Below are 265962 nucleotides of genomic sequence, written 5' to 3'. Positions count from 1 at the left end.
TGGCATCAGCAGTAGATGGTTCAGTTTTGATAAGAATGTGTTCTTGGTATTGGCCATTATTAGCCTCCATCTCTATCAGTGTGGATACCTCAGTCATGTATTCATTATGGCAGGACTGGGTTGCCCAAGACAGAGGGGCTTATATAAATGGCTTGAATCATTTTGCCTTTTCATATTCACCTCAGACTACCTTGCCTCCCACTCCTGAATAAAACACTTTCCTTTGATTTTCATGGCCACCCACAGATGAGGCTGCAGTGAAACCTCTGTCAATTTTGGTTAGCACCCACATACTGAAATAACCAAGCACCCACATATATAAACTAACGTTGTTTTCATCGTTCTCCTCCTTCAGCTGGTTATTTGGAATTCTTCCATAAAATGACAGACATATACTGTCTGAAGGAACAGAGCTATTGTAGAAGTGGTGGATACTGTATTGCTTGTGACTTCTTGTCTTATGTGTGCCTTTACCACTTTATCATACAATGGATTATCTCTTGGCCTTTATGGCCACATGACAAATCTGTAGGACCCAGCTCATGATGGTAGCTCCAGCCATATGGTCATTTAGTATCTCATGGTTGAGTCTTTTTCCATACCTACCAGGGCCCAGAGACATGTAAGAATTGTTTTTCAGAAGGCCTATAATTCTCTTATAGAGATTTCATGGCTTTGCTTCAGAAACTCAGGGCCTGTGTCACAATGCTTTTAATATGGCTTGCTACAAACTTCATGTGGAACCTTTTCCCTCCATTGATACTACCAATTTCATAAAATCTGCCAGATTACAGGGCCTCAGTGACAAGGATGTACGTACCACACCTTAGATCTACTGTAGAGGAATTTCCTCTTTTAAGACCCATTCAGAGATGGAAGCATTTTGCATGCCTGGTTTCTGACCAAGACATATTCCTAGGTATGAAATTTGCTGTTTCCAAAATGTGAAAAGGCCCACCAGAAATTTTGCCTCCTTCTTTGCAATAGGCAGTATAAGGTACAATAATTTATCTTTTACCCTGGAGATTATGTCTTCTTACCCATTAGAATCACTTTTAATATTTAAATGCAAAAAGTGAGCACATTTCTTTTTCTTTTTTAGATACATATGCAGGTCCAGTAGCTAAAATGGGCAGAACAAATGAGCTCCTGCTCTGTCCTCCACACTCTCCATCCAGCTTCAGCTGCTGCCAGCCCTCTCTCATTTTTAACATAGAAATTCACAGTGGCTGCTTTACACTACATCTGTAATGCATTATGTATTTCATATTTTGTACATGTCCCTTCCCAACACCTCCTTACTTAAAAACAAATATTCAGAGGTACATCCTTCCTAGTGGCATCACTTCCTCTGCCACAAGGGGAGTCTGAGAAGATCTTGTAGTCACAAGTTACTTGGCAAAGGGGGTGGGATGGCAGAGCTGGACTAACCATCTACATTGCTGCACTCTGGTTTCGGAAGGAGGACAGATGAAATGGGACAGTATGGAGGGCACAGCTGCAAGTTAGCCATCTCCATGAGAAACTGGTAGAGAATTCTCCCCACCAAGTTTAGATAGATCAGTGTTCTAAAGTCACAAAAAAAGAAGAATCAAAATAATCACCAGTTCAAACACTATTGAGTTTTCAAGTTTTTCTCACCAAGGTAAGTCATATAACATTAACAATCGAGATCTTTCCAGGAAGTGAAGATAGAGCCCCTGGCATTCTTCCAGAGAGTTCTGTGCTCCTCCCTAGAAGTATTTGCCCTTGCTACAGTTGTAGTTCCATATTCAACTTATCAGTCTCAAAGACAAAAGGAAGAACCAGGATCATGAAGGAAAATGGTTCCAATCCACAAGACTTCCCTGGAAAACCTGTACATGTTTTGAGCTACAAAGAGAGAGAGATAGAGATGGATCAGAAGTGTCTCTAGTTGTGGACTGGGCCCTCTCTGGGAGCATCTCTATTCGACCCCACAATCTCTCTGACATGGCTTATTCTAGCTCCTTGTCATTCTCCTCTTCCAGTGCCTCCTTAGACTTCTTGGCATCGTCTCTCAGAAGCAATTTGTACTGGAACGGGGGAACCTCAGGGCTGGTAGGGTGGCAGCAACCATGGTTCTGGATATTATGTCTTGACCTGATTTGAACCACTAGACCCTTAAAAATATTATGGATAGGTGGCTCAGTTGATTAAGCATCTGACTTTTGGTTTTAGCTCAGGTCATGATCTCAGGGTTGTGAGATTGAGCCCTACATGGGGCTCCTTGCTCAGTGTGGAGTCTGCTTGAGATTCTTTCCTTCTCCTTCTTCCTCTGCCCCTCCCCTCACTGCTGCTCTCACTCTCTCAATTAAATAAATAAATAATAAATAAAGGGTTTTCTTCTTTGCTCAGTGCATAATAAGCTATGCAAATGGCAATATATCCCTTTAAGAGAATTACTGGAAGAACAATTATCTTGTATACTTGCTGTGTTGTGTAAGATTTTTCTTTCTGAATACTCAGCCACATCTTCAGTTGGTGGCTTCTAGGGTGACCAAATAGCTCAACTGTGGAAACCAGACATGAAATCACAGCCCTCAACAATCTAGTTCTTCATTGTTGATTTTTTCATGCTTTCCCTTGTCAGCTGCCCATGCATTTGTTTCAAAGGATGCTATATTTTATTAAACATACCCATGACTCAATGAGTCAGATTATTTGGGCTGCCACTTTGACCTTTTATGGGTTGTTGCAATAATTATGACCCCCACCCCGACCTCTGGAGGTTAAATTCTTCCACTTGGCTTCTATTGTTTCTATCATCACCACTATCTTTAAACTAAGTTTTGTAACAGTCTCTTACTTATACCAACTTGGGTGAACAACTTTGGGTTTTCCTGGAACAGAACGGTTTCCTGGGATATAGAGTACTAAAACTAAGAGAATTGGTCATCCTACATACCACCAGCCCTGGACTACAAAGGAGAACCATTATGAAACTTTTAAATTCATGCTGGTACTTCTCTACTAGAACACTTTTTCCATGGCCTGGGTAAATAATGTAGCTTCTGGGTCTTCTTGGGAGTCATGATTATCTATCTAGTTTATCTCTGACCACAAACAGTGTACCCTATAAAGGATATCTTATTCCCCCAAATTTCTCATCCCATCCTTTATGTTTGCCATGGCAATTCTGATATTTCAATTCATTCAGCAAAATTTAGCATCACTTTTTCCATGCATCTGAGAGGCACCCTGGTAATGCATTAACATTTCCTTGAGTCTTTTTCATCATGTTAAATATTATTCCTTGGAGAGTGCCCTTAAGTCAAAAACCTATTTCCTATTCAGTTTTATGGTTGACATTCAGTGCCCTCTGTCCTCCCACCAGAGGAGATAACTTTTTTGTGTACAAAGAGGACTCTGGATTTCGTAGCTGGTTTTAAATTGCCTATCTCCTACCCTCAGTTCTTCACTTTCTTTCAGTAGAGCACCAGTGGTACCTGGCAATAGCCATCCAGTTCCTTATCCTTACAGCCACTATGTCTTCAGTACATTTTAATGTGTAACACACCACGTATTATACATTAGAAACACAGGAATAGCTTCACATTTCATCACCAGTGAAGTTTTAACAATTGGACTGCCACACTGTGCCACTGGCTGCCTGTGGGCCATCTATCACAAATCATAGGTCCTCACTGCCAGCCAGGTAGTGAATCATCCAGCTCTAAAAAGTCACCATTTGCTTTCTTGGACTACTCCCAGTGCCAACTATTGCCAGTTGGGTCTCTAAAAGTAGACACTGAGATGGAGTTTAAGGTATAAGATGATTATGAGGGATCAACACCAATAGAAGAAAGTGGGAAGAAACATTATTGAGCAGAGGAAGTAGTCAAGCTACAGTACAGGCCCAGCACATCTTTGATCCATCTGATGAGAAGCCCATCAGATTGCTCTGTGTTGAACCAAAGTGCATGGGCCTTTATATCATTCCTATCAGTAACTGTGGGATGTGGGCTGCCCCAGCGATGAGATCTCTGCAGCTGAGGCAGCCCCTGCAGGGTCCCACAGCTGGAGGGTATGTGCTGGCACTGCAACCATGTAGCCTTCCTTGAAAATAGATCTACAGGTCAACCTCCTTGTCTCCCAGAACATCATTCTCTGATTCATGCTATCTGAGGGAAAGAAAACAATGTATATATTTTTTTTTTATTTATTTATGATAGTCACAGAGAGAGAGAGAGAGGCAGAGACACAGGCAGAGGGAGAAGCAGGCTCCATGCACCGGGAGCCTGATGTGGGATTCGATCCCGGGTCTCCAGGATCGCGCCCTGGGCCAAAGGCAGGCGCCAAACCGCTGCGCCACCCAGGGATCCCAAACAATGTATATTAAATGATCATTTTTTTTGCCCTATTATTACTTGTACTTGTATTCTGAACAAGAATATTTATAGATGTTAAATTCATCTCACCATTTTAATAGTAATTGTAATTATGCATACAATTGGCACTCTCATCCTAGTAAAATTACTGATATGTATAAGCTACATGTAAATATAGGAAACGAATAAAAGCTTGGCCCTGTGTGTACTAGATTATAATAAGAGTATAGGGGGAATTATGATAGGGTTCAGTTGCTTGCAATAAAAATCGGGCATAAAAAGCAAACAGTGGTACAAATGGGTAATTAGGCTGGTCTTTCTCATGTTACAAGTAGTTGGAAGGTCAGTATTACAGGGCTGGATTTACTGCTCAAAGGCCTAGTCTCCTTTTATCTTTCTTCTCTATTCTTCGCCTATTTTTTCTCCCCTTGATTATAAGATGGCAACTAGACTCCAGGCATGAAATTCTGTATCAGACACAGAAGGAAAAGGATAAATGGTAAAGATGGTTGATGACTCTTTTCCTTGTATCAGGAAAAAAACAAAAATGCCTTCCCGGAATCTTCCTTACTCAGGAGATTCATGCTTGTATCTCAATGCTTAGAATTATGTCACATGGTACCATTACCTGTAAGGATGCTTGTAGGGATGGTTTTTTACCTGAGCACATTAGTACCCAAAACTACATCTAGGTTCTTTTTTTTTTTTTTTTTTTTAAGTAAGATCAGAATGTAACTTGCAGTGTTTGCCATAGGGCGTGTTTAAATTTTTAAATGGCTAACCGCTGACTGATAGTACTATTAATATTGCAGAAACAAACTTTATAGAGAATTTTAGTATCTTTAGCATTATGTATACTATTACCACTATGTTCAGCTTCTTTTATTTATAGATTGAGTCCAGTTTTCACCAGTAATTTTGCCCTGAGATGGTCTTACAATCAACAAAATAAAGGCACATTCTTTCCTGATATAGTCCTCACAAATTTAAAAGCATTCTTCTAAGATATCAAGAAAGGAAATGAACTTCTTTGCAGTTACCTATCATAAAAGTGTGTTAACCTTTTAGTCACATGCTGTTGAAATGTGTTTAAAAATTCCCCCTTCCTTTCAGCATGCAGTAGTAATAGATGAATTATTTATAAAAAGAAAAAAATGACAAGACTATAAAATAAGATAAACATCCCAGTCTATCAGAAATAAAACAAAAACTCAATAAGGTAGTAGGGCCAATGCCTGAGGCCAGCTGGACAGCAACACCTGAGGCAAAAATCAATCAATCAATCAATCAATCAATCTAGGAGTTCATCTTCTGTGATGTAATTGGTAACTGAAAAGTTCCTATTGAGATTACCATGACCAAAGTCAGTTTCACATATTGGGCTGGAGCATGGATCTTCTGTCCATATAAGACAGATGCAAGAGACCTGAGGGTATTCACTGCTTGGGGCTGCAACTTCTATCAAGCTGTCTACCTAGGGTCAAGAAGAAGCAGGCAGAGCCTCAAAGCCAGAAATTTAGCCAAGTTACTTGCTACCTTAGTTATTATCTGTCTCCTCAATGTGACAGTGGGGATGGGGCCCTGAGTACCCCTCTTTCCACACTGGGGAGTCCGACAGCTAACATGGAGGAAGCAAGATTAGCACTGGCCAGATAAATGAGTTGAGTTTCTCTGCAACCTAGCCCCCTTAGAGTTATTCTTTAACTTCCTTAGAAACTCCCCCTTCTCCCCTTTTGTCCCTCTTCAGTTGTTTGAATCCACATTTTGAAAAAGACTGATCTCAGAAATTCTGATAAAATAAATAAAATAAAGGAATTTACTGTTTCTTAGAGTGGTTTTGTTTCTTTTTGAATTTTGAACTTTAAGGGGTCACTTCTGCCACCGTTTTTAATATATGCCCTGCCCCCAGAACAAGGCACACTACCGAATTCAGTTATACATCATTAGATTATTCCTTCTACTTTACATAGAATTTATTAAATTAATATCACCTAAAAAGTATGCTAAAAATAGATGGCTTTCTTACCTACCAATGAGATGCATAACTGATTCAATTTGAGAGAAAGAAGCATTAAACCAAGTGAGATTTCAATAAAGGTAGCAGAGGGAGTAAGTTAGCTGTAGGAGGTGAGCCAGCTGATTAAATTGAGCCAGAGTCTAAAATTTGACATGAATATAACTCTCCAAATATTTTCTTCTTTGGGATACACCCTGGAAGTCCTGGAATCATATTCCTCTGACTTTCCTAAAAAGGCTTTCATATACTAAAAAATATATATAGTCACTTTCTGCAGAAGAAAATTAGGATTTCCCAATCCAAATACTATAATTTTCCAACTAGATCTTAACTTATTTAGCCCTACATTTTTTGTATTTTCAATAAATCTGAGTTAACATTGGTAGTTCTTCTGACTTGCAGCCCTATGAAGCAAATAATGCCTAAAATTTAAAGAATTATGTTTAGTCAGGGAAACAAATGTGCCTATGATTTTGGAACAAGAGAGTAGGTAAATTTCAACTTTTACTCTGGCTGCCAAAATGGACTAAAGTAAAAAGCACAGATCATTTGCTTTGTCGTCATAGCATCCACAGACATAGTAAAAGACAAGGCTATAATGTACTTATATTATTTTTTGTGCATGAGCAGAGGTTAGTTTTTTTCCCTAAGAGAATTGAAAATTGAAGACAAGCATGCATGCATGCAGGCAGACACACATACACACAGTGAATGGAAAGCATTTAAGCATTTTTGGTTGATCCAATACCCTAATCTTGTTCTTTTCAGGGGCAGAGATAGTGCCTATGAAACACTTCAACAGACACTGTGTTTAGATTTTATCTGTGATTAAAAAGATTTTACTGTCACTTATCTGACAGAATTGTGATGTGATCATTGGCAGATTGGTATAGAAAACTTGGGTTGCAATAAATGATGTAATAAACTTTCTTTTTTTCTTAGCAGGTTACAGCACTAGACACATTTTTAGTCTGTAAACTTTACTTATGGTGCTTCTTTTTCTTTTTATCAATTTGTGTCTCTTTCAGAGGACTTACCCTTTGCCAACCATACTCTAAACTCTTCTTTCAGACTCCCCAACTCATGAGAATTATATGATGTTTTATTGCTTTATAAAAGAATTTTTGAACTATTGGCTCCAAGTCTTATATAGTTTTAAAAGAAAAGTCAACAGCCAATACCAATACTTATTTTTTTTAAATTGAAGTTTGATTTGCCAACACATAATACCATCCAACACTTAAATCTCGACTTAACAACTTTTCTCAGAAAAAATTAGAAACTTTGAAACTATTAAATCTGCCTTCTCACGTGGTTGTGATTGTTGAGTGCTAAAAAGAAGCTGGCCCTCCAGAAAGGTTAGGTGGTCCCCAGTTCACCCAGGCTCTTCTAGCCTCTTTTGTATTATACTTGGATTTAGGCTATTTCTCTCATTTGCATTAACAGCATAGCCCCTGTGGGCTTTTGAATTTGTGACCCCTATTATATAACTTTCTCTCTGAACTGTCAGCTAAGCCCAATTAACATGTTTATTGATAAGACAATATCTCTCACTGGTACATATTAATAAGAACTACTTGAAATCTTTCAACACTTAAACCTTTCAAAATCTGAAGAAAAAAAAAGTGGTTAAATAGAACATATTTATAGAAGTTGTTACCTCTGGACCAAGTGTTTCCTGAAAACTTCTTAAGAGTGGGATGCCAATTCTAGTTTCACCATTGGCTGTATGATCCTCTTATTCCATCTTTTTGAACCTTTATATTTACCTGTAAATATGAAGAAATTGGGTTGAGACCCCCGCCTTCCCCCACTTCACTATCTCCATTTCTACCTTGATTCCTTCTATCTATCCCTTAATCTCCCCTTAGTTTTAAAACTAAGGTTACTTCCTTCTGGAGAATATTTTCTAGATCCATTTTTATTTAGACAGATCTCTCTGTATTCTCAATATTTTATGCATACTTCTCTTGTAGCCATTATCATACTGCATTATCATGTTTTGGTTTTCACAAATGATGGAGTTGAGTTTTACTGTATAATATGTATCAGTAATAAGTGTTTCATTTTTTTTTTTTTTAAGTGTTTCATTTTTTAAATGTCTTTGAATTTGGTCTTTAAGCCAGATCATCTAAGACCTCAACTTCCTATCCAGGGGAAAATCCAATTTTAGGACTGTTAAAGGGGAACTTTGTCCTTAAAGCCAGGAAAAATCCCCATGAGACCAAGTACACTCAAGGACAAACACTTTTCTCAATCAATAGTCATCGCTGTTGATAATTTTCATTGAGAGAGGTTCTACTGGTCTCTGTTAAATTTGGATAGGAGTATCTTAGCTGAAGCCAGAAGACTGATGCCTAAAATCCAGTCTCCATTAACAATTCATTCAAGCTAATCACCTGATAGCTTATATGGGCCATTTCTCAATAATTAATGAAATCACATAGCCATCCTCTCTCTTGCCTCAAGAAAATCACTTAAAAATTTTTTTTTCTCAAGTTGACACATTTCCATCACTTCTAAACTTCAGTTTTGCCTTCTGGGACTTTTGAATTCCATCTATTCTAGGAGTCTGGATAGGTATTACATTGTAGATGGTTGCCATTTATTCCTCTGTTCCTCAGACACTAGTTTGTTACCTTCTTGAGGAGATAAGGAAACAAAAACAAAAACATAGTGAGACAATAATTTTTTTAAACACTGATTGCGGTAATTTGATAGGTAACATAGAAAAATAATATGGAACCTTCATGCAAGAGCTAGGGAAAAGACAATATCTCAAAGATTGAGAATACAGTATTCGGAGTATTTTTTGTTACTTACTTGTAATTTCATTGAGGGTAGATATTGGTCTTAGTCGTGTTTATTTTCTCAGTATTAGCCCAATATCTGAATGGTAATAGATGATACATCTTTTACTTGGATAAATTTATGGATAATATAAGCTAGAAAATGTTATTGTTCTAAGAAATTTAAATATTAAAGTAAGGAAGAAATATTTGGAGATAAAAAATTAAAAAAGAAAAAAGAAAGAAAAGAAAAAAAAATATTTGGAGATGATCTAAGGAAATAGCAGGATTTGGTATAATACTTTTATCAGAGTATATGTCTTAATAAATGTATAAACTTAAGCAAAGGAGATTGAAATTAAATGAATGAAAGAGCAATCAAGATAAACTAACATGCACTTAATATGACTTTGCCATCACACGATGAGATGGACAGTCTACTAATTGCCATCTTTGTTTTGGAAAGAACACCTAAGGGCATGAGAAGACTTCTATTTCTTAGAAACATTTATATATAATATATAAAATAAAGTCATTTTAACTTTTAACAGCATAAAGGATCACACACAGATGCAAACGCACACCTAAAATGAATTAACTGAAAACTAGTGTTCCTGAAAATCCTACATTTGAAGTAAGGTATGTGTGAACACGGAAGGCACAGGAGGCATTACAATCTAATATTATACAGAAACAAAATCTAATACAATTTGAGACTTCATACGGAGAGCAATCATATCAGAGAGTAAGAAGGTAATAGTTCCTCTTTACTAAGTTCTGGTAAGAGCATTGGGAATACATTGCACGTTCAATCCTGGGGATCTCTGTACTGAAAAAAAAAAAGAAAGAAAGAAATTCATCAGCTAGAAATATGTGAGAGAAGAGGTACCAAAGGTTGGGGTGTTAGAAGAATTGAGGCTCTTTGGGAAAATAACAAAATAACTTATAACATCTAATTGACCTAAATCATCTGGAGTAGGTAAAATTTTCTTCAGTTACATGGAGAGTGTAGTCACAGAAGACACTGAAGAAATTACCAGGGCAGTGCTTCCCAAAGGTTACCTTGAAAACAATTTCTTTAGGAATCTGATTGGACTCGGAAAAGCAATTCAACCTTAAAATTTTTCTCCCCAATGATATTTCCTATCACTTCCCACTCTTCATCTTGTTATTTAAAATTTTGTACAGTCCAGGGCTTTTTCCTTTCTTTCTGTTATAAACTGTAAGCTACTTTATACAGAAATCCATCCGTTCTGTTATTATTATTATTATTAACAACAATGAACAGAATGATAATCTTTCAAATTCAGGAAAGTTGAACATGTATATGTTCTTAATCAGCAGAAAGATTAATTTATTAATCTGATTTGCACAAGCAAAATATGAACAATGTTGGTGATGACATGTTTCATGTTTTTATGTTTTTACTTGTGCTTTAGGAAAATCTAGAATATACAAATATATTTTTAAAATGGTGAAATACAATTCCATAATAATTCTTTCCAAATCCAAAAATGAATGCACTGAGACATTGAGAAATTTGGATGTTTTTTGGCTTCATTTTCATAGCCATAGGTCTCAGACAGCATTATTTGTCATATAGTAAGATTTATCTCTTTTCTTTAATTTTTTAAAACAATATTTTTATTAGAACTACCCACATATTGAATGAGCCTTTATCAGAGCACTTTATAAAATTCTTAAAAAATGCTTTAAACATCTTTTCAATTATTTTTTTATGTTTACATTTAATACTTGGTGGGTTTATTTTATTTTTGTACCATTAATGAGCTTTTGATGATGTCTTTTCTGAAACAAGTAAGCTTACTCAACAGGGACTTGCACTGGTGAGGATCTTTCAGGTTTCTGTGAGGTGGATTTCTTGTATTTGAGTCTACTCACATGTGCTGCATGTCCGCACTTTACATGTCCCCATCCTCTACCTCCCTACTTCCCTTTACAACTTATTCTTTGAAAGAAAAATCCACCGAAGAAAGTTCCGCACTTCATTTAAACCTTTAGAGCTAGGATTTGTTACTATTGTGTCTGTAGGGACTGATGTGAGAGAAAAGTAGGAATTGAATCACTGTCTCTCATGAGCAGAGGATTTGCTTGCCAGGAAAGGGCTAAATGGCAACTCTCAAGTCCTCTTACTAAGCAACTGTATTTCCACTTATTAAGCAGGTTAAGGCTTATTAAACTGTCTTTTCTTCACAATAGCTAGTTTTCTTTTAAGTCAGTTGATTTTTATAAGAAAGAGTTCAACAGTATACCCAAGGCCATTACATAGTACATGATTATACTGTCTATACCAGTAGCAAAAATTGATAGATACAGAGGATTACAGTTGGGATGAGTAAAGATGGTTAGTACTTAATTAATCACATATTTATAAATCCTTCTAATTGATTTCACAGAGGTGCTTCAACCAATTGGAGGGATACACATAAAAATGCTTTACTTTTTTATATAACTGCTAATAGCTGTACAAAGTCAAATCCTTGCTAGTGGGAAATGAGTTTCCTTAATAAATTTCACTCTGATTACATTTTTAAATATAATTTGGATTTGGAATTTACTGTAGACAATTTAATTTCAATCTGATATTAATCTTTTAGTAATCCTTCTTACCACAGCTGAGGTGAGACTCATAGTTCTGAACTGAAGGCATGGGGTTGATTATTCACTTTCAATTCCTTCTATCTTCCCAGGGCTTTTTGTTTTTTTGTTTGCTTGTTTTTGTCTTTGTTTTGTTTTTTCCAATTGCTGAGAAAAAGATAAAAAAGAAAAGAGGATTCCTTATTCCAGCACCATTGGTGAGTAGGTTATCTTTCATGTTAGTAATAAATGCTATTTATTTTGTGAATAATTAGAAGGTTGTAAAGGCAGCGTTGTGACTCCTCATATTGGCCCCAAAGTGATATAGTTCATGGCTCAGCCCATGGCTGGATGTGGGTGTGAAACCTTAGTGGGCCTACTAGTGAGCATCTCCCTAGGCCTTGACAATTAGAGACGGGACTATACCAAATGTTTTCCACATGGTAACATTAGACCACGTTCATCAAATGGACTCAGTCCCCACCAATTCCGTAGTCCCTGATCTCAATCACTTCCAATGGTCTAACTCAGGATAGCAGACAAAAATAGAATTAATTTTTCTAACCTCTTCAAGACAAGAGAATTAGAACCAGTGATTCTCCTCGCTTTGTCTTCTCATAGTGCACAGTCATTTGACTACAGTGTTTTGTTTTGTTTTTTTTCTTTCCCTGGGACACATCAGCTGATTCATGCCTTTAAGTTTTTGTATTTCCTGTTTCTTCTTACTACAATATTTTTCCTTATAATAGATAAATAAATCTTTAAAAAACAGGGGCTACTGAGTGGCTCAGCCAGTTAGTGTCAGACTCTTGGTTTTAGCTCAGATCATGATCTCAGGGTCCTAGGATGGAGCCCTGCATCAGCTTCCATGCTCAACAGGTAGTCTGCTTGAGAACTGTCTCTTTCCCTCTCCCTAAACTCCTCCCCCATGCTCTCTCTCTGAAAAATAAATAAATAAATAAATAAATAAATAAATAAATAAATAAATAATAAATAAATCTTTAGAATATTATTTCCTTAGAAGTCTTTCATAGTACACTCTTTCTTCCTTCAGGTGGTGCTATGAAATTAATTCTGCTCCCCCCTCCCACTTGAATTCATATATTGAAGCCGTAATTAACAGTGTGACTATATTTGAAGAGGGTCTCTAGGAAGTAAATTAAATAAAATAAAGTCATAAAGGTAGGACTCTAATCCGATAGAACTAGTGGTCTTATTTTTTTTTTTAAGATTTTATTCATTTATTCATGAGATACAGAGAGAGAGAGAGGCAGAGACACAGGCAGAGGGAGAAGCAGGCTCCACACAAGGAGCCCGATGTGGGACTTGATCCAGGAATTCCAGGATCATGCCCTGGGCTGAAAGCAGGCGCCAAACGGCTGAGCCACCAAGGGATCCCAGAACTAGTGGTCTTATAAGAAGAAGAGAGAAAGAGAAATGTTTCACTCTCTTTATGAGCATTCACCAAGGAAAGGCCAAATGAACATACAACAAAATGGCACCCAACTACTAGCCAAGTAAAGAGAACTTACAATGAAATTTATCCTGATGGCACCTTGATTTTGAACTTCCCTGCCTCCATAATTGTGAGAAATAAATTTTCTGTTAAGTAAGTTACCTGGTCTATGGTATTTTGTTATGGCAGCCCAAGCAGACTAAGAAAGATGGTAACTCAAAGGCCACTTGCTTAGAGAGAACATTCTCAGATACTCATACCCTCCATGAAAAAATCTCAAATATACTTCATAATTTGATCCTTATTCTCAGCTTTTATTGTGTAGTCCTAATGCTTGACAGAACTTTCTTATTTCCTTTGCTTTAAACTATGACTTGGATTTTTCTGAATAAGCCAACTTTAGCCCACCCATGTATTTATTTCCTCTGATCCAGTATAGCTCTTGGGGATGATTAATTTTTGTGAGTGGCGCTTCATTGGAAGTACTTTTCACAGATGTCCCTGTGGCTTCATGAGCAGGGTCCACAAAACATGGAAAAGAACTTTCCTGCTTTGCTTCACGAGTTATCATAATTGCTACTATAGTGACATCCCTCTCTCGACCAGAAAAAAGTGCTTGGTTAGTACTGTTTCTTTATAAACTCTTCAAAATGTGCCAAAATATCATTTGAAATTAAAATTAAATAATTATGCCAAACAATCTGTCATTATGTTGTCCTTTGTGCTCCACTGGAACATGTCATAAAATTATTATGATATGATGTAACAAAAATTCAAATATCACAAGAAGTTAAAAATGCAACATATAATCCATATTATTTAATTAATTCTCCAATTTTCAAATATAGTTTTGCTGTCTAAAATAACAAATTAATTAAAATAAATCTAAAACAATGTCTCCAAATTCACTGTTAATTTGGGAATCTTCTCCATCACTTTTCTCCCACCTATCCCTTTTCTAAGCTTATCAATTTATTTCTATCAACATGTGGTGGTATGGTGCTCTTAAGACTAACTATATACTCTCAGTTATTGAACATGAAGTTAAATGAATAAATTTTTCCTGAGATAATAGTGGAACTCTTGAGTGTCAAGTGGAAAATTAATCCAATGTAACAGTAACCTCCAAGAACACTAATGGTTCCAGAGACCATGAAACAGAAAGGATTTCAGACTACACTTACATCTTGAATCTCATGTTAGTTGAATCAATTTAAAACACACATCAAATAGCAAGAAGAAAGAGTTTAGGGGAGTTAACATTTTGAATAGGATGCAAGCTAGGTAGAAACAACAACTTAGAGGCAAACACACATACGAATTAATGAATAATTTTGTAAAATTTGTTTAGGTATATATTCATGAAAAAATGTCTGCTTAACACAATAGAGATATTCTTTTATTCCCTGCTTTTGTCTATTTAACAAACAAAATCAAATTATCTTTATCATTAACTGTAGACTTAAGTGATAATTTTAATAGTTTCCTATCACTGATATCTATATGTAACCTACTGATTTAGTAACCTCATATTATTGAATAGTAGCTATTAATATCTTTTTTTATTAATGTGAGCAATACAATGTAGGAATTCTGCAATTGTTGAATTATTTCCTCTGAGTCAATTTCCTAATGTGTAGTCTTAGTAAAAGGATCAATGTCTTCTTCACACTTCTGAAAAAAATTGAAAGTATATGTTGTGCTGCTTTAAAATGTCTATTGTAATCACCAGGATAGCCCTGAGGAGTGATTTATCATAGAATGGACACTCATGGGAACTACTTTTAATAAATTCTTCTGCACACCCAAAGTGGTAAAGGATTTTGCTTTCATTTGCATTCTTCCACAAATAATATTTTAAACTTAACAATTTTTTTTAATTTTTTAAGTAATGATCACTTTTGAACTATTAATCTGTGTTTTGGCAACCCTCTTTTCTGAGTAAAATCATTGGGTTCCAGATATTTTTTTTCTCATTAAATATAATCTAAAATACTTTTTAAAATCTTTCTCTTCCTTTTGTTTTCCTTTTCTTTCCCTTATCTTTCTTTTCTTTTCCTTTTGAGCATTTTAGTCCTAAAAACATTAGAAGGAATAAAGTAGTATAGATGTTTATGGTATAGGAACCTGGGGGTCAGAAGCCACAATGATATAAGAGCTTGCAGGAGGTGGGTTAGAGTTCACATAAAGTAATAGGCAACCTGTGAAGGAAAAGTAGATTGAAAAAGATGGCCTTGTTTGAGGTGTCACACCCCAGGCACTGTAGGGAAGTTTTGCATGTGGAAAGATGGACTCTTGAGATAATTGGAGTCCAGGAAATATTCACAGGGGCCTCGACAGTGGGTCAGTGATCCCGTATAAGGTGTTCTAACCTGATCAGAGAGAGAAGACCACCATGGGTGGTAAGATCTTGGTTTGTGGTGGGGAGGGTAGTTTTGGTGGGGAGAGGAGAGACTGGTATGATGACTGTGAGCTCAAATGGGGTGAGAAAGTCATTCATCCATTGGTGACACTGATATGGGGTGTCAGACCCTGAGAAATGTGAGGGGGGCATTTCAACAGAAAGTACTCAGTGTGAATGTCAGAGCCCAAGCAAGGTGGGAAGATTGTCTAAATGATGCATGACTTAGCACTGGAGGTCAGAACAGGGTAAGGATAGTAACTACACGGGCGGAGGAGATGACAATGAAAATAGGACATTTACACATATGAGAGAATTGATCAAGAAATTAAATATAAGGAAAACGGAAAACAGATTTCTTACTGTTTAAGAAAGAACTTCTAGTTATAGAAAAGTAGAAAATAGATGGCACCTGGGTGGCTCAGTGGTTGAGCGTTTACTTTTGGCTCAGGTCATTTTCTCAGGTCCTGGGATTGAGTCCCATATCAGGCTTCCCGCATGGAGCCTACTTTTCCCTCTGCCTTTGTCTCTGACTCTCTCTCCGTGTTTCAAATAAATAAATAAATAAATAAATAAATAAATAAATAAATAAATATTTGAAAAAGCAGAAAATAGAAATTGTGCTGTTAGTTCTATATTTGTATATATTTGTTGGATACATTCTGTATGTATGTGTGTGTACATTCTGTAGATCTATTTATTAGGAGGTTTGGGGAATAATCACACCTCAATAGCAATATGTACAGTTATGTCATTGGGAAGGAAAGCAAAGCTTCCTAGAGAAATGTCTAGTTTCAAGATTGGGCCAGGAAAATGATGAGACAAGAAGATGAGCTAAAACATCTTGTTGTACCCCCAATAAAGAGAGTGTTTAAAAAATGGGGATCCCTGGGTGGCGCAGTGGTTTGGCGCCTGCCTTTGGCCCAGGGCGCGATCCTGGAGACCCGGGATCGAATCCCACGTCAGGCTCCCGGTGCATGGAGCCTGCTTCTCCCTCTGCCTGTGTCTCTGCCTCTCTCTCTCTCTCTCTCTCTCTGTGACTATCATAAATAAATAAAAAAAAAAAATTTAAAAAATGAAGGAGACAATTTCTAAATAACACAAAATCCAGATGTATTGAGTTCTTTCTGGCCAAAACGAATACCTCAAGCATCAAAATAATAGTAATAATAAATTATCTTTTCACTGAATAAACTAAGAAAACATGAATCTATACAGATGTAAATAAGGGAATAAATACTTTGAGAGTTTGATGATGAATGGGATGTTTTTACAAATTCAAAACATTGCTCCCATAAATTCATGTTAATTATGAAGAAGTAGAGGAGTAACTTTATATTGGAGAAACCTGGCAGATAACATCTTAAGTGATCAAAGTGAACACCATTAATAATTAGACAAATTGATGTTGCCTACCACTTGATAGAAGTAGTTAGAAAATGTACCATCACCCCTGTGATATTTCTGCCAAACATGTGTGGCCTGAATATTATGAGGAAATGTTAGACAAACCTCCCAAAAAGACACATTATACAAAATAAGTAGCCTATAATCTCAAAAGTGGGAAGGTCATGAAAATCAAGGAAAGACTGAAGAGACATTCCATACTAAAGAGACTAAGAAGGAAGGATATTTAACTGCAGTAGATGATGCTAAATGGAAACTAAATAATAACATTACTTAGATCTTTGAGAAAACTTGAAGAGAATCTGAAGATTAGATGGTATAGTAAACAGCCTCCAAGATATCCCCAATGACTCCTGATCCTACTATTCACATCTCAGTGTAATCCCCTCCCTTTAAGTGTGAGCTGGAGCTAGAAACTCACTTCTAATGGAAACAGTATGGTGAGAATTTTAAAATGCTTCTCTCAATAGTAGGTTATAAAAGGAATGGGGTTTCCAATTTGCGCCATCTCTCGCTTTCTTATCTTCTCACTCTGATGGAAATTGCCTGATGTTTTGTCAACTACTCTTTGGAGAAGCTCCTGTGGCAAGGATGTGAGGGAAGCTTCTGATCAATATAGCCAGTGGGGCACTGAGTCTCTTAGTTCAAGAACCTATGAGCATGTAAATCTTGCCAACAGCCATGTGAGTGAGCTTTGAAGCAAGTCCTTCCTGAGCTGAGTCCTCAGATGAGACAACAGCCCAAGTAGCTGCTTTAACTGCAATATTATGACCCAGTGGAAAGATCCAACTAAACCACATTCAGATCCCTGTCCCACAGAAAGCGTGAAATAAAAAATGTTTTAAGCAATTATATTTTAGGACTTTTTATGCAGTAAGAGATAACTATTACACATAGTTATCAATAATGTTTCCTTGCTAAATTCTTGATTTTGATGAATATATGATGGTTATGTAAGAAAGTAGCCTATTTATAAAATACACACACACACACACACACACACACACGTTTTGGAGGGCAATGAAGTGTCAGCTTGGCAATTTACTCTCCAGTGACTCAAGAGAGAAATATTTCCGGGATGCCTGGTGGTTCACTGGTTAAGCCTCTACCTTCAGCTCAGGGCATGATCTCTGAGTCCTGGGATTGAGTCCCATATCGGGCTCTTAGCATGGAGCCTGCTTCTCCTGTCTCTGCCTCTCTCTCTGCCTGTCTCTGTGTCTCTCATGAATAAATAAATAAAATCTTTAAAAAAGGAAAGAAATATTTTCTTGTAATACTTCCATTGTTTATTATTTTAAAAATGTGTTGGAAATTTAAAAAAAACTAATAAAGCATAGGTTTTCCTTATTATTTCATCTCTTTCTGCTTGGAAATATTGTTATTTCCTTAGGTTTATTTTTAGTTGTCTATCAAGAACATAATATTTGCTTCTCTGGAAGCTTCATTGTTTTCCTTGGACTTAAACAAAGGGAGTTCAAATATCAAAGTAGATGAAGGGAAATATGTGAATTCAATAGCTAGATCCAATGTCTCTTTTAATTTCCCTGTGAAGCTTTAAGTGGAAAATACATACTAGAATACATACTAATTATATATTCTGCAGAAATGCATTCCTCTATTAGCACAGATAATCAAGAATTAACTGTGTAGAAATAAAGTTCTATATAGACGATGAGAAGACAGTGCCATCACCTGCAAGGCAAGCTCATTCTATTCCTAGTTACATAATAACTGTTGTTATTTTGGGAGCAGACATTTGGAATTAATGATATTTGTGATCAGGCATTAATCTTCATCTTAATTATTTAGAAATTTTATTCTCTGTAATTATATTTTATTCCATGCGTTACTCTTCATCCATATTAGATTTTTACCTGCACAAACACTTCTCTTTAAAAATGTCCATTAGTTGATATACTTAAATGCTTATGTTTTAATCATAAAACAAAAAAAGTTGTTTTATGTACAATAAACTCATATTTATGGAATTTTTATTTGTAGGACTATAGCACTATTTTTAAGTATTTTTTACAATCAAAACATTCCATGTCAATTTTTCTGTCTTTAATTAATTATTTTTAAAGAATTTTCCTAGGTATTTGATAACTCATTATCACCTACTGAGATAAATGTTTCTAGTTAAATCCCTAAAGAGTCAATGCTACAAATCCTGTAGCATCTATAAATAACAAAATCTAGATAATATAAGTCAAGCATAGGCAACATATAATACTTGTATTTGCAAAAGAAGCACAAGTTAGTTCTGGAAGTAATATTCCTCTACGTCTTTGATTTTTTTCTTTCTTTGTGCTTTCTTTTTTTTTTGCTTCATCCTCTGCTTTCTCTATTCAATACAGTCAATTCTAATTATTTTTATTGTTTTTGTTTTCTGAGTTTACCATTTCTGCTCTTACTTCTTGTCATTCTGCATTATTCTGCAAAGAATCCAAAGATGGATTTAAGTCATATATTTATGTATTTTTCAAGATTGTCTTATTTAAATATATTAAAAGTTTTTGTGGAACTTATGGTTAAACATGTTTAAACATATGGTTTAAAAATCATTTTAGAACCTAAGAAAGTTGAGATGCCTGGTGGCTCAGGGGTTAAGCATCTGCCTTTGGCTCAGGGTGCTATCCTGGAGTCCCGGGATCGAATCCTGCGTCAGGCTCCCTGCATGGGGCCTGCTTTTCCCTCTGCCTATGTCTCTGCCTCTCTCTCTCTCTCTCTCTGTCTCATGAATAAATAAATACAATCTTAAAAAAAAAAAAAAACTAAGAAAGTTAACATCAACTCTAAGGCCAATTGTAATATAAGATTTTTGTACATCTTACATTTCTTATTGTACATTTCTATGCTATTATTGTGGCTTGCATTTTTCAACCCACTAATATGATCAAGGCCACTTCTCCTGATATCTGGGCTGCATGATGTAACAGTCAGAGACAAAAGCCACATGGAATAAGGAAAATATATATCACCCTTCGTCTCCAGTGGAATAGAAAACTCCAATCATCTTGCTCTTCTCTAGAAGCACATAGTGCTATTAGAATTTCAAAACTTTTTACTAGAGCCTCAGTCTTGAGAAATTTTTCTTAAAGCTTTGGAAGTCTGTAAACATCTTAATTTTAGAAAATTTGGCAGAATGTTTAATTACCAGAAGAAGATCATGCTATTAATCAAATTTTGGAATTGCTACCATTACAAATAAATGATTGTAAGGAAATTGAGGATTTAATTACTTCTTTCAGATGCAACATTCTGTTTGCTTTCTCTTTGAAATTGTCTCCAAATGAAGACAGCACAATAACATCTTGAAGGAAATACTGGTAAACCTCATTTAATTTGTTTCTATCCCTTTTAAGAATCTACTCCTATTAAAAAGGAATGGCTTGTTGATAAGAAAGCAGTCCAGTGTTATGACAGATTCAGTCTCCCCAAACTACTGACTTTCAGTTTGGCTCCAGAGAAAGATTATTGCCTCAGATATTTATTTTGCTGGTTCTCATATAGTTTAAACTCCATAGTTGAATCAAAATGTTAAAAGAATAAAATGGTCAGAGAACTCTGAGAAATCTTATTAATTTTGTAATGGTGTTGAAAGCTTACCAAAGATTTCTGTTCCCTAAAGCTACTGCTTTGAGTAAATCAGAAGGGATTTCTTCTTAACTGCAGAAAAGAGGCTGGTCTTTCTCTGGTTTGCTGTGTATAAAATGACAAATGTGGAGCCTCAGCATGTCTTATGGATGCTTGTCTGATTATGTCAGCTTTGATTTTTTGAATACACATTACATGTATACAGGCACATGTATGCATGCATATATATTAATTTACAGCAGTACAAATATGAGGGAACAGAAAGTATAAATGAACCAATTGTTGGAAATTATGTTATTTGTTTTTTTTTTCAAGTTTTCTTTTTTTTTTAACTTTTATTTATTTATGATAGTCACACAGAGAGAGAGAGAGAGGCAGAGACACAGGCAGAGGGAGAAGCAGGCTCCATGCACCGGGAGCCCGACGTGAGATTCGATCCAGGGTCTCCCGGATCGCGCCCTGGGCCAAAGGCAGGAGCCAAACCGCTGCGCCACCCAGGGATCCCGGAAATTGTGTTTATGACTGTGATGGGTACATACCTAATCTTAGCTATCATTAAAAGTTACAGAATTTCCACAAAGTTGTTATTTATGAAAAAAATCATATGATATTTTAAATTAAATACTGGGGCATGGAACAAAAACAAAAGGGGAAGAAGGAAGAAATGTGGCAAGAGAGGTGCTAACAGTCCGGGAGAGTTACAAATAAAATCTAAGAATATGATATCTGTCAGTCTGTGGTAACAGCTACCTGATAATTGACAGCAAATGAATAAAATATTTAATAAATTGAAAAAATGCACAATAATTATTGTATATGAAGAAATTATGTTCTACATTCTAGGTGACTTACCTTATGAAGTTTTTCTTCAGTTAATTATCCAACAAATATTAAGTGAGTGCTTACTATTGCCACATTTTATTCTAGGCACTTCTGAAAGGACAGTGAGCAAAACAAACCAAAATATGTCTTTTCATGGACCTTACATTCTAAGGAAAGGACTAACAATGAAGAGGTTAGTTGAGTGAAATATATGATGATTTATATAGCATTTAGAAATAGTATATATATAGTAGTAGAAATTTAAATAGAGTTGTTATGGGTGAGAGAGAGAGAGTCTGCATTGGGTGAATGGAAGTCTCAGTCCTTGGATTCCCCATGAGAAGATTTATAGGGGGAATCTGCTCTCAGTATAAAGACAGCCAGAAGGAAAGTAGCAAGCACAGACACTCTCAAAGTGGGAGAGTTGGCAGGTCCCACTTCCAATGTGTTTGTTTGGGGATTGGGTATTACTGAGTGTCTCTGGGCTGGGGGGGAGCTGTGATATACAGTGAGGTGGTGTCTAATGGAGGCTGCTTCCAATCACTTGGGAACCTCCTCCCACAGGTTGGAAGGGGGAGTTTTTTGAACCTACAAGGTTTGTATAGGAACCCTCATGGCAGCCTTTCTTCATTGGTTGGATTTGTTCATACAATGCTAATGTATTATAATGAGTCTAGGGGCAGAGAAGGAAGAGGAAAATGCATGTTCTGTACCTGTGGCTCTTGATCATCGGGCCTGAGGTCCTGGAAGCCACAAAGTTAGGATGTTGTGTTCCCAGGCTTATAATGTGTAGCTTATTTATCTAGGTCCTTGCCTTCAGCTCACATGTCTCTATCATTTCCCTTCAAGGACTTGAGACTCTCCCTCAGATCTAGCTCCTCTCTCGCTTCTACATAACAGAGTTACTGTGTATGGTAAATATATAGTAATGTAGATGGTGATAAGTATTAGGTAGAGAACATAAAGCAGGGAAAGGGCATGGAGATTCAGTTTTAGTATGGTGGGTATGAAAGCTGTCACTGAAAGGTGCCTTCTGAATGAAGACTGGAGGTAGTGAGGGACTAGCTCTGCAAGATGTGGGAAAATAGTATTCTAGATGAAAGGACAGCAAGTGAATGGGCTCTGAGTGAATGAGATATGTTTAAAGAAGAATAGTAAGCAATTCCATAAGAGGGGTGTGAAAAAGGAAGAGAAGAGTGGAACATAAACTGAACTCTTAGAAATAACAAACAAATTGTGCAGTTTCTCCTAGGTCAAAGGATTCTGGGTGTTACTCTTTGTAAAGAAGAAGGTATCTGAAGAACATGATATGATTTATGTTTTAAATAGATCCCTCTGTTGATTGCAGTGATGCTTTCAAAGAGTGTATGCATTGCCAAATCGTACCAAATTGAACATTTTAAGTATGAGTATTTTTTTAAGTTTTTATTTATTTATTCATGAGGGACACAGAGAGAGAAAGAGACAGAGACAGAGACATAGGCAGAGGGAGAAGCAGGCCTCCTGCAAGGAGCCCAATGTGGAACTCATTTCCAGACCCGAGGATCACGACCCAAGCTGAAGACAGATGCTCAATCACTGAGCCACCCAGGCATCCCTATTGGTACTTTTTAAATGTCAATTATGTTTCAATAAAAGCTGTTAGAAATTTCATCTGGCTGCAACATTGAGAATTGAGTGTTTCTGGGGGCAAGGTAAATTCAGGGAGACCCCTTTGGGGCTCATTCAGTGATAGAATTGTGAGATCACAATGCTTGGACCAAGATGATAGCAGCAGATATACTGAGAAGTGAGCATGTGCTGTATATATTTTAAAACTGATACCAACAGGATATCCTGATGAGTGGATGTTCACTATGAAAGAAGAAGGGCATGAAGGAAGATACCAAGGTTTTGACTTAAACAACTAAGAAGATGGATTTACTATTAAGATGCAAAAGGTCAAAAGAAAAACTTGTTTGGATATGGATTAACAGGAACTGTGTAAGTGAAATTTCTATTAGATATCTGGGTGAATCTGTCAAATAGGCATTTGGATAAATGTGTCAAATTCAGTGGAGTAGTCTGTGCTGGAAATATCAGTGTAGAGCTGTTTATCATCTATCATCTATCAATCTATGTCATATCTACCTACATGTTCACATATCTATATGTCAATATCTTATGATGTTTGAAAGTATAAAGCTATGTGTTACCCTTTAGAAACAATGTGTAGACAGTGAATGGGAGATAACTGTGGGGGCATTCTCAAAGTTAGAGCTTGGGAAGGTGATGCAGTATCAGTAAAAGAAACTGACAGAGAATAACCAGCATATGAAAGGGAAATAGAGGAAGACAGAGTGATTAACCATGTAAATTACACTACGATGCCACATAAGATGAACCCTGACAAACAACATTTGGTCACACTGAAATAATGTTAATGTTGGCCAATTAGTAAAAACCTTAGAGGAAGAAATTGAAGATGAGGAGGAGAGAATTGTAGAAATTCTTTCCCAGTGTTTTTATCCAAGGGAATAAAAATAATTATACCATGATTTGGAGAAGGAAGTAGACCAAACAATTTGTTTAACGTGGGAACAAAGAGTTTATTTCTTTGTCAATAGAAATGAACTTCTGGGCTGGGAAGCATAGAAGTAACAAGACATAAGGGGAAATTGCTAGAATCATGTCCATAAGTCATCAAGAGGCATTGTGTTCAAGCATATGAATAGAGGAATTGGTCTTACCTATTGCATGGACAGTGCATCCGAAGACGGTAGGAAGGACATGTGCCTACAAATGCTGATAGGGAGATAGGTATGGCTGCAACTTGTAGAAATCTTTATCTCATTGATTTTTTGTTTTCATTAAAATAAAACAAAAATTCATTAGCTGAGAGTGAGGTTGGAGTAAAGGAAGTTGGAAAGTGTGAGAAGAGAGGGATAATTATGAGTCATTTACAGAGGTAGAAGAGTGAATAAAGTAGGGATGTATACAGTTGCCTGGCAGCAGTAAGGCTAACTATATATAATGGATATAAATTCATATAAATGGTGACCAGTCAGCATAATATCATCATTTTTTTACTATAGCCATGTTCAGACACATGGATGCAGCTATGTGATAGAAAGAGCTTTAGATTTAACCAGGATTGTGGTTGAATCAAAAGGAGAGTGATGCAAGATCAGAGATCTTAGTCTCATTTGTCTGACTTCAAAGCCCTTTTGCTTAATTATTCTACCAGATTCTTCCCACAGCAACTGTATAGATTCTGAGGAGAGAAACAAAAAATGGTCTAGATGCTTAGCATATTTAAAATTATCTAGATGCCAGAAATTCAAAAATTAATCATAACCAGGTTTTCACTTAATTGGATTCATGGTACTAGATATGAAAGTATTTTTAAGTTCCTTCCAGTTCTCTTAGACAAAAGTAGGTAAGCATTTTAAAGGAACTCTCATCTACTAGCTTTTTTAGCATACAATATTTTTATATTTTCCTCATCAATACTGTAAAAATTGTGTTAATAGTGGGAAAATGACTTCAGTTGTTTAAAAGTTTGATATACTCTTTAAGAGACTATTCATACTGTTACTATTGATGTTCATATATGTGACAGAACATCTAGTGAAAAATCACCATATTTTAGATTAAGTTTTACAGATGGTATTTCAGAAGTATTATAATGTTTGGCATTGCTGCTAGTTTTATGTCTAAAATTGATTAGAAAAATCTAAATTTTAATTTGATAATTAAACTATATTTTTTATAGAAAATATTAGAAGTCAGCCTGAAACTTACTATACAAAAATGAAACCTTAATGATTAAATTTGGTTACTCACATTTACTGAACTTTTATATTCCAGATGCTGTTTTTCAGCACTTTTATAAAAATTTTCTCGCTAGAAGTATACAACAATCTGAAATAGAAGCTAAAATTATTTCGATTTTAAAAATTAAAGCATAGAGAGGTTTAACAACAAGCTAATATCCATAATAAAAATTTAGTGTAAATATCTGTGTATATAAACATGCATTTTTAATACACAACATTGCAAATATAATTTTAAGAATCAGCATATTAGTCATTTGGAATTTTGACATTTGTTAAAGAAATATTCCAATTTCATTTAGTTGAAAACTCCTTATTTAGGAAAATTCAATTTATGGTCCAAAAAAGAGGGGGTGGGAAAAAAGAGAAACAGATACTAGGGAACATTAATTGGCAAATAAAATAAAATATATGATAGAAAAGCCAAACTGGCAAATTTTTGTATAGTTCCTTTATAACCTGACATTGAAATATAACCTGATAAGGCTTACTTTATACAAATTTACATGCATACATACATATGCATACATACACATAATCTCTACTCTCTCTACATATAATATAATGTAGAAAAAATGTATATGTAATTTAATAAATAAGTGAATTCAAATGTTAAGTGAAATGTGATCTGCCTTACAACAGAAGAGATAATTCATATATAATTAAAATATTTTAAATATTTCTTCAATTGTTATATTATTGAGTTATATGAAACAAATTCATTGTCGCTTATGTTTTTCATAAAAAAAATAAAGTCAAAATGCTTATATATGTTGTAAACCTTCTAGTAAATACCACCGTTTTGGAAATGATGAGAAAACAAGAACAGATAAGTTAATATATGATTCTTAAAAGAAAATATACTTTATAGGTTTAGACTAACATAATATCTGGACATTCATTTAGTTCAAAAATTTTTAAATGATCTAGTGTAGTTTCTTGAAGGCAACATAGGTTATTTTGCAGTTATCAAAAAGCTATTTTGTTATTATATGGACTCTGCTTGGGATTTTTTTTTTTTAATTTTTATTTATTTATGATAGTCACAGAGAGAGAGGCAGAGACACAGGCAGAGGGAGAAGCAGGCTCCATGCACCGGGAGCCCGACGTGGGAATCGATCCAGGGTCTCCCGGATCGCCTCCTGCGCCAAAGGCAGGCGCCAAACCACTGCACCACCCAGGGATCCCTCTGCTTGGGATTTGTAATGCACTATGCAAACATTAAATTTTATATTCAACTAATTGTTTTAGGTAATAGAAATATAGATATGGAAGAAAGCATTACTGACTCCAAGAGGGCCATGGTCTAGAAAGGGAAATAAATAAATTACAGTAAGTTACATTCTGACAAAAATTAATGCAGGGTGCTAGGAAAGCCCATACGATGAGCAACTTTATCAGATGTATGTGTGCCTATATGCAGAGAAGGAAGAGAAGAAAGAAAGGAGAGTCTTACAGGGAGAGCAGGAACTAGTGAAGATAAAGTAGACTGTAGGTAAAAAGGAAATCGTAGAATGAGATACTGCTAAGAACCTTATTCAGATCACCAATATCTTTCTCCCAGATTATGGCAATAGCCTAGTACCTGTTCATCCTGGTTCCACTCCTACTATCTACAACCAGTTCTTAACACTTAACACTTAAATTGATGTCTCTCAAAAAAATCTTCCCGCGAAGGAGGAAGTCTTTACAAGGCCCTCTATGACTCTTGTCTCACCTCCCTACCTCTCTGTTTCTTACTTGCTCACATTACTCCACTCAGATTGGTCTGTTTTGCTTCAGACATGACACACAGACTTTTCCTCATGACCTTTAGACTTGAAATCCTATTTTTTTCTTTATTTGGTTTGTTCCTCATTTTCTTTACTTGGATGCTATTTCTCAATGCTACCCACCCAACTTAACCACTTGAATTTACATCACAAAATTCCTCCTGTGATACTAGTATTCTCTTTGACCTTTGTTCATGCTTTATTTTTCTTCCCATAGCATTCTCCATAGCATTTAGTACCAACTAACACAGCATACAATCCACTTGTTTATTATATTTATTTACGTTTTTGGTATGCTTTATCTCCTATCCCCAAGATTTTAAGCAACATGAAGGCAGAAATATTTCCTTTAAAACTTATTTGTGCATGCCAAATCCCCAAACAGATTTGTTATTTTTTTGTCTCACCTATAGTAAATGCTCAATGTAATATTTATTAAGTATACACCAGAATAGAATGTTACGTATAAGAAGTCACAGAAGAGTGGCCATGCAACAGTCTGGAAACTTCAAGTGGTTTAGAACTGCTAGAATATCTGAACTTGAATGTCAAGACTGGAGAGAGATCACTCTAAAAACTATGCAAAGACTTTTCTGGTTCGTAGGTCAAATGTAAGAAACACATTTATCTTAGGTAAATAAGATAGAAAAACCTAGGGCTCACATTAAAACATGAAAAATTTATGCCAAAGGATAAACATTAGTACTTTTAAATACCAAACATCACTCAGAGTTGTAAAATGGTCACATGAACCATAATAGTCTCAGTTTGTTTTGCACTGGCCAGAACTAAATATTTAAAAGTTACACTCTTTCCCCCATAAAAAGGAATATCCTAAGGATAAGTAAATGCCTGGCCTCATACAGAATTATGACAAAAACTTTGGAATTTCTTTTCCTTGGAGCCCATGCAAATAGCTAAGCATACTCCTTTTAAATAAGTCTATTATATCCCTGCAGAACTCAAGTTAATTGTAATAACAAGCTATATATGATTTTATAAGAGAAAAAAAATTCCTTGGCTTCCTGTAGGGCAAAAAGACAAATAGACAAAGAAAATTTCTCATCATACAGACTCTCGCTTTCTCTCTCTTGCACTTTTTCTATTATAAATTAGAAGTAAAGTTTAAATCACTTAGAAGATTATTTTTTATACCCAAGAAGCCAGGCAAGAGTATAATCTATTCTGAAATTCATGAGAAAATCCTTTAAAATGTCAGACAACAGTTAAAACATTCTATGATTAGGGCATATTTTAATTTTCTTAATGTCAAAACTCTGCTGTGGGAGAAGCTTATGCACACTCATTTGATATTCACACGAGCTGATATTAAAATGGAGCCACACTCTTACAAGTATCGATATCAGGGATTGAGGATATTTTTAAAGGGAGACCAGTCTGACCTTCAGGAAGGACAGTGCAGAGTAAGATGAACCAGAAATAAAATCATTTTTTTAAACAATAAATAGCATAATTTCTTTTAAGAGGATCTGGGCAAGGGTAGATAAAATTTTTCTCATGGATAATGTTCATTAAGTACATTTGCATTCAATTAAAAGAATTGACCTGGGACATATATTAAGTGAAGGTTAGACAAGGTGATCTTAAGTGTAAGATACTTCTATCCTTTCAAATAATGGGGACAATGCAACAGTCATGTGAACACTTCCCAGACATGGATAGGGGCCAATGAATTTAGTACATTTCATATTCTATAAATATTTCTTAAGAAGATGCAATGTTCCAAGTGTTAACCATTAGGAGATTTCTTTCTTCACTGAGCATAGGCTCCATGAGGGCATTTTTGTAGGTGAACTGTACTATGTATTGTGAATATAGGAGTGAACATGGGACAGACTTTGCCCTCGGGGTTGCATTGAAGTGAAAAAGATGAATGTAAGTCAGTCTTTAATTTAATGTCAAGTAGTGAACAGTGCTGTGAAAGAAAAGAAAAGCATATTTTATGGGGATAAAATATGACAAGTAAATTGCTCTTACTGATGGCAGTTGAGGAAGTTCTCTTGAAAGAATGGACATTGGAAGAGCGATGCAAAAAGTTGGAGACATGCGTTATAAACATATAGAAGAGCATTTATGGAAGAGTGAATAGCAAGCTTAAAAACTTTGAGATGGAAAAATGCCTTACATACTTATGGAAAATTAGAAGTCTGGTATGGTTGTACTAGAGGGAAAAAAGAAGCAGTGTGGTAGGTTTAAGATAAGACCTAGAGACATAGCTCCATGTCACATAGAAATTTGTAAGCCTCTAGGAAGGATTTTAGATGTTACACTAACTATAAAGAAAAGATATCAGGGGACTTTGAGTTGGGTAGTACTAGAGTGTTAAAATCTGATTTATACTTCAAATAGCTTCAGAGCAAATGCATAATCTCCTATTGCTTATATTCTAATGACTTTAACTATGAAAAAATGTCTTGACTTTGGTGATAGCAGCAACAAAACACCAAGCTATATATTACCTCATATTCTATGACTGACATTACCACATGTCAAGTCTTTCTATATGAGCTATAAGGGGTCATAGTTGGCAGAGAAATCTCAGTCTTTTGCACATACTATTTTTACTAAAGAGAAACTTTGACCAAGGCCGGCCTGATGAGGGTGAAAGAATGCAAAAACAACACAATCTGCATGAAAAGTGGAACAGAAAAGAATAGAGAAGATCTTATATGTTGGACAATTATCAACATAATTGTCAAGATGTTAAAATAGAGTTTATAGGGCACCTGGGTGGCTCAGCAATTGAATGTCTGCCTTTGGCTCAGGTCATGATTCCAGGGTTCTGGGATTGAGTTCTGGTTCAGGCTCCCCCCAGAGACCCTGCTTCTCCCTCTGCCTATGTCTCTGCCTCTCTGCCTCTCTCTGTGTCTCTCAAGAAAAAATAAATAAAATCTTTAAAAAAGATAGAGTTTATAAAATCTAACATAAAGGATCAAAAACAAAAAAAGCATATCTAATGTCATCCCTAAAAATAAGTGTAATACAGATGAAGCAAATTTAGAGTACTGTGGTCTACTTAAAATAATGCATGCATATCCCAACTCCCTTCTCTGAATCATCTCTTTTGCTATGGTACAAACGTAAAGGAAATGCTTTGGCAAGTGGCAGTCAGGCTTCCTGGCAAAATACCAGTTGAGAGGTCTCCGGAAACACTAGGAACACACTCATTTTAGCATATTAACAACTTTTGGAATTCCCTTAAAACTCACTTCATAGCAAATAGATTTTAGTTATACATAAATTTGAAATCTAACCAACTCTTATTATAAGAATCAATGGAAGGTTGTCTATTTGTGGATTATTTTGCAACCCAAAAGGAGATATTTAACTAGTATAAGACCTTACCCTGAAAACCACTATTCAAGTTCAAAAACCTGGAGAAATACTTTGACCTTTGAATGGATATATTACTTTAATGTTTTTTGATGAACATAAAAAAAAGTTAGGTAAATGTAGAATTTAAATGCAACTTCAGATGCACAGCACTATACTTTTTTAGATGTAAAGTTAAAGGTAATGATTTTGTTAAATCTTCATTCAATATATGTGGCATTAAAATTATGATTTATTGTTTCACTTGCATTGCTCTACCTTCTGTGTTAAAACTTTGATTTTCCTTTAAAATAACAACAAAGATTGAAGTGAAAATAAATATGGTTAATCAGATCCTAGATCATGATATTCAAGATAATGAGTTCTATTTATTTGTCTTATATTATTTGGATACACGTGTACCTTTTTTTCAGTTCTTAGAAATAAACTCAAAACTCACATAAAAGTTTAGGTATAAGTATTGCTATTTTTGTTAAATGCAACCCTTAATTTTCCATGCCCTAGCCATTTATTTTACTAATTTTACTACATTTGGAAAACACTAAATATATTTGAAAAGGATATTGCTAGAAGGATTTTTCTAATTATATCTTCATCTCATCTATGTGCATATATGGCAAATCATTGTTTATATAGCCAATTTTTAGACATCAAACTAATCATTACATATTACCTTTATTTTTAATATATATCCTTTGTACTTTATAGTGATTACTGGAATATAACCTCCATGAAGGGATGCTCTACAGCTCTTGTGTTTATCCATGTATTTCTATTGCCTTGAGTAGATATCTGTTGAATAAATGGCTTAATAAGTGATTATTCTCAGCACATCTTGCTGATTTTTATTTCCACTGCTGCTAACTATAGCCATAGCCTTTTAAGTTCTGGCTTACTTTTTGATCTTCTAAGGTTGAGTCAATCTCTCTCTATATTTTCCTTCCAGAGATGCCTTTCCGTTTGATTCTCCTTATATATAATATCCATTCTTATAACTTTCAGTGTTTTCTATGTATCAATGACTTCCAAATTTTTAATCTCAGTCCAGACACTCCTCTAAGCTCCATATTTTCAGTCATACTACCTACTTGATATCTCCATTTATCTATTTCTTAGGCATCTCAAATTTACTATGGTTAAATAACAGTATTTGCATCTAACCACTCAAAATATTTTTCATAATATTCCTTATCTTGGAGCTCAACCTGGAGATATAGAAGTCTCTTTTGATGCTTCTATATCCGACATCTTGAATATTGAAGATATCAACAGGTCCTTTTAGCTATTGGTCAAAATATTTTGAATCGATGCATGCTTTATATTTGTACTGTTGTCCTTTTATCTAAGCCACCATCATCTGTCATCTCAATCACCATAATATACCTCTAACTTATTCACTTTTCATTTATGTTCTCATTTCCCTATTGAAAGGGATGATAATATATCACCCCAAACTTTGTCTCTTAGAAACAAACAATATTTTAAGCTGAAAGGCAAGTAAAAAGTAGTAAGTGCGGCAAAAATTTCTCCTTTTTTATTTAAAGGCAGAAAATAAGTTCTCCTTTAACTAGAGACAGACTAATCATCCCAGAGAGGACACCAAAGGAATTTGCAAGCAAATCCTAAGAAGGTTGAAGAAAGTATTTTCCTTCCCTATACTATTTATTTATTTATTTATTTTATTTATTTATTTTTTTTTCCCTATACTATTTAATACATAGTAGTCAGAATGATGATTTAAGTAACTAAAACTGCGCATTTGAGGTTTACAATTTGGTGTCTCAACTTGAAACCATCACCACAATCAAGATAATAAATGTAGCCATCAGCTCCAATAGAGTTCCCTTTATAAATCCTCCTTTCTGTTCTGCCTTCCTCTGCTTTTGCTCCATCCCTGGTCAACTCCTAATCTGTCTTCTGTCTCTAAAGATCATAAATCGATTCATAAATAGAATAATAAGTGAATTTGAGTATGCATTCACATCTGACTTTTTTTCACACAGTGTGATTATCAGGAGAGTTCTTCATGTTGTGGCATAGATCTATACTGCGGTTGTTTTTCAAGGGACATTTTATTATTTTCTTGTTTAAAGGCTTCCATTATTTTCTTGTTCATAGGAGATATTTGAGCTGTTTATGGCTGCCAAATTAGTTTGACCATCCTTATGGTGTCTGTAGATGTGTCCCCATTTTGTGTGTGTGTGTGTTTTTTTTTTTTTTTTTTCTGTTGCTGTTGTAACACATTAGCACGATGTGCTTAAAGTAACACAAATTTATTATCTTACTCTTTGGGAGATCAGAAATCTAAAATGGATCTTCAGAGCTGCATTTCTGTAGGAGACTTTGGAGGAATCTATTCCCTTGCCTTTTCTAGCTTTTAAAATCCCCCCTGTATTTCTTGGCTTGTGGCTCTTTCCTTTGTCTTCAAAGGCAGCAATATAGCATTATCTCACCTTTCTAAATTCTCCTTTCCTTCTTTCAACTGTTTCTTAATCTTTCTCTTTCTCTCTGTCTCTGTCTTTGTGTGTATATGTGGCTAGCAACTATAAAGTTCCTTTTGCATGTAGTAACAAAACGTATCCAAAGATTCTGGGAATTAGATATGAATATCTTTGGTAGGTCATTATTTAGCTAATACACAGTCTTCTAACCTAAAATGAAAATTAAAATTCATTCTTCTAAGCCTTCTCATGGCTATTATGTAGGCATTTATTGTATGTTCCCCAGTCAGAATCGTTCATTCAAAAATCATGATTTAAAGAGAGCAACATGAGGAAGTAAGGATACATTTATCTTTTGTCACACATGATGAGATATATTTCTAAATTCTAAGAAGTAACAGTGGTGAAACTTCTAGATCCCAGTTCTGAGCAGTATCAGTAGCAGTGGTCACTTTTTCGTCTACAAAATTGAACTACTAGTTTTAGAAGGTAGTTAATAGTAAATTTTTTGTTATAGTAAATCCATATATTGTGATGTGGCATTTCTCCTAGAGAGCTCTGCTCTATTCAGTTATTCTATGAGCTATCTAGAAACAAAATCCATTATTTCCCTAAGTAAATTAGTAACAAATTAGTAATAAGGACTTTATTTCAGCTAAAAAACCTTACTGCTATGGAAATTGGTACTTAAAGTACCAATTCTTTCTGATGAAAGATCCTAAAGAAAATGGGAATCTGGAATTGATTATCAGGTCTGTTTGGGTCCCAGAGCAGTGAGATGGTAGCTATAATGAAAATATTGGGGGGGATCCCTGGGTGGCGCAGTGGTTTAGCGCCTGCCTTTGGCCCAGGGCGCGATCCTGGAGACCCGGGATCGAATCCCACGTCAGGCTCCCGGTGCATGGAGCCTGCTTCTCCCTCTGCCTGTGTCCCTGCGCCTCCCTCTCTCTCTCTCTCTCTCTCTCTCTGTGACTATCATAAATTTAAAAAAAAAAAAAAGAAAAGAAAATATTGGACTTTATCAGCCCATAGAATGAAATGGTATAATAGTTAAAATATACCATAATATTTAAAGTATACCAGAAATCAGAAAGGATTCCAGATAAATCCTTTCTCATTTATCTGGAAAGGAGTGTGCATTGGATGAAAAGTTTTTGAAGCAATATGATTAGCTTGAGGAATATACGGGCTATGGAGTTTTGTGTATAGCTTAAAGATTGGAAGTTATAAGCTCAAAATTCTAAATCTAATTCTACAGCCTCAAGAACTGTAAGAAAGTAAGGATTTTCTAAAATTAGCATAAAAGAATCTCAACTAAGATTGAAAAGGTAACATGGTCAAAGGTCAACCTGAAAATGTTCCATGTTCTATTTGTTAATTAAAACATGATTTGAGTTGAGAGCCACCAAATTCATGTGTGAAAGAGAAAACATTAGTAGGAAAAGAATGGGCCCTGTGATTGTAATGGGGGCATGGGAGTGTTCAGTTCACCAAGAGTACTTCAAGCCCCCAGAAGTCCCTGACTCTCCTCTACCAGCAAAAGCAGCACCTCCTCCCCTTGCTTTTTTTTTTTTTCCTCCTCCCCTTGCTGATGATGCTAATTCTCCTTTGCCTAATGACCCTAATGACATCCCATGATATAGTTACTCTCCATAGAAAGCCACTTCTTACTTCCCAACCCGATGCCTTTTATTAACCTCATAACTAGAGATAATTGCCTACATAACCCATGAGGCCAATTATCAAGTCAAATCTTAGAGGAAAAAGGCTTACACATGAAAAGAATTATGAGATTTTACAACAATCAGAAAATATGTACCTATGAATAGATTCTGAAGACCAGAGGAAAAAAATAAATTAATTTTGATACAGGTTAAATTTAGCCATAAAGGTACATTTACCAGACATCCCTGAGTCAAATGTTTAAACTCAAGCAGCTTGTAAATAGTTCTTTTCTTTTTTCTCAGTATTTTGAATTAAGCATAGATTTTTTTGGTGACCTGTGAAAAATAAAGTTGATGTATTAGAAATCTTATGATATAATATAAAGAAATGCAAAGATTTAAGGAGCCAGGGATGTTAGAATGGATTTATCTTATGCAATCTGCCCAACCACCCACTAACCCTAATCCATTTCTAGTTGTGTGTCAGATAAGCCATTTTCAAGACAGTGAAAAAGACTTCATTGGGACAAAACATGTTTGAAAACCATAATGACTATTTTCTATAGGCCAGGAAAGGTGGGGTAAGACTTTGTCACTGAAATGGGCTCTCAGGGACACCTCGTTGGCTCAGCCGTTGAGCGTCTGCCTTCAGCTCATGCCATGATCCTGGAGTCCCAGGATTGAGTGCCACATTGGGCTCCCTGCATGGAGCCTGCTTCTCTGTCTGCCTGTGTCTCTGCCTCTCTCTGTGTCTCTCATGGGTAAATAAATTAAAAAAAAAAAAAAGAAAAATGAAATGGGCTCTCATTGTGGGAGTAGCCATATTGCAGTACTCAAAAAGGGCGATCTCCATGTGGTTCCACAGCAGATAGTGACTCAATGTTAGTACACACATATATTTTCTTCTATCATTTCTGTATTTGAAACTTTAACAACATTTACTCTATGTTAAATATCCCAGGAAGTGTTAGAATAGTGCTTTGGAAAGGAATATGTGTCTTCACTGCCCTTTTCTTGTTTATATTCTAAGATAATAAATTCAAACAGACATTGTAATTAACAAATCTATTGTATTAAAAGTCATCATCATACATTATAATAATGTGCATATTTCTTTGCTCTAGCACTGATCTGTGCATTCATTTTTTAAAAGATTTTATTTATTTATTCATGAGAGACACAAGAGAGAGGTAGAGACACAGGCAGAGGGAGAAGCAGGCTCCATGCAAGGAACCCAGTGTGGGACTTGACCCCGGGACCCCAGGATAATGACCTAAACCAAAGGCAGATGCTCAACCGCTGAGCCACCCAGGTATCCTGATCTGTACATTCTCAGCAGAACATCAACATAGTACCCTGAAAATAATTGTCATTAAATTGCGTATATTACATACTAATAATCTGTGTTTGTCTTAAACAATATTTAGTACCAATTTTGAGAGGGGATGGTAAAGAGAAAAATATAAATTTAAGGAAAGGTTTCTAAGGTATGGTGGCAAGTATGAGGTTTGAAAAGATGATAAAAGGTATTTTGTGGATTGAGAATAATATCACACTTGAGATTGGTTTCTTTTGGAAAGTAATACCAGGAGAAAGAAATGTATGGAAGACTGAATAATGAAGGCTGTGAGTAGAGAAAACCAATACAGAGGTATATGAAAGAGCGGGTCACTGCTTGGGTGCCATGGATTCAATCCCTCAGATCTTCCACAGCCACTGAGCATGGACCTCAAAATCGTAAGCACAAGAAACAGAAGTCCCTATCCCCTTTACTCACAGGTTGCTGAAGGGTGTAAATTCCCTTACACTTCCAGGCTTGCTCATGCAGAAGTGCTAAACTGGTTTCCTTAGGTACCCAAGAGTAACATTTCCAAGAAAGTTACTGGTCTCTGATCTTATCTCAATTTAGACTTCCCATAATTTGGATTCCAATGATTGTATGCTCTAGGGTAGTAATTTTGGAGAGTGGGGCATTGACTTCTGTCTTTGCCTCAGTCTCAGGAATGCTCTTTAAAATTATGCAGGATTCACTCAGCTGATTTTTCTTGAGTGAAAAATTAATCTAGATGCCATTAGAGTAAAATATACTTAGAAATGCATTTCTGTTTGAATATAAAACTGGTAATTAGAGAACTTTGCATATAAAAAAGAAAACTCTTCACCTGAAATAACCCACTGCCTGCTGTTCATTTGCATATCTTCACTTTAACAGTTAGATTCAAGCAGTCGGAATATGTTAATAGCTGCACCCATTTCATATCCTAATGCAGGAAATCCAATAGCTCAATGATAGGCATATATGTGCTTTAAAGAGAATCTCTAAAATTACTTGGCAAAGGAAAAATATTTCTTGCAGCTCTGCACAAGTTCTCAGGAAGCCCTTTCAGGAGCTACAGTGAACAGTCCATCAGCACCAGTTTTAAGCTGCAGAAATGGCATCTTTCTACCACAGGCACTATGTAATCTGAATTTTAATCACCTCCTTTTCTTACCATGTCTAATCCTTTCTCAAACAGCTGATCAATTTAGCTTTACCTTATAAAGAAATATGTTACATAAGTTCTATTCTGATATAGAAAAAGAAATACCGTGGCAGCTAATAAAATGTTCTTGGTTCAAATTAGGAAATAGAAATTTAAAACTTAGTTAAACAACCTCATATGACTCCCTGCTATTACATTAAATCTCTATTTAATCTCATCCTTCAGAGTGCCTAAGCATTATTCACGACATTGTTCAAAATGAAGGTCTCCACATACCCCAAAATGTAAATTTAGTTAGTGCAGAAGTGGCCTTTCAGTGTTTTGGTTCTTTTTTTTTTTTAAGATTTTATTTATTTATTCATGAGAGACACACACAGAGAGAGAGGCAGAGACACAGGCAGAGGGAGAAGCAGGCTCCATGCAGGGAGCCCAATGTGGGACTGGATCTCCGGACTCCCAGATCACGCCTTGAGCCGAAGGCAGACGGTCAACCACTGAGCCACCCAGGTGTCCCTGTTTCAGTGTTTTTAACAATCACAAAGGTGATTTTGATACTAATTTGAGAAATCCTACTTTAAACTGACAAAAAACCTGACATACAGTATATGTGTCAGTAGTATAGTGGGATTATTATTATGTATCTATATAATCAATGTATATCACATTTTCTCATATATTCTGATGACTTCCTTCTTTCCAGTTCCCAAACAGATACAGCCAACATGAGAACATAATAACTACCAGTTGTAAATTGGAACATTGTATCCCAAATAGAAAGTGTTAGCAGAAGCTGCCAAATGCTCAACACCTGCACGGTTATTTGAGGTAGTAGATCATGAAGTCAATGTATAAAATTTCTCATTGGCCCAGAAGAAAATACTGTCAGTCTGCTATATCACTTGGAGATTATCGTGCCAAATATGAAAACTTAGTGCATACGTTCTCAGTATGTACATGATGTTTTATATATGATTAACCCCAACTCTATTTTATGTTTTATTTGCTTATTCATTTCTGTATCTGCAGTTCCTGGACCTATAAAATAGTCAGTGTGTGTAGTTGAAGAGATGTGTGTTCATAAATATATTTTTGGAAACTACAATATTTACCTGATTTACTTAGATCCAAATGGTATCTCTTTTTACTTCCTTATTTTGTATGTTACAACCGTTTGTACTAGAAGCCTATTTTGATGGGGCTGGTGGCAGCATTTCAAACTGAAGATCCCTGCTCAGTGCTATAGGTTTAACACCTCGTTTCTTGAACGATATTTTGGAAAACTTCCCAGTTCTACCTCCAAAACAGGTGGGACTGGGAAAAGATGCGTCTGTCAACAGGGCTCTATAACTCCTTCAGTTTCTGTCAAGTAGTCCACTGGTGCATTTACTTTCCCTTCTTAGCTATTCAATATCCAAGCACCCGGCTGTTGGCTGATGAACTGCTCCCTTCCAGTGCAAGCAGCAGTCCAGACATAACACACATGTCTCAGCTGCCTACACTGTGGAGAAAAGCACACTGCAACTCTTCTCTGTAAGAGGAATAATTAGTGACAATCATTTAAAAGGGTCAAACTTAGTCCAAGTGAAAGAAAGAGCATCTCATTGTGTTTGAATCCATAATTTAAAGAAAGTTAAGTTCACTTTTTAAAAGAATGTTCCGCCTCGGTCTGGTTGAAGGTGGTTTAATGACTAGAACCATAAACCTGACGCATAATGGCCAGCATGTCAAATACACAGAAACCATTATTAGACTGAACATTTTGATTTAGATGGCTAAATGGGTTATGTTTTACTTTAAAACTTAGTTAAATAACCTCATATGACTCCCTGTTATTATACTATCAACCTTTCAGTATGAGTTCAATAAAACACTCATGTGACAGAGTTCCCCAAATAAAGGACATTTCATTCTTAGTATTTTAGTGTATTAATATTGGTTTAATGAAAACACATTTGTGTAGTTGCATCACAATTGTTTATTAGCAATGGGATAAAAATATGTTTTACATTGATATATTTCTAAGAAATAATTAGAAGAGCACCTGTGTGCTCCGTGTTTCCCATTTATTATAGATTCATTTCATTATATATTGTGGCATGAAGATGGTAACTAAATTAAAAGTTAAAGTGTATGGACATTTTAATGATTTTGCTTTCCCAAAAAGACAATATTTAACACGCAATGTAAGATTCAGCTTTTGTAAGCTGATTCAAAACCATTTTTCTTAGCATTAAATCAGTTTCTGAACATACACTGAGAAGTTTAGAGAATTATTTTAAAAATAGAAATAATAAAATTGTACGTTTCTTACTGATTATATTTATTTTTGCTTTGTCACAGTGAAACCATTCTGTATTTTTTAAATTTAGAACTTATATAATTTAAATAATTATAATAATGTTGATGTGATTTAAGTCACGTGTGCTAAAGTTTTTGACAATTTCTAGACAAATGGCCAAATCTTATAAAATTATTTTTCAGTTTTAATTCCAGAAATATTAATTGAAAGAATTATGCTGAAATATTCCAACACAGGTTGAAATAAGATGGAAAAGGAAATAGATTTTTAAAAGAATATTTCTATTTAAGTTGATATTAAGAAATAATATCATTTCACCAGTCAACACTTTTATAATGCTGAGATATAAAAGAGGCTTGTTATCTATAAGGAGGCAGATGCTCCTGAATTAATTCACATATATCACTGGGAATTTGCTCTTTAGGTGAAATAAAGTTTATCATACTGGGTAGAAGGCAGAAATATATTTTTAAAGCCCTATGTAATTTCTTAAGCTCTTATAAGTGAAGAGCTGGAAAAGGCAGGAATGAGTCTTAATTAAGCATTCTTATTGATGAGTTATTTCTGTTCTATCAAAGATATCAGTGTTCTTAATTTTAATATAATTTTAATAAATTCTATTTAAATAAATATAAAAGAATTTGGAAGATAAGTAAAACATGTTAAGGAAATTTAACATCTAGTGAATAAAAAGTCACATGGAATATTAGAACTACACAAATTAGACACTATTCTGCAAACTAATATTAATGTGCTCAGCATTGTGCTAGAACTGACATAGTATCCCATATTCATTCATTAATTGTTTTTTAAGATTTTATTCATCCATTCATGAGAGACACAGAGAGAGAGAGAGACAGAGAGAGAGAGAGAGGCAGAGACACAGGCAGAGGGAGAAGCAGGCTCCATGCAGGGAGCCCGACGTGGGACTCGATCCGGGGTCTCCAGGATCATGCCCTGGGCCGAAGGTGGTGCTAAACTGCTGGACCACCGGGGCTAATCTACTTGGGGTGATAGAATAAATTAAAAATAAGTTAAAATTGTCTATTCAGATAACTGCATTTTTGATACAGGATAACATCGTGCTGATATACTATACTCTACTATTATATACTAGTGGATTATTACTCTATGAAGCGTCAGACCTCTAACTATAAAGCTAAAGAGTAGGAGGGCTAAGCAATAGCTTTACAGAGGAAACAGATACTGGAAGATTGTTGGGATTGAAATAAAGAGAAATGATGGCATCTCAGCTATAGGATAGAATGCAAGTATGTGGGGGAAAACTTAATAGGATTATAGAAATAAGAAAACTGACATGACCACACATGCATCTAACTGCTTCTTTAGTCTAAGACTTCTTTTGGATATAAGATATAAAGTCATCCTGGAAGAAATCGAGGAATATAAATTCTAAGAACTGAGAAATCAAAGATACTTTCAAAGTATTTCAGAAATAGAACAGCGACTTCTTTCACTTTGTTTCATTAAACACTGGTTGAGTTGGAAGGAGCCTTGGAATGTTGCCAAGTTTGCTTTTAAATGCCTATTATTAGTTAGAAAAAACGCCAATAATCTGAAATTGCTGTCAATTTTACCCTCTGACTGCATCACCCAGTTTTAAATGTTCCTTCTTTCCATCCAAAGTCAAAATGAAAAGACAACAGCATGACAATTATACGGAGTATCTTCTGTTTCCTTCTACTAAGGCATCTTTGTCAGGCACCAGACTACTTTTTTTAAGCTTCTAAACTTAAAGATACCCCTATCTTGATATATTGACATAGTTAAGGAAATAAAATGCTTCTTTCTTCTTATTTTATGTAGACCATTTTCTTCCTATGTTGCTGTATCTTCTTAATTTTTTTTCTATTTTTGTCTCCCATTTCAAAGCATTAAAAGAGTTCTTTCTTTCTCAAAATGTCATTTATGGTACTGAGAATTAACAAGTGTTGAGAATCAAAAAGTAGGAGAGTGGGAAATTAAGATTAAAATAAATAAAGGAGTAAACCAATTTTTTTCTCTTTTCTGTTCATTTTAATAAGAAGTCAAAAACATTTATGGGGGCTAACCAGGTAGTTCTTAAATAAGGCAACCAAAATTAAAGGAATTTGACAATAGTTAATGGAAAAATAAAAGATAACTAAAGAAGAGTGAGAAAGATAACCAGAGAAACTATAGTTGAAATCTTTTTTATTTTCTTCTAATGCTTAAGTTTAACACAGTATACTAAATCTGTCCTATTCAGATCCACAAACAATTTTGTAAAACTGCAACAAAGAAAGTGAAATGCCCCTCATTAATGTTAGTAATATATGCCCTGTTTAACAAAAAAAAAAAAAAAAAGGAAAAAGGAAAAGAAGAATTCTAAGATTTCTAGAGCTGAAGAAATAGAAGATATTACCTGGTCAATCTTGAATTATAGATAAGAAAAAAAAAAAAAAAAAAGAAGAACCCTAGAGTATTTGTATCTTTTCTAGGAAATCTCATGTAATACAAAGATTAAAATAAAAGTATATAACTATATCCTATATATCAATCTCTCATCTCTATTATTTCTATTCATCTACATCATCTATCTATTGAATGCACTTTCATTTTAGTGTTTTTTCTAATATATCCAAACTCACTTTTTATGCAAAGTAATGTAGTTAATCCAATATATAGTATCTTACACGTATGCAAAGAAGGAAGAAAAAAGAGGAGAAAAAGGAGGAGAAAGGAGGAGGGGAAAAAGGAAGAGGAAGCAGAGGAGGAGAGAGGGAACCAAGCAAGGAAAGATAGAGGATTAGAAGGAAGGAAGGATGCAAAGGATAAGAAAAGTGAAAGAAATAGAGGAAAGGAAGTTTTTGTTTTGTTTTGTTTTGTTTTGTTTTTATTCGAGAGAGAGAAAGAGAGAGAGAGAGAGAGAGAGAGAGAGAATGAAGCAGAGACACAGGCAGAGGGAGAAGCAGGCTCCATGCGGGGAGCCCAACGTGGGACTCGATCCCGGGTCTCCAAGATCAGGCCCTGGGCTGAAGGCAGCGCTAAATCGCAGAGTCACCCGGGCTGCCCTGGGAAGAAAGTTTTTAAAAATCCTTCAAGTGTTCTAAGGAAGTGTGAGAAATATTCTACTATATTTATTTAGTATGAAGAGTTTTTTTGAAATCTTGTGTCCAATAAAGATGTTTAATATAGATATCTGATAGGAGGGAGCAAGTTTTCATTGCATTTCTACATATCTTATGATAACACTTGTCCTAGAATATCTTTTTAAGGATATTTATATAGTATCCATCGTGTTTGCTCTGCATCACCCATATGGGGCTTGGGCCAGCAAGAAGAACCATAAGACTCATGCTATTTGTTATACCACAGGTAATAGTCCTTTGTCTCTGACCCAGAAATATCATGTCCTCTGCCATCATTTATGCCACTGTGGCAGGGTAAATTTTTAGCTTGTGAGTGTGGTAAAGCCTCGAACCCTTCACAATTTCTGATTGAGAACTGCTTCTCTTTTGGGGAAGGTTTCGGTGAGGATCTTGTAGAGACATAGTAGGGATATTAGATAAGTTGCCATTGTCCTTTTTAATGAAATGAACCATTAACTTACTCAGCAGTCCAATGTAGCCAAATAACTTCCTTACTTCATCTGACGAATGCTGTGATAGGTGGTGGACTCTTGAGCAAAAATAAAGCGTATCTATAATGAGAATATCATGTGCTTTACCCAGATGATGGGCAAGGTTGGTTTTTGATGCTCCTGAGGTTCAGGGCAGACCATCAGCCTCCAAATTTTCCAATCTGTGCCATTTATTAGCACTAAAGCGGTTCTAGAATCTAGCATCCAGTTGAGTGCAATTGGTATCTGGTTTGATTGAACCTGCTGTCACCCATGTACCTGCTTTTTTACAGCAAGACTGCAGATGTCAGAATATTATTTGTCAAGCACACAGTAAGATAAAGAATCTGGAGATGCTGTTTTTTCTTGCCACTAAAATTAGAGAGGATATGCTGAAAAGATAATATACTGTACAACTGGGTCAATCTGCCAGGCCAAAATGGAATGTCAAAGTGTCAGTTGTGATAATTATAAGATACATTATGATTAAATGGGCTTCCATCTGGAGCTCTGGTGAAGAATTATGCCTTGAGAAATTATGCCTGGAGAGATATAACTCAAAAGGCTGATGGCACTTGGTACTGAGTAACCCCGAACACACTCAATTGGCTATATTGTTGAATTCAGATTGATGGTCACTGACCAAATTTGGCACTCTGCTGAGATATTGCTATGATAGGCATCTCCTAATCGACTATTAAAAAAAAATAACATAGGGTCTTGCAGATAAGGTTAATAACTGAGAAAGTTTAAAACTTAGGCTGTGTACTTTTAAGTTTATATAGAACTTAGTCCTAAACAAATTTTCTTTCTACTCCCTCATTTAAAGCCATCACTATTTGTTCCTCCAAAAGCAGGGGTTACATTCATGTCTAAATAACCTCAAACAATTGTAGCAAGACTTCTGAATGAAATATTTGTGTTTCTTGTCCTGAAATGACACTGATGTGATCTTTCAGTGATCTTTCCTCTTCTAGCCATTTAATATTATCTTAATTTAATTTGTATTCAGGGTTTGTAACAACTTTAAAAAATTTAATGTATGATTTCACTCAGTCAATAATATCTACTATGCATATACCAGTTCCAAAATATTTTATTGAAAGTGACACAAGGAAGAGATTTTATGGATGCTTATATTAAAATGCTTACAGACAGGTTAGCTATACATAATCTATGTGTTTTAAAGGAAGCAATTAAATGTGTTTAGAGAATGAGATCATTGGGGTACATGTGATTTCAAATTATATTATTCAATATATACTAAATATTATCTGTAATAGTTCATTGAGAAGTACATAAAGAGTGAAATGATAAATACAAACTTTTGTTTTTTAAAGATTCTATTTAGGGTAGCCCTGGTGGTTCAGCAGTTTGGAGTCGCCTTCAGCCCAGGGCCTGATCCTGGAGCCCCGGGATCGAGTCCCACGTCAGGCTCCCTCCATGGAGCCTACTTCTCCCTTTGTCTGTGTCTCTGCCTCTCTCTCTCTCTCTGTGTCTCTCGTGAATAAAGAAAGAAAGAAAGAAAAAGAATGAAAGATTTTATTTATTTATTTATTTATTTATTTATTATTATTTATTTTATTTTATTTTATTTTATTTTATTTTATTTTATTTTATTTTATTTATTCATGAGAAACACAGAGGCAGAGACAGAGACAAAGGGAGAAGCAGGCTCCCTGCAGGGATCATGCCCTGAACTGAAGGGAGATGCTCAACTACTGAGCCACCCAGGCGTCAACTTAAATAACAACTTTAAAACCATATAAATAGTCATGGCATTCTTCTCTGAACACTATTGTTAACATACGATTTTCTTGACTGGAAGGCTTAATTTTAGATACAACTTTAAACTTTTTTTTTTATTTATTTATTTGAGAGAAAACAAGAGAGAGAGATCATAGAGGGAGAGGAGAAGCAGACTTCCCCCTGAAGAGAGAGCCAGACATGGGGCTCCATCCCAGGACCCCAAGATCATGACCTGAGCTGAAGGCAGATGCCTAAACAACTGAGCCACCCAGGGGCCCCTAGATATAACTTTAATATGAAAAGATACTGCATTAAAATGACCTATAGACAGAATTTTAGAAACCACTAGGCATATCAGTTGCATCAACATGACTGTCTCTTATTGAAAATACTTATTTACATTAACTCCTAATATCTCACTATAACTTGTGCTAAAAGAAATCAATATTCTCTGGCCTTTGTTGGTCTCATAGAAAATTATAAAAATAGGGATCCCTGGGTGGCGCAGGGGTTTGGCGCCTGCCTTTGGCCCAGGGCGCGATCCTGGAGACCCGGGATCGAATCCCACATCGGGCTCCGGATGCATGGAATCTGCTTCTCCCTCTGCCTATGTCTCTGCCTCTCTCTCTCCCCTCTCTCTCTCTCTCTCTCTCTGTGACTATTATAAATAAATAAAAAATTAAAAAAAAGAAAATTATAAAAATATTAAACTTATATAATTTACTACATCTCTTTTCTGAGTACTGGATATTTTATCCAAATCTGCCTGTTTCAAACAACTTATATAAAATCTTATAAAATTAAGATATAAACTCCATCTCTCATTGCAAGAATTCTAAAAATCTCACTTTTTCAGTTTTATTGAATTATAATTGACAAAATTATGAGATATTTAAAGTGAAGATCATAATTTGATATATGTATACATTTTGCAATAATTTTCCCATGTAAGTAAGTAACACATCCATCATCTCACATATTTATCTTTTATTTTTTTTTATTTTTATTTTTTGGTGAGAACATTTAGATTCTACTTTCTTAGTAAATTTCAATTATACAATACAGTGTTATTAACTATAGTTACTGTATTATTCATTACATCCTTAGTCCTAACTCATCTTATAGCTGAAAGTTTATATCCTTTGACTAACCTCCCTCTAACTCCCCTACTCCCAACAATGGCAACCACTTTTCTACTGTTTGTTACTATTAGCTTAACTTCTTTTTTTTTTTTTTCTTTTTTTTTTTTTAAGATTCCACATATAAGTGATACTTTGCAGGATTTATCTTCCTCTATGCAAGTTATTTCATTCAGTATGATGCCCTCAAGATCCATCCATGTTGTCACAAGTAACAGGAATTCCTTCTTTTTTGTGGCTGAATAATATTCCATTGAATGTATGTATCTCACATCTTCTTTATCCATTCATCCAATGACAGACATCTAGGTTGTTTTCATACCTTGGCTATCATAAACAATGGAATAATTAACCTGGGAGTACATGTATACCTTCAAGATAATGTATTTATTTCCCTTGGATGTACACACAGAAGTGGTATTGCTGAGTCATACAGCAGTACTATTGATTTATTTATTGATTGGTTGATTGAGGAAACTTCATACTATTTTCCATAATAGCTATACAAATTTACATTCCGATCCACAGCGCATCAGCCTTTTTCTCCCCATCCTTGTCAGAATTTATTATCGCTTGTATTTTTGGTGATAGTAATTCCAACAGGTGTGAGATGTGACTTTGATTTGCATAAAATCTTATTTGTAATAAGCTAATATACCTAACTAATTTTATTTCTGGATATTTATATTTTCTTCTCTATCTCTTCATTATTTAAATCAGAGATTGGGATTTGAATTTTTACTGATTGTGACATCTTGCTTTTTTTTCTTTCTTTTTTTTCTTGCATATTGTATTGTACTTGAAAGTTATGGAATCCACTGACAGATGAAAATTACATAAAATAGATCAATGAATTGGCATATATTTTAATAGTTCTTAAGCATTTTCCCCCATTGCTTTCCTTGGATATATGCTATCTCCTTGGCAGATCCATTTATTAAAAAGCACCTTTTCCTGTCCTTTATATTAAACTTTCACCTTGTTCTTTTGAATTTAGCTCTCTTCATTGATTTTCTAAAGCTTATAAGAAATGCTGGCAATATGGAAATGAGGTCTGGCAGAGGGGTGTTGAGATCTCCTGCTACTCAGAGATATAAAATAGATAAGGCCATGAAACAAAATGTCCTTCTGGGTATTGGCAATTGTAGTGCAACTTTTATTGCAGTTATTAGCCTCTAAGTACAAAGACTATTTTGTGGTTGTGCAGCTGTTCCAACAGATTGTCTTCTTCAGTGAAGTACAAGAAGTGATAGGAAGTTGGTATTTGTAAGTGAAATCTGAATTTAATTATTTCTTAATTAAGAAAATGTTGTTCCATGATATCAAAGCACAATACAAGAAAATAGAATCAAATGGCTAAGGAGATTTAAAAAGAAAAAAAACAATGCAATGTAAAACAAAATGTAGAAAGTACATATCAGTGAAGATAAAGAACAACGAGAGATTTAAAGAGAGACCTGACAGAGAAGTTATATCAGGTGCAAAACTTGTCATTTTGTTTTATTGCTTTTCTGACATTAATTATAAATGACAGGTGACCTGTCAGCTAAGTACAGTGTGTTCATAGAGACTGTAAAAAAGTTTTAGATCCTCTGATAACTCTACTGGGAACAAAGCACAAAATTCAAGTTAATTTTAGCAAGACTATATTATAAAAAATGGTTTTAGAATTAATCAACTATTCAAAACATTTTACAAACATTTGATAATTAATTAATCCTTGCACTGTAATTTTGTTTTTATTTGATATTGTCTGATTATCACATGTTTTCTCTATTAGAAAGAACAGCCTATGAAAAGACCATATTTATTTTGTTCAGCACATAGTAGGAGTTAAGTGAATATTTATTAAAGAAATAGTTCACCTGGAGACCAATGCAAGTATTATCCTTTATACAAGGGGAGATTCTCCTGTGTACTGAAACAGAAAATGCACTTTATTAATGTGTTTACATTCAAAGTATTTAAGTAAATATGCATATGTACATATATTTCAAAATCAATAGGAATAGAAAGGTACAAAATGATGTAAACATATTTTTAAACCCTTCCTCCATTCCTCTATTTGAAAACAAATAATTTGAACCAAATTAAATACCTTATTTACTCCCTGTTCCTCAGCTGTGGGAGAAGGTGCTCAATTTTGAAAAGAAACATCAAAGATCATAGAATAACAATAACTACCATCTATTGTGCCCTTATTAAATGCTATTAAGCCTTCATAATGGCAAATCTAAAAAGGTATTATTAGCATGCCTATTTTACACTAAGAGAGCTGAGTAGCTAGTCAGTTCTAAAGAGGTTTGTTTTTGCCAAGGAATACATCTTCTACAATACATTATCTGAAGCCCCTTTAGCATCATCATCATCATCATCATCATCATAATTATCATTATTACAAATAATTTTGTAGGATAAGTAATTCTATCTCTATTGATAGGAGATTTCTAACAGATATAAGAGAAAGAATTGACAGCTCTAGGTTTGATCAATTGGGAAAGAAATTATGGTCAATACTATCCAGAAGTCCAAGAAGCTGGTCATATTAGTGATTATTCACAGCCATGATAATAAGTAAAATCTCACATAAGATGTATTCAGTGAGGTCTGTGATACTGTAGACATGTAGACAGGATCAAAGTTCCTTAAATACTTATCCCAAATGTTTGAAGAAAAAAAGTTACACAAGAAGAAATTACAGGTATGCCCTCCGAGCACTGGAACCTGATATTTAGAACGCAGTACTATATAATTTGTTATATCATTATTGTTTTATGGGCTTACTGCTCTGTGAGGACAAATATTACATATTTGTACCAATATGTACATCACAAACAATATTCCCAACATCTGCACATCTGCTAGCAACCACCCTCACAACCCCAAAGATGTCTACAGGTATAACTTCAATATTCCCTAGACACCATCACTTATTGAGTCCCTTATATGATTGGTTTTCTTCTAAAAGATCAGATTCAGTATGATTTTTTATAAAGATACGATTAATCAGTGCCTTGATTGTGTAAACTACGGAGTTCTGCAAGATCATAGTCAAACTTCTCTGCCTTAATCTCTGGTGACCACATAGCTATCTCTAACCTCTGCAGGAGATATTTTGGAAATCCCAGTATCACAATCCTTTTCTTTCTCCCAGAATCTTGCTTTCCCCACTCTTGAGGGTGAAGGAAGGCCTCTGAACATAGTATGATGTAAGCAGCTTTTCCTAGAGCATAAAGCAGTGATGGCTTGCCTATTAAACAAAACAGTTGTCCAGCCAACATACACTGCTATGGTTTGTAAAAAAAAATCATGAAACATTGAAATAATTCAAAGAAGACTAAAAAACAAATACAATATCAAGGTGATTATGATGTGCAATTGCTAAGAAAGGTAATGGCCCCTTTGATTATATTTGGAACATAAATAGGAGTTACTAAGAAAAAAATCCTTTCTTTAGAAGCATATGGAGTAAGATGCTGAGACAGCTAAGAGAAACAGAACTTCCATGTTTTGGGGAGTTATTTTGAAAAATTATCCTTAGATTGAGGTGTTAAAATAGATGGACATAGAAGACATTGAGACATAGAGTTTCCTTGCAATATAAAGACCAAAATCCTTCCCTGATTAAAAAAGAGAAAGAAGGAAGGAAGGAAGGAAGGAAGGAAGGAAGGAAGGAAGGAAGGAAGGAAAGAAAGAAAGAAAGAAAGAAAGAAAGAAAGAAAGAAAGAAAGAAAGAAAGAAAGAAAGAAGAAAAGAAAAGTAAGGAAACCAGTCTATATCCTCTGACTTTATTTTGTACTTCTTCTCTCAATGTCAACTACATTCCACCAAACTACAGTGTTTTTTCTTACACAAAAGTATGCAGAAGAGTAAGGAAAGATTCTACAGGTTTCATAGAGAAAGAAACAGTGAATTCAGTATAGTACAAATCAACTTGTCATATTACCTAGCAAATTCTAGGATTGTTTATTAAATGGAAGATATGTAGAAATTGAAAGACATGGAAAAAATGGGAAATAGAAAAAATGTAGAAATTATTTTATGCTTTTTCAAAAGAAGCCATGCAACTTTTATCACCTTTCCTTTTTCTATTGCTCAGTGCATTTTCAGATTCTTAGTTCAAGAGATCACTTTATATTTAGGACAACTGCTTCAAAAATCTTTGTTTTTGTGCATAGTATGTATGCTGTACATATGCATAAATAGTTAAATATGCTCTTACCTTGTTAAAAAATTTTGTGTAAAAAATATTCTTGAGGATCTAACATTAACCTAAGAGGAGAGCTCTGGTAAATATATTTGCTCTATCATAGTGAATGTATTTATTAATATATTGAATTAAAAAAACATAAAGCATCCTCCTCAACTTTCCATATTTTTGTATTCATTCAACAAACATTTACTAATTTATTAAATTACTAGGTCAAAAATGAATAAGACATCGTTTCTACCCTTGGGAAACTCACAGTCTAGTAGGGAAGACATAAATAAATAACACCCTAAAATATGAAAAGTGTTATAAAGGATGCTTATGTCAATGATTCAAAGGGAAACCTAATGAATTTGATGACAGAAGTGATGTATTGATTATAAGTTCAATATGAGTCAACAGTGTGATTGCTGCCAGAAAGAGAAAACAAAAACTTAGCCTGGATTTGTGTATATTTAATGCCCAGAAATGAAGAAGAAAATCATGTCACAATACGATTTAAAAATTCGATCACATCTGGACTGTCACTCAGCAATTATATATGGGCTTTCAGTAATGGAATGGATAAACCACAGGGATAAAAGGTACAGCTTAGGAAATACAGTCAATGGTATTGTATTTGTATTTATGGTGATAGATGGTCACATTTATGGTGAGCATAGTATGACATACATATGTATTGAATCACTATGTTGTGCACCTGAAATTAATATAACATTTGTGTCAACTATACTTCAATTAAAAAACACCTAGATATGTTTAAAATTGACAGAGAAAAAAACTAAGTAGGAAAATTCTAGGAATGGTATTCAGGATAATAAAAATTGATGACATTGTGACATTGAAATATGTTGAAGAGAATGGGACTGTACTGTTTAGTATAAAGAAATATGGAGGGCACATGGATGAATGAATGTGGTTTTCAAATATTTTAAGAATTGCCACATTAAAATAAAATCCATTTACCTCCAGAGCATAGAACTAAGATGCTCTGGAACATTGCAGGAAGGAAATTCCTGTTATAACACAAAGAGCTGTTTTTTGTTTTTGTTTTTGTTTTTGTTTTTTTAAATAATTAGAACTATTTAGAAATTGAAGAAGCTTCTCCTAAACTTCTTTCTGACTATCCTCCACTTAGAGGAGGCAAATGAACTGTCAGAATTGTTGCAGAATAGGTTGATGCATTGGGTGGGTGAGTGAACTGGTTGACCTCATGTTATTTTTAAAGCTTACCTCTCTCTATTTCTCTTTTTAATACACCATGCAGATAAACATAAATGCATGCATTCTTTCAATCTCTCTAACAGATTCTCTATTTACATACACACTTAAAACTTTACACACATGTTGTGTGTCTATGTAAATAGAAAAGGCATCTAAATTCATTGGAGCAATTTTTATTTGAAACAGGATAGGGAAAAAAACATTTACAATAGAGTATATCAACAATGACACATTATCCAGCGATTACATTTTACAGTAAATATGTGCATAAGAGATTATTGTAATGATCTGCTTAATCTTTGATACTGGAATCATTTTTAAGCAGTAAAAATAGATGGACCCCTAGATTAGTAGTTTATAGTGTTACCAGCTAACCTGTTTTACTACAGATTTAAATGTCCTTTTTCACCTGGTTCTAAGATATTGATCCCCAGTATCAGACCGATTTCTCGCTTTCTCATCTCTATGTGCAAACTTGTTTTTCATTTGCTTATTTCTTTACTAGAATTTAAATTTGTGTCTCAGTCCTTACCTTTAAAATCTGCTGAATTCTTTTTTTCCTATATCCCCACCCCAGAAGGTCCCTGGTGTTAGCCTCCTACTATAAACTGAGCTACCCTTACAACATTGATGTTTTTTTGTTTTGTTTTGTTTTGTTTAATTTTTTTTAAATTTATTTATGATAGTCACAGAGAGAGAGAGAGGCGCAGAGACACAGGCAGAGGGAGAAGCAGGCTCCATGCACCGGGAGCCCGACGTGGGATTCGATCGCGGGTCTCCAGGATCGCGCCCTGGGCCAAAGGCAGGCGCCAAACCGCTGCGCCACCCAGGGATCCCAACATTGATGTTTTTAATGGAAATAATCTTGTTCTTAGAAAAATTGAAGACTCATCATATGTTAGGCACTAACCTCATTCTTTGAGAGACATTATCTCATTGACTTCTCATAGCACCATCCTGTGAACTAGATTTCAATATCGCCATTTTAAGGACAATGACTAAATCTGCAAATAAAATTTCGGTTAATGTCTTACACTTGTTCAGTGTTCAAGATAGGAATTGAACTCGTTATATATTTTAAAGTCAAGTAATTTATTAAGCAAATTAAAATAGAAACATTCCTCCTGAATTTGAAGTTTAGATTTCTATCATAAGCAAAAAAAAAAAAAAATCATAGATAAGTATGAGAAAAATTAATACAGTAGTTCAAACATAAAAATAGAATAGCCAACGTAATAATGTAATATAAGATCTAATAGAACAGAAAGAATATATTAAGTCAGAAATGTAGAATGAAGAGTTTAGAGATTAAAAATATTGGGAATTACAAGAAACTGGAAAACGAAAGAAATTTAACAGATAGGAAGATATGTGGCATCTAAATCAAGAATATTTAACAAAAAAAAAGAATATTTTAAGATCACTTATAATTTGGCTTTCTTAGTTATCACTAAGTTCTCTATATTACTTATCATATCATGTAATATCATAAAAATAATTGATATTTTTATATTAATTAGCCCAGTATGTAAGTCAACATTATTTTAATTGTAAATGACATGTGCTAAAATGTGAAATTGGCTGAGATTAAGTAGCGCTGAAGAAGTAAAATTCTTCCTATAGCAATAAATAATTTTCATACATTAATGAAAAAATAATTTTGCTATTTTCTGTAGGAACTGAAGACTTCAACTCTTGTATCTATGAAAGCTGGAACATTAGAAAATAAAATCAAAAAAAAAAAAAAGGGAGAGACACCTGGGTAGCTCAGTGGTTGAGCATCTACCTTCAGCTCAGGGCATGATCCTGGAGTTCCTGGATCAAGTCCCACTTCGGGCTTCCTGTAGGGAATCTGCTTCTTCCTCTGTCTATGTCTCTGCCTCTCTCTGTGTGTCTCTCATGAATGAATGAATGAATGAATGAATGAATGAATAAATAAATAAATAAATAAATAAATAAATAAAATCTTTTTTAAAAAGCTGTAACATTAGAAAACTCAGTAAGAAAAAATGAGAATATTAGTTTATGTTAATTTCAACTTGTAATTTGTGAGGTCTTAATACAAAAAGACAAGCTTATCTGAAAAGTAATACCTATTAGCATAGATGACTTTATTTCTTTAGAGACAAGTAATTTTACATTTATTAGGTAGGACCATGGAAACAACACTTAAATTTCAGTGCTATACATTAGCAAATGTTTACTGCTTACTCATATGGTATATTAGTTATATGTTGGCTACAGCTTTGTGGCACTAATTCATCTGTCCTTCAAGTTGGGATCTAGACTTGGTAGTCTTTACCTTAGATGTGGACAAAGAGGTGTGAATAAGACATGTGATGGCTTTTAAATCTACTGCTTGGGTTTGGCATACCTTACCTCTACTTCTTATTTTTCATTAGCCAGAAAATGAAGTGGCATGCCCACAAGGAAAGAAAATAAACTACTTAAGTAGGGGTGAGAATGGCCAGGATATGTATATAAAATCTCTTTATTAATAAGGAAGTAAATATCTGTAAGCAGTAATACAAACTACTATCCACTGTTTTGTTTCATATTCATATCCTACCTCTGCATGCAAAACACATTTGCACGTATTCAGGAAGACACTTTAAAAGTCTCATCTCATCAAGATATAGATTCAAAGTTTTAGGTTTCACAATAATCTATACATCTGGTATAGATGTGGCTGCTCTTGATCTGGATATCTAAGAACTGAAATATGAGAACACAGAGTAGTCAAAGAGGGATAAATAATTGCCATAAATACTATTATTTATTCTAGACAAAAATAGACAATAGCAACTGCTCCATAGCAAATTTCAAATACTACTGGGAAGATGTTTTGAGGATTCATTCTCCAGGTTTCATAAAATATTTCTTCTTAAGGCCCAGATTATATGTCCTGTGATTAGCTCTTGGCTTTGCCCTTTGGAGGTTTCTTTTCTTTTCTTTTCTTTTCTTTTCTTTTCTTTTCTTTTCTTTTCTTTTCTTTTCTTTTCTTTTCTTTTCTTCTTTTCTTTCTTTTCTTTTCTTTTCTTTTCTTTTCTTTTCTTTTCTTTCTTTTCTTTTCTTTTCTTTTCTTTTCTTTCTTTCCTTTCCTTTTCTTTTCTTTCTTTCTTTCTTTCTTTCTTTCTTTCTTTCTTTCTTTCTTTTTCTTCTTCTTTCCATTTGGTTCTTTGGTCATAAATGAAGCAGGCATTGGAGATTATGCCATGTTGGGGTTGGGTATCTTTCCCAGCTAGCTTTCTGCCCATAAAAGTTGAAATGACTTATAAAGCTTACCTTAATTACCAAGAAAAATTAGTAGTAATGAAATAGTAATAGTCATGCCTAACCATCCATTGGTCATAGCATCAAATTTCCTTTGGCCAGAAGTGAGAAAGCTGAGATCAAGAGATGGGCAGAGCACCTATTGTTAGATTGAAATTCCCGGGCCACAATTAGTCCAGTCCATAATTTGACAAGTTCACCCAACTTTGAATAGAAATTGAATAGAAGTTGACTAGATACAAATGCTGAAAAGTATCTACAGGATACTTAATGGAATTATACTGTCAGGGTACTCCTAAACTGAGGAAAGAAAAGCTAATTGGCACTTACTCAGATTCTATGAGAAATCCTTTGTTTCTACAAACTAACACTAAGTGTTAAAGAAGAGTAGGCTCTGAAAGAGGAGTCCCCACAAAGGCCATTCTTTGTAGTATCCATTTTATAAGGTGCCATGGGGGACAAAATAAATGGTCATCACAGATTGGAAACCTGTGAAAGTTCTGCCATTTGCAATTAAGGGAGCACTAAATGAGATAACATTTCCCCTGTTCTATATACATGCATTATATATCAAGGTGTAAAGAGTCATACTTCAAATCAAGTATTGCTACTTATTTTACTAGGAACATTTTGGCATAAAACTTGGTAAATTAATTTTAATATTTATAACTAATGTGAAAGAAGAACACTGTAGTAGGTAAAGGGATGTTAGCAAATATTTCCACTCTTTGTCACTGAGCAGATGGTAGATGTGATAGATTGTGATAACAATTGACACTTTTCATCCTTTAACATATCCAGGACTTTTGCCACAGGAGTTTTGTGATGTCACAGTTTCTCCCACTAAAGAAGCAAAATATATTTTCCTGCCCCTTGGATTGGTATTTGACCATATGATTGGCTTGGACCATTTGAATAAAATTGAAATGTCTTTATGCCAGTTTCAAGTTAGGGCTTTTATATACCTACTTGCTTTCTTACCCTTCTATCACTATTAAGAGCAGAACATGCTTGAACAAGCTGCCCCTGAAGAGGAAGAGAGAGGAGTGAGGCAGAGGTTAGCTCTGAGGTATGAGTAAACCGGTTAGTCATTATCAGCATTGTCATCCAGACAAGCCCAGCCTAGATTGGCCATCACCCAGGCAATCCAAATAGTCATAAGCTTAATAAAAGTTTAATGTTCATTTTGTATTTACTGTGGGTTTAGTTAACTGATACAATAGAAGACATGTCTCTGCTCTTTTAAATCCAGTTTGGCCATGTATCTTGTTTTGACAACCAAATTTTAGGAACTGATATACAATTTGCAAATCTCTCCGTGTCATGACAACAGAAGTGTTCTAGAGAAGGTATGCACCGTCAATTTGGATCTGTAAGTGGAGACAAAATAAAGCAAAATCACCGGAAAATCAAGATAGGAATCAGGCAGAAATGAGAAATAAGTATTTTTGCTTTAAGCCCATCCTAACTGATAAATGAAGTATTTTTTTCTTTGTAAAATATTAAAATGTAGAAAACTAAAATGTGCCAAAATCTGAAAAAAGGTTATTGTCCTTTACATTAATATATAAGAGAGAGGAAAAGGAGAATTGGCAATAATAAAAAAAAAATACTATAAAAATACTTGGCCAATTGAAAATAGCATAAAATAAAAATAAATATGCAGTTTCTCATACTCTGAAATATTTCAAATTTAATCTCATAGTTGTATAGTTAGAAAAAAACAATGATAGTTTATTATCTTTAAATCAGGCAATTAGAACTTTTGATGTTAATGTAAGAAGCCTTATTTTGTTCACAAAATTCCCTCAAGTATTAAATTTTTATGTCTGAAGCACCTGAGTAGCTCAGTGGTTGAGTATCTGCCTTTGGCTCAGGTCATGATCCCAGGATCCTGGGATCAAGTTCTGCATCGGCCTCCCTGCATGGGAGTCTGCTTCTCCCTCTGCCTGTGTCTCTGCCTCTCTCCCTGTGTCTCTCATGAATAAATAAATAAAATCTTTAAAAAAATAAATTTTTATTCCTATTTTCTTAAAAATCAAAACTTGGACATTTTCTTATAATTTCTATTTCATCATTTCCTGATTCTTATAACTAGAGGATAAAAATAAACCATATTACAATAAAGACATGAATATTTAAGGACAGTTATCCAGAAACAAGGCGAGGGAGACACACCTGCATAAACCAGGTGCTAAAATAAAGTGCTACTTGATACTTAATATTAAAAATTAAGTACATATTTAACATCATACTTTGCATCCATTCTCATTTGTTATTTCAAAAATTACTAAAGTATGATCATTACCAGTTTTAGGGAAACCTATAGACTATAGTCTGGGACCTGTGTTTTACCAGGCTCCATTCTGTTCCTCCTCTGGATACACCTTTCTCCAATGTGCAAAGTCTGAGGGCTCAGGGGTATGTCAATACCCGTACCTCACATTTCTCACTCCAGACTATGCTCTGAGTAATCTGGATTTTAAAATGTCTGTTCAATATGCCCATGCCCACTTCCAGGGCTTTTGTGAGCTTCTCACTGGTTCTCATTCTCTCAAGAGCTTATGTGTTGCCAGGGTTGGTGTGCACAGCTTTGGGTCTATGTGAAGACTAAGGGGCAGCTGCTTGAGACAACTATAAAGAGAGGTTGAAGAGTCTGGCTGATGTTCTCACAAATGCCTTGAAAGACCCTATATGGTCTAAGGCAGAGCTAGGTGTCCAAAGATAAGTGATATGGGCTGAAGACCAATTCCTCTACCCCACTGCACATGGCATAGAATTCTGGAAGTCCTGAGAATTTAAAATTTTAAACCTTACCTTTCAAATCACCTTGTGATGAAGTTGTACTGTTTATGATGGAAGAACAATATAAAACATTTTGTGTAGCCATTTATTAGTTGTTTTTTAAAAATTTTATTTACTTATTTTTGAGAAACACACAGAGAGAAGCAGAGACAGAGGCAGAGGAAGAGGTAGGCTCCTTGCAGGAGACTGATATGGAACTCCAGGGATCATGACCTTAGCCAACAGCAGATGCTCAGCCACTGAGCCACCCAGGTGTCCCAACCATTTATTAGTTTGAATTATTACTTTAAAATCAGGCATATGGTAATTGTGTCTCCATTACTACTACTGCCCACTTGTACAAACAAAGTGACTAGGATTTAGGTTAAACCAACTGCTCAATTTCCTATGGCTAGTAAAGCACAGAATAGGGAATATACTGAAAACCTGTAGTATTTTAAAACTCTGTATGCTGGCCCATTTTAGTTTCACACTGCCTGCAAATGGAATGATGGAGTAAAGCATCATGTAGAGAGAAGTAGAACAGTGAAAAGTTGTACGATATTTACCAAAAAAAGTACATGTTGTATATGTCCAATTAAGACTTAGTCTTTTTTTTTTTTTGTAGTTTCAAGTTTTTATTCAAATTCCAATTAACATATATTGTAATATTAGTTTCAGGTGTAGAATTTAGTGATTCAACACTTAAATACAACACCCAATGCTTATCATAATATTCTCCTTAATACCCATTTAATCCATACCCCCGCCCACTTCACTCCAGCCAACCTTTGTTTTTTTTCTCTTAACTATAAAAATCCATTTTGTGTATTGCCTTTCTCTTTATTCCCCCTATGTTCATCTGTTTTGTTTGTTTCTGAAGTTCCACATAAGATTGAAATCATATGAATTTTGGTTAGCATAATAAACTCCAGCTTCAACCATGTCAGTGCAAATGGCAAGATTTCATTCTTTTTGATGGCCAAATAATATTCATGTATGTGAATATTCATTCATACACACACACACACACACACACACACACACACACACACATGGGGATATTTTATCCATTCATAAGTTGATGGACATTTGAGCTCTTATTATAATTTGGCTATTGTTGATAATACTGCTAATGCATGCATCCCTTTGATCTGTATTTTTGCATCCTTTGTACTGCAGTTGCTGAGTAGTAGGGTAGTTCTATTTTTAACTTTTTGAGGAAACCCCATACTGCTTTCCAGAGTAGCCACACCAGTTTGCTTTCCCACTAGCAGTGTAAGGAGGGCTCCCCTTTCTCTGCATCCTCCTTAACATTGATTGTTTCCTGTATTGCTAATTTTAGCCATTCCGATAGGTGTTGAAGTGATATATTATTGTAGCTTTGATTTGTATTTCCTTGATAATGAGTGATGGTGACCATCTTTTTATGTGTCTGTTAGCCATCTCCATGTCTTCTTTGGAAAAATATCTATTCATGTCTTCTGTCCATTTTTTAACCAGATTATTTGGGTTTCGGATGTTGGATTGATAAATTAATTATAGAGTTTGAATACTAACCCTTTATCAGATATGTTATTTGCAAATACCGTGCCCCATTCCATAGGCTGCCTTCTAGTTTAGTTGTATGTTTCCTTCACTCTGCAGAAGCTTTTTATCCTGATGAAGTCACAATAGTTCATTTTTGCTTCTGTTTCTCTTGCCTGTGAAGATAGGTCTAGTAAGAAGTTGCTATGGTCTAGGTCAAAGAGTTTGCTGCCTGTGTTTTCCTTTAGGATTTCTATGGTTTGTCTCAAATTTAGGTCTTTGACCCATTTTGAATTTATATTTGTTTGGTGTAAGAAAATGATCCAGTTTCATTCTTCTGCATTTTGCTGTCCATTTCCCCCGTCTATTTATTGAAGATATTTTTTTCCATTGGATATTCTTTCTTGCATTGTGGAAGATTAGTTAACCATATAGTTGTGGGTTCATTTCTGGGTTTTCTATTCTGTTCCATTGATCTATGCTTCTGTTTTTGTGCCAGGGCTACACTGCCTGGATGACTAGAGCTTTGTAATTATAGTTTGAAGTCTGGAGTTGTGATGCCTCCAGCTTTGGTTTCCTTTTTTCAGATGGTTTTGGCTATTTGGGCTCTTTCATGGTTCCATCCAAATTTTAGGATTTTTTGGTCCAATTCTTGAAAAATGCTGGTGGTATGTTGATAGAGTTTGCATTAAAAATGTAGATTGCTTTGGGTAGTATAGACATTTGAACAACCTTTGCTCTTCCAACCCATGAGCATGGAATGTCTTTCCGTTTTTTTATGTCATCTTCAATTTCTTTCATTGCTGCTTTGGTTTTCAGAGTACAGGTCTTTCACCTCATTCATTAGGTTTATTCCCAGTATCTTAAGTTTTCTGGTGCAATTGTAAATGGGATTGACTCCTTACTTTCTCTTTCTGCTGTTTCATTATTGGTGAATAGAAACGCAACAGATTTCTGTCCTATAATAACTTTTTAAAAAAAAAAAGATTTTATTTCTTTATTCATGAAAGACACAAAGAGACAGAGACACAAGGCAGAGGGAGAAGCAGGCTCCCTGTGGGGAGCCTAATGTCGGATTCATTCCCAGGACCCGGGGATCATGACCTGAGCCAAAGGCAGATGCTCAACTGCTGAGCCACCCAGGTGCCCACCTAACTTTAAATCAAGTCAGTTGCTTTCATCTAATGTTTATAATAGTTGTTTCACTGTGTTTGGTTCTTGAAACATTTCTTAGCAATTTTCAAAATACATTTACATCAATACAGTGTCAAATTTAGAGATTTTGATGATTCCATCTCCATGTTGATGAAATGGTTTACCAACTCACTGGAAATTAGTCTCAAGTTAATGTTGCTCCTGATGTTATATACATTCCCATGCTGTCTTTAAAATGCATTTTTGACATATTTAACCTCCCTTCTTTTTCTTAATGATATATTTCAAATAATTATTTTTTTCCAAATAGAGCTTTTCTTGTAAACAAAATATAAACAAATAATTATTTTGTCTTTCTGCCCACTGACATACATTTATAACTTATAGATTATAGCTACAGAACATCAAAACAATGGCATGTAGGCAAAAAAGGGGAAAATAAAGTTTCTCACTGGCTCCTTTGCCAATAGGCAGGAATTATGGTAGGAAAAGTGATGGGGATTATCTACCAAGTGGATGTATGTATAATAGAACTGAAAGTAGTTAAGGTGTTTCTAATGCAGACATGGGTAAGTTATATATAATAAGATCTCAGTGGGTTTGAAGAAATCAAATAGGTCAGTGTTTCCAACCAGGGGTACAGATGAGAAATTTCTGGGGAGCTGTTAAAAAATACAAGTGCTTAGGTCCCACTACAAAGCTATTGAATAAGCATTTCCTGGAGTCCCTGAGGAAAAGAAACATGTTCATTATAGTTAAAGACAATTTTTTAAAGATTTTATTTATTTATTCATGAGAAACAGAGAGAGAGAGAGAGAGAGAGAGAGAGGTAGAGACACAGGTAGAGGGAGAAACAGGCTCCCTTCAGGGAGCCTGACATGGGACTCGATCCCAGGTTTCCAGGATCACACCCTGGGCCAAAGGTGGTACTAAACCTCTGAGCTACCTGGGCTTCCCCAGTTAAAGACAATTTAAATTATACCTTAGGGGAAGTAAAATTCTGTGTAGGTACTGACTGTGTCCATTGGCTAGGAAATAAAACAATCTTATTCAAGTTATGAACTTAAGTGTTACCTAAATAACATAATGTCTTAAAACTTCAGTATGTCATTATAAGAAACCAAATCCAATACAACTTAAAAAAATAAAATAACTTTTTATATCTTAGCTTTTGTAGGTATGTAACCTTGAGACTTTGGATAGAAGCCTATTGTGATTTCTGAAACTATCCAAGAAACTGCACTGCATTGAAATCATAGTTTAGCATAAGCTCATTTGCAGCATTTTTCATCTCTAGAGCATAAAGTCATCTTGAATACAGCAATATTGGAGAATTTAAGTCAGTGTATCACTCCATTTTCAAAGTCAAAATTATGCCTAGGCAAAAAACTGAAAAGACACACTTGATCAATAATTCCTTGTTTGATGGCCACTCCCTTTGACTCTCCTAGAAGTGCCCAGATATTTTATTTCTCAAACTCATAGAAACTTTGATTATGAATTGAATGGAGTTTTAGGAAATTTCCTTATCAAGATCAGGAATAAAATAGCTAGTATTTATTGAGTGGTTAATGTGTGCCAGCTACTCTTCTGAATACTTTGTATGGATTAACTTGTTTAATCCTCTAATAACTCATCAAATACTTTGTTATTATCTCATTTCATGGAGAAGGAAGCTGAGGTACAGAGAGCTTAAATAAGGGGCCTTAGGTCATACTGGTAGTAAGTAGCAGTCTAGCATAGAAATTTGGGTTTATAATCATGATGCAAAGTATATAAATATATATTAATATATAAATATGCATATATGTTTTATATTTATATTACATATTATATATTTATATTATTATATTTATATGAATTTGTTTATTTATTTATTTATTTATTTATTTATTTATTTATTTATTTGACTGCAAGAATGCCGGAAAAATTATCCACTATTCTTAAGGTTATGTGATGTGAAACCGGTGTGTCCTTTACCTGTCTTGAAGCTTTAGCACACCACCTCTCTCACTAACCTTTATCTTAAGTACTCTATCATCCAGGATCTGTGCATCCTCCCTGCCATCTGTTCCATAGAACTGAAGATTTGTCATCTCCATTCTATTATACCCTGCATTGAAACATATCTGTTCTGAGTTTCTAGCCATCAAAGGCAAAGTTTCTTTGCCTTCAAAAGGAGCATGACTAATTAGATGTACCACTATTATCAGAAAAAGGCAGAACTATCCAAAAAGAAGCAAATACACATTCTAAACACAAACTACTAGATTCTGTTAGAAAGTCTAGCAAAGCATGCTTAGTAAGAAGGTAACTCCTCCAGAAACCTGCCCATTTATCTCTTTAGCTGGTAGAGAGGAGAATAGAATTTTTCCTAGTTCTAAGCAACTGATAATATCTCCTGAGATTAGGATTAGAAAATACTTCTTATAAACAGATGGTTAAGAAACCAAGAAAATAGGATGAGAGTAGGAGGTCCCTCATACCTCTTGAAGAGCCCATTGGGTAATGATCTCAGTTCAAAGCACATTTCATATTCTCTTTTTTTTTTTGTTTTGTGAGAAACACAAATCACTTTGGCCACTTATTTTTTTGCCTTTACTCCCAACATGAACTCAATATTGTAAACTTTTTCTTTGTTTCAAATATATTTGTTTATTATAAGATATCAAGAAAATAAATTTATTTTATTGCTGGTAATGTTGATTTTTTGTTTTGTTTTGTTTTGCTCTACACTTTTTTTAAATAGAAGATTAACCAATGTTGAGGAACTGTGATTATATCAAAGGCAATTCATTTTAAAGAAAAAAAAAGTATAATAAAAATGAAAGCCAGCATGCAATGCTCTTTTCCCCTAAAAATAATAATTTAACAAACATAATCATTTACTGTCCAAAAACATAATGTCCAAATATTCAGGAGGTTTAATATTCTTATTGGCTGTTTTGTTTGAAAAATGTATTTAGATAAAAATATTTTTCTTCTAGCCAAACATATTTTAAAAAGTTAAAATATTTAGAAACATTCTGAATTAAAGAATTACATTGATTTAAAAAGCTCGGTTTTTCCTTTAAAATTAATTTATGTGCATAAATGAACCACAAAATTCCATATTTCTACAAAATCAGTCTAAAATTAAGGCAATTATCCAGATTAATTCAGGAAAGCACATTGTTTTCTAGGAAGAAAATGGTTTTCTTTTTCTTTTTCTTTTTTTTTTTTTTAAGGATTTCACTTATTTGTTTTGACAGAAAGACAGCAGGAGCAGGGGGAGGGGAAGAGGAAGAGGGATAAGCAGACCCTCTGCTAAGCTAGGAGCCTCATATGGGACTGGATCCCAGGACTCTGAGGTCATAACCTGAGACAAATGTGACTGAGGTATCCAGGCACCCCAAGAAAATGGTTCCTTAGTTTTCTGTTATCCTGCTTAACTGTTTATCTAAAATTTTTTCAGAAGAATGCCTACTCTTTTCATCTTTTTCAATATTTATGTTGGATTTTAGTTTTAAATGCGATTTTCTTGTAGCAAAATATGACATATTGTTGAAAGAAAATATGTAAATTCACATTGCTAAGTAACAAGCTTATGTCAATATTTCACACTTCAATCGCGAAAGCAAGTTCTATTAAGTTGATGTATAATTTAACCAGTTAATATCTTCATAATAAAAGAAATTTCATTTCACACTTTTATCCACAAAATACCATTTATATCATTAATAATGACATTTTCTATTTGATCTTGATCATTATATGTATTAATAGAATTACCTGTAATTTGTATTTTAATTTATGGAGAGTCAACTTAGACAATGAAACTAAACCCAGTGAAATATATTTGTTAGAGTTTAAGATGAGGTTTACTAAATGATATGGCACTCTAGATCATATCCATAAGATAAACTATTGTGATCATTTTTTAATTTTCCTGAATTTTATATTCATATCATGGTACATATATGGAGGAAGGGGGAAAAAGTGAGAAAATTTGTATTCAATATAAAGTTATAATTTCTACTTTTGTATTTCCTAATGCTGATTTATTTTATTTTAGTAAATATATATGATAGATTCAGGCTAATTATAATAAATATTTTCATCAGCCCCAAACTAAGTAGACTTTAATGTCTTAATCTATGTAATCATTTTTGTATTGAACTTTAATGCTTTTTTTTTTTTTTACATTTTCTTTATATTTTAATTGATAGCATAGTGGTTTATTTTTTAGGTTATCAGTGTTATACTTTTGAGATTTTTAAGCTTCCACATATCTTGTAATGCCATCCTTATTTTTAGCTTCTGCTTCTTAAATAATTTCTACAAGTTGAAAACAGTTCAAAGCATTTTACTGTATTATTTATATCCTGATATACTATGTAGCATGTACATGGACATAATCAATTCAGGGAAAATACACGGGGGACATAAGCTATACACATAAAAACCTGGCTCACTCTCATGTACTATCTGGACTCATGCTCATACAAGTTTTACTCATATATATTGTGAGAAACTGTGTTTGAAGAGCAAACATATTTTATGAAATTGATGTTCACTGAAGGATTCTATTTAGATTATTGATGATGAGGAAAGTATGCCAGTGACTATTTGATTGTTCTGAAAGATTTTTCCATACATAGTTTTCTTTGTTTTGTTTTTACATAAATCTCTAATGCATCTAACATTCCAAAAAACATTCATATATTAATAATTTTATAGTCCATAGCTCCTCATTATGAGGAAAACAAATATCTGGAGTTTGACAGAGGAAATCAACCATAAGTAGTACACTATTTAAGAGATAACAGCATTATTTATTGTATCTTGATGAAAAATTGATCGGAAAGTGACTATATGAGGTAATAGTAAATCAATTTTTAATTAATAAATTTTTAAATTGTTGGAAGTCCATGCAGTCTTAATCTTAGTTCAATTTTAATCATTTTTTTGATCATAGGTCTTTATGAAAGTCTCTTCTGAAAAAAACAAAATCAAATTGTGGAGGGTTGTATCTGGTCACAGAAGAGATATCCAACATTTAGTGACAATATCCATATTTTTTTAAAATAAAATAAATCAAATCCTCATGGTTATGAAAATAATTGGAGATATTAAAGTTGCTCAATCTTTGTAATTATAAGAAGCATATCCTGATATCCAACCTATCCAGACACTGCTTTTGCTTTATGAGACAAGTAATATGAGAATTATTTAGTTCTTACTGTGAAGGGATGGATAGCATTAGGAAAAATAAGTTGCACTCACAAAATCATTACCTAATTTGTTTAAAAAAACTGCAAGATTAATGATTTTTTAAGGCAGTGAAACTCTCTTTTTATTTGTGCTGCCAATAAAAGAACCACAGATCACAATGAACAAGAGTTTTATGAAATAAGACTTTGTTTAAATAAACTCGTTTTTGTTTGAATAGTGCTTTCATGTGAAGAATTAAATAACATATCTTCACTGTGGAGCTTTCTTTCAACTCCTCCATTTTCATTTTTCCCACTTATTAAAGAAAAATCTAGAACATAAATTGTACTTTTTGGTGATAATCTCATAGATATATTTGGTCAAGGAATAATTATTAGCTACATCCATCATCTATTTAAGTAATCATGTGTCTCTAGAAATGCACTTTGAATATACCATGAAAAAAGTTTCTATTTCAGTTTTAAATATCACTAAATACAACGTTCAACTTGTTACTCTTTTAATTCTTTTTATAATAGACTACTCCCCTTTCCTCTGGTATTTGTTTTTTACATTATGACTTGAAATAATTTAGGATCAGGAGTTTTATATTATTTTGAAAAGATAAGACATGGTTAAAAGGTAGACATACTTTTTTAGTGAAGTTAGTGGCTTTGTAAAAAGTAAGTTTGTTGCCAACATTTATAACAAGTCTAGGCTGGGGAGTCTAAATTTGAGGCTCTTCTTCTGTGGTTGTTTTGCTCTGGCATGTGATCATACAGGACCCAGGCTGACAGAGGTTTCAGCATTGCAGAGCTGTGTTTGTTAAGGTCACTATATGTATATCCATGACAGTCTGTTAGAAAGAGAAAAGAGCATAGACAAGTTCATAAAGGATTGTTAGAGCCCAGCCTTGAAAACAGGAACATTGTTTCCATTTAGGGTGGCTAAATTCAGTTTGCTTTTGTCTTTCCTGATTTTAGCACTTAAATTGCCACATTGTGGGAATCCCCTTAGTTGTGTATAGAAATGGTTGGTTGGTCTCACTATTTCTGCTCACATTCCACTGTGGAGAACTTAGCCACATGGCCACACCTAAAGGCAAAAAAGCTCAGACAATACCTTGCTCTGTGGTTAAGAGGAGGATTATAGATTTGGCTGCTGGCAATCCATTCACAAAATCCTCCACAAAAGACTAGAATTTATTAATCTTTAGTTCAAAGGCCCTAGCTTAGTACTTGGCTTAGATAAGGATGTAAATAAATGCTGATAAAATGACATTAATGACATAGATATGTCTTTGTCCCTTTAAACTTAAAAAAAGAACTGAACAAATATATGGCTTTCTTATATAAAGCTCTGGTAAAACCCTTTGTTTAAGAAAAATATTTCTCTACTGTAATGACTTGATGTTAATAATGAACTCAGTTTTCTATCTTAATGCCCACTCTTCTCAGTCTCTATAAATTAGCTACTCTTGTTTTTAACAAAGTAAGAAAACATATTTTCCTTTAATGAACTGTTAAATATTGCACTTCATTACCTCCTCCTTTTTTGACTTTGGAAGCTCATCTATATTTAGCTGAGTGTGTAAGATGTAATTGACAGGGTACTTAGTAGAAGGAACAAGGATACGGATTCAGGTAACCTAAGTGTCATCCCTTAGCAGATGAATGGTTTTAAACATGTCACTTAAACTTTCTGGACTTCAATTGTTCATTGTTGGACTTCATTGTTTCTCAGATTGGAATATTAATATATGTCCTATCTATATCAAAGGATTATATGAAAGATAAAATTAGGCAGTGTAAACAGAATGGAAAATGTTAGGAGCACGTTAGGTCTGCTTAACCATGCTATTCACTTACTGGGACGTGTAAAGCAGCATGCTTGCTTTTCAGCACTGTCATAAAGCACAGACTTCAGAAATCTCTATTTCTGAGCATTTTCTTACCATTGCAGATAAAAGTAATCAATGAATCATCGTGTTGTTGGGACTTGTTTATTTTATAAGATAAATACCTCAGAATGGAGGGAATTATTTTCCCATTCTTGGAGAAACATTGCTTTTCTAAATATTGGCAGAGTAAGTTATGTTGAAATGTTTTACTATCTGCCTTTGGTCATAATACGTACTTCTAAAACTATAGGATGATGACCAATTGAGAAAAAAATATTGCAAAGTGATACATTTTTTTTTTGTGGAATATAAAGTTACCTGCCCCTAACAAAAAAGCATTAAGATAAATACACATATGGGTACCCAACTGATGATGCTAACTTCAACTGAAAAATAGATTTTAGCCAATGCATAAGGTCAGCATTTTTATGTATCCATTTCTTTACTTTTGAATTAATCAAAGGCAGTTTAAGAGTTCTTTGTTCTTTGTGATAATATGAAAGAGATAGAAGGAACAGAGAGCAGAAAGCTAGTTGGAAAGACAGAGGTAGGCTTAGAACAGGAGTTTTTAAACTATGTCTCTTGGGCAACTCAGCTGACAGGCAGAGAGTGAAAAGAGAAACAAGGCAGGCAGGCTGAAGCTCTGTCACTTGTACTTCAACCACAACAGTACGTTTTTATCTGATTCATGGATCCTGATGAGAAAGATATCTCACTCCTTTAAGGGAGCCTGAAAATCTTTTAAAATATATTTTAAATTTCATATATTATAGAAATACTTTTCAAGTTGTAGAAATTTGATCAAGGGTCAAGCAAGTGTCCTGGAGAAAGGGTAGAAACATACTGAACTGATGGAGACTACATTATGCTTTTATATAGTGAAGGAGTATCTAGGAAATAATCTTAAAGGAAAAAAAAAAAAAAAAAGCCCTAGAGTTAAACATATAATCAGCTGAAGATGACTCCGTCAGGATCAGAGGAAAGCTCTGAAGACATATATGACATAGGAGGATGCCATTGTTCTGATCCACAATGTCACTTGTTATGGCCACAGCTGCCTAGAGATAAAGTAATTTTGTATTAAAGGGGCTACACAGTTGGAAGTATTGGTGGACAGAGTAAGAAATTAAGTGCTGGTATGACTGAATAGATTCGATTTTAGGGTTTGTTACTTGAGCTAAATAATATCAGTAGTTAGTATTGATCGAGTGTTTTCTATGTGCCAGACACCTTAAGAATACACATTCAATAGCTCACGCAGATATTTCAAAATTATTATTCCCATGTATGAAAAAGGAAAGTAAATTATGGAGATTGGGTAGTTCCCCAAGGTCACACAAATGGTAAAAGTAAGGATTTGGATCAGTTGAGCCAAAGTTCTTAACCTCAATACTATATTTTATTTTGAATTCATGTGAAATATTGATATATTCCTCCAAAATGAAATGATCACTTTTTATTTGACTTTCTTAGACCTAAAATGTAATATTATACTTTTAAGAAATTACATTAGAAAAAAATTTGTCATTTTTTATCAACTTTTAATTGATAATTTGGAAGTAACATAAACTCAGTGTTTATATTCAGTCAGGCCTGGTTGGAATTCCAAATCCATCTTTCATTCTTACATGTAATTTGAGGACAATAGAATCTACTGCAAAGGATGGTTTTAAGGCCTAGATGATATACCATATTACCATATAAAAGTGCTTAGTTGTGGGCCTAATAGCTCTGTGAATGTTTGTCCTCCTTGATTTATATTTCATGTTTACAATCTTCCTCTCTGTCTCTGTCTCTGTCTCTCTCTCTCTATATATATATATGTATATATATATATATATATATATATATACACACACACACACAAACACACAAATATATATATATAAATATAAACTATATTTATTTACATAAACAAAAGGCTTATGGAAGTTATTTAAAGCTTTTGTTTTTAAAATCTTGAACAGAATTCACACTAAGGTTAATCCCAATGGATTAATGGAGCTGTTTCCTAATGGATGAGCTTTTCATATTAGTTGGATGAATGCCATAGACTCTTTTTTTCTTGGTTTGATACTATTTTGAAATATCAACATTTCTTTTTGTCTCAGAAATGTTCTGAGAATGGACCCCGTTCTGAGGATGGATTCCCATTTGGAAGAAGAGAGGAGAGAGTGTTCTGCGCTCACTGCACTGAAAGTACGTTTGGTTCACAGAAATACAGAGAAAAATAGAAGGTAATGTTGGATTTTGACCTTCAAAAGATCTAAGCATAAGGCAAGTTTTTCCTACTACAGAGGACATCAGTAAAATATGGTAAAAGCAGAGGGCAAGAATCAGAGAGAGCTGGCTGCTCAGGAAGATTCCTCAGAAGTTCTGGAAATGACTTTTCACCCACTATGAGCTCAAAACACCAAAAGAAGGATAAAATTCTCAACTTATGTGGGAATCTGAGCAGAGGAATCCAGAGCATTGTTTTCCAGATGGGACTGAGGAAAATAGAAAGTTTCTAGAATTACCTCACATCTTGCCATGATTCATTAATTCATGAGTAATATGATTCATTAACAATCAACTAGATATGACTTTGGTTTGGTCTATTCACATAGAGAGACCCTGAAGCAATCCTTCTGAATTCACTGCAGATGTATAGTTACCTGAGAGTATTCCAGAATTCTCTGTGTTCTTCAAAAGAGCCACAAAATACATGGAGAAGGTCTATAGATTTGAAGAGGTCTATAGTCATGATAAAGAGGATATTGAGTGATGTATGTATGTGAGCTCTTGACCAGATAGGAATGAGGACGCTTAAGGGAGTTAGGGGATACACACTAGTAACTTTAACCAGTGGAGAAAAGTAGAATAGCAAGGGCAGGGAATCCAGGCAAGACTTGAATGTGGGTAGTTACCTCCTAGATATTTTATAAAATCATTTGGAAATGGTCAAAGTAGGAAAGATACCTGAATTCATTAAAAGAAATTTGTTTTTACAATTAGAATGTGGGTAATGTCTCCACTGCAATAATATTGTCATTGCCTTTTTAAGTTGAAGTATAGTTGACACACAATGTTACTTTAGTTTCAGCTGTACAACATAATAATTTGACAGGTCTCTTGTCATTCTGCTCTATCTCCTATATTTCATTGACCAAAACTTAAGGACTCATTAAGTGCAAGAAAGACTGAAAAATATGATCTTCCTACCCAGAGGAACAAAAAATAGATCTAGTGAGCATCTAACTCTGTTCAACAACATGGTAACAATTGCTGTCAAGACAAATACAGTCAATTGATATGATAGAGATTAATGGGGCAAATGTGTAGACAGTATTTTAAATATGATCTGTAAGGAAAGCCTGACTAGAAGACTTTTGTGTGGAGATTTGAATGAGGAGAATCAGTAAGCTACACAAATAACTGAAGGAAGAGCAGTCCATAATAACTTTGATAGATGGAAGTCATGGGTTATGTTCTAATAAGAATAAAATGACTGTACTTTGATATAGGCAGTTCAACTCCAAAAAAGGTATAGCTTTTAGATCTCTTTTTCTCAAGATCTTACCGTGAGCTTGGCAAAATATTTATGTAAAGAACCAATGGTAAATATTTTAGTCTTCGTGGGTTATATGCAATGTGTGTCTTAACTAGTCAACTTTGTCTTATAGTGTGAAAGTGCTGTAGACAAATACCAAAAAAATGGGTATTGGAATGGCTGTATTCCAATAAAAAATTTAGCAAAATAGGCAGAAGGCCAGATTTGGACTATAGGCTATAGTTTTCCCACTCCTACTTTATAGCAACATCTACAGGATGCACTGAGTTCTAATATCTTTTTTATTCTTCATTACTTGTCATACTTTTAAAACAATCAAGCAAATTATTTTATGCCTAACATAGAATTTGGTAACTTGCCTAACAAATGCATGTTTAAGGCAATGCAACATACTTCATACTATGACAAGAATAATCAGACTGAAATAGCACATTACCTTAAGATTACTTTAATATTTATGAAAGTATATTTTTAAAGTTATTTTATTATAAAACTTAGGAGAAATAAGTCAATAGAGAGATTGAGCAAAAACTATTGATAATGTTAGAGTGAGTTTTAATTTTTCCCCTGAACATCTGCTACTGCTGTAAATTTTTAAATTGTTAATGCCTTAGATTTTTCAGTAAAATACTGTTATCTTTTCTTTTGACTGTAATTAGAGACCAATTTTAAGCTTGACTAAGTGAGTCTCAAAGTCAACCTCCATTACACTTAGCTCAAGGTGTTTTTTATAGTTACTCTTGCAAATTCTCTTTCAATTTGACCTCAAAGCTATGGAAATACTTATGCAGTAGCTTTGTGTTGAAAACAGTGTAATAGAAAAATGAACTTGCTAAATTATTGCTTGATTACTACATTGCTTATGGTCTGATTGGAAGGCACTGCAATTTTAATTCTACTATATTGCAGAAAAGCATTATATATGCTTGTGCAATGGGATTTGATTTCTTAACTGATATGGGCTAAACACATTGATAATAACTTTGGAAGTTGAATAGTGTGCACAAATGCAATACACAAAATTAAATCATCATCTTGATTCAATATTATTTCAGGGGAAGAAATAACTTTTTATTTGCTTTTTAATAAAATATATATCATTCTAAAATGTTCATGTCAATGAGCCAATAATGAATAAAGAAAAGACAATTAATACTGTATGTGTGTGCACACAAACAGTATATGTGTATAAATGTATATATCAGCCACTTCAATCACTAAGATTCATACCCTCAAAATGAAATAGCATATTTTTCATTTAAAAATGTTTTCATTTTTAAATTGCCTATCCATAATAATAATCAAATGAGTTATATGTATGTATATATTTTTATATGTTATAACATATATAAGCTAATAGAGAGAGCATCTCTATATTTATTATCTATCTATCTATCTATCTATCTATCTATCTATCTATCTTATACATCTTATGTAATAGTCTTCCCTTCTCAACAATTTTACTTTCCAGTTTTAGTTTTCCATTGTCAACTCTGATCTAGAAGCAGATGACCCTTCTTTTGATGTATGGTCAGAAAGTCACTGGTAGTCAAATGCTGTATCACATCCTCTGCTGATAAGGAGCACATGGCGGATTACTCTGTAGAGGTCCCAGACTCCATCTTCTCTGTTGCTCCACCATATCCTAAGGCATCTGGAGGATTATGTAGGAACTTTTAGATTCTAGGAGCCAGCCTTGCATCTCTTCCACGTTTCATTGTGTGTGTATTTGTGTGTATGCATATAGATAGATGATAGATAGACAGACAGATACCATATGTACATACATAACTGGTTTAACTCTTATTACACTTAGGCAATGGCAAAAAAAAAAAAAAAAAAAAAACCTAAATTATGTTTTTAAAAATATATGGGGGATCCCTGGGTGGCGCAGCGGTTTGGCGCCTGCCTTTGGCCCAGGGCACGATCCTGGAGATCCAGGATCGAATCCCACATCGGCTCCCGGTGCATGGAGCCTGCTTCTCCCTCTGCCTATGTCTCTGCCTCTCTCTCTCTCTCTCCGTGTGTGTGACTATCATAAAATAAATAAATAAATAAATAAATATATGGATGCCACTCTGTTATAGGCAAAATTTGTTGGTGTTTCTTAAGGTTTTGTCCTATTTAAAATCTTGCTTGGGATCAGATGGTCAAATTTTATTTGCAAGTCTAGAGAATATCAATATTGTGATAGTACATGGTGCTAGGCACTAGGGATATATAGAGTAAGAATACAAAATACTTGCACTCACAGAAATAAAAATCCACAGATATAATCCATCCAGTACAAAGTAGTGGGAAGAAAAAGTGAACTTTGCATCAAGGACTCTGATTTTGTTTGAATGCAGACACTAGCCAGCAGTGTAACATAGAGAGAGTTATTTAACATTTCTGGTGTTAACTCCTGAAAAACGGTAAATTATACTAGAGATTATATATCTGGAAGATCTCTTCTAATTTTAAAGTATTAAAATCTTAACATTGAATAAAGGCATACAAAATTGTCTCTACTTAAGTAACAACAAAATTTGATGTTTTGATTAAGAGTGTGTCTTGCTACTAAATGAATTATCTAGATTAATAAGTAAGGGCTTTCTATCTTTCCAAGTCAAATATATTTTTAAATTAAGATTTGAAACATAAACAAGTAATAAGCACAAGTTAAATTTGTATTTTGTACTTTAATCTGTACTTTTAAGAAAGGCTTATATCAGTAGGAAAAGTGAGATTTCAACAACATAAGAAGAATCATTGGAACCACATGTTTCTATAATTCTAACAGCACAAAATCTAAATCTAAAGAAATCCTCGCAGAAAAATTATTACTTAAATAATTTAGGAATATTTATAATTTATTGCAAATTACCAGAGTAGGGGTACTGGATTTAAACTTAGTCCTAAGTCAGTTACTTGCTAGTCAAATGAATTTGAATTTGAGCAGGCCCTAATTTCCTTATCTACATGGGTTTTAATATATGATCTGTTAGGTTCTTAAAACTAATGACATGCGGTATGATATAAATGGCCCATTCAAATATTTCTCATTTTGACATCTCTGAATTTCCCTTGCTCTTGTCCAGGAGCAACCATTTTGTAATTGCTATTGTTTGTACATGTGCAAAGAAGGGTACTTTTCTTGTCACAAATGGACAAATGCAAACCCTTTGCTTTCAGTCAACACATAATTTAAGAACCATTTGAAGAAGGAACGAGAATCTTGACTGTTATTTAAATATCTTCTGATGAAAATTTCTGGTCTAATAAATAAATTAACATCTTCAAATTTTGCAGAATGAGAGTTAACAGGTTGGAAAAATCTTCCCTTTGACAATAATGAAAAACTTTTGTAGAAATTTTGCAACTCAATTGCACAGAGAATATCTTCTGACGAAATATACATAGGATGACTCTAAGTAGAAAAGTAATTTAGAAGAATTAGATTCCAAAAAAAATATTTTAAGGATACCTGATCCACTGTATTTGCTAATATCTATATCAACGATATATATTTCTATCTATGTCTAAATTTATGCAAATACAACTAAAAGAGCTTTCCTGACAAATATAAAATATTATAAGTATAATTACATTCTAATGAAAGTGTATGCCATGTTTTAATTGACAGACTATTTTTTAGTGGATATATAATAATGGTATATTTTACAAGTGATGGCATCTTTGATTTCATAAAATACAATAAAGTTACATTATAAATTCAAGTGTTATATGTAAAAAGTCTTGGTATGTTATTATTACTAACAATATTTTGCTTCAGCATCATTCAGAAGCAAAAAAAAAAAAGCTAATATGAAGATTACACAGGATATTGGAGTAACAGGTTATGTTGGGTAGTTGAGAACTTTTATATGTAAAAAATATATATGGCAGGAAAATAATTTATGGAACCAGATGTAAAAAAAAATGCTTGCATTACCTCAAAGAGAATAAATAAATGTGACATTGATGGGAATTGCTAAATTTAATTTCTCATACATCTAAAAGCTATCTTGTGTTTCCTTCCTTATATTTATTTTTTAATATGCAGAAAAATATTAGAATACTACAGGAGGATTGGAGGGATATATAAGAAAAATTATATGTAGTATCCACACTAATATATTGACTTATTCAGTTACAAAGGACATATTAGAATTTATTATGTATTATGTTCTAGGTGCTGCAAATTTAGCTACAAACAAAACAGATGAAAATGCCTGTCCTTATGAAGCCTATATTTTAAAAGAGTCAATAAACATAAATAAATGTAGAATACATATTAGAAGATGGCAAATACTCTGACTAAAAATGAAGAGGAAAGTGATGTTCTCTAATAAGGAGACCACTGAACAGAGACCTGAAGTAAGAGGTAGAAGATATTTGAGCCTCAGATGCAAAAGTGCCCAGGCAGATGGAATATTACATACAAAAATATTTTTTTATATAAGGAGTTCCTTTGATAAAAGAGTTTTGATAAGATAGCTTACAGGCTGGCATGGTCACCCACCCTAAAATTTTAGATGTAGAGTCAGATGATTCAAATCACTCACCAGTAAATAAAAGTAAAGTACATTCAGTGCTCACATCAAGTTGAAGATTTTGGGGAAGGGAAGAGCTCACATAGGAGTCTGAAGAGCAAGCTGTGAAAGCAACAAAAATGGACTTTAACTTGGACTTTAACTTAACTCATCTGTTAAGTTCCCATGCTTGGAGAAGCTAATGTCAGCTCATCATGTGATACTCAATTTGTACAATAAATTATGAACCTGAAAAATAAAAGGGGGCAGGCTGGGTGGCTCAGCAGTTTAGCACTGCCTGCAGCCCGGGGTGTGATCCTGGAGACTGGGGATCGAGTCCCAAGTCGGGCTCCCTGCATGGAGCCTGCTTCTCCTCTGCCTGTGTCTCTGCCTCTCTCTCTCACTCTCCAAAAAAAAAAAAAGAAAAAAAAAGAAAGAAAAGAAAAAAAAAAGAAAAAAAAAGAGGAACTCTGCTAATAGCTTTACATATATTAAAAAAAAAAAAAAGAATAGGAAGTGGTGAGAGTTAGCTTCAGATTTTTACTGTGAGTAGGGAATGAAATTGGAATGAGATTTCTCATGTGGTCTAGATGGACTGTGCTGTTTGAAATGCCCACCATCCTCCAGGGGCAGAAAGTACTCATAAGTGGGTCCTTCTAAGTCACAAAGATGGAGAAGTGACCGGGTGTTAAGACTGAAGAGGGAAAAAAAAAGGAGTGAAGAGGGAGACAGGAAGCCTACTTAGGGTCAAACATCAATGACAGAGTAATGTTCTTTATTATAGGAGTGAAGAGGGAAAACAAAAAAGGAGTGAAGAGGCAGACAGGAAGCCTAGTTAGGGTCAAACATCAACGACAGAGTAATGTTCTCTATTACAGGAAATCAATCTAATTTCAAAGCAGGTATAAAATACTTTATTAACATAATATCTTAAAAAGTATTTTAAAAAGATTTATAAGTACTGTAGAATAGTGAATGAAAAGATATTTGTTACATAAAAATATTGCCAATAAAATGGTAGGAATACTAGCAGTTTGGATTAATGAACAAAACTGCTTAGTGTTTTCATGTTTCAAACTGTTTTGCATTTTTAACAATTCAATTTAATTTATGTCCAATTTTTTATATATTTTTCTCTTTAACACCTGATATCCAAATTAACCTCTAGTACCTCTCAAATAATGAGAAATAATATAAAAGTAAATGAATACATGTATTTACAGATATGTAAAGTTTTCAGAAAATTTTACAGATATTTGGTAAAGAAGTCACCAAACTAGGGCTAAATCCAATATGCCTCCTGTTTTTATAAATAAACTTATAATGAAATGCAGACAGGCCCATTTGTTGAAGTATTGCCTGTACTACTTTTGTGCTACAATCATTCAGTTGAACAGTTATGACAGAGACCTTATGATGTTCAAAGCTTAAAATATTTACTATCTGGCCCTTTACAAAAAAAGTTTGCCTAGTCCTAATCCAGTTTTATTAATTTGATATTTTCCATTAATTTATAATGGTGTATAAGTGTAATCTTCATGACATACAGAATATTAAAGAACTCACAACTTTGTAAAAGTCATGTAAATAGATATAGGGATTTTACATTAGAATGTTCAGGGAAGGCTGACAGTAAAATACATATTATAGTTTAAAGAGAAAACAACAACAACCAAGATCACATCACAATCAAAACCCATTTTTAAATCAAAACATTAATTGCTTCATGGTACTTAGCCGACTTGCCCCATGTCCAGATGTAGAAAAATGGATAACCATTAATATTATCAAAAGAGTTCCTTTGTCCTAAGAGCAAATGTTTATTAAAACCAATACTTTTGATAGTCATAGATGTTTAGACAGCTTTTCTTATCTAATTTTGTATTTGTCTGAGCCTGCTCTGCTGCTAACTGCACTTTAGAATGACTGACCTTGGGAAATAAGAGCCAAGAAAATAGTAAGCAGTAATAGTGTCATTTATGATTAAACTTCAAAAACCTATATATCAGGTAACTCAGCTTCCTCCATATCAAAAATTTCTGGTCAACCTTACCTTAATCATTGCCAATCTTTCTGTAAATCATCTCACTCTGTCTCTCTGTCTCTGTATCTCTATTTCTTTCTCTCATTCCATCCTTCTCTCTCTTCTTCCTTCTCTCCTCTTTCTCCTTCTCATTCTGCTACCTCTCCTTTTTTTTCCTTCTCTATCTTTCCACTATTTCTTTCTCTTTTCCAACACTACCTCTTTTTTCACCTTCTTTGCTAATCCTGGAAGTACTGGAATCAGTACTACAGGGGCCCCAGCATTTTAGAAACTAAAAGATAACTAAAAAGTAATCATGCTTCAAACTATAGTCCTCATGATGCTCATACTGAATATGAATTAAATTCTGGTTGATCCCAGTCATTTCTGGGATATTACGATCCGTCCCTCACACACACACACACACACACACACACACACAAACCTAGAAAAAACCACACAAAACATTTTAGTAAGAAAATGGAAAATGATTATCACTGAAACTACATCCACAGCCTGGTCTCCTCTCTACTCCCATTTACCTCCATATCACACAAGAAATCACAGCCTCCACCATTAAGGTAATTCGTAACCTATCTTCTTCCTTGATTCTATAAACTGCACAGCAAATGCCATTCATAATATTGACTATATAATTTAATATTGATATTAATATTTAAATCTTAAGTTTTGTGTTTTTAATTTGCAAGTGTGTATCCAGACTTTCATTATGCATATATATATATATATAATATTATATATATTATATAAGCTCCTATAAGGCACATGTTGTGCTTCCTCTTCTCATGCCTTTGTCCCTAGCTCCAAGTTCAATGACCTAAGTGATTTGTTTAATTTAAAAAATGCATTCCAAGAGATCTAATGATATGAAAAGACTGTTAAAACATTCCACATGATGAACTATATGATCCCTTGTGATAACATAAGGATGTGAAAACAGAAACCGAGAAATCTGAAAAGGATGACTTCATAGACACATACATCAGGGAGTCAGCATGTGGAGTGTTCATCAGAGTTGCCATGTGAAGATACGAAAGATGTCCCTTTCTATAATCCCTTGTACACAGATTGGGACATAGACTAGGATATTTCTTTTATCACTTTCTGAAAAATGTTCAAATATTATCAGTTATCTCCCTATCCTTTACTGCAAATTGAGTGTTAATCATAAATCTTGTTTGTTTTTGCTTTTTAAAGAAATATGAGCTTTCAGTCTTTTAGTCTATTATTCAAGTAAACTTAAGCAAGGCCACAGCAGTCATCTGGGTAGTTCCATTTAGGTATTTTTCAAGCTGGATCATTCAGGTCAAATACAAATGTTTTTCAATCATGCAGGTTTTTTTTTTTCCCTTTCTCGATTTAATTTCCTCATCATTCCACTTCACATTGCCTATGTAAATTAAGCTGTCGTGCTGTAAACCACAGTTCCCCCTTGTCTATTTTCTCAGTAACAGCTTCAAAGTACTAAAAAGCTAAAATAGCTACAAAAGAACAATTAATTTGAGCAAAATCACAGAGGCGCTGTAGGTATTAAAAACACTACAATAAGGCTTTTATCAGCCAGCTAAACTGCACAGCATTAAGCTCAAAACTAATAGGGCTGAACATGCAGCACAATGATGAGGATGATAAAGGAATTTCAAGGACATGCAGAGAATTGGGGTAACGTGACTTAGAAATGATGCAGTTATTTCAAATAAACATCTACATAAGTACATATGAAAAATGCTGATCTGTTGGGAAAGGCAGGTTTAGACCAGTAAGTAAAATTTCATCTATTTTTGGAGAAACTTACATTTTTATGGAAATGACTGTTGATGATTTTGATACGTTCCCTGAGGTTGCTCAACATACACCTGTAGATTGGCGACTGGCTGAAAATTTGATATTTAAAAACTCAAATCTCTGAATTGTAAAAAAAATCATAATGGCATCTTATATCTAAAACTGCCTGAATGTTAACATTAAAACATAATCAGGAGTGTCACCACCTCCTGTGGTAAACAGAAATGGAAAAAATTATTTTAGTTTTTTAAAGATTTTTTAATTTTTTTTATTCATAGAGACACAGAGAGAGAGAGAGAGAGGCAGAGACACAGGCAGAGGGAGAAGCAGGCTCCATGCAGGGAGCCCGATGGGGGACTCGATCCCGGGTCTCCAGGATCAGGTCCTGGGCTGAAGGCGCCGCTAAACCGCTGAGCTACCTGGGCTGCCCGAAACGGAAACAATTATTTTAATCATTAATTGTTTATTTAATGGCTGCCCTTCATACAAAATTGTGTTAGATTCTGTGGGCTGGAAAAGAAGTTAAGCTATTGCTGTAATTTCCAAGTAAACACATTAAATGCTTCCAGAACTAGATAGAGAAGAATGAATTTCTAATTGTTAAGTAAATACAGTGGATGCAACAAGACCTAGAGGGAGGATAATATGGGAAGATACACCTTTATTTATTTTGCAACCAGATATATCTATATTTAAATCCCAGGCCCTCCATTAATGTACTGTGAGATTTTTATGCCACTTATTCTTTCTGTTCCAGTTTAAGTTTCTAAACTGGAAAATGGAGGAGAATAAGACATACCTCACAGAGCTGTTATAAGGCCGAAATAAGAAAAATACTTTAACTGTGTAGCACATGGTCAGCGTTCTGGGAATATATGCTTAGTTTATCTTTTTTTTTTTTAATTTTTAAAATGATTTTATTTATTTACTTGAGAGAGAGAGAGAGAGAGAGAGAGAGAGCGCATGAGCAGGGGAAGGGTCGGAGAGAGAGAGAGAGAAGCAAACTCCTCCGCTGAGCCACGAGCCCAGGTGAGGGCACAGACCCCAGAACCCTGAACTAAAGGCAGATGCTCAACAGATTGAGCCACTCAGGAGCCCCAGTGCTTAGTTATCTTTAACAAAGATATCCACATACAACAAATACATGCCTACTATGCTTACTATAATTCATAGAATTAAAAATATTAATTTTTTGGGAAGTAATCATTTGGTCTAATGTATTTAATTTACAGATGTGAACGTTGATATTCAACAGCTGACATCTGAGATTCCCTCTGAAAAGGAATACCATGTACAGAGTGCCCTATAAAGAACCAATAAATGTTGTAATGTGTTTTGGAATATTAGATCCTAGACTCCACCGCTGAACATAAGAGAATACTACTAGCCCGTTTTTTTAGTTGTTCCTTCTTATTCCAATGTCATACTTCAAGAAAATCTAAATTACTTATTGCATAGATTTGCATGCTTTCATTATAATGTGGCCACACGTCAAATATTCATTTGCATATAATTCATAACTTAATATAAATAAGAGTTCCAAGTTTATTTAGACTGATTTATGTAAAACACAATGAGAATTATGAAAAGCAATTTGTCTAACATTAGCTCTTCAATATCAGAAAATTTTTTTTAAATGCAAGATATTTACACCCAGAGATTGTAGAAAACTCACTGCTTACTTTGTGGTAACTATATTATGCTAATTCAATGTATATTAAGAGAAATTTTACCAGTGCTTATTATTATCAAACTGTGATGTGCAGTTAGGAAATATTTCCAAGCAAATGGAAATAATTAACAGTGGTCTTATTTTCACACATTTTTCTGGATATACAGTTTAAGCTTTTCTACTTCACATTTTACTTTATAAATTCCCAAACCTGCCAAAATGATGAAAAAAAAAAAAAAAAACCATATAGATAACACTTTCACTCACATTCACACATTTTTCCTCTTGTTCTATTTCTCTGTTGAATTATTTGAAACCTTTTGTAAATATCCTTTGACCTCACTCCCAAATGCTGAAGCATTTAAATTATATATGACTTTATAAGGAAATTTATCATTGATTCAATAATATTATCTAATAAAGAAAGCATAGTCAAAGTATCTTTTGGAGCCAGTGTTAAATTCACATAGAAAGTTTTGCTCTGTACATACGTTTTTCCAAACCTATGAGTGTCACAGATACACTACATTTATACCCTTGAAATGTACAATCTTAACACTATGTAATGTAAGGTTTGTTTCAGATTTCAGTTATTACAGCTTATTATGATATTTTCTAAAATGACATTTTATAAAGAGAAGTGAATCTTGAACTGATCGCCCCATTTTATAATTCAAGGAAATATAAAGATGTACAATGCAAGTGTGAATAAAACAGAAAATAGCATGCTATACTAGTCATATACATCTTTAATAGAGATCATTAAATTAATTTAAAATCAGAATTTGAAATTCTGTACTCTAAAGTATAGAAAAAGTTTCTTGTATTCTTATATGGATATTTTGATAGTAATACCAAAAAACAATACTTAAATAATATTGAATTTATCCTTATAGGATTATAAATATACAAAATAGATTCTATTATTAAGATAACTTGAATCTTGATGGTAGAGCAGGAGGCTAGGCATCAGTGGGTGGTTATTGAAAGTACTAATACTTTATATATATATATGTATATATATACAAATATATATATATATTTGTCCTATACATTTCATCAACTAAATATTAGAGACATTTACTTAATGCAGTACAATATTCAGCATCCAACTACAGAAGAGATTTGTTTTTATTACCAGAACATTTGCCAACATATTTACTTGATTTTTTAAATGTATATGTTCAATCAATAAATACTGAGCGTCATCCTTGTTCATTACATGAAACCAGGTGATGGAGGGTATACGAATATGAGTTAGACATCTTAACTATTCTTAAGATGCAAAAATCTCATAAAAGAAAAGAAAACACAGAATCAAAATGTATTAAGTAGTTGAGACAGAATGAATCTATGTTACTTCTGGGAACAAATTTCTTCAGTTTGTTAGTGTCATAGTTTTATCATAGAAAAGATAGAGTATTTGTTCAATGTGAAAACACCATGATCCAGAGAAGATCCAAAATGGTAATTTCCCTAACATTCATTTTTCAGATCTTGTTGTATAATTTCTAACTACACAATGAATTGCAAATGCAGTAAAATTGATATTCTTATTTTTTAAGATGTTACTTACTTATTCATGTGAGACAGAGAGAGGCAGAGACAGAGGAAGAGGTAGAAGTAGGCCCCCGACTGGGGAGCCTGATGTGGGACTTGATCCCAGCACCCCAGGATCATGAGCTGAGCTGAAGGCAGATGTAACCACTGAGCTACCCAGGGGCCCTGATATTTTTATTGTTAACAAACATTTAAAGCATAGATATTATGTATTGATTTAATATTTACTAAACTCTACTCTGTTTTAAGGTATCTTCTATATATTGTGGGTAAAATGTAAGACTTCGTTGCTTTAGTTAGAAAGCCACACTTGTCAAGCCTTGGCAGGATGAGAATGATAAAGGGCGATCCTGAGACTCTTCAGTAGTCTGTTTGATAAACTGGTACATGGAGATTGTTATTTTTTAAATGGACTTAGAGAATTACTTATAAGAATATAAATGTTGAAATTGATGCTGTATTCTATTTTCTCTGCCAACCCATTAGTTCAGTGGAAAACAAAAAAGAGACTTCATGAATCTTGATTCTGACAGAAAGGTAAATGATTAAAACCTATTCAGTTTGTCGGATGAATTTTCAAAATTGTTGATACACTGATAATTAAAGCTATATATTAGTTGTATTATATTTTTCCATAACTCTCCTACAGCAGCTGGAAGATATTAGTTTAGTGTGGACCCATTTAAAATGAGTCTTTTATTTTATTTCCAAGTGTTAGTTTGGAACATAAAAGGTAAAGGGAAATTGTATGCTTCTATTAACTGTAGGAACAAAATATTGAAAGATTGGAGTTCAGGGAAATGAACACAATAGAGAAGCTATAGGAAATTATGAATGAAACATAGAAAGTAAACTGTAATTAAGCTTCTGAAGCTTTTCAATAAAAAACAAAAATATATGAGTGGAGGAGCATGGCCTTTGTTTTCCAGTTACAGCCTGTCATTCATTTCTCTTAGTCTGTTATCACATGACCCATTTAGTGACAGTAATTCCTGCACTGTTTGGGGCCAGCGATACTGAGCTAAGAGGAAAGCAAACGAGACCAGTTGGAGTTACAACAGCCTTTTCCAGACCAAGGGCGGGGCAACTGATGGAGAATAGGGTACACCTTAGCGTCAAAGGTAGGACAGGAAGCAAGAGAAGTTGGATGCATTTCTTGGACTGCACAAGTGAGTCCCCTTTTCTGATTAGGGTTTATGAATGTCTTTCTCATTAAGAAAATTTATTATTGATTGACTGATTGATTAATTGATTTTGCTACACATTATTCATTTTCCTGATGGCAAGGAAACCAGAGGAGCTTTCTTATAGAGACACTTTGAATTGCCTGAGAGCATTACAGATAACTTAGTGGACACATCAATAGAAAAGAATATACTGGAGATATTCAGTGTTCTCAGTCTTAGCATAACGTGTTAATCTCTTGCAGTTTGGTTGCAACTACAATTTTAATTAAAAATTTAAAAATGTCATACTCGTATATTCCTTGGTGTGTTACTGATCCAGATGCAAAGCTGAACAAATATATATGAATAAGATGATACTAAGTTTTAGAGAGAAAGTGACTAAAAAGGGCATAAAACTTGAAAAGAGAAAAAGAATTTTGTGTGAAAATAGAATAGACATTATTAAATAAGAAAAGATTTAGGGGTGCTTGGATGGCTCAGTTGGTTAGGCATCTGCCTTCGGCTCAGGTGGTGACCCTGGGGTCCTGGGATAGAGTCCCACATTGAGGTCCCTGCTTCTGCCCCTCCCCTCTGCTAGTCCTCTCTTTCTGCCCCAATTAAATAAATAAAATTAAAAAAAAAATTCATAACATGGAAGTGTTACTGTCATTATTATCCTTATATTTTTCTGTTTCTTTTTACTTCCACACATACAAAGACAACAAAGGCAATAGAATAAACCACATGGATTTTCAGATCATTAGTTTCCTCTCCTCTAAACCAGGGAAAAATGATGTAATTATATTCATCATATATAAGAACCTACCTGGTGTTTGGCTTACTAGGGTTCCATATAATTTGGTTTCCTTTCTTTGAAAGTGTTGAAAATTACTCCCTGTAATATTCAATGAAAAACCTAATACAAGGCCAGGCAATAAAATGGATTCAAATAAATGTATGGAGAAAAAAAATATTGTACACACAATATTAACACAAAACAAGCAATATAAAACTAAACACTAAATTTATGGCTCCTATAGTAGTAGAAGTATAATGCAGGAGTAATTAAAATAGCACAAGGCAACATATAATTAAATAGTGATACTTATTAAATCTAGCAGTAAATAGTTGTATAATTACTTGTTTAAGGAGGTCAAAGAAAATGGAGAATAATGGCAATTCTATTGGTCAGGAAATATTTAATGGAGATGGCAGGTCTTAAACTTGAAGAAATGACCCAGTGGGACAAAGATCATTGGGAGAAGAAACCAGCTTTATGAACGAAAGGTCAAAGTATGTCTCCCCAAAACAAAAACACATATACAAGATGCATTGGCTATGTAGCACCCAGTCAGGAATGGTTTCATTATTTCTCTATTCACAAATGGTATGACTTGTAATAATAATCAGATGAAATCATAAAAATGTATATATGTAAAGACATTACATTCATATTTTCTTGACATAAAGTTTTATAAATTTTCATTTATAATTACTTGTTCCATATGTTTTCCAAAACATTTATTTTCTTGCCTGAACTTGACATAATCCTTCAATTTGGGGGTCCCCACCTTAAACAGAATAGCATTATCAAGGTGTAGCTTTAGAATGACTCATCCACAGACAGGAACTTTGGAATTCCTATTTTTTTTTTTTGTATTTTGTAGATATCCCATTATATTTTGTATATTTTAGAAATTTGTAAGTTAGACAATAGTGTCACAAACTTCATCACTCAGCTTTCACAATTACTAGTAGTTTGAAAATTTTCCTTCAGTTACAGCAATTATTATTTTTATTTTTTTTAATATTTTTATTTATTTATTTATTTGACAGAGAGAGAGCAGAAGCAGGGTGAGTGGCAGGCAGAGGGAGAGGGAGAAGCTGGCTTCCTGCTGAGCAGAAAGCCTGATTTGGGGCTCCATCTCAAGACCCTGGGCTTATGACTTGAGTGGAAGGCAAACACTTACCCAACTGAGCCACCCAGGCTCCCGTATTACAGTTATTTTTTTTTTAATTTTTATTTATTTATGATAGTCACAGAGAGAGAGAGAGAGAGAGGCAGAGACACAGGCGGAGGGAGAAGCAGGCTCCATGCACCGGGAGCCCGACGTGGGATTCGATCCCGGGTCTCCAGGATCGCGCCCTGGGCCAAAGGCAGGCACTAAACCGCTGCGCCACCCAGGGATCCCTACAGTTATTTATTTATTTGCTGTTTTAGTCCTAAAATAAATCCTAGATACAGTTTAATTTTGTGCACACACATTACAGCATTCACCTTCAACAAAATCACACTTTTAAAAAACAATCTCACAAGTTACTGCATTTAATATAATTGACAATATTTGCTCAATGCTATCTTAAATTTTGATTCTGCTCAAATTTCCCTTTTGTAAAATTTACCTTTGTAAAAATTTACCTTTGTAAAAATTTACCTTTTTTGCACTTGATATTTATTTATTTTTTTTTAAAGATTCATCTATTTATTTATTTATTCATGACAGACACAGAGAGAGAGGCAGAGACACAGGCAGAGGGAGAAGCAGGCTCCATGCAGGGAGCCTGATGTGGGACTAGATCCTGCATCTCCAGGATCACACCCTGGGCTGAAGGCAGCGCTAAATTGCTGAGCCACCCAGGCTGTCCTGCACTTGATATTGATTTGATTAAGCAAATCAATATTATATTTCCTTATTCAGCTTTTTGTCAGCTTGTTGAGATATACTACAAAATTGTAAGATACTTGAAATGTACTGCGTGATGATATCATATACATGTGCATTGTGACAGGAGTTAATTGACACATCATCACCTCACAGATTAACGTAATTTTTCTTTTTCAGTGAGAACATTTAAGTTCTACTCTCTTAGAAAAATTTAATTATAAAATACAGTGTTATCAACTATAGTGACTTTTTTTTAAGATTCCACATATAAGTGTTAGCATGCAGTATGTGTCTTTCTCTCCCTAGCTTATTTCACTTGACATAATATCCTCCAGATTCATCTATATTGTTGCAAGTGACAGGATTTCCTTATTTTAAAGCCTGAACAATATTCCATTATATACATACATAATATATGTATCTCACATTGATATATTTTATTATATATATTAAATGTGTATATATATTCCATTTTACATAGAGAATATGTGTATATCACATTTATATATTTACTTTTCATATATTGTGATATATTAATAATGTTAATATAATAGATATTAAATATGGATATGTACATAGATAATCATTTTTGATCCTTTTATTAATGGACACCTGTTATTTTCATAAGTTGGCAATTTGAATAATGCTGTAGTGAATATGGGAGTTCAGATATATCTTTGATAATATGGAATTAACCTCCATACTATCTTTTTATAGTGACTGTACCAATTTACATTACAACTAACAGTACATAAGAGTTTCCTATTCTCCACGTCATCCCAGCGTTTATCTATTTTTCCTTTTTTTTTTTTCTATCTTTTCAATAGTAGCTCTTCTAGCAGGTTTGAGGTGATATCATGATGATTTTCCTGATTAGTGATATTGAGCATCTTTTCAAGTACCTGTTGGCCAATTATAGCTCTTCTTTGGACCCACCCAATGTCATTTCATATATTTCTTCTCTCCTTTATTCTAAAACAGATTTCCTTCTCCTTAGCTTTTAATACTATTTATTGGTTGAAGATATTGGATAATTTGTCCTGTAGCATCTGGCTGATTTCAACTTTATGGTGTTTTCTAACATGTACCTTTATCTTTTATATTTCTAACACACTGTTATTTAATATGGAGGCCTTATTAATATTAAATTTCTTTTTTGGGTAAAAATACTTCATGTTAACAGTTTTGTGTATGTTGTGCTGCAGCAAATCAGGTGGTCTATAGTGTCTGATTTTCTAAATTTACTTTAAGTTTGATCAGCGAGTTCTGATGTGGTCATATTGATTCATTCATTTTTCTCTATCACAACATTTCCAACTTGTTTTGCTTAACTAGTGATGTGTTTTATATAGGTTACTTATTTCACTAGGGATTGCAAATGATGATTTTCTAATTTTATCAACATTTCTGCAGTTATTTCTTTTAGTCTTTAAGAACTCTCATTGATCAGTTATAGTTACCCTGAAATTGAATTGTACAGGAAATACCATATCAATGCTTGGTTAGATTTGTGCATTTATTTTTTTAGAATAACTAATTGCATGTGTTTCAATGATTTACAGTCAATATTCTGTTTGATGCTCCAATTGTCTTACACTTAGCCAGTGACTATCCTTCCAAGTTGGAGCCCAGGTTCTTTTAGGAACATTGATATTTTCAATGCTTTCTGGCAAAACAAAATGCCTGGGACATCCTATATATTTACTGCCCCGGATGTAGATTTATCCATTTCTCCAAAGAGCTCTTGTTCTTTTAATCACATTTAGAGATCACAATCTGAAGACTCCATGTGTTCACTGCTACTGGTTTGTCGTGAATATTGAAAAAGAAAAAGCAAGGAAATAATTACTATTTAGAAAAATAGAAAAAAATCATATGTTTGTATATTTTTTCTAATGCTTAGAAAAATCATTAAGTCTAAGTTTCATTAATTTCTTCTATTTTTATTCTATTTATTTCGCTTACACACAAAATCTTTTCTCCTAATGACTTCTACATCATTCCTTATTTGCTTTAACCTGTATTTATATCTAATATTTCAAAATACCATTGTTCTTACTAAAATGAAGACTATGATGCAGTTTAAGATTGTTTTGATCATTTTTCTACTGTAAATCGCAGTAAGAATACAGAGTCATTGATGTAATTTTTATCTGTGTTGTTGTAGCACCAGTTTTATTTAAAAGTTACATTCTTTGGTTTCAATTTACCTTTGACTTTTAGTTACTATGGTAAAGGATTGTTTTAGAAATCAACCTGGTGAAGGCAGAGTTTTTCCCATATGGGATTAGAAATTTATCTCAGGTATGGATTTTTCTTTGTGGTTTTCAATTCTTTTTCCAGCATCACTGTGTATAGACAAACAGAAACAACTAATTCATAGCCATCGTGTTCCATGCAACATTACCTCTGACCAGAGAACACTTAAAAGATAGAGGGCAGCAATGAAATTGAGTTCATGGAATTCTCTACTCCTAGCACATACTCCAACATCCAGAAACAGAGTAGTGAAATGGTCTACTGACAGCTCAGTGATGATACCAGTCAGGAGACAACTCCTTGTGTGGCTGGCCTTAAACCAGTGCCTTAAGCTGCTGCCAAGCATTTGATGTCATTTCCTACTGCCTGAATGCAGGGCTTTTCTTCTTCATCTCTTCACCCTGCCTCTATCACTGTAGATCTTGTAGATCACCTAGTTATAAAGTAGTTTGGGAAACTCATTTACATACAGAGATACTTGAGCACATTATGTCACTAGATTTATTGAAATTATTTTTTTTTCCTATTGCCATCTTAATTGCTCTGTTTCCGTGGAGAGATTTGGAGAAATTTAGAAACACGAATGACCATTTTTTCCCACCTGCTCACTTATTTTTTAAACTACAGTGGTACATTACTCATTCAGATCTGGCTTTCAATCCTAAATGTCATCAGATCTTTTCTCTCACATTTCTTTAGGAAAGTATTCCTGAAAAATTTTTTGATTTGGAGCCAGCAGGACAGGTTTTGATTTCTGTCTAGGTGACTTATTTGATGTGAGAATTTGAATAATGTACTTAATTTTCAGAAACTTCAACTATCTTTTCTGAAAAAGTGATAATCCTACTTACCTTAGACAGTAAGGAATAAAATAATGTCCGGGCAGCCCGGGTGGTTCAGCGGTTTAGCTCCACCTTCAGCCCAGGGCGTGATCCTGGAGATGGGGTATCAAGTCCCACGTTGGGCACCCTGCATGGAGCCTGCTCCCTCTGCCTGTGTCTCTGCCTCTCTCTCTCTCTCTGTGTCTCACATCAATAAATAAATAAAATCTAAAAAAAAAAAAAAAAAAAAAAAAAAGGAAAGAAAAAAAAGAAAAGAAAAAAAGAAAAGAAAACATTAAAAAAAAAAGATTAATTTCTTAGGCACAATGTTGAGACATGGATATTTTCCCTTTTCCCCATTGTGATTTAATTTTCTGTTTTCTTACATTTCAATAGTTGAAGACATCAATTAACAAACAATTTCTATTTTTCTTTGTAAACACTGCACCTTGGGAGTAAATTCCTTAAGAGAAAAATTGTCTAGCATCCAAAGATATTGAAGGAAGCACATTGGTTTATTTCTTTTCAATAAAATGTTTACCAAATGTATATTGTCATAGCAATTCCATCAAGAAACTTCTGACAGCAAGCCATCAAAAAACCTAACCACATTGGCTAAAGAGATCGGTTTCATTAAAAATATTGATCACTCATGTCTTCCAAAGTACTTATGCTGATTTGTCAGACATATTCAGTTTAAAAATAGTGAAAAAAATAGTAGTGTTATATATGTAATATATGTTTGTAGCAGATATGTGTAGTACTTGACTTTAAAATATAAATTCCTAGAAATTGAGGACCGTGTTGTGTCTATTTTGTGTATCACTCCTAACATATTGTGAGAGATCAATAAATATTAAACCAACATATTGTGCTTCCACAAAACTAGACATGAATTCAGAAAGTGACAATAGAAGCACTGGGCAAAATATCTCATTTGGAACTAACCATATAAAGAGGCAATAGGGAACAGATTAAAGGGCACTGTGGTCTCATTCCACAAGTTTAGTTGGAAAATAGACCAGAGAATATGGGAATATGTGATTGTATAGCTTTCCTATAGGCTCATCCCTTCTAGGCTCCACGGGGTTTTACAACAGTATCTTTCCTCTTCACTGCAGATCTGTGATGCTCACACATTGACAGCAGTTAGTTCTTCTACTTATTGAACTAAAATTTTAGTGTGACAGTTGTTCCCTCAATGACTAATGAAGAGTCAGAAAAACATAAACCACATTCAATTCAGTTCTACACAACCTTGGGTTGATTATTTTCAAGATGATAGTAGAGAAGTTAAAGTAAATGAAGCACATAGTCCATATTTTCTTTAAACAGTATTTTATAGATTCTTTCACTTAGTAAAGCTGTATCTTTAGTCTTGAACCGCATTCAGGTGCACCTTATATGGTCTCATTTGTCACATATCAGCAGGCAAACAGAGCGTTTAAAAATTACTATGATCTATGCTTTGTGTTTTCATAATATAACATTTTTACTTTTAGCACTGTAGAAAATATTAAAATATTACAAACACAGTATTTAGTCTTTTCAATTCTCTGCAGGAAGAACAGGTATTGTTTTTCTCAATAGAGAGATGAAAATCTGACCCTAAGAAAAATTATGTAATTTGCATAAGCTCATTAGCAAGAGGCCAGGCCAGAACTTGGGCCTCTGGGCTCTACTCTGCCACATATTTTTAAAGTGATACACTGGTTGAATTCATTAGTACTGAGTTGTGTATTGAGTGCCCACTATGTGTCAAGAAGGGCTACTCTGCTAAAAACGGTAGAAAAGGTCACTTCCTTCCTGAGCTCTGTAACCTAATGAAACATCTATACAAATAAATGAAGTAATAACACAATGTGTTAAGTGCAATAAAAGCAATACAGAGTGTGAGATACAGGACACCAGAGACAGACTGTGGTCATAGGGCTGCCAGACTAAGAAAAAACAAAAACAAGATACCAGGTAAATCTAAATTTCAATTAACCAGCATTTTCTGTTTGCATGTTTATGTCCTATGTAATATTTGTAACACTCAAAACATTGTTTAACTGAAGTTCATATTCAACTGAGCATCCAGTGTTTTACCCTGACCAGCTTCTTTCAGAAGTGACATTTGACCTAGGACCTGAATAAACTAAAGAGCTAACTATACAAAGATTCAAACAAAGAACATTCCCTTAGAAAATCAGCTAAGTTCTGAATCCAGAAGGCTCTTGAGAAACCTGAAGAAGCCAGTATGTCTTGATTTTGGTGAATGAGGGTGATAACAGTGCAAGATGAGGCTGAAGAGGTAAACAGAAGCCAGAAATATAGAGTCCTCTGGGTAAGGGATATGGACTATATTCTTAGTACTTCATATTAAGAGATTGTAAATTAGAAAGGCGATGACTGACTTTTGCTTTAAAAAAAAAGACCCTTCTGGCTTCTGTGTAGAAAAGAGGTTGAAGATGGGAGCAAAAACTAAAGCAGGGTGCATGATGGGAGATTATTTTCAAGGTTCAGGGAGAAAATCTTGGCTTGAATTCAGGGATGATGGTACGCACAGAGAAGTAGATGGATTTGAATTTGACCCTTCTGTTAGAACCCAGAAGGCATGCTCATAGATTCGATATGAGGGATGAAAATGGGATGAATTAAGAACCCCTAGGTTTTGGACTCTGGTGTATAGTGATGGAATTCCCTGCGATTAAGCAGAATGTATAAAGAAAAACTCAGGGATAGGTGTTGATAATCAAATGATCTTTTTTTTTTTTTTAAAGATTTTATTTATTTATTCATGAGAGACACAGACAGAGAGAGAGGCAGAGACACAGGCAGAGGGAGAAGCAGGCTCCATGCAGGGAGCCTGACGTGGGACTCGATCCACGTCTCCAGGATCACGCCCTGAGCCAAAGGCAGCGCTAAACCGCTGAGCCACCCAGGCTGCCTCAAATGATCTATTTTCGGCATAAGTTTGAGAGGTCTGCTAGATTTTAAAATGGAGATGCCAAATCAATGATTGATTCTTATCCAAGAAAACAGAATGAAAGTCCTCAATGAGAGTGACATTTAGAGCAAGATCTGAGAAAATATCACAAAGAAAAAGGACATGTAGAGAAAATCCAAAGTTTCATAACTAAGGTCTGAAAAATTTAAAGGAGTAAAAATCAGCACAGAAAATGAGAAGGAGGTCCTATAATGTTAGGTCACAGAAGCTAAGAAGAACAATGTTTTATAAAGAGTAGGATGACCGATCACCTTTTTCTGAATATACTGCTGAGACTTACAGTGGGTTCAAGACAAGCGTATACATCTGATTTGGTCAAATGGCACTCACACTGAGAAAAAGAGCTCTTCAAAAGTATTAACTGAAAAATTGATCTCTAGCTATTTTGGAACTGAAATTTGTGTTTGTTGAAACAGAGCTCTTCAAAAGTATTAACTGAAAACTTGATCTCTAGCTATTTTGGAACTGAAATTTGTGTTTGTTGAAACAGTTTATGTTGCTATTTGTGGGGGATTCAAGCATTAGAAACTCTCTAATATATTAAGATGAGTGGAGGTATTCCTCTTCTAAAATACTGTTCCCTATTTACTTCCTTATCAAGCATTTATTTTGCGTCTATTATATACAATAACTAATTTAATTTTCCGGATAAAAAGAAGTTGCTAATATATTTCTTAATCTCAGGAATGAAAGTAGAAGAAATGGAAAAGTCTGTAACAAACTGTACAACAGTACCATTTTATAAGGGCTAAAATAGAAAAGTTAATAAAGTTGTACAAAATTTTGTTTGGGATATTTGGTGAATGTACATTTGAACCAAAACACCAAATAATATGCCAATCCTTGAATTTCATTTAAAGGAGTACTTTCCAAATGATTGGTCCTTCTTGCTGATCCCTAGAAGCTGAAGCTGGTGAATCACTTGGTAAAAAATCAGTATTGTTGCATATCCTACTTTGTCTTTTGGCATTCACAAGGAAAGATTAGTGCTACATTATTAAAGTGGTTGATGTTAACTTCATCCTAAAAGTTCCTTATTTCAGTGTAGATTGCAGAATACTATGAGAGGAGGCTTAAAATACATTAAATCTATCAATTATAATGTTGACTGCATATACTGAAACTATTTTTGATCTGAACGATCCAAGCACATTTTCTATACTTTGTTAGTTTAATCTTGTCAAATTCACTGAAAAACAATCAAAACGAGATGTGTTTTTATCCTTTAAGAGTGAATCCATGGCATTGCGCTTTATATATCAATCTATATTTGTACCTTCCCTGGAGACAAGGAGAGCTCATCTTTGTGCTCCTGATGCGTATTTATGCTTCATTGTTTTGTATCCAATTAAAATGTATTATACATTTCACAGAAAAGTAATTTGTTTTGTGGTTATATCTGTGAAAAAAGTATGTGTTTAATCTTTCCATAATGCTTAATTGGAGGAAGTTACTTAGAGAAAGTAGCCTTAAAAAAAGGAGTTTGGATGGATGAAAATACCATTACTGAGGTTTTGTAAATTTTTTTTTTAATTTTTTTTATTTATTTATGATAGTCACAGAGAGAGAGAGAGAGAGAGGCAGAGACACAGGCAGAGGGAGAAGCAGGCTCCGTGCACCGGGAGCCCGACGTGGGATTCGATCCCGGGTCTCCAGGATCGCGCCCTGGGCCAAAGGCAGGCGCTAAACCACTGCGCCACCCAGGGATCCCATTACTGAGGTTTTGAAGGGAATGAAATGCTATGTCAAATCATGTCGAGGAAAAAATTCTCAAATTCAAAAACACTACATATGTAATTCTCTCAAAAATTGATTTAATGTCTCCATAGCTTTGAAAATATCATCCTTATCCAACAGTCTTCAAAAAGAGTTATCAGTGGAGCTTTTCTTAGTTTATGATAACAGCATAACTAATGACTATTCTGGAGAATTAGCGGTATTGCTGACAAAAAATGAAGAGATTAATTATAGTAATATGAATAGTTTCTATACTTTTTCCATAAATAATTTGTACAAAACCATGAAAACTTATAATGTGATCATTATCACACCCAAATGTCCATATTTGTGGTTGTTCATGTAAACAAGGAAATAGTAATATAACTCTTCCAAAACATCTTCAATTGATTAGCTGTGTCATTGGAGTAAATTTTGGGTTCCAATTCTAATATTTAAAAAAGAGAAAAAAAATTGGTTCTAATTAAAAAATTACTACTACTACTACTACTTCTACTACTACTACCAATTAACCTAGTATTTATTGAACACTTACAACGTTCCTAATCACTTAGCATGCATTATATCATTAATGTTTACAATATTCATATGTGTTAGGTAAAATATTTTCCTCATTCTTATGAAAACTTGCCCAGGGAGTTTAATGTAACAGCTTAGTGTTGTCAGTGAGTGGTGGGATCAAAATTCAACAAATGCTGATGTGTCTTTAGGCATCTTTAGTCTTGTACCAAATAGTGTACCATGACACCTTTTTCTTTCTGTACATTTTTTTCCTAGAGTTATTTACTTCAATTTTCATTTCTTGGGTATTTTATATTGCTATTTATAATTCTTCCAAACTCTATCAGAATAGAATTTCCCACATGGCAAAGCACATCAGGTGATGTATCAGTTCCAATTAATTTTCTTTCCTGGAGTCTGTCCTCTTGGCACTTTCTATTCTTTTGCCCCTATTTGTACTCTAGTTCTGTAGGCCAACGGTACAGCTGGCTCTCCTCTTACTGATCTTCTTTGGATCAATTTTCTCCATTTTGCTAGAAAGTGGCTTCCAGAAAAGTATGGATAATGATTTGCATAAATGGTACATTTTTGAGATATTGTAAGCTTGAATGTATTTCCATTTTACCATCATTTTTAATTGAAATTTTTACTGATAAAGAAACCCAGTTGAAATTATTTTTCTTTAGAATTTTGAAGGCATTGTGCCTTTGACATCTCACTTCTGATAGTTCTGTTGGGGGATCAATTGCCATGTTAACACAATTGTTTACATGTATTTATCTTCTTTTCCCCCCTCATTTTAGCCTCTTCACATTATCTTCACTTTTCAGAAGTGAGAAAATATGTATTGGAAGACAATGCTCTGTGAATATTTTTACATTGATCATGATTTGCTGAACAAGGATTGCTAATGACCAAGGTTAAAAGTATGCTTGAATGGCAAACATGCATTGCACATTAGAAATTGCCTATTTCTAAAAAAATAATAAAAAAATAAAAGAAAAGAAAAGAAATTGCCTATTTCTTTGATAGGATTTAAAGTCTTCTCTGTCCTGAAGCTCTTTCTTCAGATTACAGAGATGAGGTAAAGGTAGAGATTTTCTCCTTTTTCTAGAGAGGAATTGTTTATATTTCAAAGCAAAGAATTTCTTACTCTTCTCTCTCTCTCAATCTCCTCAGATGTAGGAGAGCTAGATATCTCTTAATCCTGTACAAGCTACAAGAATTTGGAGTTTTTGTTTTGTTTTGTTTTTTTGTTTTTTGTTTTCTTGTGATGCAACCCTATAGCATATGCAGACTAGAACAGGCCCTATCCCTTGAATCATTCTTTGGGGAATTGGGGTGTGGGGAACTGGTATTTTGATGCTACTCTGCTACCATGACTAATAAAAGGTTCAAACTCTCACCTGGACATTGCAGGTTGACTAACATTTAAGTGGGTAAAATCTTAGATCTTCACAATCTCAGGTGCAAAAACATGTTCAATGTGAGTCATTTGTTCATTATTTGTTCAAGAGACCCTCAATCTAGAAATCTATTTCATTTAGTCTAAGATACTTCCTTTTATTGACTTTTGATGACTCACTTTCCTCTGTTTTCTCTGTTCTCTCTTTCTGGGATTTCTATTACTTATAAGTTAGAGCAGACTCCACTTTTCTTATTTTTCTTTCTTTTCAATTTTCCATGTTTTGTTTTTGATGTTGAGATTGCTATAATTCCTTCAGTATGACGTATATTTAATGTTCTAAGCAATATAAAAAAAACAAGATTTTTATATTTTGACTCGATTTTAAAGCAGTTTCTTTTATGTCCTGTGTCTTTTAAATATAATTAATTATTGTTTCATGAGTAAAAATACCTCACCATTTTGAATATATTATATTCTCAGATATTATAATATCTAACTTTTTACTCAAGAACTTCTTTTTCTTGTTTGATAATGTTTCTCACTGTCATTCCTCAAATCCAAATATTTTTGCAATGTCTACTCATATAAAATTTTGAGGCACTAAATAGCTAATGATAAACATTGTGGAAATATGAGGATAGGCCAGGGACTTGCCAATTGTTAGGATTTCTTGGCAGGGAATTCCCAAATGTGAGCCTGTGCTAGTCTTTTCTCTGGGACCATTTAGTTGCTAACTGAGGTGAAGTGATGGAAGGGAGTGGATGCTGATGTGTGACTATCATCATCCTAAAACTGAGCACCCCAGGGAGGTTGGAGATTTTAATCATTCAATGTAAAGATTTTCATTTAACCCCACTCTTTCAGATTTTGCTTTTACTGTGCTCCTCTGTGACTGAGATCCCAGAGTCTGGGCCCTTCTAGCTAAGTTTCTTTGTAGAATAAGCTAAACATTGAGAATAGTCGTTTGCCCCATATTTAGAAGATAGCATGGAGTTGACATGGGGAATATAACATGTTTTTTTTTTTTCCTTACACAGGCTTTCTAACAAATTCTCTGTTTCAGTCATGCCTTCATTCTCTCCTTCCTACTTATCAGGCACATCCAAAGCCTTAGGATTTGTGGTCTTCAATAGAGAAACTCATATTTCTTCTTCTTAGAATTCATTTGTTCTGGTCTGGTGTTCAGCTTATTTTTCTGCTAATTTCTTCATGTTATTATCACCCTTCAAAATATTAGTCATCTATTTTTTTTATTCTCTTATACTTTTTTTATCCTACTTTTTTGAAGTAGGATAATATTTTTTTTCAAAAAGATTTTTATTTTAAAAATTTTAATATTTTGTTTCAACTCAGGTTGAGCTGAGTTTCAGGAGGGAATATATCTAAAATATGTGTTCAATTCCCTATGTTAATTTGGAAATCCAAATTCACTTTTTGTTTCAAGTTAAACAAGTATATATTTTGTTTACTGTTACCTTGAGTTCTATATTAAGCTTTTTTATCTTAGTTTTTATACTAGCCATTATCTACTATGTCCTAAACAATAGCCATAAATCTGATTAAAATATCATTAAAAAAAGTCTAATTACTCAATAATCTGAATAGTCTATTCATTTATTGAGTCAACTATTCAGTGAATGCTTGAACTAAATGAGTTAATAAGAAAGCGAGGCTTCCTACTGCCTGTGAGAGCACATTCAATGAGGAAGCCAGGTATTAAACAATAGGCCTTATTATTAACCACAATAACTATTTTTATATAAATCATCATATGCTTTAACTATAATTTATATAGTGTATAAGATGGTTATACATTCTATATAGAATGTAGAAGAGGAAAGAAGGTTTAGAAATGCTAGACACAGTACGAGAAAGGCAAGTTGAAGTATTAACTGACAGTCTGCCTAAGCCTTATTTAGAGGTTGGTATCTGAGCAAGGACCTTAGGAAGGTAATGGAAAAAATCAAATGGATATTTAGTAAAGAAATGAATATGTAAACAAAGATACCAGTGCAGTAATGTGTCTCCCAACTGTTATGTTCAAGGAATAGCTAGGAACCTTGTTGGAACAGGATGCAACAAATACTGGCATGAATTTCAATATGCACCCAAGGCATTATGTACATTATAAATGGATTTTGAATTTTATAAACTGAAGACTTCAGTAGTTCACTGTATTACGGAATTCACTTTTTGTTCTTTCTGTTATTCTGCTGAACATAACTGAATGTTTATTCCTATAAGTATTTTTTTTACTGATTTTATTTATATATTCATGAGACAGAGAGACAGAGAGAGAGAGAGAGAGCAGAGACACAGGCAGAGGGAGTAGCAGGCTCCATGCAGGGAGCCCGATGTGGAACTTGATCCCTGGACTCCAGGATCATGCCCTGGGCATGAAGGCAGGTGTTAAACCACTGAGCCACCCAGTGATCTCTTTTTCCTATATATATAAAAGCTGTATTTGTGTTAATTTTCTGGATTTTTGCCCCCAAGAATATTGCACTGTTTCCTCTCAAGCCTGCCTATCATAAATGTACCTTTTCCTTGTAGTTTTAGTTCTGTATTTCATGCTGTAAATGACTATGTTTCACTGTTTTTTTTTTTAAGTTTATTTATTTATTTTTTTAGTAATCTCTACAGCCAATGTGGGGCTTGAACTCATGACCCCGAGATCAAAAGTTGCATACTCTTCTGACTGAACCAGCCAGTTGCCCTATCTCTCACTTTTTTACTTTGTTTCAGAAATAACTGACACAAATTAAAAATACATTAAATGAATAAGATATCTCCATAAATTTTTAGGGAAGGAATTATGATCGTATCCAAAATACTCTAATAATTTTTACCAATAATTTTATCAACAAAATTAGTTGCACCATGAAAACAACTTTTATATGAGCAATAAATAATTTGGAAGTAAACAAGTCTATCGCAAAAATGTAATATAATGGATATGGCATTTTTGCAACTAAAGGAAGAACTTAATATTGATTTGGTGGAGGAGGGTTGTGAGAGACACATTCCTTGGAAGGTGATATAGAATCAGATGAGCAATTTTCAGGCAGGCAGGCAGGCAGGCAACCTTTATGCCTTGAAGTCTTATACTCAAACTGCTCTTAAAAATAAATGTATAATGCCAAAACATCTTTAAGTGAGGATAGAATGGGGTGGGGTGAGATAGAATGGGGTGAAATACAAAGTATTTCAAAATATATGGAAATAGAATCTGGGCCTCAGTGAAGATTCATAAAAGATGCTACCTCTTTATCCCACGTGTTGGGATGAGAAAACCATTTTGGGTCCATGTAAATATGGTACAGGGTTCAGTTTATTCTTTCTGATATTCCCTGACCAGAAATAGCTGAGTCAAGTGAAGTATCAAATATATGTATTCACCTGAAACAGTCAGGTCAAAATCACGACTTCTTATAATTATTTAGTAAACTCGATGGCAAAAAAATAATTCACTCTGTGAAAGGTAGTATAAGTTTTTCAGGTCCATTTTGACAAGAATGAATAAAGCCATCATTAAGTGAATAAGATGTTTTAAACACTGAATTGAATCTATAGCTACTTCAGACCAGATCCTTGCACTTGTCACTCATCATTCATTAAATGAATGAATACGTACATACATACATACATACATACATATATATGTACATCTATACCAATGAGTTTAAATGGACCTCTATCCAGAATAAATTAGTGTATCAAAGGCTCAGGCAGTTTTCTCCTAAACTGTTTTAATTTTTACAAATTATTATTATTTATATTGACTTAAGGAGTCTTTGTTAACCTCCTAGTTAAATGTATCCTCAAATCTGGTTTATTTGTGTTAACTAGTTAAAAAAAACAAATCCTTTTTACTTTTTAGTTTTTGATGATAGCAATTTAAGAAATTCTAAAATCAAATGTTTAAAACAAAGAATGTCCACATAAGTCATAAAGGCATGTTTCTCTCTGACAGCATGTCTATTCAGATAAGACATAAGTATAAATGTACCAAGCATGCACTGTGATTTTAGACTTCCTCCTTCATGTGCAGGAACGCAACCAAATTAAGTCGTCTGAAAGAATAAACTTAGAAATAGGATGCAGTGTTTGTTTGCATAGATGTGTACACACTTATGTATGCTATATCCCTCATGTTATTTTTTTCTCTCTTTTCCTGAGATTGGAGTCCATGGATGATCAAAGGGCACCAATTACAATGGCTCACTTACTGAACATGTTAAAGGGCTTTAGGACCTCTGTTTTGTTGTTGTTGTTGTTGTTGTTGTTGTTGTTGTTCTAAATGTTGGAGATTGGTTAGTTTCTCTTGCTAATGATTTGACAACACTGCACAAAAGGCATTGAGGAGCTATCAGAGATTTTCAGGCATTTCATATGAGAAATTTCCTGCCCTTCTTATTAATCACAAGAATATCTTTTTATTGTCCTCTTTCCAATCATATTCACACACTACTTAAGATTTCAAAGGGTAATTTCATTATCACTTAATATTTTATTACCACCCTGTACTATGTGTTTAAATGAAAATTTCTTAAAATTCCAGTTAATGGCAAGAGAAAATAGAGAACAGAATAAATATATAATAAGGTGTGCTATTTGGCTACTATGATTATTTTTTTATAGTATCTTGAACAGTTAACTTCTGGCTTAACTGTAAAGCCCAAGTCTCAATTAAGTTTATATTTCAGTGGTCACCAATTACTATAGAATAATTTGATTGAAATATAATATGATGTGAGTTGAGTTTACTGTTTTTCTAGTAAAGGAAAGGGCATTTTAACATCTAGAAATGCCTTATAAGTAGAATGAGGGAAAACCAAGACATCCATGATTTAGCTTCACAACAAAATTTCTATCTCCCAAACAAACTCAGAAGTTAATAATAACATTGGAATTTATGAATATTGATAATTATCTTAGCAAAGGTGTATAGTTTTCTTAAAAACTCAACATACTTGAGTCCCCATTAAGGAGATGGATTGCCTACCTTTAAACTCACGTTCTATACTTGCTAACTTAGCAAGTTTGAAAGAGTTTCTCAATTTCTTCCAGATACAGTTCCTTTCTCTCTAAAATAAATGTAATGCCTACTGCTTTAATGCCTACTGCATAGCTATTTTTATGGTTAAATGACATAATGATTGGAAAGTACTTAACATGGCACAGACATGCAGACATGGGACAGTTGTTAGTTGTCACTGCCATTGCTACTGCTGTTGATGTTGCTATCATCTTTAGAAAGCTTCAACTATTAGGTGGCTTAGTTGGTTAAGCATCTGACTCAGTTTCAGTTCAGGTAATGATCTTGTGGATCATGGGATTGAGCTCCACATTGAACCCAAGCTCAGCAGAGACTCTGCTTAAAGATTCTCTCCCTCTGCCCCTCCCTCCACTCATGCTCTCTTTCTCTTTAAAATAAATAAATCTTAAAAAAAAAAAAAAAGCTCGAGCAATTAGAAAGTTTCCCTTCCATGAAGACAAAAATCTCATATTTGTAAATTTTATTTTCTCTTTCCACAAATTTTTTGCTTGATGAAGACAGTCAAGATAAAGCTCGATAGGTTTTAAGTGATACTTTCCACTAGATGTGGGATATATTTTAAGATTTTAAGAATATTTGGAATTTTTAAAATCTATGGGTTAAGAGTTAAGGTAGTTATCTAATTTATTGTTCCAAATAGGACTTATTTATTTATAAAACATTTTATTTATTTATTTTAGAGAGATGGAGAGAAAGGGAGAGAGCAGGGAGGAGGACTAGAGGAAGAAGGAGAGAATCTCAAGCAGATTCTATACTGAATGCAGAGCCTGATGCAGGGCTTGATCCCACAACCCAGAGATAATGACCTGAGCCAAAATCAAGACTTACTTGCTTAACTGACTGAGCCACCCAAGTGTCCCCCTCCCCCAACTATGACTGTTTTAAAATTAAGAATGGTTCTTATTAATTACGTGGGAACCACAAATTGAATATACGATTGAACCTCACTTATGCTATTATATACTTTTAAAATAAGAAATACTAATAGGGAATTTTGTAATGTTCACCCTGAAAGTTATCTGTCATGCTATTACCTATAATAGGCTAGAAAATAAAAGAAGCACGTGTCCCTGTGTTTAAATCTGTCTCATTACAAAGGCAATATGATTTGGGAAATAATTTTAACAACAGCTCTCTGAAATTTTCCATAGCTTTGTGAGAGACAAGAGTAAATCTTAGGATACTAGGAAGCTTAGAGAATGTTCATTGCAATCTCTCATATTATAGATAGGGAAGTTGTGACTGATATATAAACTCACCTAAAGTTATATTATTGTTGAGTCCAGTCTTCTAATCACAGGCCATTTTAGTTTCATTTGTATGTCACAAAGGCTTATAGGAGCAAAAATATAGACCAAGTAAGTGAAGAAGGAAATCCATATTTCCACTGAGTCATTTGTTATTGAGGGTAAACACAAAAAAAGTCACATGTGGTGAGGGTTAAACCAAAACTATACTCCTATTTTTCAGTTTTGGGGGGAGCATACCATAAAGATGTTTATTGATATGATAACATTTGTATTTTATGCATCTGGTTATATTTTGGTTTATTAAAAGACAAGACAGCGATCACTCAAATGAAATAGATTTACTTTGCAATACATTTCTTTAAATTATCAAGTAAATGCTGTAAACACCATTTCTAGTTTCTCTGAAGTCTTCCAAAGCTGTACTACAAAAAATAAAATAAATAAATAAAGTTGTATTACAGTAGGTCATCAATTTTGGAGAGGTGATATTGGTAAGATTTCATGATAGGCAAAGCATGTGAATATTGCATGCATTTAAATATGGAATAATAACTAATCATCTATAGAGGAATTTGCAGGAGCCAAGACTATTTGTCTTTTTTTCTTGCTAGGAATATGCATACGTCTTGATTTTTATACTCCTAAATGATTTGATAAACACCTGTACCCTTTTTGAAAAATGGAAACAGAACCATTTTACACTCTGACAAGTGCCACAAAGTCTTTTTGTTTCCTCATTCCCTGTTTCTAATTATGTTGTAAGTTTCCTCTGAATACATAAGATTTATGGTAATTTTAAAAAGTAGAGTGCAACAAGGTGTACTAAAATATTTTATTAAGAGTAACTGAATATGTTGGTATTTAAAACTTAGTTAAAAAAGAACAAGCAAATGAGAAACTGAACAAAGAGTAGGAATATTAGATATCCAACATGGATTTGTTCCCTCTTCTCCTATAGCCAAATTAGAGATGTGTAATGATGTTTTGTTAAGTGATTCAATGGGAGTCACTTGTTCTCACCACTCATTGAGCTGCACAATTGTCCTGCTTTCTTTAGGAGTCATCTCTCCAAAGGTAGCTGGGTAAGCACAATAAAACAATGAAACAATGTGTAGGCTAAAAAACCAGAAATTTATTTAATAAGGTTCAGGAAAACAAATCCCTTTAAATAAGCACTGATGTAATTTGGAATATTGCAAATGCCTACAATTTTCAAGAGATTAAGTCAAATATTCTTAACCCAAGTCACATTAATTCTTCTAGCTTTTAACATTGCTTAACATTATAATATTATAAAGGAGTGATGTGAAAAAACACTTAAAATTCTATATAATCATGTAAGCCTTTTTCCCTTTTAAGCAATTGTTCTGGGAGCTGTTAGTATGCTAAATTTCTCAAGCTCTTTTTGAAACTGTTCTTTGGCTTTTCTTTCTTTCTTTTTTCTTTCTTTCTTTCTTTCTTTCTTTCTTTCTTTCTTTCTTTCTTTCTTTCTTTCTTTCTTTCTTGTCTGTCTTTTTTTTTAACCACAACCTACCAGAATGTTCTTTTTGATACAACTAGCTCTGTATATTTAAAAGATAACTTTCATATTCTCAAATAGCTAAAAATTCTTAACAATGTCTACAACTCTCTTCCAAATCAAAAACAGTGTCTCTGGGCAGCCTGGGTGGCTTAGCGGTTTAGCGTCACCTTTGGCCCAGGGCATGATCCTGGAGACCTGGGATCGAGTCCCATATTGGGCTCCCTGCATGGAGCCTGCTTCTCCCTCTGCCTGTGTCTCTGCCTCTCTTTCTCTGTGTCTCTCATGAATAAATAAATAAAATCTTAAAAAACAAAAATCAGTGTCTCTGAAGTGAGATTAATTTACTTGTGTGGGTCAGAAGTCCTCTCTACTGTTGTCAGCGATTTTATAGTGACATTACAATTGTAATAAAAGTGATTCCAGACATAAAAGGTAAATTATTATGTCATGGTGATCTTTTAATTTGTAAGAAAGTTCCATGCAAATTACTTTTAAAATAATCTCATTAAATATATATATGTAAATTGCATATAATCATAAATGATAGGAACACTTGAGAATAGCAGAACAATAAACCTGCAAATTATCTCAAAATTCTATCATATTATAACATTGAACCAGCGTATACAAATTCTTCTATTAAGAAAGAGAGGAAGAAATAAAGATCTATAAGTTATCACAGTTTTACTAATAATGTTGAAAAATGGAAATGATCTAAATGTCCAGAAATAGGAGATGGATAATTATGTTCTCATTTAAATGCTTATGAAACATATACATGCTGTAAGAAATTGTTATAATAATTGCAAAAATCAGGACATGAACTGAATGTACAGAACGAGTGCACCAATTATTTATGCTAGAATAAATAGATGCAATAACAGCTATTTCTGTGGCGGCAAGGAGAGGAGATTTGGTGAGTTTAATTTTTTTATTTATATATTTGGCATGATATATTACTAACAATGAGCGTGTATTCCTTGCATAGCTGGGGGGTGAGAACAGTAGCTGTGATTTACTTAATTTTTAAAAGGAAATAAACAAGAGGGTTAGAGTGTGGGTACTGCTTCCATGAGTTCAAACCTTATTCTGGTAAACAGTTTGTGTATAGTGCTGTGGATTGTTTGAGAAACATAACTCAGTAGACAAATGCTTACTGTCAAAGCTCCTGGAAAAAATTGCAGGGCTTAAAATAAACTTTAACCCCTTTAGTGCATCTCTGTTCAGCTTCTCCAGTTCTTCCATCTGCCAGCCCAAGCCCATCTCATTGCTTTGGTTGCTTTACAAATACAACCCAATCTTTGCTGCCTCTCTCCTAGATAAAACTCACTTCATTTAGTACTACATTAAATTAATTTGCAGAAAAGTCAATATTTTTCTATGGAGTAAATATTTTCTACTTAGTGGCAATGAATGATAGGCTTAAACATCTGGGATGTGTTTGCTTACTTAATGAAAAGCTTATTATTTCTGGCCCAAATACTCTTTTATTGAATCTATTGAATCTTTTATTTCTGTGTGTCCCTGAGATCTAATTTTCTTTGTGCTATTAAAACTCATTTCTAAGAACTGAGAACAGAGTCGAACCATCCTGACCACATAGGTCTTTTCACATAGATTGCTCCTCAATACATATACATTGTCTTATTCCAGAGTTTTCACTCATGTGTTCAAGAAATTCTTCTTCACAGCAGCAGCAAAGCAACTAATCTCTTCCTTCCCATCTCTCTATTAAAAGCTATTTACCTACTTATTTTTTAAAGTTATGTCTACTGAGGTATGATTTACCTACACTAAAATTCACCATTTGGGGACTTTTTTCTGGTCAACAAATATCACAGGGACCAAATTTGCTTTTTGCCTACAAGAAAATCAGGACAGGTGGGGAGGACAGAATGGTATTTCGACTATTCATCAGGAAGTGCAGGACTCTATGAGAAAGGGGAAGCAAATAAAATTAGTGCTGATGATTAACCCAAAATAACTGAATGGAGAGAGCCATAGTCCGGGGCAGGGGAAACTGGAGGAGTCTGTCAGGATTTATGTGTTGAGGGAATGGAACAGAAAAATATAGGAAGGATACACAGATGAAGTTTTCAAGGCAGAGAACCAGAGAGAAGGGGAGATTGCTCCAGAAAAGAGTTCTGAAGATCTCAAGAGACGTCTTTAACTGTTCGGATAAATAATATCACCACAAGCAGGTAGGAACAGAACCCAATCCCAGGGAAATAACCACCCAAAAGAAACAGATGGAACAATCACGTGGCTCACACAGGACCAGGAATAGTTCCTGTGCTCACTATTCTCACGATTCACAGGGCACTGAATACTTAGAGGTACTGCCTATGCGGTAGAGCAAAGTAAACCTTAGAATAAGAACCTTAGAATAAAGCTCTTTCACTTCAGTCTAATAAAATATAAAAGAAAGCTTCAAAAATATCAAACCTAATTGCATTCCAAAATAAAGCTCAAGGAGATTTATAGGAATCCAAAAATTCTCATTTATTTTTATGTGTATATGTGTGTGTGTGTGTGTGTGTGTGTACATATATATATAATGTATTTATACGACTACAGCAGTACTTGTTCCCCAACAAGACAAAAATTACAATGTCTGATAGTCAATAAAAAAATATTGGGTCAGACAAGAAGCAAGAGATTACACTCATAATGAAAAAAACCTCAGTGAAAAAAGACCCAGAAGGGCACAAAAAATAGAATAAATAGACAAACATTAACATAGTTAATGGGATTATATTTCAAATAAGAAGGTGAGAAAAGTTTGAGCTGATTAAATATAGACCAGAGCACATTATATACATTTATATTCTATATCAAATATATGTATATATCATAATATGTATAATATAGTACATACACATAAATCAGATTCAACTTAACAAAGATCGAAAATATATCTTATATGTAATATACAGTATCCTGTTTAGTGACTAAAAAACAAAATAAGGGCAGCCCGGGTGGCGCAGCGGTTTAGTGCTGCCTTCAGCCCAGGGCCTGATCCTGAAGACCCGGGATCAAGTCCTACGTCGGACTCCCTGCATGAAGCCTGCTTCTCCCTCTGCCTGTATCTCTGCCTCTCTCCCTCTCCCTCTCTCTCTCTCTCTCTCTCCTCTCTGTCTTTCATGAATAAATAAAAATAAATTCTTAAAGACACAGAAGTACAAACTGTTTTAAGTAAAATTCTGAAAAAAATACTGCAAAAATAGAATAGCAGTGTTTATGTATAACTTCAAACACCTGAATATAAGCAAATTTACTTATATTATGAAAATAGAAGAAAGAAATAATGGCAGAAAATTACCCAAATTTTATAAAAACTATAATTCCTCAGTGTCAAGTAGCTCAATGAACTCCAGGTATAAGAAACATAAGAAAAATAAAAATAAAAAGGCAACAGAGGCATGTCATAATCAAATTGCTTAAACCCAAAGATTAATACAAAATCATAAAATTAGTCCACAGGGAAAAATATAAATTGTATAAAGAAGAACAAAGATAAAGAATGATGGCAATGTTTTATCACCAAAAGCAATGCAAAAAGACTATGAGACAACATCATTGAAGAACTGAAAGAAAAAAGAATGATGTTAGAATTCTATTTATAGTGCAAACACCCTGAAAAAAATATAGATGGAATAAATGCTTTACAGACATATAAAAGTTGAAAGAATTGATCACTAGCTGACCTGCCATACCAAAATTGTGAAAGATAATCCTTTAAGGCAGAAAAAGGCCAATACACTCAGAAATCCGAATCTACACAAAGAATAATTAGCACCAGAAATGCCATGGGGCTACTGTAAAAAATATCTTGTAAAAGGATAATTAACCATGTAAATAAAAAATGTTAGTAAAGTGCTTTTGATTATTTAACATACATAGAAATAAAATATACAGTAATAGTTATACAAAGGTCAGAAAGTAAAAAATGGAAAACAATTTTGTAAGGATTTTAAACTATATGTGTAGTCACATGAACTTTTTTAAGGATGGTCTGTGGTACGTTAATAATGTATGCTTTGAAATCTAAAGCAAAGACTAAAAAATAAAACAAACAATAAAGAAGATGAAATGGAACAATGAGAAAAATAATCCAATTAATATTAAAAACGTAGGAAAAGTGGAAAAAGGAACAAAGAATACATGATTTTAATTTTAATTCAACTACAGCAATAATTATATATAGATGATCCAGCCACCCCAATTTAAAAGCTGAGATTCAGAATAAAAAAAAAAAGATAACTGTGTATTGTCAATAAGAAATGGTTTCTAAGTATGAAGAACAAATACATTAAAAGTAAAAGGGTGTAAAATAGTATAAAGCACTAACACTAATCAAAAGAAGCTAAGATGGCTATATTAACATCAGGCAAAGTAGATTTCAGATAAAGTAGTATATTACTAATAATTAAGGGTTTCAGTTCATAATCTTAAAGGGGTAAATACATCAGGTGCACATAGCAATTCTAAAAAATATGTTACTTATTAACAGATTTTCAAAATAGACTCAAGAAGAAATAGACATATCCACAATTATAGCTAGGAAGTTGTCTATTCCTTTGAATAATAGATAGAAAAAGTAAAGAGAAAATCTATCTGGGTTTAGAGGACTTATCAATTGACTTAAACCTAAATGAAATTTATAGAATACTTAATTTAAAAACAAAAGAATATATTTTCTTTTCAACTACACCGAAGAACATTTATAAAGATAGACAATATTCTGGGATGTAAAAGGACAAAATAAATTTAATATTACTCATTTCACAAAGTATGCTCTCATTGGGTTACAATGAAATTAAATAGGAATTCCATAATATAATTACATCTGGAAAATTTCCAAATATTTGGAAACCAAATAGCACACTTCTAAATGACAAAGATGAAATTAAAATGAAAATTACAAAGTATTTGTACTAAATGGGAACCATAATTCATCATATCAAACTATGTGGAAAGTTATTAAAGCAGTACTTTAAGAGAACTATATTATAAAAGAAGAAAAGCCTCAGATCAATGATTTCAGGGATTGATAGACATGATGTGATTTATTATTAGAAACATATATTTGGTCTTCCTCCCAAGTCCTGGCACAGAGCTCCTAAAACTCTCAGAATTCCTTAAGTGATAAAAGCCATAAAGATGTCTCGATATTCTTAACAATTGCCTTTCAATCTTAGTTTATGTTAATGAGGTGACTTTTGGAACCTATCTTAGCAGGAGCACTAGTGTCCAGGGCACCAACCATGTAATTGAAGATTTGGAATTTTCTCAATGCCCTCTAGGGAAGGAAGAGGGGCTGGAGGTTGAAACAATTACCAATGGCCAATGATTTAATCAATCATGCCTACAGAATGAGGCCTCTGTAAAAACACAAAAGGACTTGGTTGAGAGAGCTTCTGGGTTGGTGAACATGTGGAAATTTGGGGAGAGTATCATGCTGAGAGAAGGCCTGAAAGCTTCAAGCCCCTTCCCTATATATTGCCCTATGCATATCTTCCATCTGGCTATTATTCCTGAGTTATTTTATTTTATAATAAACCAACAAGCTATTAAATAAACTGTTTCTTTGAACACCATGAGACACTCTAGCAAATTAATTGGAACCATGAAGGGGGTCATTGGATCTTCCAGTTTATAGTCAGTGGTCAGAAGCACAGGTAACAACCTGAACTTGCTATGAGGTCTCAAGTATTGGAGGGAATAGAGGAGAAAACAGTCTTGTGGGGCTAACCCCTAGCCTGTGGGATCTGATGCTCTCAGAAGATAGTGCTGGAATTTAGTTGAATTATAGGGCACCCAGCTTGTGTTGGAGAATAGCTTGATGTGGGGAAAGAATCCACACAATTAGAATTGATCCCAGAGTATATTTTTTGTCCTTTCTATATTTTATAAATGTCACTCCATTGTCTCTAATTTCATGAGATATCTGCTAGAATTCTCATCATTATTTCTTTGCAAGGAATATCTTATTTTCTTACCTGCCTTCATAATTTTCTATTTATTTTTGCTTTTCATTTGAGCATGATGTATTTGGATGTGTGCTGTTTGTTTTGGTACTTCTCCAAAATATAATTCTCTGATGCCTTTCATTAATTTAGGACATTCTCAGACATAATCTCTTCAAGTATTACTTTTTGTACTGTTCTTTCTCAGTTTTCACCTTGTAGGATTCCATTCCAAAAACATCATTTGATGTTTTTCATCTTTTTTTTTTTTTCACTTGGGTGATTTCTATTGAATTACCTTAAGGTTCACTACTTTTCTCCTCACTTGTATTGATACTACTAATGAACACTTTAAAGGAATTCTTCATTTCTTTACTGTTTATTTTGTTTCTAGCAACTCTTCGACTCAGTTACCATCTCTCTGCTGAAATGGCTAATCTGATCATGCATGTTACCATAATTTCCACTGGAATTTTAGCCGATGAATCAGTTATGGTAATGATTATATGATGAAAGTGATGACAATGGTATTTAAATTCTCTCTTAATTCTAATATCTGGGTTATTTCAATCTGTTTCTATTTATTCCTTTATATATTGACAGTGGATTGTATTTTATTGCTTTTCTTTGTGTTTCATTGCCTTGATTTTTTTTTTTTCATCAAATGTCCCAAAGCATGCATAGAATGGCAGAGACTAAGGTAAAGAATATTTCTATCTAGACATGGACATATGTCTTTTGCTAAGCTTATTGAAGGAGGTTATGTCAATCTACTCAGGATTTAAGCAGAGTTTGAATTTTTCTGTTGCTCTACTTATTAATGCCCAAGAGCTTCAAATTCCTTTAGCTTTGTTTGACCTAGGATGAATGCTGTTTTGACTGTGAGTTTTAATCAATGTTTCCATTCTACCCTCAACTTTAGCCTTTCTTGAGCACCTGTGCCAATAAGGGTCCCTTTCTCCATGTACTTGCCCCTATCCCAGTGGTACATTTTTGTTGATGCTTATTTCATGCTTACTAGCTTGATGGTCAAGCAGGGTGGTCATCTGATGTCATAGTTTGTCCCAGTTAGGCAAGACATGTTTGGGTGCATTTCAAGGTGGGATTTTCTAAATAATCCTGTTCCTTCTCCTTACAGGCATCAAAATCTGCCTTGTGGGACACCTGGGTGACTCAGCAGTTTAGCACTTGACTTCAGCCCAGGGCCTGATCCTGGAGTCCCAGGATTGAGTCTCACTTCGGGTACCCTGAATGGAGCCTGCTTCTCCCTCTGCCTGTGTCTCTGCCTCTCTGTGTGTGTGTCTTTCATGAATAAATAAACTCTAATGTTGTTTGACATTATTCTTTAAAAAAAAAAATCTGCCTTGTAAATTTTGGGGACTTGTGCAAGGGAATTCCATCTCCTCTGCCAGCTATGCAAGATTACTAATGGTATTTGTATAGAGTAACCCTTGAAAATGTGGGTTTGTACTGTGCAAGTCTATTTACATGTGGATTTTTTATAGTATGGTACCATAAATGTATTTTTTCTTCTTTATGATTTTCTTTAAAAAATATTCTATTTATTTTAGAGAGTTGGGGAAGGGCAGAGGGAGAGAGAGAGAAGCAGACTCCCCACTGAGTGGGGAGCCAAATGTGGGACTCAACTTCATGACCCTGAGATCATGACTTGAGCTGAAGTCAAGAGTCAGATGCTTAACTGACTGAGCCACCCAGGTACCCCTTCTTCACTATTTTCTTAATCAGTAAGGCTTCTTGTCAATAGTAGGCTATAAGCAGTTAAGTTTTGAGGGAGTCAAAAGTTATGTATTTATTTTTGACAGTGCAGGGGATCCATACCCTAAACCCCTGTGTTGTTCAAGAGTCAACTGTATATAGTAAATAGAAAAAGACCATCCGGAGATGTCTTCTAGGGACCAAATTGTCTGCCCAACTATTTTGGATATGCTGAAGCCCTAACCCCCAATGTGCCAGTATCTGGAGATGGGATATTAAGGATGCAATCTGGTAATACTGTGACCTTGTAAGAACAGGAAGAGAGAGAGAGGTTTCTCTCTTTTACACCAGTTGAGGGCACAGCAAAAAGATGGTCTTCTACTAGCCAAAAAGGGAGTCTCAACAGAACTTGACCAGGCTGGTCCCAGACTTCAAGGCTCTGAAACTGTGAGAAAATAGATTTTTGTTGTTTAAGTGACCTAGTCTATGTATTTTTTATGGCAGCCCTAGCTGATAAGATGATGTCCATGTCTTAGTCCCTAGAACTGTGACTATGTTAACTTAAATGTTAAGAAGGACTATACAAATGCAATGGAGAGATTATCTAGGTGGATCTAACTTGCTTTCATGAGTCTTTAAAGTGAAGAGCTTTTCCTGGCTATGGTCAGAGATATGAAAACTGATGGAGGGTCAGAGAGATTTGACATGTTTTCTCTGAAGATGGAGGAAAGGGAAAAGAGCCAAGGGATATGGTTGGCTTCTAAAAGCTGTAAAGACAAGGAAATAAATTATCCTATATCCTCCAAAATATACACAGCCCTTGTTCAGTGAGATATATATAGGAATTCTGACCTACACATATGTAATCAGATTGATTTGTATTGCTTAAAATGCAAAGTTTGTGTTAATTTCTTACAGAAGCAAAAAGAAACAGACCCAATATAGAATTCTTAAGCCATAATTGTTTCCTGTCCCTACTACTGTCCCAAATGTAGATGGTTATTTTATTTGTTTTGGTTTTGGTTGGTTTTGTTTGTTTTTAGAGAGAGAGGGTAGAAGAGGGAGAGAATCTTAAGCTGGCTCCATACTTTGTGTGGAGCCCTATATGGGGCTGAATCTCACAATCCTGAGATCATTACCATAAGACCATGAACTGAGCTGAAATCAAGAGTTGGTTGCTTCTCAGATTGGGCCACGCAGGCACCACTTAAATGCAGACCTTTTTTATTTGTTTTCTTTTTATTCTTCTCCCAGTGATAAGTCTTCAATTGTGCTCCCAGGGTGAAAAAAGTGGACCGCCCCCATCTTTAAGGTTTCTGCTTTTTACAAGAGAAAGGTCTGTGTCCTTTTTTAAGCCTTTCCTGTATCTCAATAATTGGTCCCCTCCCTCAAGCCAGAACCACAAAGTAGACTCCAATTTTCCTCCCTTCCTCAGCGTTTTTCATGAGTCCCTGATAGAGGAGAAAAACGTGCATGCCAACACAAACTCTACCTTGGCTTAAGCTCTTCATGCTTTCATGCTTACATATACTTGATATTTAACTGTATGTTAAATTTTTAACTGAATTATTCGTATTCTATGTGGCAACCAGAGGCTCTGCCTCCCATACTTTTCTACAGATGGCTCAACATTTATGTTCTGTTTTTCCTATGAAGAGCTAGCCTTCCTTGAGTTAATACTACTTAATTAAAAAATGTTATGATTTTATATCTTATCTGGCTTTTCCTTATAATAAGGGTGGGGGCAATGCTCTTGTTAGCTTTCTATATCTCAAGTAGAAGCAAATTCCAATTCCACTTTTAATGCAGGTCTTTTGCCTCTTTTGTTCATGAACATGAAATGATATAACTAAATATATGCCCTAAAACTTAGCATGTCTAATAAAATATTTATATTACATATTCCAGCATGAACACATTATGCTTTTAAAACCTATTTAGTAATAAAAATTAACCACCTATGTTACTTTTTATCTGGATTCTTTCATTTTCTATGTCTATCTTGAAATATGATCAATATTAAAACTAATGTTCTAATAAGAATATATTACTAAAATAAGGCAAATCAAATGCTATTATATAAACTATGTTATATAAAAATTTACTTATAAATATGTATAAAACATTAAAATGAATGTGGAGAAAAATAATTGCTAGTAGAGATACTCATATTCTGGAGATCCATAAAGATGTCTTCTAGATATCTTTTCTAGAGGAATTATGCACATATACATAAGAGAATAATAGCACTTCTTTTTATTTATTTCTTTTATTTTTTATTTATTTTTTTATTTATGATAGTCACACAGATTGAGAGAGAGAGAGGCAGAGACACAGGCAGAGGGAGAAGCAGGCTCCATGCTCTGGGAGCCCAACGTGGGATTCGATCCCGGGTCTCCAGGATCACGCCCTGGGCCAAAGGCAGGCACCAAACCGCTGTGCCACCCAGGGATCCCCTAACACTTCTTCTTAAAAAAGATTTTATTTACTTATTCATGAGAGACAGAGAGAGAGGCAGAGACACAGGCAGAGGGAGAAGCAGGCTCCATGCAGGAAGCTCGATGTGGGACTCGATCCAGGGTCTCCGGGATCACCCCTGAGCCAAAAGCAGGGGCTCAACCGCTGAGCCTCCCAGGCATCCCAATGACCCTTCTTTCAATAGTTTTGTAATGAAGAAAACTTGGGAAAAAATCTTAAGCAACATAGAAAAGGTTAGGAAAAATGGGGCTTATACATAGAGCAATATTGCTGTTAGAATGTATTATATTTATATGAATAATACAGATAAATGTCAAAATCATAACATGAGTGAAAAGAAACTTTCAGAAAGATATGTACAGTATGATAAAAATTATGAAATATGTGTATAAAACAGAGTGGTATAAATTATTTTGAGGTTTTTGCATGTGCATATGGGTGTAATACACTTTACAGAGCAGAGACTTCACAAACCAAATTCATAATAGAGCTAAAGTATGGTGGTGAAAGGATAAAGGAAATGGGGTAGTTCGTAATTTGATTTCATCCTTATCTCTAATGTTTTATTTTTGACTACTAAAATTATGTAAAGTGACAATGACAAAATTGTATTAATCTTTAGTCAAATTATACTGCTATTTATTTTACTCTCTGATTGTCTGAATTTTTATTTTGTTTCCTAGTTATAAAAAAATACTACATTGGATATAATTTGTAATCAGCTTTGACAATTTCTTTCTTTAATCTGTACTTAAGCTCTACCAGGATTCTTCTAGGCAATACTATATGTTATTTTTAAGTGTATGTCCTTGCATTTATCCCTGCTGGATGTTATTATTTCTTTTGGACAGTTGACTAAATCTTAAAAGGCAATGTAGATTTCCTTATTACACTTAGCAATAGTATCTATCTAACACCTTACTATTGCCTGTGAATTGAGTGAGCATATTGGCAATTCCTTTGTTCAAATCATCCAGATATTTTTATTGAATGAACATAAATAAAGAATGTTTACTTTTGGGGACTACACAATATCCCACCTTGGGATGATGCTTAACTACTGGTAACTATCGAAATTCAGCCCTAAGGCCCATTAATTAGTCTAACCACTAGAGTCAGTATATGCAGATCTAGTAGGAAGAAAAGATGGAGGCCAAAGATATTTTCCAGAGTTTGATCATCAGTAATTAACATCTTTATTGTAATAAGGCACAGGTTTACATATTGATCTCTGATTAGCAATACAGAAATTCTCATAGCCTTTCAAGAAAGAGACTAAAACACTGTGGAAATCTAAAAGATTCTAAAATGTGATCCTCATATTTTAAGTGCAAGATTGAATGTGATAGGTATATGGTTCTCTGTTTATGAAGGAAGCTTAGGAGTACATGTCAGAACATCTAAGAGGCAAAGAATGCATCATAATTCATCATCAAATGTCCTATTTTTAGTGAGCAGATTTAGAAGCTAGGACAAAAACCGGTTAATAAAATAAGCACAACTGGAAATAAAAGTTAATATGAAAGTTACTGAAAACACAAGCAAACTTGTAGAATTCAGTTAAACTTATTACTTTGCTCTTCTCTATGTTATATGACAGTTATAAAGGAAAATGAATGATAACAAAGATCACAATTTATTGAGTAGGTGGTATGTTCGGTAAAACCTTCAATTTATTGAGTACGTGGTAGGTTCAGTAAAACCTTCTTTTACGTATATTTTTTTATTGAATGACAAAAATCATAATTACAGTAAATAAACTGTTTTTTTTTTTTTTAATTTAGAAATGTAAGCTATACTTGTACTCCCTTTAACTGATTCCATCAGTATTGTCTGGATGTAACTTTGCATTCTAGATTTAGTTTGACTCTATATACATTTTTAAGAGTTTATTTTGTATGATATGAATTTCCTAAGACCATATTATTTTTGCTACAGTCTTTAATGCACATGAAGACATTACACATTTATATTACTGTAATCTTTACGTGCATCTATATATACATACTTAGATAATATAAAGGATTCATAGATCATGTTTCATTTTAATTGCTCTTATAGAGATGAATTTAGTTGGGGCACCTGGGTGGCTCAGTTGGTTAAGCGTCTGCCTTTGGCTTAGGTCATGACCCTGGAGTCCTAGGATCAATCCCTGTGTTGGGCTCCCTGCTCAGCAGGGAGTCTGCTTCTCCCTCTCTCTACCCCTCTGCCCTGCTTGTGCACTTGGACTCTCTCTCTCTTTCTCTCTCAAATAAGTAAATAAAATCTTCTTTAAAAAGGAAAGAAATACATTTAGTTATTTCTAGCAGCTTTTATAAATTTATTTTAATTATTGCAGCATTAACATTTGGACATTCTTTTTAATTTATTTGTAATTTAATATTATTTTCAATTGGTTTTTCAATTGGTTTTTAGTTGATATAATTTGTAACTAAAACATGTGTTACCTTTAAGTGTTTTTAAAATATTCCTCATGATGTAAGAATTATCTGTTCATTAATCAATGCATAAAACCTTTTGATGTATTTTATATATTTTATTTTAAAGCTCCAATTATTTGATAGAGTTGTAGGGGAGGAAAACTTTCCCCTTCTTCTCTTCTAGTTTCTTTGGCTGACCTAATAATTAAGTTGATATAAAACAGATTTACAGGAGAAAAAAACAATTTAATTTCATATATACATAAACCCATAGAAATATGAGACTCAAAGAAATGATCATAGCAGGCATCTTTCATGTCTTTAGACAAAGAAACAATAAATTTGTGAAGAATTGATAAGACAATAAGAATTGATAAGGGTTTGGGGTTAGGGAAGTAAATAAGTAAAGAAGTAACAAGGTTTGTAACAGCCTTCTTGGCTCTAAAATTTCCTATCTCTAATGAAAAAGGTACTTTCTATCGTTGTGGCACAAGGAGGGTACTTTCACATGGGAGGTTCATTTCCTGCTTTCAGAGAAACAAAGAAGGATCAAAGTGTCCTTGCCCTGGTTGTTTCTTAAGTAACATTAACTCAAAATAATCAAAATGGCAGGACACCTGAGTGGCTCAGTCGTTGAGCATCTACCTTCCACTCAGGGCATGATCCTGGGATCCTGGGATCGAGTCCTGCATTGGGTTCCCTGCATGGAGCCTGCTACTCCCTCTACCTGTGTCTCTTCCTCTCTTTGTGTATCTCATGAATAAATAAATAAAATCTTAAAATAATAATAACAAAAATGGCATATTTTGAGGTGGCATATTCTATTCCTCTTGAGAATACTCATTGCAGATATAAGCATCTCTTAAGTTGTTTTAAAAAATTACTCTAGGAGACATTTGTTTTTCACAGAATATCAACACAATTTTGCTGTTGTCTAGCTATTAAGTTAGGCATATTATATATATAGTTTTCCAGGAAAATTTAACTGGGACTCTTCAGGATTAATGATTTATTCTAGACTGGATTTTCAGCTGACCAATACATAAACAAAGTCATTAAAGAAAAATAAAAATGGCCACAGCATTTTCCTTTCTCTAATCCTTTGGGATGCCTTGTCCTGCATGATTTCCTCAAGATAATGGCAAATGGTTCATCAATGACATCTGACATTTCCTTAATTACCCTCAGGGCACATGACAGGAGAATGTTCTGATTTGAATTCTTCCAATTTTTCTAGGAGATACTTTCTCATTTCAGCCTGATTCTCATTCCATGCTCCAGGTAACAGGTTTCTTCTAACATTAAAAGCTTTATTGCTGGCTATCATTGGGTTTCTTCTTACCTGTCAAAGTAAGGTAATTTCCTCTGATTCTCCTTTTTTATTTTTTTTCTAATATATTCACATACTTTTTTGAAAGGATAGGTAATATTTTATGGACTCTGTGAGGAGTATTTCCTCTCTATTTCTGGCCTTCCAACATTAAACCTAAGTAAGTCCACTAATTAGACATTTCAACTCTTTTACCTAACTTTGAATTCTGTTTTATACAGATTTTTAAAATTTCAGTGATCAATTATTGAGTTTCTAGGCATATTTTCACATTCAATTTAGTGACACAATGGGATTTTCATCAAAATGAATTCCCAGTAAGTGAAATTTTAAAGTACTTTTATTGTATTCAAGCCAGAATTTTGCCTGGGCAAAAGTTAGTGGCAGGGTTTCATCAGAAACATTCCCTTTATGGGGGCAAAATTATTGGATTTTGGATTTAGAAACCAGAAGATACAGGTTAAATTGTATCTTTGTGACCCTGGAACAAATTCAATCCCTCTATGTGTATATAAAACATGGCAAATAATCTCTGCCCTACCTACCTCACAAAGAACACTGCATATGAATGCATTTTATAGACCATGAACCTAGGGACAAATGCAGTATACTGTTGTTAAAAACATATCCTATAAAGAGCAAATAAGAAAAAGACTGAGGAACTGAGAAAAACTGTTGAGGCCATGTCTTCCAAACTTAAGCATTCCCATAGCATTTACAGTTATTCTCCAGAAACTCTATTGTATACTTGATTTAGTCAGATGTTACAGGGGAAGGAAATCTGCTTTTGTAGCTTTATGCTGTAAAAATGGATAATCCCTATGTCATTCCCTAAGGGAGTAGGAGGCTATCAAAAGCTCTTCCCACACAACTCACTCCAGCTGAGTTGATACACATACCTTTTCAGTTCAGTGTCAAGCTCCCATTGAACTCTGTGTCAGCTGAACAGCTCTTCAAATTTCCTTATAAGCTTCATCACTAAGTTGCTCACTGATGCTGAGATGTTGCCACTTGGTATATTCCCACTTCTTATACTGAGGGCTAAAATTCCCTGTTATCAGAGGACTGGAGAACATGAAATGTTCAAGTCTTACTGGGAGGCTGTCTTTCTTTAATATTTCACATTAGTCATTCCATTTTATTAAGCCAGATATTGCAAAACACAAAGAGGGAAAAAGGGCTTCCGAGTCTGCATTACCAGAGGTGACAGAGGAAAAGGGATGATATGCTTTATACTTGATACATTTGAATTTCTAAGATGTTAATATTAATGATTAAAGTGCCTAAAATGATGTCCTAAGTAAAACTAACCATGGCTTATTTATTTTTGTTCCAATGGACACAATGGCCTTTCTTTTTCCAATTACTTAGAATTTGAGTACTTAGTTACTGGTCAAGTTATTAACCCTGGGCTTTGGACAGTTCTCTCAACTTCTTTTAGACACCATCTTCTAAGTTGTCAAATGGGACTAGTAATATTTATGTGTCCCAGAATCTGTGAACAGTGATTGAAATAATATATAGGGAAGCATATCTTTAAAGAAATAGAGTATATTATAATTGGTATATATTTCACTTTCAGCAGGATCTGTAGAACATATACAACAAACCTATACCCAAAAAAATTAAGACATAGGACTATTATGCCAAGAAGCATAAGTTATAATTGTGGATCCAAGATCAAAGAATATAATAGTAGATACAGTATACAAGAACAGAACAGAATACATAGTATACAAGAGCAGAATGTACTGAAATATATTTGCTAAATATTATGGTTCAATTATTACAGCTAGGTATTCAGGGAGGTTAAGATCAATAAAAAATAAAGTGGGAAGGACCTCACAGAGATTTTCTGGGAGGCTTGGAGATATATAGGATTCAGATAGGCAGAATATTGGATGGAGAAACTCACAGGTAAAAGGAGAAGCATTCATGATTGCAAAAATCAAAATGACTGAGAAAAAAATGAGGACTTTGCTTTCTAGAACAAGCATCATATTCAGCTGATATGAATAAAAAAGTAAATGTTTGAGGGCAGCCCAGGTGGCTCAGTGGTTTAGCGCCTGCCTTGGGCCCAGGGTTTGATCCTGGAGACGTGGGATAGAGTCTCACGTTGGGCTCCCTGCTTGGAGCCTGCTTCTCCTCTGCCTTTGTCTCTGCCTCTCTCTCTCTCTCTCTTTTTTTCTCTCTCTCTCTGTGTCTCTCATGAATAAATAAATAAATAACTAAAAATCTTTAAAAAAAGTAATTTCTTTGGATAGGTAAGATGAAGTCAGTTTAGAAAAGATTTTAAAAGTAAACATGTAGTGCATTGAGTGGGATGGAAAATATGATTTTTTTTTAAAGATTTTATTTATTTATTCATGAGAGACACAGAGTAGAGAGGCAGAGACACAGGCAGAGGGAGAAGCAGGCTCCCTGCAGGAAGCCGGATGTGGGACTCAATCCTGGGGTCCAGGATCACGCCCTGAACAGAAGGCAGCAGCTCAACTGCTAAGCCACCCAGGCGTCCCTGGAAAATACAAATTAAAGCACAGCTTTTTAGCAATAAAATTATGTTAAATTTCTTTTAAATTGTACTTTTTTTTAAGAAGTAGTCTAGCAATGAGAAGAGAAATTAGAATTGAGAAAACAAGCTCTTTGTGGCACCTATTTATGTTAAAGGTGATGATGTTATATATTCAAATATGGTGGGAATAGAGAAAATGATAAAACTCACAGAAAACAATAATATAGTCAAGACTAAGTATCATCTTTAAGACTGACAGAAACAGTAGCAAATCATACTGTAACTCTCCTGAGAATTTCTTTCACCCTGCCATTTTAATATGAGTAAACTTAGGTAAAATTAACAGTTAATGGCCATAAAAAAATAACTCACTAAAAATGAAACCTGATATGCATGTATTAAAGAGAAATAGTTTCTTTGTTCTGGCAATGATGGCAGACTTTCTGGACTGATTTTTAAAAAATATTCAGATATCATATACCTGATTTTTTAGTTTCAGTTTATAAAATCCTCATTGTTCTACTCCTTCAATGACTGAATAGGATTCAACAACATGGAGCCCTCAAGAGTCTGGGGTCTGGGCTGATTTTGTAAAATTGCTCTCTATTAGATAGACTTCTGAAAGCAGTTGTCAAATCAAACAAGGCTGCATTGGCTACAAGCTATTGAAAGCAAAAAGACAAACATAAAATAAATGGTTGACCTAGCTCAGCTTTGCAGTGAAGGAAAGCTACGCATGTCAGTCAGATCACTGTACAATTCTTCCTGGAACAGATAAAACTTACAGGAGGAGAAAGGAGGGGGAAAAAAATGAAAACTGAAACCTAGAAAAGATGTAAAGACCAAGTGAAAAAATAAAACCCCATAGAAAACAAAAGGCAGGCACAGCACAGTAGAAAGGCCAAATTCATTTTTATTTAGTAGAAAATTCAAACATTCATTTCCCCTTCCTTTTAAGTTGATCACCTTAGGGCCATAATGGTTCACAGAAACAACCCAAAGCACAGGAGAGAAACAAGAGCATCCGATGGGGAAAAGAATCAATGAAGACAAGCTGGTTTAACTTTGAAGAATTATTAACCACCAGAAAAGTCAAAATGGTTAAGAAACAAGGAGATGTAAGTCAAAGAGGAGAGTGTGAAAGATTTATTTTTAAATCCAGTTGACATGCCAGTTTACCCAGTCAAGAACTAAGGTAATAGCTTAAAACATCTTGGGAACTTTTCTATGAAGTATGGTAAAACAAGAATAGAAAGGGCTTGCCAGCTCTGTAGGCATGCACAGATTCATTGAATTCCTAATTACCCAAAGGCATCTTTTTTTTTATTTTTTTAATCAGATGATCTTTGTTCACTGCTGCTAAAAAATTTAGTATCACTTTAAAAGTCACACAGAATATATTACGAGTAAGATTGGAAAATGCAATCTTTTCTGATGATGGGTCTCTGAGTTTGCCTTCTCTGACATCCTTAATGTAACTGGACAACTGGCACTTCTTGGAAATAAAGCCCATGGCCATCTTCGAAAAGAGAGTTTTAAAAATAATCTAATCACACTATAAGCCCATCAAATTATGACTTTATATTAATTTATCTTACAGATGGCAGAAGCAGCTTATATACATATTTGACTATGAAATAAAACAATGTTTTAAGGGTAAACAGAAAATATGTGTTCCCAAGTTTCCTATTATTTTTCAGAAATATTAAATACTAGACTAATAAAAATGTATTCCATTACAATTTTTAAAGCATATTTCATACAATTAAACTTAATGCTTTGTGAAACTTAAGTAGACAAAAAAGATGGGTAGCTAGACTCCTCCCCACCACAAACACAAGCACAAACACAAAACATTGTAGCCGCTCTACATCCCCAAGGTATTTTCTCCAACTTTTGGGTTTCCCTTGGGATCTCTCTCTTCCTCTACAATAATGAGAGATGTACATTCTCTCAAATTCATCTAATTTAAATTGGGAGAACATTGGAGTGTTCCTCCAGTTTTCCCTTGCCACTTCTATTACTCTACCATCCTTACAGAAAGTCCCATCGGTTCTCATTCTTATGTTCAGCTTTGCAACCCTGTACCCTCCTTCCACCCAGTGTTAGCTACTAACCTAACAACTCCCTCTCAGGTTTAGAGATACATGGTCAGTCTCCCTGTTTATCTCACCACCTGTATCATCTGAATGACATTATTTTTCCCCTCAGGTGATCCAGACACTGTAAATCATCCACTGGAATACAATTTTCCTCTCCACTGTACTTCAACCACACCCTTTGTGCCCACAAACTAAGATTTTTGTCATTTCCCTCAAACTGTTACACCTCTGAAATAATAAACTTATATATAAAGTGATCTATCAGAAGAAATATGTATTTAGTCCTGTTTCTGCACAGAGCTCCTAAATTCCTTGGAATTTCCCCGCAACAAGAGTCTTAATGGTGTCTTTTGTTATGCTAATGAGTGACCTTTGAACACTCCTCACCCTCCAGCTAAGGATTGGGGCTAGTTGCCAGTGGAGCCACATTGTAATTAGAGGATTAGAACTTTCAGGCCCACCCCTTTCCCCACCCCCCAGGAGGAGATACATGCTGGAAGTTAAATCACCAATAGCCAATGATCTAATCAAATCACACTGTGTAATGAAGCCCTTCTAAAAAACCCAAAGGACTGAATTCAGAGGCCTCTGGATTAATAAATATGTGGAGATTTGGGGAGAGAGGCATGGAAGCTCTAAGCCCCTTCCTCATACCTTGCCCAATGCATCTCTTCCATTTGGCTGTCTCTGAGTTATATCTTTTTATAATAAACTGGTAATCAAGTAAGTAAAATGTTTCTAAGTTCTGGGAGCAACTTGGGCAAATTAAACCCGAAGCAGGGGTGTTTGGAACTTCCAATCTATTGTCAATTTGGTTAAGAGCATAGGTGACAATCTGGACTTGCCATTGGCATTTGAAGTGGGAATGAGGGGGCCAATTTTTGGGCTTGAGGCCTTAACTGGTGGGATCTGTGACTATCTCCATGTAGGTAGAATCAGAGTTGAGTTGCACTATAGGACACCCAGCTGGTGTCTAAGAATTGCTTGGTGTGGACAAACAACAACAATGTTGGATTTAGTGTCAGAATCCCACTGTAACATTCCACATTCTTTGGCTCCCTTAACTCAGTTACTCTTCTCACCTTTCCTTCTACCTAATAATCTTCTCCACTCCCTTGAAACACTGTTGCCTTATTAAATCATTTTTCACTTTTTTAAACCTCTGGCCCTATGATATCCTTATTGATTCTCAGCCAATGATTCGTATTCTTAATTCAAAGACAGTAGGAAAGTAATCAAACAGAAAAGCCTTCAAATTTCTTCCATCAAACTAAAACTCATCTCTCCACCATCCTTTTATGGTTCTTTCTGTTGTGCTTCTGTGTTCTTCTGTGGGATGAAATTCTACTCAGACTGTAATCAGATCTTAGTTTTGATATTCTGACCTCCCAACCCCCATCCAATTGGAGTCAAGGGCCTTTTTAATCTGTTCCCAAAGCATTTTATATATTTCTTCTTTCTTTCAGGACATCTACTGACTTCCGGCAATAGCATATTAAGTTTGATAAACCTTTCATCCTACCAAGCAGACCCTAGAATATCCACCTGGGTACATACACATTTACACAAATGAATACACATATATTTATGTATGCATACATAATATATGCATAGGTTCATTTTTTAGTACAGTTTTAGATTTGCAGGAAAATAAAAAAAAATAGAATCTCCATAAACAGAACAGTTTACCTTATTGTTAAACCTTTAATATGGTGCATTTGTTACGATTAGTGAACCAATTTTATTACATTACTATTAAAGCTCATAGTTCAGATTTCCTTTTTTTTTTTTTTTCCCCACTGTCCTTTTTCTGTTTTAGAATTCCATCCAGGATATCACATTACATGTAATTTAGTTTAGTCATGTGTCCTTTGGCTACTTTTGACTGGAAGAGTTTCTCAAACTTTCCTTGTTTTTAGAGCCTTTATAGTTCTAAGAAGCATTGGTCAGTATTTTTTAGGATGTGCCACCATTCAAATTTGTCTGCTATTTTTCTCATGATAAACTACGGTTGTGAGTTACTGGAGGAAGATCAGAGAGGCAAAGTGCCATTTCTTCACATGGTATCAAAGGTAAATAAGATCACCATGATATACAACTATTGATGTTGACCTTGATCACCTAGCTGATGTGGTGTTTGCCAGGATTCTCCACTGTAAACTTACTTCACACACTCCTTTTCCATACTGTGCTCTCTGGAAGAAAAAAAAAATAAAGATTTTATTTATTTATTCATGTGAGACACAGAGAGAGAGAGAGAGCAGAGACAGGCAGAGGGAGAAGCAGGCTCCATGTAGGGAGCCTGATGCAGAACTAGATCCCAGGACCCCAGGACCCCAGGAACCCAGGATCCCAGAATCCCAGGATCACACCCTGGGCTGAAGGCAGGTGCTAAAACACTGAGCCACCCAGGGATCCCCACTCTCTGGAAGAAATTAACTGTGTTCTGCCCCCATTGTGAAGTCAGGAGTTATGTTCCTTCCTTGAAGGCAGATTATCTATATAAATTATTTGGAATTCCTCTGTATAGGAAATTTGTCTTTTCTCCTTCATTTATTAATTTGTTTAGTTATTTATTCATATCACTATGGGCTAATAGGTATTTATGTTACCCTATGGTTATAATATATTATTACTTTATTTATTTTATTGTTGTTCAAATTGTATCAGCTTTGGCCACCTGAGGCCACTGGGAGCTCTTTCAATTGGATCTGGGCTCCTTTGTCATACTCCTATTATTGCGTATATGTGTGTGTTATGTAGCTATTTTGGTTTGTTTTATTTTAAGCATTTCTTTATTTTCCAACACTACAAGTTGTTCCAGGTTCGTCTTGTATATTTCTTGCATGAGCCCTAGAATTAACAATTTCTCCAAGGAGCCTGCTTCTTTTTGTTGGAGCATAGTATTAAAACCAAGACTTGGATACTAGTTATGATCATTGCTAGTGGGTATTTATTCCTTTTAGGTCCTCTCCATTGTCACAGTAAGAAAATATATCTATGTATACTAACCTATGTATATTCACTTACCTGTACACATTTTTATATGTTACCCTCCATATCTATATTAAGCTAAACATGAATTCTTAATTATGACTCCAACATTAATCCATTACTACATGGATCATTCTTGCCTACTTCTTTTGTTTTATCTATAAATTCCCACTCCAACACTGAAAAGCCTGGCTCCCAAAATCCCCCATCCATTTACTTGAGTCTACATTTCCAGTATACATATAAATCAGTATGAGATTTGTCAACCATTACCCTGTGGAAAATAATTTATCTGCTAGAGTACAGGCCTTATGTGCTGTCCCTCTACCTGTGTTCTTACTAACTTCACTCAATTCCAAATGAATAAGGCTCTGATATAATTTTGCTTGCAAAGTAGGGTTTTGTTATGGAGAATGATCTGGGTATATATTTTTAAATGGTTTCCCTATCCCTGTTAGAAAAATAAGTTTTTTTCCTTTTTCTTTTTTCTTTTTTTTTTTTTTTTTTTATTCTTTACCATGAGAATCTGGTGGGGTTCCTGGAGGTAGGACTTATGAATATGTAGAAGTTCCCCCAACACTTAAGGCCCCCAGGATTTTCTCATTCTCATACTAGTTCACACTCAGCCTCTAGCAATTTGTCAAAATTAGGATTTAAGTGTTCCTGCCATATAAACAGCTTCTGCTCCAGGTAAGCAGATCTCGGTTGTTGAGTGGCAGTTTGGCAGTCTGATGAATCCAAGAAAAGTAGTTGATTTATAATTTGTTAGCTTTTTTTCTTATTATAAAGATAAAAGTGATGACATCTAAGCTCTGACTTTACCTGCTGCAATTGAAACCAGAAATTCTTCATATAATTTAGAGGAAGCAACTAGACTTCTTAGACTCCCTCTACTTACCCAGTTCAGCTTTTTTTCCATACCCGAAAAAAGCCATTCAAGAATGCTGTTAATTCGATAATTGTACAGACTTACCAGATATCTCCCCAGGCCAAACATTAGGGTCTTTAGTTATTCATCTTATATATATGTATAACAGTGAGATTAAAAAAAAGTGTAGTGGTAATAATTCCAGAGATAGACATACTAACAAAATGAGTAAAAGCTGAAAGAAATACAGAAGACTGGGAAAAAAACAAAAGCTGTTGCAAGCAACATAAATTCTTGCCAGTCTGCCAACTTTTAGTTAGGGGGCTCACAGTCTTACAAATCTGTTATATAAACCTGGTGGTAACTTATGTGTTTCCATTGAATGTAATAATTCAGGTAATTATAAGCTCAAGTCATGAAAATACAAAAACACAAAACTATGTCTGATGCATTAAGTGTATTAAGGCAGGGATATGCCTAACGTATTTTATAGCAACCCCCACACTTAATACACTTACACTTAAACACAAATTGGGACATAAGTTAGTCAGCTTCTATTGCCTGGAAAGCCTTATATAGAATACCCCAGTCTTCCAGGGTTCTCAGTAGGTGAACTGGTTTCTGCATATGTTATCTATGAACTATCTGCTACAATAGGTAATTGTAGCAAGTGACAGCCATATTAAAAGAAACATTTTTCTTACCCAGGCAGTGCTATTATGGATAAATCTCCATGAAATATCTTGACTATATGCATCAAACTGAAGTTGGTTAATAGTCACCTAATTCTTGTTCATGAGAGTGAAAACAGACTACTGGAATATTCCCTGATGATAGATTGTTTTAGGGACATGACAAACGATCTTACAGTTAGTGACAGAATCATCTTTTACTTTTTATGAGAGTGGCTGAAGAACAAATGCTTGCACTGTGACCATATTGTATAAATATCTGTTTAAAACCAATTTGGGGGGATGCCTGGGTGGCTTGGCGGTTGGGTGCCTGCCTTCGGGCTCAGGTCCTGATCCCAGGATCCGGGATCGAGTCCTATATCAGGCTCCTTGCAGGAAGCCTGCTTCTCCCTCTGCCTGTGTCTCTGCCTCTCTCTCTCTGTGTCTCTCATGAATAGATAAATAAAATCTTAAAAAAAAATTTTTTTGGAAGGGGTAACTCAGTCTTTCCTTGTAAAGACACATTTAGTAGTTACTTAGAGTGCCTCATGAAGCTGGTTATGGATTTTCACGAGAGGATACTAATGGTTCTCAATGACCAATAATTGATTAAAAGATACTTTCAGATTGCACACCAGCAAGCTATTTCAGTACAGAAGATACAATTTACAGAGCTTATCATAGTTCAAAGTTATGCTCCTTTGCCTGAAAGTCTGGCCTGATGTACTTCAGAGTCTGAGAAAAGGAGTGACATTATCAAAATGACACTTTCAAAAGATGATTCTTGGCGTCACTGGGTGTGACAGATCAGAGTAGCAGAAGCTGGCTCTGGAGAGGTTAGAAAGGAAGCACTTTATAGACATTTAGCAGCAGGCTGAATTTGGCTGGACGAGGATTCTGGGTTATGGCTGAAGCAACACAAATTAATGGCTGTAATGTGGAAAATTAAGGAGAAAGTTTTGGCAAGGCTTGAAGATACTCTGAAAAATCAAAGGAAAAGAATAATATTTACTTGTCTTCTTACTGAATAGAAATGTCATTAATTATGGCTTTGGGGAAAAATTATATCAGAAATGAATTAGCTGCTATCTGTCTGAATTAGGGACTGAGGTATTTCCTAATATAATGAATGCTTCAGCATGGGGAGATACTGTATGTAGAATAGGATGTCCAATGGGATATGAGTGGGTATTGTCCAATTAAATTGCAACCAAGGCACAATGCAAAGGGTAAGGGTCTTGAAATGCCTTTTTCCAAAAAAAAAAAAAAAAAAAAAAGTTGCCAGAAGTTGGAGTCAGTTACCCTCTTACAGGTCTCACTGAGTGCTGACAGAAATAGCCCTTTATTTGCCATATCCATAAACCTCTCCCCAGGAAATAAGGAGTGAAAGTAAACAGTGCGATTGTGTGTTGGAGGATGCTGATATCCCACAAAGTATATTATTCTCTTGTCTCACGTCAGCTTTTCTACCCTGAGCCAAGTGAAGGAGGATCCAAGAACATCACTCACAGAAATTAGAAAGGCCTGGAGAAAAGATTATAGTAGGATTGTCACATAAAATATAGGAAGCTAGTTAAATATGAATTTCACATAAACAACAAAATTTTTGTATTTCAAACATGGCTTATGCAATATTTAAGATATGCTCACAATAGACCATAGTTACTCTTCATCTAAAATTTGAGTGTAACTAGGCACCCTGCATTTTTATTGGCTAAATATGGCAATCTGAATATGGTGACCTGGGTGATAGGCATCTTGTTTCCTGGATGAGTACTTGTTTCACTTATTTCACTTCAATTTTATTCTATTATTACCAGCTGGCTCAAGCATGATGAGAGAATTTTTTAAAAATGTATTATGGGAGGCTAAGAGCATGGCACAGTGTTGAGATGTCTCAATGAACCAGTTCTCTGCTTTTGAGATGTGATAAGCTCGATTGTCTTTCCATGACAAGCCAGATGCCTGCCAAGAAATTTCAAAGAGTAGCAGTATCTCAGAGCAGGACTCCTAAAATGTACTGTGCAAAAAGAATTCCCAGGGGATCTTGATAAAAAGCAGAATTTGATTTTGAAGGTCTAGGGTGGCACCTGAAATTCTACTTTTCTATTATTAGAAAAGTTATTGCCAAGGTTGAAGTTCCACTCATCACACTTTGAGTCACAATGCAGTGAGCATTATCTAGGGTGCAGAGTTAATGCAAAATATTAGGTCCAAAAACTTGGTCTTGTCACTGACCTCAGAAATTTTGGTCATCTAGATATACTAATCTAATTTGTTTTAAAGATTTATTTATTTATTCATTCATGAGAGTCAGAGAGAGAGGCAGAGACATAGGCAGAGGAAGAAGCAGGCTCCCCACCGGAAGCTCCATGGGGGACTCAATCCTGGATCCCAGGATCATGCCCTGAGCCAAAGGCAGATGCTCAACCACCGAGCCACCCAGGAATCCCTACTAACCTAAATTTAATCAAACTTCAAGCAAATGAACTGGTGTAAGAATCCAAAATACTATGCTGTAAACCACCTTCTTCCTTATTAATAAATTAAAACCTAGCACAGAACATGTCATTTCTCTCCATAAAGCCCTCTATAGCCTCCTATTCTCAGAGTAAAAGCCAGTGTACCTCATGATGGCTCTGAGGCTCTGCATGTCCTGCCTCTCATTTACCCTCGTGACCTCACTGCTAAGAGTCTCCCTACTTATCCTCACACTCCCTTTTCTTGCCACATTAACTTCATAGCTATTATTGGTAGAACACATCAGACATTCTCCTGTCTCCAAGTTTTTTTTTTTTTTTTTTGCTTGTTTTTCCCAAATTCTCTTCCTTCCAACATGCACAGAGCTTCCTTTCCCCCATCTTTCAAGACTTCACTTAAAATGTACCTTCTCAGTGAGGCTTTCCTGCTCATCTTGTTTTAAATTGCAACTCTTTACCCCACACTCCGGGTATTCCCTTACTCTGATCTAATTTTTTTCATTTCTGAATATAGCATATATTTTGCTAATGTGTCTTTTTAATTGTTATTCCTTATATTCTTATGCTAGAATGCAAACTTCATGAGGGCAAGAATGAAGCGCACTGCTCAAACATCATTCAAGTCATAATAAGCTCTTAATACATGCTTTCTTGTTTGTTTGTTTGAATTCAAGTAATTTATTTGAGAGGAATTACTGAATGAAAAGTTACTTTGAAAAGACAAAGGAGGTGGAAAGTCATGAAATACACTTATACCACGAGATAGTAAGCCTGATAAAGCATCCCTGGACCTTACCATGTCTCTAAGAATCTGATCGTTTTCTGTTGATATTATTCTATTTTTTGTTAATGAGTTTTGGAAGCACTTTTCCAAAAATTTGTTTTCTCTCTTATTCTCATTTCTCCTTGATGGTTGTATCCATTTCATTGAATCAATATTTTTAATGTTAACACCACAGACTTAGCTATTCTGTGGAAGAATTTTATCTTTTTCAGATAGCTGGACAATTATTTGATATGATCTAGGATAGCTGATTTAATTCTCAGAGATAGGGAGATGTATAGATGTAGAGACTTTGTTTTGTATGACAGCATCTGAAAACATATGATGTTGAAAAGAACTAATGGTATGAACTGACGACATAGTTCATAATGTGTAATTTTCTCAATTGTGTAATTTTCTCAATTGTGTAATTTTCTCAATTGTGGTAGAGAAAGGGGAACAAAAAATTATGAGAGTCCACGTTACATAAAGAAACTTCATATAGCAAATTCAGTGTCAAACTATTTTAACTGTTCCATATTTAGTATTACATTAGTTTATTTAATCCAGTTTTTGAAATATCTGACATTTGAAGTGTAAGAAATGAAGATAGTTGAGAAGAATGTTAAGAAATTGTTTGAGAAAATTAGGAAATGTCGTTGAGATACAGCTTTCCATAAGGGAGGGAAGATGAGGATTAGATAAAGAATAACACTGATTAATCAGGAGTTTAGTAGGTACCCTATATATAACTTGGAGTGTACTAACATAAAACAGGTTTAAAAATTATATAAAAAAAAAAAAAAAAAAAAAAAAACAACATGTGAAAAACCCATAACCTAAATTCCATGACAAACAGATCATATAGAACATTTCGGATTTCCCCCAAATGATTTTATACATTTTTGGAATTAAATCTCTTTTACAGTGTTGTTTTTTTTTTCCTGAATATCCATCAACATACTCTGTATTAAGATTTTTGTTAAATTTTATTTTATTACCAAAACACCAATCAAAACGGCACTAGAAACAAAGTCTTAGTAATAGCATTAACCAAAATGATTAAAATACTTCCTTTTATACTTTTAAAGCTAAGGGTTAAGTGTCAGTATGTGTTTTAATATGAGACATAGAGAGAGAGAAAGAGGCAGAGACACAGGCAGAGGGAGAAGCAGGCCCCATGCCAGGAGCTGGACTCAGGACTCGATCCCGAGACTCCAGGATTGCGCCCTGGACCAAAGGCAGGCGCTAAACTGCTGAGCCACCCAGGGATCCCCTTACTTCCAATTTAAAACAAACTTGAGACCATGTCTGTATTGTTATTATCATGGTTTTAAAAATAAGTTCAAACTCTAAAAAAAAAGTGTTGAATAGTTTCCTAATGGTCTTTAATATATGCATTTCATTTTATATTTGAAGATTTGAAACTCAGATAAAGTCATGTACTTGAAATTACCTTTTTCTTTCCTCTATCAAATTTTGAAATGATAAAATTTATTCTCTATATATTGGAAAATATATTTCCATTTTGACAAAATAAATTAATATCTATATAATATCATAAGGAAATTTGAAGTTCCATAAAATGTTCAGAAAACTTATTTCCTACCTTTGTTACTATAGATGTCAGAGCATTATTACCTGTTCTGACCATACTCCAATTCCAGATTCATAGTTCTCACTTCCTGCAATGTAAAGGTTTTGTACCATTAAATCGCCCACCTCATTACTACATAACTAATTGGACTAAAGGGGAAAACCTGACCTATTGTAGGCTAGCCATCTCTGTGTCATTTGACATGTCAGGTAAAGTTGAGCCAATCTGATTCTCTAATTCAGAAATTTAAATTCAAAATAAAAGGAAGAATTGTCTTATTAGAAGTAAAAGGGAAAAAATAATATGTATAGACACATGATTGGGCAGAGTGTATGTCATGTAGAAGCCAAACTAATGAGAAAGCACAGCAAGTCAATTCATAGCATGATAAATAAAGCAGACACATAATGTCACTGGACTCATGTATCAGCAGAGGACTAGAGCAAAGATTGGTGAACTCTCTCTAGGTTGTCTTCAGCCTGTGTGAATCTAAAACTGCCCACTTGCTCCAGACTCACTTTGGCCTATTCTACTATATCCTGTTTTCATAAATCTTCATGAAAGAACTCTCATGGATTCACATCCATCATTATAATATCATCCTTCTACTTGAATTAATTTGACTGTGTCCCTGCTCTTTGCATTCAAAGATGGATTTTATCCTAACTATACCTTTGAATATGTAGCAGATTGAATAGTGGTCCCAAAAAGGTAATCCACAGAAACTGTGCATGTGACTTTATTTAGGAAAAGGTCTTACAGATGAATGAACTTAAACATATCATGCAGGATGATCTCATCCTGCATTACCCTGGTGGGCCTCAAATCTAATGATGAGTGTTTATAAGAGACAGAGAAGATACAGACACAGAGGGGAAGGCCATGGGAGGACAGAGGCAGAGATCAGAGGGATTCAGATAACAGGACCCTTGGGAGTCACCAGAAATTGGAAGAAGCAAGAAAGGATTCTGCTCTAGAGAATTCTCCCCTTGGAGGAGTTTCTTCCCCTTGGAGGAAGTGCAGGCCTGTTCTGGATATATAAATCTTGCCTTTGTTTTCTTAAATGGAATATTGCGGGTATAATTTAAGCTTTTCTTAACTCTGGATAACCTTTATAAATTTTAATTTTATATTTTGCAAAGATAATGATTCTGTCAGTGATTGTAGATGTTTTTAGAGCTGTTGGTCCCTCCACCAAGTGACATTATTTCTCCTTTATGGCAATATTTTTTAGCTGTTTATCTACTCTTTAATTGTCATCATTTTATTTTCACTTATTAAACAATATTCTACCATAAAATATTAATTTAACTTATTTTGCATATTAGTGCTATTATTTTATAGAAATGCAGTGCTTTCAAAAGCTATCATTGGTACAGAACAAAATCATTTCATTTCCTAATTATTATTGGATTCACTTTGTGTTTGAAGGGAGGCATTAAACACTATATCTTATCTATAAGATTTTGATTAAGTTGGGGCAGCCCAGTGGCTCAGTGGTTTAGTGTCGCCTTCAGCCCAGGGCCTGATCCTGGAGACCCGGGATGGAGTCCCACGTCAGGCTCCCTGCATGGAGCCTGCTTATCCCACTGCCTGTGTCTCTGCCTCCCTCTCTCTCTCTCTCTCTCTCTCTCTCTCGCTCTCTGTCCCTCATGAATAAATAAATAAAATCTTAAAAAAAAAAAGATTTTGATTAAGTTGTTAAGCATCCTTTACCTCAGTTCCTCTGTTTGTAAAATAGGGATATGATTAACTACTTTATGTGAGAATTAAATGAATGGATATACATGAATACTTAGATCAGTGTAGTTTTATATTAAACATTACACTGTCTAGTATTAACCAAACTCACTGTTATTTATGACTATTAATAATTAGTTACTACTTATTTTGGTTGTATGTGTTTAACAATATTTCCATCACCTAAAAAAAAAAAACTTTACTTTTGATATATGCACTGGAAACAACATAATTATATTTTTATAGAAACATTTTAAGTGCTAGTATGTAGTTTCAGATTAATAATCAAAAGGGTTCCTCTAGTTGTCTAAATTTCAGTGCTTCTTTTACAGTACATATTTTTATTCCTGAGTCTTTTGTTTTTTTAAGGGAGCTATAAATACTCAGCTTCAGTCCCTTCCTTATGGAAGACAGGATATAGTTGTTGCAATTTTGGTTTTTCTATTTTTTGTTCATATTGCTGTATAGTTGGTATTTAACATTATATTAGCTTCAGTTGTATAAAATAATGATTCAATACTTGTATATAGTAAAAAATGAGCACCACAAAAAATCTAGTTAACAGCCATCACCATACATAATTACAGAATTTTTTTTTTCTTGTGATAAGAACTTTTACGGTCTATTCTCTTTAGCATCTTTCAAATTTGCAATACAGTATTATTAACTGTAGTTGTCATGCTATACATTACATTCCCATGACTTATTTACTCTTTATTTTATGAGTCTTTTTTAATATTAAAACTAACCTTGCTGATCCTCCCAACACCCTTCTTCGATGCACTCGATCCTAAAAAAAGGCATCACTGGATTTTCTCTTCCTCAATTTCAAAATATAGAATTAACTTCTTTTTTTCTCTCAACGTGGCATCCAATCTGTTAACAATCCTTTCTATTCCAACTCCAAATACTTTTAGACACATTTCTACTTCAACTTGTATAGTTCATGCCTTACTTTCTATAGCTTGAGATATGGAAACAGAGATTTTATTTGCCCTTTCTGTACTGTTTTTGCATGTATGTGTGTGTAACTAAAGAGAAACAACATAGATATATTCCCAATCTCATGCATGATACATAAGGATATAAGGATAGATGCTCTGCTGCCTCTCACCTCTAATGTTTCATAAGGGTTGCCATTCCTTGATTCTCAAACACCTTAAAATGATTAATTATGACACAATGGAGGCTATAAAAATCATCTCCAATCTCTTTAATTCTTACTTTGGGTAATATTCCAGCCACTAACACCAGTTAGGTTCCCACATCAAGTGCTAAAGGAGAACATATCCTTCTTTTTAGAGTTTAGGTTCATGGATTTTTTTCCAACATTAAAATTACATTACATATAGTGACAAACATCTAGAACTTTTATACTTTAGCAATAATTTGGGTAAAGTAGATTTTTATGGTAAGAAAAAGCATCTAAGAAGTTTAAATACTATTTTTGTGTTGTAAAAAAATGATACAGAGACAGCAAATTCTAAATGATAAAGAGAATATATTTTAAGAGGCCATCTCTATATCATTTATACATATCTATATGTATATATGTAAATACACACGTGTGTATGTGTAAAGGAGGCATACAAAAGCATACGTTTACACATAGTGTGGAATACTTGCCCTATTAGAATTTCTGTGCTATCCCAACATCCTCAGGCACAGGGTGGATTTTAGTTAGACAATCAACATTATATCATGAATGACTACTAGTATTAGCAAGGTAAATGTCACTGTCTTTTTTTAGTCACTCTAAAGAATCTAGTGATCCACAGTTACCTATCCAAACTGGCTAAGGCAGGTTGGATGATGAGGCTATAAAGAATGTAGGGTTGGAAAAGACAGCAGGAAAAGAGGCCAAGAGAAACTTCAGAGGCCCCATGTGAGACTCTTTCTATGTGAACCAAAAAGTGTATTTCATCATTTTCTGAACAGGCACTTTTTTCCCTTGCTCTGACACTTTTAGGTGGAGTGACTATCCTTGGCCATCAACCCAAACATCTTTATCCAAAAGAGGTAAGAGGAATAAATTCTGTCATTGCATTCCTTTCTGTAATGTTGAGAGACACCGAGAGTACTAGAGCTAGCAGGAAATGGGCTTGGGCTCCAGGATTAATGTGGCTGGGCCATCAGACAAAACAGTCTAAATTCATGCATGTTCTCCAAAACCACTCCAGAAAAACACCACTTGGCAACTCAAGGCCTTTCTTTTGTAGGCATGGATCACAACAAAAATAGACTAGATGAATTTCTTGTTTTTATAAAAGACTGAGCTAAAATGGAAAGGCCACTCTCCCATTCCAACCACAGAATTGCTAGGGGGAAAAACCCACCACAGGAAAAAACTACATATAAAAAGATTGAGTCTATCTCCATAACAAAAATAAAAATCCTGGTTGAAAGAAACAAAAAACTAACTCCAAATCAGAGCAATGGGAGAGAGTTGAAGGCAACAGGCACACAACACTGATAATCATCTAGCTGTGTCCTCCATGTTGCAGGGGTTTGGTAGCTTAGAAAGCAGCCCCATACACTCAGGGATCTGGGATAGAGGTCCCTTCATAAAGCTGGAAGGTGTACAGTCCATCAGTGGACCTAGGAAACTCTGTGATTGTGTTAGCGAATATATAATAGAAGTATGCCACCAGACTGGGCCATGAGAAGAAAAACCTCTTGCTAGAAATCTGATACATGTAATTATGCTGTTTGGGATAAATTCTGAATTTTAAGTAACTGTGAGTGGTAGAGCTTTGTGCCTAAACTCACATGGTTTTTGGCCACCATTGTTGCTACTAGGCTAGGGCTGTCAGTCTGTGCAGGTATAACTTGACTACACTTGGCCTCTGGTATGTTATATGCCTCTTGCTTCCTGTTGTGGACTTTTCTACATGGAACGCATGTGAGAACTACTCAAGGAGCATTCTGACTTATCCATAAGTCTGAAAATTCAATGGAATTAACACCAGAAGAGGCAACCAATGACCAAGTGAGAGGAAAAGCTGATATATAAATACTCTCTTGTGTTCCTTATAGGCAAGTATGCCATATTTAGCAAATAAGAATACCAGACACCATCATTTTAATTTCAGACAAAAATTTTATTTTATTTTATTTTTAAATTTTATTTATTTATTCATGAGAGACACAGAGAGAGAGAGAGAGAGAGGCAGAGACACAGGCAGAGAGAGAAGCAGGCTCCATGCAGGGAGCCCGATGTGGACTTGATCCTGGGACTTCGGGATCATGACCTGAGCCGAAGGCAGATGCTTAACCACTGAGCCACCCAGGCATCCCATGAAATTTTACTATAAATAAATTGCATGCAATATTTGGGACTTATATTAAAAATATTGTTTATCTGAAGTTCAAGGTTAATTGTGTGTTCTGTATTTGATCTCCTGATCGCATTTGAGAAGGCAAGTCTAAGACTCATTCTAAATGGTTCCTCAGAGAATCCACACTGGAGAAAGTCCCAGTTACCCACAGCAGTGGCCAGCTTAACACACCATTTAATGTTCACTTATCTCTAGTTTTATGCTGGTCAGTTCCTTATTCCCATTCCTGGGGAAATCTAAAAAACAAAGGTTTTCAAAGCAACAGCACACAGAGATGGTTTACTTGGAGAGAAACCATAAAAAGTAACTCTTGACAGGACACTCTCCAGTGGGATTCTGGAACTATATCACTGACAGGGAAGCAACAATTAGTACCTATGGCTGGTGGGAAGTGGACTGATGATTACTATAGACTGAATGTGTGCCTCCAAAATATGTATGTTGAAAGCATAATGCCCACAGAGGTAGTAATAAACGAGGTGAGGCTTTGGGGGAGGGGGGTTGTTTAGGAAGAGAGACTCGGATAGGACTATTCCCTTGCAACTGAGACCTCAAGGAGCGCTCTTTCCCCTCTCTTATATACAGAGACAACAATAAGTCTGTGACCCGGAGGAGAGTCCTCACCTGACCATGCTGACACCCTGATAGGCTTCCAGTCTCCGGAAGTGTGAGAAATAAATTTCTGTTATTTATAAGATATCGGTCTGTGATCTTTTATTACCACAGCCCTCCATTAAGGCTAAGCTAGCTAGTGGGCTATCACTTCAGTAAGGCAGTGATAATCCTTGGCATCCAATTATGATAGAGTTATTAAGATTCTTACATATAAGGACTCCTGGGTGGCTCAGTGGTTGAGCATCAGCCTTCGGTTCCGGGTGTGATCCTGGAGTCCTAGGATCAAATCTCACATTGGGCTCCCTGCATTGGAGCCTGCTTCTCCCTCTACCTATTTCTCTGCCTCTCTCTGTGTGTCTCTCATGAATAAATAAATAAACTTCTTAAAAAAAAAAGATTCTTACATGTAATGGATTGGGATGAGGTACCAAAAAAAGGTGAGGCATTGAATTTTGCAGTATCTGTCCAAAAACTGTGTAAGTAGCCAACTTTTAAGAATGGATTGAAAATCAAATGTTTGTCAATGGCCTTAAAAAAAAAAAAAAAAAAACAGGCAAATAAAAAAAACTATAGGCCAACTCTGTTGTAAGTGAAATTTGTGACCTTGTCAATATCTATAATTGTTTACATTTTTTTGCTATTTATGATGTACCATATTAGTCATTTTATATCATCCCATAAGAAGAACCAATTTTCATCATTCCACTTATTTATTGAAAAAGCTATTATTTCCTCACTACTTTGCAGTGTCACTCTGTCAGATGTTGTTTCCATATACATGGGGGCCTGCCTCTGGGCCGCTTAGTCTATTCTATCCTATTAGTTTTTCTCTAAAACCAATACTATACTATTTTAATTACTATAGCTTAATAGTAAATCCTTTATCTGTAAAGAAAATGCATGCTTTCATGTTGTTTTTCAAGAGAAAAATATTGGATGGGCAGCCCTGGTGGTGTAGCGGTTTAGCACCACCTGCAACCTGGGTGTTATCCTGGAGACCTGGGATCGAGTCCCACATCGGGCTCCCTGAATGGAGCCTGCTTCTCCCTCTGCCTGTGTCTCTGCCTCTCTCTCTCTCTCTCTCTGTGTCTCTCATGAATAAATAAATAAAATCTTAAAAAAAAAGAAAAGAAAAATATTGGATATTTTAAAAAGTTTTTTTTTTTTTTTTTTTTTGGCTGTAATTGCATTGGATCTATAAATCAGTTTGGAAAGAATTTCATCTTAATTATATTACACTTTCCAATCCATAAGTATGTTTATCTATTTAATTAAGTCTTTTTAAATGTTTCTCAATAAAGTTTTGTGATTTTTCCCATAGAAGATGCCCACATATCTTGTGAGATTTCTTTCTAGACAATTTATATCTTTTTTTCATAACATTGTAAACAGTAGCTTTCAAAATTTCATTTGTAAACTGCTTATTGCTAGTAAGTAGAAAATAAATGGATCTCTACATTGATTTTGTATCCAGCATCTTTGAAAAACTTTCTTATTATTCTTATAATTTATCTATGGATCCTAGGAATTTCTCTGTACACAATCATATCATCTACAAATAATGACAGTTTTATCTATTCCCTGCAATTTTTGTACTTCTAATTTTATTTTCTTGTCTTACTTTACTGCCTAGGATCTCCAGTGTAGTGCTGAATAGAAGCAATGGAAATAGCCATTCTTGTCATGTTCCTGATTTTTCCAGTGGTCCATCACAAGTATGTTTGCTCTAAGTTTTCCAAAGATAATCACTAGCAGATAATTTTCTAAGTTTCCTATGGATGTTTGTCTTAAATATTTTTATTTATTTAACCCTTTTTTAATGCTATCTATATAATAATTTGGTTACTTTAATATGTCAATTTATTGAATTATAATAATTGTTTTTCCTAATATAAATAACCTTTTAGTCAATCTTATTAAAGTATCAAATCTATCTGAATAAAACTATAGATAAAATGCAAATCTATTCAAAATTCCTGCTATTTCAGAGAAATTCGAAATATATTTCTAAAATGCATATAGGAAAGAACAAAGCAAGTTTTAATTGGAAATAAAATTATTTTTAAAAATCTATGTCCATATTTTCTTAAACAATCCAAAAAATCACTTGAAAGCTTATTTTTTTTTAAATCTTTGTCTAAAGATGTCGTCTGCACTGGGGTCTTCATTCTCCATTCAACAGGGAAGTTAACACCCAAGGAACAACTCTGAACCTATACTTCTCCCTTCCTATGGAGTGCCTTCAGCTCACCTCCTCAATGAACCACTTTCACCCAAATCCTTTTCTCACCATCTTTTTTGTGGGAACATAAAACTAAGAGGTACTTTGGATTATTTTTTTAGCCATCTTTTTCATTCTCCCTTTCTTATATTTCTTAGGGTTTTCCATAAATAAACAACATGCTTACTTCCTAAATAATTGATTTTAGCTTTTATCCTAGAAACATGTATAAACTAGAATAATGTAACATAAACTTCTGGTGACTTAACTGTTTCTACTATATTTTAATTTTGTAAGTTATTTTTTTCACATTGTTTCTTTATTGTTCAGTATTGTTTTTAAGATCCACTTTTTTTAAAATATTTTATTTATTTATTCATGAGAGACACAGAAAGAGAGGCAGAGACATAGGCAGAGGGAGATGCAGGCTCCATGCAAGGAGCCTAATGTGGGACCTCTGGGATCACGCCCTGAGCCAAAGGCAGACACTCAGTTACTAAGTTACCCAGGTGCCCCAAGCTTTGATATTTTCAGGCATCCATAAAATCATCATCACAGACAAGAAAGTGAGCATATTCATTACCCTAAAAGTTTTCTTATACCCTAATATGATTCCTCCCAATTCTTCCTTCATTGCTAGAAAAGCATATAGGTGTGCTGTCTCTCCCTAAGGATTAATTTGTTTTTCTAGAGCTTTATATAAATGAAATCATATGTGGCTGTATCATCAGCACATTCAGTTCTGGTGGGAAGGAGACCTTTATTTATTTAGTAACGTGGGGTTGGTGATCCATATTAGCAAATGAAAAATTGGGTTATTCTCATAGACACTCCTGTCTTGAACAATGTAACAGTCAACAACTGCCTTTCAAATTTGAAAAAGGGAATAAGCCTAATTGCCCCATGGTCAGAAAGCGAAGTGACAGGATAAATTGTCAGTAATCTAAATACAGCATAGAAAAGTAGAAAATAAAATAGAAGGGAACTGAAAATGAAAGGCACTTCCATGGTGTCTATGGTTGGGTCTCTGTACAACTTGTTTGTTTCTGATCATAGATTGTACCTGCATCAGTACATCCTTTCAATAACTTTAGAGCAAAATGCTGTGCCCATATTTATGCAACACCAACTATAGAATTATTGTTTTTAAATTATGTTTCTATTTTACAAAAGGCATGCTATAAAGATGAAATGTCTTTCAGGCTTATTCTTCATATTTGAGGATCATAGTACATCAAATTATCATATTTTTTAAAGTGAGAGAGACAGTCCTAGGACATTAAAAATGCCTTTCAAAGAAATCTACATACAAATGTACTTATTTGTTATTAGTGTATACATTGTAATATAAATTTGATATAAATGTTTGATATAAATATCAAAGATAAAGAGAAATTAGGTACTAGCAAGTTAAATAGGGTTGATATGAGGACAACATTCCAGTATCTCAGAAAAGTAGTTTCACAAACTTAAATTACCCCTAATTTCTAACAAAATTAAGTTACTCATTTCATCTTGTTTATTTAATTATCTGGTAAAAATAAAAAGTCAGGGAGTGAGTCTGAATCAAAGTAAAGAAAGATTTAATTTTTGTTTTACAGTGAGTCATACAACTTAGTAGTTAACAATAAAATGTTTTAAACCATATGCTACTTGTGGTTTTCTGTTAAGCTAGAAATTAGATTGTACTAATTAGAGTGTGGGCTACATAGAAAAATATACTGCTTTATTGCAAACATGCTTAGATAGAGACCTACACTGAATCTAAGTAAAAAAAACACCCAAAAACCAAAAAACCAAAAAACTAAAAAACCAAACAAACAAAAAAAAACTGTATGATAATTATCATACAATTCAATAAGTAATTTTTTTTTAACTTTTGGATAAAAAAACAAATGCCTGGCTCAAAAATCACTTAATCACATTTTTATATATCCCTTCTGTCATACAATTTATTGTGCATACACAAGTGACTTGTGTACCAATATAATATGATTATATTATACCCTTAAATTTTCAGCACAAATCTATTTTGGGCTACTCAGTATTATCTTCATATTAGAGATAATTCCATGAAAACAAAGCCCAAAAATCTAGTTCTGATCTTAAGGTATTATATTTTGTCTTACTTAGTAACCACTTGGTAAACTAACCTACCATTCATTTTTCCTTTTTGCTGGAATTATATACTAACATGGTTTTATCATTGTATGAGGGAAAAACATTTCTTAGAATAGTGTATTAATATAGTAAATCATAACTTAAATAGATACCATGTAATAATAACCCTCTTATTTACTTCTGGAAAATTAAAAGTTGACAGAAAACACAGATGACTTTGTCATTAATACATTAACATATTGAAGTTTACTCATATGACAGTGATCTTAGTACTATTTTCAGCAGTGGTGTAATTTTTCATAGATTGTGAAAACATTCTGAATATAAAAGGTGAAATTAAACATAAATTGCAGAATTAAAGAGAACAAATATGAAATAAAAATTAAAATAAATATTCAATTTAATAAAAAATAACTTTAAAAAAATGTTAAGGGAAAATATTTTAAATTACTATGAAAACTTTAGGCCTTCTATTAGTAAAGGCAAAAAGCAGAAATAGTCCAGAGAAGCAATTTTGCCTGACTTTGAAAATGGAACAAGCCTTAAAATGATTTAATTTCTTTACCCTTTTGCACTTCTTATTTCTATATGCATTTCATACATCTCACTTCTTTTTACTGCTCCAATTCTTGGAACCTTAGAAATGGGTTATGAAAGGAGTGAGGGTATGCTACATGAATACTGGATTGAATGAAGAGAAGGATTCCTAGTGAAATGGAGTTGGTTACTTCACTCTATGTTCAGAGAGATTTCTCCCCTTTCCTCTCTTTTTCATAACTATCTTCAATCTCCATTCCTGTAGAATATCCATGCATTTTCCTGGTCAGTAAAAACTTCTTTAATCTCTGTTTTGATGTCATTGTTGCTTTCCCATAATTGTGTTCATAAACATGGCTGTTTAAGTTCAAAGCACTTATTTTTTTTTAACATGCAATGTTTCTTTTTGCGTTCAAATTAGTTTAGAATATGTTAGTCCCTCATCTAATTCAGGAAATAGCACATTCCTTTTAATTATCGCTCTTGTCATTGACTGGAAATTAATGAAAGAAGGACCTAGATAACACATTATTAGATTCCTACCCAAAACAACTTGCAAGGAAATATATGTCTTTCCAGCGATGAATGGGAAGAATTCTGCCAAGAATTTACCATGTCATTTCTTGGGAAGCCATGTGTTGACGTTGATCTTAATTGGCTCCCATCAAATGACATATCTTGTTGACATAAGATTGAGTATGGCCATCACCAGTCATCAGCACTCTAAATATTGATGTAACATTGCTTTGCACTGGAGTTTAAAATTAAAGTAAATATGTAAGATGTGAAGTAGAATCAGTATGAGCCAGATACAAGTTACTAAAGAATTCTGTGCCTAAGAACAAATATGACATACAGAATTGAGTGACATCTTTCTTTAAAATTCTAGGAATAGTTATTTTATTTCCAAGGCTAAAAAGCAGTTTCCTATGGTTCCAAGCTAGTAACTTTCTGTGGCGAGCACTGAGGAGTTAGAGGCAGATACTATTAAGTTAATGATGAAAAATGAATTCTAATTTTTAGCAGTTATTTTTAAATAAGTCAATGACCCTATTGATTGTGTCCTATTATTTTTAATAGTGTTTACTTATAAGGAAAAGGTGTGTTTTTATAATGTCTTATAGAAAAGAAAAAAATGAGGGAGAGAAAAATCTTTGTAGCATATCTCTCCTAAATAATAGGTGATTATATTCCAACTCATTTTTACTCCCAAAGAAATACTGAATTTGGGAGCTATAAATATACTCTAAGTATCGTATCAAGCTTCCTTGTACCAAGAAAATATGCCATGCAAAATCTTCTAGGTAAGAAAGACAAGACAGGAAGTTCTGGGGGGAAAATATGACCTTTTTATCCTCCAACTCTTTGTTCTTTTCTATAATCAATATGGTCTAAAATCAAAGACAAAAATCCATATTTTTCTTTATAAAGTATATTTTATATGAAGTATAGTATGTAATGACAGTAATAAGACCTATTGACTTTTAGCTGAATTGAACTCTCATACTTAAGCCTATTTAATCTTTCAACACCTGTTATTATGCCTGTATTTCATATAAAAATATTCTTCATTGAAGTTAATTAATTTCCCAAAATCACAAATTTAATAAATATTGAAGCTACATTTCAAACCCAAGGCAACTTAACATAAAAGCTTGTGCTCATTACCATGCTATTTAGTCTCCTAAGAGCTTACATAATAGTGCAACTCCATGGGTCCATAGAAATAAATAGCATTTACACTTAAGCACTGAATTGCATTCCATCAAAAAATAAATAAAAATAAATAAAGGTGCTCAAGAACATTAGTAAATATATAGAATTTATTTTCTTATTTAAAGAAAAAATGAGGTTTGGAATGGTTAAGTACCTTGCCTAAGGTCACACAGCAAGTGCCTAGCAAGACTTAAATGAAAATATAAAAGTAATTTATATTACATATCTAACAGTGAATATTATAATTTATAATACACACACTATTTGAATATATCTTTCCTGCTGGGGGCATTTGATTAAAAAAAGACAAGGGGAAGTATAATCAAATTATCTATTTAAACTACCTTGCCCTAGAGAGTGTATAGATTTAATAACCTAATAGCAGGTCCAGTGGAAAAATAGGATCTATGAATTACATAACGGAGAACCATTGCTGTTTTATTTTATGCTCTTTAGTGAAAAGGCAGAAGTGGAAACAGAAATTCAAAAATAAAAAGTAACGATATAATTGCCTACTGATATTTCTGTGGAAGTCATTCATTAGTCCTTTTAAGAAATCACATATGAATCTTTTAGAATAGAACGGTATCCTAATGTCCCCATCAAAGGAAAAGGTTAACCTTTGACTTACAGGATTCTACTGCAGGCAAAACACAACTAGCAGAGAGTCTGGCAGAAAATAAGTAACAAGATTATTTATAAATTTTACTTTATTTCGTGTCTTCAGGTTTATTTGTTTATTTGATGTCTCAGGTCATATATGAATGGTAATTGCTCAGCAGCATCTGGGTTTTGTGTGTTATTACAAATGAAGAAAGTTTATCATTTAATCAGTTTTCCTTTTTCTATTCTCCTGGATCATAAAAAAAAAAAAAAATAGACCCTATTTATCTGCATTAGAATTCTTTACACTTCTTATTTTTCATCTATTAAACTCTTTGTTGTGTTACATAGGTTAAACTCCTCTACCATTTTGGAGTTGTCCTCCCATTCTCTAAATATTCTTTTTATTTATTTATTTTTATTGAAGTTCTATTTGCCAACATATCGTATAACACCCAGTGCTCATCCTATCAAGTGACCACCTCAGTGCCTGTCACCCAGTCACCCCATCCCCCACCCACCTCCCCTTCCACTACCCCTTGTTCATTTCCCAGAGTTAGAAGTCTCAAGTTTTGTCACCTTCTCTATATTCTTATGGTCTAGTCTTAGCCCTATGGCTCTCAACAATTTTAAATGTTATTTAGTTTTATTTAAGTGGTATCCTCTATATTAACAGGAGATATATTACACTAAAAATTCTAAATACTTTTTTTTAAGATTTTATTTATTTATTTATGAGAGACAGAGAGAGAGAGAGGCAGAGACACAGGCAGAGAGAAAAGCAGACTCCATGCAAGGAGCCCGATGTGGGACTGGATCCCAGGACTCTAGGATCACTCCCTGGGTGGAAGGTAGGTGCTCAACTGCTGAGCCACGCAGGTGTCCCCCAAAATTCTAAATAATAAATGTTTTATTTCTTCTGGAGAAGTATGACATATTAGATTGGTTAAAAATAAATCAAGTTGGGTACACCTGGGTCTCCTGCCTTTGGTTCAGGGCATGATCCTGGGGTCCTGGGATCAAGTCCTGCATGGGGCTCCCTGAGGGAGTCTGCTCTGCCTATGTCTCTGCTTGTCTCTCTCTGTCTCTCATTAATAAATAAATGAAATCTTTAAAATAAATAAATAAATAAATAAATAAATAAATAAATAAATAAAGTTGAATGACACTCCTACCACCACAGTAAAATTATTTACTCCATGTATACCGATGATAGTCTTCAAATGAACTCACTAAATGGTGGCAAATCAAAGATGTCACAAAACAAGTTTCTTATTTATATCCTTATGAAATGCAACACTAGAATAGTAGTAAGTTAAAGATGTCCCAGAATTATGTTTCTTGTTTGTTTATTTACCAAGAGCAATGTTGGAAATCACAATAGCAGCTGTTCCAAGTGATCGACATTTGGGAAAATACATAGCATTAGAAAGGAGTCCTGGGACACATCATTCCTGGAAGAAGCAGATATGACATGAAGCTCAAGCTTCAGTTGCGTTTATGTGATCATATATTGCTAACAAATAACTACCAAAATATATATTTGCAAAGTTTACAATGTATGATATTTTTTGGATTGTTTTCTTAAAGAGTACTCTCAAGTTGTATAAAATTAAACCCCACAAATTCTGGTTCTATACTTGACTCCTTGACATATAATCTGGTATATCTGGGATATGAAAATTACATGTTTCAGTAATATAGCAACATCATAATTCTTGGCAGTGTGAGAGGCATTAAGGCCCATCCTTTTGATTTCACAACAAAATGAATTAAAATTCTTAAATTATGTTAATATTTAAACTACTAATACAGTGCTAATTTGGTGCTTTCCTCTTCCTCTTAAATTGGCAATTAAAACGAAAATAAACTTTGTTAGAGTATAATTTAAATACAATAAAATACACCTGTATTTAGGGTATATTTCCTTGAGTTTTTGGCTAATTTACACAGTTATGTGATGATATTTACATTCAAGATATGGAGTATAGCTCCTAATGCCATGAAAGCAGAGGCATTTTGTGGATCTGCTCCCCAAAAAACTGATGAAAATTATTTTAAAAAACATTCGAAGTCTCTGAAATTAGCCCTAAGTTTATATAGCAAATGAAGAAACTTTCATTCAAGAAAATCTTGAGTATCAGTAAGAGCTGTGAGACTCTATGGTTTCTAAACGGAGAATGCATTTTCCCTCCCCAGTCCTAGCTCAGGTAGGCAGAAACTCTGTTTCAGTCTAGTACAGTAAGAACACAGGCCTTCTTCTCCCTCTAGTCCCCAGTCAGTGGGTTATCTTCCCAGGAGGGGCAGGATATCAGCTTTTCTCATTCTATCACTGGCTACCTACTGGGAAGGCTACATAACAAGTGAGTCAAGAGGTGAGGTTTTCCTTCTTGCCGCCAGCCCCCAACCTAATGTTTGACAGTGGATTCTTACATGTAACACCCAAAGCATGAGAAAACAAATAGAAAAATTTGACTTCATGAGTGCAAAGATTTACTTTGGGAGAAACATTACCGAGACTACTGGAGTCATGATCTCTTATTCCTCAGCTCATGAAGTGGGTATGAGTGTGAAAAAGAGGCAAGTTGAAGAGTACTTGGGACTATTTTCCACCCATCCACCAAGAACTCAACTCCTAAAGCTAGAGTATCACTCAGAAAGACACCGTTGTTCCTGCTCCTAGCACCAGAACCATGAATTAGAGAATTTGCCTGGGAAGAGAATTAGCCTTCAAAACAGTTCCAAATCATTTCCAAAAGGAATTAACTTTTTTTTAAAAAAGATTTATTTATTTATTTATTTATTTATTTATTTATTTATTTATTTCAGAGACAGAGACAGAGAGAGGAAGAGACACAGGCAGAGGGAGAAGCAGGCTCCATGCAGGGAACCCGACTTGATCCAGGATCTCCAGGATCATGCCCTGGGCTGAAGGCGGCGCTACACCGCTGAGCCACCTGAACTGCCCCCAAAAGAATTAACTTTAATTGCAACAGACTATGTAGAAGTTCAAGCCTAAGGTAACTCAAAAACAATGAAAGTTGTGGAGAATCGCAATTGGGAGGGATTGGCAGATTCATTGGAGATAGAGGCCAGCTAGTTTGCTCGAAAGAAGCAGGGAAGACTCCCTCACCCTCCAAACTCCCCTTGGGTAATAACAAATCTCAAACACTGATCTCAGGAACAATCCTTTTATAGAAACCCAGATTTAACTGGATTAGCCTGTGAAGTCATCTATTCAGTAGGATATTATGGAAAACAATAGATGAAGCAGCTGGTACTTTGTGGAGCTTGATGGGCAGGTGTGGTCAGAGAAAGAGATAGTAAAAGAGATCTCTGCTAAACTAGTCATCCCAAGGCATATCCAAACTGCATACCCTTAGAATTACACTTCAGGGTGAAATAAACATAACTAAAATAACATAGCCAGTCACCAAGTAAAGAAATGATATCAATGAGCCCCATAGAGGAGGAGGGCCAATACACAAAATTGCTACAATTATCTAAAATATCCAAGTTCTAACAAAATTTCCAAAGCATGCAAAGAAAAGGTATAATTCACTTTTTTATTGTACAAAGTAGCTTCAAAGGAGTCATTATAAACATGTTCAAATGACTAAAGAAAACCATGAGAAGATAAGATATAACTATAATATCATATCAAATAGAGAATATAACAAAAGAAAGAAATGATTTTTTAAAAAGCCTAATAGTAATTTTAGATTTGAAAAGTACAAAACTTAGGGCACCTGGTGGCTCAGTTGGTTAAGCATCTGACTCTTGATCTCTGGTAAGGTATTGATCTCAGCCTTTGTGTTTGGCTCAATGCTGGGCATGGAGCCTAGTTGAAGAAGAAGAAGAAGAAGAAGAAGAAGAAGAAGAAGAAGAAGAAGAAGAAGAAGCAGCAGCAAGAAGAACAGCAACAACAACAAAACTTAACTGAAAAATTTGCCAGAGAGGCTCAATAATTGATTTGAATTGCAAAATAATTAGTAAACTTGAAGATGTGTAAACGTGACACATGAGTTCAAAGAACAGACAAAACGAATGAAGAAAAGATAGAGTCACAGAAAAATGTGAGACATCATTTGTATACCAACACATAAATATTGGGAACACCAGAGGAGAGGAGATAGAGACAGAAGAAAAAAAATACTGAAAATCTTACTAAATTTATTTTAAAAAAACAGTAATGGATACAAAGACATGTTTTTTTTTAAGAAGACACAATGCCCAAATTGATCTATACATTTAACCCAGTCCCTATCAGAATCCCAGATGGCTTCTTTATAAAAATTGACAAGATGTTCCTAAAATTTATATGGAAATGCAAGGGACCCAGAATAGCCAACCAATGTTGAAAAAGAACAATTTGGAGGATTGACACTTCCTGATTTTAAAACTTACTACAAAGCAATAGTAATTTAAAGCACTGTGGTACTGGCATAAAGATAGATCATAGGATACAAGTGAGACTCCAGAAATAAACTCTTGGCTTTATGGTCAACTGATTTTTAACAAGGATACCAAGATCATTCAATGAGGAGGCAATAGGACATTCAGTAAATGGTAATGGGAAAACTGGATAGCCATAAATAAAATGGTAAAGTTGGACCTTAATTTGTTCTATGTAAAAAAATACCTCAAAATGTATCATGAGTAAATATAAGAGCTAAAAGTATAAAACATTTAGAAAAAGTATAAAACATCATGAGTAAATATAAGAGCTAAAAGTACAAAACATTTAGAAAAAAAGTATAAATCTTCAAGATCTTGAATTTGGCAATGGATTCTTAGATATAATACCAAAAGCACAAGAGAAAAATAGATAAATGGGACTTCATGATGACTAGAATCTTTAGTGATTCAAAGGACACTATCAGGAACATGAAATAGCAACCAACAGAATGAGGGAAAATAATTAAAAATTATATATCTAATAAGGGACTTGTATCCAGGATGTATATAGAATGTTTACAACTCGACCATGAAAAGACAAACCGCCCAATTAAAAAATGGGCAATAAATTTTAGTGGACATTTATCCAATTAGAATAGGTAAATGGGTAATAAACACATGAAAAGATGTTCAACATCATTATCAGGGAAATGAGGACCAAAGCCATAGTTACCACTTCACACTCACTGGAATGACTGTAAGAAGTTAGATAATGACAAGCATTAGTGAGGATATGGAGATATTGGAACTCTCCTACACTGCTGGTGGCAAGATAAAAGAGAGTGACAACTTTGGAAAACAGTTTGGCAATTCCTCAAATAACCCAAACAATCAAACATAGGGTTATCACAAGACCTAACAATTCCATTCTAGGTATATACCTAAGACCTATTAAAACATATGTCTATGGTAAACTTGCACATAAATAATGACAGCAGCATTATATATAACAGCTAAACATGGAAACAATCCTCCAATTTCCATCAACTGATGAATGGCTAAACCAATGGGGGTGTCATAGCCTGCTTATTATATAAATATTATATATATAATAATATATATTATAAATATATAAATATTATATACTGGGTGGCTTAAATAACAGAAATTTGTTTTCTTAGAGTTCTAGGGTCTGGAATTCCAAGATAGAATGCCAGCATGGTAAGGTTCTGATGACCACTCTCTTCCTAGCTTGCAGACAGCCATCTTCTCACTGTATGTTCAAATGACCTCTGTGCATGCCCTTGGAGAGGTAAGTCTCTCTCTTTTACTCTTCTCTCTCTTTGTAATTTTTTAAGATTTCATTTATTTATTTGAGAGAGAGAGAGTGAAGAAGAGAAAGCATGGGCAGGGGGAGAAGCAGAGGGAGAGGAGAAGCAGGCTCTTGCTGAGCAGGGACTCTGGGGATCCTGACCCAAGCCAAAGGCAGATGCCCAAGAGATTGAGCTACCCAAGGCACCCCTCTCTTTTCCTCTTCTATAGCATTGCCAAGCCTATCAGATTAGGATACCACTCTTATAACTCGGTTAACTTGAATTACCTCCTAAAAGTCCTGTCTTCAAGTACAGTCACATTGGGGATTAGGTTAAACGTATGACTTTCAGGTTAAACAGAACAGATGGACAATTCAGTCTATAGTTGTGATATTTAGCGGTAAAAAGAAATGAGGCACTGATATATGCTACCACATGAATGAACCTTGAAGGCATTATGCTGGGTGAAAGAAAGTGGTCACAAAAGAGCATACATGATTTCATTTTTTATGAAATGTCCACAATGGGCAAATCTATAGAGACAGCAGATTAGCAGTAGTGTAGGACTTGGGAGGTAGGGATGAAGGGGGCAGGTGGCAAAGGAACGAGAAGCTGAGAGGCAAGTGATAGTTAAGTATACATGTTGCTTTTTGATGTGATGAAATGTTCTAAAGATAACTATTATGATGATTGCTCATATCTGTGAATATGCTAAAAAACATTGGATTATATCCTCCAAGTTCATAAATTGTGTAAGATGTGAATTATATCTCACTTAGGCTGTTATGTAAATGATATGGTGTATTTCCCAAAATATTTCCTTCAGCCACACTCCCATCTTGCCCCAGGCTATCCCCGATCTTTCTTACATTATAAAACTAGATTTGTATTTTCTAAAATGTCATAAGAATGAAACCATAGTGAATCTACTCTTGTTTCTAGCTTCTTTTGTTCATTATAATGTGTTTGAGATTCATCCATACCGTGTACATTGCTAGTTCCTGCTTTTTATTCCTGAACAGTATTATACTAGCGGTTATACCATGTTTGTCCATTATCTTTTGATTTTAGTTTATGGGGATTTTATGAATAAATCTACTCTGTACATTTGTGTGCAAAGCTTTGACATATGTTTTCATTTCTCTTGGTAAGTACTTTGAAGTGTAACTGTTGAATTCTATGTTAAGTACAGTAGTCAGTAAAATCAGCAATAATTATCTGCTATTTGCTAAGTGTCAGCCATTGTTTTAATTTCTCTCTATATACTAATTCATTTAATCCTCACATAGCCTAGGACCCAGTGTCCAATAGCAATGATTTGTTATATATTATTTAATATATATGTATACAGTAAAGTTATAAGATATTTTAATAATTTATCTAGTCTATATTCTTAGCCCAATTTGTACCTGACAAACTTGAAATACAGTTTCTTCAATAGCAATGCTTGTTATTATACAGAGATTGCTAACATATAAATGCACACAGTAAAATTTCAAGATGTTTTGACATATTCTGATATTGGTTTTAATGGAAAACAAATTTAAATCTTCATGTGCAATGATCACTGGAAAAAATGCTTAAAATATGAGGAAAAATTTCATTTATAATTATGAAACTGGAAAATAAGTTTTGATCTCCTCAATGTTGTCTTTTGTGGAACATAATTGTTTATTCATTTCTCTTTTTTTATCTACAATCTTTCTTTCTTAATTAATTCCTCTTTATCAAGTTACTAATATAATTAATAATAATTATTATTTTTAACTTTGTATACCAGTGTACACTAAAGTGTATTTATTTAATTTTTTATTATTATTGTTAGGTTTCAAAAAGGATCATGATTTTGCACTCTGAATCTCACAGTTGGTGATGTTCAGAACCTTATCTGTTAATTATTGGTGTTGACTACAATGCTGGTGAGAGTGCACGTTGTGAAAGAGCTCACCACTGCTCTGCACCATTTTGACTCCCATCTTACATTTCTACATACATACATAAGAGTTCTGTTTCTAACACTCGTTTCTTCTAGATTCCACAGGTAATGATATTTATTTCCAAATTTTTATTTAGTTGTTATCATACTCAAAACATTGCCAAATAAATTATTGGATGCTTACTTTAAGATACAGACTGTATTCTCACCTCCTAATTAGCATTTCCACCTACATGTCTGGCTGATCATTCAAACTCAGTGCATCAAAAAACCAATTTCCTCCATTTGGCCCATTTCCAGTTAAACATTATTGATGATGATGATGATGATGAAGAAGATGAGGATGCTGACAATGATAGACTCAAAACAGATTTGCCATTCCTTCTAGATCTCTTTAATTAGCAGTGTTACTATCTATTCACTAAGTCCCATATATTTTCCTAGTCTATGTCTTTTCTTCTTCATAGATATTCCCTTATTAATGCCCTGCTTTATCCTCTTCCTGGAATAATAACTTTTAACTGATATTCACACAATTACCCTTTTCCTGTCTGTATAATTCTCCAGACAGCCACTAATACAGTATTAAAATCAAACCTGTTTTTGTCATACTTTTCTTAAAATAGTTTACAGTTTCCTTTGAGATAAAAACCAAAGCTCTTGTCTTGGACTTATGAGGCCTCTCATCATCTAGAGCCAGACTACATTCATACTTCTCATCTCATGCATTCTCCAGCCATACAAAGTTATAGGTCACATGGTAACATATAAGGCCTTCAATAAAATTGATGATATCCATGCTTTCTCTTCATAAGCACTTTTGTACCTTTTGTAGACCAGAAGAAGAACTACTAGAAATACAGTTCTCTTGTATGACATAGCATAGGCATTTTGCAAATATTTACTGATGCAAAAATACCACATTTAGATATTTTCTATATTTTCTATAAAATTCTGGCAGCCACGGAGCTGCATCACACAAAACTCTCTTCAAGAGATAATCTGCTGCATGGAGTACAATTAATTAGCCAAGAGCCTCCAACTGTAGCACTTTAGGAATCTACCACACCACCATTTGAGGTAAGACCACTCTTCCCTCCCTGAATGTTTGCTATTCAATGATTGCACACAGCAAATAATCCAGTATCTGGTCAACTTTTGCCCACTACTGGACACTCGTAGACAGTATTTACCCTGGAAAAATCTTTGGGGGATGGTTGGCACTTTCTCAGAGGTACATTCAAGTATGAAGCTATCCCTATCCAATATCCCTTTCCTTATCCTCTGCTTTCATGGAAGTTGGATCACCATCAGTGTCAGAGCTCTCTCTAACTACTCATGCTCCTTCTACTCCTTATCCCCAGTACCCTCCTGGGCATCTAACTTAACTCTGTCTCGGTATTTACTTTTATGAGGTCCCAGACTGACACAAAGGCCTTTTTTTGATTTCCAAATCAAACATGAATAAACCTGGAGGATGTTATTCTGAGTGAAATAACCCAATCACAGAAAAACAAATACTGTATGATTCCATTCACCTAAGGTATCTGTAGTAGTCATAGAAGCAGAGAATAGAAAAGTGGTTGGTAAGAGCTAGGAGGAGGAGGAACTAGGGATTGCTGCTCGATGGTTGTAGAATTTTCAGTCATGCAAGATGAAAAAGTCTAGAGATCTGTACAACAACGTGCATGTAGTTAACAATACTATATATGCTTTACACTTGACAATTTGTCAACAGATTAGATTTCATGCTATGTGCTTTTTTTTAGTATAATAATAAGTTAAAAAAACTCAGTTCTCATACTCAGAGAATTTTGTAAATTTGTACATTGCTGATACATTTTCCAAATTATATTCTAATATTTATTTATGTTGCTCTTTTTACTATAATATGAGCTATATCATTAGTTGCAGTGAATAGATTTTTATTAAATGAATTTACCCATTCATGATTTTAAATTTATCATGAAAATGCATTATACCCCTACACAGATTTTTTTTATTTTTTTATTTTTTGCATGCACACACACACACACACACACACACACACATGCAAGTCTGGTTAAAATCATATTTAACTTTTCATTCAGGGAAATTTTCTGAAACATCTGCTATTTTCATATTCCAAAAATAAATATCACATAGATTGTGCTTTGAGCATGCCACAGTACTTATTGGAATTTATTACTTTGGGCTGAAAATAAGTCTCTCATCTCTCAATTTCAACTCAGAGGATAATTATAACTATTCCTTTAAACCACACAGAGAACAAATATACTGAGATTAACAAAGTTCAAAATGAACTCAAAAAGTGTTAGAAAGTAGAGGATAACTAGTATAGCTTTTAAACTCTTGAGCAACCAAACTAACTGAACAATATAATGAATGGAATTTACCAGTCATACTGGAAACAAAGGGGGGGGATGAAGCTAAATTAAGAACACATAAGCTTACAAAATGATGAGATCCCAGTAAAGTTGGAGTTGTAGCATGGCTGCTCTTTGTACAACCGACGACCTCCTAAAAGTTGAATTCTAGCTGCAAATGTGCATATATTAAATTAATTTGCTCATTGTTATAATTCTGAAAATAAATTCTTATGGAACTGAACTAATTTCAAATTAAAATCAACTAAGAATGACAATATTCACTTCAAAGGACTGCCTATTTTTGATAAGGTATAATTCATTTGCATTTCAATTTCTCAGCTTAAACCTTAAATAAATGTTATTCAAATTTACTCTCACTATGTCTTGTTTACATAATCACAACAGACACAATGATATCACACCACCTGGGTTCTGTGTGATGTGGTATTACTTTTAACAGTAAGTATGAGACTTGTTACCATATTTTGGCTAAGAAATTCTGACTCTGCTAATGTTTTTCAATTTGTCAAGTGGTAGAGGGGATAAAGACAATATAGAAGACACATTATATATCTTTAATGAACTTGCAAACTAAATGAAAAGAGAACAAAGTTATGTATCAGACAAGATGAACATAATAAAAATTGGAGCAAAAAAAATGGAGCAAAGTATTCTTTTATTTTTTTAAGGTTTTACTTATTAATTCATGAGAGACACACAGAGAGGTGGAGACACAGGCAGAGGGGGAAACAGGCTCCTCACAGGAAGCCCGATGTGGGACTTGACCCCTGGAGGCAGATGCTCAACCTCTGAGCTACCCAGGCGTCCCGGAGCAATGTATTCTTAAAATGAATATGATCTACAGCTACAAATACATTATTCGGTAGAGAAAACATTATTGTACAACCTCTGGAAACATACAATAAGTTTGTAGCCCGGATTAAGACTGTCTAGATAGAATTAATAGAAGTTAGAAGGAACAATAGGAAAAATAAGATAGAAATAAGAATTATTATGATATTATGTGTGAAAATAAAGTGAAAAATAAAGACAAGAAGTGTGGTTTAAGGCACCAGGCTTTAAGATAAAGAATTACATTTATCAGAATAAAAATGGGACAAAATTTAAAGGGAAATGCAAAACTTGGAGATAAAGATATTTAACAAGGTTACTGTAGATGTAAAGATACATTTAGAAGTCAATTAGAAAACATGAACTCCCTAAGAAAGAGCAAAATCTATCAACAAAGCATTCACAGAAAAAAAGTTCAAATTGATAGTAATATATGCTAACTACTTAGCTTGACTAGTTTGAGTAAGCAAAATCACAGTCCTCCCCAACCATGTCCACGTTAAACTTGCTGGAATGGGTGAATATGTCATGTTCTGTGGTGAAGAGGGACCTATTTTGTTACTCTAAAATATAGCCTTTGACATAAGGATTATTTTGAAAACAGCATGTACAGGAGGGCATTCTGAGCTCCCATTTCCTTCCTGAAAGCAGGAGATAGAACTACCTTGTGAAAGATGGTCTCCCTATTTCAGGAGGAAAGAGACATCACCAGCTCTGGGGGGAAATGACCAAGAAAAATCTGCACAAACACACCTTGTTAAAATAACTTTTAACTACCTTTAATCTCTCAATATGTTTAATGACTTTTCCACAACTTCCTCTTGTTTGCTTAACCTGGTATAGATGCATTTAGGGTTGGCTGCTTCTGTGAGTCTTTGTTTCCTTAAGGCTCCCATGTGACATAATACTTATGCTGAATAAATGTATTTACTTCTCTCCTATTGACCTATGTCGCCTTAATTCTCAGGCCCAGCAAGGACGCTAAGAAGTTAGAGGTATGAAGTTGTGCCTCCTTTCCAATGGCAATGAGAATCTAAGGTTCCTAATTAGTTGACTTTTGAATAAGATTAACCTGGGTTGTGTGAACAGACCCAATGGAATCATAAGGACCTTTAAAAGACAAAAGATAAAGGCAAAGAGTCAGAGTGATGTGCTGTGAGAGAAACAGGATTTGAAGATGGAAGGGTGCATGAGGCTAGCAAAGTGGGCAGTGTTTAAGAAGTAGAAAAGGGAAAATTAACAAGGCAGGAAACAACAAATATTGGAGAGGATGTGGAGAAAGGGGAACCCTCCTGCACTGTTGGTGGGAATGTGAACTGGTGCAGCCACTCTGGAAAACTGTGCGGAGGTTCCTCAAAGAGTTAAAAATAGACCTGCCCTACGACCCAGCAATTGCACTGTTGGGGATTTACCCCAAAGATACGGATGCAGGGAAACGGCAGGACACCTGCACCCCGATGTTTCTAGCAGCAATGTCCACAATAGCCAAACTGTGGAAGAAGCCTCGGTGTCCATCGAAAGATGAGTGGATGAAGAAGATGTGGTTTATGTATACAAGGGGATATTCCTTAGCCATTAGAAACGACAAATGCCCACCATTTGCTTTGACATGGATGGAACTGGAGGGTATTATGCTGAGTGAAGTAAGTTCATTGGAAAAGGACAAACATTATAATGGTCTCATTCATTTGGGGAATATAAAAAATAGTGAAAGGGAATAAAGGGGAAAGGAGTAAAAATGAGTGGGAAATATCAGAAAGGGAGACAGTACATGAGAGACTCCTAACTCTGGGAAACGAACAAGGGGTGGTAGAAAGGGAGGTGGGCAGGGGGTGGGGGTGACCGGGTGACGGGCACTGAGGGGGGCACTTGACGGGATGAGCACTGGGTGTTATGCTATATGTTGGCAAATTGAACTACAATAAAAAATAAATAAATAAATAAAATTTTTTAAAAAGAAGTAGAAAAGGCAAAGAAACTGATTTTCCTCTACCTGGAGCCTCCAGAAGAATGCAGCCCTTTGACATCTTGATTTAATCCTGTTGAGACCCATTTTAAAACTCCTGACTGCCAGGATTATAAATAATAACTTTCTACTATCTTAAGCTCTCAAATTTGTACCAATTTGATATGGCAGCAACAGGAGACACAAATAATCAAATTAAGGGACTCCTGGGTGGCTCAGCAGTTGAGCATCTGCCTTTGGCTCAGGGCGTGATCCCCGACCCGGGATCAAGTCCTACATCGGGTTCCCTGTGTGGAGTCTGCTTCTCCCTCTGCCTGTGTCTCTGCCTCTCTCTCTGTGTCTCTCATGTATAAATAAATAAAATCTTTTAAAAGAATCAAATTAAAACATTGATCAGATACATTTTCTCAGTTTGGCAAGAATAAAATAAATAGCCCACTGTGTACATTGGAAAAAGCTACATTCTCATGTTAGGATTGCATGTGTAGGGATGGTTTGGTACAAACATTCTGGAAGATGAATTTACAGTGCACATCAAAAGATTTAAGAATGTTGTTTCTTTTAAATATTGGCTCATTAATTCTGATGGTAAGATCTACTAGAGGGATGCCTGGATGGCTCAGCAGTTGAGTATCTGTCTTTGGCTCAGGGCATGATCCTGGGGTCTGGGATCGAATCCCACATCGGGCTCCCTGCCAGGAGCCTGCTTCTCCCTCTGCCTGTGTCTCTGCCCCTCTCTGTGTGTCTCTCATGAATAGGTAAATAAAATCTTAAAAAAAAAATCTACTGGACATTAATATTTTGAGAGATATTCTTAGTCTTATGACAGAATATAAGGTGTTGATTTCAACCAAATAATGAAATACTACACATGTATTAAATTTTGTTTTTTGTTACTGTTGTTTTTTAAAGAATTGCTAGTAACATAGAATAGCAGAACCTAGTTCTCCACCCATCCCCTTGGGCTTTGCCACTCTACCATTCCAGCATGTGCATTACTGCCTGAAGCCTTTCCCTGAAGCCAAAGAGGGTCTCTCTGGCTAAGCAGGAGTTAGGCCCAATAGGTGGGACAGAAAATCAGGAACACCCATTCTGTGTACTCATCTCAGTATATTTACCCTATTCTTAAATATGGAACATTATTTATTCTGTTATTTTCAAATACATTTTCTTTGTTCTTATTTGACTGCTAATATTCTCTCCTGTTCCATGTGAGCCAAAAAAAAAATAATAATAATAATAAAATAAAAGCCATATTTTCAATGGATCTTTGTCATTTGAGTGCTTTCTGGATCATTAATAGGAAATTAATAGAGACTCAGGACAGCGAAGTAGGTTGTTTTTCTCCCCTTTTCAAAATTGGTGAGTTGTCATACAAACAAAACGCTCATCTTTTTACTGTTCAACAAGTCATATTGGCACTTTATCAGCATAGTTTATTTATAGGGCTTGTGTGGGTAAGAATTTCACTTGAAATGCCATTGCTCCTGGGATTCGGGGAAGCATTTTATTTATTTATTTTATTTTATTTTATTTTATTTTATTTTATTTTATTTTATTTTATTTTATTTTATTTTATTTTTATTATTTTATTTTTTTAATAAATTAATTTTTTATTGGTGTTCAATTTACCAACATACAGAATAACACCCAGTGCTCATCCCGTCAAGTGTCCCCCTCAGTGCCCATCACCCACTCACCCCCACCCCCTGCCCTCCTCCCCTTCCACCACTCCTAGTTCGTTTCCCAGAGTTAGGAGTCTTTATGTTCTGTCTCCCTTTCTGATATTTCCGGGGAAGCATTTTAGAAGGAGATGTGAAAATAACTCCTCTTTGTCTTCAGGTGCCCCCAATCTAGAAGATATCAGATCTCAGTGAAAAAGGGGAGTTAACCCACTTCTCAAAGTTCATAGTTTTGAGAAAACTATGACATTCTTCTTAGATAATTGAATCTTTAATTCATACAGATAGATTTAGGCATCTTTCACTTTGTAGAAACAAAGGAATCCTTTGTAGGTGTCACAGGTTTATAAATCACATTTGCAATTTGTTTTAAGATTCCCTAAAATTGTAATTAATTATATGAGAAAAATTTGTGATGGAAAGGGTTGTGGAAGAAGTTTATTTATGTGTTTGTTGACCTTTATGAGGCTTAATTTTTCTCCTAGCTAAAAAAGATTCTTCCCATGAAAGAGACAAAATACTAAATGTGACATTAATTCAATAATTCAACAAAAATTTACTGAATATCCACTATGTACCAGTTCATGTTCCACTGACCTTAGACATAATAGTTGACAAAACAAATAAAAATCCTTGCCCTAGTAAAGTTTGCTCTCTGGCATTAAATAAATAAATAAAAATAAATAAAATTTCATAGCTTGTTATGTGAACATTCAAAAATATGTGATTTCTTTGTTAATGAAGATGAATTACTTTGGAGTGTTGTAATTACCACCTGTGTGTTTTTCTGTAAGTCTTAAACAAATTTTTTTACAATGGTCTGGGTGATTATACTAAAGTTAGCAATCAGCCGTGACTCTTGTACTTCTTCCTTATCCTTCTTCTTTGTAAGCGACTAGCAAATTTGTATTATGTCTATGCAATGGGTAAATTAGAATGAGAAATGTCTGGTCTGTCGTTCTTGGCTCTAATAGATTTCCTGTTTTTTGTTTGTTTGCTTTTTTCCAAAAAGTCAATTGAAAAATAATTTATGTTGTGCTATTTAGGTGTGATTTCATTTGTTTCAATGAGAGGAGAGTTGAAATATATATCTTAGTTCATCTTATTTTTTTAATATTTTATTTATTTATTAATGAGAGAGAGAGAGAGAGAGAGAGAGAGAGAGGCAGAAGCAGGTTCCACCACACAGGGAGCCTGACGTGGGACTCTATCTTGTGCCTCCAGGATCAGGCCCTGGGCTGAAGGCGGCGCTAAATCGCTGAGCCACCGGGGCTGCCCCATCATATATTTCTGTTAGAATAAATCTATATCAAACTAATTAATACTAGGACAGCTGACAAACATCCAGAAAACCAAATAGTGGCAAAAGTTTCCAAGGTAGCCAGTGGTTCACAGAGGATAACGATGCCATGGTAACAGCTGAGCAAAAGGCAAATTCTAAAAATATATATAAAAAATAATTTTGCTTGGTTTGCTGTGAATTGCAAAATAATTTCCAAAATATCAAGCATAAAGGTAAAACCAGAAGAAAACTGGATACTTATTACAAGTGAAAGGAATATTCAACAATTATTTATTGAATGTCTACTAGCTGTTGTGCCTCATATTATTAGGTCTTGGCATGGAGTTGGGGATAAAGTAGACCAGACTTAGTTTGTTTCCTTAATAAGTCTATATTCTACTGGGGAACAGTCACATTAAATAAACACACACATATAAATAATATTAAAAATTATTTTATGTGCCATGAAGAAAAAGGACATCATATTATGAGAAAACTTGACAGAGTGATATAATGTATTTTGGGAATAAAAGAAAACAGCTTTCCCTCACTAGAATTTAAGCTGAGACCTGAAGCACTAGCAAAAAGAAGGCTCAAAGGGGTGGAAAGATACTAGGTCATTCTAGAAAATAAGAGATGGGTGGTATACCTTCACCATAGTGAGCATAGGAGAGTGAAATGTAAGGAGGCCGAACAAACAGCTTTCAGATTCAGGGTCTTATAGGTCATTCTAATAATTTTGTATTTTATCCTAAGAGCAACAAGAACCAGTCAAAAATTTTAAGCAAACAGAACACATCAACTTTAAGTTTTACAAAGTTTATATTGGCTTTTTATGGCAGCAGTCAGAGGATAGGAGCACTGAGGGGATAGGCGTTAGTACAACTGAAAGACAATGTTGGTTTGAACCTGGTTGGTGGCGGTGGAAATACACACACACACACACACACACACACACACTACTGGATGAGTCAGAAGGATGGATGATACAGAAGATGAAACAAATAAAGGTGTCAAAATTTATTCTGTTTCCCAAACAAACCCTAGTGAATCGGAGTAGAACTTGAGAGTTGAAAAGACAATAGAATTCAGTGGTGCACACAAGAATAGGTAAAAATGTGCCCCATATTTGCTCAATTTACAACTTGGACTGACCATATTAAAATACATTAAACTGTTTTTCTAACTTGGTATCAAGTGGTTGTACTAATAAATTATAACTTGGCATCAAATATAAGACCTATATATTCATATGTACACATATGTTTGTATAAGAAATATAGTTTAAGTGCCTTAAAAATATCACTGCCTACTAACTGATGTGATTCAGTCCTTTTGAGGAAGAATCAGCAAAAGTTTCTGTAATAGGACCAGTAAATGTTTTCAGCTTTAGGTACAGAGTCTATTACAACTACTCAACCATGTTATTATAGTATAGAATCAGCCACAGCTGATATTTAAATAAATGATCATGAGCAGAATTGGCCTGGCTGCAGGTTGCCAAACCACAGAACTTTTAAATAAACATAGGATGGACTGAAAGGAAGAAGCATTAGTATTGGGAAGAAGCATTAGTATTTTAAAGTGTCCATCTTTAAAAAAAAAAATTAAAAAGTAGTAGAAAGTTAGTATGATAGTTTAAGAGGTTTATTAAACATATAATTTTGAATTATTCCTGGATCGATGTTATTTTAAAGTGAATTTCCTATGACAAGAAGTTTGACAATTTTGATACTGAAGTTTTTCATACTTTTCTACGGTATTTCTATTGCTATGTGTTGTGATATATGATTGTCAAAATAACAAACAAATGAAAAAGTGTGAAAAATTGAAATGACAACATTGTTGAAATAGCTTAAACATGGTGATGTGCTGAAATCTAAGAGCTGAGATATAGTGTGAGTTTTGATATAGTGAAATTAAATCGATATCAGAGAGTGACCAATGTGTCTGACTACCCAATGTGCCTAGCATGCAACACTAAAATTCTTCTAGCACAAGTAAGGAAATTGTCAGTGTGGCTGTCAGAGACAAAAAGAGGAAAAGAGAAAATCAGTTACAGACTGGCTGATTCTGAGAACAGCACAGGATGTATACTCCCAAAAAAGATTATGTATGTTTGGCCCTTTTATCTGGTAGTACTACATAACACAACTGAATCAACTGGATCTATCTAATACCTTATTTGAGGAATTTGCTACATACATAAACAATTGCACATATGCATATATGTGTATCTATTCAAATTTTATTCACCTGTGTCATAGACCGAATATACCCTCCCCAAGATAGCTTCATCCTAATGCCTGGGGCCTGTATATTCCTTTACCAAGGTAAAAGAGATTTTGCAGGTGTGATTATGGTAAGGATTTAAGATAAGGAGATTTTTCCAGTATTATCCAGGTGGACTCAATGTAATCATAAGCATTCTTATAAGAGGGAGTCAGGAGGGTCTGTCGGAGGAGGTAAGACTTGGGAGGGGGTGAGGAAGGAGTAAAGAGCAAACGGTGCCCTCTAAATGCTGAAAAAGACAAAGAATTTTTTCTGAAGCCTCTAGAAAGAATGCAGCCCTACTGATAGGGGGAATTTAGACTTCTGATCTTCAGAACTGTAGGAAAATAAATCTATGTCATTTTAAGTCATTAAAGTCTGTGGTAATTGTTGCAGTAGCAGTAGGAGCCAGGAAAATATGTAAAGTCAACCTTGCTTGGCATCATTTTCCTGGGAATGGTAGAGATATTTTGGGGTGACTGCTGTCATAATTTTGTGTGTGATTAATTATGGAACTCATGTCATATAGGGTTTGTTGTTGCTGAACCTTCAAACTGAAAATTTAAGATTTAACTTTTGTGATATTTTAAACATGCTGCTTGTATAAGTGATTTTATTTTTTTCTCATCCCTGTGTAAAACTCAGCAATATGATGTAGCTACAATGATGCAATGTTATTTGAAATGTGAAACCAAAAAAACTAGATAAAAATGATTCATAGTTGTTATTATGCAAGCATGAGATCATAATATCATAATACTAGTCAAATATTGGATACTTGTGACAGGCTAAGAATTTAATTTGCAGCAAAACTACATTGCCAAGTTTCACTTTTGTTTTGTAATAAAATCTCGATTTCAGGAGATATTGAAATGTAAACAAGAAATAGGTGTCAGCCTCAGGTCAGACCTACATTGCATGGTAAACTTATTTACACCAGTTATTTCACAATTGTTATCTTTAAGCTAAATAGTCACTTCTTTGAATTCTTCTTAGGAATAGACACAGCTTTTGTATGTGTAACACTTTTATATTTCCTTTTAAGGATACTAAATATGAGTGAAGAGACATATGCCAAAAGTGATGGATGTTGGAAACGATCTTGAGCTAGGAAACAGCATGAGGAAATTGAAATGTTTGAAAGATAGGTTATATTGGATGAAGAGAGGAGAAAAAAAAAAGGATATATTTATTGTATTTTAGATAGCTATCTCCATTCTCTGTGCATTTTCTTTCCAATCAAATACTTGATCTTTTTGCAGAAAACAAAACAAAAAAACAAGCAGGCAAAAATAGCAACAAAACAGGAAAAAAAATAAAAAAACGACTTACTGATATTGAACACTGCCACAAAATAAATTTTAGATTAACTTAATTAGAATTAAAATTATATTTTTAGGGGATCCCTGGGTGGCACAGCGGTTTAGCGCCTGCCTTTGGCCCAGGGCCAATCCTGGAGACCGCGGATCAAGTCCCACATCAGGCTCCCTGCATGGAGCCTGCTTCTCCCTCTGCCTGTGTCTCTGCCTCTCCTTCTCTCTCTCTCTGTTTGTGACTATCATAAATAAATAAAAATTAAAAATTATATTTTTATAATTACAAATAATTGTAACCAAGGCCACAAGCCATACCAGAAATAGATTATAAGTTAAGACAGAAGCACAAAAAAGGAAAGAAAGAAAAAAACATAGGCAAAAGCATGAAACTCAATTCTACACAGAGTATATCAGAAATAGAAGGAAAAAAGCTGCTTAGACTGTAAAGGGCAGAAAACTTTAATGAAAATGAAGATGAACCATTGATAAACAAGGTGATCTATATTCATACCTATTCTTTAATAATTTTTTGAATAATCTATGCATTTAATAACGTTTATTTTAGATCTATGCTATGAACTATTTTAAACATTCGGAGTCAACGTAAGTGAAATAAACAGGGTCCCTGCTCTTAGATAGCTTGTTTGGTGATAGAAAAGACTCCAGAAATATGTTAATATGTAAATAATATATGTGCTGAAGAAAATGATGAAAAGAGAATATGCTCTATGAACGTGTAAATGGAAGAACCTCAGTTTTTTTGTTTTGTTTTGTTTTGTTTTCCTTTATATGTAGGGAAACTAAGTTTTTCCCTGCATGTCTCCTTTACTACTTATATAGAATACTTCATTTCTGACACTTGACACTTCTGGTCACCAAATGTGTGGAAGCTCTTCCCCACACCAAGCAATTCTCTGAGACCCAAGCTGGGTGTCCTACAATTGAACTCAATTCTGACCCTCTCTACCTGAAGATAGCATCCAATAAATACCATAGGTTAAGGGCTCAGTCCCACAAGATGAGCATCCTCCTGTTTCCCCACTCCCACCCCAACTTCAGATTCTACTTACAAGCTCAGGTCATACATCACCTGTGTTTTTGACCAACCAGTTTCAGATCAGAAATATAGGCAGAAGGAGAAGCAGGCTCTCTGTGGGGAGCCCAACGCAGGACTCCACCCCAGGACCCCAAGATCGTGACTGAGCCACCCAGGTGCCACCCATCCCATCTTTTTAAAGGTTTTATTTATTTACTCATGAGAGAACACCCCTTCCTTGGGTTTGATTAATTTGTGATAATGGCTCACAGAACTCAGGGAAACACTTTCAGTTTATAAAGGATGTGACAAATACAGATGGGCATCCAGATGGAAGAGGACATGGCATGTGGAAAGGGGTGGGAAGCTTCCATGTCTTGCAGGTATACCACTCTCTCAGCACCTCTACAAGTTCACCAACCCAGAAGCTCTCTAAACCCCATACTTGTGGGAGTTTATGGAGGCTTCAGCACATAGATATGATCTATCATTAACTCTGTTTCCACGCTTTCACCCCTCTCAAGAGAATATGGGGCAGGGTTGAAAATTTCAAGCTTCTAATTATGGCTTAATCTTTCCTATGATATCTCATCCAGGAGCCCACCCAGAGTTGCCTCGGGAGAACAAAAAACACATTTTATCACCCAGGAAATTACAAGGACTTCCAGAGCTCTATGTCAGGAATTGAGGGCAGAGATTTCACATATATGTATGAATGGATATATAATCTCCTATACCTTCTATGAGAAGGTATATATACATACATCTATACATACATATATGTCATAGAAGGTATAGAACGTAATTTATTTTAAAAGAGAATTGTCAGGAAAGGCCTCTTGATAAATTTCTATTAGAACAGATGTATAAAAGAATTAAAGAATTTTAAGGTTAAGGTTCAGGGCATGAAAAACTATGGAGGAAGAATTAAAGGCAGATAGAACTATTTGTACAAAGGCCGTGAATCAGGAGCATGCTAGGTATGTTGAACAGCTAGGAGTCCAGTATGCCTATAACACAGAGAAGAGGTGGCTTGTAGAATGCTCTTAGGTGGAGAGGTAGCTTTGAGAAAGATTGTACACTCCAGCAATTCAAAGGAATAAATTGTGTGTTTTATTCTGAGTGAGATGGGAAATAGTTGGACTCCTTTGAGCAAAAACATCATGTGGTAGCATTTGTTTTGAAAGAATAATATTAGATATTCTTTGGTAAATAGATATAGACAGTCCAGGTTAAGAAAAAAAAAAAAAGAAAAGAAAGAAAAGAAAAAAGCATGTGGTAACATTGAAACAGTGTGGGTGGAAGAATACGAAATACTGACTCGGAGGGACACATGCACCCTGAGGTTTATGGCAGCACTGTCAACAGTAGCCAAATCATGGAAAGGGCGGGGATGTCCATCAACAGATGAATGGATAACGAAGAGGAGATACACACACAGTGGGATATTACAGAGCCATTGAAAAGAATGAAATCTTGTCATTTGCAATAACCTGGATGGTGCTAAAGAGTATTATGCTAAGCAAAATAAGTCAGAGACAGATGTCATGTGATTTCACTCACAGTGGAATTAAAGCAACCAAAAAGATGAACATAGTGGGGAGAAAAAGAGAGACAAACCCATAAGAGAGACTCTTAATTGTAGAGAACAATTTGAGGATTGCTGGAGGGAGGGAGGGAGGGAGGAGGGATGGTTGGGTCACTCACTCACTCAGGTGCTTGCTTGGTAGGTCTGTCAGGATGGGGTAAATAGGTGATGGGGATTAAGGAGGGCACTAGCTGTGATGAACACCTCATATTATATGTAAGTGAAGAATCATTAGATTCTACCATGACACTAATGTCGCACTGTATGTTAACTACTGGAATTCAAATTAAAACTTTGGGGGAAAAAAAGGCAGTATAGATGGGAGATAATGTGTCTGTATTAGGTTCTAGGGCTTCCATCACAAAATCCCACAGACTGGATAGCTTACAAAACAGGTTATTTTCTGAGTTCAGAAAGCTAGATGTCTAAGAACAAGGTGTCAGCAAATTTGGTTTCTTCTGAAGCCTTTCTTCTTAGCCTGCATATGGCTGCTTTCTAGTTGTGTCCTCACAAGGTCTTTACCCCATACTTCCCCATACAATCCTGGTGTCTCTCTGTGTGTCCTAATCTCTTCCTTTAAGGACACACTTCATATTGAATTGGGACCCACCCTAATAGTCTCATTTTGGCTTTCATGTCTTTAAAGGCCCTATTTCCAAATGCAGCTCTATTATGAGGTCCAGGGAGGTTGGAGCTTAGACACATGACTTGGAAAGGGATGTAGTTCAGCCTTAGTTCGGTGGTGATGGTGGTAGTGGTCGAAATGATAAATAGTCCAATTCAGGAAAAATATTAGAGCAAATATAAGATTTGCTGATGGACTAGAGATTCATTTTCAAAGATAAATCTGATGTTTTTGATCTAACAGCTGGAAAATGGAGTTGCTAACAATTGGGTTATGGCAGAAGAAGGAAGGGATGAGTTTGCAGTCTGTGTTAGGTAGTGAGAATTTCTTACAATGTGAAATTTGAAAGACCTTTCATATATCCAAGTGAAGATGCTAACTGAACAACCAAATATCCAAAGAAATCTTACAAATGTCCCTACTATAGACTGTATAATTTCATAAGCCCATCTGTGATGGGAGCTCAGTCTGTGAGTGAAGTTTAAGTGTGAGCGGAGTGAGGTGTAAGCTCTAAAGAGTAAAGGAATTCACAGTGTACCCAGTAGATTTCTCTCCTGGAAGTATCATAGAACAATCTGTATTTTTTATCATTTTCCCTTCCTATTTTCCTGAAAAGATGCCAAAATGGCCAAATCAAGAAACAATATAGTATTGTCTGAAGCAATGCCTTATTTATGTTTCTGACAAACACTGCCTCCTCTCTGCATTGTTTTTGCCTCACTTTGGAATTTAACTTTTCATCATTTATTCATTCATTTAACCTCCTTGACCCACAATAAATAATTTATTAAGCCCTTTCCATGTGCTCTACAAACTCTAGCAGGATTAGGTGTGCAGACACCAACAAGAAGACTGGTTTTTCAGAAATTCTGAGAATGACCCATTATTAACATGCCAGAAAGGATAAAAAGACTGGAGAGTATGAAGCACTATACTTTCTAGCAAGCAAGGAAAGATACATACATATGTCTTTAAAAGTCTCATACTCTATTAGAAAACATAAAAGATGTTTGGAACTGTAAGGGTTAGAGGAGATTAATTTAAACTTGAGGAAAGGAAATATGTTTTATGTTGTGCCTTGAATAAAAAAATATTTGGGGAGAGCTTTGTAAATATTATCATTACTTATTATCGTAATCACTGGCTGGGGCCTTACATGATTTCTATTTGCAATTACCTATGTCCATTTAATAAGCTCTGTCTGTATGTCAGGCATTACTCTAGGCATTGGGTAAAAAATATTTTAAAAGGTAGGTTCTAGGACACATACTATTAAAGTTAACAGAATGTCTAAGGTTCTGATTTAGGAAAATCCTAGTCATAAATACCTTTCCCTATTGTGGTCTGCATCTGTCTAAAAAAACAAACTTAATTTCTTTTTAATTATAACTTCAATTAAATATTTTCAATTCAGAGCTTCAGGAAGTTTATTCCAGTAATTTGAAATATTTCTGGAAAGAAAACTTGCTGTTTAGAGAGGCTAATTGTTCACCATGGTAGCCAAGCAATTAATCTCACGTCATTTTTTAAAAATAAATTGAATGCTGTAAGAGCTTATCTTTTCACTTACTGTATAATTTTCAAATATAATTGAGACAACTACATGGAATTAAGCATGCTAAAACTCTGAAGATCATTCAACTGGCAAATCTGAGCATTTTAGAATTTGGGTTGTAGAATAAATCCATTCCAAATATTTCATGTGGCCTAAATGAATAAAAAGTGTAGTAAATCTCAACCACAATAAAATGTTAACCTTTAAGGATTTGTTGGGTTTCAAAATATCAAAAATATTTGAACAATTTATTACTGCAGTCTACTTATTTTTTAATACAGATGAGATCCAAAATATATTTTGAAAAGTAAATTTTAAGTTAATTATAAAATTTTCATAGGAGAGTTACTAATAACGTCTATCATTAAAATAGCACTTACTTCAGTAATGATTTCTCTAATCAGAACCATGACATAAGGAGCCTTGGCATTAGTAACTACACAGTTAGCAAAAAATAGCTATCAACTGTAAATTAAAATATTAATTTTATATATATATATATTATTCCTTTAGTCCTAATGTATACAGAAAACCTACATAATGATATTGGATGTGAGTACACAAAACACCAATTATGTAGGGAAGGAAGAGGGAAGAAATATAGCATTGTGTTAAAGAGAAAAAGAAATCTCTAAATGATAATTTTTCAAAATTAGTTGTACAAACATGGGAAAACTAATAATACCAATGTAAAAAATGCATTACTTGATCTGTAAACTGGGTAGTTAAGTCTAGAAAAAATTAGCTAAGAATAGATTTTCTATATTGTTGAAGGGAAAAAAAGAAATGTGTTTTCTGTCTTGTAAGTGCCTATATAATGCTTCAACTCGCCCATCTTGGCCGGCAAAACCTAATGTGTTTACCATCTGACTCTGTAAATGTTTGCTATCCCCTCGTCTGGGGTTTTCTGTATTCCTATATATCATACTACAATAGTTATTCAATTTTATCCAGACAAAATAAATTTGCCTTCCTACTAGCCAAGAAAATAAAGTATCTAGATGCACTTACCTTTGATGATTTTCAGTAAAACATCGTCATTTTTATTAGCATACAGTTTTTCAGTACATACACACAAATACTGGTTAAATTGACTTTGCAAGCAAAATATAAGTTGACCTTATTAATAGGTTTCTCAAATAAAAATCTAACATTTCCTGAATATTGATTTATGAGATGTAGGATTAAATCATTTAATTAGCTGAGTTACAGCTGTCACACATTACTGGATCTCTTCTTATTAAAGGTTGAAAGAAAATCAAGCATGTCCTAGAACTGTCAACATAAAAAGTTTCCCCCCTGCAGAGTTCTTTGATTTTTATTTTGTTCTACGTAAGAAAGTAGATACTTTGACTTTTTCTGCTTAGCCAAGGAATCAATGAATTGAAAACTGTTCTGACCACCGGTAGATTAGGTGATATCCCTGTGACTCTTGGGGTATTTTAAATCACGTAGTGTTAGAAAGATGCAACTCAGTGGGCTTTTATAACTGTTTGTACTGGAATATTCTTAACACATATACAAATATTTCCTTTGTGCACTTATGTTCTATTATCTTAGTGCTCTATTTATCTAAATAATACAATGGCTACAGCATTTAGCAGATCCAAAGTGTATACTCTAAATTTTCTTTGGATACATCACTCTCTGCAGGAAGCCAATTCACAAGCAATTTTCCTGTTTGTGCTTAAAAAGCCTAACTTTTTATATGCTTTTAGAATCTGGTTCAAACACTTGCTTTTTCCTGAAAATCAAGTCTCCTTTAACATGAATTTCAAATTCCCATTTTTTCTGATTCTTCAAAGTGCATTAGAAGTTAGTATACCCTGTGCCTTGAAGCAACTGTATGTGGGCATGAGTAATACGCCAAAGCCTATCATTGTATCCATTCCTACTTACATTGCACCTTCACTGGATAAGGCACTCGGGCTGGCATCAGGGGATCTCAGTGCAGACTATTTTAAGAAAGGATCAACTATGAACCTGGATTTCCTTTATGATACTATGTATACTATGTCCTGGTTTCCCTATTCCTACATTTATCCATTTATATTTTCTGTGTTTAGTAAATTCAGTCTCTGTAACTCATCTGCCATGGTATTTTATGTCACCAGGCAGCCTTTATCTTATATCTGGTTCAGCCATTAAAAAAAAAAAAAAAAAAACTTTTCCATTCATAATAGATCATAATTTAGGACAGTTACAGATTATGTACCATTCAAAAAAAAATAGTAGTGAGGACCACAATTTTCAGATTAGTTTTATACATTTTACAAGACTGTCATGTTTTGTTACATCAGTGAAACATATACTAACATGTCCTCTCTGATGTCAGATTAAGTTGGGTGGTCACTGTATTAATGATAAAATCACACACACTCACATGTGCTGTGCACCCAAACAGAATTCTGAATTGTGTATTAATCTCAGGGTTAAAAATATTGTTTTGCTATTTGGAGTGATATGGCAGTACCATAAGAAAAAAACATTCAAATTTCACCAGGCCTTATCTGGAACTTTATTCCATTCCCCACTGCAGTAGACCAAAGTCAAGAACACATAATGAAAATTAACCCGTATGTGATTTTCTTTTCTACTTATATTTGATCATGATATGATATAATTACTACCTATTCATGAGACTCAATTTAGATGATGCCACAAGGTCTGTCGAACTAATTAAATGCTTTTTAAAAATATTGGTATGGTATTTTGTATTTCCTAAACCTCTTTGATTAGAAGGACATATAAAACTTTGCCTTTAAAACCATTATCAAATAACTAACAGACTACCATTGCAACATTTAATGCATAACAACACATTTTTAACTCTAATTATATTCTGAGTAATTCCGTGAACTTTCACATAACCATTAAAACAATATGTATATATCTTTATCCTTTTCTCTGTTTGGCTATTATTTGATTTTTAAGTATGTGAATTGCCCTAGGATAGACAGACATAATAAATAAATGTATTGGGCCGCTTGGGTGACTCCGCGGTTGAGCTCCTGCTCCTGGCTCTGGGCATGATCTGTGGTCTCAGGATTGAGTCCCACATCCCTGGAGCCAGCTTCTCCCTCTGCCTATGTCTCTGCCTTTCTCTCTCTGTGTCTTTTATGCATAAATAAATAAAATCTTAAAAAAAAATAAAAGTATTTAGATTTATAATGAAAAATCATGAGCCAGCGACACCTATAAGAAGATTTACTTGAGAAAGCTGTATGAATTTGTGGGATATTGTTAGGAAAGAGGAGAGAATTGAATTCTTGTACAAGGAGAATATATGAGAAAAAACTAATAAGTAAAATTTGTAACATGTCGGTTTGGCTTTCAGCATGATTAGTAGAAATTGATTCTTATTTTGCTTATTTGGCAAAAAGGATAACATCTATTGGAGAGGCTTTTTAGTTCCCCTGTATCTTGCTTTCCCCAAGCAATAATATAAATAAATCAATATGGAAAGAGAAGTAAAGCATGGAAAAAAAATCCAATTCTTCATACTGGCATATGGACTTTCTTTGGCATTTAACAAGGTGGGCACCTTACAGACATAGGATCACTTGGTAGTAATATTTAATTGATGTGGCTAAGGCCAAATCTTCTATGTTGAATATATACCACCACCACAACTACATATCCTGTAGGAATGTTATGAGATTTACTTATATACTTTATACAATAACTTCAGTTACTTGAAAGAAAAGTGTTACCAAAAAAACAAAATCAAAAATATATATCAATAAGTGGGTTCTTGGAGAAAGAAAGTATTGCTCTAAAATCAAGAGTTTTTTGTTCTCTTGGAATTATAATGAGAGAAATTGCAATGCAAAGCAAAGTGCTGGAAACTTCTAATTTCTTATTACTTCTCAGCCACTCATCCTTGCAGGTCAAGCTAAGTACATATTATTACATAAGTGTGTAAGAAAGTGGAGAGAAAAGTGGAAAGGTTCTGGGATATTAGCAACATTGATAAATGAGGTGCATGGTCAACTCAATCACCAGTTTAGCCAAAGGTTTCTAAACCCACTACAGAAAATCTTTCACTTGAGCATTGGACTAGGTGAAACTTCACAGTTTTGTGTTGACACTTCATTCCTCTTCAGGTGATAATGTGAATAGAAAGCACAGCATGTTTAAGTAATAAATCAACCCCTAGATCATCACACCTGATGTCTTGGTTTTAACTCCTTTGTCTTAGAGGTCATATACATGTCGATTTACAGCCCCATTATCTGCTGATAACAAAAGAGAATGTAAGTGATCTTCAGAAATAGTTCAAACATGCAACTCCCAGATTTTTGAAAAACCACAAGTGATGGGCAAACAGACACACAAAAAAAGAGCTCATTTTCTTGAAGAACATCCTATAGTAGCATCTGTGAACTGAAATGTGGTAAGGAAGAGAGAAGTCTCCCTCTTCCCTTCCCATTGCCTTCTTCCCCTCTCTGATGTCCAATTTTCCTGACTTATCTAAGGAATCCAGACTGGGGGAAAGAAGTTATTGATGAACTTAGGGAAGGAGACCCACTGATGGCCAGGCCTATGCCTTCTCAGAATTAGTTATAAACATTCCATTTTACTCATTTAAGGAAGCCTGGGGGCCACAGGGTTCTGAGTCACTGTCTTGTAAAGTACTGCATAACTTTGAACTTCATTCAAGGTGCTCTGGGGAAATGTATCTTTGGGTCCTACTCGCTGAAGAGGATTATGATGGGTTCTTATTCTAGGCAGCCTGGTAACTTTGTAACAGGTTGTAGTGGTCACACTTTTTTTTTTTTTTTTTTTAAATAACAGCTTGGTTGAGATATACTTTACATACCACACGATTTACCCATTTAAAGTATACAATTCAATAGTTTTAGTATGTTCAGTACTTTTAGTATTTTTATCACTCCTAAAACCTTGAACCTGTTAGCAATCACTCCCCATTTCCTTCACTTTCTTTGCACCCTCACCCCAGCTCTAGGGCAATCAAGAATCTGTATAGATTTGTCTATTGTGAATAGTTCATACAGATGGAGTTATTTCTTTGTGGTCCTTTGTGACTGGCTTCTTTCAACAAAGCTCATCTATGTTAGAGCATGAGTGAACACTTCCTTCCTTCTTATGACTGAATAATCCATTGTGTGGGTATACATTTTGTTCATTCAGCTGCATGACATTTGAATTGATTAGGCCTCTTGACTATGAGGATAATGCTGTTATAAAATTAACATACGAGGTTTAAGACAGTACAATCTTAATGAAAATATCTTTGTATTTATGTCAGAAAATCTGCAGTCTCTTCGAAATGTAGTATTATCTTATGTTTCCTATAGGGAATTTGACATGTCACACTACCTTGTTCCTATGGTTTCATCTTTATAGATTTTTAAAACCTCCTTACGCTGTCCCTCAACTATTTAAATACAGCATACTATGATTAATGAGCTATTTGTTAAGCACTTAACGCAATTAAAATATTAAAAACATATTTTTAAAAGAGCACACTATATAAATTAAGAGCTCCCTTCACCATATGTGGTGGTCTAAAGGAATTGTAATGTTTCATGTTGGCTATTGTCAAGAGTTCCTCTATTAATCAGTGGGGTATGTGGTAAGGGGAAACCATTGGCATAGGTGTTCTCATAGTAAAGTGGAAAATGCTGAATTAGACACTTTCTGAATCACTTTAGATCTAGCAAATATTTGGTAAGTCTTTGCTGAATACATAATTCCAGGGGCAGCTGGGTAGCTCAATCAGTTAAGTGTCTGCCTTCAGCTCTGGTCATAATCCCCAGGGTCCTGGGATCAAGCTCTATGTTGGGCTCTGTGCTCCATGGGGAGCCCCTTCTCCCTCTCCTGCTCCCCTTTTACTTGTGCTCTCTGTCTCTCTCAAATAAATAAATAAAAATTTTAAAAATAAATAAAACGTAATTCCATGGGCTAGTGTATAAATAAGATGAATCAAATGTGGTCCCTGACATCATATAGTGGTGTGTTACATTGCAGCAAACAGGAATGCATGAAACTGAGAGAGCCAGTTGATTCTAAGGGAGAAAAGAAGAAATATAAGTGTGTTGAGTATGAGAGTATTCAGACTTACTATTATAAACCTGGTAATCTATAACACTTAGTATTATGTATTTCCTAAACTTATTTGTCCATAAGCCCTTATGAGGAAGAGTAATCTTTAGTTATCAGCATTTTTTTAAATGGTAACAAAATACACATACACACACGCACCTATGTTTATATGTTATTTCTCCTCCTCCTTTGATGACCATTCTTCTTCCTCTCCCCTTTTCTTCTCCTTCTCTTCCTTCTTATTCTACTCTTATTTAATTTTTCCTAAGCATGTGTTTCAAAGTAGAGGGTTCCCTTGTGTTGGATAATAAAATAATATGTTAGAATTTTAAAATCTTCATATATCCATCTTAGAAGTGTGATCAATGCAGAAGAGTCCTCAGTGGTTTGGAGAAATCATGTATGGGCTTTTAACACTTGGATGGCCAGAGGATCATTCTACACAATATATAAACAATAAGCATGTGTAGTGAAGATGGAGGATGTTCAATCCAGGCAATACTGATGCATAGAAGCCTACACTAAAATGGATAACAGACAAGGTGGAATATAAAAACACTGCTTACAGGAATGTCCAGTCTCATTTAAAATTTTCTAACTTGTGGCTCCAATGTTAAAGCGTCCAACTCTTGACTCTGGCTCAGGTCAAAATCTCAGGATTGTGAGATCAAGCCCTGTGTTGGGCTCCATTCTCAGCAGGGAGTCCACTTGAGATCCTCTCCCTCCCCGTCTGCTCTCCATTCTCTATCTCTCAAATAGTAAATCTTTTAAAAAATAAATTTTTCTATATATATTGACCAGAATCTCTATGACTGGCAAGGATTTTATATCCTTTTAGAACAATAACATCCAATGGAGCTAGCACAATTACCTAAAGGATATTTTAGAATTTCTGAGCATGTTTCTAATTATCATAGTTTGGAGGGCAATATTGCTAGACATCTTGCAATGATCAAGATAGACTATATCTTAAAGAACCAATCATCTGTGAAAATGTTGCTTAATAAGACTAGAAAATAACAATAATTAATACTTAAAAGTCAGGTATTGTTTGTACAATTTTAATAAATGGAATTTCCCAAGAATACAACAAAAATTAAGGGTAGCTTTTTTTTTTTAAGATTTTATTTATTTATTCATGAGAGACACACACAGAACAAGGGGTGGGGGTAAGAGAGACACACACACACACACACACATAGGCAGAGGGAGAAGCAGGCTCCATGCAGGGAGCCCGATGTGGGACTCAATCCTGGGTCTCCAGGATCATGCCCTTGGCCAAAGGCGGCGCTAAACTGCTGAGCCACCCACCTGGGTTGCCCAAATTAAGGGTAACTTCTACTTGATTTTGTTCAATTTATACTTTGAGTTTATCAGTATTTTGTAGGGTCCTGTCATGAACAGAAATTATGTTCATGATATTTGAATCATCAAAACAGCACACGTGTCTGCATTGGTACTTGTAGCATTAGGTGTGAGCATTTCACTATGTCATTATATTTTCTATTGTAGTATGTTTGAGCAGTTGCTTATTAGAATTTCTATTGTTTTATTTTCAATTACCTTCCCTCTATATATGCTTCATTTTACTGACACAGTGTTATATTGATGTAGATTTTTTGAAATTATTCATACAGGTTGATTATGGTATTTATGACTTCTATTTCAGGATAGAAAAAGGATGTTACAAAATATTATACAAAGGAAGTAAAAACTTTTACAAGATTGCAAAGTGCTACCTGTGGAGAGAGACAAGAATCCTTACCTCTATTGAGTTACTTAGGTATCACAGACTGACAGGCAGTCAGAAGGGTTCACCTGTTACCTCAAGCACTCATTTACATAGGACTCTTGAGTCCTAGAAAGATTTTTTTCCCCCAGTAGTGACATAGTTTCTATTCCTATCACTAACTTGTTATCTCGTAAATTTAGAATTTTCTGGGCACCTGGTTGGCTTGGTCAGCTATCTGCCTTTGGCTCATATCATGATCTCAGGGTCCTGGGATCAAGCCCCTGCATCAGGCTTTTTGCTCAGCAGTGAGTCTGCTTCTCCCTTCCCTCTGCTGCTCCCCACTGCTCAGGTACATACACACATTCTGTCTCTCTCTCTCTCTCTCTCTCAAATAAAATCTTTTTTTTTTTAATTAGAGTTTTCAGCTTAAATAGCAATATACAAGCTATTGTAGATCATTAACTTGTTTTATAGATGAGGTAAATCAGAAACTTATTTTACAGATGAGGAACTGGGGCTGGAAAATCCTGCCTAAATGGAGTTATGTATAATTTACACTCCTGCTCAGGCTTTACAGTTAGATGTTTCACTACAGTAGGTCTTTATGCATTTGTGCATTATTTTCTGCTCCATATTATGTGCTGGTAATGCCAAAAATACCCATAATTACTATGATAAGTCAAAGGCATAATAATTGTTATTATAGTTATTAGCTTTAAAGATTTTGATTTACATTCACAAGTACATAATAAACTCTACCGGTTGCACGTAAAACAAGTTGGAAATGATTTCCAAACGTGTGATCAAGTTAAACACACATTTCTGTGTTCTGATCAAAGAACTGAAGTATCAAATAAATACCAAACAAAAGTAGAAATCATGTGTTCATAGATAAAGGGCAAAATACTTTTACATAATATTATCATTTCATTTGGATTTGATTTCTAAAACTTCAGTTTATTTTCTAATGTTATAGTTATTATCAATTGAACCAAATTAGATGCACCTGTTATTTATATAGTGTTGCTGAATTAAAGCAATATTAATATTTTTTGTTGCAGTGGCAGTGTTTTCCTTATTTCTCTATTTTAAAAGGTAGAAGTCACTACACTTAACTGAATAGTGGCAGTAGAAAGTAGGGAGAAGATTTATGTGTTCTCAAGCAGAGGAAAACTATGAAAAGAAAAATCTGGCTCAGTTCCATAATAGATTTCCAATTTTTTACCTGATTAGTTGTGAGATAATTCTAAATGGAAGTGATGAGTACTTCACCTTCTAAATTAGACCAGAAAATGCTGATGAAATCCTTTATTCTCATTGTCAATATCAATGCAAGTAAGGAAACAAAAGTTTTTTTTTCTCTAGTGAAATACATAGAGTGAATAAAGGAATTTTAAAATATTCTATGAAGATAAACAAATAAGGAATGAAATACTCTTCAGAATTGTTAGTTTTTATTGTATGCATTTGGAATAACCCTAAAGACTTTGGAGTCTTTCAAGCACATACAAAATGAATATATTGAACTTTTCATTCAAAAGAGTAAATTATATTTAAATACAATTGCACTGTTTTACTAGTTTTGACTTCAAAAATACCATTTATTGACGGCTTTCAAAAAGAAAAAGTAGATACATTTTTTTTTCTTATTCTGCCTGTTAGTAAAACAAACAAAAGAATCCAAAAAAGCTTGCCTGCTAATACAATAGCCCTGGCTATTATATATAAAATAAACATAAGGGGGATCCCTGGGTGGCTCAGCGGTTGACTGCCTGCCTTCGGCCCGGGGCATGATCCTGGAGTCCCGGGATCGAGTCTAGCATCAGGCTCCCTACATGGAGCCTGCTTCTCCCTCTACCTGTGTCTCTGGCTCTGTCTGTCTGTCTGTCTGTCTCTCTCTCTCTCTCCGTGTCTCTCATGAATAAATAAATAAAATATTAAAAAAAAATAAGACAGAGATAGCTGGAGAGAAGCAGGTGGAAAAACTAGTGACCTCCAGACAAAAGACCAATATGGTTTTGAATTTTCTATCACTCCCCACCTTATTTAACCAGAATAGGTGATGGAGAACCCAGTCACTTAGAAATGCTTATAGATACAGATGAAGAAAAGGCCCAAAAGAAGCATTTTCTTTATAACCAAAGGGCCAGGAAATAAGAAACTTAGCCAGACAGAAAACCTTCAGAAAAATAACTGCTCTATTGCCACCAAATACCAAAATATAACATTTGTGGGCCACCCAAACCAAACCACCAGTGGCTAAGTGAGGAGCACAGACTTGTACTCTTCCTAAGGAAGAGTTCCTCTCTAACCTCCCATCCTACCGGAATAGTACTGAAGAAGACTGAGTAGGGAGTCTGGGCTTTCGCCTCTACCTGGATCATCTCTCCCTCACATTTGTGTCAGAGGAGTCCACACCGGAGAGTACTCACAAGGCATTCCTAACTCTCCAAGCCAGGGAGTATCAGTGAAGGAGCTATTGGAGAACTGCAAATATTCTATTCTCACCCAGCAATGATGAGAAGTTCTTCCTCCTTTAAGTGATAGCTGAGTGAGAAAATTAGGCTTCTATCCCCATTGAGCAGCAACTCAATTCCCTTTTCCTGGTTGAGCAGGGTCAGAGAAAACCTCTAAAATAGAAAATTTACATAAAATCCAGGGGCACATGACATTATACCTACATGTCCAGGTTTCGATAAGAAAAAAAAAAAAATCATTCATACTAGGGACCAGAAAGATCTAACTGAATACTAAAAGGTGATCAATAGTTACCAACATCAAGATGGTACAGATACTAGAATTATCTGATAAAGATATCTTTTAAAAAATCAGAAATGCTTTGACTAATTATGAATGTGCTTGAAATGAAAGTCTCAGAAAAAAAATCTCAGCAAAGAGATAGAATACATAGAATATATAACAGAATCAAACGAAAGTTTTGGAAATGAAAAATAGTACATCAATCAATAGCTTCATGGATAGGCTGAACAGGAGAATGAAAGGAACTGGAAAGAAAATAATTTAATATAGACAAGTGTGGAGGTTCACCTGGGTGGCTCAGTTGTTGAGTGTCTGCCTTCGGCTCAGGTCATGATCCTGGGGTCCTGGGATCGAGTCCCACATCAGGTCCCCCATAGGGAAATAGACCAGTGGAAATTATCCAATCAGAGCAACAAACAACACCAACAAGCAAAAAATACAAAAACAAACAAACAAAAAAAACAGAGATTCTCAGGGACTTGTGGGAGTACAGCTAAAGATCTCACCTTTGAGTCATGAAGTGCTGAGAGGAGTGGAGAAAGAATAAGACTAAATGATTCCTAAAAATTATAGTGACTGATAATATAAGTTTTCCCAAAAGGTTTGAATTTACAGATTCAAATCTGAACAAATCCCAAGCAGGCTATGCTATCTATAAGAATCTCACTTTACTTTTAGTGACATAGCCAGGTTAAAAGTCAAAGAAGAAATTTACATTCCATCAAACCACCCAAAGAAACCAGAAGTGGCCGTATTACTATCAGAGAAAGTAAACTTTGGAGCAAATAAAATTACCAGAAATAGAATGAGATAGTATATAGTGTTGAAAAAGAGCCAATTTCCCCAATAGCAATCCTAAGTGTATATACACTGAGCAATACAACTTCAAAACACAGGATGTAAAAACTGAAATAAGAGACAAATCCATATTTACAGCTGGAGACTTCAATATCATTATAACAACATCTAATCAACATGTTTGAATACTCCACCCTACAATAGAAAAATGCACATTTTTAAAAGTATCCATATTGTAAGATAGACCCATATCATGGGCCATAAAATCAATAATTTAAATTATTGAAAACCAACAGGGAGTGTTGTCTTATCCACACAGATTGTAACTAAAAAGTAATAAAGGATAGAATGGGAATCTCCAAATACTTGAGAAATAACCACACATTTTTAAATAATCCATAGGTCAAAGATGAAATCTCCTCAACCTTGAAAATGAAGAGAAATATAAATGCAAAACAAGGAGAAGGAAAGAAATTATATAATAAAGCACAATAACCAATAAAGTAGAAAACATAATATAGTAAAAATAAATGAATGAAAAAGATGATTTGGGGGAAAGATCAATAAACTTGGCAAAGTTTTAGAAAGATTGACAAAGAAAAAAATGAGAAACATTTTCCCCTGAGATCACAAACAAAAGAAGGCTGTTCATTTTTACCACTCTTATTCAACATAGTGGTGGAAGTTCCAGTAAACACCAGGAGTCAATAAATGAAAATTAAATAGATACATCTCAGAAAAAAAGAAAACTATACCTATAAGATATGATATGACTGTGTAGAAAAATAAAAGGAATCTACAAAAACTTTCCTACAACTGAGTAGTAAGTTCAGGAAGGCCAAAGGATACCAAGATAAAAATACAAAAATCAGTTTTATTTCTATACACTAGTGATGACATGAACACATGAGCATCAAAATTATAAAACAATACCATTATACTTGCTCAAAAATAAAGTATTTTGAGGTAAATCTAATATATGTATTAGATTTACGTATATTAGATTTCAAGTTGTGTGCTGAAAACTACAAAATGCTGATGGCAAATCAAACAAGACCAAAATAAATGACCAGGCATGCAGCGCTGAAGGATTAGAAGACACAACATAATAAAGGTGCCAATTCTTCCTAAATTGATATACAGGCTTAATACCTCTATTGAAATCCAAGCGATAGCTTTTAGAGATAATAGCGATCATTCTAAAATTTGTATGGAAAGGCAAAAAGACTAGCATAGTTTTTTTTAATTGAAAAAAGAATAAAGTGGGTGGAATCAGTCCATTTTACTTCAAAGAGTTATTACAAAACTATCATAATCAGATCATCTAATATTAGAGATAAGTACATAGATCAGTGGAATGAAGAATCCAGAAACAGACCCATATTAGTTTGCCCACTTGATTTTTCACAAAATTGAAAACGAATTTTAATAGAGGAAGATAGCCTTTTCAAGAAATGGTCCTGGAGCAACTGAATATCCATAGCCATGACTATAAAAATCTTCAACTAAGTCTCACATTTTAAACAAAGATTAACTAAAAATGAATGTATTATTAAAATATAAATGTCAAAGTAAAAACTTTAAGAAAAAAACAAAATCTTCTGAATCTAGATCGAGGCAAAGGGTTTTTAGATATGATAAAAAAAAAAGCATGGTCCATTAAAGGAAAAATAATAAATTGGATTTTATAAAACCTTGTTATATAAAACCTTGTTAAGGCATATAAGAGCAAACTACAGTATTATTATAGAAAATATTTGGTATTCACATATCCAAGAAAGGACTAGAATCTAGAACATGTAAAAATATTCAGAACTTGACAGTTAAACTGTCCAATTTGCAAATGGGTAAAACACATGAACAGATATTTCTCAGAAGAGGATGGAAATATATATATATAATACATATATATAATACATATATATATACACATATGGATGGATATATATTATATATATTTACATATACACAGATAGCAAAGAAGGATGTGAAAAGGTATTTAACATCATTAGGCACTCAGGAAATATAAGTGAAAATCATAATAAGATATCCTTACACACTTATATAGTTAAATAGTGCCAAGACCCAATGCTGACAGCCATGTAGAACAGCTTCATCACTGACACATTGCTAATAGGAATGCAAAAATAGCATAGTCACTATAGAAAACGGCTTGGCAACTTATTTGAAAACTAAACATGCAAGTAATATACAATCCAGCAGTTGAACTCCTGGACATTTATTCCAGAATATGTTTATAGCAGTTTTATTTGTAATCATTGCTATAAACAATGGCCAAGAACTATAAACAACTTTGACGTCCTTCAAAGGATGGATGGTTAGACAAACTGTGGTACGTCCATACCATTCAGTAATGGAAAGGAAAGAACTATTGATACATTCTGGGTCAATCTCTCCAGAATTATGCTGAGTGAAAAAAAGCCAATCCCAAAAGGTTACATACATACTGTATGGTTCCATTTATATAACATTCTTGAAATGATAAAATTATAGAAATGGAAAACAGATTAGCAGTATCCAGGGTTACAGAAGAGTAAGGTCTAAAACGAAGTGGGTGAATCTATAAATGACAATGTAAAGGATCCTTGTGATGATGGAAGTGTTCATCTGGATTGCATCAATGTAAATGTCATCATCCTGGTTTTGATATTTCACTAGTTTCCCAAGATGTTACCACTGAGGGAAACTGAGAAAAGAGTGCACCAAATCTCTCTGTGCTATTTCTGACAACTGCATGTGAATCTACAGTTGTCTCAAAGTAAAAAAATAAAAAAAATAAAAAAATAATAATAATAAAATAAAAATATAATTAATTATTTGTAATAAAACATTCTCTTATTTCTTCTCCCTGAAAATTTTCATATCAGTCTTAAAATCTGAGTTTCATAAATTTTAATTTCTCACAGTTTTGAATTTTAACTACTTTCTTTTTTGGTGGTTCTTAAATATTTTATTTCAATCAGTTTGATTTTTGTAATCCCTTATTGTCAGGAGCTGAGCTGAACTAGAAAGAGCTGAGCTGCCAGGTGTAGTAGTAAATTACAATAACAAACCAGGGGTCTTCAATCATGTTCTCCCATAGTGAAGCAGGAAGCTAAACTGAAGGACACACTGGCCCCCTCATGGTCCATTTTTCCCGTGGAACAGAACCAGGTAAAAGTTAGGTAGGTCAGCACAGGCAAAGGGAAATTTTCATCGCCAAGAGGAGTCTAATGGCTGGTGGGGAGAGCAAAGGATAAGCCCTAGGTTTAGAGAAGTACTCAAAGCCCATGAGTCCCATGAGTCCTTGGAGAAAAATGTCTCAAAGATTTGCCTCAGTACCCCCCCCCCCTCCGCCCCCCGTGGCCAATGAGGTCTCAGCAGAGCTCCCTGCTGAAGGAATGCAGATTTGCATTAGAGTATGGTTATTGCCAGGGGACTTTGAATCCACTCCCTTCAGAGACTGTAGCTGTGCACCCAGTCTGGTGTGGGGAGGGTAGCTTGGCCCCTGAAACTGCCAGGTCAAGCCTTGGTAACTATCTTCTGTTCAGGCCTGAAAAATCACACATAGGATTTCAGTTCTCCCTTATAGCCCATATAATCCTTTTTCTTCTTTTTACATCATGTTAAATTGATATCATCACTGTTTTTATCAATTTGGTTAAATAGTTTCTGTGAGCCCATGTATACACTCTTGTCATTTAATATGGATGACTCTGGGTCACTCAGCAATCGAAGAAAGAAAAGACAAAGCTTTCATGTTTGCTTTCCACTTTCTCTAGGCCTAGAGGAGTTAAAAGGCAGAATGTGAAAGCCAAAGAGAACAAAAACAAGCTCATTTCTAATGAAGACTTTGATTCAAGTTTTTACTTTTGGAAGCTTCAAGTTCAGTGTAAGTCTTCCTATTTAAGCAAAATACTTTACTCTAATTGATATGAAATTTTATTTATTAAAAAATCTAAAGCAGCATGTCAAATATGTTTTAAGTTGTTTTTTCTTAACCACTTGATACTTGTGAACATGAAAAAAACAAATCCTGTAAGTTAACTTGGTTTCGAAGTTGTATATAGAAAGCTAATACTCATCACCATAAGAAATCCTCACACTGGCTTTGGTTACAAACACACCTAATGTGACTCAGATGATTATTTCCCCTGCAGGAATATGAACTCAACAGAAATGCATTTTCTTACAGCTGACAATCCTTTTCATAATCCGGATATTTTGATTAGTGTTCAGAATATTTTATAAAAGGACAAAAAAAGAAAATGTCACACATATAATATCTCAATATGAGATTCAAATTGTATATCAGACAATGTGAAGCATGTCAATAAAAGGATTTTATTTTCTTTCTGTTGCTTAGTTTCCGGGTCATGGCGGATGATGCTTTAACAGGATAAGTACAGTACTTTATACAGAATACTTAAAAACAATTTCTAGCTTTTTTGCATTTAATTCTTCAGTAAATACCAGTCAACCTTAGTATCACAAATCAAAAAGTAGAGTGCAGAATTGACAAGATATAAATAAATCCATCTATTTTCTCATGTCTTCTCCTATAATTATTCATTAATTCTATTTTAAATATAAACTTTAGTTGCACGTTTTTAAATTTAGTCTTCTATTTAAGGAAATTATTCTTTAAGTTACATTATTTTCATTGTAAAACCTCAAAGATTATGTCAGTTTTAAAGAAGGCCCAAAACTAAAAATACAATAAAATATTTATAAAATTATCAAACAACCACTTTACTCAGACCCCTAAAAGAATTAGAAATTATGAAAGCTAATATTAAAAACACACAAACTCAGGTAATATTTAGTTTTTATTTCACAGGATATTTCTCATCCTCCTTAAGAATGTTCCTGATATCTCATCCTCCTAGTGTGGGATTTATGATCATAAACACTTAGAATTTTGGTGCCCCAAACACAATATCATTGGTATGCTTTGAAGAAGTGAAAATATTGAAATGATAAGTGAATCTGAATATTAATATATTTGGAATTATGGAACTAAAATAATAACATTGTTTTTAAGCACCATCAACAATGCCAGTTTTCAGCACAATATAGTCCAGCCCTCCCAAAGGGTAATGGGATAGTTTATGGTAATGTTTAGTTTATCATAGAAAAAATGTACACAGGATTAAGATAACTGAATGTTTGATGTAGTAAAAATATAGCCTAGTGCATATATAAACTTACAAAATATATACAATATAAAAAGTGATCTCTTTACATAGAGTGACAGAAACTGACTATCCTGCAATATATTTATATTTGTGTATTATAATTCTATTTGTATGTTAATTCCTATAAACATAAATATTTTTTATTTAATAGAAATGTGTGTGTGCATGTGTCTCTGTGTGGATATTTAACCTTTAAGTCAATGTGAGGGGTTTTTTTTATGACTTTGAGAAATTTTTCTTTAATTTAAAAGGTGGACTTTTGACAATGTACTTATACATCTCACCCTACTTTTTCTTTTAATAGTTTGATAACAAAAGAATAATGGCTGCATCATTGTTGTCTTTATCTATGATATCTGAATGCTTTATCCAATTTAATTCTATTTTTTCATGGCATTATCTTAGGCATTAAAATTTAAAATCATAAACTAGCAATGAATCAATGAATTATGAAGAAGATGTGTATATTTGATGACTTACTATTCTATTAATAGGTTGGACTTGTAAAAATTGAATACTTTCTCATGAAACTAGAAATCATCATGTTGGTTTATGTGTTCTATAATAGATGTTGTTACCACTAGATTTTTTGCCCTTTTATTTATTATATTGGAGACACAAAAATATAAGCTAATAATTTATTCAATATTTCATTTAAACAATAAAACTCATGCAGTTGTTATAAAAGGTAGTTATTATACATTGCCCTTTAAGAGAAAATGCCTTCTGAAGTCACTATAATAAATATTCATTTTCCCTTGTAGATCATGCAAAGGAACAATTTTTAATGAAATTTATGCTTCAGTTTATATTATTTTAATATACTAACGAGACTTTAAAACATCTTACTCCATAGAAAGGATGATTGAGAGTAATATGAGTATGAATGATTTTGCGTAAGAAAAAGAAATAAATGTTTGCTGAGAAACATAATGTATGTGAATCTTTCTGCAAATAAGTACTCTATTAAATAGTATTTTGTGACTGCTTAATTGAAATATTAATATCAGTAAAATGCATTATATTTACATTGTACAAGCTAAGTTTGGCTTATATGATGAATGTATCACCATAATCAAAATAGTGAACTTATCTGTCAACTAGAAATTATGTGACACTGTTTGTAATCATTCTTATCCTCCTTTCTACTTCCCTTTCTATTTAAAAAAAGATTTTTTTCTTTTCCCCTTTCTAATGATTGATCTGTTCTCTGCAACTATAGATTAGTTGTTTTATTTTTATTTTTATTTTTTTTAGACATTTGTATAAATGAAATCAAACAAATGCGCTTTTTTTCTTTTTTTTAGGCCTGGCTTCTATACACAACATAATTCTATTGAGATTCACCCATGTTGTTGCATGTTTCAGTAGGTGATTCATTTACAACACGGAGTAGTACACCATTATATGGGCATACCAAAAATTATTTTTTCCATCTACCTATAGATAAATATTTGTGTTGTTTTCAGCTTTGGCCATTACAATGATGTGTCTATGGACATTTACATAGAAGACTTTGTGTGAACATACACATCCTCTTCCCTGGAGTAAGGACCTATAAGTATAATATATCTATTCTATGTTATTTTTCTAAAATATTTAATTTATTTTTTCATGAGAGACACAGAGAGAGAGAGAGAGAGAGAGAGAGAGAGAGGCAGAGACACAGGCAGAGGGAGAAGAAGGCCCCATGCAGGGAGCCTGACATGGGACTCGATCCAGGGACTCCAGGATCATTCCCGGGCCAAAGGCAGGTGCTAAACCACTGAGCCACTGAGGCGTCTCTCTATTATATATTAGATGTATATTTAACTTTTTAAGAAACTGCCAAACCATTTTCCAAATTTGTGACAGTGTACATTTTTATTAAGTACATGACAGTTCTAATTCTTCTATCCTTGCCAATTCTAGGTAACCTTGATTTTTATTTTATTATAAATTAATTATTAAGCAATCTCTATACCTAAAATGGGGCTCAACTCACAACACCAGTATCAAGAGCCACATGCTCCTCTGACTGAGCCAGCAATGCATCCTGATTTTTATTTTAGTCATTCTAATAAATGTGCCAACATATTGTGTCTACATTTTCATTTCCCTAATTACTAATGATGTTGAATATCTTTCCATGAGATTATATGCCATCCATAGATCTTCTTTGTAAAGGTCTATTCAAATATTTTGCCAAATTTTAAGAGTTTTATTTTCTAATGAGTAAGTTTGGATAAAATATATTCACTAAAAAGTTTTTTTTTTAAGATTTTATTTATTTATTCATGAGAGACACACAGAGAGCAGAGGGAGAAGCAGGCTCTCTGCAGAGAGCCCAATGTGGAACTCAATCCCAGGACCCCCGGATCACACCCTGAGCAGATGCTCAACCACTAAGCCACCCAGGGGTCCCTGAATGAAACATTTTAATCAGATAGATGTTTTGTAAATGTTTTCTCCTACGTTGCTGTTTGTTTTTAATTCTATTGATAGTGTCCTATGAAAAGCAGAACTTAAATTTTGATAAAGTTCACTTTTTTATGGAATGTTCTTTATTGTTGTGAGAAATACATACAACCTAAGGTTGCAACAATTTTCACTTATGTTATTTCTAGAAGTTTTATAGTTTTATTTTTAAGTTAGCATTCATTTTAGTTTTTGTAAATGATGGGAGTTCGTATTTTTTTCAATAAGAATAGCTAGTTTTTCTTGAAATACTATTTTTTTCTCCACCAAACTTTGCACTTCTGTCAAAAATTATCTAAAACTGGTAAAAACTGACTAAAGTCTGTGTATATATATATATATTATATATATAATATTCTATAAATATGCATAATATATATATGGTCTCCATGTCTATGTATGTGTTTATGCATATGTGTGTGTGTGTGTGTGTGTATTTGAGTATATATCTGGATTCTCTACTTTGTTCCATTGATGACTTTTTCCTCTCTATTTGCCAATATGACAAGATCTTGATCACTGCAGCTCTATAAGAAATATTGAAATTAGGTACTGCTAACCTCCCAAATTCATTCTTTAATTTAAAATAGATTTTCTTATGTTATTCTGAGGTCCTTGAACTTCCATATGAATTCTAGAATCAGCTTTAAAATTTCCACAAAGGCATTTATTTGTATTTTCATTGGGATATCTATTATTCTAGAGATTAATTTACAAAGAATTGAAATCCTAATAACTTTGAATACTCTAGCTCATAAACCAGGTACATCTCTCCTTTTACCTAGGACTTCTCTCAGCAATATTTTGTAGTGTTCATTGTATAGGTTTTAACCCTTTTAGTCTGATTTTCCCAGAAGTATATACTTAGATACAATTATAAATTAATTTTAATCAGTTTAGTAACTTACTGCTAGTAAGTATGCAGAAATATACTTGTTTATTTTATATTGATTTTATATATCACATTCCTGCTAAATTTGATTCTAGACCTTTTGTTGTGTACGCCATTGGATTTTCTATGTAGATGACCATATCATCCTTGAATAAGAACAGTTTGCTTATTATCTCAAATATGTATGCTTTCATTTTTTTTCCTTGCTTGATTGTACTAGGTATTACCTCCAATAATAGGTTGGATAAAAGTTATGAAAGCAGGCATGCCTACTTTATTATTATTGAATTTAGGCAGAAACCTTCAAATATTCATTCTTAAATAGGATGTTCTCTGTAAGTTTTTCACAGGTATCTTTTTTTTTCCACGTTAAAGAAGTTCCTTCCCTCTATTCCTATGAATGGATGGCTGTGAGGTTTTTGTTGTTGTTTTTCCTTTAAAGCTTTATATTTTAAGAACAGTTTTAGGTTCAGAGCAAAACTGAGAAGGTATACCCTGCATCACATATACATGACTTGCCCCATCATTGGTGTTCTACATCAGAGAGATTTATTTATTACACTTCACAAACATATATTGATGCACCCTAATCAACTAAAGTCCACAGTTTACATTAGGGTTTTATCTTGATATTGTACATTCTATGGGTTTGGACAAAGATATAATAACATGTATTCATCATTAAAATATCCTACAGAGTATTTTTACTGCCTGAAAAATCCTCTGAGCTTCACTTATTCATTCTTTTGCAACCCAAACCATGGCAACTGCTGATCTTTTTACCGTCTCCATAGGTTTAGTTTTAGTTTTAGGTTTTTTGTTTGTGTGTGTGTGTGTGTTTTGTTGTTGTTTGTTTGTTTTTGTTTTTGTTTTTTTGAGACAGAGAAAGGAGAGGGGAGGCATAGAGAGAGGAAAAGAGAATATTAAGCAGGCTCCATGCCCAGCCTGATGTGGGGCTTAATCTCACAACCCTGAGATCATGACCTGAGCTGAAATAAAAAGTCAGATGCTCAACTGACTGAGACACCCAAGCATACCCCCATCTCCATAGTTTTACCCTTCCCAGAGTGTCATAGCTGTAGTCATATCTTATATAACCTTTGTAGATTACTTTTTTTTTTAGTCAGTAATATGCATTTACTATTCCCTCATGTCTTTCATGGCTTGATAGCTCATTTATTTTAGCACTAAATGATAGTCTATTGCTTGGATATACCAAAGTTTATTTAACCATTCCCCAAAGAAAAGTATCTTGGTTGCTTCTAAGTTTTGGTATGAATAAAGCTGTTATGAACATCTTTGTGAAGGTTTTTGTGTGGACACATGCTTTCAACTTCTCTGGGCATATACCAAAAAAGTGCATAGCTGAATTGTATCATATGAATCTGCTTAGTTTTGTAATAAAGTGCCAAACTATCTTCCCAAGTGGCTGTACATCTTGCATACCCACCAGCAATGGAATGAGAATTCTTGTTTCTCCACCAGCATTTGGTGTTATAGTTTGGGATTTTGATCATTCTAGCAGGTATGTAGAGATATTTCAGCATTGTTTTAATTTGCATTTCTCTAATAACATGATATGTAGAGCATCTTTTCATATGCTGCTCATCTGCCATTTGTAGATTTGTAGACATTCTTTGGTGAGACTCTAGTCAGGTCTTTTGACCATTTTTAATCTGGTTGTTTGTTTACTTATTATTACATTTTAAGAGTTATTGTTATCTTTTGAAAAAATAGTCCCATATCAGATGTGTCTTTTGGAAATATTATCTCTCAGTCTGTGGCTTGCCTTCTCATTCCTTTGACATAGGCTTTCCAGAGCTACATTTTTAATTTTAATAAAGTCCAGCTTATCAGTTATGTCTTTTATTGACTATAGCTTTGGTATTCTGTACAAAAAGACATCATTGTTTTGCTTCATTGCATTTTCTTTGTCCTGTATCAATGATCAGGTGGCTATATTCATGGGGTCTATTTCTGGTCTTCTATATGTTCCATTAATCTATTTGCCTAAAATTTTGTGAATATTATACTGTCTTGATAACTGTAGTCTTAAAGTTTACAGTAAGTCTTAAAGTTGAGTAGTGTCAGTCTTCCAAATTATTCATTTCCTTCATCTGTCTTGGCTATTCTGATTCATTTCTCTCTCCACATAAAACAACAATCCGTTTATTAATATCAATAACATAGCTTGATGAGATTTTAATTGGTATTACATTAAACCTATAGATCCAGTTGGAAGGAGCTAACATTTTTGACAATACTGGGCCATCCTATCTATAGACATGGAGTATCTAATTTTTTATTTCAATTATCAGAGTTTATAGAATTTTCCTTATATTGATCTTGTACATTTTTTGCTAGGTTTATAACTAAGTATTTAATTTTGAGGGGTAATAATATATATGGTTTTGTGATTTTGATTTCAAATTCAACTTGTTCATTATTGTTAAAGGAAATTGATTTTTGTATTCATTTTGTATCGAGCAAATTTGCTATAATTGCTTATTAGTTTCAGGAGTTTTTCTGTCAGTTCTTTTGCATTTACTACAGAGACAATCATGTCATCTGCAACCTAAGAGTTTAACTTCTTCTTTCCAAACTATATACCTATTATTTCCTTTTCTTATATTATTGAATTAGCTAGTATTCCAGTACAATGTTGAAAAAGTATTGAGAGAGAACATTTTTGCTTTGTTCCTTATTTTATTTAGAAAGCTTCTAGTTTCTCATCATTAAGTATGATCTTAACTATAGGTAAATATGTATATTATATTTATGATTATATTTATATTATTATATGTAATATCAAGTTGAAGAACTTCTCCATTCCCAGTTTACTGTGAGTTTTAATTATGACTGTGTGTTAGATTGTGTCAAATGCTTTTTCTGCATTACTAATATAGCCATGTGTTTTATAATTTTTGTTTTGGTTATTTTGTTTTATAGTCTTGTTTTGTTTTTTAAGCCTGCTGATATGCTAACGCGCATGCCTGTGATAAATCCCACTTTGTCATTAGGTATCTGTTGTTGTTGTTGATTTGTTAATATTTCATTAAGGATTTTCATACCTGTGTTCATGAGAGATATTAGACTGCAGTTTTCTTTTCTTGTATTGTCCTTTCTGGTTTTTCTTTTTAGGGTTATTCTGGCCTTATCAAGTGTTTTGGGAAGTATTTCCTCTGTTTGTTTATTCTTTAAGAGATCATAAAGGATTGGGATAATTTTTCCTTAAATGTTTGGTAGCATTCCTCAGTGCCCTTGTTTGAAACTGTTAATTTCTTTTAGAAGGTTATTAATTATTGACACGATTTTTAAATCAAATCCTATTCAGATTCTCTATTTATTCTTGCGTGAATTTTGGCAGATCGTGTCTTTTAGGGAATTGGCTCATTTCAACTAAGTTATCAAATATGTGGGCTTAAAGTTATTCATAGTATTTCTTTATTGTCCTTTTTATGTCCATGTGCTCTGCAATGATGACCTTTCTTTCATTTTCTGATACTAGTAATTTATATCATCTCTTTTTTAAGAAGTCAGCCTAGTTAGAGGCTTATTACTCTTGCTTAGCTTTTCAAAATCTACCTAAGCTTTTTTTTTTTTTTTTTTTTTTTTTTTGAGAGAGCACAAGTGAGGAGGGAAGGGCAGAAAGAGAGGGAGAGAGAGAATCTTAAGCAGGTTCCATGCCCAGCATGGAGCCCAAAGTGACACTTAATCTCATGACCCTGAAATTGTGACCTGAACCAAAATCAAGAATTGGTCACTTAACTGACTGAGCCATGCAGATGACCCAAAAATCTGCTTAACTTTTTGAAAATATGGAATAGATATATAAGAGCTCTTTTAATGTTGTTAGTTATATTTAATATGATATCTAGATTAACTTAATTGGTTTATTCTTCTCTCCATTATGCAGTTACATTTTCCTGCTTCTTTGTATTTTGGATATTTTATTGCATGCCTAATGTGATGGTTAATTTTTATGTGTCAAACTGGCTAGGACACAGTATCCAGATATATGGTCATACATTATTCTGAATATATTTGCAAGGATGTTTTTTTGGATGACATTAACATTTCAGTTGGCAAACTTTGAGTAAAGTAAATTACCCTGTTAGAATGTAGGTGAATCCTTGAATAAGTTGAAGGTCTTAATAAAGAAGCAATGACCTCATCAAACTTTTTGAGTAGTTTTCTCAGTCTCCTGTGAATTAGGAAGCCTTCTCTTGTGAGTGTCAAGTACTATTCTCTTTAATCCTTTTGGATGGTTCTTTCCATGTGCCTTAGTCACTCTGGGCTGCTATAACAAAGTATCATAGAATTGGGAGGCTTATTAAACAACATTAATTTATTTCTCAGTTCTGGAGATGAGAAGTCTGAAATAAGAGTTCCGGTACAGCCAAATTCTGGCCAGAGTTCTCTTTCAGTTTACAGACTTCCAACTTCTTGTATATTCAAATGGAAGAAAGAGAGAGCTAGGTCTTTGGTCTCTTCTTACCAGGACAGTAATTCCATTCATGAGGGCTTCATCCTCATGACTTAAATGCCTCTGAAGGCTCACCTCCAAGTATCATCATATTGAGGATTAAATTTTAACATACAAATTATGAACTGAGGGAAGAAACATTCAGGTCAAAATATTCTGTCCTTGGCCCCCAAAAACTCATGTCCTTTTCACATGAAAAATAATTTCATCCCAGCATCCCTAAATGTTTTAATTTGTTCCAGCAATAACTCCTAAGTCTCACCTAAATATATCTAAATTAGATATGAATATGGTTCAAATTATAAATCACCCTGAGTCAGAATTCTTCCCCTGTTGTCAACTTGTAAAACCAAACAAGTTATGAGCTCCCCAAATATAATTGTGGGACAGGAATATAATAGACATTCCCATTGAAAAAAAGAGAAATAGGAAAGAAGATGAGAAGGCTTATGGGTCCCAAATAAATCTACAACCTAGCAAAGCCTGAGATCTTAAGGCTTGAGAATCATTCTTTTTGATTTCTTGACCTGTGGTTCAAGTCCACTGGGTCTGTGTTCCTGCTGTCATAGGGAAGTTGGAGAGTTTCCTCCCCCAAGAGCTCTGCTGGGCAGAGTTCAAGCCCCTATGGCTTTGGGCAGAGGTTGGCTGAACTGTTGAAAATGAGGTAGTGGGCCATCACTTCTGAAACTGAGGAAGCAGCCCTGATCATTTCTGAATCACCTTTGGGGTCATTATTTCCTTATATTGAAGAATAGAGCATGTTCATAGCCAAATAGCTCAATAATCCTATCCTGTAAACCCATGAGTCTGGCAACCTTCCTTTATTCCTTCTGATCTTCTCCTTCACTTCAAACTGTTAGTTTTCTTGATTGGACTAGCTGATTAAGTCCACAATTTCACACTCATACTAATCTCCTCATCAAATGGTTGTTTGGCCACACCCTTAGCATTTCTCTTCTGAACATGCTTTCTCATTTTTTGCAATACGCGTAGACTGAGGAGTTTCCAAATCTTTCCATTCTACTTTCTTTTTGCTGAATATTTTATCATCCAGTAATTCATCTCTTCTTACATTTACTATAAGCAGTCAGGAGAACCAAAATGCTCCTTTAGTAATTTTATCCTTCCCTAAATATCTCATTTCATTGCTTGAAACATTTACATTCCACAAGAAATTGGAACAGATAAACAACTCAGCTGCTTTTGTTGCCACTTTACAACAAAAATCACCTTTGTCCAATAAGTTCTTCCTTTCTGCCTGAGAGCTCATCAGAATGCAGTTTATTATCATACTTCTACCAACATTCTATACATAATTACTGATATATTATCTAAGAAGACAAAAGTTTTATCTTATCTTTTTTAATTTTAATTTTTAATTTTTATTACTATTTTTTTAGTTTTCTCTTTTTAAGACCTCACCACATTGCCTTTAAAAGAGATCCTGCATAAAAATCTTTGCTGTTTATAGCATGTCCTTCAATAGTCTTTCAACCTCTACTCATTACCAGTTCCAAAGTCACTTCCACATTTTTAGGTATTTGTTACATGAGCACCTCATTTCTCAGCATCAATTTCTGTCTTAATTTGGACTGCTATAACATATTACCATTGACTGGGTGGGTTAAACAACAAACATTTATTTTCATTGTTCTAGGGGCTGGAAATCCAAGATTAGTGTGCCATCAGGGTAGGGTTTGGTGAGACTGTTTTCTAGTTTGTGGGCTGTAGACTTCTTGTATCCTCCCATGGAGGAAAGTTAGTGAGCTAGTTCTCTGTCCCATTGTTTTGAGAGCAATAATCCCATTCATTAAGGCTCTACCCTTATGACCTTCTTACCTCCCAAAGGTCCACCTCCAAATATATTCACAATGAAGAATAATTTTCAACATATTAATATTCAAGAAACACATATCCAGTTTATAATACAATGTTTTTAGGTGGTTTCATTAAATGCAGTGTACCGATTAATATTAGGCTAAATATCTGATTTCTCTGTGTAGCTTTATAATAATTTGTACTAATATCCTGCAAGTCCACCTTCTTTGGTTTGCTGAATTTTTAACTTTATCTTTTCAAATATTATGAGCCCTGGGTTCTGCTTAGCTTCCTTCTCTTGGCACCATTTTTAAAACTCTCCTGTTGCAGAAATTAATACTAAGTTCATCTCGTCGGTTCAGGGTTCCGTGTCTTTTATTGCTTGATGTCCATTGTCTTGAAAACCATTATGTCATATATTTTGTTGGTTTTATTGTATATAGTTTTGTTTACTTAAAGCATAAGTGAAAACTGACCCTTGTTGTTCCATCTTCCCTGAAAGGTCTGGTTAGTAATTTTTTTCTTTTAATTCAAAAAATTAAATGATAAGGAAAGAATGGTAAGGAAACATTATTTGCCACAGCCATATATCATCTTATGAACTAGTAGATCTAGCACCATACCTGTAAGATGTGAAATAGTTTGGCTACCACTAAAATTAAGAAAGGCAAAAGAACTAACTTGAACTAACTTGAAGAGTCAAGACTATTATAAGACTAAATCTCTAAACTTTAAAGATAATGTAGTATGTCAAAGGGTGAAACTCCAAACAGTGTGAAGCAGTGGCTTTAACCATCTAAGCAGCATGATATTCTGAAGATTGTCTTGTCATGCTGGAAGGTCAGGTTCAGAAGGCTCACTAGAGAAGTTTCTCCCCACAGAGAAGGAAAGAAAGAGTGGCAGAAGTTTTCTGCACACCATGAAGGTGACTTTGTTCTCAGTGTGAGAGCAAGGTGGTCACAGCTCTATAGACTGAACTTGTTGTAAGCCTATCTATAATGCCTGTGCAGGAAGCAGAGAGGTGAGTTTAGCTCTAGCCTTTTTTCTTCCCCTCATGACCTGGTAGCATGAGTCTAGTGCTGACCAAAAGAAAAGAAAGAAGGGCAAGAGACACCAAAGACCTTCCCAAAATTGGTATATAATTTTCTCATAAGGAAAATAAAACCACGAAACAACTCTACCAGTGGCATAAAATGGGAGAGGAAAGGAAATGAAATAGAATGCAAGCACAAAAGAGTTTTGAGAAAGGGCCATATTTTTAAGAGTTTATCATGTTGGAGCCAATTTCTCTGGGTTATTGCCTCTAAAACATGTTAAAGTCCAGGTCTATGATGTTTTTTGTCAGTTTTATAGTTCAGGCATTGTAAATATAATATATTGTCAAGTACTATTAGTACTACACCAATCAATATTTGTGCAACCCATGTATTTGCTGAATAACATTTGCTGGCTTTTTTTTTTTTTTTTTTCCTTTTCCTTTAGGACTTGGGCATTAATCAATCTTTAAAATGGGTTTTGATAATTATCTTTCCCTTTATGCTACAGATTATATGTAAATATATGGATATTATACATACACACACCTAAGTGTGTTGGATGTATTGAAATCCATTTGAAATATATTGACATCTTTCATTTTTTTTATGTTCCATTCATTAACTACTTTACTTCAAATTGGTGACGTTTTATTGCTTAAAAACTTTTGATAGAAAAAAAAAACTTTTGATAGTAACCTTGCTTCCTTTCTTCCTTTCCTTAAGCTTGTCTTACATATTTTAACATTTGATCTGTTAAACTTCTCTGCTGTTAAAGATCACAAAAGAGCTTCCAGTGGGTACTGTGACACTTAGATGTTAGCCATCTTGGAATCCTATTGGAAGCGGTTTGGGGATCATTCTGTGAAACTTTTCAGCACTGCTTACTAGGTATCTTGAATTTATCTAGTCTTCCATTGTTTTCCTGTTATTACAGTTTTTTTCTTCTAGTTATCTGGTAATTATACTCATAAGTTTTCTACTTGAAAGTGATTTTTTTGGAACATTTTAACCAGTGACTTTTGTCTAGTCACTTAAATTATATACCAGTATGCCATAGACACATGATCCAAAATTTGTGTAATTTTTCTGAAAAGCCTATGGGATGAATCTTGAGAATTCATATTCTGATCCATAATGTGTTTCTTTTGGCTTATGTTTGAAATGATTTTAATTATGTTTATGCACATAATAGTTATCAGGTCAAGTGAGGTTTTTTCCTCCTTAATGTATAATAACAATGATAATAATAACCATAGTAATAATATAAGGATACTGTTATGATTTTGTCAATTTAACATTTGTTAAGTAGAGCACCGAGTATTGGATATTGGGCCATTAGTTCAACAATAGACCATATGATAATTGAAAGAGAAATTTGTCACAGTTCATAGGAAGTAAATGGCATACCCTGAAGGACCACATGAGAAGGTAAGATTGCAGAGACAAGACTTGGGGCACATGCCTTTCTTAATGCCTATGGAGACAGTGCACTGGGGTTCCCAGGCTAGAGTGGTTAATTCAAACCAAAAGTGTGAAATGTTGGTAAGTCCCCATGGGATCTTATGTAAGAGGTACATAAGGCATACAGTCACTGGGAGACAAGGAAGACAGTTGATCACAAGAACTATCGAGGAGTCACATCAGGAACTTAACATTTTCTTACAGCTCTGTGGCTGCTGTCTAGGGCATGTGCAAGAGAAAGGAGAGATTGAAGGCTTTGCCATTACTTGGCTTCTTATTTCAGCTGTGTTCTCTCACAGGTTCTTTGGCATTTCTGCGGTACTACATAATTGTGCTCAAAGTACCTAATAAAAACAGCATAAAATCATGAGGGAATGGAATTTTTATGTAAATATATGACCTAATACAAGATTCTCTCTCTCTTCCTCCAGTTGATGGACTTTCCTCCAGATCAAAATAGTGTGGAAAAGCTTAAGTTTTCCCTCAGATTATCTAGTTGATTTATGTTATCAACCCAAGATAAATGCCAGTGGCACTCAAAACAGCATGAAAGCCTTTAAAGTGAGCCAAGGGCATTGCTATGTTCTACCAGTTTGGATCAATATTAAAATTAACTTTTCTCCAGTTAATATGTTTTCACAATTGGCTAGAAAAGCCTATCTTTTTGTTTTGTTTTGTTTTACTAGTTTAGTCCTTGTTAGTGCGAGTCTTGATGAATTCATTTTGATTCTTTAAAAAATGTAAAATAATTACTTAGCAAATAGGAGATTGAATTTGGACCTTTTGAACTTAAAATTTATCTATAATGTGAAAAATATGTTTCCATAATATGGCTCCTTTCATATACTATAATAACTTAAACCATTGGAAAGTACCGTTATTTGAACATTTTTAATAAAAATCAAAATGATAATTTCATGTTCAACTAAATATAATCAAAGATAATTATTCTACAAAGGGTTCATGATATACAGGCTATTTCAAAAGGAACACCAGGTCATGAAAAATTTCAGAAGGGATATTACTTTCAGAATCATGGAAAACAAACCTAATTTTATTCTAGTTGCATTTGATGAAATAATATTCTGGTATATCAGACATAATATAGAATATTTGGTTTTGTTACCTTGCGTATAAATTGACATTATTTAAATATGTGTTCATATATATGAATATACATATGTGTGTGTTCATATATATATTCATATATATATATGTTCATATGTGTGTGTGTGTGTGTGTGTGTGTGTGTGTATTTAAACACCTTTTCCTGGAAAGATCTTGACACTCAATGGCATAACATCTCCAAAGTTTGAGACTGTCAAACAGTCACATTGGCACTGTCAGGCAAAAGGCTAATGAGTCTGAGATGGTCCTAAAATAAGGACTAAAACTTTTGGGAGGCTTGGCAGATAGCATTAAATAAATGGGAAATATTCAGCTCTAGAGCAGTTGATTAGGAAAGAGGGAAAATTTTACTTGCAAATAGGACATAGTTGGCAGGTTAACCTGCACAGGTCTCAGTGCTATTGAAATCTCATAATGGTGCTTTGTAAATGCTTGCTCTTAAGCTTTGACATTTTATAATTAAGTTATTGGTATATAGTTTCTTTGTTGGGTGATGGGCTGTTTAAGGAGAAAAACCTTTAAAAACTACAAAAATGCTTTTAGTTCATAAGTATACACAGTTATCGTTAGCCTAAAATGAAACCAGCAAATAACCTTTTGATTTTCTCTTTTCCAGTCTGTACCGTATCTATGAAATTATAGTTGCCTTTTTCCTTCTTTCTTTTTCCCATTTCCTTTTTCTTTTCTCTCTCTCTTTTTTTTTTTAACAGTCTAGGAAATGGTAGTTTGAAAAAAATGATTACCATCAGAAATCCCTATTCAATTTTGGCTAAATATCAGAGCTTGAATGGAATTGCAGTAGGTTGCACTAAACCATTTTTGTTATGACCTTGTATTGTGAAATTTTGACTCAGACAAAATTCTGTTTATATTTGTTGAAAGAAACTAAATGTATCTGGATTATTGGAAGAAAAGTTCTTATCCTCATATCTTATATAGACCTGACTAAAGTTTGAGAAAATATAGTGAGTATTATTTTCTTATATGTAATATGAAAGTTATAATTTCTTGCCTATAAGAAAAATTATATAATAATCAAGAAAAAAATCTTGATTTTAAAAATTCAAAATTTCTTATATAATTAAGTTGGGATATGACATTATTTTAGGATTTCTTTTGATATATTATGAGTAAAGTAACTCGGAAATAACTTGTGTCAGTTCCACACCTGTAATTATGTGGAATTATGTTAATTAGACTAACTAAAAAGTGTTGAACATTAATGATTAATGATAAGAAAGGATGGATCATAAAATTCTAATAGAATTCAAAACTGATCTAGAGTGAATATTTTGAAAGGAGTTATGCCAATAAATGGAACACTTAAATGCTAATAAAAACAGCAATAAGAATAAATTAATGATCAGAGTTTAGATTTCTATTGAAAAATTCAAGCCATTGATATGTCTATCAGAGAAGATGAACTAATAAAAATATACTACAGTATATTGTCCTTCAGTGATTAACTTTACAGTTTTCAAGATATATACATCCATTGTCTCATTTGTTTCTTATGTAAACTCTGTGGCAATGCTAACTGGAAACTGACCTCAAAGATGAAATAGCAAACCCCATTATGTAGAGTGATGAAATTGAGATTATGAGTCAGATGTTCTTCTACATTAGTAACAGAGGCTCAACTAACATAAAAGATAGCAATATGATCTATGTAATAATGATATAAACAAAATTATAGTCTAGATACAATTATAAGATCTAATCCAGAATTTGACCCTCTCCATTTTCATTGATTAAATTCATATTGTCTCTCTGGAAAACAATAGAGTTAATTCTCTAAATTTTAGGTTTTGACTTCTTCTCTGGGACCCTCAGTGTCTTCTGAATAGCCACTCACTTTGTAATTCCTCCTCCCAGTCGTGTCACTTGCCTAACTGCCACCTGTTGATATATATATATGATTTATTTATATTTATATTTTTGAAATGTCTATATCTAGGATATTTATATTTCTGTATAGGTATGTATATCTATATCTAGGATATGTCACACAAATATGTAAGTAGGATGAAGAGAATTAAGGTTTTTATTGGACAGAAGATTACTTAAAAATTGAAGCACAGTTTTACTGCTCTTAAAAACTTAGAATAATTTTCTAAGGGCAGGGGTGACTAAAGCTTTGCTTCTTTATCTAGATGAAAGAATTTATAATATTTTTCCTGTATCTCAATCTGTTACCATTTATTAAGAAGTGAAAGGTAAGAATTTCTTGTATTATTTTTATGTCCAAACAAGAGAACTAAATGATTAAAAACATTTAGTAATATGTAACATGAATCATTTGATGGAATTGCTCAGGTATGAAATGTACATATTCTTAAGCAAAAAGGAAAACAATACATCAAATTTATATCTTGTTGTTTGTTACTCAGATGGCAAGTTCTTTTATCATCTGTTATCTATAATTTCTGAAGCTATAAATATAAAATTATCTTCTTTCTTAATTTTATTTTTTCTTTCTTAATTTTAGAGCCTGAATAAGACTCTTCAACTTGCTCATTTTTATTAAAAATACCAAAATTATTTAATAATCTTATGTGAAGTAATATATAAAATTAGAGGGGATCCCTGGGTGGCTCAGTGGTTTAGCGCCTGCTTTTGGCCCAGAGCGTGATCCTGGAGTCCCGGAACTTGCTTCTCCTTCTCTCTCTCCCTCTTTCTCTGGCTGTGTCTCTGCCCCTCTCTCTCTCTGTGTCTCTCATGAATAAATAAATAAAACCTTTAAATATATATACATATATATATGTATATATATATATGAAATTGGAAAGTCCTTGAACATCTTATTCGTAACCATACATTTATATGTAACGTGACAATGGAAAAGGTACAGATTTTCCTTTTGTAATTATCAATGCTAAGATTGTCATTCCTAGAATCTTATTTAACTATGTAAATTAAATGTTTTTCTTCGTGTAAAATTATATTAGATTTATATGTAAATCTATAATACTTTTTCTAGATATTTTTGAAAATACATAAAATTACAAAATAAGAAAAAATAGATATTAGAAAATCTACCAAATACAGATTAATCAGCTAATTGACATTGATTCTTCCTCAACTATATAGAAGTCGTTAGGGCAGCCCCGGTGGCGCAGCGGTTTGGCGCCGCCTGCAGCCCAGGGCGTGATCCTGGAGACCTTGGATCGAGTCCCACGTCAGGCTCCCTGCATGGAGCCTGCTTCTCCCTCTGCCTGTGTCTCTGCCTCTCTCTCTCTCTCTCTCTGCATCTCTATGAATAAATAAATAAATTAAAAAAAATCTTATATAGAAGTCGTTGTAAATGCTACATTTATTAGTTAATGTATAAAATTAGAGAAAGCCTGATTACTTTTCTTACAAAGCTAACAAACCAGTTTTGTTTTATCTGGCAGGACCTAAAAATACATGGAAAGATGATTACAAACAAATGCTTCATGAATAATAATTCAGTGGCAAAGAAACAAAGCAAAAAACCCACAACTACAGGGGGGTTCATAGACTCGACTCCCAATCAGTACAGGAATGAAGAATATTATAATTAATAATGATGAACTTTCTGGAAGCCTTGAGCTTGGAGTCAATTTTGAAGGAAGGGCTGGCCAATTGGTCATCCAACTTTGCTCTATAGTTTATTATGAGTAAAAGTCTGACGCACTAATGAAAAAATGGTTGAAGGCAAAAGACATGAAGAGAAATCTCACAGAGGAAGACATAGACATGGCCAACATGCACATGAGAAAATGCTCTGCATCACCTGCCATCAGGGAGATACAAATCAAACCCACAATGACATACTACCTCACACCAGTGAGCATGGGGAAAATTCACAAGGCAGGAAACCACAATGTTGGAGAGGATGCAGAGAAAAGGGAACCCTCTTACACTGTTGGTGGGAATGTGAACTGGGGCAGCCACTCTGGAAAACTGTGCGGAGGTTCCTCAAAGAGTTAAAAATAGACCTGCCCTACGACCCAGCAATTGCACTGTTGGGGATTTACCCCAAAGATACAGATGTATGAAACGCCGGGACACCTGCACCCCAATGTTTCTAGCAGCAATGTCCCCAATAGCCAAACTGTGGAAGGAGCCTCAGTGTCCATCGAAAGATGAAGTGTATAAAGAAGATGTGGTTTATGTATACAATGGAATATTACTCAGCCATTAGAAATGACAAATACCCACCATTTGCTTCAACGTGGATGGAACTGGAGGGTATTATGCTGAGTGAAGTAAGTCAATCGGAGAAGGACAAACATTATATGTTCTCATTCATTTGGGGAATATAAATAATAGTGAAAGGGAATAGAAGGGAAGAGAGAAGAAATGTGTGGGAAATATCAGAAAGGGAGACAGAACATAAAGACTCCTAACTCTGGGAAATGAAGTAGGGGTGGTGGAAGGGGAGGAGGGCAGGGGGTGGGGGTGAATGGGTGACGGGCACTGAGGGGGGCACTTAACGGGATGAGCACTGGGTGTTATTCTGTATGTTGGTAAATTGAACACCAATAAAAAATAAATTTATTAAAAAAAGAAAAGAAAAAATGGTTGAAGATAGAATGTACTTCTTTTCATATGCTGATAAACCAAGGGAAAGTTAGAATGCTCCTATAAACATACATTAAATATGTGATATTTTGACCTGGTATGGAAATTATTTCTAGCCATTTAAAAATGCATCTACTACATATTTTCAAAATGAATTATAGGAAAGGTGAATTAGAAAAAGGCCTCCCAAATATATATGTAAAAACATAAAATAACAATCTTGCTAGAACTCAGTGTTTCTAGGTAGAATTAAGTCAAAAACTATTGAGGCACATGATATCCAAGTATGTACTGTCTTAAATACCAACATAAATTGACCATGAACAAAGTGAATTTAAGAAATATTCCAACTGATGCTGTGAGATACTCAATGAGTTCTGGGAAGCAAAAGTTATTTAGTCTACAAACATTTCCAGGGGAGTGACTTAGAAGAAAGGGTGGTGCTTTTCTTGATAGACTGCCTACTATATACATAGCTATCAGTGACAGGACAAGACACCACTCATAACCAGGAAGGGTAAGTAAGGCAGACCATACACTTTCATTTTCATCCATATGAATGTGCTGAAGTGAAATAAATGGTAATTTTAACAATGTATGACTATTAAAAGCATATATATCCCTTAATCAGTTTCCCTAATGAGATTGGATAACATTTAAAATAGATCATTGAAAGGGCACCTAGGTGGCTCAGGCAGGTAAGCATCTGACTTTGGCTCAGGTCATGATCTCAGGGTCCTGGGATGGAACCCCAGGTTGGGCTTCTTGCTCAGTGGGGAGTCTGCTTCTCCCTCTCCCCCTGTGCTCCCTATTTGTTCTTGTTTTCTCTCAAGTAAATAAATAAAATGTTTTTAAAAAATAAATCATTTATTCATACTACTGTGAAAATATTTTTGAAAGAAAAAACAATTCCAGAATGAGTTTAATTTTCAAAATTCCATATATAGACATGTCTAATTTCTTTGAAATACTAAATAGTAATATACATAATCATAAAATTGCCAATTAATATCAACATTTAAATATTATGAATCATTCTCATTTTATTTTTTTATTTATTTATTTTTAATATTTATTTATTTATGATAGTCACACAGAGAGAGAGAGAAAGAGAGAGAGGCAGAGACACAGGCAGAGGGAGAAGCAGGCTCCATGCACCGGGAGCCCAACATGGGATTCGATCCCGGGTCTCCAGGATCGTGCCCTGGGCCAAAGGCAGGCGCTAAACCGCTGCGCCACCCAGGGATCCCTCATTCTCATTTTAATATCAAAAAAGTTTCAGAATTTCATCTCATATCAAATAAAACAGAGAAAAATCAGCATCATAAATTTTCTGACTTTTGCCTCCAAATATGTCTTTTGTTTTTGAACTTTTTTAAAATTTAAATTCAATTAGCCAACATGTGGAATATCATTAGTTTCAGATGTAGTTCAATAATTCATTAGTTGGATAAAACACCCAGTGCTCATCACATCGAGTGCCCTCCTTAGTGCCAGTCACCTCATCACTTCATCACCCCATCACCCCGCCCATTATTCTCCAGCAGCCCTCAGTTTCTTTCCCATTGTTAAGTGTCCTATGGTTTGTCTCCCTCTCTGATTTCTTCCCATTCCGTTTTTCCCTCCCTTGCCTTATGATCCTCTGCACTATTTCTTATATTTCTCATTGAAGTGAAACCATATAATTGTTCTTCTCTGAGTGATTTATTTCACTCAGCATCATACCCTCCAGTTCCATCCATGTTGATGTAAATGGTAAGATCTCATCCTTTCTGATGGCTGAGCAATATTCCATTATATATATATATATATATATATATATATATATATATATATTATATTCCATATTCCATATATATCTTTGGGGTAAATACCTAATACTGCAATTGCTGGATTATAGGGTAGCTCTATTTTTAGCTTCTTGAAGAATCTCCATACTGTGTTCCAGAGTGGCTGCATCAGCTTGCATTCCCACCAACAGTGTGAGAAAGTTCCACATCCTCAGCAACATTTGCTGTTTCCTGTTATTAATTTAAGTTTTTCTATTTGGTATGAGGTTATATCTCACTGTAGTTTTGATTTCTATTTCCCTGATGCCAAGTGAAGTTGAGCATTTTTTCATGTGTCTGTTGGCCATTTGTATGTCTTCTTTTTTTATTCATAAGACACACACAGAGAGAGGCAGAGACATAGGAAGAGGGAAGATCAGGCTCCCACTTGGGGAGCCTGATGCGGGACTTGATCCCAGGATCATGACCTGAACCAAAGAGATGCTCAACCACTGAGCCACCCAGGTGTTCCTCATTTGTATGTCTTCTTTGGAGAAATGTCTGTGTCTTCTGCCCATTTCTTGACTGGATTTTTTTTTTTCCGTATTGTTTGATAAGTTCTTTATAGATATTGGATACTAACCCTTTATCTGATATGTCACTTTCAGATATCTTCTCCCATTCTGTAGGCTGACTTTTAGTTTTATTGATTATTTCCTTTGCTATGTAAAAGCTTTTTATCTTGATGAAGCACCAATAGCTCATTTTTACTTTTGTTTCCCTTGCCTTTGAAGACATGTCTAGCAAGAAATTGCTGTGACTGAGGTCAAAGACGGTGCTGCCGTGTTCTCCTCTAGGATTTTGATGGATTCCTATCTCACATTTAGGTCTTTCATTAATTTTGAGTCTATTTTTGTATGTGGTGTAAGAAGATGATCCATTTCATTCTTTTACATTATGACTGTCCAATTTTCCCAACACCATTTGTTGAGGAGACTGCCTTTTGTAATTGGAAATTCTCTCCTGATTTGTTGAATATTAGTTAACCATAGAGTTATGGGTCCATTTTTGTGTTCTCTATTCTGTTCCACTGATCTGTTTGTCTGTTTTTGTTCCAGTTCCATGCTGTCTTGATGATCATAGCTTTGTAATATAGCTTGAAGTCCGGCATCAGACATACCTTCTGTAACTTCTTTCAAATTTTAGTAAATATGGCAACTTTGTGTGATATGATATAAACATGATCTTCTTTATGTAGTAATATCATATTGATCTTAATAGTTAAAGGTTAATGTCACATAAACTAGGTATTCTATAAATATCTTTATAAACATGGCTTTCATTTCAGAGGACACCCTAATGTATTATAACACAATTAAGAAAAACATTATGACATGCAAATATATTCAGTTTAGATCAGCATTAATATAGTGAATATATTTAGAAAATATTATAATAACACATCAATAGAACATGATATTCATTAATTAAAACCTTTTGGCATTTAAACACATAACATCACCCAGTGGAATATAACACCTTAATTTTGGTTTTCTGTTCATTATAAATTTGAACAATATTATTTAAAAACCAAGACTGTTTTTATACATGATTGGTTATTCAATAAAAGCATTAGATGGTAAACTCCACAGTGATATAAGATATTACAATTTGAATTAGTTTGAGTACTTTCTTATATTTTTTTAATTGGTTAAACATATTGAAATCTAGGAAAGTGAAGTAACTTGCCAAAGATACAAAACATGAATGCTGTTTATATTATTCCATGTGCTCTATGTTTGAATTACAAGCAAAATTTATATTAGAGGCTATAGGGTAAACAGTGATTGTCCAAATTTCCAGAGACACATGCATTTGTTTTTTTCTTTGAATGTTTAACCCTTTCATTCATCATATATTTATTGCAGGCTAAAATTTCCAAGATCTAATGGCTTAACTACGGATACAAAGAATAGTAAATTATACTTAGTTTCCATAAATAGAATGACAATTAACAGTGCAATGTAATTTGCATTGTTGTGCTAGTTTCTGAAAGCTCCAAGGGGAGTTATTTAATCCAGACCAAAAAAATGAAATGAAGAAACATTCTTTATGATATCAGTGTGTGTGGGTGTTTGTTTTCCCTAAGACATTTATGTAGGGAAATATTTACGTTTCCCTAAGACATTATGATTTTTGTTTGTTTGTTTGTTTTTAATGGATCACACCTAAAATCCTCAAATATTCTTTAAGATTTTATCTATTCATGAGAGACACAGAGAGAAAGGCAGAGACATAGGCAGAGGAAAAAGCAGGTGACTTGATCCCAGGACCCTGGGATCATGACCTGAGCAAAAGGCTCAAACACTGAACCACCCAGGTGCTCCTAAAATCCTCAAATATTATATATCTGTTAGAAGATGTGTGTAATGAAGTAAGAACTACTCATCTCTGACTGTTGAAATTACTACCTTACTGGTCTGTACCCACATAGTCTGCATTTCCCACTTGTAAAACAAAAGCACTTTGCTTCTCCTTAAGGAGACACCTTCCACCTGAGACTGAATTTCACACTGGCTTAGGCAAGGATTTCTCTTCTGCAAATATCATGTATAACCTACATTACTTTCCATTGCTAAGGAAAAATTCTCATCTACATGGAAATATGTTACACCTATTCAGCTTGAGAAGAAAAAACAAACTTTTTTTTTTTAATCTCATCCTTGCTCTTTTCCTTGCTCTCCATTTATGACACTATTCTACAACATGGTTAATATTGTTCTTATTCACCTCCTGATTCCAGCCTTAATCCACTTCTGTTGGGCCTTTCCCCCTTAGTACTTTTCTTAAACACCAGCAGTCTCTCTTTGTGAAGCCCAGTACTCAGGTTTTGTTCTGATCTTGCTGGACCTCCCTCCCCATTTAGCTGTTGACCCCTTTCCCTAGATTTCCATGTAATCACACCTTCATTTTTTTTCCTCCTCCTCCTCTTGGCTCTCTTGCCATCTTCTCACTGTTGTTTAGATATTCCCACAACCTCCAATACTATCTACATATAAAAGGTTATTATATCTTTATTTCCAACTCTGTTCTCTTTTGAGCTATTTTCAGTATCTTCATTTGTAAGTCTTATCAAACATTTTCAAATAAAATATTAATCCCCCATCCCATACCATGCTCTTTCTCCAGTCTTCCCCTTCCAAGTCCATGAAACCTTTCTTCCCCTAGATACTCAAAGAATGTCGGAGATCTTAGGTGTACCAGAGAAAATTTAGAATACCTAAGTGAAAATGGAATTTCAGATAAGTAATAAATAATATGTTGGTATGCATATGTCCCAGATATTGCATTGGCAATATCTGTAGTAGAGTAAAAATATTTTAGTAGAGTAGTTAGAGTAAAAATATTTAGAACCCTTTATTTTTATTTGCTATATCTTCCAACCCCAGTGATCATATTTGTCTCTACATCAAATGCTAATAATCTCCAAATTTTATCTAAAATCTTGCAGCTTCTCATCAGCTCCACTGTGAAATAACTCAGTACAAACTGAGAGGTTAAAGCTATCACTTCCTCTTGGACTTACAACAAATTCCAAACACCAGACAAAAGCCTGACATACCTCATGCCTCACGTGACTACCTGTCCAATGTCACTTCCTAACATTCTCTCTTCATGAAATTCCAGTCAAACCCTTCTTGTATCTGTACCTTAAATATACTATACATTAATCTACCTCAAGGTCTTTGAATTTACAATTCTTTCTGCTAGAATGATTTTCACCTATTCTCTTTTATCATTTAAGTTTCAAATCTGTTAGCAGTTATTTGTTGTGTGAATTAGTTCTCATCTACAACTCCAAAATTATCTATCCTTATAATTTATTTCCTTATTATTAATTGCATTATCTGAAATTGCTACATTTTTATTTGTTTATATTTCTTTTATTCTATATATTATCTTGGTTAGGGGCAGCCCCAGTGGCCCAGTGGTTTGAAACCACCTTCAGCCCAGGGTGTGATCCTAGAGACCCCAAATGGAGTCCCATGTCGGGCTCCCTGCATAGAGCCTGGTCCTCCCTCTGTGTCTCTGCCTCTTTCTCTCTTTCTGTGTCTGTCATGAATAAATAAATAAAATCTTAAAAAAAATTATCTCTGTGTGTTCTATGCTTTGTTTATTCCATTTGTTCCTATATTCCCAGAGCATAGATAGCCCCTGGTAAATATTAGGTGAGCAATTAATATTTACCAAAGAAGTAAATTGTTTCCAAAAAGTAGTTAGTTTCATTTAATATCTTGATATCATTATCAGCAAAATATATTTAGATATTGATAACAGAATTTTTAACAAGCACTAAAATAATATTAAAAATATCTTGTATTGCAGTTTATCAAATATAATTATTTAACCTTATATTATTTAATGATGGGCAACATATGTGTTTCCTCCATTTAATCACAATGATATGGGAATAGTAGCTTTATAATATGAATTTCAAAACTAAGCATTCTTACATAGTAAGTTTATTCCAACAGTAGTGATTTTGAGAAATATTGCATATATTCTAAGAAAAGCTATTTCTCTCTTTTTAGATTCTGTTTTTTAATGGTAACAAAGTATTAGAAGAATATTCTCATAATTTAAAACAATTTACTAAAATGAAGAAAAAAATGTATCTCATATTAATAAGCCAGTTTGGTATATTTATAAAATTTTATTTTAACCAAGTAATATTTTATCTGATATTAAGTTAATATAATTACTTCTGTGAAAATAATTTATATTTCCATGTGAATTATTTTTCAAGACTCAAATGTAAGTATGTGCATTTTAAATGACAGCTGTAATCCAAAGACTTGAAATATTGAATGGAAAGGTTGAATGTTTTTTTCATAATCATCTCTTTCTCTGTCTTTCACATCACCCCATAACAAGAAGGCATGTAGAAAACTTTGAAAGAAAAAAAAAAAAAAAAAACTTGTGAAACTTTTCTCCCCCTCACATTGTTCTATTCCTTAATTAGAAAGCTGGCTGACAGTATCAATCCTTTGTCAAACCTTTATAAAGGCACACACTCTCTGGCTACTGGATTATAGAATTCTTCTGATTTTCTTCAAATTTTGGATTGGTCAAAAGCTAATTTTATTTCAGATTGAGAAATCAAGCCAATGTAATGGTTGAAAATGATCAGAAAATATTACTTCGGTAATTACATAGGAGTCATTTGGAGAAGACATAATTGTGAAACTTTTATACATGTATACACCAGGAATTGGTACCTCATTTTTATTTTACGTTATCCTTCAAGAATAGTCATTAACATACTTGAAACAATAACATTTTATCATGGGAAAGCCTTTTCAGTGTAGAAATTGGTTGTTTAATGGGCAGCCCTGAGGCAGAACCACCAGGCAGACAGGAACACAATATTTGCAACATACCCATTAAATAATGCTTTTTAAAGAAGCTATTTATATAGAGAGATTTGGACCTATAGTGGAGAATATGAATGAATATATGGACACTAAGTATGGAATTCAGATGCAAAATTTCTGAAAGGAATCTAAAAATGTTTTCCAAACGCCTTTATAGCCTGAGGCCTGGTTGAAGACAAGTTTATGATTTACTATGTGGTATCTATTGTTCACCTCTTTTTGCTAAAAACTAATATCAGAATATTTTTACAAAGTGTATGAAACATTTAATATTGTTGAGAACGCCTAATAATTCAAAATTCTCACACTAGTTCTAAAAATATATTTTAATTAAAATAATTTTAAAATGATATGATTTGGTGAAAATGCATACAGTCACACACCAGGTGCTTGGATAATAATTGGCAAAATAAAGCTAACATTTTTATTCCTTGTAGACTTATGGAAAATCCAGGGTTGTTTTTTTATTTTTTTTAAGATTTTATTTATTTATTCATGAGAAACAGAGAGAGACAGAGACAGAGACAGAGACAGAGGCAGAGGGAGAAGCAGGCTCCATGCAGGGAGCCCAATGTGGGACTCCATCCCCGGACTCAATCCCAGGACTCCAGGATCACACCCTGGGCTGAAGGCAGACGTTCAACTGCTGAGCCACCCAGGCATCCCAAAAAATTCAGTTTGAATTGAGTTCCTGCTCACAAAGTTTATTTTTTTATAATGTAGTAAAATCACAAACATCTCTTGAAACTCTTCAATGGATTTCATTGTCTAAAAAATTTTTTTAAAGGAAGTTAAAAATACAGAGAATATTTGCTTCCTCTGCCTCCTTATTGATATGCAAAAATGTGAAATAATTTACCTATAAATTACCTAGAATTGCTCCTTCATGTGTGAGATCAGAATCTATTATTTAAATTTAAAAATCAAATATTTTCTCTTAAACTAAGCAATTCACTTTCCATTGTAAGACATAGTTCTCTAATATTAATTTTCATGCAATAATTATCACATTGGTAAAAAATACAATTTTAAATATTCTAAGTACTCATAATTATAAAATAATTACATTATAATACAACTGTAGCATTGAGCAATATGTACCTATTAAAGAAATATGAAAAAGCTAAAACACACAATACATTATTAAATGAAAAGAATAGACTACAAAATTACATATACAAAAACATGTGTGAGTACATATGTCTTTGTGTATATATATAATATATATAAAATATATGTGTAAAATTATGAAATATATATCATGTATATGTAAAATGTACAAAATTACATTTAACATTATTTAACACTAAGCAGATCTGACATAATGGACCCATTAATAACATCACATACACACAAGTATATGCATATATATAAACATTTAGAAAATATATTTTAAAATCTTAAAAATAGGATCCTATAATTTAGCGATGAAAATTTTCTTTGTAAAATTATTTTGAAAATATCTATTACATTAGAATGTATGAGAGGTATGGCATTAGTTTTGAAAGATTAAGGTTATTACATTTTCTTTCTAACTTTCTCTTCAAAAGCGTTTCAGGCTCCTCTCTATTTAAGCTCCAGATACCATCTCTGGCTAAGTTTGACATAGACATAAAAAATAAAAAAAGTAAAAAGAAAGGGGAAAAAAAAGCACTTTTGGACAATTAGAAATAGCTCATAAAAATCAAAAACAACTCTTGAACAAAGAGGCTCAGGAAAGGGACTACATGTGGCAGGAATTTTCCATATAAATGAGACAAACCCATCATTTTCCAGCCATATGTAACCTTAGTTCAAGATCCAAATTCTCAGGGTCAAGGGACTCTGTTCTTGCCTGTGTTCTGTGCCCATTATTTTGCCAAAGCGAGATGAGTATGTTGACTGGGCGTCTAGATGGCTGTGTGCAAGGAAGCCTACAGTATAATGGTGCCTGAAAGAATATTATGGTACAGGGAGGAAGAAAAATGGTAAAGGCATGCTGGCCAGGCTGACAAAATGACAAATCTGCCACGTGTAGGTTAGCATACCCACCCTAAAAAATGAAAACTCTGATTTCTATTTCACTTTACAAGTTTATCTACAAAGATGGGTAGCTTTGCTCATTAAGTTACACTGTTAAGTCTCAAGTTTGATAAGTGAAATACTCACACTCCAGACACAGACAAGCAATTCAATTTCCCAATGAAATTATTCACAAAATAAGCAGCCACAACACATGAGAAGTAAGTGTGGACTTACACAGTAAAACTAGAGTCTTGTATTTTGAATGCTGACAAATACCGTGTAAAGATGTTTAGTGTTATTTGCACATTATGTGACTTTATGTCCAAAAAATCCATAATAATCAAATGAAATATGAATCTTATTAATAAGACAAATTCAACAAACATGAAGCAAAATAATTTTACATTAGGTTACCAGTAAGAATATACTGTTAAACATTATTTTCAAAACAACAGTAGACTATACAATTCAGTGTAAGCAAAGAGGAAAATGCATGTTACACATATTAACTCAGCTAGAATTTTTATTCACATCATGTAGTTAAACACAATTCACATGCATTTAATGATTAAATATTTCAAAATAAATTATTATAAGAACAAGAAAATATAATTTTAGAGAGTAGAATTTCTAGGAATAAAAGTGATAGCAAATATAAAAATATTTTTAAAATCATACATTTGATTACAAGTTGCTGTACATCAAGGAAAGCCAGGAAAATGTTGTTTATATGTATAACAAAAATAGTATAAAAATGTTTAGGCACTAATGGAAATATATAATAACATGGAAAAATGATAATGTATTTCATATGAGATGTGCCCACTTACACATTATAACTAGAGTTATTTTTTTAAATCTATAAATAGAAGGGAAATAAACAGCAAACATGTTGAATATACGATTTTTCTTACCGCTTTTCTTTATTATTCTCATATTCTATAATGAATAAATATTCTGCAATAAAAGTTAAGTTCCATTAACCCACATAAATCATTAAACTCTTTTATAAAACAATATTTTCTTTCTCTATGAAGCCATTAATTTTTTAAGTATTTCTCAAATTCTTCAGGGAATAGTTTTCTGAGAAAGAGGTATTGTAGAAACACTACACAGAAATGTCAATACTTTAAGTCACGGTGAACAAATAGCATTAAAAAAATGTTGGTGAAAGGAAATGAGTCTCTTTCTAGGTCTCTTGTCTATGAAATGGTCACAGATGAGACAGATTTATCCCAGGCTTTGGGGACAGATAGGTTATAAATATCAGGGAACTGGGAAAGCATACACGTCATGAGGGGTATTTATTTTTTCCAAGTTAGCTTTTCTGAGAAATTATGATTCATCATCAGCTTATCATGAAATGGTAAGGTTTGGGATTCATGTTTTTCGTACAAAAGAAATGACTGCCTCAGTCTTTTGTATGTAAAATGCATCTCCAAGTACATGACGAAGCATTTATAGCCATGCTCAGGGAATTAGTTGTCCAATGAACACATCTGGTGAGTGGCTACAAATATAACAGAAGAATGAGCTGAAAGGATCAGGAAAACTTTTTTTTTTTTTTTAAGATTTTATTTATTTATTCATGAGAGACCAGAGAGAGAGAGAGAGAGAGAGAGGCGGAGACACAGGCAGAGGGAGAAGCAGGCTCTATGCAGGGAACCTGATGTGGGACTCGATCCCGGGATCGAGAAGCAGGCTCTATGCAGGGAACCTGATGTGGGACTTGATCCCAGGATCAAACCTTCGGCTGAAGGCAGGCACTAAACCACTGAGCCACCTGGGCTGCCCAGGAAGACTTCTTTTGACAGGTGTCAGCTCATAATAGTGTACCCCAGGTAATAGAAAAAATGCTTCAATTAAAAGCATAGATGCAAATTACTTTATACTGACAGAGCCACAAAGTAACTTTGTGTATGTTTAGCATGTTTTCCTTGATTCATGTTAGTGTTTTTTATTTGGGACCTGTTAAGACTGATTTTCATGACAACAAACATTGAAAGGATAGCATCCAAGTAATTATGTTTGTTCTTTGCTTTGTCTTTTGTTTTCAAGAATTCTTAAAAATAGATTAACTAGATTTTTACAATGTGAATGAGTGGTTTTTGGAGCAGTGATTTTAACTTTATGTTAAGAGTACCAGAGATACAGAAATCTGAAAAGAGCACACATTTTCTTATTCCCAACCCACCTAGCTGAAAGTAACAAACTAATGACTACTTATGTATAAGAGTGAAGCATATTGAAAAGATGAAAAATATAAAAAACATAGCCTATGGAGTGTGATTCCTGCAGATCATTTAAAAATGAAGCTCTTGGGGATCCCTGGGTGACTCAGCAGTTCAGCGCCTGCCTTTGACCCAGGACGTGATCCTGGAGACCCGGGATCGAATCCCACATCGGGCCCCCTGCATGGAGCCTGCTGCTTCCTCTGCCTATGTCTTTGCCTCTCTCTCTCTCTTCTCTCTCTCTCATGAATAAATAAATAAAATCTTTATTTTTTTAAATGAAGCTCTTGTGCTACCCTATGACCCAGCAATTGCACTACTGGGTATTTACCCCAAAGACACAGATGTAGTGAAATGATGGAACACCGGCACCCCAATGTTCACAGCAGTAATGTCCACAATAGCCAAACTGTGGAAGGAGCCACAGTGTCCTTTGACAGATGAAAGGATAGAGAAGATGTGGTCTATATATACAATGGAATATTATTCAGCCATTAGAAAGGACGAATACGCACCATTTGCTTCGATGTGGATGGACTGGAGGGTATCATGCTGAGTGAAGTAAGTCAATCGGAGAAGGACAATCATTATATGGTTTCACTCATATGTGGAATACAAGAAATAGTGAAAGAGATTATAAGAGAAAGGAGGGAAACCGAGTGGGGAAAAATTAGAGAGGTAGACAAACCATGAGAGACTGACTCTGAGAAACAAAAGGTTATAGAAGGTGAGGTGGTTGGTGGATTGGGGTGACTGGGTGACAGGCACTGAGGGGGGCATTTGATGGGATTAGCACTGGGTGTTATACTATATGTTGGCAAATGAATTTAAATTAGAAAACTTAAGAATGTAATCTTGGGTATTCGTTTATTGGTTCATTCACTCAACTATCATTAATTAAGTATTTACTATGTGCTAGCAACATCTGTACTAGATTCTGAAGATCAGATGTTAAGCAAATATTGAATTTTAACCTTCATGCAGTTCTTTTTTTTTTTTTTTTTAAGTTTTATTTTTTCATGACAGACACACAGAGAGGGAGAGAGAGAGGCAGAGACACAGGCAGAGGGAGAAGCAGGCTCCATGAAAGGAGCCCGACGTGGGACTTGATCCCAGGTCTCCAGGATCCGGCCCTGGGCTGAACTGCTGAGCCACCCGGGCTGCCCCCTTCATGCAGTTCTTAAGAAAACACTCCATTAGTCTCTTTTTATTCAATTCCAGCCTCTTATATTTATCTACATTAATTGTTTTCACATATTTTTCTTTTTTCCTTCACTCTCCAAAATCCACTTTGTGATATAAAACACTTTTGTGAAACTTTGAATAACTCTTGATTCCGGGGTACAGATTTACAATAATATCAAATAAATATGCTGCAAGAGTAAATAGGACTATGAAAGGTTTAGTAAAAAAGTATCCTGACATATCTAACATTCAGTAGCCTACATAAGTAGAATACTTACTGATTCACCCCAATTATCATATTGACATGAATAATCCCTAAGATATTTAGAAACAAGCGAGATTGCAAATGGAGACATTCTAACTTTTGAGGACCACTTGAGTATTATTAGTCATAGAACAACTAGTTTAATGGGACGAAGTGTCATGTACAGCACCTGAGTGACATCCGTATTATCTACTTATGTTTAAAACTACTAGGCTATCCATGAGTGCTGTATGTGGGCTGCTTTTTGCTTCACATGTACTCACTGAATACGGCTAAATGGTTCATTTCTAACATCCAGAATGACTGGTTCTATGGGCATGTCGGTCTATGTTATATTCTCCTCAAAAATGACAATTACAAGGGACACTTGGGTGGCTCAGTCAGTTAAGCATTTGCCTTGGGCTCAGGTCATGATTTCAGGGTTTAGGATTAAGAGCCACCTCAGGCTCCCTGCTCAGCGAGGGAATCCGCTTCCCCCTCTCCTTCTGCCCTTCCTCCCCTACCCTGCTGCTCATGTTCTCTCTCCCTCTCTCAAATAATAAATAAATAAATAAATATTTTAAAAAGACAATTACATTAAATATATACACAATTTAATATGGATAAAATATATATATTCAAACACCATTTTATAAAAGCAGTATTAGATTTCCTTATCTAAACTGCTAAAGGGAGTAGGCAGAGCCTATACACTAACTACAGTATGGCTTTTTTCTCATGTCATTGACATGTAAAGGGGAATTTGATTACCAGTTTTATATAAAATCTTTCTTAGAGAGTTTCTTCTTGACTCCTAAGAGTTCTTAAATTGTTGAATTTGATTATTTCCTATTGATCATAAATTATAATCTCTTCAAGCATTTCATAAAAGGACAAGTGGAGTATATGCCAATTCCCTTCCCTCCATGATAGAGGAAGACAATACATTTTTCCCTATGTACATTGAATACACCAGAAATAATAATAATAATAATAATAATAATAACAATAATAAATAGGAAGGTGGCTATTCACCATTACTTGGATTACTGTCTCCACATGTTAGAAAGAGTTATTTTCAGTGAGCCTTCTAAGGCCATGGAAATAAAAGAGGTGGGAAGACAATATTGATATGGCAAATTGCTTTTTATTGAAAGATGTTTTTTAATATGAATATGGCTTTATAATCTGTCAAATGAAGATGGCATGCAGAGATAAAAATAAAACGTCAGAACAAAAATGTTCTTCTCTTCCCTGTGAATAAATTTACACGTCAGTCAAGTATCTGTCAGTGCATTTGCTGAATGAGTGACATGTCTTAAGTAAGTAAAAGCAGAAGGAGAGTAACTAACAAGACTAACTAAAAGGAGAGGTGGCAAAATTGACAGCCTTGATGAGTGAGGATTCTTCTCTAACACACAGAATGTATTCAGTTAGAATAATGCCTCCAAGCAAGTAGAGAAATAGTGACAAACTACCAATTATGATGGAGGGAAATGTAAACAGAAATGCAAATTCTGATGTTTGGCTCTTTGTGATGAAGGATTCAAGAATATGTGGTAGGATTACCTTTCCACCCATGGGCTAGTGATTCATTAACATTTTATTAATATTCATTGATATTACTGTTTGCATGACATTACTTTTCTTTTAGTGAGGATAAGAGAGTGCCTAATTTCATTTGCTTAAGCAAGATTTTGGAAAAACATTTTGAAGAAATCTAACATGTTGCTTATCCAATGAAGAAGGGCTATCTGGAGGTAACCACAGATGAAATGGGGTTTTTGGAAAGATAGATTCAGTTCAGGGTTTCCTAATCCTCAGGTTTCTAGAACTTCAGGTAGTAGCACAGTAATACCACCTTAATTTAAGAGGCTGCACATTTTCATTATAGTGCTTAAGTTTAAATAGTTATTTTAAAATGCAATTCAAGCTGACAATTATTTTATTTCAGAAGCAACATTTGATTTGAAATTTAAAGGTTAAATACTTGTTCACAATTTTACATACATTTTCCTTCTATTTAAAAAAATCTTATTACAATTCAGAATATGTCATTATACTACACAGCTTTATTCTAGTAATATTTACATTTAAAATATTACTTTTATTAGTAAACTTATTAGTGCTTATCCATGTGCCAAAACTCTGATGGCTAAAGGGGTGTCTTGTCTAAATGCATCCTTAGCAGTCAGAAAAGTGATTTGCAAGTAGGGTTGGTGCTCAAAATATATTTTGAATGAATAATGCTATTTATCTCTTTACTTTCCTGTTAAAGCATCTGAAATAGATAGGCTGGTTTGGGCTGAAGTTAATATAAATACAAATCTTCAATGACATAAACAATAAGACTATATCACTTCACATTACAAAAAGTCTGCAAATTCAGGACGAGTTAATTGAACAGCTTTACAATGTTATGTTTAATCTTTTTTTTTTCTTTTCTTTCTTTTTCTTTTTTCTCCTTTCCTTTCCTTTCCTTTCCTTTCCTTTCCTTTCCTTTCCTTTCCTTTCTTCTTTCCTTTCCTTTCTTTTCCTTCTTCCTTCCTTTCCTTTCCTTTCCTTTCCTTTCCTTTCCTTTCCTTTCCTTTCCTTTCCTTTCCTTTCCTTTCCTCTCCTCTCCTTTCCTTTCCTTTCCTTTCCTTCTTTCCTTTTCTTTCCTTTCTTTCCTCTTTTTCCTAAATCTTTCTTTTCTATCATCCTTACACACTACATCCTAGTATATATATAGATTTTACATTCTAGCTTGTTCCTTTATGGTCACAAAAGTTTCAGCAGCCCAGGTAAGGTCATAATCAAACATCATTTTCCAAAAGGTCTTAGCAGATGTCCGCTCCTAACCTATTGGCCAGAAAGGCACCATATTCTTAGGGCATACTCCTATTCTTAATTTGTCTGTTTTAGCTTACATTGATGCAGTTTTTATCATGGGGCCAGAAAGTTTTCATGAAAGGCACGATCAACTGACATATAAAATAGTTATCTTTCTTTCTTTCTTTCTTTCTTTCTTTCTTTCTTTCTTTCTTTCTTTCTTTCTTTCTTTTTTTGGCTAGCAAGCAAGAAAAGAGGACTAGGAATACACTTGAAAATCTACTAATTATGTATGCCACAGAATATCCTCAAGTATGCATTGAAAGATATATGTGAAATTCTATCATTTTGATAAATTTTACAATAACTTTTTCTGCTGCATGTAACTCAACAGGGAGTTTTCATTTTGCTTCAGAAGAATTCTAGAGTAAACACTACTATAGGGAACACATATTCTATTTTTTAATGAAACATCTACTTTGAAACAAAATAGATTCTCCCATGTAAATGAAACACAAGGAAATAAAAATATTGAATTATCTAAACTGTAATAAAGAGATAATGAATTTACCAATTTTAGTTGAGATAATAAAATGATTTCTTAAGAACTGAACATATTTCTCTTATTTGTTATCACCAAACAATGCACATTTTCTATATATTTTCTCTTTGTAATCTAAAATAGAGTCCACCTGCATATTTTTCATCTTTATTATTTTAAGCTGCTATTCTATTACTTTCAAAGTAATATTTATATTTCTAATATTTTCATAATAGAAGATGAACATACTTTAGAAGCGGTGTACCATCTGTCTTTTACTGAAGTGACAAGGTAGAAATTAAAGTGAGGAAAGATATTGAGTATTATCTTTTGTGGCTGGAAGATATCTATCATGAGATTTTGACAATGTAATAACAGTAAGCATGGAGACAATTGCATATTTTGATATATTTAGTAGGTCGCACTCAGCAGAAGTAAAGAGGGTGTTTTTGTTTTTGTTTTGGCTTTAAATAAAGATCAGTTGACTCTTATCAACACACCTACATTTTCGAGCTTGAATTGTCAGGGCAAAAGATGCCACAACGGATATGAGTTTTACCAGATATTACATGTGAATGTCCTTTTGTCTCATCAGAATTCCATTATAAATTCACACTAATTTCTCCTAATTATTTTTGGGAAGCAATCAGAACTTCAAATCCTTATGATAGCTAGCATATAGTACTGAGAACTGAGCACTTGTTCCTTCTATGACCTAGATATATCTGATTTTTAATCTATAATCAAGAGAGATTAAAAATTACATTACAAGAGGAAGCACAACTCAGAGAATAAATAGTGAAACAATAAATGAAAGCTCTGGCCTTAGGCAGATCTGTATTTTAAATTTTGTTTTTCTTTCTTCTCTCCCTTTTCTCATTCTTGCTCTCTCTTTCTCTCTCCCTCCCTTCTCTTTTACTTCATCACACTGTCATCTTTAAAAAATATATTTGGTTTACCTTACTTTACATGCACTTTGTGTAAAACTAGGTTTTAGATCTTAACAGGGGTGATAGGGGAGAAATGGCCAGCCTTATACTCAGTCTATGTGCAAAGATGTTTACAATTAACCTTACAGTGTAGTGACCTGGCATCATCTAACCAAGAGGTCAGTGGTAACATTACCAGGAATAGAACAAATCAACCTCATGTGCCTTCTGAAGAAGACCACAATACTATTTCTAAGCATTCCTGCCCAAATTATAATGTCCCGAATCTAATAGTGATGAACAATCAGAAAAATCCAAATTGAAGGACACTGTACAAAATGTATGGTTTGTGCACTTTAAAAATATCAATGCCATGAAACAGAATTAAAGACTGAGGAACTGCTCTGGTTTAAAAAACTAGAGAGGGGCAGCCCAGGTGGCTCAGTGGTTTAGCTCCGCCCTCGGCCCAGGGTGTGATCCTGGAGACCTGGGATAGAGTTCCAGGTTGGGCCCCGTGAGTGGAGCCTGCTTCTCCCTCTGCTTGTGTCTCTGCCTCTCTCTCTCTCTCTCTCTCTGTCTCTCATGAATAAATAAACAAAATCTTTAAAAAACAAAACGACTAGAGAGACGTGGCAATTGACGGTAATATATGATCCTGCATTTTTTTTTCCTAAAAGGGTAATACTAAGACAACTGGTGAAATGTGAATAATGTCTGTATATTAGATAATAGTACCATATTGAGGTTAATTTCCTAAAATTGATGCTTGTGCTGTGATAATGTAAAAAAGTGTTATATTATCAGCCCAGTTTTGGGGAAATACATACTGAAATATTGTGGTAAAGGAACACTAAATTTGTAACTTATTCTTAAACATAGTAAAATGTTAACATTTGGGGAAGGAAATTAGTGAAATGATTTGTACTATTCTTGTAATATAAATTAAATATATACATTTGAAATTATCTCAACCTAATATTTGAGAAAAAATAAACAATAAAGTTATAGCAATAGCTTTTTTCCTCTGAAAGAATTAATACTTCTTTCTGACCTCAAATTATTGAATATCAAACAGAAATTGAAATGCAATTGCAAGATGCAAGCCTTTGTGTTAATGAATATGCATCATTATTTTATTTCTTCTGAAGTTTATAAAACTTGTACCACTCAAAACATTTGCTAATGTTAAATTCTACTACTGTCTATCAATCACTTTATGAAGCTCTATGTACGTATTTCTCACTCTGTTCCTTCCCTAATTTGTATACATACTTCTGACATCTGTAGGCGCATTTTAACCTCATGGGAAAGTCTCAGGAGGCTGAAGAGATTGCTGTCTCTATCTAAGCAACATGGCAACTGATTTTACACAAAACCGTATCACTTTTTTTCCAAGTAATCAGGATCCATTGCTCTGAAAGAAACCAGGAGAATAACGAAATGTCATGTACTATCTCTGGAAAATGTGGGTCAAAATGTAACCTAAAACTACACACATACATAAACTTTCCTCTCTCAGATATATTTTTAAAATTGCATTTTAAACTTAGGCTGACATTAAAACCATTACAAGACAAAACATTTATTGTAAATGGTTGAAAAGAGAAAATAAAATTCTGTCATGCATGATTTAAGAAAGAAATCGTCCACTCTACTGAGGCAAGTAATTCATGTGAAAAATTAGATTTTAAGCTAACATATTTTATCTTTCCAACACATTCAGTATCTCCATGTAGTTCTACATATGCCAACAAAGTCATACTCCCATGAAAATAAAATATACTTACCAAAGGCATAGACCTATAAATTTAGGAGGAGGAGACCAAGAAGCTTAACTAATTCTTGTCTTACAGGGGGTGTTTCAAGCACACACGTTGTGCTTAGTAGCCTTTGATCTCCTATGAAATTTATATTCATGACAGTCTAACACAGAGAAGAGTGAATAAAGTGAAAACATAAGGGACAATGGCCCAGGGGAAGCATAAAGATATAGTCGTATTTTAATATTATTTTTCTACATAACAACAGTAATAATGTCCTGGATTTCAATTTCTTTTTGCATTCAAGTGCTCAAAGACCTTAGTAAAGTCAGAAAAGCCTGCTGGCCATGCAAGTTAGTCAAGTATTATTACATATTTTATATGAAGGTAAATCAATATGTAGCAAAACCTAAAGATTATTCCAAAAGAAAATATTCTCTACCAGTTGCAAATATTTTAGCCACATCAGGTTATGGCCAAAGAACAAACGATTAGGGAAATAACAGAATCAGACACTAATAGAGGGAGAAACAAACTTCTTTTATATTGGAAAAAACAAAGCTACTGGTGTTTTCTTTTTTTTTTCTTATTAATGTAATAACAGGGAGGGAAATATCAAGGATATACCATAGATATTTATTTTTAGAATATTTTAATCATTGGAGCAACCGAGTGACAGGACTTATGCCATGGTACAGAGAATTGACCATAGAAAAATAACATTTTATTTTGTTTTTTAGCAGAAAATAGGGAGATGGCAGCTAAGATGGTAAAAAAGAAAGCTATGATGACACTACTTTGTGCCACATGTCAAGAATGTGCTTAAATTCGAAATACTGGGGCACCTGGATGGCCTTTGGCTCAGTTCATGATCCTGGGAACCTGGGCCCTAGTCCAGTGTCAGGCTGACTGCTCAGTGGGGAGTCTGCTTCTCCTTCTATTCCTCTCTGTTGCTTTGATCTCTCTCTCAAATAATAAAAATGTAAATAAATAAATAATAAATAAATAAATAGATAAATAAATAAATAAAATCTTAAAAAAAAAGAATTGCCGGGTTTAGAACTAAAAGAAAATAACAATAATTAATGTAGTAGCTAAATCAAATGTTAGATTCAATTTAATGTTTAATTTTACATATGATTTTTATTCCATATAAAGTTTAATTGCACAGCAGTGTCCTCAGTTTATTGAAAAGCCTAGTCATGAATATAAAGGAAAAAAGTACCATGGTAGGAAATACAAAGCAAACATAGTCACAGGATTACAGAGAATGATAGGTATGTGATATATGACCTTTCATATATAAAATACTTAAAGAATAATGTGATATTATAAATTAATAGGAAAAATGTAGATATTAGATGAGGCCCAGTTTACAACTATTTGCTAACAACTTAATATCCAATTATGAGCACTTGGACTGAAAAAAAAATTATAACACCAAAAACAGAATTTAAGCTTAGAAGGCCTGATTAAATTCTAGGAAATCACTAAATTGAAACTTTTATTTAAAAGATAAATGATCCATAACATATTCCCTTCGATAGTATTTATAAATATGATTTTCTGAAATCCATAGCAATATAAAAAAAGCCATTTGTGTTTATTGTCTATCACATCAGACACCTTCTCTCTTCATAAGATACAGTATCTTTAGCACATTTTATTTTTTATTTTACTATTTTTTTAAAGATTTTAAGTAATCTCTACACTTAATATGGGGCTCGAATTCAGGACTATGACGTCAAGTGTCACATGTGGCTGCCCATGAGCCAGCCAGGTGCCCCTGTTTATTTTTATGTTTTATGCTTTTCAAACTCATGCTTCCTTGAAAAATAACTAAGACTAGGCAAAACAAGCATTTTAGTTTTTCTCATACTTTTAGTATTTTATTATAAGTAGAAAAATGATATTTGCTTGATAATTTTACCTTAAGAATTTAATGGGAGTGAAGTAAGTCAGTCGGAGAAGGACAAACATTTTATGTTCTCATTCATTTGGGGAATATAAAGAAATGTGTGGGAAAAGTTTTCATAACACTAGATTATTTAGTCTAATCTCAGTTATTTTCCAAATGCCTTTAAAAGAATTAGAAACTTCCATTAGAATTGTCACAGTCCTGGGGTGCCTGACTGGCTTAGTCAGAAGAACAAAAGACTCTTGATCTCAGGGCTGTGAGTTCAAGACCCACATTGGGTGTAGTGATTACTTAAATAAACTAATTAATTACATTAAAAAATAGTTATCACAGTCCTCATCCTATTGAAGTCTTCAGGTACAATGCTGTCATTTTTAATCTCAAAGTAAGCATTCCTTTTTAGTTGTCATTTCTGTGACCACCCTTTTAGTAAGTACAGATCCTGGATCGCTGCCTTTCTTTTGGGCAGCTGGGCGTCACCAGATTCCACCCTAGATAGTTCCCCATTACTGTCTGACACAATGTTTGTATTATAGCAGCTATCCAATAAATGTTTAATGGGTAACCTAACAAGGGAATACCAGGGTACCTTGGACAGTGACCAAGTGAAGTGTTATATCCATTTAGGTCTTCTCATTTTTCATGCAAACTCTTCCTTTTTGCTGTTTTATGCATTGTGGTTTAGAGTAATAGAAAGAGCACAGACTTCAGGGTAAGACCAACTTTGACCTCACCCTGGCTGTGATAACGCTATGAGATTTAGAGTTATTTAACTACATACTTCCATTTTTATCTCATGGCTAACTAAAAAATAGTTTCATATTTCACATTATGGGTTTGGAAAAGGATAGTTAAACACGGAATGTGAAGTCTCCAGTGCCGTACAATGAATATGTCATGGAGCAGAGGAGATTTTCAATTTTTCCAACCTGTGTTCTTTCAATACCACCCACGTCTATTTTGTTACCTTGACTTGTTCTTTTCTCTGTCTTTCATTGTTATAATCATGGCGCATTAATTCCCTTACATTTATTTAATGTCCATTCACTACAATTTCTACTAGGAAAATATAGCAATTTCTTATATGTTTCTTACCTCTTCTCAAGTATTTTTTTAAATATATTTCACTGCATTTTCTGCATCCCTTTACTTTCTGGACACATATCTTCCAGAATTTCACTGCACAGTATTTTGCTAGATGGGCAATTTTTAAGAAATATTGATGTAAGAATTATTCCAAACTGAGTTGTGTTTAATTCCTCAAATTGAGTAGAGGCTATTCCTGTTTTTTGTTTTGTTTTGTTCATTGAAGTTTTTATTCTTCACATCTGTTTGCCCTTTAGTTATTGACTAGCTTTTCTACATGCTTCACCACTATGTGCCATTCAAACAGAAAAAGTGACTATTGAGATGAATCAATCTGTGCTGCAAGATTGCCATTAATAACAGCAAGGAAAACTTATCTGTGTGTTCGGGTTCTTTAGCTTACTTTTTTGATAAATGGCTACATCCTCCTCATTGTTATATTCTATATGGAAGGGCTAAACAACTATTATTATCATTATTAACTATTGTTATTATTTCCTCAAGGGAAATAAATACATCAAAGAATGAATCTTCCCTTTTATGATATTTCTTGGTTCCTCCCTTTACAGCACATATTATTATGAGGAAGTCATTGTTGTAAGCATTTGGAATATTTCTGAAATATTGTTCTTGGAACAGAATGAAAGATAACTTGAATCAAGAACATTTTAGAGAAAATAAAAGCTTAAAAATACCTGTAATCATCCATGCACAAAGTTAAAAACAGCTACATTTCATAGTAGGATTGATAATGATAAGTGAGGAATGAATTCAAGATGCGTTTTAAAGAAAATATTATCCAAAAACTGGTGCCAGAAAATAAATTAGAATCACAGGAAATAATGGAGAGGACTCACATATGAATTTGCTGTGTAAAGAAAAGAAATACAGCAACTCTATATCCAAAAGGATAAAAACAGATTCAGGAGCTAATGTTGTAGGAGCATCACTGATAAATCCAGAATATTATGTTGGAAGAGGATATTGATTTCCCTATAACATTGATAACTCTAGATGTTATTTATTGAAGATAATTATTTATACATTTTGCACATGCACATGTATTGTGTCACATTTCTTTGTTTCCAGGAAGAGTATTTTTGGTTGTATATATATTCTTCACACTTGTATCCCATCTTTGTAAGTTACATTATCATTTCCTCTCAAATTTTCTTCCAATTGACTAAAAATATGATTTACATAGTAATGTTTTGTATTATATGCATATTTTTAAAAAAATCTGCATTTAGTTTGCATATTACTTTTATTTATGTGTGTTGTAATGCAAGAATTATGAACATGGGCAATGAAGAATTTAAATGGTGGTTGTGCATCTCCATATATTGCAGGTGTAAATTTAAATTTTGTTTTAACATATTTTAGAGGGAATTTTATACTAAAGTTTATCATCATATTTACAACTACCTTCTGAATAGTTACATATGCAAGGTACACTCAAGCTTTAACATTTATATTTAAAATCATCCCTTAACCATATCATTATGATTAATGATGTCCCTTTTATAATCATGAAGCTACATTCATACTCCCAGTCATCCAGGCTTGAAATCTGGACATAATGATTTTATTTGTAATTCTCTCACAACCAAATCCAATCTACTTCCTAGTCTTGTTTATCCCACATTCACACTTTTTATTTTTAATGAATGATTTTATATTGACTCCTGCTAATTAAAACTCTTATTCAGGTTCATCAATAATTTCATCTTAAACAATTGTATTATTCAAAAATTGTTTGTCTTGTAGGTTTTCTTTCCCTCCATTCTTCACCTTAAGTACAATTACAACTAATACTTATCATGTATTTAAGAATAGTGGCAAGTGCATATGTGTAGTCTTTCATTTAGTTCTTACAACTTCACATAAGAGATACTGTATTTTATCATCTTTTATCTGCATTTCAGCACTAAAGTACATGTAGACTAGAGAGATAAAAGGCTTCCCCAAGTTCACAAGAGAATATTGCTGCTGGGATTAAATCCCAGGTATCTGACCTGAATAAATACTTTCAAACAAAATACAATAATGCCAATTTATAGTGTCTCCAGATTAATCTTCAAATATTCTTCTGACATAGACAATGTATGGCTTGAAATGTTCAGTGATATCCTATTGCCCAGTGATGAAATTGTGGTCCTAAACCTGATTTTTATCCTTATTTTTCCTCTCCTTTATTGTGTCCCTAGATCATTCCAACACATGTTTGCATTCCCTCTCTATGTCTTTGCTGAAACTATCCTCTCCAAATTCTCTTGTTTCATGGACAAATAGAAATCCTTTGTCACCAGCTTCTAGTCCTGTCTACCTCTTCTGAGACCCTTTCTGTATGCCTTTGTCATTTGTACACTCCTATGTGCTATTTTCTTTTCTACCATAATAGACTGTTAACCCTGCAGACAAATATATTACCATTTATCTTTGAATCCTCAGCAACTGATAAAGTATCTTCTGGAGAGAAAGTAATTGATGATTATTTATCGATTCAAATGATGAAATGCTTTCTAAAATTATAAATAAGATACATCGATAGAAAGTGAATATTGACCACAAATTCTTAAGCATAGTGTGTATATTATGTTCTTAATTTCGTTAGCTAACAAGAGGTAAATCTATACATTCTTATACATTAGGCACTTTGATATTTTTATAATTTCTTTGAAATCAAAATGATTATTAAAATTAATAGTATTTGCTAATTAAAAATGAAAGGAATCCAACCTAAATTTAATTTACAATGTTCCCCTAAACCCATGGCTTTTTGATATCACCCTTAACCTACTGCAATTTAACTTTAAAACAACCATGTAAATTTAATTATGTGTTGGCTCCTAAGGGATGCACTCATATATCAGTTTTCATCTCTCATGAGCAGATCATTTGCAGTTAAGTTACAAACCACTGAAAATCAATTTTTAATGGAAATATTCATACAACCTTAACTGCAAAAGAGCAAAAATTCAGGTATAATACCAAGTGGCAGGTTATTAACTATAACTTCAATTTTATGTTCTTTTGACACAAGACTATATCAGCCATAAATAAGTGTGCATTTGTCACACAAGTCACACTTACCCAAAGATTATTCATCAAAGAAAGTTTTAGTGGGCCCAGCACTGAGTCCATAGGGGCCCTGGGGGAAATTCTGAGCTGCTTAGCAAGAGGGCACTGAACCAAGAAAATTGTGCTGAAATGATGTTAAAGGTCTAAATGAAAACCAGAGAAGCAAGGAAATGTAGAGTTAAGTTGACACTCCATCATTAACCATACCAGCCAACTTAGAAAGCTTTTTCAGTATAATAAATAAGCTATCTCAAAAATCAGTAACAGCATTGGGACAGTATTTCTGCAACATAGTATGTTCATTCATTCTTTGCCTATATTTCTATAGTTTAAAACTTATTTTTAAAAGTATTCACTTGATTATTTATTTTAATAAGCTGAAATTCAAATGAACATGACCTGCTATTAATTAGAAACTACTAAGGACAGTTGCAAATGATATAGTTTTTCCCCTCATGAATTGAAAGGTCCAAATTTCTTAGCTAAGTAAGGCCTTATTAAAGTCCAGTTTACAAATGTAAACATTACAAAGTTACCTCAAATAGAAAATTATCCTAAGGTTTATAAATAAAAAGGTTATAACTGGGAGGCTTAAGCATTGTTTTTTTTGTTTTGTTTTGTTTTGTTTTTTGTTTTTTTTTCCTTTTGGGAAAAAATAACTTGTATTGCCCTTAAAAAATAATTTAGTCATTATTTTTAATACTACTCATTGACAATGTGTTATGTGAATAAATTTTTTTAAAGTCACTAATTATGAGTACTAATTTAGATGATTTGAATCTGCTATAACAGTTAAGTACCCAGTACTTTAGAATTTAAATCATATTATATTTTAAAATATATAAAAATAAACTGATTACCTCAAAATTGTCACTGAGTGATACTAGAATTTCAAACCATATACTGCTTTTATTGAATTCTTTTTAGTCTTACATTTTAGAGTATTATTTATTTATTTATTAAAGATATTATTTATTCATGAGAGACACACAGAGAGAGAGAGGCAGAGACACAGGCAGAGGGAGAAGCAGGCTCCATGCAGGGAGCCCGATGTGGGACTTGATCCCGGGTCACCAGGATCACGCCCTGGGCCGAAGGCAGGCTCTAAACCACTGAGCCACCAACAGATCCCCTACAGTATTTTTTAAACACTAAGTTGTAATTAGTCAATTACACACAAACACACACAAAACTGATAAAACTTTTCCTAGGGAATTTTATATTTTGTTTGAAAAGTGCTTAATTATGTTTAGACATGAGGGAATTATTTGCTTTTATAATGAAAAACTATGAGTTATATTTTCACTAAGACCTAGGGAATATGTTTGAAGTTTACCTATATTTAATGTATATTTGAAAAACAGTATATGAAGTTACATGCACTGGAAATTTTTGTCTTGACTTAGAAGTTGACTTACTAGAACATGAGCTTCACAATTAAAGGTTTTTTTAGGGTTTTTTTCTGCTGTAATCCTGTAACCTAGAACTGTTCCTGGAACATAATAAAGCCTCCTTAGTAGTACTATAGTATATTAATTATAAGAATTACTTACTAATATATTAGTATTAGTATTAGCTACTTTCTGATATCAACTACCATTCTTTAAAAATAAAATATATTTGAAAATTCAAAATGGTTGCCCACATTACCAAGGGACAGTCTGAACTATTTAATCTTACTGACACATTTCTAACTAGAACTTCTAGTTGCTTGAGGCTCAAGTTGAAATCTCTTGCCTTTCTAGTATAATGTGAGTTTAATCTTTACTGTCAATTTTGTTCTAGCCTGAACATGAATTATTTTTACAACATTTATCATCAGAGAACCTAACTGTTTTACAAAAAGCAATATATTGTATGTGACTGTAAAATGAATGTCAGTATTTACTTGATATTAGAAAGTGGTTTTGTACTTAAAGCAATTGAAGAAGACCTGTATTTTCTTTTAGTAACTTTATGCAGTAACTAAGAAGACATATTTTGAATAAAAAAGTGCTTAAATGGAAAATAAGTTAATTCTTATAAAGCAAAAACAACGTTTGAAACATTATTTAAAAATTGCAAATTTACTTTTGACACTTAAAGTACAAAAAAGGACCAGTAATAAGCAGATTAGTTATATTTCTGTTGTTGCTATTAATAGTGTTTCATTGTTGTCTCATTTCTAAATTTTTATCCACTTTATTTTAGTCTCTTTGTTCAGTAAATAGTGCTCTTTTGCTCTCTCCAGGCTTCTGCTTTGTTTGAAGGTGTAAATCTTCAATATGACTTGAAGGTGCTTTGGTGACTAGTTTACTTTTTATATAAAGGAAAATGAGCCTTAAATAAAAATAAAACCCTAAAACTCAAGTGTCAATACGGACTGTCAAGAAATACTGTTGAATAAAATGGCTACCTAGAATTGTGAAATGATAATACTGGATCAACTGCATATAAATAACCTCTTATATAAAACCAACTTTGGACATGGATTCAAAGTATTACTTCTTTAGGGATTCATTGTCCATCACAATACTAAAAAACAATAAAGGAGAAAAAGCAAGACAGAATCATCTTGTTTTTAAAAACCAAGTAAAATAAAACAAAACGAGTTTAACCATTTAAACTTAAAAGTCATACAATTCTTCCAGACATTATTGTTGTACTAACAATAACATTTATTTACTTGGTCACTACTTTCTTTGGAGGAAATGTCTTACTAGAATAATTGTTAACCATTCAGTGCATTGAAGTAAGAGTATTCTTTCCAATTGTGTTGGGGAAAGGATGTGGGTTTACCAGTATCTGAGATGCTGGGATTGTGGGCTATGCACAATTTTAGAGAAGTACATTCCATAATATGATTTTACATCTATATAAAAATCTAAAATAAACTAGACACAAGGGAACTTTTGAAATGATGTGTATGTCCTATACCTTAATTGTTCCGGTGGTTACAAAATGTTTATTTTTCAAATGCGTCAAACAAATGTGTCAAAGTATACACTTAAAATACCTGCATTTTTATATACAAACTATTTTAAATAATACTTTTTTAAAAGTACACATTACTGTTTTTATTTAATTTTTTATCTTTGCCATGAATACATATTTGTCACAACATATTACTAATTTCTTTGTTTCATCTCCATTTTTTAAAAAAACTACCATCCTTTCTGTTTTAATGCCTTCTTTCTAAAATGCATATTTTAGTGGTTTTCTTAATAAAGGCCTATATAGAGTAACATTATAATCTTGATATAAAAAAATCTTTAATTCCTCTCATTCTTGAATGGCTGGTAAAATGAGAATCAAATTCTAGATTGACAGTTATTTTGAATATATTATTTTGAATGTATTATCCCACTGTCTTTTGGCATGCATTGTTATAAATGAGAAATCTGTCAGTGTGTCAGTCTTCTTAAAGTAGTCTTTACATTACTTTTTTTTTTTTGTCTTTGATGTTCTGCATTTTCAGTCTGATGAGTCCCAGTGTGAAATTGTTTTCATATTCCTGTTTGAAACTTGATGTGATCTTTTAATTTGAGGACTCATGTCTTTCTTCTATTCTGGAGAATGTTCAAGACTTTATTTCTACAAATATTTTCTCTTCCTCATTCTATTTATTTCTGAGATTCCTAAAAGTAAGTCTTGTTATTTGCAAGCAAAATAAATAAACTACCTGGTTAAAGGGTGAAAAATGATGGAAGGGTATGGAAAAATGGAAATCAGAAAATGATCAGAAGTCTAGGAAAGTGAAGAAATAAGCAGTTACACTCACACAACAGCATGCCACAAAAAGTGCCTGGAAAGAGCACACCTCTACTGCTGAGCATTGGCTTGGTAGCCTGCACAACCACCATCACCAAAGCCAGACATGAAATTGGCTTTACAGCCTGCTCCCTTGAATTCTAGAGACTGGGTATTGTGGTGCCCACATGTTCCTTCTCTACTTCAGTGTGAATGTGTTGGCCTACCCCAAGAGGTAGATCCATACTATCACTGCAAGAAAGGATAAGAAATTACATTTTCTTTTCTTTTCCATGTCTATAGTAAGATAGAGACTCTACCTTCCACCAAATCCAATAATCTGAGACGTTTCTTAATACAAAGTAGTTTCAGACCTTCAGGTCCCTGAGTAAGAAAAGAGTCACTAGAATTCAACACTTTGGATATTTTTCTTCCAAAAAATATTTCTAAATGTAAGATTCCATTCCCTAGTATGAATGAAAATGCAACAGTTCTCAATTCTAAAGCTCATCAGTTATTTCTGATCCAAATCTTCATTCTCCCCCATGTCACTTAATGATTTTAGCTCAATTTACTCTAATCTATGAGCTAGAATAAAAATTTAACCATCCCCTGAACTGTGTACAAATTAATGGAGAGGATGGGGAATGTTGTAATAAAATGTAAAATTTGTTAAATATAGTGTTAACACACCCTAGATACAACATATGGGTAGCTATTACTATTGTTTTCACTACTCACTAATAATAATATTGGTTACTATTGATGAGAGAGCTTCAGAAATTACTTAGTTCATTTACCAGCAAATATAAAGAGGAAAAGCTCACTAAGAAGTGACAATTTTCTCTCCCCATCCTTGTATCCCCCACACAATTGAAAAAAGATAAAACTGAAAAGGCCTATTTTCAAAGATTAAATCAGAGTATGGACTTCACATTTATTATTTTTCTTTCAAAATGCATTGAAATATAAGTGAAATATAATAACCTGCATATTTTCAAAGTACATATTAAGATCAGGTTTGGTATATGTACACAATCCAAGAAAGCACTGCCACAAACAATAGGAGCAATGCCAACACCCCTAAACGTTTTCTTGTGCTTTTTGTAATCCATTCCTCCTATTTACCCCCTTCCCATGGAACTGCTGACCTGTTTTCTACCACTTTTAAAACAAATGAATGAATTAGGGTGTCTCAGAGCAGAGATCACATTAAGAATGTAGAGACGACTAGAGTTTATATCCCTTCCAATGTACAAAATGCCTCAGGGGAAAGAGAATAGGTATGTGACTATCCCACTAAAGCATCAAATATTCCAGATAGTTAAAAAGAAAGAAAGAAAAAGGTACATGAGTTATCAATCAAAGAACCATAGAGAAGTGATATTTACACCTCAAAAATTATGTTACGTATTATTTCTGTCACATTGACTATAAATTGGAACTAAAGAAGCTAAACAACTAATAGCTTTGGAGTTTTGAAAGAATTGTGCTTTTAACAAACAAACAAACTAGCAGTTTAGATGGTTTGGGACCAAATACAACCTACTGTTTCCCTCATCTTGGATGTCTAGAAAGCTAATTGAGTAATCTACTGTCAAGGAGAATTTAGTCTCCTCTAATTTCCAGAAGAAAAATCAAAGATTACCAAAGGATCATTCCCCACTGCCAGGGTTGTGAACCTTCCAAACACTTATCTTGTAAAATTTTAAAAATGATTGTAGTATGCCTCAGTGCTTAACAACCAGCTCTCTGGGGAAAATAATTCCTATTTGTAGTATTGGCCAATTTCCCTGGTATAAATATCCCCACCATGGCCAGTTGAGCCCCACCAAGCTCCCAATATGATGTTAACTGACTTAAAAATGTCCCAAAAATTTAACAGTAAGGCTTTACAAACCAGTATAATCTGACAGTAGAACATTACTCTCTCTATTCTCCTCTTTAGAGAAGAGAACTACATATTGTAGTTACATTTTCTTTGTTTCACTACTGTGTTTAGAATTTATGGACCATGACCAGTCCTTTCAATTCACTGTCACAGATCAAACATCCAGGCTGGGTAGCAAAATTACCACATGGCACACAGAGATCTTGGACTTTGAGACTGAAATTATAACTAGCTATAACTTTCAGAATTTTCCTCTGTGAAGGGGTAAGAGTTAAGTATTTGGAGAACAGATGAATACATGGTGGTAGTCACTAGTGCTACTGGCTGAATATTTCTGGTACCTGAAGTTTCAGAAACATAGCAGGAATATAAGTCCTTGCTGTATACTTATTTTACCTTTCTGACTTCTATTACTTGTCCCTCTTGTCTCCTCATCCACACCCCATCACATTGGCCTCCTTGTGGCCCTGATATCTGCTAGGCAAATTCTTATTCATTGCACTGGCTATGGACAAAGTTCCCTCTGCTTGAAACAGTGTTTTCTTGGTTATCCACCTGACTAACCAACGGTCTTCTGCAAATCTTTATTCAATTATGATCTCAAGGGGACTATTTTAACCACAATCATTCCAAAATGATTGGACACTCTGGATTCTCTTCCTTTTTACTTTTTTTCTCTCCATCATATTTATCAGCTTACAAAATATTACATGACTTACTTTCTTATGATATTTATTGTTTTTTGCTTTGTTTTGTTTTGTTTTGTTTGCCTTGCTCCTAATGAGAATGTAAGTTCCATAAAGAAAATACTTTTGGTTATTTAAATTGTATTTTTCGCATTGAATTTTTTTCCTGTAATTATCCCAAGGCACTAGAACTATTATTTATATGGAGTAGGAACTTAATAAATATTTACTGAATAAATAAATGAATCTTATGTATAATTTAAAATAAAACGGATCAAATATATTCATCTGTCCCCAAATACTAGATTATGTTTCCTTTTAGGAACTTGAAGATGAAGTAAATTGTGGCCATGGTGGAAGTGGTCCATATCAGTATTGGTGAGGTGAAGTTGCTTTCACCTCCATTATTGTGTCATCACAGTCACTTTGTTTTTTTGTCTTAAAACTTCAGCAAGCACTGAAGTTTAAGGGAAAGTAGGATAACTAATATCCTTAGAACAAGTCATTCTGTTCTCATGAATATTAAGAATCTCCTGTACACTGCAGGCCTTTTATTTCAAAAGGGATAAAACTATTTTCCTTTTGTTTTGTTATTCAAATGCTAAATTGCTGCAGGTAACTTTACAGACATGTTAGGTTGAAAATTCATCATACATATCAGTGATATTGTTGCAGGTTTCTTATTTAATACTTCCTTTCCCTTTAATTTGAATGCGCCTAGGCTGTGATATGACTCAGATCTGGAACTTGGATAAAATCAATTGAACACTGTGGTGGCTCAAGCCTGACCTCTTTAATCATCAATATCTAGAATATTCTTTATGCTATAGAAATTAAAGTAGGAACTTGGGGCATCTGGGTGGCTCAGTTGTTTACGTATGAGATTCTTGATTTTGGCTCAGGTCATGATCTCAGAGTCATGAGATCAAGCCCCACATTAGCCTCTGTGCTGGGCAGGGAGTCCACTTGAGATTCTCCTCTCTGTCTCTCCTCCAGTTCACATGCACTTTGTCTTCATCTCTCTCAAATAAATAAGTAAATCTTAAAAAAAAAAAAAAGAAATTAAAGTAGGATCTTGAGGGGATAGCCATATATTTTAGGTGTTAGGGGTAATACTGTCAATTCCCTCATGTCAAGCATCCTTATGGGTTAGACTATTTGATCATTATTTTGACCTTGATGTTCAATATCTTAACTCTGCCAAACTCTGCCACTCTGGAATTGATCTATTTCCATCAAAAGATCTTCCATCTCTACCACCACATCTACCAATGTCTGTATCCTATTAGAAACTACCACAATGCCACAATAGTGCTTTTAATTTCTTGGTGCCTTCATGAAAAGACAGTCTTCTTAGCCTCGAAGGAGAAAAAATGTAGTAGTAGAACAGTTATTCTATATATCATAATCCATTCCGATAGTCTTTTACTTGTATTTATCATATCATTTTAGGGATTTTATGACAACTTAATCTTGTTTCACATCCTTACAGCAAGCCAATCAAATAAAAAAATAAAACTAGCTGCTTATGTTAGCATATTAAACCCAGACTGTCTGGCAAATGGGTCTACATCATGGTTTCTTACTCTGGACACAGTTGACATTTGGGCTGGAAGTTTTTATTGTTTGTTTGTTTGTTTCTTTTTTTTTTTTTTTTTTTGTAGGAAATTACCCTTGTTCATTGTAAGTTATTTAGCAGCATCCTTGGCCTCTACCCATTTTTTAAAAAGATTTATTTATTTATTTATTTATTTATTTATTTATTTATTTGAGAGAGAGAAAGAGAGTGGGGTTAGGGTAGTAGAGGGAGAAAATCTTAAGCAGACTCCCCACTGAGCATGGACCCAATGGGCAGCTTGATCCCAGGACTCCAATATCAGGACCAAGCGAAAAGCAAGAGTCAGGCACTTAACCAACTGATCCACATACTCGCCTCTGGTCTCTACCCACTAGATGGTAAGTATACTGTCCCCCAAATTGATAACCAAAAATGTCTACAGATGTAGCCAGATGTCCCCTCAAAAGAGCCAAATTGTCTATGAATGATAACTACTGAATGAAATCAATATATTCATCTGAAGAATTTTTTTTTTAATACCTCCTGGTCAAGCCCTGTCAGAATATATATCCATACATTCCCCACAAATGTGCTAACATAAATTGATCATGTCTTGCAATTTCATTTGTGGTCTATGTCTCCTCTACCTTTATTGGCCTCTTTGCATGCTAGAAGGTGACTCTAGTTATACATCTGCAAGATAATGGAACTGGAGGTTGAAGTTTGGCTTTCTCCTCATATGTAACTTCCTGAGGTAAGGCCAGTCAGAACTATCGATCAAGGTGAAGAGTGTCTTATTGTCTATGATAGGTGGTAGGCAGCTCCTAGGTGTCTCAGTCAGTTAAGTGTTTATGGTAGGTGGTGAAGTTTGGTTACCAAGGGAAGTATAGACATATATTCACTTGTTTATGTTTTATCCAATGAATTTTTAATATCAGCGATATGTTACTAGTTTCTAATTTCATCCCACTGTGAATAGAGGAGATATTTTGTATATCTTTCTTTTAAAAAATGTTTTGTTTTGTTTTTTAATTTGTGGACTGATATATGATCTGTCCTGGAAATCCCGTCTACTTTGAGAAGAATGTGTATGCTGTTGTAGTTGGGTAAGGTGTTCTGTATATGTCTGTTGGATCCAGTTGGTTTATTGTGTTGTTTAAGTCTTCTATTTCCTTATTTATCTACAGGTATGATATTCTGTCATTTATTAATAGTGGAATATTGAAGTATCCAACTATTATTACAAGACTACTCCTTTCAGTTCTGTCAGTTTTGCTTCATATATTTTGATGGCATTTTTTAGGTGCATAAATATTTATAATCACTATATATTCTTGCTGAATTAAACTTTTTATTAATATATAACATTCTTATTTGTCTCTAGTAGTCTTTTTTGACTTAATGTCTAATTTGTCTAATATTAATATAGCTACCCCTGATCTCTTTTGATTACTATTTGCATGGAATGCCTTCCCATTCTTTCACTTTCAATCTATTTGTTTCTTGGGATCTAAAATAGGTCATTTGTACACAGTATATACTTGAATCATGTTTTCTTATTTACCCTGCCAATATCTCTCCTTTGATGGTAAAATTTAATCCACTTATAGTTAAGATAATTGTAGATAAGAAGGGACTTACTTCTATATGCCTTACAATTTTTTGTCCCTCATTTCTTGCATTATTATTTTCTATTGTATTTAATTTTTTGTAGCAAAATGTTTATTTTCTTATTTCCTTCTGTATGTAGTCTATAGTTATTTTCTTTGTGGTTATCATGTGATATATTTAATATTTTAAAGTGATAACACTTTAATTTGAATTTCTACTAGCTTGTATTTAATAACATAAAAATTTAGCCCTGTAACAGCTCTGTCCCCCCTCCTTTCAGCTGCAGATACCACAAAATTATATCTTTTTTAAAAGATTTATGTATTTATTTTAGAGAAAGAGGGCACATGAGCAGGGGAGGGGCAAAGAGAAAGGAAGGGAGAAAGAATTTTCAAGCAGACTCCCCTTTGAGTATGAAGTATGACGCAGGGCTCTATCCCAGGACCCCGAGATCATGACCTGATCTGAAATCCAGAGTCAGCTTCCCAGTTCATGGAGCCTCCCAGGTCCCCTACAAAATTACATCCTTATACACTGTATGCCAAATATAAACTAATAATTCTTTTATATGCACTAGTCTCTTAAATTATGCAGAGGGTAAAATGTGGAGTCACTGACCAAAATAACAGTAATATTAGCTTTTATACTAAGTATTGTTTTTTAAACTATTCTCTTTCATCATGTAGAAAACAAAATTGGAGTTATAAACTGTTACAATAATAATAGCTTTTATAATCGCCCAGGCATTTACCCTTATTGAGATCCTTATTTTTGTATATTGCTGCAAGTTACTGCTAGAGTTATTTCATTTCATGCTGCAGTACTCCCTTGAGCATTTCTTGCAGGTCTAGTCTAGTAAAAACTCCCTAAGATTTTGTTAATCTGGGAATATCTTAATTTCGCCAACACTTTTCCCGGACATTTTTTCTGCATATGTAATTCATGGTTGACAGCTTTTTTGGTGTGTGTGTGCATGTGTGTGTGTGAGCATGTGTGTGTGTGTGTTTGTATGTTTGTATTTTCCTTTAGCACTTTGAATATATCAACCACTGCTTCTGGCCTTTAAAGTTTCTGATGAGAGGGATCCCTGGGTGGCGCAGCGGTTTAGTGCCTGCCTTTGGCCCAGGGAGCGATCCTGGAGACCTGGGATGGAGTCCCACATTGGGCTCGCGGGGGGGGGGGGGGGGGGGGGGGTTCTGATGAGAAATCTGCTAATACTCTTGGTGAGGAAGGCTTGCATGTGATAAGTTACTTCTCTCTTGCTGCCCTCAAGATTCCCTCTTTGGATTTCAAAAGTTTGATCATAGTGTGTCTCACTCTGTGTCTCTGAGTTCATTTTGCTTGGAATTTTTTGAACTTATTGTATTGTTATAATTATGTTTTTCATCATATTAGGGAAGTTTTCAGCCATTAGTTCTTGTAATATCCTCCCTGCCTATTTCTCTCACCTCTCCTTCTGGGACTGTCATAGTGCATATGTTGGTCTTCTTACTGATGTCCTACAGATACCTTTGACTCTGCTTACTCTTCTTCCATATGTTTTTTCTTTTTGTTCCTCAGATTCAATAACTTTCATTGTTCTAACTTCAAGTTTGTGGATTCTTTTTCATGCCTACTCTACTCTGACTATGAATTCTTCTAGCAAATTTTTCATTTTAGTAAATTGTAAGTTTTAGCTCCAGAATTTCTTTCAGTTTCTTTTTTGGAGTTTTCTATCTCTCTACTGACATTCCCATTTTATTCATAACTTGTTTTCTTGACTTTCTCTTCTCTTCATCTTCCTGTAGATTTTTAGCATCTTTAAGACTGTTGATTTAAAGTTTTTGTCTAGTACATTCTGCTATCTTTTCAGGAACAGTTTCTATTGATTTATTTTTCCTCTGAATGAGCCATACTTGCTTTTTCTTTGTATGCCTTGTGGTTTTTGTTGTTGTTGTTGTTAAAAACTGAACATTTAATAATGTGGTAACTGGAAATCAGACTCTCTACCTTTCCTATGATTTGCTGTTTTTATATCTTTGAAAATTTTGAAAATATTTCTTTTAATAATTTGCATTATTGTTCATTCTTGTTCATTCTTGAAATATATATATGTGTGTATATATATATATACATACACACACATATATATATATATAGTTTGTTTGTTTGTTTCTGCAATAACCTGACTCTGTGCTGTTGCTGCTGTTATTATGAACATTATTATTATACATTGAGTTCAGATTTATTACAATGTACTTTATTATATATACAAGTTTCTTGAATTCACATTTGCACTTACCAAGGATTAATAATTTTACAAGTTCACAACATGTTGTAATGTAAATTTATCCATGGTTCCTACATCCTTAGGTAATTTAGAATATTATATATACAAGTTTCTTGAATTCACATTTGCACTTACCAAGGATTAATAATTTTACAAGTTCATAACATGTTGTAATGTAAATTTATCCATGGTTCCTACATCCTTAGGTAATTTAGAATCCATTTCCAAACATGAAGTATAGTTAGGGCTCTGACTTCTCAGTGTCTCTTTCCTTCTTTATATTCTGAATAGTCAGTAGGCTTCCAGGATAAAACAAGGAGTTCTGACTTTCATTTTGATGATATGCCAGTTTTTTAAGCTAAAGTCTTTATGTGATAGCATAGACATCAAATTTATAGCAAAAGTTAAAGTACTTGTTTGCTGTCTCAATGTAGATGCTAACATCTTTAGTTACAGTTGTTTAGATCTTTATCTAATTCTGATTTACCTGTGATTTTTCTGGACTTAAGTCCTACTCACAAATCTTGACTATGACATGATGATTTCTGCTTTTTTGTATGATTTCTTAATGTTTTCCTTCTTGGTTTAAGCTAGGGCTTTTCTAAATTATGTATTAATTGCTTTATCGTTTTAGTGATAAGATGATAACTGAGAGTCTCACACAAATTTGAATATGTCATATCAAATAGAAATCAACATTAACAAGGCTTAAACTATACTATGTGTTATATTTAACATTTTCTAAGATGACTAAAGTAAAGAATTTGAGTCACATCCCAGAGATAAATTCACATTTGAAAAATTCAAGTATTAGCCTCTCAATTTGTACTTTAATAAGTTTGTCATATTTCTTTTTCTTTTTTTTCTTTTTTTATCAAAAGACATAAAAATATAATGTGGATTAACAGTAGTCTGTAATTGCAAAGTATTCTTTAAAGATATATATTTTTCTTTTTAATAAATGTTTATTGACTACTTACCATGTGCCAAACACTGGTTTAATTACTGAGGATATATTGATAAATAATAAAGACGTATTTATTACATTCAGTGAGTTTATTTTCTAATTTGGGGCTTAAAAAATTTGTACACACAGAGTACTATATAAGCATAATGATAGATACTGATAGATGTAGGTTATATGAATAATTTTTAAAAGGTTAATTGGGGAAAGATTGAAGGTGTAGAAGATAACTATAAGCAGAATTATGAAGGGAAACTTCTTGAGATGTAAATTTGGAAAGAATCTGAATCAACGCGGGGAGGGGAGAGCCATTTGAAAACCTATGATAAGGGTATCCCAAGTAGAAAGAACCAAAAATTTACATGCTCTGACATAGGAATAAGTTAAACATATTTGAAGAAGATAAAGGCCACTAGTATGAATACATGGAAATAAAGGAGGAGAAGTATTTTAGAATAGAAGACTGAAGATGTAGCCAAGGGCCACATGCTAGTCAGAATCATGGGCCCATGAAAATGTCCATATCCTAATTCCTGGAACCTGTGAATAAATTATGTAACATGGAAAGGGGAATCAGATTGCATATAATTACAGTTGTTCATCAGCTAACTTTGAGATGAAGAATTTATCCTGGATTATCTGGATGGTCCCAATATAATCACTAAAGGTTTTTATAAGTAAAAAAAGAATGTTGTGGAAGAGTCAGTGTCAGAGTGATACAAAATAAGACTCAACTGGTTATTGCTGACTTTGAGGACAGAAGGAGTCTACAGGCCAAGGAATGTGGACAACCAAGAGAAACTGTAAAAAGCAAAAATATGGATTCTTTCTTAGATCTTTCAGAAGGAACGTAGCCCTCCAGACAACTTTATTTTAGCCCAGGGATATTAATTTTGGACTTCTAATCTTAAGGACTATAAGATAATAAATGTGTGTCACTTATGCCACTATTTTGGGGTACTATGTTATAGCAGTAATAGGAAACTAATATAGGTCATATCATCTAGGGCCTCACAGTATTTGGATTTTTGTTCTAACATTACATAAACCCACTAGAACACATTAAGCAGAAAAATAATGCAATATACTTTAATAATGTATAGTATTCTTTCTGACTATGGAGAATAGACTATATGGAATTATTGGTATAAGCAAGGGGACTAGTTAGGAGGATATTGCAATAGTTATATAAAAGGAGATGGGGGCTTAGACAAGGACTACACCTATGAACATAGTGATGTATAGCTATATTCAAGTAATATTTTAAATGTAGATCCATCTGTATTATTGATATGAGCTGTGCTTCTACGTGGTTATATAAGTATACCTATAACTGGTAACTGAAGGTTGAGCAAAGGATTTGGAAATCTATGAATATATGCTATTTAAAGTCAGGAGACTTGATGTGAATAACTTGGTATACTATAGATGAAGAAGTGATAGAAAGACTAAGGCATGGAGTACTCTGACATTTAAAGTGTGAAACAAAGAGAAATGTCCAGAAAATTAGAAATAAAAAGAATGACTTGAGAAGTAGAAGGAAATCTAATAGAGTATATGTGCTGGAGGCCAAGTGAAAAAGTACTTAAGGAGATAGGACTGACCTATCATGTCAAATAACCACTAAAAGCAAGTAAGATGAAAACCCAGAACTGATCATTGTCACTTAGAGATATTTTGTGACTTACCATATGTATATTTAATAGAGTGATGGACACAATCTTTTTAATACTGGATTTAAGAAAGAAGGGAAAGGGGGTAAAAGTAAAGCTGGTGAATTGTCACCTTTTAATATTTATTTACAGATCAAGTATGTTTATTCCCTGACAATTTCAGAAAAAAAAAATGGGGACAGTAAAAGAACATATTACTTAAAAATGGAGTAACTCGGTGAAAAAAAAAAATCTTTACTAAAAGATTCACATTTTGGAATACATCCCAGGGTCTAATGACAATCTGAGAAATTTAGGGGAGTCACTTAAAATTGTTGAGCCCAGAGAGAATTGGGCTATAATCTTAAATGTCACTTCTAATTCTTAATAACCACTTCCCATTCTCCCACTTCCCTATAATTAACATCTCCTCTTTCCACCACCTAACAAAAATTTTAAAACATTATGACTCAGGTTCACAATTCAATTTCATAGACTGAATTAATTTTAGTAGCATTCATAAAGTTTAATCCAACATAAAAATGTTCTCTGTTTATCTGAAGATTTTTAAGCAACCATTTATTTAGGATAGAAGTAGGTTGAGGTAATATATGTATTAATTAGAACTTAATTCATTTGAATCCTACTTATTTTAGTTTTAAATGCCAAATGTGTACTATTGAATATAAAAGTTGATTTTAACAGATTTGTGTTTACATGTTTATTTGAGTCAAATATTTACATGCCTAAAATATAGAAAACATCTAATTTTATAACTTCAAAATATGCTAAAATAGTTGAAAGTAGTAGCATGCAGTATAGTTTGCCCATTTATGCAAAATTTATTTGCATTTTAAGGTGTATATATTAAAAATGTTTATATTTCTCTTTGTAACATTTTAAATGCCATAGTGAGTTAGAAAAGACAAGGATTATATTTATGCAAAATATAATAAAACTAGTCAACATATTTTCTCTTCTGTTTGACAGAATTACAGCTTGCTTACAAGAAGAAATGTTCAGCTAAGGAAAAATTAAAATGATAATGTTGTTCATAATATTTCTCAGGAAATATACCTGTAGAAATAATAGTATTCTAAAGAAATTTCTATCTTATTCTTTTTCCCAGCTTCTCCTCCCTCCAAAAAAAAAAAAAGTGCTTTTGAAACTTCTTTTATTGTAATTTATTGGTAATGGCATACAAGTGGGAATAAAAATTGAGGGCTATGTATTCCAGTGTTTGGCATCAACATGGGTACTAGCTCTTACTACATTAAAATTGTTTTACTATCATAGAGAATAATATTATGTGTCTCAACATTATATTCAATATTGGCCAAACTATAGTATAATAAAAGCCCATACTTCGATATCAAATTGACTTTAAAATTTGGATCCTTTATTATTTAGCCATATAAAAATAACAATTTAAAATTATTGAACAATTGCAATACCTTATGCCCTAAACCTTACTCATTTAAAAAAAAAATCATGGCATTAGTGTAATAATTGTATGAAATATACATAAAGAATGATTCTAGTATTACAGAGCTAGTAAGTAACAGAGAAATTTAATGTTATAAAAATATGGCTTTAACTATCTGTACCTCCATCTTTTTTTTTCAACTGAGAATTAAAAGCACAGAAATTGTGATAATGTTGGTATAGGTCCTGATATCTATTAAATAAATGATGATTATAATTTGTTAAAATCATTTTCAACATTTGCTGAGAAATAAATTATATCAAGAAGTCTTAGGTTAAACGTGGGATATTACAAATCAAATTGCCAGATTTATATCAGAAAAAGAATGGATTAGAAGGCTCCAAGCCCTCATACCCTACAGAAAATTTTTAAAAACAAGCAAACAAAAAGAGGACAAAAACAAAACCAAATAAAAACTCTTGAACTAAAGACTGGCTAAAATAACTTTATAAGAGCTCTGGAAAACAAAGGTCCACAGCAAATAAATGAACACCCACTCAAGAAAAAGTTACATACAAAATAGTCGGAAATTTCATGTCATTATTATTGACTTGTCCTACCTTCCCAGATGGTGAAGTCTCATTCTAGATGAGGCACCAGCTAAATTCCTGGTACTCTGCTTTGAATAGGAAGGGCCAGAGAAGACATAATTTGTAATATTCTTATCTATGTGGGGATGACTTGAAGGACTGCACTCTCTTTCAGCTAACTTAGAGTTAAGGCAAAGGATTTTGGGGAAGTGGTATAACCTATATGTTGGAGGGAAACAGTGGGTGTTGAGGAGAAGCTCTGGAGAAACTCTTTGGAAAAGTAAGTCATTCAAATATAGTTGTGTATATGGAGAATTAAACACACACACACACACACACACACACACACACAAGATGCATGTTTAGAAAGATCTGAAAAAACCTTAAGCTTTCATCTCAGCTGATCCCAAGGATCAAAATACACTTAAAAAACAGGTAGAAGCTTTTCTCAACACAAAACCAGTGTACAAAGACTGAGAGAGGTGGCTTTTTGCTCAGGTTCCTCCCCCCCGCCCCGAAAAAAGAGAGAGAGACAGTGAGCGTGTGTGCATGTAGAGCAACATGAGGGCTCAATCCCACAAATCTGAGATCATGACCTGAGCTGAAATCAAGAGTGGTTGCTTAACCCACTGAGCCTCCCAGGTGCCCCTCAAGTGCCCTTTTAGTTTTTTCTATTTTAGTTTTTTAAAAGATTTATTTATTTATTCATGAGAGAGAGAGGCAGAGACATAGGCAGAGAGAGAAATGGGTTCCCTGCAGGGAGCCTGATGTGGGACTTGATCCCCGGACCCGGGATCATGCCCTGAGCCAAAGGCAGATGCTCAACTACTGAGCCACCCAGGTGTCCCTCAAGTGCCCTTTTTAATAACAAGTACAGAAAAAAAATATTTTAAAAGCCCCAGGAAATGTGGTCCTTCAAAAGAAGAAAATAGTGTACACATTATGAGAGTCCCAGAAAGAGAAGAAAGAAAGAAGCAGAGAGATTCATTGAAGAAGTAATGACTGAAACTTCCCAAATGTGAGGAAGGACATGGATATATAAATACAAGAAGCTCCAGAAACTCTAGGAAGGTTTAATCTAAAGAGGACCACACTGAGGCACACTATAATCAAACTGCTGAAAGACAAAAATCTTAAAAGAAGTAAGATAAAAGCAACTCAAACGGGGATCGTCAATCAGAGTATCAGTTGCAATCTTGTTAGAAACCTTGGAGGTCAGAGGCAGTGAGATGATATTTTTAAAGCGCTTTGGGGAATGGGGAAGCCAGACAACAGAGAATTCTATAGTGATTTTCAAATAAATTATAAAACAAACTTGTGAATTTAGAGAGAAAAACAGTGTTTAGGGAGTTTTGAGTTGATTGAATCTGTAAACCAATTTCTGAAATTTGTGGACAATGACAATATCAAATATTTCAATTTGAGATTTCACTCAAATTCTTTACTCTTTAATTTCCCTCAACAATATATTTTTTTAATTTTCAATGTATATTTTGCAACCATTTTATTAAGTGTATTATTATGAATATTGGTTTCTTGGAGCTGCTATAACAAATTACTATAAACTTGTTGTCTTTAAGTAAAATAAATTTGTATTTCATAGCTCTGGTGCCCAGAAGTCTGAAATCAAAATTTCTGCAGCCCTACATTCTCTCTGGTGGCTCTAGGGAAGATTCTATGCTTCGTCTCTTTCTGCTTCTGTTGGCCACGTCAGCATTCTTTGGCTTATGGCAGCATCACTCCAGTCTGCTTTCTTTGTCACATTGCATTTTCATCTGTGCTTCCCTTATAGAGGCATTTATCAGTGTGTTTAGTTCCAGGATGATCTGATTTTGAGATCCTCAGTTCATTTACAACTACAAACTCTGTTTTTACCAAAAATGTAACATTCACAGGTTCTGAGGATTTGAATTAGGGCATATCTTTGGGGTGGGGGAGGGGGTTCAACTTAACCCATTACACTATTTGTTTTTTGGATAATATGAAGTTTTTATTTTTATCATAATATCTGATAATTTTATGTGAAAATGCACTAAATAAAATTAATTTTATTAGGCCCTAATCATGATATTTTGATAAATTCACTAATAACTTCTACTTAAAAAAAATTAAAGTAATCTCTGCACTCCACATGGGGCTCAAATTCAGACCCTGGGATCAAGAGTTTCATGCTCTACCTACTGACCCAGCCAGGAGCCCCTAATTAGCTCTACTTTTTATGTATCCTGAGATTTTTCAGAATAATATATGTAAACATTTATGTCAGTTGTGAATAAAGATAATTTTACTTCTTACTTTTGAAACTTTATACATTTTTTCCCTTGTTATACTGATTACATACTCTGGTAAGATTTTGAATAGAATCGGTAAAAGTTAACAAACTTTTTATTTCCAATTATAATGGGAAAGTGTTCAGTATTTCACCATTAGGTACGTCAGTTGTAGTTTATGTAGATTCACTTTATTATGTTCTTCCATTTTAAGAAAGATATCAAAATGAGATACCAATTAGTACATAACGAAATTAAAAAAAAAATGCTTGTGAGTGTTTGGTTTCTTCATATGCTTATAGTAGATATGCAAATATATACAATTTTGCATAAAATAACTTGACAACATAGTTATATGCTTTTACTTGATAATTTCAATAGAGAAAAAATGATGTAGAGAAAATATTTCTAGGGAATGGTTAAAAGGAAAATTAAAATATTTTATGAATAGGTAAGAGAGGAAATAATGAAGACAGGAGATAATGAACACCACTTTGAGATTATATGGCATAAGTGACTTTAAGAAAAGTAGACTATCTGGTAGGCTTGAAATAATCATGTGAGCTCTTAAAAGCAGAGAACCTTCTCCAACTGGTAACAGAAGGAAAAGTCAGATTCAAAGTGCAAAAGTAATTAAATATGCTTGTTTTGGTTTTGAAGATGAAAGAAGCTCTATAAAAAGGAACTCTGGCTGATGGCCTTTAGAAACTGAGAGTACCCCTTAGCTGAGGCCTAGTGAAAAAAGTGGGTCCCCGGTCCTACAACTCAGAGGAACTGGATTCTACCAGATTCTACAATTTGAATGAGCTCAGAAACAAATGCTACTCCGGATAGGAACATAGACTGGCCGAGACCCTTAATTTGGTTTTATGAGATCCTAAGCAGAGAACAATAGCTTCAATTTCTGACCTACAGAAATGGGTGTAAGTCACTAGGCTAATGCTAATTTGTTACTGGGCAATAAAAAAAATAAAAATAAAAAAATAAAAAACTCGTATAGAATTCAAAGAAATTCTTTAAAACAGATCCTTGGGTCTCTTATTCCAGTTTTAATAAATCAGTATTCAAAACTTAAGTTCGGGGTTAAGTTCAACAATCCTGTACATCAGTAAAAACCTCTGTTCAGTCACTACATCCCAAATAGTTTTCTTTTCTTTTTTTTAAGATTTTATTTCATGAGAGACACAGAAAGAGAGAGACAGGCAGAGGGAAAAGCAGGCTCCATGCAGGGAGCCCAATGTGAGACTCAATCCCAGGGCCCTGAGATCACACCTTGAGCTGAAGGCATACGCTCAACCACTGAGCCATTCAGGTGTCCTAAACGCTTCTATGTTCCACTTTCACTGAGTTCATTATCCCCTCATGAACGACTTCCTATTCCTTTTGGAACTGAAACCTCTTTCTTCCCTTAGAGATACCATTTCCTCCCCTCCCCCAACTTAGGATTTTCATTATTGCTTCTAGCTCAATTATTTATCAGTTTCTACAAAAACGAATCAACAAACAACACCACCACAATAAAATATCAAGTCTTGTGACCTCTGCTATTGTTTAGACTCTCTCTCCCCACCAATCTTCATTCCTAATAACTAACATCTATTAAATCCTTAGAAACCACATCCCTTCCACAAAAGAGCTTGGCCAGGTCTTTGAATGGCCTCTTACGGTATATGGTGACTTCTGATAATTTTGTGCCACTGTTTGTTCCACAATCCTACTAATTGTGGACAGCTTTTTTTTTTTAATGCCTCTTCTGCAATAGAAAATTTGATTCCTCTGCTGCCATTCTGATCTCTAAAACTCAATTCAAACATACGTGTCTCAGATAAAAATTTTACTTCTTTAGTCAAAAGGAAAATCGTAAATATTTTTTCCTTTTCATTAGGACACCCAGTTCATGGATTGTTCTTCTTTCTGTCAATCCTTTCTTCATGTCTTACCCAGGAAAAAAATTATTGGACATTCATTCATTAACAATCTAATTTACCTTGCCTTGCATAGCAAAAACACTAACTGTGGAAGAATCTGTGTTTATTTCTGTGCTTTGTTATGTATAGTCAGAAGTAAAGGAATTCTTCATGCATGAAAAGTCAAATACCTTAAATGTGACTGCAACAGTTTAACACTTTATTTCTATAGTGCGTATTACTAAAATTTAGTGTTCAAATTTAATGCCTTAAGTTGACAAAACAATGGCTCATAGATTTCTGCATTATTTATAAATATCTAAACTTACTTCACTGAATCCTCTCCACGCAAGTGTAAGATGAGAATGCCTTCTACCAAACTCTGTATTTCTACAATTTATTACCTGGTACAATACAGGAGGTGTTCTTCGAAATACTTCAAGTGATTGCTTTAAACTCGATGGCAGATTAGAGTTCTTATTTTCACTTCAGGAATTTAAAATTCAATACTTTTGCTCGCACATTCAATACTTCGATTGCCCTCATATAAGAGGATCTCCTATTTTAAAAGTACCAAACAATATCGACCACACATTGTCCTCCTTTTGCCTAACCTGTCTTCTTCCCATTATAGATGAATTTATTCTTTCCTTAACTTCCCTGACACCCTCTGATCTGATTTCCACCTGACTCATAGTCTTAGTAAGGTTAACAATAAGCAGTACTTTTATGACTTTGTATTTAGTATTTCATAAGAATTCTTTGCTTGTTTTCTTGCTTGACTTCTTAGGAATATTTGCAGCAAAATTCTTGCTTCTATTGGATTCCCATACAAAATTTTTTTCTGATTTTCCTCCTACCACTATGGTTAAACTGTCTTGCTATCACAAGTTCATTTATTAGGTATTAATATAAATAATTGGATTATTCAAGACTTTGCCTTGAACTTTCTTCTTCTCCCTGTATACAATTTCTCATAGGTAGGTTCATTTACTTGGGTAAATACCCATATCTAAATGACTCTCATTTTATATCTGTAGCTCTGGTATCTTCTCTGAGCCCTGAACACTGATAAACCCTAAGCTCAATATTGGGAAACTAAATTTAACCCTTCAAAGAAACACCTAACAGGCTATTGATTTTCTTCCTGATAATCTCTCATATTTACCCACCTCCTTAATTCTATACATTTTCTGCCCTAATTTCATCTTCAATCATTTCCTTTCTACCTGAGTCTTTTTCTTGGTTTAACAAAGCACTTCTTGATCTAGAAATTGTTTGGCCTTATGCCAGTTTGTTGTTGATTCCTTTCAAAAATATATTTTTCTCTTTGGAGATACATTGTTTTCCATATAGTCACCACTATTTTTGAATTTTTTGAAGTCTTAGTTTAATTTTCTGTTCAAATTAGAATTAAAGTTATTCAAGTTTTAAATTAATATTTATTAAAACTCTAGAATTAAATATTCTTTAAGCATTTAAATTCAGCTTATACATTAGATCAGTATATTTGCAAATCTAATGAAGTAAACTATATTTCATCTTATTCACATTTGTTTGCCTCTAGTTAAGCAGATTAAATCGTTTAGATAATAATCCTTAATTGACAACTTAAACTTCCTCATAGTTCAAACTTTAAAATTTAATATATGGAATTTTCTTTCAACAGTTCAATTTTGTATGACATGCTGGGAAACTTTTATAGTGATTAAACCTCTCTTAAGCTTAATACATTGAATTTATATATACAGTTGAATTTAAAGTTTACAGACCGATCAAATAAATTACCTTATATATTTCAAGTTCAAATCTCAAAAACAAACAAACAAACAAACTCATAATTCCACATTAAAATCTGAAAACTAAAAGGGTTGACTAGATGGCTTAGTGGGTTAAGCACCCAACTCTTTAGTACAGTTCAGCCCATTAACTCATGGTCAGGAGAAGAAGCCCTTGTGGGGGAGGTCAGCACTCAGCATGGAGTCTCCTTGAGATTTTCTCTGTCTTTCTCTGCCCCTCCCCCTGCTCACGTGCTTGCCATAGATAAATAAATAAATAAATAAATAAATCTTTAAAAAAAACCCTGAAACCTAATGTATCAGGCCCTCTAAATTTACTAAGTTATTAATATGTTGTATAACAATTTAAAAGATTCTTCTTGAATACAAAATTACAGACATTATAGGAATGATTTGTTTTGTTTTCTATTTACAAATAAGGTTTTCTGGGATTAAAAATATTTAGGAAAAGAGCTTGATCATTTCAAGGGAGCAGAGATTGTCACCCTAAACAAAGGGAGGTTTCTTAATCAGCTAGCTGGCCAGATAGTGTGATACCCTTATTGGGCTTCAAAAATACATATTTTCACAACTATTCTAACTTTTTTCTATGTAAACATGGTACTTCAAACATACATTTTCAAAGAGAATTTATTTCAAAACTACTGAGTTCAGTTTGCATCATTACCTAATTCTAAAATTTCAATCCCAAATCATAACAAATTCTTTACTTAACTGTTAATTACAAGCTTAATTATTTTTAAAAATATTTTGAAAATATTCTTAAAAATCATACATCACCCAATTACAGCAATATTCTATTCTTTTATCTATTCCCCATTACTACTTCCCCAACTTTTATATGTTGTTGTTCTTGTTTTTAATCATTTTAAAGCAAAATGTTTCATATTTGAATTGAATTATCTTTCTCCTTTTTGGTCAGTCAGGACTCCACCCTTAAAGATTGCAATGATACCTAAGTGTTTTCTGAATTTTCTCATCTATCATTTCTCATCTATCATGAAATTGCTGGGATTAAAACAGTAATTTCATGATGATGATATACCATCCCAACCCAGTAAGTCTGCTATTCTCATTACCATGTCCCCTTAAGTCCTCAACCCTGTTTTGTCATATTGCTTATTTGGATTATACTTTGCCCAATTCTTTGTGGTGAGATAAGGTTTGAAGGTCATGGAAGCAGTGTCAATTCAAACATTAGTGAAAGTTTTTTTCTATGCTTCTGCTGTGAGGACCAGAAAGAAAGCAAAAAACTAACCCTAGAAGTTTGCAGCCTGTAGCAATTCTCTCTCAGCCTCTTCTACTCCTTTCTGAGTATTGGGAACACCTCAGGCTACAGCACAGAACCCCTCCAGGCAGGCACTGATAAAATTTGTATCAGTATATATTAGATGTTTATATAAATGGAATAAAAAATGTACACTCTTAATAGTATAAATATTTAAGATTAACATCATGCAAGTATTTTTAAAGCGTTTGCTGGTTTTGGATTACTAGTAATGCGAAAATCTTTAAAGTTTCTTTTCCTCTTTAAGGATACATACAATATATAATAAATCATAAATTATTCCTTTTTTCCTCCAAAAGAAAGAAAACAAAAATGTACATTATTTTTTCTGGTCTCTTTTACTAACAAAAGTATTTGAAATTCTCATTGCAACAGGTTTTAATAGCTCATTACTTTTTAAAAAATATAAATACTAATACATTCTATGGGTTTATCACATTTTTTCATTTACTTGATGGAGGGCATCTGATTTTTTCCAGATTTTACAAATGAAGATACTATGAACATTCATGTTCCAGTTTTTGTTTGAATATATGCCTTCATTTCCAATGGCTAATATCTAGGAGTGGACTGTCTGAATCATGTACTTGGTAGAAGTTTAACTTTTAAGACACTACCAAATAAATTTTCAAAGTGGTTGCGCTACTGTACATTCCTACCATCATGTACAGGAATTTCAATTCCTCCACTTCATACCTATCAATAGGTCAGTCAGTCTTTTTTTTTTTTTTAAGATTTTATTTATTTATTCATGAGAGACATGAAGAGAGAAAGGCAGAGACATAGGCAAAGGGAAAAGCAGACTCTCCCTGTGGAGAGCCGGATGTGAACTCCATCCCAGGACCCCGGGATCACTCCCTGCGATGAAGTCAGGGCTCAACTACTGAGCCATCCAGGCATCCGTCTGTCAGTTTTCTTAAATTATAGCCATTCCAATAGATCTGTAGTAGTATCTCATCATGAATTAATTTTCCATTTCTTTAAGGACTAATGCTATTGAGATTCTCTTAGCGCATTTATTTGCCATCTTCTGTACTAAAATGACTTTTGGCTGTATTTTTTATTGGATTATGTTTTCTTATTAATTTTGGAGTATACTGTATACATTTGGAACAGAAGTCCTATAGATATATGCTTCACAAATATTTTCTCCCAATGAGTGGTTTATTTTTATATAAACTTAACAGTATCTCTTATTTTATTTTTTGTATAATAATAACTATAATTTATTTATTTTTACTGAGTAATAGTTGACATGTAACATTGTATAACTTTAAGGTGAATTGATGCTTTTATATTGAAATACAGTTGCCATTGAACTGTTAGCTAACACCTCTACCATGTTACGTAATTATTATTTCTTCTTTTTTAATATAAATTTATTTTTTATTGGTGTTCAATTTGCCAACATATAGAATAACACCCAGTGCTCATCCCATCAAGTGCCCCCGTCATTGCCCATCACCCAGTCACCCCCACCTCTCCTTCCACCACCCCTAGTTCGTTTCCCAGAGTTAGGAGTCTTTCATGTTCTGTCTCCCTTTCTGATATTTCCACTCATTTTTTCTCCTTTCCCCTTTATTCCCTATCACTATATTTATATTCCCCAAATGAATGAGACCATATAATGTTTGTCCTCCGATTGACTTATTTCACTCAGCATAATACCCTCCAGTTCCATCCACGTCGAAGCAAATGGTGGGTATTTATCGTTTCTAATGGCTGAGTAATATTCCATTGTATACATAAACCACATCTTTTTTATCCATTCATCTTTCAATGGACACCGAGGCTCCTTCCAGAGTTTGGCTATTGTGGACATTGCTGCTATAAACATCGGGGTGCAGGTTTCCGGCATTTCATTGCATCTGTATCTTTGGGGTAAATCCCCAGCAGTGCAATTGCAGGGTCATAGGGCAAATCTATTTTTAACTCTTTGAGGAACCTCCACACAGTTTTCCAGAGTGGCTGCACCAGTTCACATTCCCACCAACAATGCAAGAGGGTTTCCCTTTCTCCGCATCCTCTCCAACATTTGTTGTTTCCTGCCTTGTTAATTTTCCCCATTCTCACTGGTGTGAGGTGGGATCTCATTGTGGTTTGGATTTGTATTTCCCTGATGGCAAGTGATGCAGAGCATTTTTTCATGTGCGTGTTGGCCATGTCTATGTCTTCCTCTGTGAAATTTCTGTTCATGTCTTTTGACCATTTCATGATTGGATTGTTTGTTTCTTTGCTGTTGAGTTTAAGAAGTTCTTTATAGATCTTGGATACTAGCCCTTTATCTCATACGTCATTTGCAAATATCTTCTCCCATTCTGTAGGTTGTCTTTTAGTTTTGTTGACTGTATCCTTTGCTGTGCAAAAGCTTCTTATCTTGATGAAGTCCCAATAGTTCATTTTTGCTTTTGTTTCTCTTGCTTTCAAGGATGAATCTTGCAAGAAGTTACTGTGGCCAAGTTCAAAAAGGGTGTTGCCTGTGTTCTCCTCTAGGATTTTGATGGAATCTTGTCTCACATTAAGATCCTTCATCCATTTTGAGTTTATCTTTGTGTATGGTGAAAGAGAGTGGTCTAGTTTCATTCTTCTGCATGTGGATGTCCAATTTTCCCAACACCATTGATTGAAGAGACTGTCTTTTTTCCAGTGGATAGTCTTTCCTCCTTTGTTGAATATTAGTTGACCATAAAGTTGAGGGTGCACATCTGGGTTCTCTATTCTGTTCCATTGATCTATGTGTCTGTTTTTGTGCCAGTACCACACTGTCTTGACCATAGCTTTGTAGTACAACCTGAAATCTGGCATTGTGATGCCCCCAGATATTGTTTTCTTTTTTAAAATTCCCCTGGCTACTTGGGGTCTTTTCTGACTCCACACAAATCTTAAAATAATTTGTTCTAACTCTCTGAAGAAAGTCCATGGTATTTTGATAGGGCTTGCATTAAACGTGTAAATCTCTGGGTAACATTGACATTTTCACAATATTAATTCTGCCAATCCAAGAGCATGGAATATTTTTCCATCTCTTTGTGTCTTCCTCAATTTCTTTCAGAAGCGTTCTATAGTTTTTAGGGTATAGATCCGTTGGTTAGGTTTATTCCTAGGTTTCTTATGCTTTTGGGTGCAATTGTAAATGGGATTGACTCCTTAATTTCTCTTTCTTCAACCTCATTCTTAGTGTATAGAAATGCCACTGATTTTCTGGGCATTGATTTTGTATCCTGCCACACTGCCAAATTGTTGTATGAGTTCTAGCAATCTTGGGGTGGAGGCTTTTGGGTTTTCTATGTAGAGTATCATGTCATCGGTGAAGAGGGAGAGTTTGACTTCTTCTTTGCCAATTTGAATGCCTTTAATGTCTTTTTGTTGTCTGATTGCTGAGACTAGGACTTCCAGTACTATGTTGAATAGCAGTGGTGAGAGTGGACATCCCTGTCTTGTTCCTGATCTTAGGGGAAGGGCTCCCAGTGCTTCCCCAGTGAGAATGATATTTACTTTGGGCTTTTTGTAGATGGCTTTTAAGATGTTGAGGAATGTTCCCTCTTTCCCTACACTCTGAAGAGTTTGGATCAGGAATGGATGCTCTATTTTGTCAAATGCTTTCTTTGCATCTATTGAGAGGATCATATGGTTCTTGGTTTTTCTCTTGCTGATATGATGAATCACATTGATTGTTTTACGAGTGTTGAACCAGCCTTGTGTCCCGGTGATAAATCCTACTTGGTCGTGGTGAATAATCTTCTTAATGTATTGTTGGATCCTATTGGCTAGTATCTTGTTGAGAATTTTTGCGTCCATGTACATCAGAGATATTGGTCTGTAATTCTCCTTTTTGGTGGGGTCTTTGTCTGGTTTTGGAATTAAGGTGATGCCGGCCTCATAGAACGAATTTGGAAGTACTCCATCTCTTTCTATCTTTCCAAACAGCTTTAGTAGAATAGGTATGGTTTCTTCTTTAAACGTTTGATAGAATTCCCCTGGGAAGCCATCTGGCCCTGGACTTTTGTGTCTTGGGAGGTTTTTGATGACTGCTTCAAGTTCCTCCCTGGTTATTGGCCTGTTCAGGTTTTCTATTTCTTCCTGTTCCAGTTTTGGTAGTTTGTGGCTTTCCAGGAATGCGTCCATTTCTTCTAGATTGCCTAATTTATTGGCGTATAGTTGCTCATAATATGTTTTTATTTTTATTTTTTTAAATTTTTATTTATTTATGATAGTTACAGAGAGAGAGAGAGGCAGAGACACAGGCAGAGGGAGAAGCAGGCTCCATGCACCGGGAGCCCGATGTGGGATTCGATCGCGGGTCTCCAGGATCGCGCCCTGGGCCAAAGGCAGGCGCCAAACCGCTGCACCACCCAGGGATCCCTCATAATATGTTTTTAAAATCGTTTGTATTTCCTTGGTGTTGGTAGTGATCTCTCCTTTCTCATTCATGATTTTATTATTTGAGTCTTCTCTCTCTTCTTTTTAATAAGGCTGGCTAATGGTTTATCTATCTTATTAATTCTTTCAAAGAACTAATTCCTGGTTTTGTTGATCTGTTCCACAGTGCTGGTCTCGATTTCATTGAGTTCTCCTCGAATCTTTATTAACTCTCTTCTTCTCCTGGCTGTAGGATCTATTTGCTGTTTTTTTCTCTAGTTCTTTAGGTCTAAGGTTAACTTTTGTATTTGAGTATGTGAGTATTTTGGGCCTGCTGTGCTGATTTTCAGGTGTGAGCACTTGGGGGAGCTGCTCTGCCCCTGCCTGGTGCAGGGCTCCTTGGGGGTTGTTCACCCCGTGAGGCCCCAGGAGGAACCACCGCAGTGGCGGGGCCAGCTCTGCAGCCCTGGAGTCAGCCCCCGCAGTAGCTCCCGAGCTCTCCGTCTGCAGGGCCTGGAGGCTCCGGGCGGGGCCGCTGATCTGCTCAGCTGGGGCAGGAGCGTCCTCGCTGTCCTGGGCCCTCCCGGCCTCTGCCTGTCCCGGGGGAGGCCAGATCCTGGGCTGTGTCCCGGCGCCCTGTGCTCCGGGGCCTGCGCTGTTGGATTCGTGCTCCCGCCCCGCAGCCCCCTCCGCGGAGCCGCCCCCGAGCCCCCCGAGCTGCTCCCGCCCCGCAGCCCCCTCCGCGGAGCCGCCCCCGAGCCCCCCGAGCTGCTCCGGGTCCCCCGTGCGCGCTGCAGCCCTTAGGGAGCTCGGCGCACTCTCCCGGGGCGCAGGTGTCTGTTAGTGTCCCCGGAGCCCGAGGGCATCCCCGCCCTCCCGGGTCCTGCTCCACCTCCCCGCGAGCCCCTTTCCCCCGGGAAGGTCGGTGCAGCTCCTGCTCCTCCGGGACGGGGCTCTCCTGTCCTGGGGACACTCGCCCCGGCCTCAGCCCGGCTCCTCGCGGGCCCCTCCCCCTTGGAGGCCTTTTGTGTCTTTATTTCTTTTCCCCCGTCTTCCTGCCTTGATAGAAGCGCGAACTCTTCTCACTGCAGCATTCCAGCTGGTCTCTTTAAATCTCAGGCCGAATTCGTAGATTTTCAGGATGATTTGAAGGTTTTCTAGGTAATTTGGTGGAGACAGGTGATTGGGGACCCTACTCTTCAGCCGTCTTCGGAGAGCTCTTCTGCTTTTTTTTTTTTTTTTTAGTTTCCTATGTAGAATTGAGTGATTCATCATTGACCTACAACACTTCATGCTCATCAATACAAGTGCCCTCCTTAATACCTATCATCTATTCAGCCCATCCACTCACCCACTTCCCCTCCAGTATCAATCATAAATTTATTTTCTACAGTTCAGAGTCTGTTTCAGGGTTTGCCTCTTTTTCCCCTCTATGTTCATCTGTTTTGTTTCCTTAATTCCATATATCAGGAAATCCTATGGTATTTATCTTTCTCTGACTGATATATTTTGCTTAGCATAATACCCTCTAGCTCCATCCACATTTTTGCAAATAGCAAGATTTCATTCCTTTTTACAGATGAGTAATATTCCACTATGTATGTGTGTGTGTGTATATACAGTAAATTTAAAATTTCATTTTCAAAATATTTGTTACTAGTATAAAGACGTATGATTGATTTTTGGATATTGATCTTGCAACCAGAAACCTTGTTAAATGCACTTACTCTAGTACCTTTTTTTGTGGATTTTAATGAACTTGCTATGTAGATAATTATCTCATTTGTGATTATAAAGTTTTACTCCTTTTCAATCTGGATGCATCTTATTCCTTTTTTCTCCTTCAATGCCCTAGCTAGAACTTCTAGTGCAATGGTAAATAGAATTAAAAAGAGTAACATGCTGGGTCATGTTCCTAATCTGAGAGACAAAGCAGTCAGTTTTTCACATTTTAACATTGATAGTTGCATAGGGTAAGGAATTTCCTTCTCTTTTAGTTTGCTGAGAAGTGTTATGAGGACTAGAATATGAATTCTGTTGTGTGTGTGTGTGTGTGTGTGGGTATGTGTTGAGATGATAATATGCTGCCTTAAAAAATTTTAACATGAAGTTATGAACTAATTCTGTCCCATAAAATTTAATATATGGGAATCCTAATCCCCATTATCTTATAATGTGATTGGGTTTGGAGATGGAACCTTTAAAGAGGCGATTAAGTTAAAATGAGACCATTAGAGTGGCCACTCTTGTTGCTGTCCTTATAAGGCAAAGATAATAGACCTTTTATCCCATAACCTTACCATAATTGCTTACTACTAGTAGCTTCTTGTTATGTTGTCATTGATTTTCCTAAAATTTCTACATAGACTATTATGTCACCTGCAAGGATAAGCTGTTTAAGTCTTCCTTTATCACCTTATTGAATTGGTAAGGCTGTCCAGTGCAATGTTGAAAAGGTATGGTGAGAAGTGCTTTGTACTTAATATTAGTTTCTCACCATTAACTATGATGTTTGCTATAGGCTTTTTGTACATACTATGTCTTTAAGTTGAGAAAGCTTTTCACTATTCCTGGTTTGCTGATTGAATGTTATATTTAAACAAACAAACAAACAAACAAACAAAAACAAGGTTTACTACATGGTTGACCTTGAGGGGTGACCTCAAAGTAATGTCATGGTCTGGATAAGGAAATAATACTGTCATATGTCAAACCATTAAGGAATAATTCAGAACACCACAAAATGAAAAATGAAGCCATGATGAGATAGAGCAGACAAATGCAAAGGAAATAAAAACAATATGAGGTAGGTAATAATTCTGTTCATCTTATCTAGAAGATATAAACCTTTCACCCATTTTAGATTATCAAATTCAACAACAAAATTTCACTTCTTCACTTGACCTATGCTGATCATAGGAGTTTAGGATTATGTCTTCATTCCCTGAAGAGATGTCCCAAACATCCACTCTCTCTCTGGTTTCCTTGTGCCCAGAGTATACTCCCTCAATGTGCAATTCTCTGACTGTCTGTTGGTAAGATTCTGGAGATTTGGCACCAATTTTATTTTTAAAAATTGATATATTTTTTCTTTTTTAAATCTTGGGATGGGCTAATTTTTGAATGCTGAATCATCTTTGCATAACTGCGGTAGATCTCATTTTGTTGTAGTGTATAATTTTTTATACTTTCATAGATTTGATTTGCTAATATTTTGTTGAGGATTTTTATATTATGTTCATGAGAGATACCGGTTTGTAGTTTTCTTGTAATGTCTTTTTCTGACTTTGGTATTAGTGTTATTCCAATTTCATTGAACAAGTTAGAAAATATTCTTTCTGCTTCCATCATCTCATAGAGATTATAGTGGAGTGATATAATTTATTTCTTAAATATTTAGTAGAATTAAAAAATGAACAGAGTATTGTTATCTGGGCCTGATGCTTTCTGTTTGGAAGGTCATTAATTATTGACTCGATTTCTTTAATAGATAGCGGACTATTCAGATTAATATTTACCTCAGTTTTGGTGGATGATGTCTTTCAAGGAATTGGTCGTTTTCATCTAGGTTATCACAGTTGAGATCATAGTTGTTCATAATATTCCCTTAGTAGTCTTTTAATGTCCACGGGATGTCTGTAGTGCTGTTCCTCTTTATTTAAATGATAGCTTTTACCCTTTTTTTTTTTCCCCTTAACCTGGCTAGATTTATCAATATTTTTGGTCTTTTAAAAGGACAGGATTTTCTTTCATTGATTTTCTGTTTTGCTTTCCTGTTTTCAATTTCATTGATTTCTCCATTAGTTCTTTCTTCCCTCCCTATCTTGGCTTTTTTTTTAATTGAATATGCTAATTTTCTGGTTTACTAAGATGGAAACTTAAGTTATTGATATTAGATCTTTTCTAATATATGCATTCAATTTTCTGGATTTATAAAATTTATTCAATTTTATAAAATTTATATAATTTTATTTAAATTATATATAATTCTTTAAATTTTTATATAATTCTAAAATTATATAAATTTTACCCAAATTTGCACATCCCACAAATTATAAGTTGTGCTTTCAAGTAATTCAACACAATTTTAATTTTTAATTATTTTTAATTTCTAATGAGACTTTCTCTTTGATCTATGTGTTATTTAGAAGCATATTGTTTAATCCCCACAATTTTGGGATTTTCCAGTTAACTCTTTCATACTACTATAATTCCATAGTTGATATAAAAGCAGACGTTGTAGAATTTTTATTCTGAAATTTATTAAGGTATATTTTACAGAGCACAATATGGTCTGTCTTGGTGAATGCTCCATGTGAACTTGAGGAAAAATGTGTGTTTTGCTGTTGTTGGATGAAGTACTCTATAAATATCAGTTGATTGATACTGTCAATTTCAACTATGTCTTTACTGAATTTTCTGCCTGCTGACTGTCTATTTCTGAGACAGAGGTGTTGAAGTTTCCAACATGATAGTGGATTTATGTGTTTTTACTTGAAGTTTTATCATATTTTTCCTCCTGTAGCTTAATGCTCTATCATTAGGTCCATATACATTAGGAATATTTATGTCTTCCTGGAGAATTCTTTTTTGTTTTGTTTTTAAGATTTTTATTTATTTATTCATGAGAGACACAAGAGGCAGAGACACAGGTAGAGGGAGAAGCAGGCTTCCTGTGGGAAGCTTGATGTGGGACTTGATCCCAGCACCCCAGGATCACAACATGAGCCAAAGGCAGATGCTCATCCACTGAGCCACCCAAGTGCCCCGTGTTTGTTTTAATATAAAAATTATTTACACTTTGGGATAAAATCCACTTGTTCATGATGTAGTCAACATTTTCACATTGTTGGACTTATTATTTTTGTAAATTATTGCATTTATATTCATGAATTATTTGTCTATAATCTTCCTGTACTGTTGCTATGTGGTTTTGGCCTCATACCAATACTGAATTAGTTGGAATTCTTCTACTTCTACATTTTGTGGAAATTTTTTTCTTTAAATATTTGGCAGATTTTAAGAGTGAAACTATCTGAGCCTGAATTTTTGCTTATGAGAATGTTTTGTTTTGTTTTTCCTACACATCTAAATGCTTCTGTAGATGTAAAACTATTTAGGTTAATTGTTCTTGAATGAACTTCAGACCTTTGTTTCTTTCAAGAAACATTCCATTTTACATAACTGTTGTGTTTCTTGATATAAATTTATTCATAATATACTTTTAGTATATTTTTAATATTGATAGATTCATAGTAATGTAACTAAAACATAGTGATGTAACAATCAACAATCTTATTCCTTCTAGTACTGATTTGTGTCATGGATGTGGTTTTTTAAAGATTTTATTTATTTATATGACAAAGAGAGAGAGAGAGAGAGAGAGAGAACAAACATGAGTGGAGGGAGGGGCAGTGGGAAAAGGAGAGGGGAAAAGCAGACTCCCTGCTGACCCATGGGGCTAGATCCTGGGACCCTGGGATGGTGACCTGAGTAGAAATCAGAAATTTAATCCACTGAGCCACCCAGGAGCCCCTTAATATTTTTTTTATCATCCACTTAAGTGTAAGAATTTATTCAACAAATTATGTCTAGAATGTATTGATTTTTTTGTTATTATATGATCTCTTTTACTGATTTTTGACTCTTATTTATTATTTTTTTCTATTTTTTAAAATTGCATTTATTGTTCTTGTTCTTAAATTAAAAACAGAACTCTTTGGGGTAGCTCAGTTGGTTATATGTCTGATGGCTTGATTCTGGCTCAGATCATGGGTGTTGAAATCAAGCCCCAGGTGAGGCTCCATGCTCACTCAGCAGGAGTCTGCTGGAAGATTCTCTCCCTCCGCCCCTCTTCCAACTCGCACATGCTCTCTCTCTCTCTAAAAAATATACATATATATCTTTAAAAAAAAAAAAACAACAGATTTCATTGATTATAGACTTTTATTATTTTTAAGACTTATTTTGTGTTATGTATTTGCTATAGAATGTTCTAAAAGTATTTCCGAAATTGTGGTGTCTTTACATACGTTTTTTTAAACTTCTTTCTCCTTTGGCTATGAGTAAGATTTTTAAATTGTATTACTTTAGTTTCCAAATACATGAGAAAATTCCAGATGTCTGTCTATTATTGATGTCTAACAATACCATTGTGGCCATAAAATATTATTTAAATGAGTCAAATCCTTTCAAATTTAATGTAACTTCTTTTGTGGCACAAAACATGATGTATTTTGGTAAACATTCCATGTGCATTTGAAAATAATGTATATTTTGTTTTTGAATGTAGTGTTCTATTAATGTCATTTTGATTGATAGTGTTGTTGAATGTTGAAAGTTTATATCATCTATATCTGTACTGATTTATTCTCTACTTTTTAGTTAATCAAGAGAGGGCTATTGACATTCCCAACTATAATTGTGGATTTGTCTATTTCTCCTTGTCATTTTATCAGATTTCTTTCATGTATTGTGAAGCTCTGTTATTAGGTGGATAAATATTTAAGATATAATTTTAAATAGATGAATTGATTTCTTTATCATTATGTGATGAGCTTCTTTATCACTGGCAATATTATTTGCTCAGAAATCTATTCTGCCTGTTATATATATATATATATATATATATATATATATAGTATTATAGTATATTAATATATATATAGTAATTCTAGCTTTCTTTCAATCAATGTAATATTTGTTTTTCTATCCTTTCACTTTCAACTTAGTTGTGTCTTTCTTTCAGTATCTTATAATTGTATCTTGTGTTCTGAAAGCAACAAATCTAATGCTCTCTATTTAACTGAGTGTTTCACTGTTAAATTAAATATGATTACTCAAAAAAAATATGATTACTCAGAAGGTTAAATTTTCTTCTATTTTCTATTGGCCCATTCTATTTTTTCTCCTTATTCCTGTTTTCTACCTAATTTAATATTTTTTAAAATATTTTATTTATTTATTCATGAGAGACACGGAGAGAGATAGAAGCAGATATAGGCAGAGAGAGAAGCAGGCTCCATGCAGGGAACCCTATAGACTCCATCCTGGGACTCTAGGATCATGCCCTGGGCTGAAGGCAGATGCTTAACCACTGAGCCACCCAGGCGTCCCACATTTAGTATTAATTGTATAAATGTTGTAACATTTACTCATATTGGCTTATTAGCTATTTATTTTGTTTTTTAGTAACTGCTTTAAGGTTTGTAGCATACAACTTATCTTAGTCTACATTCAAGTTATATTATCCATTCCATGTATTGTCTAAGAATAATAGTATGTTTTCTATACCATACTTCTATTTCTAGCTTCATGACTTTTGACTTTTGTCATCTATTTAATGTTTATATAGTTTATAGATCTCATAGTACATTATTTAAAATGGTAAATTATTTTTTAAAAAAGGTTGCTAAAATAGGAAAAAATTCAGAGACTTCATAACCTCAATATATCAGGAGCACAAGTGGTGAAATAATTCTCAGTTTGAATACATAGTCTGACCTGTACATTGAAATGACACAGTGATTTCCTCTTGATATTGGGGGGGGGATGTGTAATACGTGTGTATGTGAGTGTATGTTTAGGGCAAAATTATGAGATAATTGTTTTCTTAAAACAGTTTTAAAAGATAGGTATAAGAGAAGATTTAGTGAGGTAAGAGCATCTAAACTGGTGAAACATAAGTGAAACAAAAGAATATTTATTTTCTATAACATTTACTTGTTAACCACAAATCTCACAGTTCACATAACTTACATATTTGAAAGAGATATTAATCATGGAAAGCCTTAAAATGTCATGCAACAATGACATTTTTCACAAAATCATTGAATCTTAGAGTGGAAGTAAAGGTAGTTTTGTTCAACTTCTCACTCAATGTATTCATGAATTTATCCCTTATATGTAGCCAGCCAACTTTTGCTTAAATATTTGCAATGTCTAAAAGCTTATTATTTCAAAAGGCAGGTTCTAGAAATGCTGGAAAACTCCTTAAGTAGAGATATGTCTGCCTATAATTTATACATACTGGTGTTAGATCTGACATGTGAAATTCCAGTGAAATCTAATCCCTTTCTACTAAACAAATTTTCTGATATTCAAAGTCACTATTGATATCAATGACTAAAATGGCATTTGAGGAGCAACTAGGGAAAACTTAATATAAACTACATATTAGATAATTCACATATTTTAAGTATGTTGTATTTTGTTTACATCAGAAAATGTCTTTAGAATTTCATAGTAAACTACATAGTGATGAAAATTATGCGATATTTGCTTTAAAATAATCAGTAGGGCCGCCCAAGTGGCTCAGTGGTTTAGCGCCGCCTTCAGCCCAGGGCCTGATCCTGGAGACCCGGGATTGAGTCCCACGTTGGGCTCCCTGCATGGAGCCTACTTCTCCCTCTGCCTGTGTCTTTGCCTCTCTCTCTTTCTCTCTGTGTTTCTCATGAATAAATAAATAAAAGCATTTTTAAAATAAAATAATCAGTAAAATAATGGTAAGGCATATATTACAATAATTTTTTATTAAAAATAACTTCTATTGAATTGGAATCCATTTTATTTTCTTGTTTGAAAATTAATATAATGTTTATCCCTAAACATACCAAGCAAAATGAGTCCTATTTTAGTAGTTCAGCTTTAGGAAAAACACACACTCCAACATACTCTGATTAAAGAATATATCACATGGGCCAAATTTAAATTGTGGACCATATTAGCATGGAGACAAAATGTTCTGCATTGTTATACACACACAGACAACTGAAAGGGACAGACAAGTGGCATCTTCTATGAATTTTCAGTCCATTTTCTATGTGTACCATTTCCATGCATTAGAAAATATTCTTGTTGTTCAGCCTTTTTTTTTTTTTTTGCTCTAAATGTAGTTTTCTGTGCTAAACTTTTTTCTTGACTTCATTTTAAGTACAAAAACTATGAGTCCTTTTGTGGTTTAAAAATAAAGAAAATGGTTTATAGTAAAATAATGCATCTTTTAAATAATAATTATTCATAAACTTCCTCCACTCATTATTACCTATTATCTTTCTCTTCTTTTCCTCCTTTTTTGAATAAGGAGAACCTTTACTACATAATGTTTTATCCATAAATTGCTTAATTTTTCAGTTATTGCTTACTACTTGTGTAAAGTATATTATTTAATTGTTATACTCTCCAAATTGTGATTTTTTTGGATACCATAGTTTAGATAGTACTTATAATTTTTTCAATTAAAGTTATTTTTTTCTCAAAATATTAAAACAATTGTGAAGGGGACTCCTGGGTGGCTCAGCGTTGAGTGTCTGTCTTTGGCTTCAGGGTGTGATCCTGGGGTTTCAGGATCAAGTTCCACATTGGGCTCCCTGTAGGAAGCCTTCTTCTCCCTCTGCCTGTGTCTCTGCCTCTGTCTCTGTGTCTCATGAATAAATAAATAAAATCTTAAAAAAATAAATAAAATGAAATGAAATTATTGTCAAGGCTTTCTCAATTTCTGAACAGTGAGGCTGGTAATTTTTGCTTATTTATTAGTACATATATCAATTTCATTTAGTTTTTGTTGTTATTGCTATTGTGAAGGGAATAATTTTTCATAAAGGCTTCTAAGATTTTATGGCTAGCATAAAGAAACCTAATCATTTAATTCATACTAAAAAAGAACAAAGACATTTTTCATATTAAATTTTATAGTTGATTATTTTCTAAATTGCAAGCTGAAAAACATAGTAAAAGCATTCTTTAACTTTTCAGCGATTATAACAAAGTTTATACATTCTTAAAGTACAATAATGAATCATTAACAAAAATAGTACAGTTAGGCACAGAAATTAACCCAGAATATTTCTTAGAAGAAATTTAAATAGTTAATAAAATTTTCATTTGTTTAATGCTTAAAGAAGTGCACATTTTATATTTCATATACATATCGATGTGTGGTATAACAAAATAGATGCTAATTTTCATATTGACAATTTAGATTGGTATAGCTTTTAATAAAGAGCAATTTGTCAATACAGATCAGGTACTTTTAAAAGTTTATATCCTATGACATAGTAATTCTCCCATCTTTTGGAG

General features: G+C 34.1%; 1 long non-coding RNA gene across 12 annotated transcripts; it reads left to right on the top strand.

The window, feature by feature from the left end:
• Positions 1 to 23161: 23161 nt before the first annotated feature.
• On the top strand, positions 23162 to 202682 carry LOC112661853 (uncharacterized). Of its 12 annotated transcripts, XR_003138040.3 has the most exons (11): positions 23162 to 23419; positions 69131 to 69256; positions 82634 to 82684; positions 135138 to 135187; positions 137092 to 137173; positions 138755 to 138836; positions 139265 to 139442; positions 147149 to 147339; positions 149899 to 150029; positions 183650 to 183759; positions 201740 to 202682. It is a non-coding gene; the product is annotated as an uncharacterized LOC112661853 (long non-coding RNA). The 12 variants fall into 12 exon arrangements; XR_003138037.3 differs by lacking the exon at positions 82634 to 82684 and having other exon boundaries at positions 23163 to 23419; XR_003138043.3 differs by lacking the exon at positions 137092 to 137173 and having other exon boundaries at positions 23163 to 23419.
• The last annotated feature ends 63280 nt before the right edge of the window (positions 202683 to 265962 follow it).

This window comes from Canis lupus, chromosome 31 (genome assembly GCF_003254725.2).
Source record: "Canis lupus dingo isolate Sandy chromosome 31, ASM325472v2, whole genome shotgun sequence".
In the NCBI taxonomy this organism is placed as follows: Eukaryota; Metazoa; Chordata; class Mammalia; order Carnivora; family Canidae; genus Canis; species Canis lupus.
Note: the sequence above shows the minus strand (reverse complement) of the source record. Positions and strands in the feature narration are given on the sequence as shown.